General features: G+C 55.9%; 23 protein-coding genes across 41 annotated transcripts in view; 12 read left to right on the top strand and 11 right to left on the bottom strand.

The window, feature by feature from the left end:
- Window positions 1–4406, top strand: part of CAMK2B (calcium/calmodulin dependent protein kinase II beta) — an 18293-nt gene extending 13887 nt beyond the window's left edge. For 5 of the 6 annotated variants that reach the window (XM_071579239.1, XM_071579238.1, XM_071579237.1 and 2 more), the window contains 5 exons: window positions 77–125; window positions 1984–2059; window positions 2226–2320; window positions 2554–2788; window positions 2997–4406. In XM_071579239.1, coding sequence (XP_071435340.1) covers window positions 77–125; window positions 1984–2059; window positions 2226–2320; window positions 2554–2786 — 453 coding nt within the window. In that variant the 3' untranslated portion in view covers window positions 2787–2788; window positions 2997–4406. The other variant, XM_071579236.1, reaches the window with a different exon arrangement.
- Window positions 4407–4515: 109 nt separating this feature from the next.
- YKT6 (YKT6 v-SNARE homolog) lies at window positions 4516–11703 on the bottom strand. Its single transcript, XM_071579242.1, has 8 exons — window positions 11597–11703; window positions 10594–10711; window positions 7299–7381; window positions 6677–6777; window positions 6353–6457; window positions 6175–6240; window positions 5460–5561; window positions 4516–5216 (listed from the first exon to the last, which is right to left on the bottom strand). Exons 2-8 carry the CDS (start codon window positions 10695–10697, stop codon window positions 5181–5183), a joined length of 597 nt encoding a protein of 198 aa, XP_071435343.1. The 5' UTR covers window positions 10698–10711; window positions 11597–11703; the 3' UTR covers window positions 4516–5180.
- Window positions 11704–12882: 1179 nt separating this feature from the next.
- Window positions 12883–21440, top strand: GCK (glucokinase). 2 transcript variants are annotated; one of them, XM_071579338.1, is made up of 10 exons: window positions 12883–13672; window positions 16033–16195; window positions 16303–16457; window positions 16664–16783; window positions 16873–16968; window positions 17255–17354; window positions 18987–19170; window positions 19384–19539; window positions 20714–20947; window positions 21038–21440. In XM_071579338.1, exons 1-10 carry the CDS (start codon window positions 13628–13630, stop codon window positions 21180–21182), a joined length of 1398 nt encoding a protein of 465 aa, XP_071435439.1. In that variant the 5' UTR covers window positions 12883–13627; the 3' UTR covers window positions 21183–21440. The 2 variants fall into 2 exon arrangements, with proteins under 2 accessions (XP_071435439.1, XP_071435440.1); XM_071579339.1 differs by lacking the exons at window positions 12883–13672; window positions 16033–16195; window positions 16303–16457; ... (1 more) ...; window positions 16873–16968; window positions 17255–17354 and having other exon boundaries at window positions 19071–19160.
- On the bottom strand, window positions 21416–22878 carry GNLY (granulysin). Its single transcript, XM_071579340.1, has 4 exons — window positions 22795–22878; window positions 22193–22317; window positions 21989–22117; window positions 21416–21914 (listed from the first exon to the last, which is right to left on the bottom strand). Exons 1-4 carry the CDS (start codon window positions 22832–22834, stop codon window positions 21747–21749), a joined length of 462 nt encoding a protein of 153 aa, XP_071435441.1. The 5' UTR covers window positions 22835–22878; the 3' UTR covers window positions 21416–21746.
- Window positions 22879–24249: 1371 nt separating this feature from the next.
- Window positions 24250–30804, top strand: POLD2 (DNA polymerase delta 2, accessory subunit). Its single transcript, XM_071579336.1, has 11 exons — window positions 24250–24358; window positions 24970–25209; window positions 27932–28053; window positions 28627–28750; window positions 28826–28940; window positions 29112–29310; window positions 29407–29487; window positions 29804–29961; window positions 30078–30205; window positions 30299–30400; window positions 30492–30804. Exons 2-11 carry the CDS (start codon window positions 24990–24992, stop codon window positions 30647–30649), a joined length of 1407 nt encoding a protein of 468 aa, XP_071435437.1. The 5' UTR covers window positions 24250–24358; window positions 24970–24989; the 3' UTR covers window positions 30650–30804.
- Window positions 30771–37531, bottom strand: AEBP1 (AE binding protein 1). 2 transcript variants are annotated; one of them, XM_071579334.1, is made up of 21 exons: window positions 37204–37531; window positions 36659–37102; window positions 36393–36446; window positions 36200–36271; window positions 36004–36090; window positions 35608–35721; window positions 35433–35522; window positions 34976–35056; window positions 34822–34896; window positions 34636–34745; window positions 34419–34558; window positions 34099–34183; window positions 33875–34019; window positions 33695–33783; window positions 33451–33574; window positions 33179–33375; window positions 32540–32719; window positions 32127–32460; window positions 31914–32053; window positions 31741–31840; window positions 30771–31657 (listed from the first exon to the last, which is right to left on the bottom strand). In XM_071579334.1, exons 1-21 carry the CDS (start codon window positions 37451–37453, stop codon window positions 31104–31106), a joined length of 3465 nt encoding a protein of 1154 aa, XP_071435435.1. In that variant the 5' UTR covers window positions 37454–37531; the 3' UTR covers window positions 30771–31103. The 2 variants fall into 2 exon arrangements, with proteins under 2 accessions (XP_071435435.1, XP_071435436.1); XM_071579335.1 differs by having other exon boundaries at window positions 35608–35718; window positions 37204–37530.
- Window positions 37532–38799: 1268 nt separating this feature from the next.
- Window positions 38800–48808, bottom strand: DBNL (drebrin like). Its single transcript, XM_071579215.1, has 14 exons — window positions 48689–48808; window positions 48046–48101; window positions 46113–46225; window positions 45873–45947; window positions 45455–45601; window positions 44775–44852; window positions 44148–44299; window positions 43485–43539; window positions 42892–42966; window positions 42579–42681; window positions 41302–41412; window positions 40479–40585; window positions 40182–40287; window positions 38800–39874 (listed from the first exon to the last, which is right to left on the bottom strand). The coding sequence occupies exons 1-14, from the start codon at window positions 48769–48771 to the stop codon at window positions 39735–39737; spliced, it is 1401 nt and encodes a 466-aa protein (XP_071435316.1). The 5' UTR covers window positions 48772–48808; the 3' UTR covers window positions 38800–39734.
- A 2765-nt stretch (window positions 48809–51573) lies between these two features.
- Window positions 51574–66595, top strand: TCF7L1 (transcription factor 7 like 1). Of its 2 annotated transcripts, XM_071579100.1 has the most exons (12): window positions 51574–51855; window positions 51934–51994; window positions 53130–53260; window positions 62212–62295; window positions 62571–62703; window positions 63189–63291; window positions 63579–63662; window positions 64196–64339; window positions 64414–64573; window positions 65024–65131; window positions 65338–65404; window positions 65479–66595. In XM_071579100.1, exons 1-12 carry the CDS (start codon window positions 51655–51657, stop codon window positions 65958–65960), a joined length of 1758 nt encoding a protein of 585 aa, XP_071435201.1. In that variant the 5' UTR covers window positions 51574–51654; the 3' UTR covers window positions 65961–66595. The 2 variants fall into 2 exon arrangements, with proteins under 2 accessions (XP_071435201.1, XP_071435200.1); XM_071579099.1 differs by having other exon boundaries at window positions 51574–51994.
- Window positions 66596–71567: 4972 nt separating this feature from the next.
- TGOLN2 (trans-golgi network protein 2) lies at window positions 71568–77128 on the top strand. The gene is made up of 4 exons (XM_071579162.1): window positions 71568–71714; window positions 72266–73773; window positions 74292–74375; window positions 74878–77128. The coding sequence occupies exons 1-4, from the start codon at window positions 71606–71608 to the stop codon at window positions 74881–74883; spliced, it is 1707 nt and encodes a 568-aa protein (XP_071435263.1). The 5' UTR covers window positions 71568–71605; the 3' UTR covers window positions 74884–77128.
- A 2650-nt stretch (window positions 77129–79778) lies between these two features.
- Window positions 79779–87530, bottom strand: RETSAT (retinol saturase). Its single transcript, XM_071579063.1, has 11 exons — window positions 87211–87530; window positions 85898–86080; window positions 84924–85168; window positions 84213–84414; window positions 83531–83728; window positions 83317–83436; window positions 82536–82674; window positions 82294–82403; window positions 81871–82037; window positions 81230–81389; window positions 79779–80819 (listed from the first exon to the last, which is right to left on the bottom strand). Exons 1-11 carry the CDS (start codon window positions 87401–87403, stop codon window positions 80674–80676), a joined length of 1863 nt encoding a protein of 620 aa, XP_071435164.1. The 5' UTR covers window positions 87404–87530; the 3' UTR covers window positions 79779–80673.
- Window positions 87531–87542: 12 nt separating this feature from the next.
- Window positions 87543–94530, top strand: ELMOD3 (ELMO domain containing 3). Of its 2 annotated transcripts, none has more exons than XM_071579065.1 (11): window positions 87543–87723; window positions 88546–88617; window positions 89016–89085; window positions 89338–89400; window positions 89616–89707; window positions 90393–90516; window positions 91236–91358; window positions 91956–92086; window positions 92603–92679; window positions 92763–92890; window positions 93506–94530. In XM_071579065.1, exons 2-11 carry the CDS (start codon window positions 88549–88551, stop codon window positions 93676–93678), a joined length of 1050 nt encoding a protein of 349 aa, XP_071435166.1. In that variant the 5' UTR covers window positions 87543–87723; window positions 88546–88548; the 3' UTR covers window positions 93679–94530. The 2 variants fall into 2 exon arrangements, with proteins under 2 accessions (XP_071435166.1, XP_071435165.1); XM_071579064.1 differs by lacking the exon at window positions 87543–87723 and adding an exon at window positions 88156–88196.
- A 699-nt stretch (window positions 94531–95229) lies between these two features.
- On the top strand, window positions 95230–101619 carry POLB (DNA polymerase beta). The gene is made up of 13 exons (XM_071579204.1): window positions 95230–95357; window positions 95436–95560; window positions 96212–96286; window positions 96621–96679; window positions 97035–97084; window positions 97475–97526; window positions 97634–97688; window positions 97772–97844; window positions 98129–98199; window positions 98911–98997; window positions 99088–99152; window positions 99652–99791; window positions 100366–101619. Exons 1-13 carry the CDS (start codon window positions 95297–95299, stop codon window positions 100458–100460), a joined length of 1008 nt encoding a protein of 335 aa, XP_071435305.1. The 5' UTR covers window positions 95230–95296; the 3' UTR covers window positions 100461–101619.
- A 767-nt stretch (window positions 101620–102386) lies between these two features.
- VDAC3 (voltage dependent anion channel 3) lies at window positions 102387–112128 on the top strand. Its single transcript, XM_071579330.1, has 9 exons — window positions 102387–102461; window positions 104358–104429; window positions 105074–105123; window positions 108236–108388; window positions 108917–108969; window positions 109331–109558; window positions 110362–110512; window positions 111349–111406; window positions 111642–112128. Exons 2-9 carry the CDS (start codon window positions 104363–104365, stop codon window positions 111731–111733), a joined length of 852 nt encoding a protein of 283 aa, XP_071435431.1. The 5' UTR covers window positions 102387–102461; window positions 104358–104362; the 3' UTR covers window positions 111734–112128.
- Window positions 112129–112453: 325 nt separating this feature from the next.
- On the bottom strand, window positions 112454–122632 carry IKBKB (inhibitor of nuclear factor kappa B kinase subunit beta). 2 transcript variants are annotated; one of them, XM_071579327.1, is made up of 21 exons: window positions 122390–122632; window positions 122211–122305; window positions 121379–121496; window positions 120600–120669; window positions 120123–120211; window positions 119562–119651; window positions 119100–119224; window positions 118688–118795; window positions 118249–118378; window positions 117617–117811; window positions 117259–117373; window positions 116803–116926; window positions 116421–116572; window positions 116250–116311; window positions 115656–115765; window positions 115370–115419; window positions 114778–114877; window positions 114482–114629; window positions 114127–114254; window positions 113376–113466; window positions 112454–112902 (listed from the first exon to the last, which is right to left on the bottom strand). In XM_071579327.1, the coding sequence occupies exons 1-21, from the start codon at window positions 122492–122494 to the stop codon at window positions 112834–112836; spliced, it is 2274 nt and encodes a 757-aa protein (XP_071435428.1). In that variant the 5' UTR covers window positions 122495–122632; the 3' UTR covers window positions 112454–112833. The 2 variants fall into 2 exon arrangements, with proteins under 2 accessions (XP_071435428.1, XP_071435430.1); XM_071579329.1 differs by having other exon boundaries at window positions 122385–122463.
- A 2952-nt stretch (window positions 122633–125584) lies between these two features.
- PLAT (plasminogen activator, tissue type) lies at window positions 125585–137742 on the top strand. The gene is made up of 14 exons (XM_071579057.1): window positions 125585–125726; window positions 129674–129775; window positions 130500–130539; window positions 130937–131068; window positions 131455–131568; window positions 131929–132103; window positions 132641–132732; window positions 132987–133161; window positions 133500–133585; window positions 133969–134164; window positions 134626–134762; window positions 134854–134994; window positions 136300–136448; window positions 137276–137742. The coding sequence occupies exons 2-14, from the start codon at window positions 129713–129715 to the stop codon at window positions 137432–137434; spliced, it is 1659 nt and encodes a 552-aa protein (XP_071435158.1). The 5' UTR covers window positions 125585–125726; window positions 129674–129712; the 3' UTR covers window positions 137435–137742.
- On the bottom strand, window positions 137078–146564 carry AP3M2 (adaptor related protein complex 3 subunit mu 2). The gene is made up of 8 exons (XM_071579058.1): window positions 145610–146564; window positions 143943–144114; window positions 143324–143461; window positions 142720–142805; window positions 142062–142195; window positions 141032–141239; window positions 140193–140337; window positions 137078–139802 (listed from the first exon to the last, which is right to left on the bottom strand). The coding sequence occupies exons 1-8, from the start codon at window positions 145880–145882 to the stop codon at window positions 139702–139704; spliced, it is 1257 nt and encodes a 418-aa protein (XP_071435159.1). The 5' UTR covers window positions 145883–146564; the 3' UTR covers window positions 137078–139701.
- A 169-nt stretch (window positions 146565–146733) lies between these two features.
- KAT6A (lysine acetyltransferase 6A) lies at window positions 146734–178174 on the top strand. Its single transcript, XM_071578979.1, has 18 exons — window positions 146734–146828; window positions 148661–148708; window positions 148812–149543; window positions 157894–158002; window positions 158531–158646; window positions 158878–158959; window positions 159808–159943; window positions 160774–161087; window positions 162226–162344; window positions 163043–163158; window positions 163961–164102; window positions 164546–164707; window positions 165545–165638; window positions 166789–167020; window positions 167715–167925; window positions 168707–169402; window positions 170116–170431; window positions 173103–178174. The coding sequence occupies exons 3-18, from the start codon at window positions 148941–148943 to the stop codon at window positions 175691–175693; spliced, it is 6039 nt and encodes a 2012-aa protein (XP_071435080.1). The 5' UTR covers window positions 146734–146828; window positions 148661–148708; window positions 148812–148940; the 3' UTR covers window positions 175694–178174.
- Window positions 178175–182641: 4467 nt separating this feature from the next.
- Window positions 182642–235152, top strand: ANK1 (ankyrin 1). 8 transcript variants are annotated; one of them, XM_071579245.1, is made up of 44 exons: window positions 182642–183524; window positions 207060–207161; window positions 210769–210867; window positions 211867–211965; window positions 212646–212744; window positions 212858–213043; window positions 213182–213280; window positions 213831–213929; window positions 214262–214360; window positions 214852–215049; window positions 215133–215231; window positions 215554–215652; window positions 215917–216015; window positions 216140–216337; window positions 216508–216606; window positions 216696–216794; window positions 217886–218083; window positions 218298–218396; window positions 218795–218893; window positions 219069–219167; window positions 219275–219367; window positions 219541–219613; window positions 220013–220036; window positions 220846–220948; window positions 221236–221314; window positions 221598–221695; window positions 221784–222008; window positions 222372–222526; window positions 222662–222873; window positions 222974–223178; window positions 223356–223452; window positions 223834–224062; window positions 224248–224373; window positions 224455–224574; window positions 224792–224876; window positions 225135–225209; window positions 225702–225833; window positions 225984–226130; window positions 227788–228340; window positions 228950–229199; window positions 230396–230479; window positions 230715–230882; window positions 231323–231444; window positions 232942–235152. In XM_071579245.1, the coding sequence occupies exons 1-43, from the start codon at window positions 183399–183401 to the stop codon at window positions 231419–231421; spliced, it is 5826 nt and encodes a 1941-aa protein (XP_071435346.1). In that variant the 5' UTR covers window positions 182642–183398; the 3' UTR covers window positions 231422–231444; window positions 232942–235152. The 8 variants fall into 8 exon arrangements, with proteins under 8 accessions (XP_071435346.1, XP_071435345.1, XP_071435349.1 ...); XM_071579244.1 differs by having other exon boundaries at window positions 221236–221383; XM_071579247.1 differs by lacking the exon at window positions 182642–183524 and adding an exon at window positions 199596–199690 and having other exon boundaries at window positions 221236–221383.
- A 1223-nt stretch (window positions 235153–236375) lies between these two features.
- NKX6-3 (NK6 homeobox 3) lies at window positions 236376–238398 on the top strand. Its single transcript, XM_071579252.1, has 3 exons — window positions 236376–236798; window positions 237759–237928; window positions 238005–238398. The coding sequence occupies exons 1-3, from the start codon at window positions 236420–236422 to the stop codon at window positions 238233–238235; spliced, it is 780 nt and encodes a 259-aa protein (XP_071435353.1). The 5' UTR covers window positions 236376–236419; the 3' UTR covers window positions 238236–238398.
- Window positions 238399–240355: 1957 nt separating this feature from the next.
- On the bottom strand, window positions 240356–251952 carry GPAT4 (glycerol-3-phosphate acyltransferase 4). 2 transcript variants are annotated; one of them, XM_071578980.1, is made up of 13 exons: window positions 251882–251952; window positions 249389–250375; window positions 246733–246802; window positions 245811–246108; window positions 245556–245630; window positions 245056–245145; window positions 244844–244937; window positions 244284–244399; window positions 244053–244108; window positions 243644–243729; window positions 243321–243449; window positions 243160–243239; window positions 240356–242618 (listed from the first exon to the last, which is right to left on the bottom strand). In XM_071578980.1, the coding sequence occupies exons 2-13, from the start codon at window positions 249551–249553 to the stop codon at window positions 242510–242512; spliced, it is 1368 nt and encodes a 455-aa protein (XP_071435081.1). In that variant the 5' UTR covers window positions 249554–250375; window positions 251882–251952; the 3' UTR covers window positions 240356–242509. The 2 variants fall into 2 exon arrangements, with proteins under 2 accessions (XP_071435081.1, XP_071435082.1); XM_071578981.1 differs by having other exon boundaries at window positions 249389–250565; window positions 251882–251925.
- A 574-nt stretch (window positions 251953–252526) lies between these two features.
- On the bottom strand, window positions 252527–258260 carry LOC139683656 (protein phosphatase 1 regulatory subunit 3C-B-like). Its single transcript, XM_071578982.1, has 2 exons — window positions 258232–258260; window positions 252527–253950 (listed from the first exon to the last, which is right to left on the bottom strand). Exon 2 carries the CDS (start codon window positions 253905–253907, stop codon window positions 253050–253052), a length of 858 nt encoding a protein of 285 aa, XP_071435083.1. The 5' UTR covers window positions 253908–253950; window positions 258232–258260; the 3' UTR covers window positions 252527–253049.
- Window positions 258261–258737: 477 nt separating this feature from the next.
- Window positions 258738–261335, bottom strand: GINS4 (GINS complex subunit 4). Its single transcript, XM_071578984.1, has 7 exons — window positions 261186–261335; window positions 260823–260909; window positions 260267–260380; window positions 259735–259832; window positions 259339–259427; window positions 258938–259028; window positions 258738–258834 (listed from the first exon to the last, which is right to left on the bottom strand). Exons 1-7 carry the CDS (start codon window positions 261333–261335, stop codon window positions 258738–258740), a joined length of 726 nt encoding a protein of 241 aa, XP_071435085.1.
- A 300-nt stretch (window positions 261336–261635) lies between these two features.
- GOLGA7 (golgin A7) lies at window positions 261636–265960 on the bottom strand. Its single transcript, XM_071579261.1, has 5 exons — window positions 265728–265960; window positions 264937–265089; window positions 263890–263991; window positions 263188–263251; window positions 261636–262785 (listed from the first exon to the last, which is right to left on the bottom strand). Exons 1-4 carry the CDS (start codon window positions 265836–265838, stop codon window positions 263204–263206), a joined length of 414 nt encoding a protein of 137 aa, XP_071435362.1. The 5' UTR covers window positions 265839–265960; the 3' UTR covers window positions 261636–262785; window positions 263188–263203.
- Between the last annotated feature and the right edge of the window lie 1670 nt (window positions 265961–267630).

The raw sequence follows: 267630 nt of genomic DNA, 5'->3' as shown, positions 1-267630 counted from the left end.
CGCCCCCTCCCTGTGCCCCCCAGCGCCAGGTCTGACCCCCTGTTTGTGTCTCCCCCCACCGCCGTCCCGTGGGCAGGAGTCGTCCGACAGCACCAACACCACCATCGAGGATGAGGACACCAAAGGTGACGGGCGCTGGGGGCGCACTGGGATGCACTGGGAGGGAGCTGGGATGCACTGGGGCGGTGCTGGGATGCACTGGGTTGCATTGGAATGGCACTGGGATGAATTGGGGTGGCACCAGGATGCATTTGGTGCACGCACTGGGAGTGTCTTGGAATGCACTGGGGTGGTGCTAGGATGGCACCAGTATGCATCGGGGTGCACTGGAATGGTACTGGAAGGAACTGGGATGGCACCAGGGTGAACTGGAATGGCACTGTGGTGCACTGGGACAGTTCTGGAATGCACTGGGATGCACTGGAATTGTGCTGGAATGTGGTGGGATGGAGCTGGGATGCACTGGGATGGCACTAGTGTGCATTGGACTGCACTGGAATGGAACTGGACTAACACCAGGGTGCATTTGGTTCACTGGGTGGGATGCACTGGGATGAAATTGGATTGTATTGAGCTGCACTGGAACAACACTGAGATACACTGGGACATGCTGGGATGCACTGGGATGGCGCTGGAATGGCACCAGGATGCATTGGGGTGGCACTAGGATGCTCTGGGAGTGTGCTGGGTGGAATGCATTGGAATAGAGCTGGGATGCACTGGATTGACACTAAGATGCATTGAGTTGTACTGGAATTGCATTGAGTTGCACTGGAATTGCACTGGAATGAACTGGGATGGAACTGGCATGGCACCAAGATGCCATTGGTGCACTGAGGTGGCACTGGGATGCACTAAGGCAGGACTGGAATGCACTGGGAGGGATCTGGGATGGCACCAATATGCACTAGGATGGCACTGGGATGCACTGGGATGGCACTGGGATTTATTGGGTTGCACTGGAATGACACAGGGATGGCTCCAGAATTCCTTGTGTTGCACTGGGACATCACTGGGATGCACGGGGAGAGTGTTGGAATGCACTGATATGGATCTGGGGTGCACTGGGATGGATCTGGGATGACACTGGGGTGCACTGGGGTGCACTGACATGGAAATGGGATAGATTGGGACATGCTGTAATGGCACAGGGAGAGACACTGGGATGCATTGGGGTGCACTGGGATGGCACTGGAATGGATTGGGATGCCCTGGAATGGTACTGAGGTATAGCAGAATGGCACTGGAATGCAGTAGGTTTGCACCGGGATAGAACTGGGATGTATTGGGAGGCAATAGGATGGTACTGGAATGCACTGGGATGTATCAGAGGCCACTGGAGCAGCTTTAGGATGCACTGGCACGCTCTGGGACCTAATAGGATTGCACTGGGATGTGTTGGGGTGCACTTGCATGGAACTGGGATGGTACTGGGATGCAGTGGAATGGCACTGAGACAGTGGGATAGCACTGGGAGACGCTGGTATGAAACGCTGTAGTGGGATGTGCTAGAATGGCACTGGGATGTACTGGGACATGCAGGGATAACACTGGGATGCTCTGGGAACTACTGAGACATGCTGAGTGGGCACTGGGATGCTTGAGCATGCTGGGAGGGCACTGGGACATGCTGGGGTGGCACTGGTGTAGCACTGAAAGGATCATGCAGATACTTCTGTGGCAGAGCTGTGGGGGCCTTGGGAGCACAACGGTCCCTGTCTGTCCCCAAGGTCCTTCTGTCCCCAAGGGTTGTTTGTCTGTCCCCATGGTCCCTGTGTCTCTCCTCAAGGTCCCTTTGTCTGTCCCCATGGTCTGTCTGTCTGTCCCCAAGGTTTGTCTGCCCCCAGGCTCTGTCTGTCTGTCCCTGTGTCTGTCCCCACGCCTCCCCTCCATGTGCCCTGTCCATCCCAACACCCTGCCCGCCGCCCCCCACGGTGTCCCCGCGGGGCAGGGGCGGTGGCGGTGACAGTGACGTGCCCCCAGCCCGCAAGCAGGAGATCATCAAGATAACGGAGCAGCTCATTGAGGCCGTCAACAACGGGGACTTCGAGGCCTACGCGTGAGTGGGGCAGGGCATGTGGGGCGGGGCAGGTGGGACGGGGCAGGTGGGGTGGGGCAGGTAGGGCATGGCAGGTGGGGTGGGGCAGGTGCGGCAGGGCAGGTGGGGTGGAGTCAGGTAGGGCGGGGCAGGTGGGTTGGGGCTGCTCTCACCTTGCTCCCTGCAGGAAGATCTGCGACCCAGGGCTCACCTCCTTTGAGCCTGAGGCGTTGGGCAACCTGGTGGAGGGGATGGACTTCCACCGCTTCTACTTCGAGAACTGTGAGTGGTTGACCTGCCTGTTCCTTGCCCCCATCTTTGCCCATTCCCCACCCATTCCTTGCCCCCATCTCCCCCCATCCCTGCCCATTCTCCCTCCATCCCTTGCCCCCATCCCTGCCCATTCTCCCTCCATCCCTTGCCCCCATCCCTGCCCATTCCCCACCCATCCCTTGCCCCATCCCTGGGCACCCCCTGCCCGTGCCCTGCCCCACTGACCCTCGGGCTCCCCGCAGTGCTGTCCAAGAACAACAAGCCGATCCACACGACCATCCTGAACCCGCACGTGCACGTCATCGGGGAGGACGCGGCGTGCATCGCCTACATCCGCCTCACGCAGTACATCGACGCGCAGGGCCGGCCCCGCACCAGCCAGTCCGAGGAGACGCGCGTGTGGCACCGCCGCGACGGCAAATGGCAGAACGTGCATTTCCACGGCTCGGGGGCGCCCGTGGCGCCGCTGCAGTGAAGGTGAGGGGGTGCCGGGCCGAGGGTATGGGGGGCACCAGCTGTGGCTCACTGGGGTAGAATCACAGACCTTTCTGAGTTGGAAGGGACCCACGAGGATCACGGAGCCCAACTCTGAAGTCAATGGCCCACACAGGGGATTGAACCCATGACCTTGGCATTATTACAACCCGGTTTTAACCAACTGAGCTGACCTCGGGTGTCCCCGCAGAGCTGACGGTGGCTGTCCTGGTTCCAGCCCGACGGAGACGGCGATGGGAGCCGAGGCGGCAGCCGGAGCTGCGGCCCCCCAAGCACGCGTCCGCATGCCTGTCCCCCCCAGCCCTGGCCCTGCTCCCCCCTCCAGTGCCTGTGTTTGCAGAAAACAAAAAGACAAAAAAAAGCCAAAATGAGGAAGATGAGGAAAAAAAGGGAAGAAAAAAAAAAGAAAAAAAAAGAAAAAGAAAGGGGGAAAAACCCACCCCGGTCCCAACCCCACCCACGGCCCCAACCCCAACCCAGCCGCTCGGCCACAGGCGGGCGCTGGGGGGCTCAGCCCCCTCTCTGCCCGTCCCTCCTGGGGGCAGGGGGTCCCGCCCCCCTCCCGGCTGTGCTCGTGGCGTGTCGCTGTCGCTGGTGGTGGATGTTGTTCTTTGGGCTCCGCTTTGCTCTGTCCCGCCCCGGCCCCTGTACATAGAGAGAGCTCTTTATTTTTGAATTCCCACGGGGGTCCCCAGCCACGGGGGCTGCCGGGGGGTGACTGAGGAGGGTCTCACACACACAGACTCCCCCTGCCCGCCCCCCAGCCCGGCGCTGCCCCGGGGGCCCGAGGCTGATCCCGGACGCTGCTGCGCAGGGAACACGTGGGTGCCTGTGCGAGGGTCCCCCGGTGGCACCCCCGTGTCCCCATCCTGCTGGCTGCCCTCCCCCAGCACGCTGTGGCCCAGGTGCCAGCTCCGGGTGCTGGCAGGTTTTGGCAGGGGGGCTGTGGGTGCCGTGCCAGGGGGCTGGGGGTGCTGGGGGTCGGGGCGGGGGGCTCGGGGCAATCCAGCCAGCACTGACGCAGCATCGAAAGCACTTTAGACTAAGAGAACGGGTCTCTTAAAGGGGCACAGGCTGCTCTGCCGGGCCCCCCGCACAGGGGTCCCCCAGCACATCGTGCACCCCCCGAGCCAGCACCCCGGGGCACCCCCTCGGCCCCACCCCGGCCCTGGGGACGCAGCACCTGCTCCTGGTGCTCCCCACACGACTCCCCAGGGTGTCCCCTCCATGCTGGGGGCTGGTTTTGGCTGGGGCAGGGGAGGGGCGGGGGACATTAATTATTTTTTAATTATTCTGATGATTTCTCTGCATGCCCTTTGCGCGGGAGCAACCCTCGGGCGCTAACGCTGTATGTCGAGGAGCTGAGCTGAGCTGTTCCTGTCCCATGAATGCTGGTGGATCGTTGCCAAATTTTTCTCTTTCCTCCCCTTTTCTCTCATTCTTTTTCTGTCTCCCTCGACCCCCCTCCCCAGCATATCCCTCCCTGACCCCCCCAAAAAAATCCTTTGTCTTTTCTTTCTGAGCCTTGTAAGTGTAAAAGATGACTCTGATTTCGTTTTTGTCTCGGGAAAACTGCAAATAAATTATGAAGAAAAACCAATGATGATTAAAGAAAGAGGTGGAGGGAGGAGGTCAAGTGCACCCATCCCTGCCGGGGTGTGTGTCCCAAACCCCACCCTGGGACGCCGCAGAGAGAGCAGGAATTGGGCTACAACTGCCAAAGACAACTTTATCCCCCAGCCCGTGCAGCTGGGGCACGGGAACAACCAGATCACCACGCAGGGACAGCCCAAGTTCTTCCCTCCCCAAGGAGGAGGAAGAGGAGGCAGAGAGGGCTGCTGGGCCCCCGGCAGGTGCTGAGCCCCTGGCTGATGGGAGCAGGGGAGGGGGCTCTGAGGTGCAGGGAAGGCAGGTGAGCTCCCCTCCAGGCACGGGACGTGGCTCCAGGCTCAGCAGTGCTGGCAGAGGCTGCTCAGGGAACCTCTTCTTTTTCCCTCCCCCCTTCCTCCCTTCTCCCACCCCCACCTCACCCTTAGGACACAAATACATAAAAGCCCCCCAGCCCCTGGGATGGTGGGGGGCTGCTCCTGCCCCCCCAGCCCCCAGGACCGCGGTGGGGGCCCCTCCCAGCTCCCCATGGAGGGGCTGTGAAGGCAGGGGGTGCATGGCCAGGCCCCCCGTGGTCCGAGCCTCCCCCAGGAACAGCCAGAGCAGGGGGTCTCTGGTGCAGGCCCCCCTGCAGGTGCTGGCCCGGTGCCAGCTTCGGTGTCCCCTCCAGGTGGACAACAGTCACATGAGCCCAGGGAGCGCCCGGGGCGGCTGCGGAGGGGGACGGAGGGCGGGTGCTCCGGAGCTGCACACCCCGGGCTCCATGTCACATGATTTCACAACAGGAATTCTGCTTTCGAGCCTGGGGAGAGATGGAAAACCTTCTGTAAAGCTCACCCTGGATCCCTGGGGGTTTGGGGGCCACTCGCACACAGCTCCCCTCCAGACAGAGGAGGCTGGCGCTGCCACCCACCCCAGCTCCTCAGGCAGGGGGTGACTCCCCTGGGGTTCATCCATGAGCTCCCAGCCCTCCCCAGCCCCTCAGGGAAGGAGTTCATCAGTGGACCCTCAGACCCTCTGGCTCCTCAGGGAGGGGGGAACCCACCGTTTTGTAGAAGGCTTTGGACTGTGCTCCCAGCACCTCCGATTTGGAGACCAGGTCATCCAGCTTCTCCCCACGCTCCAGAAGTGACTCCATGGTGTTGTGCTGCCAGAGAAAGGGGTGCTGAACCCCAGCACGGGCCCTCCCCAGCCCCCAGCAGGAGATGGAGGTGCCACCATGTCCCCATCCCACCTTCCCACAGCCCCCCCAGCTCTGCAGCCCTGAGGGAGACGGGAACAGGAGCAGCAGAGCCCCCCGGGGGTCACCAGGCAGGGAGGGCACTGGCATTGGAGCTGGGGGGTTCGAGCCCCTGTCCTTGTGTCAGGCTGGGAAAAGCCCAAGGGGACCAAGGGTGAGGGGAAGGCAAAAAAAGCAGGGGGAAAGGAAAAAAGAGGAGAGAGAAGGGAAAAAGGCAGGGAAGGGAAAAAGGCAGGGAAGGGAAAAAGGCAGGGAAGGGAAAAAGGCAGGGAAGGGAAAAAGGCAGGGAAGGGAAAAAGGCAGGGAAGGGAAAAAGGCAGGGAAGGGAAAAAGGCAGGGAAGGGAAAAAGGCAGGGAAGGGAAAAAGGCAGGGAAGGGAAAAAGGCAGGGAAGGGAAAAAGGTGGGCAAAGGGAAAAAGGCAGGGAAGAGAAGAAGGGTAAAAGGCAAGGAAGCTCCCAGAGCAAGGAGTTCTCCAGGGCCAGCAGGACCATCCAGCCACAGCCCCACGTCCTCCCTCACCAGGATGATTTTGGTCTCGTCCAGCTCCGCCTGCACTCGGGTCATCGGGTCGGCATCACGGGGGTTCTGGGGAGCAACAACACGGCACTGGCACCACCAAAGGGACACTGGGCTGCCCTGGGCACAGCCCCACAGCAACCCTCTCTCCCACTGCCTGGCAGGGTGCTGGGGTCTGTACCTGGTATTTGCTGAGGTATCCATCCAAGGCAGAGTAGCTGATGGTGGCAGGGGACCCTGAGGGCCAGTCCATCTTGCTGACCTGCCTGGAGAACTCATCCAGCACCTGCCAGGTGAGGAAGCAGCAGTTACAGCCCAGCAGCTGCACTGGTGGGGCCACACTGGCCAGAGAACAGTTTCTTCCAGAACCAACAGCCTTGGCACACGAGGATCAGAACGATGCCCACACCAAGCTGGGGTGGCCATCCCTGTCCCCAGACCCCTGCACATGCCGGGGTGGGAGGACCAGAGGAACCCCTGGAGCAGCCCCAGGCTGTTCCCTCACCTTGTCCAGCAAGGTGAAACACACCCGCTGTGGGTACTCGTTGTCTGCAATCACCACCCCGGCGAGCCCATCGCTCCGCACGTACACGTGGCACAGGTACTCTGGGAGGGGGGACACCCCATCAGAGGGGCAGCAGAGGGGCTGGGCCTCCCCCAGCACCCACAGCTCCCCCACGGCCCCCACAGCTCCTCCCCAGCCCCCCACACCTCCCCCCCAGCCCCCCACAGCTCCCCCAGAATACCCAGCCCCTGCATTTCTCAGGACTTCATTAGGAAAGCAGGAAGGGCTCAAAATTCAGGGCTCAGCCCCAAACTGTGACCCACAGCCCTCACCCCTGCTGCCCTCCCCTTGCCCCCGCTGCCCTCACCTTGCCCCTGCTGCCCTCCCCTTGCCCCTGCTGCCCTCCCCTTGCCCCCTGCTGCCCTCCCCTTGCCCCCTGCTGCCCTCCCCTTGCCCCTGCTGCCCTCACCTTGCTCCTTGACCGAGGCCCTGCTGCCCTCCCCTTGCCCCTGCTGCCCTCCCCTTGCCCCTGCTGCCCTCCCCTCGCCCCCGCTGCCCTCACCTTGCCCCTGCTGCCCTCCCCTCGCCCCTGCTGCCCTCCCCTTGCCCCTGCTGCCCTCACCTTGCTCCTTGACCGAGGCCCTGCTGCCCAGCGCCGAGCGCTCCGCGATCAGTTGGCTGGTGAAGGTCATGAACTCCTGCACGCTGTGGGGACAGAGCAGCAGCTGGGTCAGGGGGGCACCTGCCCCACAGCTCCCCAGTGCACTGCACTGGTGGGACTGGAACCCTTCCCCTCGATGTCTGGGCAGTGGGGCTGGGGCTGAGCAGAGGATTTTCCTTTGGGAGAAAGCTGGATGGGGCACCTCTGCAGTGACAGCCCAGACCCCCCACCCACACTGGGAGCTCAGACAGGGGCGCTCTGCCCACCCCGGGGGGTGTGACCCCAAACACACCTCGGGCACCCACACACCACTGGGAGTCAAAGGTAAGGAACATCCTGATGCCAGACTTGCTCCAAGGCTGGACAACATTCCCAGCCAGGCTCAGGCCTGTCCAACAGGTTCCCTGGTGATCCCTTTTCACCTCACATCAAAGTAAAAGAGGCCAAGAGTGATGAGCAAGAGCACAATAAAATCTACTCCCATCCTGGGCACGCTGGGATCAACCAACACAGCCCTCAGTTCAGATGGAAAACCCCAGGAAGGGAAATCTGTCAGGGCTCAGGTTACAGAGTTCCCTCACACCCCAAGGAGTGGGACAGCTCCTGTGTGGGAGGTGACGGTGCCCAGGGAATGGCAAGTGGGCACAGCCACTGGCACAGCAAAGACCACGGTTTCCTCACTGCCCTCCATGGCTGGAAGCAATTCCAGAGGGGGATCTGCCTCTCACAGTTCCCACATTCCTTAGGGGGTTTTGCCTTTCTCTCAGCCCAGACACTGATTGGACATTGGCTCCGTGGGACACCCCAGAGCATGGAGGGTTTGGGTGCTGCAGAGAACAGCCCAGCCCAGCAGGGAGGGAGGATGGAACCTCCCCACCCTCCTCCCAGGCTGGGGATCTGCTGTGGCAGCCACAGCCCCCACCACTGTCACCCCAAGGGTTCATCTTTAGGTGGGAAATATTGGGGTCACCCTTTACTGGGGTAATGTAGATCAGCTTAGTGGTGGTCGAGGTGGCAGAGGCAGCTCAGGCTGCTCTGGGGTCAGAGGGGTCACCCAAGACAAAGGACTTGATTTGGAGTAACAGCTTCACTTTTATCTGCTCCTGTACCCAACATGCCAGCACAGTGTTGGTCAGAGTTCACCTCACACACATGGAGAGATTCCACTGGTTACAAGGCACCCACATCCCACAGGTGCCTCTCTGGTCCTTAAGGATCCATCACCAGTCACCTCAGACCACACACACTGTCACCCCCACAGGGAAATACATCTCAGACCACCAAGCCCAGCCCTGTGACAGCTCTATGTGCCTCTCCCAACGTGTATCCTCCTCAAGGACATCTCTTCCCCTGGGAATATTGGGTTTATTTCCCAGTATTCCTGGAGGAGCTGCCCACTGAGCTCTTCATTCCACCTCCCTGCCCCTGCCCAATTCCTTGGCAGCTGTCACAGACCTGAGGCCCAGCCCAGCCTGTGCTCCTGCCCAGCAGGTTATCCCAGATCCAATCCCTCAGCTCAACTCCCTGGGAATTCCACAGCCTCAAAACAATGGGCACGTGGAATTTTAACCACAACTTCAGTTCAACACACCCTGAACAGCAAACCTGGTCCAGCCCCTTGGGCACCCCTGGAATGAGCCCAGGACAAGCATCAAACCCCGGGAGCAGCTCCAGCCCCACACACAGACCATCCCCAAACCCCTCTGCTCTTCCCAAGCTCCAAGACATTCCTTTAAGTACAGAGCCAGCCAGCTGCCAGGGAAGCTGCCACCAAAGCACACAGGGAATGTTCCCAGGGTTTGGGAAAGCAGGAGCTGCAGCTCCCAAGGCCCTGGCACTGCTCCATGGCCCACTCACACATTTGGCCAAGAAAGAGGTTTTCAAGACAAATCTTAACTCAGCCTTTCCCCTTTCCCCTTGGAATTGCACAACCAAACATGCCCCAGGCTCCACAAAACCTTGGCATGGAAAATTTGGGTCCCAGAGGAATTTCCCAACTCTTTACTGTCTGGAATGGGCACTGGGAACAACCTGTGCCACAGCAGTTCCTGCAGCTCCAGGGGGTTCCTGCTGCCCAGAGCCCCCCGAGCTTGGCGTGCCAGGGGTGGGCAGAGGGACCCCCACGAGCCTGGAGTGGTGTCTGGGGCTGGCCCAGCTCACCTGGAGCCCCTGCAGGACCCTGAGCAGGGGCTGGAGGGCTGGGAAAAGCTGCAAGTGACTCCAAACCCCTTCCCAAAGGCACCAGGAGAGCCCCAGGGGCCTGGCACGGCCTGGCACAGCCTGGCACCCTGATTTCAGTGCAGGGGTGTGGAACCCCCCGCCAGGGCAGCTCTGGGGGATCATCCCTTTGGGGGATTTACCCCCCAGTGGGGCAGAAACCCTCCCAAAGCCTCCTGCCCGTCCTGCCTGAGCCCTGCAGGCCCCCAGGGCAGGCAGTGCCCCCCCAATGCCCCCCAGGGCAGGCAGTGCCCCCCCAGTGCCCCCCAGGGCAGGCAGTGCCCCCCCAGGGCAGGCAGTGCCCCCCCCAGTGCCCCCTCAGGGCAGGCAGTGCCCCCCCAGTGCCCCCTCAGGGCAGACAGTGCCCCCCCAATGCCCCCTCAGGGCAGACAGTGCCCCTCCAGTGCCCCCCCAGGGCAGGCAGTGCCCCCCCAGTGCCCCCTCAGGGCAGGCAGTGCCCCCCCAGTGCCCCCTCAGGGCAGGCAGTGCCCCCCCAGTGCCCCCAGGGCAGGCAGTGCCCCCCCAGTGCCCCCTCAGGGCAGGCAGTGCCCCCCCAGTGCCCCCAGGGCAGGCAGTGCCCCCCCAGGGCAGGCAGTGCCCCCCCCAGTGCCCCCTCAGGGCAGGCAGTGCCCCCCCAGTGCCCCCTCAGGGCAGACAGTGCCCCCCCAATGCCCCCTCAGGGCAGACAGTGCCCCTCCAGTGCCCCCCCAGGGCAGGCAGTGCCCCCCCAGTGCCCCCTCAGGGCAGGCAGTGCCCCCCCAGTGCCCCCAGGGCAGGCAGTGCCCCCCCAGTGCCCCCTCAGGGCAGGCAGTGCCCCCCCAGTGCCCCCAGGGCAGGCAGTGCCCCTCCAGTGCCCCCTCAGGGCAGGCAGTGCCCCCCCAGTGCCCCCAGGGCAGGCAGTGCCCCCCCAGTGCCCCCTCAGGGCAGGCAGTGCCCCCCCAGTGCCCTCTCAGGGCAGGCAGTGCCCCCCCAGTGCCCCCCCAGTGCCCTCAGGGCAGGCAGTGCCCCCCCCCGTTGCCCCCAGCCCCACCACACCCACCTGGCCCTCTGGAAGAAGTTGAAGGTGGACACGTCGTAGGCAGCTTTGAGCAAATGCACTTTGGGGTCTCCCTTGTAGAGGACGCTGAGGCTGTAGAGCCTCATGGCGGGGGCGGGGCCTGGGCGGGGGGGCCGGGGCTGAGCGGGGGCACCGGGACCCCCCGGGACCCCCAACCCTCCCTCGGGGCAGCCCCACAGAGAGACCCCAGTACAGCCCAGCCCCGGCCCCAGTACAACCCAGTACAGCCCAGCCCCGGCCCCAGTAAAATCCCAGCCCAATATAACCCGGTACACCCCAGCTCCCAATATAGCCCAGCCAGCCCAGCCCGCCCAGTCCGGCCCACTCGCCCCCAGTCCAGCCCAGTCGCCCCCAGTCCAGCCCAGTCGCCCCCAGTCTGGCTCACTCGCCCCCAGTCTGGCCCACTCGCCCCCAGTCCAGCCCAGTTTTCCGCAGTACAACCCAGTCCCTCCCAGTACAGCCCAGTCGCCCCCAGTCCAGCCCAGTCGCCCCCAGTCCGGCCCACTCGCCCCCAGTCCAGCCCACTCGCCCCCAGTCCAGCCCAGTCGCCCCCAGTCTGGCTCACTCGCCCCCAGTCTGGCCCACTCGCCCCCAGTCCGGCCCACTCGCCCCCAGTCCGGCCCACTCGCCCCCAGTCCGGCCCACTCGCCCCCAGTCCGGCCCACTCGCCCCCAGTCCAGCCCAGTCCCCCCCACTCCAGCCCAGTCCCCCCCAGTCCGGCCCACTCGCCCCCAGTCCGGCCCACTCGCCCCCAGTCCAGCCCAGTCGCCCCCAGTCCAGCCCAGTCGCCCCCAGTCTGGCTCACTCGCCCCCAGTCCAGCCCAGTCGCCCAGCATGGCCCAGTCCAGCCCAGTTTTCCGCAGTACAACCCAGTCCCTCCCAGTACAGCCCAGTGGCCCCAAGTCCGGCCCAGTCCCCCCCAGGACGGCCCCGCGCGGCCCAGCTGCCCCCGGCACGGCACCCTGCGGCCCCCCCGCCCCGGTACCGACGCTCCGGTCGCGACTCAGCGCTGGCGGCGGCCGACAGGGCGATGGGCGCGACCCGGAAGTGGAACCGCGACGAGCGGAAGTGCCGCCGGCGCCGGGCGCTGCCACGGCGTTGCTCGCGTCCTGCGCACGCGCCGGGGCCGCCCCGCCCCCTCAGCTTTCTGACCAATCAGCGCCCGGCTCCGCTGTCTCCGGCCTCAGCCGGGCGGCCAATCAGCGCCGAGCTGCCCTCGTGGGGCCGCGGCCGGCAGGGGGCGCTGTGCGCGGGGGGGAAATGGGGGGAATGGGGGAATGGGGATGGGAATGGGGATGGGAATGGGGGGAATGGAGATGGGGGAAATGGGGCTGGGAATGGGGGAAATGGGGATGGAAATGGGGATGGGAATGGGGGGGGGAATGGGATGGGGATGGGAATGGGGGGAATGGGGATGGGGATGGGGGAAATGGGGATGGGAATGGGGATGGGAATGGGGGGAATGGGGATGGGAATGGGGATGGGAATGGGGGAAATGGGGATGGGGGAAATGGGGCTGGGAATGGGGGAATGGGGGGAATGGGGATGGGAATGGGGATGGGAATGGGGGGAATGGAGATGGGGGAAATGGGGATGGGAATGGGGGAAATGGAGATGGGAATGGGGGAAATGGAGATGGGAATGGGGGGAAATGGGGGAAGTGGGGGGAAATGGGGATGGGAATGGGGATGGGAATGGAGGAAATGGAGATGGGGAAAATGGGGAAAGATGGGAGAAATGGGTATGGGAATGGGAGAAATGGGTATGGGGGAAATGAGAAGATGCAGAGATGGGGGATAGGGCGAAATGGGGCCTGAGGTGGATGGGGGGGTGTGGGGGGATGGAGGGAGATGGGGGCGAGTGTGTCCGGGTGTCTCCTGTGCCCGAGGAGGTGTCACCACGGACCAACCCCAGGAGGCTTTGGGGTCCCCCCGTGACCGGGGGTGTTCCTGACCCCGTTGGGACCCCATTGACCCCCCCTGTTTCCCCAACACCGCGTTGATGTCACAGCCCCGGGGGGTCACAGGGGTCACCACGGGCTGGTCCCCAGACCCAGCGCCCGTTCCGTTGCAATGCCCAGCGCCAGCGCCCAGAGCACTGGCCTGGCCTGGGGGGCACTGTCCTGTCCCACCCCGGGGCTCGGGGCACTGCCATGACCCACCCGGGGGCACTGCCATGTCCCGTCCTGGGTGGCAGTGTCCCGTCCCACCCGGGGGGCACTGTCCTGTCCCACCCCGGGGCTCGGGGCACTGCCATGTCCCGTCCTGCGTGGCAGTGTCCTGTCCCACCCGGGGGACACTGTCCTGTCCCCGCCGTGCCGGTCCGTGCCGTGTCCCCGACGGGCCGGTCTCCATGGCACCGCCGGTTGCCATCGGGCCGCTGGAGTGCTTGCCATGGCCACGCGCCGTTGCCATCGCGACGGGCACAGGGTGACCCGGGGCGTGGTGACTGTCCCTGCCTTTCCCTGCCCTGCCGAGCGCCGCCGACACGCCGGGGCAGCCCCTGCTGGGCTGTGGGACCCCCGTGGGCAGCGGGACCCCCCGAGCTGTGGGACCCCCCCTGGGCTGTGGGATCCCAGTGGGCAGCGGGACCCCCCCCGGGCTGTGGGACCCCCCGTGCCACGTGGGAACCACCGAGCCACCGACGGGACCCCCGAGCCCCCGACGGGACCACCGAGCCGCCGTCGGGCGAGGGGCGAGGGCAGGGCGGCAGCAAAGCCCTCCGAGGGGAGCATGTGGGGCGCCAGGGCCGAGCCCCCCCGGGCCCCTCGCCCTGTCCCGTGCCCCTCCAGCTGAGCCGGGGGCGGCGGGACCCCCGGGCCGGGCAGCGGGACCCTCGGGCCGGGCAGCTGATGAGATAACGCGGCGAAGGTGGAGCATCCCCGCGGAGCGAGGCGCGAGCAGCCCAGAGCCCACCCGAGCAGGGGGCTGCCCCGGGCCGGGCACCGCCGTGGGGGGCTCCGGGGCAGAGGGGGCACGGCCCGGCCCCAGCCCTGCCCGCCCCGCACGCCGCCCCCATGCTGGATCACCGAGCCAGGATGGAGAGCAGCAGGAGGGAGAAGGTGAGCCGTGGGACGGTGGGGAGGGCAAGGTGGGGGCCCGGGGGGTATGGGGGGCAGGGGTGGTGCTCAGGGGGCAGGGTGGGTGCTCGGGAGGGGTCCCTGGAGCGAGGGGATGGGTGCCCCGGCATCTCCCAAGGTTGCTGCAGAGGTAGCCGGGAGAATGGAGAGTGGCTGGCTGGGAGGGCACAGCTCTGGGGCAGCCTGGGGCAGCCTGTTGTCACCATCCCTGGTGTCCCCCATCCCTGATGTCACTCATCCCTGATGTCCCCCATCCCTGGTGTCCCCCATCCCTGGTGTCCCCCATCCCTGATGTCACTCATCCCTGGTGTCCCCCATCCCTGATGTCACCCACCCCTGAGGTCACCCATCCCTGATGTCCCCCATCCCTGATGTCACCCATCCCTGGTGTCCCCCATCCCTGGTGTCCCCCATCCCTGGTGTCCCCCATCCCTGATGTCCCCCATCCCTGATGTCACCCATCCCTGATGTCCCCCATCCCTGATGTCCCCCATCCCTGATGTCCCCCAGCGCAGCACTGAGGGCTCGGGATGGAGCTGAGGGCGTTTGTGGGATGCTCTGCTGAGCTGGGATGCTCCCACCATCCTGGCATTGCCCTGGGCATCTCCTGGCCACGCAGCTGCATCCCTGGGATGGGAGGGGGCTGTCACCCCCTTTGGCTGGTTGTCACTGTTGTCCCCAAGGCACCCAGCAGGGTGGCACATGGCTCATCCCCAGCCACACAGCAGTTGTTTGTGGGAAGGTGCTCCCATCTCCTGTACAGAAGGATTGAGCTCATGGGGCTCTGGGTGAGGACAGTGGAGACTTTCCCTGCTGCCAGCTGGGACACGGAGGGGACACAGAGGGGACAGCACATGCTGGGCCAGCAGAAATGGGTGTCACCAGCCACTGCAGCCAGTGGCCATGTGGTTCCCAGCTCCATCCCCGTTTGGGTTGCATTGATTTTGTGGGAAGCCAAGCGCTGGATTCTGTCATGTGGGAAGAGCCAAATCCCACCAGGTTAGAGCCAAACCTGTTGTTTTGGAGATGAGGGAAGGGATGAGTAGGGACACGTGGTGCTGAGATGGGAAAAACACTGGAGGAATAAAAGTTGGGCCCTTTGGTGCCAGCCCTGGGACAGGGACCCTTCAGCTGTGGCAGATCTGGTGCCCCTGTGCCAAATGGTGCCACAGGATGGGTTGGTGCCGAATACCTTTAGCCAATGACCTGGGTGAGGGGATTGAATGCAGCTCCATGCTTTTCCTGGTGGGATTTTTCCAGCCATCCTGGGCTGAACACCTGGATTGTGCCAGACCTCGCCCCTGGGATTCAGCGCTGAGATGGAGCAGGGATGTGGTGGGATCCCACCCAGCTGTGGATGGTGCCACAGGAGCTCTGCAGGGCCTTGGAGATATTTGGGCTGTGTGATGGCGTTGGGGGCTGTGTCACCTGCCAGGATGGGAGGACAGGGGTGTTCCTGGTGTTGGGAAGCTCCAACTCACACTCCAAACCCTTTGCTGAGCTCCCCCACCCCGAACCCTGTAGGGAAACAGCAGCAGCCTCGAGGCAAACACCTGCCTGCGGGGTGGGAGTGCAGGAGCCTGCCCGGGGTGACTAATGAGCTGCTGCTGCCGGGCCTGGCTCCATCTGCAGCCCGGCCTGGCCCCAGCCCTGCTCCTAATGGAGGCTGCGCCGCGCCGGGGTTGCTACGGAAAGGATAAACACGGACCCTGCCTGCCAGGGGCCTCCCTGGAGTGGGCCCTGCAGCTCTCCCTGGCAGCGAGGCCAGGTGGCAATTCCCAGGAATATTCCTGCCTGCCCTCTGCCCCACATCTGCCCCAAATCTGTTGGGTGGAAAAGAGGACCTGCGATTCCTGGTGGGATACAGGGAGAGGGATGATCCCAGGGAACAGACACCAGCACCTTCATCATGGGAGAGTCCCACATCCCTGGTGGGAGATGCTGTGCTCCTCAGTGGCGTGGCTGGAGGCACTCCTTGCTGGGAATGGCCCTGGGATTCATTGAGATGGGATGTCCCAGGTCACTGGTCAAAGTCCTGCTGGAATGGCACTGGCTTGTGCACAGCTATCCAAACACATCAGCTGGCTGATGGGGATGGCACAGGGACACCAGTGCCAACCGTGGTGTTCTGCAGGCAGCACCAGGAGGGGACTTGGGGCCTCGTGCCAGTTCTGTGGATTCTCTGGTGCTGCAGGACAGAGCAGAGTGATGGGATAGGGCGTTCCAGGGAGTCCAAGCATCAGTGGGGAAAACCAGGGCTGGGGAAGGGAAACGTGGTTATTTGGTGCAGTTCAGGCCCTCCATGCCATACCCTCTGGCCCTGCTGATGTTGTGTCCTGCAGGTGGAGCAGATCCTGTCGGAGTTCAGGCTGAAGGAGGAGGACCTGAAGAAGGTCATGTACCGGATGCAGAAGGAGATGGACCGAGGGCTCAAGCTGGAGACACATGAGGAAGCCTCTGTCAAAATGCTGCCCACCTACGTCCGCTCCACCCCCGAGGGCTCAGGTGTGGCATCACTCCTGGTCCCCTGTGTGTCACCCCCTCTCCAGGCCCTGTTGGCTCCATGTGGAAGGCCGAGCCCACCACCTTGTCCCCCCTCCCTGGCTTTGCAGAGGTGGGAGATTTCCTGTCGCTGGACCTGGGCGGCACCAATTTCCGTGTGATGCTGGTGAAGGTGGGCGAGGGCGAGGAGGGGCAGTGGAAGGTGAAGACGAAGCATCAGATGTATTCCATCCCGGAGGATGCCATGACTGGCACGGCCGAGATGGTGAGGAGGGCACACAGAGCATCCCATCCCCTCCCTGTCCCTGTCACCATGTGTGTTCCAGGGGGGACACTGGAGGGGACGCTCCTCATCCCCCCAGTCAGCACAAGCCATGGGGTGGCCATGCCTGGGGAGCCCACAGTGTCGGTCTGCATGCAGTGGGAGGGTGGTAACAGCCCCTGGTCAAGGCTGGACCTCCTGTCTTCCAGCTCTTTGACTACATCTCCGAGTGCATCTCTGATTTCCTGGACAAGCACCAGATGAAGCACAAAAAGCTGCCCCTGGGTTTCACCTTCTCCTTCCCCGTGCGGCACGAGGACATCGACAAGGTGGGGGGACGGCTGGGCAGCACGAGGGCGTGGGGGTCCCCCAGCCCCAGCTGCAGCCACAGCCCCCTTTGGTGTGACCCCCATTCCAGGGCATCCTCCTGAACTGGACCAAGGGCTTCAAGGCCTCCGGCGCAGAAGGGAACAACGTGGTGGGGCTGCTGAGGGACGCCATCAAACGGCGAGGGGTGAGCGGCTGTGCCGGCACCGCGCGGGGAGACCCTGGCACTGCCGGCTGTCCCTGCCACGGGCTCGCTGAGGCCCAGCTGTGCCTGCCATGGGGCTGCTGGAGCCCGGTGTGTCCCCAGGAAGGGGCCACTGGAGCCCAGTTGTCCCCATGGCAGGGCATGTGCACACGTGTGTGTGATACACGCCCACATCCTCACCCCTGGGGGCCCTCCACCCCCCAGACCTGCCTGAGGGGGGACAGCCCAGCCCACTGTGACCCCACAACACTCCCTGTCATGTCTCCAGGACTTTGAGATGGACGTGGTGGCGATGGTGAACGACACGGTGGCCACGATGATCTCCTGCTACTACGAAGATCACCGGTGCGAGGTTGGGATGATTGTGGGTAAGATGCCCCTTCTGCAGGGACACGTGGCCAGGGAGGGGGCACCATCCATGGCCCCGCTCCCTGTGGCTCCCCCTGTCCTTTTGGGGACACACCGAGGACAAGGGGGTGGCAGTGGCACCCTGCTGGGGTCTCTGGAGGTTGGGACACCCCATGGCATTGCCTGGCCCCAGCATGGTGGTGGGGACACCTTGGGAGGAGAAGGGGGTAGTCACCATAACAGGGCTGTCCCCAGGGGCCCCCCTCCCTGGTCCCCATAGTGCAGGGCTGTCCCCAAGGACCACCCTCTCCCGAGGCTGCCGGTGGCTCCAGCACCTCACAGCAGGGATGGAGGCCCATGGAAGATGGGGGTGCCAGGGAGCCGGGTGGTGGGGCGGGTTTGAACCCTGCCAGCTCCATCCCCACCCCCACAGGGAGCAGCCCTGCTCCTCTCCCAGCCCCCTGCGCTCTCCAGTGCCATCAGCCACGTGCCATCTGGGCTCCACGTCCCCTCGCCTGGGTAAACACACGCCGGGATGTTTATCAGATCCCTGGGGCCGGGCTGGCCTCAGCGCAGCACCCACAGCCCCCAGGACCCCCTGTAGGGACAAGCAGCCAGCCAGGGCTGTGGGGATGCTGGGGGGGCAGGATGATTGTCCCTGTCCCCACAGGATGGGGACAGCTCCGAGCACAGCCCCCACCTGTGACCTCTGGTGCTGATGGAGCAGCAGGTGCCTCTGTTCAGTCCTTTGCTCTGAAATGAGGTCTAACATCGAAGCATGGAATTCTTTGGGTTGGAAAAGCCTTTAAGGTTGTCAAGTCCAGCCACTTTCCCAGCACTGTCAAGGCCACCACTAACTCATGTCCCCAAGTGCCACATCCACAAGTCTGTTAAAGGATGGGGACTCCACCACTGCCCTGGGCAGCTGTGCCAGGGCTGGACAGCCCTTTCCATGAAGGAATTGTCTGAGCCTTCACCTCTCCTGGTGCAACTTGAGGCCCTTTCCTTTCTCTCCTTGAAGCAGCCTGGTCTAGTGGAAGGTGTCCCTGCCCATGGCAGGGGGTGGAATGAGATGAGTTTTAAGGACCCTTGGAATCTGAACCATCCCATGAGTAGGGATACAGATCTGAGACCTATGTAGTCAGGTCCCGACCGTTCTTGGTTCCAGCTTTCGTGAAATCACAGAATGGTCTGGGGTGGAAGGGACCTTAAGGATCATCCAGTTACACTTTCACTAGCCCAGGTTGCTCCAAGCCCCGTCCAACCTGGCCTTGGACACTTCCAGGGATGGGGCAGCCACAGCTTCTCTGAGAAACGTGTGCGAGTCCCTACCACCCTCACAGGAAAGGATTTCTCCACAATATCCCATCTAAATCTCCCTTCTTTTAGTCTGAAACCTTTCTCCCATGTCCTGTCACCTCTGGAGCCAGCCCTGAATTAGTTGCATACCACAGTGCCACATCACCAGGTTGAGGAATGTCCCTCAGACTCCACACAGGTCCCAACTCCCATCCTGGCACATCTCTAGACCCTCTCCAGTTGCCCCACATTGCTCCAGAAGACTCTCCCAGCTGCACCTTAGTTGGGGTGGGAGGGCCATGGTGTGGGGGGCCCCTGTTCCACCACCCAGCCCCGTGCCTGGTTCCTGGCAGGGACGGGCTGTAACGCCTGCTACATGGAGGAGATGCACAACGTGGAGCTGGTGGAGGGCGACGAGGGGCGGATGTGCGTGAACACCGAGTGGGGAGCCTTCGGCGCCTCGGGGGAGCTGGACGAGTTCCTCCTGGAGTACGACCGCGTGGTGGACGAGACCTCACTTAACCCCGGTCAGCAACTGTAAGGAAGAGGAGAGATCCAGTTCCTCTGGGTGTCCCCCTGCCCCACCACGCCGTGCTGGGCTCAGCCCCCAGCAGGGAGGTCCTTTGCCCCGGGCTGTGCCCACCTGCAGGGATGCAGCTGGCAAGGAGGAGGGAAGGAAAGGGGAGAGCTCAGGATGTGGCCTCCCAAATCCCAGCCCTGATGCCGCCCCCTCACCTGTGACCCCCCCAGGTACGAGAAGATCATCGGGGGGAAGTACATGGGGGAGATCGTGCGGCTGGTGCTGCTGAAGCTGGTGGATGAGAACCTGCTCTTCAACGGGGAGGCCTCGGAGAAGCTCAAGACCCGCGGGACCTTCGAGACCCGCTTCATGTCCCAGATTGAGAGGTGTGGGGTTGGGGAGCGGCACCCCCACACCAGCCTGCACCACACTGGGGGCTGTGCTGTCACCCCACACTGGTCCAGGGGCACTGGGGAGTTAGTGCTGTCCCTCTGCACCAGGCTGTCCCACGGGGGATCCCCCTGTTTCATCATACTATACCAGTCTGCCCTGGCTGCCTCATGTTGGGGTCCCCCATCCTGTCACCCCACACCAGCCTGCTCTGACTGTCCATCTTGGGGTCTGCACATCCTTTCAGCCCAAACCACTGTGTCCCACATCATGATCCCTGTGGGGGAGGACGTCATGGTCCCATCACCCCATACCTGCCTGCTCTGTCCCATATCGAGGTCCCCCATCCCATCACCCCACTTGAACCTGCTTTGACCATGCATATTGGGGTCCCTTGTCCCATCACCCCACCCCAACCTGCTCTGAGTGTGCATATTGGGGTCCCTTGTCCCATCACCCCACCCCAACCTGCTCTGAGTGTGCATATTGGGGTCCCTTGTCCCATCACCCCACCCCAACCTGCTCTGAGTGTGCATATTGGGGTCCCCCATCCCATCACCCCACTCCAACCTGCTCTGAGTGTGCATATTGGGGTCCCTTGTCCCATCACCCCACCCCAACCTGCTCTGAGTGTGCATATTGGGGTCCCTTGTCCCATCACCCCACCCCAACCTGCTCTGAGTGTGCATATTGGGGTCCCTTGTCCCATCACCCCACCCTAACCTGCTCTGAGTGTGCATATTGGGGTCCCTTGTCCCATCACCTCACCCCAACCTGCTCTGAGTGTGCATATTGGGGTCCCTTGTCCCATCACCCCACCCCAACCTGCTCTGAGTGTGCATATTGGGGTCCCTTGTCCCATCACCCCACCCTAACCTGCTCTGAGTGTGCATATTGGGGTCCCTTGTCCCATCACCTCACCCCAACCTGCTCTGAGTGTGCATATTGGGGTCCCTTGTCCCATCACTCCACAGGCTGGCCCACATCCGGGTCCCCCTGTCCCATCGCCCCACACCAAGCTGTTCTGACTGACCCAACTGGGATTCCCCATCCTCCATACAACTGCCCCACAATGGGTCCCCCATCCCATCACCCCCATCCCTCTCCAGCTGCTCCACCCGCAGCGTCCCCCCCACAATCCCCTCTGACCCCCCTCTCCTCCCACCGCAGCGACTCCGACGACCGCAGGCAGATCTACAACATCCTGTCGGCCTTCGAGGTGCTGCCGTCGCGGGCGGACTGTGAGATCGTGCGCCGCGTGTGCGAGAGCGTGTCCACGCGCGCCGCCCAGATGTGCTCGGCCGGGCTGGCCGGCGTCATCAACCGCATGCGCGAGAGCCGCAGCCAGGACACCCTCAAGATCACCGTCGGCGTCGACGGCTCCGTCTACAAGCTCCATCCCAGGTGGGGTCCCTGGAGCCTCTCCCCGCTCCCTCAGCCCCCCGAGCCTTGCCCCGTTTGTGCCCGTTTGTGACTGGGTTTTCCCGCTCCCAGCTTCAAGGACCACTTCCACGCCACGGTGCGGCAGCTGACGCCCGGCTGCGACATCACCTTCATCCAGTCGGAGGAGGGCAGCGGGCGCGGGGCCGCGCTCATCTCGGCCGTGGCCTGCAAGATGGCCTGCATGATGGGGCAGTGAGCCGGACTGGCACGGCACGGCGGGCACGGCTGTGGCACAGGCGGCGCCAGCCCCGCAATAAACGCCCGTGTGTGGACTTCTCTGCGGCCGCTCGGGCCAGCGCTCCTCGTGTGCCCCCGTGCTGGCAGGGACACCCCCGTGGGGCTGCCCCACGTGTGGGGGGCAGCCGAGATGCTTCCCACGTGCCCTTGTCACCATGTGCCCCTGGGGAAGACAAAGGAGGGACACAAAGAGCCAGAGGAGGGACTTTATTGTAGGGGAGGGGGCATCAGGGTGGGGGATATCAGGGTGGGGGGCACCAGGGGCTGGGGGGACATCGAGGTTTGTGGTGCACTCGGGGCTGCACCCTGTGAGACAGGAAACAGCAGGGGCTGAGGTGGGGGCCAGTGGAAGCAGCTCCTCCAGCCTTCCCCCTGCTCCAGGACACAGCGGAGAAGGCACAGGACCTCCAAGCACCCTGCCACTCCCCAGGCAGGTGTGGGGCACAGGGTGTGGGGTCAGGCTGTGGGGTGCAGGATCAGGATATGGGGTGCAGGATGAGGGTGCAGTGGGCACTGCCCCTGCTCAGGCCTTGCAGATGCCCATGGCGGTGCAGATGTCCTGGGGGCTGTCCCCATTCTGCAGCCCTTGGCTGATCTGCTCCTGGTACTTCTTCACCATCTTCTGGCACTGCTTGCCCAGGAGCCGGCCCAGCAGCCGGCAGCCCTTCTGCATCGCCGCCGTCACCGCCTCCTGCCAGGGCCACCGCGGTCAGGGGGCTGCAGGGACACGGCCCTGCCCCAGCCCCCGGCCCTGGCACCCCTCACCTCGTCAGGGTCGTCCCCTGCCATCTTCTGGATCATCTTCAGTGCTTTGGTGCAGAGGCTGCACTTAAAGCCCCGGCCCGGCCTGGCGGTGTCCCCGTCAAACACCTCGTCCCCTTGGGCCACGTCCCCCTGTGGGACACACAGACCCTCAGGGGTGCCCAGACCCCGGGGTGGCCCTGGCAGGGCAGGGGGGTGGGTGCTCACCAGGGCCAGGCGGTCCCAGAGGCGCTGGCACTGCTGCTCCCGACCACAGCGGGTGGCCGTGGCCATGTCCTGGCACCAGCTCGTGGGGTCACCCTGGCAGGGCAGGGGGTCCACAGCCTGTGCCACTGTGTGGGGACAGCATGGTGAGTGTGGCCATGGGCCTGTCACTGCGGTCTCCAGGACCCCCAGTGCCCTCACCCACCGCCCCAGGTGCTCTGCCCCATCCCCACCGTCCCTCCTGCCTGTCCCCTCATCCCTCTGCGCCACCTCCTGCAGGTCCCCGTGCACACCCTGTCCCCACATGTCCCCAGCTGCCTGTCCCCACATGGGAACCGTCCCCATCATCCCTGGCCATCACTCAGACCTGTCCCTGCCATTCCAGGTGCCTGTCCCCATCCCTGCCACCCCCAGGTCCCCATCCCTGCCACCCCCAGGTCCCCACGAGGGCCTTGTCCCCACCACCTGTCCTGCCTGTCCCCTCCCCGTCCCTGCCACCCCCAGGTCCCCACGCACAGCCATCCAGGTTGCCACTCCTGCTGTCCCCATGTGTCCCCTGTCCCCTCCACTCGGGGGACCATCCCCCCCAGAAGGGTCCCCGTTACCTGTGGCCGCCACCAGCAGCAAGAGGAGGGTGCTGGCCATGAGGAGCCACCGAGCAGTGACAGCAGGGGAGTGACAGTGGGTGACAGTGGGTGACATCCTGTGTCCTGACACCTTTTATAGGGGCCTGTGGGCTGCAGGGGGAGGGGGAACCCCCAAACCAACCCTTCAAACGGAGCATCTTTGCGGCTGCCCCAGAGCCCTTCCCGCCTCACACCCTGCAGGGGACACGGGGGGGCTCGGGGGACATGGGGGGACATGGAGGGAAACAGGTGACATGGGGGGACATGGAGGGGCTCGAGGGACTTGGGGAGGCTGGGGGTGTCATAAATTGAGACCAAAATGTCTTTTATTCAAGCCAATAAAAATTTATTGTCATTTAGCAAGCGAGCAAACAGCAAAATGCGGCGCTGGGCGAGCGGGGGAGTCTCCGCTCCACCAACGTGCCCCCTCAGTTCCAAGTTCCTCCTTTTTGTCAGCACTTCAGTTCCGTGTTTGTGGTTTCGGTGTGTACTCTGTGCATGCTTTGATTGTTGCTAAAGGGTCTTTTTCTGCCTCCTGGGGTCGTGGAGGCTGAAGGCAGAAGTCCTCCTCAAGTGTCATTAGAACACCTCCTTCCTCATGTGGTTGTCTCTGCTGAAACTGCTCTGCCAAACTGGCAGCTCGTGGCAGTCAACAAACGACTCTGCAGTTTAACATTTTCTTAGGACATGGACATCCTCTGCAGCTCAGTCTGCAGGTACATTTGCAGCAGACTTAGCATATCCTGTTTGATAAACAATTCTGACCCTTTACAGGGGGACATGGGGGGACACAGGGGGTCCCATGGGGTGAATGAAGAAACAATCCAGTCCAGCAGAACAGAACAAACCCCTCCCTGTTATCAGCGCGGGGCACACGGGGCTGACCCCACCAAAGGTGCTCAGGGAGAGTTTTGTGTCTCCAGGTTCGTATCCTGAGTTAGAACTGAACCCCCTCCCCAGAGCCAGGCAGGATATTTGGGGGACTCTGAACACTCTGAGGGCTGCTCTGATCTCTGCGTGGCCTTTGCACTAAACCTGGCACAGCTCCAGGCCTGGAATCCAGACAGGGGCTTCTGGTTCATTTCTCACAGCTCAGACTCTGATCTAAACAAGGTGTTTGGTTTATTTCTCAAAGTCCATCCTGCACCTCCAGGGTTAAATTCCTCTTTGTCTGAAGCTCTGCCTGGTTGTGAGAACTGACAGACTTGGCTGCAGCTACACTCAAAATTAACGTGAAACACAAAGTTACTGCAGGTCTGACTCAAAGTCAGTGGAGACCACACGATGTTCTGGAGAAGGGATGAGACCCTTTCCCTCGGGGGTCCCTGTGTCGTGTTGGGGCACTCGGGGGTCGCCACGGGCCCCCCACGGTCCCTCCCGCACCGCGGTTGCCATGGCGATCGCGTGACGTCACTTCCTCCACGCGCCCAGGCGACTTCCGGCTCGAGGGGATTTCGCGCCTTTTCCCGCCCCCCACCATGGCGGGTCCCGGTGCCGGCGGCGACCCCCGACCTGTGACCTGTGACCTGTGACCTGTGACCCCGTACGTGGACTGCGGGACCCCCGGCCGGGGGGACTGTTGCATGTTTGGGGGCCTGGGGGGGCTGTGGTGGCCTCGGGGTGTTCCTGGTGCCAGGAAGGGATCGGGAGGGTCCCAGTGCCGGGGAGTGTCCTGGGGGGGTCCTGGGAGTGTCTGGGGGGGCTCTGGTGTCCTGGGGGGGTCCTGGGGGTGTCCTGAGGTGTCCTGGGGGGCTCTGGTGTCCTGGGGGGGCCCTGGGGGTGTCCTGAGGTGTCTTGGGGGGCTCTGGTGCCTGGGGGGGCCCTGGGGGTGTCCTAAGGTGTCTTGGGGGGCTCTGGTGCCTGGGGATGTCCGGGGGTGCTCTGGTGCCTGGGGGGGTCCTGGGGGCTCTGCAGGGTCCCTCTGGGAGCGGTGCCCTGGGCAGATCCGGGGTGGATTCTGGGGGCGGGTGGGATGGTGCTGGCAGCGGGATGGGTTTGGGGACGCCCTGGGGAGGGGAGGGCAGTGTGTGTGTGTGTGTGTGGAGGGTCAGCCCAGGACACGGTGTGTGTTTTGGGGGGCCCGTGGTGTCCTGGGGTGGCAGTGACGGGTCGGGGTGGGTCTGTGAGGGTCCCCACGCCCCCTGTATTTTGCAGAGCCCCGGCAGACTCAGACCATGTTCTCGGAGCAGGCGGCCCCCACGGCCCGGGGGCTGCTGGGCCCACCCTCGGCAGAGCCCCCCTCGTTCCCGCGGGTGCCCGTGCTGGGCTACAGCGACCGCTCCGAGCCCTTCCGGCTGGGCGAGCGCAGCTTCGGCCGCCAGTACGCGCACCTGTACGCGGTGCGGCTGGCGGGGATGCGGGCCGGGCTGGAGAGCAGGGCGCGGGCACAGTGGGGTGAGCGCGGGGACACGGGGACACGGGGACATGGGGACACTGGGACACGGGCACAGTGGGGTGAGCGCGGGGACACGGGGACATGGGGACACTGGGACACGGGCACAGTGGGGTGAGCGCGGGGACACGGGGACACGGGGACACGGGGACAGTGGGGTGAGCGCGGGGACACGGGGACATGGGGACAGTGGGGTGAGCGCGGGGACGCGGGGACACGGGGACATGGGGACACTGGGGTGAGCGCGGGGACACGGGGACACAGGGACATGGGGACAGTGGGGTGAGCGCGGAGACACGGGGACACAGGGACACTGGGGTGAGTGCGGGGACACGGGGACATGGGAACATGGGGACACTGGGACACGGGCACAGTGGGGTGAGCACGGGGACACGGGGACATGGGGACACAGGGACAGTGGGGTGAGCGCGGGGACATGGGGACACGGGGACATGGGGACACTGGGACACGGGCACAGTGGGGTGAGCGCGGGGACACGGGGACATGGGGACACGGGGACACGGGGACATGGGGACACTGGGACATGGGCACAGTGGGGTGAGCGCGGGGACACGGGGACATGGGGACACGGGGACACGGGGACAGTGGGGTGAGCATGGGGAGGGGGACATGGGAACACAGTGATGGGGACACGGGTATGGAGACATGGGGACATGAGGATGGGGACAGGGACATGGGGATGGGGACACGGGACAGGGACACAGGGATGGGTGCAGTGATGGGGACAGGGATAAGGTCTGGGACAGGGACGGGGGAAGAGACGGGGATGGGGACAGTGATGGGGACAGGGACACGGATGGGGATGGGGACAGGGATAGGGACAGGGATGGGGACAGGGACATGGGAAGGGACTGCAGCGCCAGGAGTGGCTGTCACCCTGGCAGAATGGCAGGAAAGCTGGGAAATGCCCTGGGGGTGCTGGTGGCAGAGGCTGGACACGAGCCCAGTGTGTCCAGGTGGGCAAGGAGGTCAGTGGGCACTTCCTGCTGCAGGTCCCACCTGCAGTTCTGCCCCTGGGATGAGCCCCATTCCCCATCGGAGATGGGAGGGGGGTGTGCAGGGGGGGCTGACTCTTGGGCACTTTGGGGAGCAGGAGTTGAGTGTGAGGTTTGTCAGGGCTGGGGGCCCTGGCCAGGAAGTGGGTGAGGGGGTGCAGCTGGGTGAGAGGCCCTGGTTTGCAGGGGGGGCTGTTTCCTGGCCAGGGGGGTGTTTGTGGTCCGTGGGTGGGACCCTCACGCTCAGAGTTTCCGTCCGCGGGATGAAGCAACGCTGGGGCTCTGCCCCCCCTCACCCCCAGCCTGGGCACTGCTGAGATCGAATTTCCCTCAGCTTTGCCCTTCTATGGGCAAAAACCCTTTTGTGGAGGCTTTTGGGCCAGACGCCTGTTCTCGTGCTCTCCCCGTCCCCGAGGCCAAAGGGAAGCAGAGCCAGCGCTGGTCCCACAGCAGATGTCACTCATTCCCTGCTTGGCCATCCTGGGCTTTGCCAATCGTGACAGGACCCAGTGGTTTATAAAGTGCCCCCTCCCACAGTCCGAGGATGGGACCAGATTTTGGGGGTTGTCTCTGAGCAGGAGGTGCCCGCAGGCAACAATCAGGAGAGCACAGCCCCCCTCCCCCTGCACACACATTTTAGGGGGTCCAAGCCAAGAATAAGAAACCTCCAATGGGATTGTTTTTGCTCTGACTCAGAGTGTTTGCGTTCCTGGGCTTGGGAATCCGTGTTTCCAGCCTGCAGGGCCAGGAATGGCAGTGGGGTGCTCTCCCCAGGACAGGAGTCACACTCAGTCACATTCAGCAGCACGTGATGAGCAGAGGGGGATTTTTGGGAGGGGAAACATCCAGCAGAAAAGATGAGGAGCTGGCTCAGGCAGTGCTGTTTTGGGAGAGGAGCCCAGGAGCTGGTCCCCCCTCTCCATGAGGCTCTGGATGAGCTTCATGGCTGGTTTAAATGGGGACTGACAGTTCCAGGCCCACATACCGGATGGGGCTGGAACATCTCTGGGTCCCCGGGGTGGGGTGAGAAGTTTTGGGCTCAACTTGTGGTGAGGAAGATCTTTGCTCCTCTGCCACAGAGCGGGTGCTGCTGAGGCTGTGATGCTCCTTGCAGCTCCTGAGGCTTGTGCTGGTTCCCCCAGCCCATATCCCCTGTGGATCCCTGCCTACAGCCCAGGGACCTGCCAGCATGCCAGGATCTTCTCTGCCTGCACTGGAGATCCTGAGTTCCAGCAGGGATCTGGGCTGGAGGATGTGGCCCTGGCAGAAGTCAGGTTTGGGGGTGGTGAGTGATCTGTCTGCCTGTCAGCTCCAAGCAGGATGTTTGGATCATCTCTTGGATGGGAAGCAGAAATACCAGCCCTGTGCCCAAGGGCAGAAGCATCACATCCCAGGCCCTTCCTGGGCAGAGCTGTTCCTGGGAGCTGAACACTGTCCCCGGGTGGCTCTCCCAGCCCCTGTCCCGGCCCAGCTTTGCCCCCCAGTGCAGAGGAAATGCCTGCAGGCTCTGGAATGCTCCTTGGCCCCATCTGGCCCACACGTGTCCCTTCGGCGCCGTGCCCCGAGGAAAAGCGGGATGCTTCCCAAAATCCCTGCTGCCTCTCCTGGCCTCGGCACTGGGGCCCCTCCAGCTGCTCCCACCAGCCCTGCCCCATGCCCACTGTGCCCCTGTGCCCCCCGTGCCCGCTGAGCCCCCGTCTCTCTGCAGGGAGCGACATCGCGGTGCGGAAGCTCTCGGAGCTGCAGGCGGGCGAGAAGTGCTGCGTGGTGGGGACACTCTTCAAGGCCATGCAGCTCCAGCCCTCCATCCTGCAGGAGATCAGCGAGGAGGTAATGGGGGACACAGCACGGGGGGGATGTGCCAGCACACATGGGGACTCGTGGCTTCCCTGTGCTCTCTGCAGCCAGGGAACTGGCAGGGACACCTTCCACTAGACCAGTTTCCTTGCCCATATCTAATCCAAACCCACCCTTTGTCCATATGAAGCTGTTCCCCCCTGGTTGCCATCATCCTCATTCAGCGATGCTTTTCCAGTCCTTGGAGGGTTTGGATTCAGGGAGTTGGCAACACAGACCCCCTTTCCCTGCCACAGGGGAGGGGGATGAGGGGAAGCTCTGGTACCCCCATGCAGTGCCAGGGGCCCATCTGCTCCCAGCTAGCTCATGTTGGGAAGTTTGGAGCTCCCACCACCCGTCTAAGCCACTTCCTCCTTGGCCAGGGCCGATGTTCAGGATGCTGCAGGGAAGTGTTAAGTGGAACCAGCCCTTGTGGGGGGATCCAGCTGCCAGGCCTCCAGCTGGGGTGTTGGCCATGCTGCTGGGGAGGGGCTGGGGCAGAAAAAGGCCCTTGGGGGCTGCTGGTCCTGGCTGAGGCTGTCAGAGCTGCCCCTGTCCACCCTGCAGCACAACCTGGTGCCTCAGCCGCCCCTGCCCAAGTACATCCAGCCCTCCGACGAGCTGATCCTGGAGGATGAGCTGCAGCGCATTAAGCTGGAAGGAGCCATCGATGTGCAGAGGCTGGTGACAGGTAAGGGCTGGCAGTGGCTCCACAGTGGGACCTCCCCAGGGGTGCTGCCAGGTCTGACCACCTGCCCTGCCCCAGGGACCATCCTGGCCGTGTATGGCTCTGAGCAGGACGACGGCAGATTCGTGGTGGAGGATCACTGCCTTGCTGACCTGCCACCACCACTGCCCTGGAATGGGCCCAGCTCTGACCGGTGAATGGGCAGGGGTGGGACTGGCACTGTGTCCCTGCGCTGTCCCCAACCCCACATGCCAAGAGGGCTGGTGGAGGGGGTTGTGCCCCCCACCCTGGCTCTTGGACACCCCTCATTTTGGGAGCATGGCACGCTGCCTGAGCCTCTCCATCCATCCCTGCATCCATCCAGGTTCGTGCTGCTGGCCTCGGGGCTGGGGCTGGGCAGTGGCAGTGGGGAGGCCCTGCTGGGCACCCAGCTGCTGGTGGACGTGGTGACGGGGCAGCTGGGCGCCGAGGGCGAGCAGAGCAGCGCCGCCAGCATCTGCCGCGTCATCCTGGCCGGGAACCTGCTGAGCCAGAACACGCAGAGCCGGGACACCATCAACAAGGTGGGGTGGGGAGAGGGGCTGCGTCCTCACAGGGGTCCTGGGATGGTGTGGGGAGGGGACATGGGCCTGTCCCTCACTGTCTCCCTGCTCACCCAGGCCAAGTACTTGACCAAGAAGACTCAGGCAGCGAGTGTGGAGGCTGTGAAGATGCTGGATGAGATCCTGCTGCAGCTCTGCGTGAGTGCTGGAGGTCGGACAGGGAATTGGGATCCTCTGGGGAAGGGAGCCTGGTTGCCAAGGTGGGGAGCAGCACTGCCATCAGCCCAGGGTGTGGGGTGGCAAAGCCCTTCCCCAGCACCCAGCTTCCCTTTGGGCACTCCATACAGGGAGGCAGCACAAAGCCCAGCTCCACATCCTCCTCTCGAGATCTGGCCCCCATGGTGAAGCCAAGTGGGGTGTCCTGTGGGAAAGGGGCAGCAGTGACACCAGGGGTTTGTTCTGAGCCCCTCAGGGGGTACTTTGACTGCCCTGTTGATCCCTGCTCTGCCCACAGACCTCTGTGCCCGTGGATGTGATGCCTGGGGAGTTTGACCCCACCAACTACACGATGCCCCAGCAGCCCCTGCACCGCTGCATGCTGCCCCTGGCCAGCACCTACGCCACGCTGCGCCTCGTCACCAACCCCTACCAGGCCGACCTGGATGGCGTCAGGTACACAAACCTGGTGTGCCACCAGCTCTGGTGACAGCTGTCAGTGGTGCAGGACCACAGGGTGTGTGCTGGCACCTCCAGCATCCGAATCTCCCCTTCTTCCCCCCAAAATGTAGGTTTTTGGGGACATCAGGACAAAATGTCAGTGACATCTTCAAATACAGCAGCATGGATGACTACCTGGAGATCCTGGAGTGGACACTGCACGCAGGACACATCAGTCCCACAGCCCCGGACACCTTGGGTACAGTGAGGGTTTGGGGACTGTTCGGCTGGGTGGGGTTGCCTTCCCTGGGGGTGCAGGTTCCCCCCCTAATTCTCATCCCCCCCCCCCCAGGCTGTTACCCCTTTTACAAATCGGACCCGTTCATCCTCACCGAGTGTCCTCATGTCTATTTCTGTGGCAACGCGCCTCGCTTCCAGTCCAAGCTGCTCCAAGGTGGGTCCACAGCACCCCAGATCCTCCTGGGCAGCCCACACCGGGGGGCTACCAGAGGGCTCCTCCACTTGACACCTGTCTGTGTCCACAGGGGCAGAGGGGCAGCGGGTGCTGCTGGTGACGGTGCCCGACTTCAGCACCACACAGACCGCCTGCCTCGTCAGCCTGCGCGACCTCACCTGCCAGCCCATCTCCTTCTCCAGCTTTGGGGCTGAGGACGAGAACGGGGACATGGAAGTTGGGCACTGACCACAGGGAGGGCACGGACTCCATAGCCCCCACCCCTGGGGGTCCTGACACACACTGCCCTTCTCTGTCCTCTGGAAGGGTGGCACGGAGCTGGTGGGGCACCGGAGGGACAAGGTGGTCATACCAATATAACTTGATTTATTTGTGTAACAAAACCTGTGTGGAATGGAGAGGGGCTGTGCCCGCTTCTGTGGGCCCTGCCCAGGACAGCGGAACCACCCCTGCCATGCCACTGGGACAGGGACAGTGAGCTGGCACTGCCCAGCCCCGAGGGAGGGGGTAGCATGTCCCTGATGGCAGCCAGCTGTCAAGGCTAATGCCCTCAGTCCTGGGAAGCAGCAAGGTGAGGGGCTGGAGCCCACCTGGAGCAACTGCCTGGGCTTGGGGAGTATGTTGGAAGTGGACGCCAGAGCATCCGACTGTGGCTTGAAGCAGAGTAAGGGCTTGAGCTTCCCTAGTCCCCGAAGTTCACTGTGTAGGTCTCGGCCGTGGTGAGGGGCTGCATTGTGCCCGTGCCCAGCTCCCAGCCCTCCGTCTCCGTCACCAGCTCGGTGACCACCTCCGTCTCGGTGTCCATCTCCCAGGTGCCGGCGGTGGGCGGCTCCTGGCTCCAGGGCACGTAGGCCGTGCTGCTGAAGGGGAAGGGCAGGGCCGTGGTGGCCGGCGGGGCCGTGGGGCCGCCGGTGGCCGTGGTGGTGGCATTGAGGCGCCGCAGCCGCATCTGCTCCCGCAGCCTCATGCGGTGCCGCAGCCGCATCCGCAGGCGCAGGCGCTCGCGCGGCGTCATGGGCCGGCCCGGCACCACGCGGCGGATCGGCCGGTTCCCGTTCATGGCCATGATCTCCCGGATGCGCTTCCAGTTGGAGCGGGACAGGACGAAGTTGCACTGGGTGGCCCCGATGTCGTAGAGGACGTGGCAGGTCTTGACGCTGGGGTTGTAGCCCTCGGCCCGCGCGGACACGCGGTACTCGCCCGGGTTCAGGATGCGCCAGTAGTCCCCGCCGCTGGCTGTGGGCGCAGAGGGCAGCCAGTGGGAGGGAGGGAGGCCGTGTGGGGCTGCCACGCCCTGCCCGCACCTCACAGCCCCCTACCTGTCCTGACGTTGTGGTTGATGCCCCCCACCACGATGGTGGCGTTGGCGATGGGCTCTCCCTGCTGGTCTGTCACCACGCCCTTGATGCCCCGGTGCACCTGGGGGAGGAAAGGGCATGAGCAAAACTGTGGGGCAGGTGGGGCGGCTGTGGCCGTGACCCGGCACACACACCTGCTCCATGAAGGTGAGCAGCGACTCCTTGTTGTTCTCCCACTCCTGCTGCAGCTCACTCTCGTGGGGGAACTTGTCGCAGCCCAAGTAGACAGAAAGCTCCAGACAGTTGGTGTGCAGGTAGCTGAAGTCGTTCATGCCTGCAGGACAAATGGACACCTCATGTTCCTGTGGTGGGGTCATGGGGCAGCCGTGCCACTGGTCCTGACTTACTGCCAGCCCGGGGGTGCCACTTGGCGCCCTGCACGATGCCCATGGCGTCGGTCACGTCCTGTGTGTGGCAGCCCCCGCGGAAGGTCTCGGTCATGGTGAGGTGTGCCGAGGCGTAGGAGATGGCGAGCCAGCGGAACACGGCGTGGTCGGGCGTCTCCTGCACCTCGGGGTGCTCGTCCTCGTAGTCCGGGGGGCGCGGGACAGGCGTTGCAGGGCTGGGCCGGGCCGTGTCAAAGGGGAAGGACACCATCTTCTCCCCGCCCTGCAGGTTGGCTCCCAGCACGAAGGGGTTCTTGTCCATCCACGCCATGACGGCCCGTGTCTCCACTGCCACCTGCCAGGTGGGCACAGGGCGGGAGGTGTCACCTCCGTGTCATCTCCTCCCCTTCCCTGCCCCATCCCCACTGTCTCACCGCCGCATCCTCGGCCAGGTAGTGCTCCGGGATGGGGATGTGGTGGTTGGGGAACTGGTGGGGCACCAGCCGCCTCTCCTCAGCTGCCCACAGTGCCGAGGCCAGATCGGGGAAGTTCTCAAAGAGGTCAAAGCCCTCCTCTGTCCAGTGGCCCAGTGCCCAGTTGCCCAGTTCGGAGCCCTGTGGGTGGCCCAGAACAGTGGTGAGCCCGTGGGGGCTGCATCCCACTGCCCACATCCCATGCCCAGCTCCACCATCCTGTCCCATTCCACTATTCTGCCATCCCACCCCCTGCCCTGACATCCCAGTTGCCCAGCTGGGAGCCCTGCCACCAGCCCAGAGCAGCGTTGAGCCCAGGGGGGCTGCATCCCATCGCTCTGCCATCCCATCCCATCGCTCTGCCATCCCATCGCACTGCCCCACTGTCCCATCCCATAGCCCACCACCCTGCATCCTACCCTGCTGCTCCACTGTCCCATCCCACTGCCCCCTGTCCCATCCCACTGCCCCATGTCCTCCCTCACTACCCCATGTCCTTCCCCACTGCCCCCTGTCCCATCCCACTGCCCCATGTCCTCCCTCACTACCCCATGTCCTCCCCCACTGCCCCATGCCCATCCCACCCTGCTGCCCCCTCACCGTCTCACGGGCCAGCTCGTAGCCGTCGGGGTTGAGGGAGGGGACGAGGTGGATGCGCGTGTCGGTGACCAGGCCCCGCACACGGGGGTTCCCATCATGGTACTCCTTGCACAGGAACTGCATCAGCAGCAGCAGCAGCTCCCGGCCCAGGGCCTCGTTCCCGTGCAGCCCTGCCGTGTACCTGAACTCGGGCTCACCTGGGGCAGGGGTGGGCAGGGTCAGTGAATGCCAGGGATCACAGCTGGGCACCCCTGAGCTCCCCTGCCCCTCACCTGTCTCGTGCTCGCCAGGGTTGTCAGAGATCTCCATGGCGTAGATCTTGAGCCCCCGCGAGCTCTTGCCAATGTTGTAGATGCGGGTGATGGTGGGACACTCCTCGTTCACCACCTTCATCAGCTGTGGGGCGGGGGGAGATGGGGGCAGTGCTTGGAGGGGATAAACCCACCATCCACAGAGGATCCCACCCCCCCAGAGGATCCCACCCCCCCCAGGGTTCTGCCCCCCAGCAGTGCCCACCTGCCTCATGTCCTTGTAGGAGTGGTGTCGGAAGTCCAGATTGTCCGTGGAGGTCACCTCGTTCTGCTGAGTGTAGTAGCTGCTGACGGCTGTGGAGGAGACAGGGACAGAGTGTGGGGGGACAGCTGGAGAGGTACCGGCCCACCAGAGCCCCGCAGGCTGCCTCAGAGTGACTGTTACCGGAGAGGGGGCACCCCAGGACCTCGAGGCGCAGGCAGAGGCTCCCGTTCCAGCGCTGGGGGTAGATGCGGATGTACCGGGCCACCATGGGCTCAGGGAACTCACTCAGCACTGGTGTGTCCTTGTCCACATTGCCATAAAACATCTGCCAAGGAGGGGGAGTTGTACTCAAGAGGGTCCCCATTGTCCCCATGTCCCCCCCTAGCCTGTTCCGGGGTCCCCACCATCTCCTCGTAGCCATTGCTGTACATCACCCAGTGCTGGCTGTCGTTGCTGAAGCCCACGTAGAAGCTGGTGACAAAGTCATCGCTGCAGGAGGACAGGGACAGGTTGGGATGGGGGTCCTCATAGCACTCCCCCCTTCCCTGTATCCCAGCTCCATCCCTCTGTCCCAGCTCCATCCCTCTGTCCCTGCTCCACCCCTGTGTCCCCAGCTCCATCCCTGTGTCCCAGCTCCATCCCTCTGTCCCTGCTCCACCCCTGTGTCCCCAGCCCTGTGTCCCAGCTCCGTCCCTGTGTCCCAGCTCTGTCCCTGTCCCCGTACTGGATCTGGGAGTCGCGCCCCTGGGTGATGACACCGGTGAACATGGTGATGCGCCGAGTGTCCACCTCGAGCCAGTGTGTCCTGCTGTCGTCCTCGGCACACCACGCCCCGTCGAAGAAATCATCCTCGTTGGTGCCCGCCTGGGGATGGGCAGCGAGGGGGCCGTGAGTGGGGGGTGTCCCTGTCACCCACGGCGTGGGCACGGGGTGACCCTCACCTGCATGTTGAGGCGGCCGCGCTGGGCGCCCAGCCCGTGGCGCAGCATGGAGGAGGCCAAGATCTGATCGTCCTCGATGCGATGGGACTCCAGCCCGATCGGGGGACATCCTGGGGACAGCAGGGGGTGATGGGCAGTTCCCCACAGCAGGGGGGCCCTGTCACCCCTGGGAATGGGGACACTCACTTGTCTTCTCTGCTGGAGGGGCCCATTCCTCCTCATCTGGATCCCACTTCTTCCCTCCTGGTTTTTTGTTTTTTCCTGGGAAAGGAGCAGAGTGAGTGGGGCAGGGATGGGGACAGCAGTGAGGGGACAGGGATGGGGACTGACTGGCACCCACCTTTGCGGTCCTGGCCCTTCTCCTCTGCCCAGGGCTCCTCCTCCTCCTCCTCCTTGCTGCTGCTGCCTTTCTTAGGCTTTGCTGTTGGGGAGGTGACACCCAGCCCGGGGACGTGACACCCACTCCAGGGATGTGCCACCAATCTCAGGAACATGCCACCCACCACAAGAATTTGCCACTGATGCTAAGGATGTGACACCCACCCTGGGGAAGTGACACCCACCATGCAGACACGTCACCCACCCCAGGGACATGCCACCCATCCCAGGGATGTGCCACCAGCCCTGGAGACACAACACCCACCTGAACATGTGCCACCCACCCTGGGGATGGGACACTTGGCCCACCCTCCCTGTGGCTTTGCCACCGACCCTGGGGACACACCACCCACCATGGGCACATGCTCCCCCTCCGCCGCGTCCCTGCCCACCCCTCCAACCCCCCTATCCCCTCTCACAGGGTTTGGTTTTCTCCTCATCCGTGTCCATCCCGTCCCCCTTGTCCGGATGTTTGCGGGGCTTCGGCGGGGGGGGCAGCCCGTAGGTCACTGAGGGGCACAGGGAGGGGCTGGCACACCCCTCTGGGCTGGAAGGGGGCCCTGGGCTGCCCCCCCCGCCCCGCTGGTCACTCACGGTCATCGTAGTCGGGCAGCTCGAAGCCCTCGCCATAGTCCCCTTCAGTCACGGGGCCAGGCAGCTCCGGGGGGGGCTGCAGAGGGGGCTGAGGGGGGGGCTCCTCTGGCTCTGCTGGGAGGGAAGAGGATGTGCTGGGCATGGGGAGGCAATGGGGGGGTCCCCGTGTCCCTGCAGGACCCCTCTACATCCCCATGGCACCCCCTTGGCACCCCCATGCCACCAAGAGACCTCCACACTTCTGGTGTTCCCACACCCCTCATGCTGTCCCCGTGCCCACCCCAGCCCCAGGATGCCCCAAAACGCTGCTCTTCTTGGTCCCCAAGGCTAAGGACTGTCCCCAGATCCCACCCCGAGTGGAGCCACCACCCCCTGTCCCCCTGTCCCCCCACATACGGGGCTCCTCAGGCTTGGGCCACACACGCTCAGGTTTCCTCCTGCTCGGGGGCTTGGGGGGCTTCTGCTGCCGCCGGATGTACTCGACTGGGGACACAGAGGTGGCACTGGATTTGGGGTGCAAGACACCCCCTCCACTCCTCCCTGCAGGTCAGGGGAACCCCCTGGTCCCCTCACCCACACCCCAGCACCGTACAGTCCTCGTAGTCCTCCCGCTCCAGCTGCTCGTTGTAGTCCAGAGTTGGGGGCTCCGGCTCCTCGGGAACCTCTGCAGAGAAGGGACAGGTGGGGAAGGAGCACAGGGTGGCACTGGGGTGTGGAAGGGGACAGCAGGGAGCAGGAAGGTGGCCCTGAGGTAAGGCTGGTGGCCCTGGGGACTGGGCACTCACCTGGCTGGGGCTCGGGGTCCCAGTCCTCCCGGTCTGGTGGCTCCTCCAGCTCCCCTGGGGACAAAGACAGGGTGGGGGGCTGGTGGGACCCTTCAGACCCCGAGCCCAGCCCCCCAGTCCCACAGCAGGAAGGGGGAGGTTTGGGGACAGAGAGGGGGATGAAGCCCAGCAGGGTGACAGTAGGGCAGCCAAGCAGGACAGGGTGATGCTCTGCTGACACCACCACCCCAGACCAGTTTGTGGCCAGGGATGTCCCCAAAACTCACCTCGACCACCTCCATCCTCTTCCTCCTCCTCGTAGCGCGAAGGCTTCAGGAACTCGGGTGCCCCCTCCTCATCCTCGCCCCACAGGGGCTGTGGGGTGGTGGGGGGCTCTGTGGGGGGACTCGGTGGCACCGGTGGCTTCTTGCCAGAGGGTTTGGTGGCCTTGGGTGGCTTCTCCTTGGGTTTTTTGGAGCCTTTCGGGGGTTTTTCAGAGCCTTTTGGTTTTTTTTCTGAGCCTTCTGTGGGGTTTCCAGAGCCTTTCGGTGGCTTCTCCTTGGGTTTCTTGGGGGGCTTGTCTTTCCTCCGGTCCCCATCCTTGTCCTTGTCCTTATTCTTGTCCTTCTTGGCGCCTCGGGGTTTGTCCTTGGGCTTCTTGGGGGGCTTGGGAGGTTTTTCCTTCTTCCCCTTCCTGGGTTTCTCAGGCTCCGTCGGCGGCCCCGCAGGGTCTGGGGGGGCGGAACGGGGGGTGAGGGCGGCGGGGCCGGGCTGGGGGTCCCCCGTCCCGCCACTCCCGATCCCCCCGGGGTCCCGGGGGGGGGTCACTCACCGGTGCCGGTGCCGATGCTGAGGTCGCCGCCGAAGCTCAGCTCGGTGCCGTGCCCGTCCCGCTCCTCGTCGTGGTCCCCGCCCCGGTCCCCGCCGTCCCCGGGCCCGAGGAAGCCGCGCAGGAACTCCTCGATCTCGGCATCGGTGAGCGCGGGGGGCCCCGGGGCGGCCGCGGGGACCGGGACCGGCAGCAGCGGGAGCAGCGCGGCCGCGAACAGGAGGCAGGAGCGGCGCGGCCCCGCCGGGACCATCGCGCTCCGCTTCGGCCGCGACAGCCCCGACAGCCCCGCGCGGGAGGGCCGGGGGCGGCGCCGGGCGGGGGCGGCTCCGAGCGGGCCCCGGGACCGGCACCGGGATGGGACCGGCACTGAATGGACCGCGATGGGACCAGGATGATGCCGGCAACGGGATGGCACTGGCACTGAATGGGACCGGGATGGCCCGGGCACTGAACGGGATCGGATGGCACTGAACGAGACGGGCACTCGAACTGTGACTGTCACTGTCCCGGTACTGGCACTTCACCGGGTTCGGGACTGCCGATGATCCGCACTGAACCTGCAGTGGCACCGCACGGAACTGGCACTGCCTGGCACTGGGACTGCACTGGGACTGCACTGGCACCAGTTCTGCACGGCACTGGTCCCGAGCCCACACTTGGGGCACAGCACAGCCCTGGCACTGTGGGCACCCTGGGCTGCAGGCACAGCACATGGAACATGCACCACAGACACTGCACATGACACCCTGCACATGGGACATGCACCACACATGACACCCTGCACATGGAACATACACTGCACACACCCCCTGCACATGGAACATACACTGCACACACCCCCTGCACATGGAACATGCACCACCACCCCCCATGTGTGTGGCAGTGCCCTGAGCTCCCTGCACCTGCACTGCACACGGAGCACACGGGATGAGCTGTGTGTGGGGCAGGACCCTGAGCAGGGGCCGTGCAGTGCATGTGGGATGCCCTGCACACGTCTTACACTCCCATTACACACACATGATGGCCTCTCTCCCAGAACTGGGGTTCAGGCTGGGGGGAGCCCTCCCAGAGTGCCCCGGGGGTGCTGGAGGGTGCGGGGGGTGATGCTGGGGGTGCACGGGGTGCCCCCCACTCACCGGGCCCCGCAGGCTCCCTGGGCTGCCATGGTGGGGCCACGTGGCAGCTCAGGCCTCCCATGCTCAGCACACGCGTGACCCCCCCCCGTCACATGTGTGGCCCCCCCGGGCCTGACTCACTGCCCAGCAATGCTGAGGCCTGATGGGAGCTGGGGGGCCCCACCTGCACCTCCGAGGGCACAGACCCTGCATCTCCAATGTCCCCAGACCTCGTGTCACCAACAACACCTCCAAAGCCCCTCTTTGCCCTGGGCCCAGCCAGGCACTGGGGCCCTCATCACTGCTGACTGTTTCCTCCCTTATTAGACCTGGATAATTAGTTGTGGAACTAATTATGCCCCCAGTTACCCCTCCCTCAGCCCCTGCTCATGACAACCTGATGTGACAACACATCTGGCATTAGGGACACCAAACCCTTGGCATTTCTACCCCAATTCCCACCCAGATCCTGCCACATCCATCGCCAAAGAAAAGCCCTTTTATTGTAGCTGGGGATGGCCGAGGGAGGGGGGAGAGGGAGAGGGAAGGAGCCCAGAGAGGGGCTTGGAGGAGCCACCACATCCCCCAGCACCCACGGGAGGGGTGGGTGAGCCAGGACCCCCCGATCCCACCCTCTAATTCTACTCCTAAAGTGACACTGAGGCAGGAAACTCCATGTGAGGGAGGGGCTGGGCTGGGCTTTTCCTTGTTCACAGTGAATTTGGGGTGATGGGGGAGGTCCCACCCACTTGGCCTGGCTGGATCTGCGCTGCAGGGGAGGTTTTTCTCTCCCAATTTAAATTCCTGGAGCATGATCTGGGGAGAAGGAAGGGAAACCCTCTGGTGGGGAGAGCAGGGAGGAAAACACCGGGGCACACGTGGCGAACTCGGACTGCTCAGGGTGGGGGCAGGAACAGAGCCAGGATTCAGCTCTCCTGGTGATGTCAGACCCCATGGGATGCCAAAATCATTCCAAAGAGCTTTGCCAGTGAAATAAAATCGGGAAAGTGGCTTCTCCAGTGTGGCTGCAGGAGGTCCAAGGTCATGGGGTAAGAGAGAGCAGGGGGGAGGTAATTTGTTCCCTGAAAATGCCCCGTGAAGGGTTTGTCACCCACCTCGTTCCCACTCCAAAGCCAAGGGAGGAAGGGGTGACCAGCACTGTGGGGCTCACGGTGGGATGGGACCCTTCACCCACCCAAGGGCAGCTACGAGGGACAGGGGGCAGCGCCTGGGGGGTCCTGCTGCCAAGGGAGTGGGGAATGGCACTTCACTCAGAGAGAGAAAGAAATAGAGAAGAAGAAAAAGCCACACGTCATTCAGAAGAATCAGGCTGGAGCCAAGTGGTCCCAGGGAGGCTGGAATGGTCCCAGGGGTCTGGAGCAGTCCCAGGGGTCTGGAGCCCCCCACCAGCCCCCCCTACTCTATCAGTTCCACGTAGTTGGCAGGGAACATGCCAAAGTGGCCGTCGGGGCCGTAGCCACGCCACCAACCCTCGTCGATCATCTCGATGTTGGTGATGATGTTCTCAGGATCAAAGGAGATCTCCGTGTCATCAGCTGGAATGGGACAGAGAGAAGGAGCAGGGTCAGACCTCCTGTACCCTCCCAGCTCTGGGGTTTCTGGCAGAAGAGTGTGGAGCTGCTGGAGCAAGTCAAGGGAGGTCTCAGAGATGCTGCAGGGACTGGAGCCCCTCTGCTCTGGGGACAGGCTGGGCAAGCAGGGGCTGTTCAGCCTGGAGAAGAGAAGGCTCCAGGGAGATCTTACAGCCCCTTCCAGTGCTTGAAGGGAGACCAGGAGAGCTGGAGAGGAACCTGGGACAAGGGCCTGGAGTGGCAGGTTATGGGGGATGGCTGTGGGTCTCACCAGCCTGGTAGTCGTAGAGCGCCCGGGCACAGAGCCCCTTCCCTGCCAGGTCTGGCTGCTCCTGGTACTCCACCTCATAGTCATATTTGGCATCATCAACTTGTTCCTTCAGGAAGGAAGGAGAGAGGGAGAACAGGAATTACCAGGAGAAGGGTGGTTTCTCCATCTCCTACCGATTTTAGCCCAGAAAAGGGTTCCAGGCCCATCCTAAAGGACAAAGTCCCGCTCTGCCACATGGACCATGGCCCCTCCTTGGGCACCCTCAGCCCTCAGGGGGTCCCTCCCCCCTGACCTCACCTGGGGGGGCTCCTCGTAGATGGCTGAGGGCTCCGGTGGCTCCTCGTACAGATTCGTCTCCTCCACCTGGGACACCGGGACGGCAGAATTGTACCCAGAGTCTCGTCCTGGGGAGCAACATGGATCTGTCACCAAAACTGTGCCCTGTCCCCTCATCCATCCAGCTCCTGCTCCAGGCTGGAGTGACACCACTTTCTTGGGAGGGGCTCCTGTCCAGCCAAGGGATGGAGAACTCTTGGACCATGGGATGGAGCAGGCAGGGCTTTAGGGAGCAATGAAAAGGACAAGGGGGAGATCCAGGATCTCCAACAGGGAAGGGATAAACTCGCTCCAGATGAGCCATGCTCCATGGAGGGGAAGGGCTGGAGCACAGGCCCTGGCCAAGAGCAGCATCTAGTGGTGACAGCAGCCTGGGGACACTGGAGCTTGGTCCTGGCCCTCAGCACATCCCCAGGCCCCAGTTTGTCCCTGGTCTCTGCCTCATCCCTGCCCCTCTCCTTGTCTCTGGCCCTCAGCCCATCCCTGCCCCCCAGCTCATCCCTGATTCCCTCCTTGGCTCCCACCCCATCCCTGATCCCACTTCATGCCTGGCCCCACAGCTTGCCCCTGTCCTCATTTCATTCCTGGCCCCCACTTTGGAACCATCCTCATCCTCAGCATCACATTCAGCCCTGGATGGAGACAAACATGAGGGTTCCTGGTGCAAGGAATGGGAAAGACAAATGGAATCCCTGAGCCAGGCCTCAACATGCCCAATTTTGTGGAAACTGTTTGGAAAGAGGAGGAGCAAAGCTTTGGGGAGGGGAGGGAGCCAAGCACGTACCTGCTGCAGGTCCTGGGGAGGCTGGAGGTGACCCCCAAACATCCCTGCTGGGGGAGGCAGGGCTGGGCACAGAGTTCACCTCCTTCTGCAGGAACGGGCTGCGGAGCTTCCCTGCAAAAGGACACCAAGGGGCTGCAGGAGCTGGGCAGGCAGGGGGACTCCCAGCCTGTGACTGTGCACCCAAGGGTGCTGCTGGGCCACCCTCCCAAGCAGGATTTTCCAGCTCTAATCCTGATTGTGGAAAATGAGTTAGGCAACTGGTTACAGCAGCAGTCAAGGGAAAACTTAAACTAGAATGGACTTTGGGGAGAAAGAGGAGCTGGAGGACCTTCCACCAGCTCTACAGGGTGATTTTTGGAGCACTCTGAATGTCACAGACATCAGACTGGGAGGGGATGGTGCAAACTGGTTTCTGCCAGTCCATTTCCTGTGGCGGGAGTGAACTGTGTGCTGATATCTCCACATCTCCACCTCCAAACCAAACAAAAGCCAAGGAGGAGAATTCCCAGACTAACCCTACCAGCACCAAGACTCAGCCTACCCTCACCCCTGAGTCTTACCTCCTTTTCCTCCACGAAAACCATAAAATCCTAATGAAATACCTCAAAACCAGTCTTTCCTCATGATGTTTAACCAGCAAAAAAGACATTTTCCCAGCATGATGTTCCTTCCTCTCCCACCCATGGCTTGCCTACCCAGGGAAGTAGGAATTCCTGCTCCTAGGATTAGTCAGTGAGTCAGTTTAAGGTGCTTTGGAGGGGGCTGGGCTGAGGAGGAGGAGGAGGAGGAAGAGGAGGAGGAAGGGCAGGCAGTCACCCAGAGGTGTCACGCACTTGCAGTGACTTCCTCAGCTGCTCTCAGCTCTGGTTTGCAAACTTCCTGGTTTCTATCAGAGAGATCAGATCAGGCTTTTCTGCCCTGGGGCAGTGCAAAAATTTGGGCTGAATTTCGGGCAGCCAGGACAGATTGCAACAGTGGGGCCTTTCTGGTGTCAATATATTGAATGTGCATTGAAAAAAATGAAGTTTAGGGTTCAGAAGGGGAGGCAGAGTATGGAAAACCTCTGTCTTGGTGCTTAAAACTCGGCACAGCTGGAACCTCACTGTGGAAAATGTCAAGGGCCAGGGGTGGGACATCACAGCAAAGAGCATTGGTGTGATGAGAGCTGCCCGTTCTCAGACTGAATGGTGGCCTCACAGTATCACTGCCCCACGGTGTCACTGGGACCCCCCATGCCATACCTGGCAGGGCCACTCTTCCCATGTCCCCCACCATACCTGGCTGGGCTGGTGTCCCCGTGTCCCCTGGCCCTGCTCTCTCCCTCTGCTTGAAGATGTCTCGGGGGTTCACGGCTCTCTGCGCGATCAGTGTCGCTGCCTCCTGTGCAGGGGAGGGACCCAGACCCCATGTCAAGGGTCCAGACCCCATGCCAAGGGCCCACACCCCATGTCAAGGGCCCAGACCCCATGCCAAGGGCCCACACCCCATGCCCAGGGCCCAGATGCCACGTCCAGGGCACGGAGCAGCACAAGGGGCAGAGCCAAGGCAGACACTCCAGCCCTCCCAGTGCTCTGGGTCCCAGCTCCTCACCTGGGCTTTCTCCACCGACTCACTTCTCTTGAAGCCCTTTCTCTGCTGGGCCTCGAACTCCTCAGCCTGCTCCTTCTGCAGCACAAGAGAGGCTTTGGGTGCTGAGCTGCCCCCTCTGCACCCACCCAGCTGCTCCAGCCCCATCCAGTTCCTTCCAGCATCATCCTACCCCTTTCCTGCCCCTTCTGCCCCCTCCAGCCCCCTCCTGCCTCCTCTGGACACAGCAATGGAGGGCGAACGGAGAGGAAATGCTGGGTGTGGGAGGGAGTCTTGGGCTGAGAATAGGGATGTGGTTTCATGGGGTCATCAAATGATTTAGGTTGAAAAGCCCTCTGAGACCAATTCCAACCATTCCTCCAGCACTGCCACAGCCACCCATGTCCCCATGTGCCACATCCACATGTCTGTTAAATCCCCCCAGGGATGGGATCTCCACCACTGCCCTGGGCAGCTCTTTACCATGAAGGAATTTTCAGAATATCCAACCTAAACCTGCCCTGCACAACCTGAGCCCATTTCCACGTGTCCCATCCTGGGTCCCTGCCCCCTCCACCACGGACAAAACCTCGCCTGGGGCCAGGGCCAGAGCTCACCCATTGCTGCTGCTCCCTGTCCCTGCTCTCAGCCTCCTGTTGCTGCTGGAGTCTCCTGTCAGGACAAACTGTGGTTAAAACTGAGAATTTGGGACCCCACCCCATTGCATCTTCCTGGGAAGAGCACAGGAAGGCTGTCCCCCTCACTTTGGGGACAGAAGAGAAGCCACAGGTCACTCTTGGAGAGAGGAACATTACAAGAGGGGCAGGAGCAGCTTCAAATAGCAGGATCAGTCCAGGGAAATCTCTTCCTCAGGGACATGAGCAGCTGGATGTGGGGGCCAGGCAGACTTCCCTGCAGTCTTCCCCTGAGGGTTCAGAGCTCCCCCAAAGCCAGCCCAGACCTCCAGCACTCCAAAAATGGGGGCTATGGGTGTCAGGGAGGAGTTCGGGAAGCAAGAGGGGGATCAATGGGCAGCAAGAGACAGGGAGATGCTCCCTCCACCCCAGAGCAAGATCCCCTCCACATCTGCTCCCTTAAAGGAGATTTCCTGGGATTGCAGGAATTCCAGCAGTGAGGAATGCACGGACATTCTCCACCATTCCCTGAGCAATAACCTCTGCAGGAGCGGGAACAGCTCGGAGATGTGGTGACAGGGACACCCTGCACCACTGAGAGATCACAGGATGGGCTCTGGGAATCCTCCCCAACACAACACTCACTTCTGGGCTTCGATTTCACTGGCTCTGGCTTTGAACCTCTGCTCCCTGCCCGCCGCCTCCTGCAGCTCCCGCTCGCGCCGCTCCCGCTCCAGCCGCTGCCGCTCGGCCTCGGCCCGACGCTTCTCCTCCAGCCGCCGGTTCTCCTCATCCTTCTGGGGGGCACAGAGGTGGGGGGGTCTCACTGCAGCCCCCTGCCCCCCCAGGGCACGCAGCACAGCCTGGGGCTTGTGGTGCCCACCGTACTTTCCCAGCCAGAAGGTTCACACATCATTAAACCCCAGTAAAACCCAACAGGAAAGGGGGAGGAAACAGAACAGCCTTTGGAGAGGGGAAAAATCAGTTTGCTCACCCAAACAGGGCTTGTTTGGAGCTGGGGTGCACCCCAACCCTCTCCCCCTGTGGCCACCCCAGCAGCCCAGAGCCAAACTCAGATGAGATAAAGGAGCAACTTCCCTTCAAGACTCAGCCCCTCCTCCCCAAGCACCCAAAGGCAGCAGCTCTGCACTTCCCTGAGCTCTGCATCTCTGACTCCAGGCAGCATTCCCAGACTCCCAGACAGGGAATAAGCATATAGAGAGTAATGTCCAGCTAAATCCAAAGGCTTCATGCTCTGAGGCACACACTCACCTCTGCTTTGGCCCAGAAATTATCCTTATTGACCCGCTTGATTTCGGACATTGCGTTTGTCTTCTGGTAGACAGAGCCCTGGGGGAGAAAAGGCACAGACAAATCATCATTTCTGTCAAAAATTAGCCCAAGTTCACAGTCTGAGACTCCTTCTAAGACGTTCCTATAACCTGATGCTTTGCCCCAAAATTTAAAGAAGGGCTGGGTGAGGCCAGTGTTGTGTATATTGACAAAAGTGGGAGTTTGCAGGCCCTGGCACAGGATGCCCAGAGCAGCTGTGGCTGCCCCATCCCTGGAAGAGTTCAAGGCCAGGCTGGACAGGGCTTGGAGCCACCTGGGCTGGTGGAAGGTGTCCCTGCCCATGTCAGGGGGTGGAACTGGATGAGCTTTAAGGTCTCTTCCAACCCAACCCATTCCATGATTCCACGCTTCAAACCTTTCCTCTGTCAGTGTAAGCTCATTGTACTCTGTGCTGTCACTCCAAGTCCTTCTCCAAAGTCCCTCTCCAGCTCTCTTGAGTCCCTTTGGGCACTGGAAGAGGCTCTGAAGCCTTCCCTTCTCCAGGCTGAACATTCTATGGACATGTCAGTGCTCAGGGAGACCCTTCCACCACTGTGATAGTGGTCCCAGACCTTCCCCACACACAGAGAGACCCAAAAGCCCTCACGGATCCAACTCACCACAGGAGCCTGAGGCCCTGAGTCCTGGAACTTGCTGCTCTCCTTGTGGAAGCTGTAGTTGGCTCCAGAGGCCTTGGCCACCTTCTCCATGATAAGTTCAGGCTCCACGTCCTCCTCTGCTCGGGCGTTGATGGTGACGTGAGCCCCCTGAGCAGGAGGAACCAGCACAGGGGTCAGGGGGCCACTCTGAGAGCTCCCAAACACACCCCCGTGCCCTGGTGGGTCCTGCCTGTGCTCCCTGAGCACCCAAGGGAAGGAAAAGTGTTCTGGGGAGATGGAGAAAATCTCCAGGGAGATGTTTTTGGGCAACCTGATCCAGTGGAAGGTGTCCCTGCCCATGGAACTGAATGGTGTGTAAGGTCTCTCCAACCCAGGCCATTCCATGGTTCCCTGGGGGAGGACATGAGGAGGATCAGACCTTTAGGAAGTTGGCCACGGTGCTGACGTGGTTGGCACAGGCTCCTTTCCGCACGTCATTGACACCTTCCCCCGTCTGCAACGAGAAACCACCGGCACCGGCTGGACTCGCGGCAGCAGCGCCGGCACCGAGCCCTCCAGGCACTCGGGGGGCCCTGAGGTGTCCCCTGAACTGTCCCTTCTCCAGGATGGACACCCCCAGCCCCCCAGCCCGGCCCCAGGCAGGGCCACCCCCACTCACCCAGTTGACCAGGACGTATTTGGGCAGCCCCGAGTTGGGATCCTTCACGCGGCAGAAGCCGTACATCACCTTCCCGCTGTTGAGCTCCTCCACCATCTCCTCCAGCCCCCCATCTGCCCCAGGAGGAAGCACAGGGGGTGAGTCCAGCCCATTCCATCCATACACATGGTAGGAACAGCCAAACCCATGGAGGCTGCAGCCTCCCAGCCTCTTATTCCCTGGAGATGATCCCTGTGAGACCAGAGGTTGACCCACCACAGGGATGCTCAGACCCCCCGGTGTTTACCCTGGTCCTGCCATTACCTGATCATTTGTCATCCACAGGATTATTTGGGAGCCAAGCCTCAGTCTCCTCCCGCCCCCTCCCATTCCCAGCAGCCTTCATCACCCAGTTCCTCTTCCTCAGACTCTCACAAACCCCTCATGGAAAGATCCTGGATCCGTAACCAAGTGAAGGGAGGGATGACAGAGAAGGGGAAGGAGCTGCTCACACCCCCAGATTAATTAGAGGCTTTAATGAGAGCAGGCAGCTGCCAGCTCTGCCCACAGGAGCCTGCACAAAACCACGCTCCGGCAAGCACCGGCATGGCCGGAAAACACCTCAGGGAGGGTGGGAATGGTGCTGGGAAGTGGTGGAGGAACTGGCTGAGCCTTGTTCCTGCTTTGTCAGGCAGGAAGTAGGGAAGGAACCAAGAGGGAAGGAACCAAGAGGGCCCTGCTTGGCCACCCCCTGCTCCCACCCGGGGGGGTCTCAGCACCGGGTTTGGGGGCTCAGAAGTGAAACCCAGAGGGAAAATCCCACACAGGGCTCAGGCAGGGGCTGGGTGAGCAATGGGAAGGGCACAGCATCACCCCCACCATGCCAAAAAACTACCAGGAAAGGAGGAAAACTACCACAAACTCACGCTCTCATCTCAACAAAATTACCCCAAACCACAATTTCTCCTGCACTGAACTGTCTGAGCCCTGAAAAGGAGGAAAAGAGCCACTGATCCTCATCCCCCCCTGGCAGGACTGGCACAGCCCAGCCTGACTTCCTCTGTGCTGCAGCAGCACCCAGATCGTTTCCCTCTCCCTGTTAAATATTTATGCTTTGGCTCTAAATTTGGCTCCAAACCCAGCAGGGAAGTTGAAGGCTGGAAGTCTGAGCTGGTGCTGGTATGGAAGGACACAACAGGAGTGCTGGGCAGAGGGATCTGTGGGGGGCTCAGGGCACACCCTCTGCAGCTCCCCCAAACCCTCATCTGGGGCTCAGCACGAGCTTTCCCTGAACAAAATTCCCCAACACCAACCCCCTGGCTCCACAGGCTCTGCCAGACCCTGCAAAGCATCCCAGAAACTTCCATAGAGATCTGTAGGTTGGGAAAAACACATGGAAATCAGGGAAGAAGTTGGGGAGGGATGAGAAGATACAAATTCCTGGAGTGGGGAAACCTGCCTGGATGTGCTGCTTCCCAACAGTTTTGGCTTCCCAGTCAGGAGTGTTTCAGTGGGAACAAACAGTCAGATAAAAAATAACTAAAAAAAATCATGGAAAGCAGGGAATTGGATATGAGGGGCTTTAGGAACATTGAGCAGGAAGCCCTGGCTGAGTGAGCAGCTTTGGAGTGCCACGTGGGCCTGCCTAAAACCAGCACCTAAAACACTTCAGGGTGCACAGAGCAACCAGGATCCAAACTTTAGATCCTCTGGAAAGGAGGAAAATGAAAGGGAAAGAGAAGCAGAGCTGCCAGTAAGTCTCTGCTCCATATTCCTTGCTCCAGAATCATCCTGGGCACTCCAACACAGCTCCCACCCTGGTCCCACACCAAGGGCACTGCCCAAAACACCCTCAGGGGTTGAAACTCCCCCGACATCCCAGGCAGGTACAGTGAGATGAGCCCTGGAAGCTCCCAGACCCCCCGGGTGGGGGGACAGTCCCCAACACACTCACCCCCAGAGCCAGCCACTCGCAGGTCATTGCTGTTGCCTTCATAGGTGAACAGAGCCCTGAAATTAAGGCAGAAATGGGATTTTTAGCCAGTTTCATCCAGCATGGTGCCTGTCTAGGGTGTCCACACCCCACACACTGCCGGCCCCACAGCCCAGGGACTTACTGATGCCCCCAGACACCCCCAGCCCTGATCCCCTCTGGGCACCCCCACAGCCCCCCCCAAACAGCCCTAACTCCCTCATACAACCCACAGCCCTGATTCCCCCCCCAGGACACTCCTCCTGCTCCCCAATCACCCCCACACCCTGAGCCCTGACACTCCACATCCCCCCAGGAAACTGGCCTGGCCCTAAATCTCCCCCTGGATCACCCACCCCCATCCACCCGTTTCACTCCCACCCCTCTATCCCCTCCCCATCCCCTCCATTCTCTCCCCATCCCCTCAATTCCTCCCATCCCTTCCCCATCCAATCCCCTCCCCTGCAGCCCCTCCCCATCCCATCCATCCCTTCCCCATCCCATTCCCATCCCCCCATCCCCCATCCCCCACTGCAGCCATCCTCATCCCTCATCCCCCCTCTATCCCTTCCGATGTTCCGGTACCGATGCCCGGTGCCCCGCGGTGCCCCCCGGTGCCCCTCACCAGTCCGTGGGGCTCCCCGCGGCCACCACGCTCCCGTAGGCCTCCTGCAGCGCCCGCCCGTTCTTGGCCAGGTTCAGCGCCATGGCCGCGCCCGCTCCGCCCGCCGGCCCCGCCGGCCCCGCCCCGCCCCGCCGGTGCTACGGGCACCGCCCCGGTACCACCCCGGTGCTGCCCTGGCACCACCCTCGGTACCACCCCCGGTGCTCCTGGTACCGCCCCCGGTACCGCCCCGTCAGTGCTACCGGCACCGCCCCGGTACCACCCCCGGTACCGCCCCCGGTACCGCCCCGTCAGTGCTACCGGCACCGCCCCGGTACCAGCCCCCGGTACCGCCCCCGGTGTTGCCGGTACCGCCCCCGGTACCGCCCCGTCAGTGCTACCGGCACCGCCCCCGGTACCGCCCCGTCAGTGCTACCGGCACCGCCCCGGTACCAGCCCCCGGTACCGCCCCCGGTGTTGCCGGCACCGCCCCCGGTACCGCCCCGTCAATGGTCCCGGCCCCGCCCCCACAAACCACGCCCACAAACACACAGACCACGCCCCAATCATCAAACCTCGCCCATAAACCACCAGGCCACGCCCACAAACCATAAGACACCCCCGCTAATTAAACAAGCCACGCCCACATACGCTCCGCCCCTCGTGGGGTGTCCCCCCCCGCGGATCGGGACCCCCCTGCTGTCCCAGCGCGGACCTGTCCCCACCCCAGGGCGGCCCTTTGGGTCCCTCGTCCCGGAGCGGGTCTGGGGGCTCTCCCCGGGGGGGCTCCCCGCGCCCCCCACCCCACGCGGGCTCCCAGGGACCCCCGTGCAGGGCGGGTCAGGGGGATCCATCCCCCTTTCCAGAGGTTCCCTGGGCCCCTCTGTCCCGGAGCAGCCTGGAGGTTTTTGGGGTGCAATGCCTCTCAGTTTGACCCCAGACCATCAGAGATGCTGCTGCCCCTCCCCGTGGCGATGACCCCCCCCCGACGAGGTGTCCGGGGGGAAGCAGGAGGTCACCCGGGCGGGGGGGACAGAGGGTGACTCCCGCCCGGGAGTGTCCCCAGCATGTGCTAATGGGCCATTAGCAGTTCGTTGTTTCCACAGCCCAGCCCCCCCAGCTGCCGACATCTGGCTGGAGCCGCGCGGGGAGGGGGCGCTGGGGGTGGCCTGGGGTCCCCTTTCTCTCCCCTGAGCCTTCCTCTGCATTCGGGGTTACCCCAAAGTGGGGCGAGCGGAAGGGAAGAGGAGGGGGGGTTCGCCCGAACCTCCGGAGCACCACCTGGTGTCACCTCCAAACTTTTTAGAGGCTCTCCTGGGTTTGTAGGATCCACAGAAATGTTGGGAAACGGCCCCAAACTGCAGCGCTGTCAGTGCCCCTGTTATGACTGGGGGTCCTGCGAGGCTGGGGGGTCCCTGGGCAGCGCTGGGTGACAGGGGACCTTGATCTTCCCATGCCAGGAACCAGCCAGCTCCGCATTCCTCGGGGACTCATCCCATGTTATTTGTGGGGAACATGGGCAAAGTTAATGTTTAAGGTGATTTTCTATATTTTTTATCGTCCTGGGGTGCACGCAGCTCCCTCAGACACACACACACCCCACACGGGAAGGGCACCCCAGCACAAGGAGCTGTCCGGGAAGAAGGGGCAGACGTGAGCTTCCCATTCAGCACATGGCTGGAAATGTTAATTAAACACAGGGTAATAAAACATCTGGAGGGCTGGGAGCCGGGAAGGGCCGGCCAGCACGACCCCCCGCAGCTGCCTCCCGCTTTTCCTTGGGAATCTTGGGCAGGGGGGACTGGGGTCAGCAGCGATTTCGATGGTACAAAAGCCTTTTCATGGAGTATTTCAGGCAAAGCAACTGAAGAACCTTTGTGGAGCAGAGCGAGGGGCTGCCGGGGGGCGGCGGAGCCTGGTGGCCCCGGGGGTTTGGGGATGGGGATGGCCAGAGATTTGGGTTCACGGTCAGGCTGGGGGTGATGGGACGGGAGGAAGACAATGGTTTGGAGATGCTGGAGGAAACCCCGTTTGGTGCCACCCCAGCAGCCCCGCGAGTGCCTGTCACGGGGGGAACGAGCCCACCCTGTAAAAAAAAGGGGGGGGGAAAGGTTATTCCAGTGGGTCTGCCCTGCTGGCTGGCTGGCCTGGCCATGGTAGGACCCTGGGGTGGGCAGGGGACACTCCAGTGCGGTGGGTACATGGGAAGGATGGGGACACGTTGGTGGGATGGGGACACGTTGGTGGGATGGGGACACGTTGGTGGGATGGGGACACCCTGGGTGGGATGAGGGTTCTCCTGCTACACGGAGACACCCAAGTGGGATAGGGGCACCTCAGCAGGACAGGATGAAGAGCTGGGGGTCACCCTGGGTGGGTTGGGGGCATTTAGGGAGGATGGGGGCAACTGAATAGGATGGGACGACTTCGGCAGGATGGGGGCATCCAGATGGGAGAGGACACCCTGGGAGGGATGGGGGGACCTGCATGGGATGGGGGGGGGGGACTCTGGGCATGATGGAGAGACCGGGGTAGGATGGGGGGAACACAGCCGGAATGAAGAGGACCCTGGTTGGGCTGAGAACACCCGGCTGGGCAGTGACCCCCGAGATGGGACGGGGAGACCCCCAGATGGGCGCCCTGCACAGGGGAGAGGGATCCTGGATGGGATGAGATGGGGGGACCCGGGACGGAATGGGGGACCCCGAGCGCGCGGGGGGCGGCGGAGGCGGCGGGATCGGCCGTGCCCCGTGGGCGCCCCGTGGGCAGCGAGGCCGTTCCGCCGGCGGGGCCGGTGCGGGCAGGGGCGGGCGCGGGGCCGTGCGGGGCCGGTGCGGGGCTGGCGGGGCGGTGCGAGCCCCTGCCCGGCCCCCGGTGTCGGTTTGCATCCCGGCTCCTCCCCGCCCCGCCGCCCCGCGCATTCCCGACCCTCCGGGCGGCGGCGACGGCGGCGGCGGGGCCCGGCGGGGCCGGGGCGGGACCCCACGATGCCGCAGCTGGAACCGACGGGGGGGGACGACCTGGGGGCCCCCGACGAGCTCATCGCCTTCCAGGACGAGGGCGAGGAGCAGGACAAGGGCGCGGGGCGCGGCTCGGCCCACGGGGACCTGGACGAGCTCAAGTCCTCGCTGGTCAGCGAGACCGAGAACCGCGGGGGCGGCGGCCCCGGGGGCGGCCCCGGCGCCGAGGTGAGGCGGGGGGCGGCGGGGAGCCGGGGGGACGCGCCCCCCGCCCGGCCCCGTTCCGCTCACCGCCTCTCCCCGCAGGCGGAGCGGCCCCCGCCGCCCCGGGAAAGTTTCCAGAAGCCGCGGGACTCTCTGGCAGAAGGTACCGGACTCCCCCCCAGTGCCCCCGTTCCCCTCCCGCTCCCGCCTCATCCCCCGGGACCCGCCGACACTTCCCAACTTCTTTGTTTCCGCCCCCGGCTGCGGGCGGGACCCCCCGTGTCCCCCCGCCCCGTCTCCCCTCGTGTGTCTCCCAGTTCCCCCCATCGTGTCGCCCCACTCGTGTCCTCGCCCCCCTATATGTCCCCCTCCGTGTCCTCCTCCGCCCCGTGTGTCCCCCCCGTGTCCCCCGAATTCCACCCCCCGTGTTCTCAACGCCCCGTGCCCACCCCGTGCCCTCTCCATTCCCCCCTCCATGTCCCCACTATCCCGTGTGTCCCCCCGCTGTGTCTCCCACATTCAGCCCCCGTGTCCCCTCCCCTGTGTCCCCCCTCCCGCCCCACCGGCCCCAGGTCCCGCCCCACCGCCCCGGTAACCGGCCCCGTTCGGTCCCCTGCGGATGGATCGGTGCCCCCCCCCGAGGAACCGGGCTCGGGACCCCCCCAGGGCTGGGTCCTCGCCGGGAGTGACCAGCACCGGGACCCTCCGCCCCCCGGGTCCCCCCGTGCAGCCGAGACCCCCCTCCCTCCCGCGCCCACCCAGCACTGGGGCTCCCCCGAGACCACCCAACCCCCGAGAGACTCGGGCACCCCAAAGGGACCTGTCCGGGCCGCCCTCAAGTCGGGACATCCCCCCTAGAAGAACCAAGGACCCCCAATGGACTTGGAAACCTCCAGAGAGACCTACCCAGGTCTCCCATGGAAAATCAAGGACCTCCTCCCAAGGGACTTGGACCCCCCAAAGGGACCTTACCCACCCCCCACAAGGGCGGGGCCCCCCCAGGAGAACCGAGGACTCCCACAAAAGTGACTTGAGCATCCCAGAGAGACCCACCTAGGACCGCCTTCGACAGGGGACAACTCCCCCGGAAGAAGAAAGGACCTTCCCAGGGGACTTGGGCACCCCCAGAAGGACCTCCCCGCCACTCCTAAATGGGGAACCCCCCCAGGAGAACCAAGGACCCCCCAAGGGGTTTTGGCATTCCCAGAGGGACCTCCCGATGCCCCCTGCCTTGCCCCCCTCCCTGGGTGTACCCCCCGCCCCTCTGCCTCCTGATCCCCCTTTCCTTCTCTCCCCAGTGGTCCGACGGCAACAAGATGGGGGTTTTTTTAAGGGCCCCCCCTATCCCGGCTACCCCTTCCTGATGCTCCCCGAGCTGGGCAGCCCCTACCTCGCCAACGGAGCGCTCTCCCCGGGCGGCGCCCGCACCGTAAGTGCCCCCCGGGCCCCTCCCGCCCCCTGCCCACCTCCTGGGGATGCTCAGACCCCCCAAACTCACAGCCCGTCCCGCAAGAAAACGAGCACCCGGTGCTAAAGAAAACACCCAAGAAACTGGGTTCATTCCCTTTATTTTTGGTGTCTTTGCCCCTTTGGGGTGGTAGGGGGGCCCTGGGAGGGGTGGGAAGTTTGGGGGGGGCGCACCCCGGGGGACCCGCCCCGAAATCTGACCCCGAGCTGCCGCTTTTCTCATTTAAAAGGGTTTTAAAGCCGTTAATGGGCCGACATTGTCCCGCGGGGGGAGAAGTGATTAAGCAAATTGAGCGAGAATTTCGGGGGGGAGGGCGTGAGGTGGGGGGAGAGGGGCACCCACACGCCCCCTCCCAGGAGTGTCCCTCGACCCCCAAACCATCCCGTTCACCTTCCTGGGCAGCATCCTAAAGGAATTTTAGGGATGTAAATGTGTTTTAGGAATACGAGGTGTTCCCTCTCGCATGGGAGGTATCCGAGGCCCTTCCCTGGCTCAGCCCCCCTCCCGGTGCCCTCCTGGTGAGGCATCTCAGCCCCCTGGGGCTCCTCAGCCTTCAGAGCTATGTGGCCCCTGCCGTGGTACCCAAAGCATCCCGGCCTGGAGCGTCGCTCCCATCACCTCATTGTCCGCGTATATTTCTTGCTCCAGCGATGCTTTTCCGCGTTATTTCCCTGGTATCCATAGGAAATCGTGCTCCCATATGGAATATGTACGGGATACCAGCAGTTGGGGCATTTATAAGGGTCTGAAATCCCACAATCCAGCTGGCGTCGCGTGGAGAGTTTTCCGTATTTTTAGGGTTTTCCTACTTTTGCTTTCCTGGAAGCAACTGGTTGGAGAGGCAGCGGAGCACAAATCCCGGGATTGGGAGGGTGGATTAGCCAATTATGCCGGTGTTTGGCCGCTGGATCAAGGCTGTATTCCCAATTTGTCACTTTGGGATTATGAGGTTTTGGGGATGATGCGCAGCTGCCTGAGATGCCAAACACTGGCGAGGAATCCGGGATAATGAGGAGGGATTGGTGTTGGGATCCGTCACAAATGGCCAGTAATGATGATTTAATGAATCCCAGAAAGGGGATTAATTAACAGGGGCTGGAGCTGTGTCGCCTCCTGAACGTTTTAGGGGGGTGAACGAGGTTGGGAAGGAGCGGATTGAGGCTGAATCCCGATGGACTGGGGCCTCTGTGGAGCCAAGAGAGTGAGGGGTATCAGGGGGAGGGGGCAAACTGGGGTACTGGGGGCAGTTGGGTGAATTTTGTGGCGCCGCCGGGTGAGGCCCCACTGGCCACTTGGGCACTGAGAGTGGCCGAGCTCCGCATGGGCACAAACCCCCTCCCATGAGCTCCCACCGGAGCGGTGGCACAGGGATGCTCTGGATCGTAGGATGGAACTCAGGACATCGTCGTGTTGGTGAGACTGGATGGGATCTGGCCAGGCTCAGCGTCCCCAGTCCCATATCAGATCCATCTGGGCACAGCATTCCCAAACCAGTACCACATCCAGCTGGGCTCAGCATCCTCGATGCCATTCTGGTTCTGGCCAGGCACAACATCCCCAAACCTGTGCTGGATCAGGCCAAGGCTCAGCATCCTCAGTCCCATACCAGATCCAGCAGGACAGAGCATCTTCAGTCCTGCACTGGACCAGGCCAGGCTCGGCATCCTTGATCCCAGATGGGGTAGAGGATCCCCAGTCCCAGACTGGATCTAGCAGGACAGAATGTCCTCAACGCTGCACTGAATCCAGTCTGGCACAGCATCCCTGACCCTGTCCTGGATCCATCTGGGCGCAGCATCCCCAGTGCCAGAGCGGATCCGACCAGTGCAGTGTCCTCAATCCCAAACCAGACTCTGCCGGGCACAACATCCGTGATTCCACACTGGATCCGGCTGGGCTCAGAATCCTCATCCTGTACCAGGTGGATCCAAACACACCAACCCCAGCCCCGTCCTGGGCACATCCAGGCAGAGCCCTCGCGATCCTCTGCTGAATCCCTGCGGATGCAGCTTCCCTGCCGGAGCCAGCGGGTGCAGCATCGCCACACGCAGCATCGCCCGAGGGCCCCGAGCTCGGCACGGCCAACCCGACACCGCCCAAATCCCGGCAGGCTCCGGGCGAGCCCGGGCTCGTGGAGCGCCGGGGTGGCAGGAGGCACAGGCTGCACCGGGAGCAGAGTTTTCCCTGTTTCCTTCCAGGATCCAGCCGTGCCGGTGGCTGTGGGATCCATCCTCACATCCCACAGCTGGGTGCTGCAGATGGGACTGCATGGAAAAGGAAGATTTTGTGGGGAAAAACCCCCAAGCCTCAAATAATCTCTGTGGCCAGGAGATGCTCTGAGGAGGTGGCCAGGAAGGTGCTGGATCCTGGGGATGTGTTCATGGATGGTGGGTTTGGGCTGATGGAGCCAAACCACTGGAGGACTTCTTTGGAATACCAGGCAGGGAAGCACTGCTTTCACATCTCTCTGCTCTGGAATATTTAGAAATCTGGGAAATCAATGGAAATCTGGGAAATACTTAGGAATCTGGATACACAATGCCTTCCTGCACCCCAAACCAGGAGAAAGCCCATCCCTGTGCCAGCCCACTGGGCACCAACGGATGGGATGGATGCTCCTGCCCTTCACCTGCGTGTATTGACTTCACTCCTGGGTTGTTTCCAAACAGGATCCTGAAATTTGGGAAGTGACCACCCTCCTCAATATCACTTTCCTGGCAATTTCTGTCTGGGGGGTATTTTTGAGGCCCCATTGAGATGGTGAAGGAATTTGTTGGAATCTTCACGATGGCATTGCTGTTTGGAGCAGCGTTTGAGCCCAGTTTTCCCCATGGAGAACCAGGAATTGGGAACCCTTGAGCCTGTGTTTGGCTCCTTGGGATCATTCTCAGCAACACGAAGGTCTCCAAGGTGGGATGAAATGGAAAAGCTCTGGACATGCAAGAGCTGGATGGATGCAAATCCCTGTTGCCACCAGGCCAGATCAATCCCATCAGGATCAAATGGAGTTGATGTGTTTTATCCCAAACCCAGAATTAGCTGGATCCATACAGAGGTAAACTCTCATCCCAGCATGGGAATCTCATCCAGCTTGGGAAGGGGATGGCACTGCTGGAGCGGCGAAGCTGAGGCCATGCACAGGATTGGCATTATTCCCAAAATAAACCAGTTTAACCCCAGGAATTTGAGTCTGGAGGCGAGGATTTAAATAAATCCAAACCTTCCTCAGGCATGGAATTCCATCCGAACAGGTCTCCCAACGCCATGCCAGTGTAATTAATGCACCTCGATGTAATTAATGAACCTCAGGCGAGCTGCAATCCCAAAATAAATGAGGGAAAAATCCATAACCTGGGCTCATTCCGGCTTTTTTTTGCACCATTCCTGTGATGAATTCCCGAGGATACAGAGCTGTATCTGTCTCCTAAAGAAAATAGATCCGTAACTGCGCTGCTGCCAAGGAAAATGATTAAAATAGGGAATTTTGGCAGGAAAAAGGGTTGCTCCGAAAACTGGGCGGGTCTTGCTGGCAGCTCTGGCGGAGCGTGGAGGGCTTTGGCGTTGGGATGTGGATGGAGGGGTTGGCATGGGGGGCATTTTTCCGGCTTGGGGGGGCTCCTTCCGTGCTCTGCATCTCTGGGCTGTGGCTGTGCCTCCTCCCTCCCGCACCAGTTTGGGATTTGCTGGTTTATTTGGGATTTGCCTCCCCCTCCATCAGTGCCGCCTTCCTTCCCCTCCTGGAAAATATTAAGGGAAGAAAAAGGATTTTTTCCCACTTTTTGGCCTCTCCCCGTTGCCGTGTGGCTGCTGGGCTGGTCCAGCCCCGCCGCTCTGCGCCCTCCCCTGCCTCAGTTTCCCCACTCCAGACTCTGCACACAATGGCCCCTTTATCCCGCTCCTTAATTATGCTCTTCAGCTAATTACCCTGCGGGCGGGGTTTGTAGGGACTAAATGAGACCTACAGGAGGTTTCCACTCCCCCCCGCCCCATTCTCTCTCCTCCCTCCCTTTTCCAACACGATTCCCAAATTAAAGCGATGAAGTAAGTGCTCGGGGCGCCTCTGCTCAGCGCTGGGATTGTTCCGGGACTGAGGCGCATTCATCATCCTTCTGGAATTCCCAGCAGCTGCTTTTCATTAGTTTTCCTTCCTTGAAGTCGCTGTTGGGAGCTGGGGAGGGAAGAGGAACCCGCGGGAAGTGCCGCTGCATCCCGGATGGAGGAAGAGCAGGGATGCGGGAGGGGCTGCCCGGGGGGGGCTCCTCTCTCTGTGCCTGTGCTGGGGCCTGGGGGGATGTTGGGGAGGGAAGGGGGTGGAGTGGGAGGAGACAGCCCGAGGAGGAGGGGAGGGGGTGATGGTGCTGTGGTTTCACTGTTTGCATTGGTGGTTTTTGGTGACAGTGTCACCCTGTGCACTCTCTGGGGATCCCAGAGCCCTGGGGGTCCTGCTCAGAGCCTTGGCAGAGGGCAGGAGGGGTTGGCAGGCTGTGCTGGCTGTGTGGTGTGCCATGGGGGCTGCCGGGGGGTACAGAACCCCCCTGGTGTGCCATGGGGGCTGCTGAGGGGTACAGGACCCCCTGGTGTGCCATGGGGGCTGCTGAGGGGTACAGGACCCCCTGGTGTCCCATGGGGGCTGCTGAGGGGTACAGGACCCCCTGGTGTCCCATGGGGGCTGTAGCCCCCAATAGCAGGGATGCTCTAGGAGGGCTTTGGAGCAGTGGGATTGTTGGTGCCAGGGCAGGCTGAGCCCGTTGTTCCCGCCGGGATCCCCGTGTGGATGCAGCGGGATGGGATGAATGGAGCCATTGAGGCCGGGGCGGGAGCTGCAGACAAAAGCTGCAGGGGGACTTGGGGCCACTGGGTTTGGGGAGCTGGGAGGGGGGGCTGGTGGGCACTGAGCCCATCCTGCTCCATGGTGGTGTGGGTGTGAGGGGGCTGAGGGCACCCATGTTGAGGGATGCTCGGGGCATCCATGGGATGCTTTAGTCACCTATGGGCAAGGGATGCTCAGGGTATCCATAGGAGAAGGATGCCCAGGATGCTCATGACAAGGGATGCTGAGGTATCCATAGGAGAAGGATGCCCAGAGTGCTCATGGCAAGGGATGCTGAGGTATCCATAGGAGAAGGATGCCCAGAGTGCTCATGGCAAGGGATGCTGAGGTATCCATAGGAGAAGGATGCCCAGAGTGCTCATGGCAAGGGATGCTGAGGTATCCATAGGAGAAGGATGCCCAGAGTGCTCATGGCAAGGGATGCTGAGGGTGCCAGAGGATGCTCAGGGCATCCCAGTGCACAGGCTGCTTGGAGCATCCCTGTGCCAAGGTCGCTCTGGGCTGAGGCTCATCCCGGGAGCTGGCCTGGCTGGTGTCCTGGCATCACTCCAGGCTCATCCTGATCCCTCCCATCCCGCCTTCCCTCTCTTGCCTTGCTCTGTGGAGCTGGGCCAAACTCTTCAGGAGATGCCACCGGCATCCCCAGAATGGGGAAAGGGGATCTGTGGCTGGAGATGAGGTTGGATAAGTGCCATCACTCTGAGCTCCTCCCAAATTGAGTTTTTTGGGACTTATTTTTCATCTTCCACTGGCTTTTTCCACCCTCCTATTCCAGCCCCATTGGCATTTCCCACCTAGTGTCCAAGGGTCTGGGCTGTGTCATGGGAATGGTTGAGCATCTGTTGTTGAGGTGTCACAAGCTCTCATTCCTACACTGAGATTGTTGTTCCTGCCTGGAACACCCTTTGCCTGGCTGGTGTCACCCAAAAAATGCGGGACAGGGTCATGGTGATGTTTTCTGCATCATCCTCGTATCACCCTTGAAAACTCCTAAATCCTGATGGGAAAATAACCCCATCAGGAACTTCTGGGGTTCTCCTTGGGGTGTGGGGACTCAGGAGACCCCCCAAAAGTCTTCTGGCTTGAATTTGTTGTCCTGGTGTTCATGGACAACATCTGGAGCAGATTATTTGGCTGGGAAGTGGCTGCAGGGAGGGAGAGGGGGGAAAGATTTATGGCTCATTCCTTGGGCTGTAAATCCAGCTGTAATTGGGGCTTCTCCCTTCCCAATTATCCCAGAGAAGCGGAACGTGGTGCAGGGTTGCAGGACGGGTGATGGGCCCCGTGGGACTGGGATGCTTCTGGTTTTTCTCCCTGTTTTTTGGCATTGGGGTCATTGACTGGGGATGAAGAACACCCCATCCCAGCTCAGGAGGGTGAGAGGCATTTCCAGGTAATGTTTTACCTGGAGAAATTGTCCCAAACAGACCTTTTCTCTCCCCAAATGAGGTTGGTGGGTGCTGAGCCTAAAACTTTGACCCTGGCAGAGAGGAGCCTGTGCTGGGACAGCAGCACTGGGATAAGTGATGGATGTGCAGCACTGGGATGAGTTGCAGAGCCTGGAAGGAGAGCAGCAGGACAGGCAGTGCTGGGATGGACGATCCTGGGACACCTGGAAAACCCATTTCCCTCAAAACCTGCATCTTGCATGGACATGAGAGATCAGCACTGGGACATGCAGTGCTGGGATGGGGTGCCAGGGCAGGGGACACTGGGGCAGGACGTGCTGGGACACAGTGCTGGGTGATGGAGTCCTGGCACATGTGACACCGTGGCAAACAATGCTGGGACATGCAGTATCAGGACATGGAATGCAGGATGTGCCATCCTGGGACATGCGATGCCGGGACACACAGAGCTGGGACACACAATCCTGGGACATGCCACTCCATCCCAAACAGTGCTGGGACATGTGACACCAGGATGTGGAATCCTGGGATGCAATGCTGGGATATGAGACACCAGGACATGCAACACTGGGACACGCAGTCCTGGGACACGAGACACCCACCTGGACACACAGTGCTGGATGTGTGACACTGGAATGTGCAGTCCTGGGCCACGTGGTGCTTGGAAATGTGACAACGGGACCACAACACTGGACATGGAATTCTGGGACACAGAACTCCAGGACAAACAATGCTGGGACAGGCCACACTGGGATATGCAGCACTGGGACATGGAACATGAGGATGTGCAGTCCTGGCACATGTGACACCAGGATGTGGAACAATGGGTCATGGAATGCCAGGATATGCAACACCAGGACATGGAATTGCTGGATGTGCAGTCCTGGGTTAGGCAGTCCTGGGACAGACGATACAGGGACACAACACCAGGACATGACACACATGCAGTCCTGGGACACACAACTGCCACAGGACGTGCCACACCAGGACGTGCCACACCAGGACGTGCAGCCCCAGCCCAGCCCCAGCCAGGACTTCTCCAGCAGCATTTTCCCCCTTCCCAGGGAAACCACTGCAGCTGGATCGATCCCTGTGCGGAAGAGGAGCGGAAATCCTGCCATGAACACCCTTAATTGGGCACTGGGGGATGCCCCAGCCCCCCTTCCCCTGAGGTCTGGGGTCTCCCAGAGGGTTTCCAGAGGGACAGGCTCCGGCAGGGAAGGGGTTCTCCCTGTTTTTAATTGGCTAGTAACGAGGACCCAGGACTGGCTCTAATCTCTCTGGAATGTGACCGATTTTCAACTATTTTGCTCTTTTTTTGTTGCTGTTTCACAGCCCCAGTCCCCACGTGGGGGACAGGGGGGGCTGAGTCCCAGCTGGAGCTGAGGGGTGGGGAAGGAGAAGGGTTCGGGGGGGTGTCATTTTTCCACATCACCACTGAACCGTTCAGCAGCTCCCCCCTCTTTGTATATTTTGAAAGGGTCCCCTCCCTCCCCCTCCCCCTCCCCAGCCTCCCGAAACGGCCTCGCAATGAGAATCAGCCTTTTATCCCCCAAACCTCCCCCAGCGCCGCCTCCCGTGCCCGTCCCCTCGCGCCTTCTCCGCTTACAGAGCGGCCCAGAAAGCCCCTTTGTGCCGGGGGGCACCGAGGGGGGCACCGAGGGGGGCAGGGAGCCCCTCGGAATGGGGGGGCACCTCCTGCCCTGCCCTGTGCCTGGTCATGGTGGTGACAGGGGGGACACGAGGGTGGCACTGAGGGGCTCATCCAGTGCTGGGGGCATTGCGTGTCCTGGGTGGGGTGGGCAGGGGGAGGGTGGGGGTCCCCAGTGTCACCCCAGCAGGGCTGCAGGGGGGGCACCTCGGGCATCACCCCCAGCATGGCTGTGAGGGTGTCCTGGTGCCGTGGATTGCCCAGATTTGGAGGGTGCACCAAAGCTGGCACTTCAGAACAGCTCCTGCATCCCAGGGAGTGCTGGGCCATGGCAGGGATGGGGTGGGGGGAACCCACGAGGCACGGCGAGCCCATGGGTGGCAGAGAGGCCAGGGGTGACAGAGGGCCTGTGGGTGACAGAGAGCCCATGGGTGACAGGGAGCCCACGGGTGACAGTGAGATGCTGGAGAGTGGGGGACTGCAGGAGGTGCTGCAGGAGGGACACAGGACACTTTGGGGGTGGCAGGAGGCGATGCCAGGGGGGAGGAACCTTTGCCAGCCCTGGAAGAGTTAACACTCCCCCAAATTCCTCCTGGGTTTTCCTTCCAGCTGCCTCAACTCAGGAAGGTTTGTATGTGGAGAAATTCCTGCAGGCAGCTGCTCCAGCCACATTCCCACATTCTCCAGCCCCGGCATCTCCAGGGACCCTCCCTCCCTGCTGCTGTCTGCGGGAAATGCCTCTGCCCCCACCCCAAACATGGCACAAAGCGCCTTTCTTTGGGGGCTGCCAGGGAGACACCCCCAGTGCCACAGCAGGATTCAACCCAGGGAGGGGGAGAACCCCCAGACACCTCCAAACCCCCTCTATTCGCCCCCCCCTCACCCCTAATATGGGGCTGATTTCTTGTTTCAGGACTGGTGGAATGTGTTGGGGCAGGGGGTGTTTTGGGGCCAGGTGGGGGTGGTTTGGGCCCAGGGGTGTCTGGGGCTGTTGGAGGGCATCGTCCTGTCCCTCCTGCAGTACCTGCAGATGAAGTGGCCGCTGCTGGACGTGCCGGCCGGGGCCACTCTGAAGGACAGTCGCTCACCCTCGCCTGCACACCTGGTAAGAGCAGCCCCTTCCTGCTGGGTGGGGGATTCCCAGTGCCCCCCATGATCCTGGAATTATGGAATCAAGAAATGGCATGGGTTGGAAGGGACCTTAAGGACCGTTCAGTCCCACCACTTTGCCATGGGCAGGGACACCTCCCACTATCCCAGTTTGCTCCAAGCCTGATCTAGCCTGGCCTGGAACACTCCCAGAACTGGGGCACCCCTGGTGGTGCTGCCCTGGGGGCTGTTGCTGTGTCTGTCCCTCCCTGCCACACGCTCTCCCCGCAGTCCAACAAGGTCCCTGTGGTGCAGCACAGCCATCACATGCACCCGCTGACGCCGCTCATCACCTACAGCAGCGAGCCCTTCCCGCCGGGGTCGCCGCCCGGACACCTCTCCCCGGACATTGACCCCAAGACGGGTGAGCACGGGGTGGGGACACAGGCAGGGGGGCAAAGGGAGCATGATGGGGTGGGTGCTGTGCTGGGAATCGGGGGCTCTCTGCTGGGTGGTCCCTCTGCCCCCTGGTCTCAGCCTGGTCCCTGGAGGGGGCTGGGATGCAGGCAGGGGCTGGGGCTGGGTCCTCACCTGGTGACAGGTTGGGCTGCAGTGTGAGGGTCCCCACAGGGCTGTGCTGGGGTGTCTCAGCAGCCTCTCCCCAGCCTGGGTGATGGGTGGGAGACAGGGTGCTCCGAGGAAAATGGGGTGGTTGGCAGCAGATGGGGTGCTGGGAGGGAGACAGGGTGGTGGTGGGGAAAAGGGTGCTCAAAGGGAGGGTGCTGGGAGGGAAATGGGTGCTCAAAGAGAGGGTGCTGGAGGCAGACAGGGCACTGGAGGGCAGTGGGAGCCCTGAGGCTGCCATGCCCCTTCTCTAACCCCCTGCTCTGTGCCCTCTCTCCCTCGCAGGGATCCCACGGCCGCCGCACCCCCCGGAGCTGCCCCCCTACTACCCGCTGTCCCCTGGTGCCGTGGGGCAGCTCCCGCACCCGCTGGGCTGGCTTGTGCCACAGTAAGGATGGACCAACCCCGGGGTGTGGGTCACTCCCATGCTGTGTCCCTGGGAATCCCAGGAGTCCCACATCCCCCTGAGACCCTCCTCCTCCTCTTCCCACTTGCCCCACTTTCCCTGTGAGCTCAGCAGGATGCTGCAGGCTCCCCTAGGGGGTGGGAAGGGAGGGGCTCGCCACCACTGGAAAATTTGGGCATCATCCTGATGCAGATCAGCTGGAGACCAGTCCAAGCATCCCCCTGAACTGGGAAAGGATCTTTTTTCCACTCAAACTTGTGTTTTTGCAGGCAAGGACAGCCCGTATACTCCATTCCTCCTGGCGGCTTCCGGCACCCGTATCCCGCCCTCGCCATGAATGCCTCCATGTCCAGGTGGGTCTCAGAAGGGACAGGGACACTCCTGGAGCTGGCAGAATGGTTTGGGACACTTCTCTGCAGGCAGTGCACAGGCACAGACCAGTTCCAGGAAACTGGAATGGTCCCTTGGCTGAAGATCCTCCCAGAGGGTGGAGGTTGTCCCCATGGGTGGAGGAATGTGACATCATATGGGCTCAAGGCATTGCTTAGGTTGGGTCTGTGTCACCATCTCAAAGCTGGGGTGGGATTTGGGGGTTTTCAGGTCGATTTGGGGTCTTCAGTGTGGATTTGGGGTTTCCAGCATGGCTTTGGGGATTACAGCATGGATTTGTGGTTTGGAGAGTGGATTTGTGGTTTCCAGGGTTGTTTTGGGTTTTGCAGCATGGTTTCAGGATTTGCAGCATGGATTTGGGATTCCAGCATGGTTTTGGGGCTTCCAGCTTAACTGGCTTGAGGCTGGTGGTCTGTCAACCCAGGAGGTTCTCAGTGGGGTCTGTGGGTGCCTGTGGGGAGGTGACCACCCCTCTTGTCCTCTCCTCCCACTGCAGTTTGATGTCCAGCCGCTTCTCCCCACACATCGTCCCACCTCCCACCCACGGGCTGCGCCCCTCAGGCATCCCATACCCCACCATCGTGTCGCCCGTCGTCAAGCAGGAGCCCACCCAGCCCAGCGCCAGCCCTGGAGGCAGCTCGTGAGTCGGGGCTGGGCCAGCATGGGGCCAGGGGCTCGTCCTGGAGGTCCTGACCCCCCTCCTGCTCCTTCCAGGAAATCTGCTGTGGCAGTGAAGAAGGAGGAGGAGAAGAAGCCCCACATCAAGAAGCCACTCAACGCCTTCATGCTGTACATGAAGGAGATGAGGGCCAAGGTGGTGGCCGAGTGCACACTGAAGGAGAGCGCTGCCATCAACCAGATCCTGGGCCGGAGGGTACAGCTCTGATCCCCCCATCAGGGACCCTCCAGACCCCCGAACTCCACTTCTCCCCATGGATCAGTCCCTGGATCTGGGGCTCTGCCAACCCAGGCAGTCCCCGGGGGAGCTGCGTTGCACTGGGATGGGGTGGGATGGGGAGGGATGGAGCTCTGCAGCTCAGCACAGCAGGTCCTCAGGCTCAGCAGCCTGGATTTGGGGATTGCAGCCTGTCTTTGGGGTGTCCAGCATGGCTTTGAGGTCTCCAGAGTAGCTTTGAGGTCTCCAGAGTAGCTTTGAGGTCTCCAGAGAAGCTTTGAGGTTTCCAGCACAGTTCTGGGCTTCCTGGGATGCATTTGGGGTCTCTGGTGTGGATTTGAGGTTTCCACCATGGCTCTGGGGTCTCCAGTCTGGATTTGGGGGTTTCCAGCCTGGCTCTGGGGCCTCCAGCACAGTCTCTCCCTGCAGTGGCACTCTCTGTCGCGGGAGGAACAGGCCAAGTACTACGAGCTGGCGCGGAAGGAGCGGCAGCTGCACTCGCAGCTCTACCCGACCTGGTCGGCGCGGGACAACTACGTACGTGTGTCCCCCAGGTGGCCCAGGTGGCCCCTCTCTGGGGTCTGGCTGGCAGGAGGGGGTGGCCGTGCCCTGGGGTCGGTGTTCAGGGTGCTGGGGCGGTTGGTGACAATGCCAAGTCCCTGGGGATGCTCTGGGGCAGCACCAGCCCAGTGTCCCCCCCAGCAGCCAAACGCCACCCAGGGACCCCACCCCGTGTTTTGCAGGGCAAGAAGAAGAAGCGGAAGCGCGAGAAGCTGGCGCAGCAGCAGCAGCAGAGCCACGACACCGACGGTGAGTGCCGTGTGCCCGCTCCGGTGGGTGCCGTGCCCGCGCCGTGCCCGCTCACACCGCGCCTGTCCTTGCAGACGCCCTGCCCGCCAAGAGCAAGAAGCCGTGTGTGCCGTACCTGCCGGCAGAGAAGCCGTGTGCCAGCCCGGCCTCGTCCCACGGCAGCATGCTGGACTCGCCCGCCACGCCCTCGGCCGCGCTGGCCTCGCCGGCCGCGCCCGCACCCACCCACTCGGAGCAGGCGCAGCCGCTCTCGCTCACCACCAAGCCCGAGGCCAGGGCTCAGCTCGGTGTGCACCCCACCGGCCTCTCCAGCAAAGCCTCCTCTTCCTCCTCCTCCTCCTCCACTTCTTCTTCCTCCACTTCTTCCTCCTCCACCTCCTCTTCCTCCTCCTCCTCCTCCAGCCTCAGCAGCCCACCCTCGCTGCTCTCCAGACCCATCCCCTTCCCCTCGGTGCCCCCCACAGCTCTCCTCTCCTCGCCCCCCGGCTCCCTCCCGGCCGCCTTGGCCGTGCTGCAGACGCAGCCCCTTTCCCTGGTCACCAAACCTGCTGACTAAGGGAAAACCCTCGTCCCCCTCCCCGTCCCCCCACCCGTCCCCTCCCCGCTGTACATTGCAGAAGCCACAATCAAGATTCAAACGCAGCCAAAACCATTATTGGTCAATATTTGACCCTTTCTGAACTCTTTGGAAGCAGACTCTGGAGGAAGGGGCTTTCTGCACAGAGCTGCTGCCAGCAGTCGACCTAAAGACTGTTTTTATTAAAAAAATGGAAAAAAAGGAAAAAAAATAATAAAAGAGACCCTCCACAAGCTGCCAACGATGGGAATCTCCGTGGGATGAGCCAACTGCCCGTCGCTGCCGTGGGGCACAGGATGACACCAGCACGGCCCTGAGCAGGGCAAGTGTTGCGCTGGAGCCAGCATTCCATCCTGGATCCAAGAGCAGGAACACCTCCAGCTGCTCCCAGATCCTCCCATGCTGTGGCTCTGCTCCCATCCCCGGCTCCCACCTTCGCTCCGTCCTGGCAAGGAGCCTGATCCTGTCCCGGGGATGCTGCTCCGTCGGTGCTGCTCCTGCCCACGGTCGTGCCAGGGTGGGCAGGGTCCGGGGCTGAGCCCTGGGAGGGTTGTGTTTTTATCACCTCGAAATCTTGTTATTTTTCACAAAAGGAAATAAAACTACAGCTGCAACTCACTGCGTGAGCGTGGTCCGTGCGGGAAGTGCTCGCTCCTTGTGCATCGCCTCCTTCTGGGACATCTCAGGATGGGCCTCCAGTCCCACTCCAGGGGTCCAGAACCCCCCAAACGCCTCTGTCTGTGGGCACAGGGTGGTTTTGCAGTGTCCACTTTGGGGTGCTGGACAGCAGGATGTGGGGGATTGGGTGAACCAGTTTAGGGGGTGCTTGAGAAGCCAAGGAATGGGAGTTACTGGTGTGTCCTGGGTGCTCCAGGGCTGCTTCTTCCAAACCAGTCATGAAAGGATTGGCATGAAAAAGGACTGGCACAAAATCAACCCAATGGATTTTCAACTTACCTGGAGTCCTCGGTCAGTTCAATACTTGGGCCCATCAGGACTCCTCCCTCTTCCTGTATTTTAACAGGAAAAACCCCTCAGTTTTCCCCCTGAAACTCACAATTTTGTTTCTATTTCAGATTGACTCCAAGCTGTGCCTGTGCAAAGCTGGTTGGTGGCATTCACTGTCCTGTTCCATTCCCTTTCCAAATTCCCTGCCCAGTTCCCATCTCCCAGGACCTTCTCTGCCTGCTGTGTTTTGGGACCATGGTGTCCCCAGCTCCTGGCTGTGGTGCTGGTGACATCCTGACCATCAGTGACGGGTGAGCCCATCCTGCAGCTGCTGGGTCTGCTGGGGCTTTGGCTCCTTTGGGGGTCAATGACACTTTTTGCTCCTGTTGTGACATTTCCTTTTCCCTTTCCAGTGCTGAGAATCCACCAGGGAAGTAATTTAAGGGAACTGGAGGGGCAGCAGGTGCCTGACTGCAGGTGGAGGAGAAAGGGACCATCTTGGCGTCCTTAAGGAAGAAGCAACTGTGTTTTCTATATGAGCAAGACATTGGCACGTGTAACTCCAGCAGATGACACCTGGATTGGAGGATTTTCATATCATGGCTGGGCAGAACTACCAAAAACTGACACCTGATCCGTGCCCCCAGCTGAGGGACCCTTGGTTGGGCCCCAGGGACACATCTGGGGCCAACACCAGCTCCCAAAACCTTGTGAAAGCTCCTGCTGCCTTCTGCAAACAGCAGTGGGACCTGCAGCAGGAGCATGGATTCCCCATCAGTGCAGCACCATCACCTGGACAGCTGAAATTCCCAGCTTGGAGCATCCCAGGACTCTCAGAATCGTGGCTCCCAGGCGTCCTGGCTGGGTGGGAGCTGTGGCAGTGAGTGCAGCTCCCACAGCCACTTGGTGCCACCACCAAATCCTCCACGTGCCCGGAGACCATCACCATTGTTACACCCAAGGCAACCCCACATCTGAGAGGCATTTCCACTCCACACCCTGAAATTATTTAAATTTCTTGCTTTCAAAGGAAAATAATATGCAAATTGTGGGGTGGAGCAGCGTTCCTGTGCAGGAGCCCCCGGGAGGAGCAGCCACGTGTCGTGTGCTTGTGGCAGAGGGGATTGTGGTGTCACCCAAAACGTGCGTGGCCATGGCCTGAAAAGAGCCAAAATGGAGCTTTTTTAAGAGAAAGTGTTCCAAGAAAGTGGTTTTAGGTGAGGAAGGCCTGGCTGGCATGTGGCCTCGCTCTGCCCAGCACTGGGAGTGGGCTGTGGACAAACAACCCCTTGAGTTGGATTTCATGGGAAATTAAAGGCATGGAGAGACCTGTCACAAGAATTAAATCTGAACCAGAGCCAGACAGCTTCAAACAGATGTTGGGCTTCAGCAGGAGAATATTCCTTTGTTTTACTCAGTGTTTTCCCACATGGAGAAGGAACATCTGTTTCAGTGTGTTCGTGGTGCTCCAGAGCTGAGATGGGATGGGATTATTCCTGTCAGAGGAGAAGCAACTGGTCACCAAACCCTCCTGACCTCGCTGCTCCTGGGGCAGAGGGGCAGAGCAGTCACCTGTTGCTCCAGTCTTGGGTGGACCTGCTGGATTCAGAGTGGTTATCCATGGAAAATGGGTCCTTTGGGGTTTATTTATCCACTGGGATGTGCTTCTACAGGAGGTGTCTCTGCCCATGGCAGGGGATTGGAGCAAGTTGGTCTTAAAGGTCCCTTCCAACCTAAACCATTCCATGATTCCAGAAGAGGAAAACTCTGGGGTTTGTCTTTATTGCAGAAAAAACCTGGAAATGCAGCATGTTTCCATTTGGGATGATGTGAGGAGGAGGTCTGGCAGTCCCATTGCTGTTTTGGACAAGTTTTTGGTGATGTTTCCCGTGATTTAACTTGTTCTCAGAGCTGGAAGGTGAAACAGAGCCCAGTGTGGGAGGCTTAGGATGCTCCCCAGCAGTGTTGGCTCCCTGGAAGTTCCTAAAGGGGCTCCAAGAGAGCTGGAGGACTTTGGACAAGGGCCTGGAGGGCCAGGACAAGGGGGATAACCTGGTTATCCATTTTTCACAGGGCAGGGTTAGGTGGGATATTGGGAAGGAATTCTCCTTATGAAAGGGGTGATGAAGCCCTGGCACAGGCTGGGCAGAGCAGCTGTGGCTGCCCCATCCCTGGGGGTGTCCAAGACCAGGCTGGAGCACCCTGGGCTGGTGGGAGGTGTCCCTGCCCATGGCAGGGGGTGTTCCCTCCCAATCCAAACCATTCCCTGATTCCATGAGAAGGTTTCAAACCTTTCACAGCTGAACCCCCCCAGCCCTTGTGGGGTTTATTGCCAGGAGCTCGTTAAAGGGCTCCTTGGGGGCACTGCTGGCAGGGCTGGCTCTGGGGCAGGGCAGCACCTGGGGCCAGGCTGGGGCTTTGCTGCCTGGGGTGTGGCCGGGGGTCACTCCTGTCACCTCCACCCAGGGCTTAATTGCAGCCCCCTCCCCCCAGCGCTCCGGCTGGCCAGGCACTAATTGAAAAGCCTAATGAGGTCCCAGGGGTCTCCTGCAGAGATGGAGCTAATTAAGGGCTCTACCACAAGCACTGAGGTTTCCTCAAACCCCCTTTCTGGGGGCAGGGGGAGGGACACCAGATGTCCTGTTCTGCCTCTCTGCACCGGGACGGGGCTGGCACTCCGTGTGCTCCAGGCTCCTGCCAAAGCAGCTGGTGCAGAGGCAGTGGCTACTCTTAATACATTTTAATTAGCATCATTAAATTCTTCCATTTGCTAATTGTTTCTCCTTTTGATCCTTTATCCTGCCCAGATTAGCCCTGGGGGGGAAGGGGCTGGATGGTGTTGGACGAGGTGAGGACTTTATTATCTTGTCACTAGACTTTGGGACAACACGTTAAAACACCCCAATTTGTGTTAATTAAAGCCAAATTTATGTGTCCAGCCTATTCCTCGTGGCTGTTCTCAGAAAGAGCCATCCCCAGAAAATGACATCCCACAAGGATTTATGAGAAGGGGCAGCACCAGCCCAGGAACCCCCAAAGCTGTGCTGAGCTGGGATGTGGGTTGTTGTTCAGGTGATGATTCACTCAGGTGACCTTTGGAGTGTCCTGTGCAGGGCCAGGAGTTGGACCTGATGGTCACTGTGGGTCCCTTCCAGCCCTGGGTGTTCCATGATCCTGTGAGGGCTTGGGCTGCAGGGCAGGGGACAGGAGGGGAGGTCACTGCTCCTGTTTGTCCCGTTTCATCCCAAGAAAATGTTGGATCCTGGTGGGAGCCACCCAGCTCTGGGCTGATGTCACCCTCATCCACAGTGGTTGGGGCAGAATTCCGTTTCCAGAGGCTTTGTTGGAAATCCAGAGGAACTTGGCCTGTGCTCAGTCACTCTGGACTTCAGGGGGTGAGTGAAAGCAGGGCATGAGAAACAGCCTCGATTCTCTGTTAAATCCCAAGAAAGCTTTGGGCCAACTGCTCTGTCTCCTTGGAAAGGCTGGCATGGGCAGAGCTGAGCAGCAGGGATTGTTGGAATGTGTTGAATTGAACGGAGATTCCCCAGAGATTGGGGGGAAAACAAAGAGAGGAAAATGAAGCACATCACCCGCAGCGCTGCAAGGCAGGATTAGCCCCAGATATTCCTCCATCTCTGTGTGGGACTCAGTTGGTTTCCATGTGGTGTCTTTCCTGATTTGGGGTTAAACAGAGTGACTGGAGCAGCTGGTGGATCTGGAAGGATTGTGGTTCCTTCTGGAGACAGGAGAGACTTTGGTGCTTGGTGTGATGGATGAGGCACCACGGAATGGTGGGGAGGGTGGTCTGAGGGAGCTCATCAGGCAAACCCCTTGATCTACACAGGAAAAGTGGGATGGTGGGAAGAACAGGTTGGGATTGGCACCAATGAGCCAAGTCAGAGAGGTGGGGGTGTTATTTGTGTGTCTGGAAAACCAGGAAAGGTTGAGCTGGTTGGGAAAGGACAGGCAGGGAAAAAGCTGGAGATGAAATTCTTGGAGGGTGATTCCCCCCCAGTGTGACACCTCCCAAACAGGACACAGAGCTGGGCAGGGGCACAGAGTGGTGGCAGGAACAAGCAGGAGGAGGAGCATCCCCAAATCCACCTGGTTATCCAAGAAATTAAGGAATACCTGAAAAATAACAGGTTATAAAAAAACATCAAAAAAACAGATTATTTTAAAAAGTTATTAAAAAATGGAATAATATCCAAAAAATAACAGGTTATCCAAAAATAAGAAGTTGTCCAAAAGTAAGAGGTTATCCTAAAATAAGGGGTTGTCCAAAGCAGTCCTGCAGGAAAGGACAGCCCGTCCCCCTGCAGGGCCGGGAGGGCACCCCCAGCACCGCACTGCTCCCCGCTGCCAGCCCTGGGCTCTCAGAGCCTGGAGACAGACCCCAAAACGGCGACTTTTACCCCAAAAATCCGCGGGGTCCCCGCGGGGGGGGGAAGGGGGGGCTCCGCCAGGGGGCGCCAAGCCCCAGCCGGGGCTCCCAAGCCCCGCCCACACACAGCACAAGCCCCGCCCCAATCAGCACAAACCACGCCCCATCTGGGAAAGCCACGCCCCTTTCCCCTCAGCCCCGCCCCTGCGCCGCCGCTCTCGCGCCTCCCGCGCGCCCGCCGCAGTCTCGCGAGAGGCGCGGGCCGGGGTGGCTGCGGGGCCGGCCCGCCATGGAGGGGCCGCGCTCGGGGCCGCGCTCGGGGCCGCTCCTGCCGCTGCTCCTGCTCCTCCTGCTCGGGCTCTGCACAGCACGGGCCGCGCCCCGGGAACCCCGCGACGGTGCGCCGGGGGACAGCGACCGGGGGGCGCGGCAGGCGCGGGAGGGGAGCGAAGCTCTTGGGCCGGGGGGCTCCTCTGCGCTTGGGCCGCTCCTGGGGGGGGGCGGGAGGGGCTCCCGGAGGTTCCCTTTCCTTCTGGGGTTCCCTTTCCTTCTGGGGTTCCCTTTCCTTCTGGGGTTCTCTTTTGGGGTTCTCTTTCCTTCTGGGGTTCTCTTTCCTTCTGGGGTTCCCTTTCCTTCTGGGGTTCTCTTTTGGGGTTCTCTTTCCTTCTGGGGTTCCCTCTCCTTCTGGGGTTCCCTTTCCTTCTGGGGCTCTCTTCTGGGGTTCTCTTTCCTCCTGGTGTTCTCTTTCCCCCTTGGGGTTCCCTTTCCCCCCTGGGGCTCCTTTTCCCCCTGGGGTTCCCTTTTCCTAACCCCCCCCCCCCCCAGCTCCCACGTGCCCCCGTGGGTTCCTCCCTCCCCCCGTGGGTTTCTCTTTCCGTCTCGGGGGATTTTCCCTCCCCACATCTCAGCCCTCCCGGTGCTGATCTGCGCGCCCCGTGTTTCCCCACAGCTCCGGAGGGCCAGAGCGAGCCACCGAAGGAGCGGGAAGGAGGAGCAGGAACCGGAGCAGGAACAGGAGGAGGAGGCCAGGGGAGCTCAGGCGGTGAGCAGGATGCAGCCAATCCCCAGGGACAGCAGCAAGCCCAGCCCCCTGACCAGAACGGAGCCCCCAAAACCGACACGAACGGCGGAACAGAAACAGCTGAGAAGCAGGACAATGAGGTCCAGAAGAATTCAAATATGCCTGAACAGGATGACGAGGAAGAGAAGAAGAAGAAGGAGAAAACCACATCAGAGAACAGTGCAGGCCAAGGCAACAACCCAGGAGCTCCTCAGGGCAGCACAGGCACCAATGGGGCTGGTGGAGGCAGCAATGGGGAGGGACAGAACCAGAACACGGGGACCTCAGACAGCAGCAATGGTGGCCAGGGTGGCACAGGCAGCACCAGTGGTGGGCAGGGTGGCACGGGCAGCACCAGTGGTGGGCAGGGTGGCACGGGCAGCACCAGTGGTGGCCAGGGTGGCACGGGCAGCACCAGTGGTGGCCAGGGTGGCACAGGCAGCACCAGTGGTGGCCAGGGTGGCACAGGCAGCACCAGTGGTGGCCAGAGCAGCAGCCCAGGCAGCACCAGTGGTGGCCAGGGTGGCACAGGCAGCACCAGTGGTGGCCAGGGTGGCACAGGCAGCACCAGTGGTGGCCAGAGCAGCAGCACAGGCAGCGACACCCAGACTCAGACCAATGGCCAGGACAGCAATGTCAAGAACGACAACAAGGGTGGTGACAACACCAGCAGCCAAGGTGACAAAAAGCAGAACAAACCTGACAGGGAGGAGAGCAGTGAAAACAACGAGGCCAACACCCAGGCTGAGAGTGGCAAGGGCACAGCTGACAAGAACAGTGAAAACACAAATGGGGACAACACTCTGAGCAGCAACAATGAGGACCAGGGCACCAAAGAGGGCAGCAGTGACAGGAATGGGGCTGGCACCCAGCCTGGCAACAACGGGGGCACCAGTCCCACAGATGGCAACGCCAGCCAGGACAGCAGGGATGGGAATGGGGCTGGCAGGAATGGCCAGGAGAGCACTGACACCACCAACAGGAACACCAACCAGGGCAGTGCTGGTGAGAAGGAGGGCGATGGTGGTGCCCAGCAGAACAAGGATGGTGCCCAGCAGGGCAGTGGTGGTGCCCAGCAGAACAAGGGTGGTGCCCAGCAGGGCAGGGATGATACCCAGCAATCCAACAGGCAGGACAATGGCAAGGACCAAAATGCCCCTTCCCAGTCAGTTTCCTCCACTGCGGACGGTGACAGCCTTTTGGACACTGAAGAAAGCCCTGGAGAGGAGGAGGCTGAGGCTGAGGAGGGCAGGGACACCTCCTCTACCCGGGAGAGAGGGCAGGCTGTGCCCCCCATGCCCAGGCCCCGCTCTGAGAGCAGCCACTTCTTTGCCTACCTGGTGACCACGGCCATCGTCGTCGCCGCCCTGTACGTGGCCTATCACAACAAACGGAAGGTGAGTGGCCCTCCTTGGGCCTTGTCCCTCCACAGCCCCCTGAGGGCTGGGACTGGGGCCCACTCAGTCCTTCCCCTGCTCCCCACTGGTTTCCTCTGTGTGGTTCGTGTTCCCGTGGTGTGACAGCAGTGGGAGGAGCAGGGAGGTTGTGACCAGGAAACGACCCCTGTGCTAACTGGGTGTCCTCAGCTCTGCTGCTGATCTTCAGAGGTTGTGAAATCCCCAGTCCCTGGCTGAGTTTTTACAGCAGGTTGCACAAGGTTGGGGTTGGTTTTCCTCATAAGCTGCCTCTGGGGGAGGAGAAAGGAAACAAATTCCTAACTGTTTTCTGCTTGTTGAGCAAACCTCGTTATCCATCTTAGCTGGGGTCGAGTCATGGCATTTATTTATTTCAAGTGCCTTTCCATAGGAAATGGGGTCACAGGAGCAGGTGAGTGAGAAACCACAGGCAAGGCTGTGATGGAAGGGAGACAAAGCTGCTGCTGACTCACTCTGTCCCTGCTCTTCTCTCCCCAAAGATCATTGCTTTTGCCCTGGAAGGAAAGAGATCAAAAACTGGCCGGCGGCCCAAGTCTGGTGATTATCAGAGACTGGATCAAAAGGTGAGAGCAAGCCCAAAGCAGGGACTGTGACCCCAAAGCTGGGGGAAGGCTGGGGGGCCTGGGGTGTGTTGGAAATACAAAATATTGGCCCCTCTGCATCAGAGATGGTCCCAAAGCCCCAAGTCAGTCAGACAAGGAACTGGATTGTACCAGGAAATGGAACAAAACTACTGAGAAATGCTGGCAGTGCTGACCCAGCAGAGCAGGGCAGGGGTGGGCAGTTGTGCTGAAAGAGTTTGGCACTGACTCAGATGACTTCCCAGAGGTTTTTAGTGGGTGAAGGGTGGGATTTGTGGAGAAGTCCCTTCCTTCTTCCTCTTGAAACCTTTTTCACTTGTCCTTCAAGGCAGGTGTTATTTTCTGCCATGGGAAGAGGAAAGGGAAGACAAGACAAGAGCTGGTGTTTGCTTTGGGAGCTTGTACAGCCTTGTCCAGCCCTGAGGTCTGGGCAGAGCAGCAAAGCAATTCCAAGTGATTTCAGCTTTTCCTTTTGCCTTTGCAGCTGTAGGTTCCCCCTGGGCCGTGTGTGGGATGCCAAGGGCCAGGATGGGAGTGCTGTGCTGCCACACTCCACTGCCATGGAAGGAGAGGAAACGCTTTTGTTTTGCACCTGCACCTTGATGAAACCTCTCACTTCCCGAAATTTCTCCTTTCCCAGCTGCCTTGTTTGCCCCTTGGGTGCCTGGCTGCAGGAAGAGCCAGTCCCAGCATTCCCAGAACTTGGGTGTCCCAGTGCAATGGAATTTGCCATCTGCTGGACTGACCCCTCCTCCTGGGGAGGAAATTCAGGATCTGCTGCACAATGAGCCACGGGACTGTCCCCTTGCCCAGGGAGGAGCTGCCTTGGTCTCCTCCTCCTCCTCCTCCCCTGCCCAGGGTTTGGGGGCTCAGATTGGGGGCCTGGTGGTTGCACTCCGTTGGAATTGACCCACCACGGACCCACATTTGGGTTTTCTCTCCCTGACCAAGACAATTCTCCAGTTTCACACCCAGATTTACTCCCTTTTTCACACACACCTCTGCCTGTGCTGGAGCAGTTTGTGGGGTGTAGCTCAAAGCCTTCATTCTCCACACAGAACGTTCTCCTCCCAGTGCTCCCAGTTCAGCTGTTGGCACTGGAGGGGTTGGTTGTGGTGCTGTGAGGGAGGGGCCAGGCTGGGACAGGTCGATGCCCAGGCAGTGTTGGAGTAGCAGGGCCCACCTGGGGAGGAGGGAACATAAACACCTGAGGAGCTTGGGATGAGTGAAGTGTCCAGTCCCTCAGCCTCCTCCTCCAGGTGTGCTGGACTGGGACTGGTTGGATCAAGGGCTGCCAGAGGTGTTGGTGCCCCAGTTGTGCCTGTGAGGTGCTTTTTGTTCCTGTAGTTCCACTCCTGAGAGGTTTGTTCAAGCCAGGGCACTTCTGGAGAAGGCACAAAGTGCCTGCCTGGCTCTTGCTTTGGATTTTCCAGTATAGGCAGAAAGAAATGGTTTTGAGGAATTCAGAGCTCCTCACATGGGCACCCCCCTGTGCCAGAGCCAGTGCCAGCTGTGTGCCAGTCCTGCACTTGCCCTCTGACTGCATGGGAACAATCCCAGGGGGATTAACTGCCCTCCTGGGGGAAGGGACCAGCCTTTTTCCCAGGGTTGGGAATAATTGGTTACCTGCCCTTTGGTCACCTTGGACAAGGGCAAAGCCTTTTCTCGTCACTGTGAAAGCTGCAGCTCTAGTTTGGATCTTCTGATGGCTCATTCCAAGAGGGCAGAGGGGCCTTGGCCCTCTGCAAACCCAGACATCCCACTCCATTTCCTTTTTGCCAATGGTTGACAAGCACAAGGAGTGGGAGAAAACCCTCTTGGCTTTAAAGAGTTCTCAAGGTTTCCCTGGGAAACTTCTTGGGCGCTTAAAGTACTTCCAGGGGCTGTTCTGGAGAATGGGAATGGGAGGTGGAGGGAAGGGAACCAAGGCTGGCAATGTCACCTCTGGGGAGAAGGGAGGGAATTCCTGTCCAAGCCTCCCTGCTCCAGGGATGCCCCAGGATCAGCCAGGCAGGGTGTGGGCAGGGGGCTCCTGCTTTGGGCTGGTGACAGCAGGGGACAGTCTGTTGAGTGTGTGGAGCTCTCTGTGCTCCCAGGCTGCTCCAGCCAGTGTTTGTGGAGTGTGTGCTTTTGGGTGTGTGTGCTCTATGCCTGCTTTGTCCTGGGTTTCTTTAATGCAATAATAATTTAGAAGAGGGTTTTTTTCCACCATCTACTCACTTTTCTATCCTGGAAGTTGTTTTAAATCCTCTCTTGCTCCAGGCTGTGGGAATCCCACCCCAATGCCAGCAGGGGAGGGAATTCTTTGGACCTCAGACACCTTGATCCCAGGCTGGACCAAGCATGAGTGTGTTCAGGTAAATGAGGATGTACCTCACAGCTCCAGGAAGGCCCAAAATCTCCCCCCTCAGCACTTCCCAAGGCCAACAATCCAGGCTGTCCCAAACCTCTGGAAGTTGCTCCCAGTTTGTTGAGTTTTATGGTATTTAATTTATGCAACATGTCCCTAAGGGATCAAGGTGAGCAGAACCTTTTCCCTTTGGACACACAGGTTTTCCATGGATGGTGTCTGTTGGTACAGAGGGTTTTTTGCCAAATATTCCTGCTTTTTAGGCTTGAACCAGCACTTGTTTTCTGCTGCAGTGAAATGCACTTTGCTTGGAAGGATCAGAATTTTTATAGCTCTTTGTACTGTTTTTGATTTTCTGTGTGGTCAATAAATGGATTTAAAAAGACCCCAAACTCTGAATTTTCACTTCTCTCTTGGTTTTGTTTGTCTGGTGCTCCTTTCATGGTTTCTGCTCACAGCTGGTGCTGAAGGGGCAGGTTTGTTCCTCTTTATGCAAAGCCAAGACCTGAGTTTGATAAAAACACTCTTTTCTTTGAGCTGTTTGTGCTGAGGGCTCCGTGTGCAGCCGGAAGGAGCCCAGACAGGCCCAGCCCAGAGCGGATTGGAGGTTTCCAGTCTGCTGACCCTGCCCAGAGTGGCCCAGGGGGATGGCAGGGAGGGGTCAGGTCAGGGCCCAGGAGGAGATTAAACTGCTCTCAGCAGCACTTAGTCCTCAGCTCTGCCCTTGGATTTCTTCTTTCTCCCCCAGGGAGCTTCAGAGAGGGATCCCAGCACATCCTTGGAGCAGCAGGAACTGGGAGAGACTGGAAAAGACACCCCAGTGGTGCAGCTGCTGCTGCCAACCAGCTGTGGAGGGGGCAGAGATGCTCCTGCAGGGAGTGGAAGAAGCTTCCTCCTTTCCCCCACTTTTTTCCCTAAAAGGAGGAAATTCCCCATCCCACTCTCTCTGCTGGTGGTTTGGCAGGTGCTGAGGGTGGGCTGGGAACTGGGAGGGCCACTGGTTTTCTTGGGAATGGGGTTGCTGGGAACTGGGGGAGGAAAAAAGGGTGAGAAAGGAGGATTAAAATGAAAGTTCCCAAAGGGATGTGGAGTTGAGTGGTGGGCCAAGCCCTCCTCAGGGTCCACTGAGGAGCATCCTGAGGGGCAGGGAGGGCCAGCTGGGGTCCTGTCGTGGTACCTGCCCAGAGTTCAAGGTGCAGGACTGGAAATACTGTGAAATCAAATCAGAACTACTTTGCCACCTCAGAGCCCTGGGTTGGGCTCTGCTTATCAGGGCTGGGCTGCTGAGAGTTCTGATACAGGTGGTTTAACAGAGAGGCCCTGAGGGTGGAGCATGTTTAATGCATGAGGAACTGGGCCAAACTGGGTGAAACTGGGCCAAACTGGGTGAAAGTGGGTGAAACTGGGCAGTGAGCTGGGAGCTGGGGTCGGGTCTGTGCTCTCAGCCCTCCTGACCCTGTGCCAGCTGTGCCAGGAGGGGACACACATGGGGGTCGGGCTCTGCTCCCAGGGAACAAGGGACAGCACAAGTGGAAACAGCCTCAGGCTGTGCCAGGGGAGGTTCAGGCTGGATATTGGGAAAATTCCTTCATGGAAGGGGCTGCCCAGCCCTGGCACAGCTGCCCAGGGTGGTGGTGGAGTCCCCATTCCCATGGGGATTTAACAGCCATGTGCATGTGGCACTTGGGGACATGGGTTAGTGGTGGCCTTGGCAGTGCTGGACTCAGTGGTCTCAGGGAGGTTTTCCAACCTAAATGATTCCATGATTCTGTGTAATGGTCCTGGATCCACCCCCTGACCCCCAACCTGGATCCCAAGTGAACCCAACCTGCAAAACACCCCTGAGTTTATTTTATCTGATCTTCTTGGTTTAAAGCTTTGAATCTTGCACGGCCTCCTAAGCAAACACAGCCTGAGCTGAGCTCACAGCAGGTATTTGCCTCATGGGCAGGGCACCAGCCAAGCAAACACATCAGTTTTGCCTCTCCAGGATGGAATTCCATGGCCTGGAGAGGTTTGTTTGGATTAAAAAACCACCAGTATGGGTGAGATTGCATTGTCAAGGTTGGAGCTCTTTGGGATGAGAAAATCAGGGGGAGAAGCAGCTTTGGGTCCCCCTCAGAGCTGTGGGGGAGGCTTTGGGTGTCACTGCACCATCCTGGGCTTAAATCAGAGTTTTCTGCTCTGCAGAGAGTCCCAGGTCCCCTCAGGCACTGGAAGGGGGTCTCAGATCTCCCTGGAGGCTTCTCTTGTCTGGGTGAGCCCCTCAGCTCTCCCAGCCTGGCTCCAGGGCAGGGGCTCCAGCCTTGGAGCATCCCCGTGGCCTCCTCTGGACTCTCTGCAGCTCCACATCCCTCTCGTGCTGGGTCCCAGAGCTGGAGGCAGCTCTGCAGGTGGGGTCTCACCTGAGCAGGGCACAGGGGCAGAACCCCCAGCCCACACTGTGGGTGCCCAGAGCAGCCCCCCAGGGGCAGTCCCAGCTGTCCCCACCCCCTGACAGTGACACAAATGCCCCAGGGGATTGATTGTGGGTGAGTCCTGGGGATCTGGCTCTGCAGAGCTCACACTCTGCTGGTCCCGTCCCGTCCCGTCCAGGATTACCGGTTTGCTCACTAATCTAATCCTCTTTGTTGGATCAGCTCTCAAGCCCATTTCCAGGGCTCCTTTCCAGCATGCTCACACTATTTCCTGCTTAGGAGCCACCTCTGGGGTTTATTTTCCCCCTAATCCATCACCAGCTCACAGCCAGGCTTCTCCCAGCTCTGCTCCCAGGGGTTTGCTGTCCCCAAATGTTACTGTGGTGGAATTTAAACTCACCTTTTATTTTCTGCCATTATTCCTCCCCAAAATTGGGCAGTATAAGCCCCCAGTGATATGATCACAAGATGGGGCTCCCCCTTCCCTTTCTCCTCCTCTGTCCCCTTCCTTTCCCCTTCCCCAACCACTTTCCCTTCCCCATCCCCTTTTCCCTTTCCCTTCCCTTCCCCCTCCCATCACTCAGTCCTGCTGACCCATCACGAGGCACAAGTCCCAGGATCATTATAACTATTTTATCTATTTATTTCCAGTCTCATGTGCTTCCTTTCCCAACCAGAGAGGACTTTGATATTGTTTCCAGGCTTTTGCCAGGACACAGAATGACTTTTGTACTGCTAAAGGAGCAGGTGCTTGAGCCATCAGTGCCTCAGGGCAGGGGGAAGAGCAGCACCCAAACACTTGGAATATCAGGACTTTGGGGTCCTGCTGCTCCCAAGAGTGACTTTGGAAGCCCTGGACAGCCAGCAAGTGCCATGGCTCTCAAATAGCTCTGGGGGCTGCAGCTGAAGGTGGATGTTTGCTGGGAGATGCAGGTGGAAGTCAATGCCCTTCCAATGCTCCACTGGTGGGATCCAGCAGCCACAGGTGGTTCTGGGGGTGCTGCTGGTTCTGGGAGTGCTGCTGGTTTTGTGGGTGTTGCTGGTTTTGTGGGTGTTGCTGGTTCTGGGTGTGCTGCTGGTTCTGGGTGTGCTGCTGGTTCTGGGGGTGCTGCTGGTTCTAGGGGTGCTGCTGGTTCTGGGTGTGCTGCTGGTTCTGGGGGTGTTGCCGGTTCTGGGTGTGCTGCTGGTTCTGGGGGTGCTGCTGGTCAGTGCTGTTATCTGCTGGTGCCACCTGTTTTGGGGTTACTTTGACTTCTCTCCTGGCCAGAGCTCCATGGGGGCCCTCTTGGGGACCCTCTTCATGCCCAGGGACAAGCACTGGATGTGCTGGGGGAAGAGGATGTGTTTTGGGTGGGTGAGGTGCAAGACAATCTGACTGGAAACAGGAGCAGCGTCTTCCTGGCTTGACATGCTTGGGCTTTGTACAGAGCTGGATCTGCTATGGGTGTCTGCCAGTGGAGGATGCAGAGATGGGGGTGATGTGGTGGAGAGCAGGGGGTCCCTGATGGTGGCATTACATTCCCTTCTTGCCATTGGTGGCCTCCAAGCGCCTCTTCAGCCTCACCAGGTCTACGTAGAGGTTGCGCTTGAGGATGCTGCTGGTGCAGATGATGGCGCCCTGCAGGGCTCCCATGAAGCCACACAGGCACAGATCCTGCCCTGGAAGGAGGGAGCAGTGGCCACAGTCCCCTGTGAGCAGCTCCACTTCATCCCAGCCACCCATCAACGCTGCTTTGGGCACCACCTTCCAGCTGCCCCCACACCATCTCTGTGGTCTGAACCCACAGACCCCTCCCTGCCCGACCCCTTCCTTCTGCCCAGCAGGAAAAGGGCCCCTTCCCACCCCATCCAGCATTGGGCAAGGAAACAACCTCCCAGAGCTGGAGCAGCACAGCCCTCTCTCTCCTCCTTGCCTTGGCATCATGGACCTCCCCTTTTCCAACGACTCTTCCTTTGCCTCCAGAGCACTGCAGTGGCTCTGCCCTTTAGTCCATGCCAGGCTTGGAGCTTTTCCCTCCCTACTCCCTGCCCTCCCTGTCCTTGTCTGGGGACGCTGCTGGGCCTGTCACCTGTCAGGTAGAGGTTGGGCACAGCCGTCTCTGCCCGCACAGCTGCCATGGCCTCTGCCTGCAGGCGGGCGATGCCGTGGTCGGCGCCGTAGAGCTCCCCGCGGGGGCTGCCGATGTAGTGCTGGTTGGTGAGGGGGGTCCCGCCAGACAGGTACTCGATCTGCAGGGACGAGGGCACAGGGTGGTCTGCAGGGGGGCCAGGACAGTGGCAGGGCCCTTGTGCCCCACAAAGCTGGTTTTGGGGTGTACAGGCTGGGATGGGTTTCCTCGCAGCCCCCTGGGTGGTGGTTCTGGCCAGGTTTGGTCCCGGGATGGCTCTGGAGGATCATCCTGGGATGGTCATCCAGGTCTGCCCAGGTTGGATGGGACTTGGAACAATCAGGTCTAGTGGGAGGTGTCCCTGCCCATGGCAGGGGTGGAACTGGAGGAGCTTTAAGGTCCCTTCCCACCCAAACCACTCCATGATTCCACGATCACTTGCCCTCGCGCCACGAAGGGGCAGCAGTGATGGGTTAGTTTGATTCTGGACCTCATGTCCAGCAGGTCCAGCTCCAGTGTTGGGTGGGTAGAGGGGACCCAGAGAGGAGCTGGAGGACCCCTGAAATCCAAGTTTAGGACCCCCAAAGCCCGAGTTTCCTCACCCTGCCCTCCATGCGGGGGTAGAGCTTGAGCACAGTCTGCATGATGGCATCCACAAAGGTCTTCTTCAGGTCCTCATAGTCATCCCCTCGCTTGTGCACCTGCTTGTCCTTCCACTCCTCAAACCACTCGTACCTGGCGAAGGTGACGACGGTCACCGTGGATTTACCTGTGGGAGGACAAGGATGGGGCACTTGTGCCTCTGCCCACCCACATCCCACCCTGCTGCCCCAAACCCTCCCCACCCAAACCCAGGGGATGTCCCCAGGTCTTTGGGATTCCATGTCCTTCATCCAAAGACTGCATTCCACATGCTCAGCACCTTTGACCATGGATAGCTGAGCAGAAACTCCTTGCTAGAGGTCACCAAACCCCAAGAGTTCTGAAGTTCCTCACAAGGGTTTGTGGTTGGGCTTCAGCCTTACCTGGGTGTCTCATTTCCCAAGTGGGGTCCTTGGACGATGGGGAGGTCACAAAGAGGAGAGGCATGTTCTTGGCAGCTTCTTCTCTGGGTGAATCCATGTAGTGCTTCATGCTGCAGGGGGATGGAAGGGTTGAGGTGGGGTTCAGGGCACACCTTTGCCTGAATCCCTGTTTTCTGGGTCACTGCCCAGGAATTCATCTCCTTACGCTCAGTGAAGCACATCCAATGTGAAGCCAAACCTACATTCCATCCAGGTCGCTCCCAGGGTATATGAAGTAGTTGGTGGCCTCCAGCCCCAGCTCTTCCTTTGAGCCATTGAGGCCAACGAAGACGGTGAAACAGCCCTGGCCGTGGGCCACCAAACGGAGCTGGGACTGGATCTCTGCAGCAGGGAGAGGAACAGAGGAATTAGTCTTTTCTGGGGAAAATTGGGCTTTTCTGGGATCCTCTACTGTGAAGAAGTGGTTTCTCCAAAACTGACCCATTTCCACCAAACCCTGCCCCTTCCCACCCACCCAACCATCCCCATTCCCACCCAACCATCCCCATTCCCACCCAGTTGTGCCCCATTCCCACCCAACTGTGCCCCTTCCACCCATCCATGCCCTCTTCCCACCCACCTGTTCCCCCCTCCCACACACCCACCCAACAATCCCACTTCCCCCCCATCCATGCCCCTTCCAACAGATATTTTGGCAGATCCAAACCCAGCTTTAGACGGACACTCCACCAGCTTCCACCAATTTCAGGGCCCTACACTGAGGTTTTTAGGGAACTCTTGCACCAAACCAGGACTTCACTAACTACAGCCAATTTGGGCCAAGTATTTTGGGCTTAATTAAAACTCCTATGAAGGAATGAGTGGCCAGGGCTGGGGTTTGAGGGCTGCAGCACAGGAGCAGCAGGGGTTTGGCGATGTTAATTGCTCAGCCCGCTCTGGGATGATGCTTCGGATGCGATTATGGGCTTAGCGCCGCAATCCCCGCGGAGCCGGAGCCGGAGCCGGATCGGGCGCTGAGCGCACCCGGCAGAGCCCGCGCCTCGGGCGGCAGCAGCTTCTCGTAGGTGTTGAAGATCCCGGCGTCAGAAATGATGATGGGAGCAAAGATGTTCACCAAGTCCTGGCCTTTCTGGACGCTCACACCTGGGAGGGACAGTCCGGAGCGGGAGGGACAGCGCTGGTGAGGGGACCCCCCGGGTTGGGAGCGGCCCCGCGCCCGCCCCGTCCCGCCGCTCACCGCAGGCTCTGCCCTGCGGGTCCAGCAGGATCCGCCGCACCGGCGCCTTCCCAAACACGTTCCCTCCGGCTTTGCGGATCACGCCAATGGTGTGGAAGGCGATTTCCCCGGACCCGCCTTTGGGGTACCAGGCACCGCGGAGGAAGTGTTTCACCAGGATGCTGTGCATGGAGAAGCTGGCCTTGGAGGGGATCACACCTGGGAAAGGGTTTGGGCAAATCGTGGGGCTGGGGCTTAGCCTAAAGGTTTTAGGATGAGGAGTGTCCTGGACACAACACTGGGAGGATGGAGGGGTGCAGGTGAGGAACTCAGAGGAGTGGGGAGGACGTTGGGCATGGGTGTCCCCATGGCAAAGCCCACGGTCACCAACCCAAGTCATGGGGACCATGAGCGATGGGATGGAGGGAACGAGGAGTCTCAGGGGTTCAGGTGGGGACACTCCCTTGTATGGGAATGATGCTGCCCCATTGGGAAGGTGCAGGGCATGGAGGGAAAGAGACTGAGAGGAGCAACAGGGATATGTGGATAACCTGCTGGTGACCTGGGGACGAGGACGCTGGCGGAGCACCAACCACACAGCATACCTCACTCCTCCCAAAGGCTTGGGAGGAAAGGGGTTCCTTACCTTTATTTCTGTTTATTGATGAGTTTGACCTCACCCTGCAGCCTCCTGCTCACCTACCATAGGTGGGGAAGAGGTAGCTGAGCACGGCCCGGAGCTCAGGGTTGGGGGTGAGCTCGTCCACCACGTCCTTGAGGCTGCGCGAGGCCAGGCGGGAGAAGGAGCAGAGGACTGGGAGGATCCCGGAGCGGCACAGCAGCTGGGCCAGGAACCTCGGCAGCATCTTCAGCATACCCATCAGCACCACCACATGGCTGGCACTCTGTGGGGGGAGCCTGGGGGTCAGCAGCCATGCCAGGGGCAGGGGGCAACCCTGGGGGGCTCAGATATACCCCAAAAGTGCCCCAAAGATGCTTCAAAGCACCTTTTCCCCCTTAAATTCACTGCTGGGCATCCTGGCAAGCTGTGGGCAAGGGGAGTGCTGCCTCCCCAAGGAGCTTCTCCCAAAAACCTCCCCTGGGAAAAGCTCCCCCCCAGAAAAGCTCCCCCTCCTGCAGAAAAACTCTGCTCAAAAGCTCCCCCACAAAACTCCTCCGAAAAAGTCCTTGAAAAAAACCTCCCCCAAAAAGCTCCACAAGAAAAGGTCCCTCAAAAAATCTCCCCCAAAAGATCTGTGGCACTGAGTTTTGAGGCAGGAAAGGGTGATTTTGGGTGGGTTTCCCAACACTTTTGGGGCAAGGCCATTATTCCCTGGGAGTGCCCAATATCCAAGTGCCAGGGGTCCCCCAGATCCAAACCCCCCCGTTTCATCCCACCCGGATGCGTCTCTACCTTCACCAACCGCCGGAACTCATCGATGGCCGCGGCTTCCCCAGGGAACTGCTCCTTCAGCCTCTGGAAATATTCCCTCTGCCCAGAGTGGATGTGGAAGGTCTTGCCATCGCCCTGGGGGTCCCCCAGGACCACAACATCGTAGATGGTTGGCAGCCTTGCCCACTCCAGCTGCCCATCCGTCAGCTGGTCCACCAGGAACCGCATCAGGGAGCTCTCCTCCATCTCCCCCACGTAGTGGATCCCTAAACCAGACATTTTTCCTTTTTTGTTCCCTTTTCCCCTTTATTTCCACCTTTTTCCCCCTTTATTTTCCCACCCTGGGATGCACTGAATGCACCTCTTATTTATCCATCCCCTCCCCATAAGCTCCTTGTGGAAGGGAAAGGGAAAATCTGGGAGACACAAACCTCCCACCTGGGGTGATCAGAGCTCACAGCCACCTTTTTAATTGGGAGTTTGGGGAATTTTGTTACATTTTGGTATTTTTCTTATTTTTTTCCACCCCAGGACATACAGGACCTTCCTCTTATTTTTCCATCCCCACCTCAGCAGCTCCACATGGAAGGGAAAGGGAAAATCTGGGATACACCTTCCTCCTACTTGGGGTGAATGGCACTTGCCACAGTGAGTTTTGTTACACATTGATATTTTAATTTGTAATGTAAATAATTAATCCTGGAGCTCTGGGCACATGTACAGTCAGACTTTGTCTCGCTGCAAGGAGTTTGCCAAAAATGTGCCAAGTTTGCCCTGAGGTGACACTCCCAGTGCTGGGAGTCCCCTGGGGGTGGATATGTGGAATTTGGGTGGGGTTTGGGTCCTTCAGCTGGAGAGTTTTGGGGTGCAGAGCAGGAAATGGCTTGTCTAACAGGAGGTGGGTGCTGGGCCCCCTGAGGAGTGACTCCCACCCTGAGTGTGTCCCAAGGGATCCCAGTGGACCCTTTGGATCGGGGCGGGGTTTGGGGCCGTACCGGTGTCGAACTCGAAGCCCTTCTCGCTGAAGGTGTGGCAGCACCCGCCGAGCTTCCCGTGCTGCTCCAGCACCAGCACCCTCTGCCCGGCCTTGGCCAGCAGTGCCGCCGCCGCCAGCCCGCCCACGCCGCTGCCCACCACGATGGCATCGAGCTGGGGGGGCACCTTCTCCGGCGAGAACACTGCGGGGACAGCGGGGGGTCACAGGGGCACCCCCGGGGCACGGGGGGTCACAGGGGGCACCCCCGGGGCACGAGGGGTCACAGGGGGCGCCCCCGGGGCACGGGGGGGCACCCCCGGGGCACGGGGGGGGTCACAGGGGCACCCCCGGGGCACGGGGGGTCACGGGGGGGCACCCCCGGGGCACGGGGGGTCACAGGGGCACCCCCGGGGCACGGGGGGGCACCCCCGGGGCACGGGGGGGGTCACAGGGGGCACCCCCGGGGCACGGGGGGTCACAGGGGGCACCCCCGGGGCACGGGGGGTCACGGGGGGGCACCCCCGGGGCACGGGGGGTCACAGGGGCATCCCCGGGGCACGGGGGGTCACGGGGGGGCACCCCCGGGGCACGGGGGGTCACGGGGGGCACCCCCGGGGCACGGGCAGCCTCAAAACCACGGCCGGGGGGGGCCCGCGGGGTGATGGAAGGGCTGGGGGGGTGTCACCCTCGGGGGTGGTACTGACATGGGGGTGATGCCACCCTGGGGGGTGATACTGACATGGGGGTGATGCCACCTAGGAGGAAACAATGACATTCTGGGGGGGTCATACTGACATGGGGGTCCCCTGGGGGGATCATACTGATATGGGGGTGATGCCACCCGGGGGGACAATGCCATCCTGGGGCGCTAATGCTGCCCCAGGTGGAGATGCCACCCTGGGCGGTGGGGGGGTCCATCCTGCCCCGGGGGTCCGTGACACGCCGGCGGGTGATGCCGCTCCAGGGGCAATTAACGCCACCCCGCTGGGTGACACCGAGGGACCCGCGCTGTCCCCGGCGGTCGCTGTCCCGGGGGTGGCTGTCCCCACGGGTCGGTGTCCCGGGGGTGGCTGTCCCGAGGGTGGCTGTCCCGGGGGTGGCTGTCCCGAGGGTGGCTGTCCCGAGGGTGGCTGTCCCGGGGGTGGCTGTCCCCACGGGTCGCTGTCCCGGGGGCGGCTGTCCCCGTGGTCGGTGTCCCCACGCGTCGCTGTCCCCACGGGTCGCTGTCCCTGCCGCCCCGTACCTGTGTTGACCTGACCGTCCCCGTCCCTGTCCGTCCCTGTCCTGACAGTCCCTGTCCCTGTCCCCGTCCCTGTCCGACCCTGTCCGTACCTGTCTTGACCACGCTCCTGCGGGCAGCCTTGTCGGTGACGAGCGGCGCGGGCGGGCGGCGGCTGTCGGAGCCGAAGGGGTTGCGGCCCCGCGAGGGCTGCGGGAGCAGCAGGGCGAGCACCGGCAGCAGGAGGAGGAGGAGGAGGCCGAACACAACCAGGGGCACCAGGCACAGCAGCGCCTGCAGCCACATCTTGCTGCGCCGTCCGGAGGGGCCGGAGCCCTCGGGAGCACCGGGAATGGGGCCGGGAGAGCCGGGAATGGGGGAACTCGGGACAGCAAGGACGGGGAGGGCAGCGGGAATGGGGGGCGGCACCGGCACTGGGCGGGGGAACCGCGGGGCGGGTCGGGAGCTGCCCCCGGGAACTGGGCACGGCGCTGGGCAGCGAGGGCGGGCACTGGGATGCGGGAGGTGGGAGCGGAAACGCGCTGGGAGATGGAGCTGGGACTGGGAGCCGGCACTGGGAGCTGAGAGCCAGCGCTGGGATACGGGGAACTGCCACTGGGAACTGGGTCTGGGAACTGGCACTGGGCACCGGGAGATGGGAAGTGGGCACTGGGAAGTGCGACTGAGATACTGGGAGATGGGAAGTGGGCATTGCGAGATGGGACTGGGATACTGGGAGCTGACACTGGGAGCTGGTAGTGGGATGCTGGGAACTGGGACTGAGCACTGGGAACTGGGACTGAGCACTGGGAACTGGGATTGGGCACTGGGAGCTGGGATTGGGCACTGGGAGCTGGGACCGGTCCCCGTGTCCCAAACCCGCAGCCCCGCCCACCGCTCCCAGCCCCGCCCACCGCTCCCAGCCCCGCCCACCACTCACGGCCCCGCCCACCGCTCCCCCCCGCGCGGTGCACGCCGGGAGTTGTAGTCCCCGGTTCCTCAGCCCCCAAAGCGGGCGGTGGCGCGGACTCCATTTCCCGGCGTGCAGCGCGGCCGCGCCTGCGCACTGCGGCGGCGCCGGGTCGGGGAGCGCGGAGGGGTCAGGGCGGGAGCGGGACCCGCTGAGGGGACCCTGAGGGGCTGGGGGGGCCTGGGGGTTCCTGAGGGGCTGGGAGGGTTCTGGGGAGACCCTGAGGGGCTGGGGGGCTTTGGGGGGCCCCTGAGGGGCTGGGGGGTCGTGAGGGTTCCTGAGGGGCCAGTGGGGGGCCTGGGGGTTCCTGAGGGGTCCTGGGGGGCTCTCAGGGCTGGCGGGGTCTCCTGAGGGCCCGGGGTGGTGCTGGGGGGACCCTGAGGGGCTGGTGGGACTCCTGAGGGCCCGGGGTGGCCCTGGGGGGGGTCAGTGGCCGGGCCCCCCTCCCCAGCTGCCGCTGTCCCCGCTGTCCCCGCAGGCCATGAGCGGTGCGGGGGGCCCGGAGCGGCCCGAGGAGCGCCCCGAGGAGCAGCCGCGCGTTGTACCCCCGGCAAGTCCCTGCTGGCCGGAGCCCCCCCGGCCGAGCCCCCCGCGGGCCCCCCTGCTCCCCGTCACGGCTCCAGTTCTCCCGTTCTGTCCGTATAAATTCATCCTGGGGGCGCAGATTCCCGAAGGGGCCTGAGCCGCCTCCCTGCGGGGCACGGGGCGGGACCGGGAGGGGAAACCCTCGGGGTCTGGGGTGTGTTGGGGTTTGGGGGAAAGCATCACAGAATCCCAGACTGTTCTGAGTTGGAAAGGACCCCCAAGGATCATCGAGTCCAACTCTTAAGTCAATGACCCACATAGGGGATTGAACCCATGACCTTGGCATTATTACAAGCAAGTTTTAACCAACTGAGCTGATCTCGGGGTCTGCCCGGGGTGACCCTGCTGTGGTTCCTCCCCCAGGTCCCGGCTCTGGGGCAGGGCCGTGTCCTGCAGGCGCTGGTGCTGGAGGCGGGGCAGTGCCCGGACCCTGGTGAGCTTCTCCTGCTTCTCCTGCAGCGATCCCAGCGTTTCCCGGTGGGAAGATCACCCGGGGGCGGGGAGGGACCCATCCAGCTGGGGTGGGGGGCTCAAGTCCACGTGGTCCTGGTTTGTTCCCCATATCAGCCAGGGTAAATGCTGCAGTTGAGATTTTCCCTGGAAAAGGGGCAATCCAGGGCCAGGGTGTTCGGGGAAGGGGCAAACCCCCCGCCCGATCTGAGCCCCGTGCCCTTCCCTCGGGCAGGGATCAGCGAGGAGCAGCAGCGGGCACAGGAGGAGTGGGAGGCTCTGGAGGAGATCCAGTCAGGTACTGGGAATAACGGGGGCCTGGCAGGTCTGGGACGGGGGGCCGGACCGGGATCCTGGAGGGCAGGATGGCTGTTGTTTGGGAGGGGAGGGAGACTCCCTGTTTCCCCCTATTCCCTGTGCCTTCACCCTGCTGGGGGCCAGGGGTCTCTGGGGGGATCAGAGGTCTCTGGGGGGGTCTGACCCCTTCCCTCCCTCCTTCCCTACCCCCTGCAGGGTTGGGGGACTCCTTGTCTGCGCCCCCGCCCCCAATTTCCTTCGCTGAGGCGCTGCAGCATTTCCAGAGCTCGGAGCTGTCCGAAAGCCGGGTACGGCCCCGCTCCTGCTGCCCGGGGGCACCGGGGGAACCGGGAGTGGGGGCACCGGGGGAACCGGGAGTGGGGGGAATCGGGAGTGGGGGCACCGGGGGAACCGGGAGTGGGGGGAATCGGGAGTGGGGGGAATCGGGAGTGGGGGCACGGCGGGAACCGGGAGTGGGGGGAATCGGGAGTGGGGGCACCGGGGGAATCGGGAGTGGGGGGAATCGGGAGAACCGGGAGTGGGGGCACCGGGGGAACCGGGAGTGGGGGGAATCGGGAGTGGGGGCACCGGGGGAATCGGGAGTGGGGGGAATCGGGAGTGGGGGCACGGCGGGAACCGGGAGTGGGGGGAATCGGGAGTGGGGGCACCGGGGGAACCGGGAGTGGGGGGAATCGGGAGTGGGGGCACGGCGGGAACCGGGAGTGGGGAGAATCGGGAGTGGGGGCACCGGGGGAATCGGGAGTGGGGGGAATCGGGAGAACCGGGAGTGGGGGCACCGGGGGAACCGGGAGTGGGGGGAATCGGGAGTGGGGGCACCGGGGGAATCGGGAGTGGGGGGAATCGGGAGTGGGGGCACGGCGGGAACCGGGAGTGGGGGGAATCGGGAGTGGGGGCACCGGGGGAATCGGGAGCGGGAGACACCGGCCCCCCCCCGAGGGCTCGGCCCTGACGGCTCGGGGGTTTCTCCCGCAGAGGAGGGCGCGGGGCCCGGGGCGCCGGCGGGGCCTGGCCGTGCTGCTGCGCTGCCTCGGGGGCCGCCCCCGACTCCGGCCGCAGCTCCGGGGGGAGCGGGAGCTGGCGCTGGCCATGGCACAGTGTGAGTGGCCCGGGGTGTCCTCTGCTCCCTGCTGGGATCGCGGGGCTCGGGGAGCGCTGGGTCTCCTCCCCCTTCCCGCTCCTCATGGACACGGCTCCGGGCAGGACCCCCTTGGCTCTACGGCCCCTCCTGCCCCTCCGTCCATGGCTGAGCGGGGTGGGATGGGAATCCCCCGTCCTTTGGCATGGGGAGCATCGTGTCTGACTGTCCCGGGGGGTCACACATGGGGAAACGCCAGGACTGTGGGTTTGGGGGCTGAGGGGCCTTTTTAGGGCACCAAGTAGTGTTTTTTAGGTGCCTGGGGGGCATTTTTGGGGGGGTGTGTTGGGTTTGGGGCACTGAGTGACATTTTTTGGGCATGGATTTCTTGTGGTGTCAAGGGATGTTTTTTGGGCACCAGGGGGTGTTTTTGGGTGCCACAGGGCATATTTTGGGTGCCAGGATGCATTTATTGGGTGCCAAGGGCTGGTTTTTGTAGGAGGTGTTTTTTTGGAGTCTGGGGGCATCTTTTGGTGGGCTGGGAGGATTTTTAAGGTGCCATGGGCTGTTTTGGGGCGCTGGGGTGGCTTTTGGAGGGTGTTGGTGTTGGTTGAGGCACTGAGGGGTGTTTTGGGCACATCGTGGAGTGTCTTTGGGGTGCTGAGGGCTGGTTTGGGTGCCGGGGGGTGTTTTTAGCCAGGTGGGGTGTTGCTCCCTGTGTCCCTCCCTCCCTCCTCCAGGCGCCCTGGATGACTCGGAGCGGGTGCACATGCGGATCCTGCAGACCATCTACCAGCAGCTGACACGCTCCTGTCTGGGCTGTCCCCGCTACGGAGCACACTGGGAGGAGCTGGGATTCCAGGGTAGGGCAGGGAATGAGCTCCTGAGCAGCCCTGAGCCCAGGGAGGTCCCTGGGCCATTCCCTAACTCCAGCTAAACCTGCCCCACAGCAACCCTGTCCCATCCCAGCTCCCTCAGCCACTCCCTGTGCTCCAGCCCCAGCTCCACTGCCCTTCCCTGGACATGCTCCAGCACCTCAGTGTCCTTCTTGGACCCCAAAATTCATCCCAGGATTTGAGGTGCAGCCTCACCTCCCTCTCCTCTCCATATCCCTATAAAATTCCCACAATCCTATTATCCATAACGATATTAAACCAAACTGCCCCCAGTACAAGATCTGGACTGGTTGGCTGAATTATCCCAGTACCACGTGCCTAAAAATGCTGGTAATTCCTGGAAGAGTGTGGGAATGGGAGTGCAGGGGATGTGGGGGAGCAGGGCTGGTTAATGCCCAGGTGAATGAGGTGCTGGCCCCTTCAGGGAAATTCCCTCAAAGCTTCCCCTTGAGGAAGGGAATCCCCAGGATTCTTGTACTCTGCAAGTGCAGGGATGGGATAAACAGCCCATGGAGGTGGGAAGGTGACAGGGGGTGACTCCCTGCTGTCCCCTCACACCCCCAGGTGTGGATCCTGGGACTGACCTGCGTGGGACTGGAATGCTGGGGCTGATGCAGATCCTGTTCTTTGTCCTGGACTCTCGGACGCTGCCGCTGGCACGGGAGATTTTTCAGCTCTCACAGCATGAAACCCAGGCATGGCCTTCCCTCCTCCCTGCTAGGAGGTCTCCCTTGAATTCCCAGTGCTCTGGGAAAGGGAAAGAAAAAACCACCTCTTCAGGGATTTTTTTGGGATGCTGACCCCTTGTGCTGGTGAGGGGAGGAAGGTGGAGCCCAAGGAGCCTGATCCAGGCTGGAGCTGGGCTCCAGGTGCTGGATTTGTGCTGGAAATGGGATTGTAGAGATTTGATCCTGCCTTAGAGTGGGATAAAAGGGCGGGAGGGTTGAGCAGCAGGAAAATGAAGCGAGTGGAATGTGTCTCCTTTAATTCCACACTTTGGTCCAGGTTTCAGCCTGGATACAATCTCGGCTCAGCCCTCAGCTTCCATCCAAGCCTGGATCCACAGGGCTGTGATCCCAGTACCTGGGTCTGTCACCCACCCCATGGGCTTGGGGCCGCATGGATGTGGTGTCAGAGGGTTGGAGGTGCCGGGGAGGAGCAGAGTTTTCCACCTGAGCTGCCCTAATGCTGGAATTCCGGTTCTCTTCCAGAATTTCCCCTTCTGCGTCATGTCCGTGAACATCACCCGGATGGTGCTCCAGGCGCTGCGGGAGGAGCGGCTCTCCCGGTGAGGGTGGGCTGGGCCTGGGCTCTCCAACCATGGCCAGGGCCCTCCCTGGGATGCAGCTGAGCCCTCCCCCTGTTTTCCAGGGAATGCAACCGCCGGCAGCAGGTGATTGGGGTGCTGAACGACCTGCACGCCGCCGCCTTCCTGCGCCTCTCCCGCCTCTGGAAGGGGCAGCGCGCGACTGTCGCCGACGCCGCGTTCGTCCTCAAGGGTTTGTCTTCCCAGCTTCTCCTTCCCCTTATTCTCCCTGGGAAAACAACCCCTGGACGTCCCAAAGACACCCCCTGCTATGTGTTCTCAGCACATCTGAGCCCAGTTCCAAGGGCTGTAATGCCCAAGACACCCAAACATTCCCTATTTAATCCTGACACTGAGGATTTCCACTATTTTTCCCTGTCCCAGTGCTCCAAGAGTTTTTTCAGCACTATTTTCCAGCCCAGAGGGATGTTATGCTGGGGTGGCTTGAGGAGGGTGACATGTGGGGACATTCCCTGCTCCCTTGGCTCATACAGGGATGTAGCTTAACCCCAGTCTGTGAGTTAGTTATTCCAGAGGGACTGGTGTCAGTGGAGCTTATGGATGCCCTGGAAATTGGGATCCAGCTGGCACTGCCAAGCTCCAGCTTTGCCTTATGTTCCCTGGATTCCAGTCTCAGGAGAGCTTGGGCTGGTGCTCAGCTGGGGGTGCAGAGGAGCTTCCCGTGCTCCCTCATTCCAAGAAAAATATGATTACACCCTTTCCTAAGGAAAAAGCACTGGATCTTTTAGGCCCATAACACCATCCAGACCTTGTTCCCCTCAACCTTTTCCCTCTCTGACCCTTCCAGAGCTGGAATTATCCACCAAAAAGAAGCCAAGGCAGCTGCTGAAATCCCTGGAGGCCTATGTGAGCCACGGCCTTCAGCCTTCCTCCCCTCCCTCCTCCTCTCACCCCCAGATCCACTTCACTGCCATCTGTGACCCTGGGGTCGAGCTGGAGGGAGATTCCTGCCTGATCTGACATGGAGCAGGATGCTGCACAGGGAATTCTGCTGGTGGATCAGCCCTTGGAGGCAGACATGCTGCTGTGCCCCCTGGTGTGGGAGCTCGGGAAGGGCCAGGAGAGGTCACAGAGCCGGGATTCACCTGCTCCAGGTGGAAATCTCTGGAAGTGAAGGAGGAGGAAAAGGCAGTGGGAGATTTCATGAACCCCACAGCCTGGCACTGGGATAGTCCCTCTGTCCATCCCAAATACAGGGTCCCTTACCCTGTCCTTACCCTGCCCAGGTGGAGCCAGAGGGAGGTGCTGAGCTCCTGGATCCCATCCTGGCTCCAGCAGGAGCCCCACTCTGGGCTGTGGGAGCTTCCCTGGGGGCTGAGGAGGGAGCAGGAGTGGGGGACAGCAGGGCCCCCAGCTGGGACCACCAGGGTCACCGTGGGGTGTCAGCACCCAAAGGAGTTACTAAAGGAGGGGAAAAATGGGGTTTGGTGGAAAAGAGATTTGGATTTGCTGCTGGATTCTGTGGCTGGGACAGGTGATGGAGAGCCAGGAGTCCAATTTGGGGTGAAATTTGGATGAAAGAGGTGCTGTGAAGGAGAGAAATGAGGGGTCAGAGCTCCAAGGAACAGAGGGGAAGGTTATTCCCTCTGTCAGCAGCCAGTGCTTGGGAATGTCCCCAAGCCCCTCAAAATGGGGAAAACCAGCCCCCAGAACTCAAGTCTGGAGAGAAATGAGGGGTTTGGAGGAGAGAAGGGGGGGCTGGTGGGGGAATGGGCCATCGTGACCCCCAGCCCCCCAAAGGGTGATGATTCCTGTGGGCTGGGAATGCTGCTGGATGGAAAAAAAACAATAAATAGGCAAAAAGGAATGAAAAACTAGGGATGTGCTGTCCTGATTCTGAATTATTGTGGAAGTCAGGGCGGGGCTGAACCCTTTGAGGGTGGGGAGGGGGAAGGAGGGGCTGTCACGGACCTGGGCTCGGTGAGGAGGGGATTGTGGGGGAACACAGGTACGGGAGAGGGATGTGGGTGCTGGATGGGAGTGCTGGGGAGGGTGGAAGGACGGGGAAGGGAGTGCCATGGAGGGCACATCATCTGCACCTGAGAGCCCGAGGCTGTGCACACATCTGGCAATCTCACGGGAGGGCTGACACTGCCAGGAAATGTTCCTTCCCACTTTTTAGCATCTCTCATGTGCACTCCCGGAGCATCCCCGGCATCCCGGAGCATCCCCGGTACTCCCGCAGCATCCCCGGTACTCCCGGACCAGCCCCGGCACTCCCGCAGCATCCCCGGTACTCCCGCAGCATCCCCGGCACTCCGGGAGCATCCCCGGTACTCCCGCAGCATCCCCGGCACTCCGGGAGCATCCTCGTCTCTCCCGGAGCATCCCGGCATCCCAGGGCATCCCCATCACTCCCGCAGCATCCCGGAGCTTCCCCGGTACTCCTGCAGCATCCTCGACATCCCGGAGCATCCTCGACATCCCGGAGCATCCCCGGTTCTCCCGAATATCCCCGTCCCTCCCGCGCACGCGCACCGAGGCCGGACGCGCTGTGACGTCACAGACGGAAGCGCTTCCCTGGGATCGGTGCCCGGAGCTCCCGGTGCCGGTGCCGGTGCCGGTGCCGGTGCCAGCCATGAGCAAGCGCAAAGCCCCCCAGGAGAGCCCCAACGAGGGCATCACCGACTTCCTCACCGGTAAGTGCCGTGCGCTTGGTCGGGGTGCGGGCGGGGCCGCCCCCTTGGGCCGCTCTCACCGCGCCGCCGCTCCCGCAGAACTGGCCAACTACGAGCGCAACGTGAACAGAGCCATCCACAAGTACAACGCGTACAGGAAAGCGGCCTCGGTGATCTCCCGGTACCCGACCAAGATCCAGAGCGGCGCCGAAGCCAAGAAGCTGGTGGGTGATGCTGGCGGGAGGACGCGGGGGCAGCCGGAGCATCCCCGGCACTCCCGGAGCGTCCCCGGTGCTCCCGGATCATCCCTGGTTCTCCTGGAATGTCCCCGGTGCTCCCGGAGCGTCCCTGGCATTCCAGGAGCATCCCTGGTTCTCCCGGAATGTCCCCGGTACTCCCGGAGCGTCCCCGGTGCTCCCGGATCATCCCTGGTTCTCCCGGAATGTCCCCGGTGCTCCTGGAGCATCCCCTGCGCTCCTGGAGCATCCCCGGTGCCCCATGGGGGGACCGAACTCGGGGCTCGGCTGTGGGGCCGTCACTGCTGGAACTGCGGCCCCACCCGAGTTTCTGCCTCTGAAACGGTCTCTGTTCCTGGTTTGTTCACTCTGGGATCTTGAGTGGTGAGAAACAAAGCCTTGTTCAAAGTTTTTGCTTTGGGCAAAACGTTGAATGCAGCCCTTGAATTACTGTGGGTGCTGCTTGTGTTGCAGCCTGGAGCTCTTGTGCTCCTTTATGGTGCAATATTTTATGGGGGTCTTTGGGGCCCCATAGTTCCTTCTGGACTCTCAATTCTCGGGAGCTTTCCTTTTTCCCAAATATAATGACTGCAAGTGATTTTTGGAGATAACTTGTTTGTCCTCACCCTCAATGTTTAGGATGGAGTAGGTGCTAAAATTGCTGAGAAGATTGATGAGTTCTTATCCACTGGCAAACTACGCAAGCTGGAAAAGGTGGGTTTCCTTCCCTCCTGCTCTGTTTCTCAGGAGCTGCTTTTCTCTGAGACCTGCAGAGCAGCCTTGTTGCTCTGCTCCATTTCTGGTTCTGCCCCTGGAGAGATTTGTGTCCCTCTTAAGAACAGTGAACGTGGAGTGTGTGGTGAGTAGAACTCAAGGAGTGAGCTCAGCCAAAGCCTCAAAACTGTCTATTTATGAAAGTTATTTTAGGTTATGTAACCAGCATGAGCATATCTGCTATCAAAAGTGGAATTCTAAGCTGTTTTCTCAAGGGTTTTCTTGTTTATTGCAAAAGGAGTAGAGGAGGAACTGGTTTGTTTTGTTTCTGTAGATTCGACAAGATGATACAAGTGCTTCTATCAATTTCCTGACACGAGTTACTGGCATTGGGTAAAAGTTTGCTTGTTTTGTTTTTTCCCTTTTTCTATTTATATGGTAGATTTGTGAAGAGAATTTGGGTGACAGTTCTTATCATGCATTTGGTATTAGTGCCTGAAGCAATATTGCTTATTTGGTATCATTTAGTTTGGGTTTTACAATTCTGTGGTTCTATCAGTGCTAAAAAATGTGCAGGCCAAGCTTTGGATGGCCATGTCTGCTGGCTGAGAGCATGGACTGAAAGGAGGGGAAGCACCACAAGTGAGCTCAGTCTGGGCCTTTAGGAACTCAGTTACAGTGAATTGTAGTATCCTATTCAGTGCTGTAAGGTTCTTGTTGTTCCTGATGCCACACTGTCTCTTTGCAGCCCTGCTGCTGCCAGGAAGTTTGTGGAGGAAGGAATTAAGACTTTAGAAGGTGAGTGTAAATGTGGGGCTTCATTTCACACTCAGCAATGTGGCATTTTTGTCTGTCCTGGCTCTGTGATGGAATATCTGGCCTGGGCTTTGGGGAAGGTGTGTGAGATGCAAAGTTAATGCACAGGCTTAAGGCATCCCCTACATATCCAAAGTACTTGCAGTTTACATGGAAAATTACAAGGATTTGGGCTCTTCAATGGACTCTTATCAGAAAGTGCTCTGTGCATTTGTAGTCACCCCATCAGCTGCTGCACAGTCAGTTTAAAATTCTTTCCTTTGAGGTTGTTGCATTCTTTGTGTGCACCATCTTTGCACTGGGGAAAACTCACTGTGGTATTTTTAGTCCTGAAGTGACTTCTTTGTTTGTTTTTCTTCTGAATTGTTCCAGATCTGAGGAAAGTTGAGCACAAGCTGACCCATCACCAGCGAATTGGGTTGAAGTAAGTTCTGTTGGCTTTTCAAGTGACTCCCTCAGACACCAGGTGTGTGAAAGGGCAAGATGCTGCCCCTGCCACTCGTTCAGATACTTTTATTTTTATATGTACAGATATTTTGAAGATTTTGAGAAAAGAATCCCAAGGGAGGAGATGCTGCAAATGCAGGTGAGAAAGTCTCTGTTGAGGATGTGAGGCACTGATGGGCACTGACTGACACCTCTAAACACACATCTTTCCTTTTAATGTAGGAAATTGTGCTGAGAGAGATAAAGAAGCTGGACCCAAAGTATATTGCCACAGTCTGTGGCAGCTTCAGACGAGGTTGGTTGCCTTGTTTGCTTTTGCAATATCAGCATTTGTGCTCCACTGCTGTAGAGCTCAGCAAGAAATTCTTGGGTGTTTCCTGAGGTCTGGGGGGTAGAAACTTTTTGATGGAAGAACAAAGTTCTCTTACTTTAAGATCTTATTTTTTTTACAAGTATCTTGAATAGTGACTATTTTCTACTAGAAAAACATTCTTACAAGAAAAGGCTGGCTGGATGTTCAGCAGTGTCAGAGCACTTTGTCATGTGCAGAGGGTTTTTCTGTGCTGCTTCCTCCCCCAGGTGCAGAGTCAAGTGGTGACATGGATGTTCTCCTGACCCATCCCAGCTTCACATCTGAGTCAGCCAAACAGGTGTGTTTCCCACCTGCTGTGAGTCAGTGCTGTGCTTTGCTCCCACCAGGGTATGTTGAAATTCAGCAGGTCTGTAGTGTCAGACTTGTATTGCAGCTTTTTGCATCTTCTTTTTGCTGTAATTTTAAACTCTTGGATTGCTGTGCTTCGTTTGAGGAGTTACAGTCACTTCTCAGGTCCTTGTGTTGTGTTTCTCTTGCAGAACTACTCAATGTTTACTCTTACCCTTCTGTCCCTGCTCTTCCCATCACACAATTCCTCCCACCCTTCAATTCCTGTGCCTTTATAGGGCAGAGCTGCAGCAGCTGCCTGGGTAAAGCAGGGATTAAAGGGAATATCTCTTTAGGTACCAGAGTGGTGTAGATGAGAGGACAATGTCCTGCTGCCCTTGTGATCTTTTGGGACTAACTCTGAAGAAGTATTAATGACAGTGGGTTTTTTCTTGTGTTGCTTCTATAGACTCATAGCTTAGAAGCTGAATTATCTTTGTCACTTCCAGCTAAAAGCAATCTGGTGTGGGGCTATCAGTGGAACTGGTTTGTGTGGCACAATTGTTATTTTACTACCTTTTTCTCAGTATTATTGTCACATTTTTCCCCCTGGGACCAATTTCATGGAGAATAATACATATATTTATAATGATATCTAGTAAATAAGTAAGATATTGTCTTTACTTGTGAACTAATTTCTTCTGTGCTGTCTTGTTCCTAGTCAAAACTTCTGCATCAAGTTGTAGAACAACTGGAAAAAGTCCACTTTGTCACAGACATGTTGTCTAAAGGTGACACCAAATTCATGGTGAGGGCTCTTTTGGGGGTGAGGAGGTAAAGACAGATCCTGAATGGGTTTAATTTCATTGGAACTCTTGCTTGCCTTGCCTCCTCCCAGGGTGTGTGTCAGCTGCCAGACAGAGAGGATGGAACAGCCTATCCCCACAGGAGGATTGATATCAGGTAACACCCCAAAACACCCACCCAGCCCCTCTTTAGCTCTGCTGCCCAGGAGGCATTTGCATCAAGTTCTGCATTCAGATCTCTATTTCCATGTTCAGAGCATGGCATTTACTGGGTTTCTACTTCCTTTTCACTGTACAACTGCCAGTGCCTGCACCAGGTTATTGGCAGCAATGCTGTATTTTAAATTATGATATTCTGTCCCGATTCAGAATTGTGTCCTGTTTTATCATCCTGCTCTGGCATTAATTCTTGGAGTGCAAGAATCATAACCAGGTTGTGGCTGAACACCAGTGACTTCTGGTGCTGAGCCTTTCTTCAGTGTGCAGTTCCTTTCATTCTTGCATCTGGTTTGTGGGAAAAACAAATGTGCAGAGCTGCAGAGGGTGTGCACATAAACAGAAATGAAACCTACAACAGCATCTGAAGGACTGAATTCCAAGTGGCTTGTAACTTGTTATGTATTTGTTCTAATCTGCACTTCTCCTTACTGTTCCAGGCTTATCCCCAAGGATCAGTACTACTGTGGGGTGCTGTACTTCACAGGCAGTGACATATTCAACAAGAACATGAGAGCCCACGCTCTGGAAATGGGTTTCACCATCAATGAATACACCATTCGGCGCCTGGGAGTGACTGGTCAGTCTGGGCCTCTGCCAGGGTGTTCCTTGCAGTGACACACGTTGTGTGACCACCTTTGGTTGGGTGCAGAGTGTTGGAAATGGTTCTGAGAAGCTCTGGAGTTCAGGAAGGTTTTCTACAGTGCCTTTTTTGGTGCTGGGCACCATTAGAGCAAGCAGAGGTGGGTGTTTATGTACAGGCAGTGCTGGGGCACCAGGCTGGGTTGCCTGACCTGCTTGAAGTCTTACTGACCTAAAGACTTTTTCTGTGCCAAGCACAGTGTGGTTTCCTACTCTTTTCACAGGCTGTGCCATGTCCTTCAGTTGTTTTGTGACTACACACACGACTGTAAATACATTTAACTGCATAAGGACATGGCCCAAAGCTCATTCATTACCTTATTTCCTTTGTCACTAATAAGAATCATCACCTAAACCCTGGAAAGGCCAGGGCAGCAGCGAGGGTTGTTCTGGGTGTTGTTTTTAAGTCTGCTTGACTTAAAGGAGTTTTGTCTCAATCTTGCAATGCATTTGTCATCTCTGGGTGGTACAGACCTTCCACCTTTCAAACAGAACCTGTGATTTGCCTGCAGGAGTTGCTGGAGAGGCCCTGCCAGTGGAAAGTGAAGAAGACATCTTTGACTACATCCAGTGGAAGTACCGGGAGCCAAAGGACCGCAGTGAATAAACTGCGTGTCTGGGTGGCCTGGAGAGGTGATTCCCTGGCTTCTTACAGACATATGAAGTGCACACTCTTACCTGGGTTGTTACTGCAAAAACTGTCTGTTACTGGTGTTTAAAGCAAGTCTGTGGCACTTGGACAGAATGTGAAGATCAAATCGTGTAAGGTTTTGTTTTCAGAGTCATGGAATAGTTTGGGTTGGAAGGGACCTTTACATGTCTTGTCCAACCCCCCTGCAAGGAGCAGGGACATCTTCAACTAAATCCAATTGCTTAGAGCCCAGTCCAGTCTGACCTGGAATGTTTCCAGGGTTGGGGCATCTCCTTGTCTGTTATTTATGTGTAGGCAGAGAATGACAGAGGGAACTGTCCTGAAGTGCTCTCAAAGAATCCCATTTTCAGCTACTCCCTGAATGTCCTTGTCTCTGTGTTAAGTGTCTTAAATCTCATGGTGAGCAGTTTCTGTGTCCTCCTAACCCCTCTCAGTGTGGGCTCTACACTGATGTGCCCATTCCTGTTCCATGTGACCTGTGGGTTTGTTCCCAGGTCTGTGTAGCCCCATCCAGTGCAGTGCTCTGTGTTTTGTTCAGCTTGGGCTGATGAATTGTTGCATTTCCACCACTCCTGGACATTCACTCTGCCCTTTTTTATATGCAAACCTGTCAGATCTTATTTTATGCCTCCTCTTTAATTATGGGGAAAGGTGATGAGTGTTTTGGATGTGAGAGGAGGTCTCACTGAGAATGTATTACTGACTGTGTTTGGGACAAATATTCTTTATTGTCAGACTACTTAACCTGACCTTAATAATGAGACAAAGATGGATATAATACTGTTCCTTATTTATCTGACTTAAGCTTACAGAACAACTACATTTTTACCTGTTCTTTTACAATGAGTGTTGATCAATCTTAGAATGGAGATTATAGGCTGGTGCTCTTGCTTCTCTCTTTATTTTCTTCTGTTGTTCATATTGGGAGTTTTAATTATTTTCTGGGAGTGTTTCCCAGCTCTAATGCATGCAGGGGTGTGTGAGGGAACTGGAAGTGAACTTGGTGCTATGTGAAGTCTTCTGATGCCTCACAGTAAAAATATTTATGGCTGATATATTTAGTATTTTCTTCAATAATCAGTGGGAATAAACAAATTGAATATTCCATCATCAATGTGTAATCCGTTTTAATTATTATTTATTAGCTGTAATTTGTAGAGACCAAAAGGCAGCACACAAGTTCCCCACATTAACCAGTGTTTCCTGGGCAGCACTGATGGATTCTCCATCCCCTCCCACAGGTGCTTTGGCCTGGCCCTGGGGCAGAATCTGCTGGCTCTGCAGTCCCTTCTCACAGCCCTGAATTCTTCTGTGTGCAAAAATCCCAGTGGCTTGTTCAGATGTTTGTTTGTTTGTTTTTCTTGAACTGTTCATGCAGTGTGTCCTTCCCCTCTGTCCTTCTCTCCCTGCTTTGCTGCTCTGCTTTCCTGGAGTGCAGGAGCCGGGAGGCAGCAGCGGAGTCCAGAACTGGGCACGGGCTGTGCTCTGGGCTGGGCATCCATGGCCTGAGCCCTGATCCGGAGCTCGATCCCTGATCCACACCCTGAGTCCTGATCCATGCCCTGATCCCTGATCCACACCCTGACTCCTGATCCACACCCTGATCCCTGATCCACACCCTGACTCCTGATCCATACCCTGACTCCTGATCCATACCCTGATCCCCGATCCACACCCTGACTCCTGATCCACGCCCTGACTCCTGATCCACGCCCTGACTCCTGATCCACACCCCGAGCCCTGATCCATACCCCGATCCCTGATCCATACCCCGATCCCTGATCCACGCCCTGATTCCCGATCCATATCCAGGTTCCGGGGCCCCGGGCGCGCTCCCGGGCGGGGCTCAGTGCGCGCTCCCGGCGGGGCCGTGCCCGCAGCCTCAGCGCGTGCGCAGCCTCTGCCCCGCGCATGCGCAGTCGCCGCGAGCCGCACGAGAGGCAGCGCGGGCGGCAGGTACCGCGACCGGGGCCGCTATCGCGATTGTGATCGTGACCGTGACAGTCGCTGTAGCTGGAGCCGGGGCCGGGCCGCGCTGGGTTCCGCGGTGCTGTGCGGCCGCAGCCCGCCGGTGTCCTCCGGGGCCCCGGGGCGGGCGTGCCCCGGGTCACCTTGCGGGGCCGGGCCCGAGTCCCCCCGTCCTGACGGCCTGAGAGACCCGGGCGGGACCGGGGATTGCTGGGGGGGCATGGCCGGGCCGAGCCGGGACCGGGGATTGCTGGGGGGGCATGGCCGGGCCGAGCCGGGACCGGGGATTGCTGGGGGGGCATGGCCGGGCCGAGCCGGGACCGGGGATTGCTGGGGGGGCATGGCCGGGCCGAGCCGGGACCGGGGACTGCTGGGGGGGCATGGGCGAGCCGAGCCGGTACCGGGGACTGCTGGGGGGGCATGGGCGAGCCGAGCCGGTACCGGGGATTGCTGGGGGGGCATGGCCGGGCCGAGCCGGGACCGGGGATTGCTCGGGAATGGCCGGGCGCGGACGGACTGACCTGTGGGGCCGCCACTGCCGAGCGCCGGGATGGGACAGGGACGGCGACACGGACACGGCCGGGGACAGGGACATGGACATGGACAGGGGCAGGGACACGGGCACGGCCCGGCCCAGGGACAGGGGCAGGGACACGGGCACGGCCCGGCCCAGGGACATGGACAGGGGCAGGGACACGGGCACGGCCCGGCCCAGGGACATGGACAGGGGCAGGGACACGGGCACGGCCCGGCCCAGGGACATGGACAGGGACAGGGACAGGGACACGGCCCGGCCCAGGGACATGAACAGGGACAGGGACACGGGCACGGCCCGGGGCAGCGGACGCACCCGCACCGTTACCGGTTGCATAACGGGGTTGGCGCTCGCTCTGCGGGGCCGAAGGGCCGGGCCCGCCGCTGTCCTGTCCCCTGTGCCCGCTCCGGGTTGTCACCCCCAGCCTGGGGGGCTGTTCCCCTGGAGCCCGCCCCGCTCCGCGCTGTGCCGGCCGCTCCCGTTCCGATTTCCGTGGAACTCCGAGCTCGGTCCCTGCAGACGGTTCTGGTGTGCAAGGAGAGCTGTTTGTTATTAGCAGAGAATTTGTGTGTTTCAGTTACCCTCGAGAATCTCTTTAAATACTTCCATAAGACGTAACATAAAAACACACAGAGAACAGAAAATGGAGCTCTGTGCTGCAAAGGGAAGTCATGTGGGGGAGAGGGAACAGGCTCACAATTTTCAAGGTGTCTCAGTGGCCTTATGGAAATGAAGTGCAAACAGCAGGTTTGTCACCCAAAAGGGTGAGATTTAGATCAAGAAGAGTTTTCCTGCCCCTTTACTGTGGATTTTCTGATGCAAAATCCCTGAGTTCTGGTAACTACCCTGAATTATATCCTGTAAGCTGCAATACCAGTGCCTGTCCTTGGAGTTCTGCCCTCCAAACCAGTTCCCTGTGTAGGAAATGTGGGGTTTGCTGCTGTGTGTGCACAGTGCAGAAATGCTGATGGTCACTGGACAGTCTGCAGAGATCTCTTTGTATCTTACACATCTCTGGAGGAGCTTTCTAAGAAGTCACAAGTGCAGGTGGAAGTGAGAGCTGTTCTCCTTTGGGGTCCTGCCAGGAGAAGTGTTTGCTCCTTGTCAGACACTGATAAGGCTCCCCTGAGCTATTTTTGCAGTGTAGGAATGTGAGGCTGATGTTGGTGAATGTGGTTGTGGCTTTTGGAGCCTCCTGGGTGGACGCTGTGACAGAGGCACAGGGATGACTTTGGGGAATGTTCTCTGGAGCTCTGGCAGTTCCCTGTGGGTGAAGTGCTGGGGCATTGATAAATGCCTCGGTGCAGTTGGGTTTGTCACCCCAGGATTGTCCCCCCTCTGTGTTCCAGGTCCAATGGCAGTGCCACCGGCGTACAGTGACCTGGGCAAGGCTGCCAGGGACGTGTTCAACAAGGGATATGGTGAGTGGGGTGGCTGTGCCCTGAGAACCTGCCTGGGCCTTTCTCAGGTGTCTTGAGAAGGCCAGTAAAAGCATCAGTGCCTCAGAGATCCCCTTGTGGCAGGAGTTCAGCAGAGACCTTGGGCATCCAGCCCTTCTGGTCTGAACTCTGGTTTGGTTCATGGAAATGCTGCAGTGGCAAAGAGTTAGAGGGGAAAGTTGGGAGCCTGGCCTGGATTCAGAGCAGAAGGAAAAGGAAGACACCAATAGTGCTGCTGTGTAACCACTGATTGAAGTAAGCTGGAAATTCCTTCACCTTCCTCAGGGAAAATAAAAATTCCCTGCCCTGCAGTCAGAGCTGTAAAAGTCAATTGAGTCAATCAGAAGGAATGGAGACTGTGTTGGTGGGTCCCAGAGTGCAGGTGTAGCTGCAGAGGATGGAAATACTCAGTGATTGGTGTCTGTTATGGCTCTACATTATGAGGCCACTCACTTTGAACTGTCAGAATTCTTTCAGTCATTCCTTGGTACCATCAACAACTGTTGAACCATGAAAACAGCTGGTTGGTGTCACTGTCCCCAACCTGAGGGGCTTTGGGTGTGTTGGAAACAACCCTTGCTGGTACACTGTACTGACACAGGCCCCGTGTGCTGTTCTGTTCCCAGGATTTGGGTTGGTCAAGTTAGAGCTGAAGACCAAGTCCTCCAGTGGGGTGGTAAGTCCTGCTGCTTCCAGCACCACCAGCGTGGCAGGGGAGGGGCAATTCCTGAGCTGGCAGGAGTTGCTTCTCTTTCCTTTGTCCCTTTAAACCTTTGGCTGCCTGAGATGGTTCTGCAGTAACTGGGGCTGACACAGCTGTGCTGCTTTTCCTGTGCCTGGCAAGAGTTTCCTGCATTTGGTTCTGACTTTGCTCCCCATTCCCACTGATATGTCCCAAACATGAGTTTCTTACCTCACACAGCTCTCATTTCTGCTTGTGAATGCATCTGATTTCCCTCTGCTGTTGGTTTTGATGGGATTTTGAGTGGCAAATGAGCACTTCACTTTGTTTTCCCTCATTTCCACTGTGGTTACAATTCAAGACTTAATTAAAACTAACCAATCCTTCTGCAGTACCCTCTGGAATTTGAGTTCTTAATTAAGCTTTAGTACCTCAAGCACCCAGAAAATGTTCTGGTCCCCACTGTGGTGATGGAGAAGTGGAACTTCCTCACAGTCTCACACACAGCAGGACTGGCAAAACCAGCAGTGGGTTCCATAACTTTGATCTTTAAGCACAGGCATTTATTGTTTGCTGGACAGTATTTTTCTCACTGACTCTCAGTTCTGTGCATGCCCCACCTGCTGCTGCTCAGATTGCTCAGATGTGCTGCTTTCCAGCCTCCCTCATAACCATATTTTGCCTTGGCTCCCTCCTCTTGCATCCCTGCCAGGCACGTGGGGTGAGTCCCTCCTTGTGTGTTGTCCTTTTGTGTTCTGTCTCTGCTGTGGTGGGTCACTCACTCTGTGCTCCAGGTCTCTGTTGCAGCTGCCTCACCCACTGACACCTCTTGATATGCAGCTTTCCTGCCTGGCAGTTTTGATTCCCAGCTAATCTGTGACCCTTCTGCTGTCTCTGAGTGTGATGGAACATGAACAACTGTAGTAAGTTCTAAAATGGGCTTTTTCTTTTCCATGCAATTTTCATTGGATCCAGCTGGTAAGAACAGTGACTGTTTTGGCCTGTTGGCTCTTTATTGCTTTGTGTGGCAAAGTTTTCTGTGATTTGTAACCCATTTCACTGGTTTTTGGTGCTGTTGTACCCACAGCCTGCAGTTTGGGTGTGTCCAGAGCTGGGTCTGCTGCAGATCCCTGTGTGTGTAAAGCCATTTGCAATCTCTGTCCACCAACCCACTCCAAGAGCACTGAGAGCAGCAGGGGGGCTGGACATGGTGCTGGTACATTGTCTGTTGCTGCAGCTTTTGTGCTTGTCAGTGTTTCTGAGGAGCATTTTGCTGCAGGAAAATGGGTGTTTGGGGATGGAGATGAGGTTGGGAGCAGAGTGTGAGGTCTGATTCCTCCAGGGGTACCAACAGTGCCTCTGGTTGTGATCCAGGAACGTTTGGGTGTTCTTGTGGACGTGGAGAACAACAACAGTGTCTGCTGGTTGTTGTTTCACAGGTTGCAAGTGGCTTTGCCTGCTCAGTGCCTGGCACTGTGGGTGTGCCAACCCCCATAACCAGAGGGACAGGGGGGGCTGGGGGTGACAGGGGCCAGAAGGAGTTTGGGTTTTCAGCCACAGAAACTCAGGCAAAGCTCCCACATGGGCTGGTTTGGTGCCGTGCCCTGGTTGGCACAGAGGGGCACTGGACTGATGGCAGCAGGTGGGGACTGGGTGCCCTCTGCTCCCAGAGGCAGCCTCAGCTCCTGGCACCTGACAGGGTGCTCTGGCTGTTGGTCAGGTGACAGGGCAGCTTTGGCTTTGGGCTTTGAGACAAGTGTTTCCAACCCTTCCTTTGCTTGAGGAGAGAAACAGACCCAGCCCTTTCAATCAGTTACTGCTCTAAGATCAGAACAAAGTCACTTCTGAATTCCTGTGCAGGTCTGAGGTGTCTTTACACTGAATCTGTGAGAGTGGCTTTGGAACCCTGGGTAGCAGTTGTGTCTTGGGGACAGTCTGACACACCCTGACTCTGTCAGAGGTTTTTCAGCTGGCTGAGGTGTTCAAAGCTGCTGGGCTGTTGTGGGAGTGCATTGGCTTAAATAGGTGTCCCCCCTGCCCCAAACTGTGTGTGAGGATGGGACAGGCACTGCAAACCCACTCCCAGACAGTCACTGTTTGTTTGTAGCTCTGCAAAGGGCAGAACTGGGGCAGTTGTGTCCACAGCACTCAGGAACTCTGCCCTGGAGTGACAGGGGTCTGCAGGGTCAGGATTGCAGAGCTGGGATGTACCTGCAGTGGGGGCTGCCATCTCTGTACAGCTCAATATTGAGACTTCAAGAGAGACATCACTTGGAATGTGGTGACAGGTTCTTTATCTTTCTTCAAGGAAAATGTTTGAGAGATGGGGATAACAAATGTCAGGTTGGAGCAGTCAGTGTGAAAAGCATCAGACCACATTTCACTGCTGAAACATGGGGAAAATAATTACAATGAAGAAACACACAAGGTGTGTGGAGAAATGTGGAGAAAATACATTTTGGTTTTCTTTTTGCTGTTCACCTGACTCTGCAAGCTGGATGTGGGGTTGCTTTTCCTGAGGGAGGGTGGATTTCCAGGACTGCAGGAGGTGCTGTTTCATCTGGGACAGAACTAGGAAGATGATCAAGGGAATTAGAGGAGGTTGTGAGGAAAAATCCAGGGATAGAAACAGCTTTGTATGCCAAGCAAGTATCTCTTTGGATTCCTGTGAAGGTAAAGAGCAAACTGTGGAATGTTGAAACAGCAACTGCCACTTTGGCAAAAAAAAACCCAGATTGCAGGAAAAGGATTTTTTCATGGATGAGTTAATTAGGAAAAAAATGCAGTAAAGTTCAGATGGGAAGGGAGCAAGTGACCAACTCCTGGTCAGATGACAAGGAAAAGAGGGTGTCAGGTCTTTGGGTAGTGGAGCTTTTTCCAGCCTAAGCAAGTTCCAAGGCTCCATCAGCACCCCCAGTACAGGAAATAGGACAGAGATGCCAAAAGTGGGAGCATTTTGTGATGCAAAGATCATTATTGTGGGGGGGATAGGGAAGAGGAGGAGGGTGATTCCATCCAAAAGCCAAACAGTTGAGTGCTGGACTGGACAGGTGGTAAAACTGAGTGTGATTAAATACCAGGAGTGCTGAACTCTGGCTCTTGGCAGGACTTCAATGCCACGGGTTCCTCCAACACCGACACGGGCAAGGCCTCGGGCAGCCTGGAGAGCAAGTACAAGATGAAAGAACATGGACTGACATTCACCCAGAAGTGGAACACAGACAACACACTGGGAACAGAAATTGCTCTGGAGGACAAGGTGAGAGGAGACTTTGAAAGTGTTTCTGCAACTGGTGTGAGAAGGTTGAACAATAAACAGGAGAGTGAGGGTGGCACAGAACTCTGCAGGTACTGAAGGGGATGTGTCTGTGCAGGACACACAGGCTGGGGGGGCTGGGATTGCAGCCCAGTGGGTTGGGACAGACACTGCAGCTGGAGTCATGTGGAACTTCCTGGCTGGTGGAATGAACATGACTGTTCTCCTCTGGCTGTGCAGAACTGTCCCTGTCTCAATTTTAAATGCTTTAATACACAAGCACTTGAGTTTCTCAGTTTTCTAGATTTGACAGTAAAATATGTACAAATTCTGGGCTGTTAAAGGGCCTCATTGTGGGGAGAAAAAGTCCAATTTTTAATCCCTAATCCTACAGCATCTTCAGATTTCATGGTAAAGTGTGGGAGGCCCTTTGATTGTGTTTTGGGGTTTTTAGCCAGGGAGTTGTAGCAGTGGAGTAAAACAAATCACATTTCAGCAGGTTCTGAGCAGATTCTTTGTTTTCCATTGCAGTTGGCTGAAGGATTGAAGTTGGCTCTTGACACTACATTTGTACCAAACACAGGGTAAACACTTTCTATTGCCTTTATATAAGGAATGCTGGAATTTCCTGTAACTTTTGGAAGTGCTTATTCTGGTCTCTGTAAATGCTCAACACCTACTGGAGAATATTCTGCACTCACTGTGACTATTCTGCAGGCAGTGGATAACACTGAGTTCAGAAGGACAAGGTCTGCTGAAAAGGGTTTTGGCCAGTGGCAGATTTGTTGTGTTGCAGTAGGTGCTGGAGCTCTGACTCTCCCCTTGCACAGTCAGGTCTTTTGGCCAAATGTCTGTGAATGAGGAAACAGAACCAGAGAGATTCTGCTGGGCAGGGGAACAGCCCTTTGTTGCCACCATGGGTAAAATGACACGTTTCTCTTGCAGGAAGAAGAGTGGCAAGTTGAAGACCTCCTACAAAAGAGATTATGTAAATTTAGGCTGCAACATAGACATAGATCTGGCTGGGCCAACCATTTATGGCTGGGCAGTGCTGGGCTACGAGGGCTGGCTTGGTGGCTACCAGATGGCTTTTGACACAGCCAAGTCCAAGCTTTCACAAAGCAACTTTGCCTTGGGATATAAGGCAAAGGACTTTCAGCTGCTCACTAATGTGTAAGTATCACCTGAGCCTGAAAAACATAATCAGAGGAGCCAAACTATAGGGAGGGACTCCTGAACCTCAAAGGGAGGTGGGTGGGAGGGGATGCTGATTTGTTCCCAACCAGTTTGGATTTGGTGTTTTCATTTTCAGTGCTCTGAAACTCTGGGCTGTCCTGATCCCTTGTTTCAGAGTAATTTGGGGTTTGTGTACATGAGACACTGATGTAAAGTCACTTTATGGATGTTAATTTGAAATTCTGTGAATTTTTACCTTCTGTTTTGGCACCAGATAAAAGATCCTTCACTTAAACTGCTCCGTGTTCTTCCCCTCCCCACCATGTCTGGCCCAAAGGCCCAGGGGGAGGGAGAGGCCTGTGCTGGGCTGCCCTTGGGTGTCCAGCTCTCAGTGCTTGCAGCTCTTGGCATTCAGGGGCTCTGGGAGCCTTTGGTGTATTCTAAACAACTGCACTGCAGTAACTTGTTCTCAGTCTCATCCTTGCCAGATCTGAAGTCTGGATTTGTCCCTTTGTGGGTTATCACAGGCTGGCTTGAGACAACAACCAGGTTATCTGGTTTATTTTTTCTGTCAGAGCCCCAGAATGTAGGTCTGAGCTGCTGGAAAGTTGTTCCATTCTGGAAGCAGAAATATCTTTGTGTGAAAAAGATGTGAGCAGAGTCTGAGTGTGGGCTCAGGGAAGGATTTTGGATCTCGTGGTTCATTTTAGGAGATAACAATCAAATGATTGTGGGGGAGGGTGAAATTTGGAGTTGTAAACAAGGCCAGGCCTGACACACTTGGCCCCTCCTACAAACAGGAACGATGGCACCGAGTTTGGTGGGTCTATTTATCAGAAGGTGAATAACAAGGTTGAGACATCAGTGAATCTTGCCTGGACTGCTGGCAGCAACAACACACGCTTTGGCATTGCTGCCAAGTACCAGCTGGATGAGAAGACTTCTCTTGTGGTAAGAACTTGGGTGCAGAAATGAGTCTTTCAAGTGCCCATAAATAAATACTTGTGTTCCAAAGGAGTTCCTGTAGCTGAGGGTTATTGGGAGATGTCAAACTGTGGCTTTTGTTGGGGTTCAAAATTAAATTGGGACTCACAGGTTATACTTGTGAAATTATGAAAAAAAAGTAAACCATAATTTTGTCCCTAGTGAAATACTGTGATGAGTGTTTGGGGCCCTGCAAAAAATGTGTTTTAAAAGGTAATGAAAGGATGTGGTGCCCTTTTAGTTCTCTAATCCCTGGTGTAAAACAGTATTGCAGTTACAGAGGTGGAAGGTCAGAGCTCAGAACCTTCTCCTGAAGGTCAGGACCCCTGAGGGGCAGCTGGCAGGAAGGCACAGGATGTGCCACTGCAGTCCTGGGGTTAGAACAGGCATTTTGTTACGTTTCAAAGCAAGACAGTTCCAGGAATTCAGCCAAAAGTAAAGATGAGAAATACTACTGTAAACAGCTCAAAAGGGAGCAGTGCAAAAGGGAGTTGGATATTCATACATTTATTGCTCATTAGTGATGGGGACAGGACAGACTCCTTTGGCTCTGAGGGACTGTAGCAAGCAGCTCTTAAAGGGGTATAGAGGAACAGGGTGGCCTTTTGTCCAGGCATGGTGGGCTCACCCTTTGAGGGAAATGCTTAGGCAGGAAACTCCTGAGCAAAGGGAAAGATTGGAACAGGCCTCTGCTAGAGGTTAATCTACAAGTAGCTGAAGAGAGTTAATGCATAAACCACCTTCTCAGGGCACTGGGCCACTGGTGAGTGCTCACAGATCCTGTGCTTTCCTTTTCCCTGCAGGGTAAAGTGAACAATGCCAGCCTCATTGGAGTGGGTTACACTCATGCCCTGCGACCTGGTACGTAAGGCCCTGGCAGCAGCAAACACTGTCAGGGACGACACTGGGGGTGACTCTACTGTCACCTTCAGAACAGAACAATGAACAAATGAGCTCAGCTTTACACAGAGAAGTGAAGGATGTGTTTGTACAGAAGTTCTGTAGCAACTGAGACACGTTTGTGAGGTCAGGCAGGGGAGGGAGGGCACTGGGCAGGGGGCTCAGGGGCTGATGGGTCTCATGACTTGTTTCACAGGTGTTAAGCTGACCCTCTCAGGCTTGATTGATGGCAAGAATTTCAATGCTGGAGGTCACAAAGTTGGGCTGGGATTTGAGCTGGAAGCTTAACAGAGCTGTAAGTGAAACAACTGGTGGTGCTCTGGAAGATGAAGGAAAAGTTACCCAGTGTGTTCCAGCCTTAACCTTACTCTGAAATTTGAAGAAGTGTGAACTTTCTGCTCTTCCAAAGAACGACTTTAACTCAGCTGAAGGTCCAGAGAGTGCCAGCACAAGGGAAGACACTCGAAGGCGTGCATGGAAGTTGTGATGTTTGTGCCACATTTCAGTTCCTCTATTTTAAATCTGTTCCTAAAAAACAGAAGCAAATCCAACCTCTCCCCCTTATTGTGTTGCATTGTGCATGTCCTGTACTTCACAGCCTTTGATAAAAGGTGGTCTCTGTGCTGTAGTGGAACTTTGGGGTTACATCAGAATGAAATAAATTGGTCACAGGTGGAACAGAAGGTTGGTGTGTTCCAGCTCCCTGTTCTCATTTTTTTAATTTGATGCAACTTTTAGATAATCTGCAAGTGCTTTGTCACACTGGAGTGTACCCTGAGCCTTTCCTGCTCCTGTGCTTTCTGGGATAACATCCTCACACCTCTCCTGTGTTACAGACCTGCACAGTGAAAGCAGCTTTGTCCATTAAAATGTTATTGAGGGTATCAAAAAGAGCAAACCAAAAGTTTACATGTTTCAGGTAATTCGTTCCCATATAGGAAACAAGTATCAGGTAAGTACAACCATTACACTTAAAGGAAAAAAGTGCAAATCAGCAAAGTTAAGGAATCAAGTTCACAGTTCCAGTATATTAGGAAGGGGACATGTACCAGTGACTGGGCATACATTGTCCATTGTTCCATTAGAAAGCCTAAAATGCAGTAAAACAGCCACAGGTGATCCCAAGGGGAGATAAGATACATCAGGACAGAGAATTCTGCTGTCTTAAGGCACAATTAAGGTTTTCCAAGCAGTCAGAACAGGCAGTTCCTGCTGTCTCTTTGTGAACAGTGTGTGAGAGGTGGGTACTAAAAGCCAGGCCAGGTGTGTGGCATCCCAGGAGCAGCAGGTGACAGGAGGAGGAGGCAGCTCATCTTCCCTTCTTGGGGGCAGCAGCTTTTCACACTTGGCTTCCCCAAGCAGCGTCTTCAGAGGCGACTGACGTGGTTTTACATCTGGGTTTGTTCTGGACTGTTTGTTTCTTCCACCTGAAGCTGCAGCCAACTCCAGTCTAGAGCCTAAAGGAAAAAGAGAACTACAGAGTTCAGCACCAGCTTGCACATGAGCTTTCTCTAGAATAAAAGAGAAGCAAGACAATTAAAAAAATGTACTGTGAACAAGCTGGACAATATAATCTCATGATGTGTCTGCTGTAAAGAAAACCCTTATTATTCATATTCTCTTAATATTTTGCTTTTTATTAAATATTCTGCAGCATTAAGCAACCCCTGCCCACCCCTCTATTGCCACCAGATTTGAGTGGAACTTTGCAGTATTTTCATGCAACAGCCCAGCCCCTTCCCATCCTTCATTTCTCAGCACTCCCCCAGCCCCCAGTGCAGTGCTGGGCAGCTGTTCTGGGGGAGCAGCTGCTTCTGCCCCACCCCTCCTGTTCTCTTTCTCCAATTTTTAGCTGAATTACTGACTGGTGGCAAGTGACACAAGCAGAACTGTGAAGCCATGAGCTCCCCTGGGCCAGGGAATACATTACCATCAAGCTCTGCTCCTGATCCTTCATTGTGTCATACATCACAGTTTCTAATTGGCTACAGAGTCTCTGTGATTCCAGCAGTAGCTCCTCACTGAAAGGGACAATTATCACACTGTTATTTTCCATGGCAGTTTAAAGATGCTGCCCCTGCCTCTAAATGTGTGTCAGGGAGGGCACTGAACTCAGGTCAGATCTCACAGCTGGGAAAGTTGTGGCAGCCCCAGATTTACTGGGAGAGGGGCAAAAAACGTGTTCTAAGTGGAGTTGGGTTTTTATTCTGTGCAGTCACTTTTGCTGGGGAAAAAGCTGCACAACAGCCCATAAACTAAAGGATTAAGAACATGCAAATAAACAAAGGTGTCTCATTTCCAGGTGGTGCCCCAGTTCATTTTAGCAGGGCAGAACTACACGTTTGGTTACAGCAGCCTCCCCTTGATGATGCAGCTCAGCTGCTGTCACATGACATGTGAATGCTTCAACAGTTCTCGCTGGCCTGTACTGCAAGTCCAACCATTCCAGGTTAAGGAAAAAAAAAACCAACAAAACCCTTTCCTATGGAGGCAGAGGGAAGGGAAGGGATATATTCCCCATTTTTCACAAGTATAACCAGGAGGTAAACCAAGACAGCTGGCAGTGAAATGAACATGAACTACACAATGTGACAAAACCTGAGTGCCACCGTGTCACAGAGCAGAAGTCCAGCCCTGCAGGGCTGGCATGAGCAGCTGCAGAACCCCAGGCTTGGCCTCACCTTTTCCTCACAGACTCTGATAAATTGTAGGTGTCAGAAGGGACCTGCAGCAGCAGCTGACCAGAGCTACCCAGACGAGCTGTGCTCATGCTCTCGGGGCTGCCAGTGACAGGACCACGGACTTTACTCTGAGGAAAACACAGATATGCAGATTACAATTCCACTGGTTTTCAGCAGACAGGAGTATGAGCCAACCTGGAACTTGGCTTTAATACTAATTAAAAATACTTGGCTTTAATACCAATTCAAAATAACAAAGGAAAGAACCAGAGCACATACTTGATTTACTGTTGTTTCAGTAACCTGTGCTACAAACTGTATTTTCAGGTTAAAGTGGAGTTTTTGTTCTACTTACACATGCAATTTTCAGCAGGTTCCACAGTTCTTTCTGTCGCTTCTCCTGAAGCCTAACAACAGTTTCCTGATCTTCACTCATGAGATTCATCACTGTCTCCACTCTGGGGAACAATTCCAGGGCCTTCTGTTTGCAAACTACAGTTTTACTGTTAAAAAAAGTAAAAACTCATCAGATCACACCTGGGCCACTGCAGTAGGGGGACATTTCTGAAGTTATTTCCTGTAATGCTGTGAGATCTCATCACCTCTGTGCAATGGGTTTTAAACAGCCTCAATAAAACCTACAAAGCTCACCTGAGCTGGGCATAAATGACCCGAACTTTTTTCTCAAAGGTCTGGATTGCCTGTAGGAGCAGCCGCACAATCTCCTGGCTGTCCCCACTTGTCCTCTGATCTGGAATGAGAGCAGAGCATTACACAGGAAGGCAGGACAGAGAGAGGAGATTCCTTGTGGCTCGTTTCCTCTGCTGCTTCAGTCCTGAAACATCCTGAGTTCAGGGCATGCAAGTGTGAGGGGGATGAACTGCACTGGATTTTTGCCACTCTGCAAAGTTTTCAGAACTGGAAAGCAGAGTTGGGACTGTAGAGCTGCTCAAAGATCTTTCACCTTCCTACAGCAGATCCTGTGGGTACAGCCTGCCCTGAGCAGAGCCCAGAGGAGTTTCAGGAAGAGCTCAGAAGGTGCCAACAAAGCAAGGCTGGGCCTAGTGTAAAACTGACCCCCTGACCCCCTCTCCAAAAAACAGGTGAGTCCAGCAGATTCCATGTGCAGTTTGTGTGTGGGCAGGCCTGGAATGCAGAGAAAGTTCTCTCAGTGGTCATTACTGCATCTCCAAAGCTGCTCTCCACACAAAACAAGCTGATCTTGAGCTAAAATGTCTTTTACCTCTTGGCTTCTCTCTCAGTCTCCGGTACAGCTCTTTGGCTTGTTCTTCTCTACAAGAAAAAGAGAAAACAAATGACTCCCCAAGAACCAAAATTAAGAACAAATAGTTTGAGAACTCAAATCTTTTCTATACCAGTCTGACAGAGGAGTCCAAAACTGCCTTTAGTGTTGAAGTCCTCCCAGTCCCCCATAATTAGGCAGAAGAAATTGCCCTTTCACTGTCCTGCAGTGGGTCAGCTTAGCTGGAAATGGTCCTGCATCTCAAGTTCAAGGTAGTTCAACTCACAAATCCTCCAGTGTTCCTCCCTGTTTACGACCCAGGGGGCTTCTCTGCAGGTCCACAATGTCTGTCTGCAGGGCCATCATCCTCTTCACCAGCTGATCCACATCCTCCTCCTGGGAGCAGGGCAGAACAGAACCCACACCACAGTCTCAGAGACACCACCACTCACATTTCCAAACACATCAGCAGGGTGCAAACAGCAGCCTTGGCCAAAGACAAGTGAGAGTATGAGTAATTTCAGCCCAAAGAAATCAGGTACTCTTGGGTAAGGCAACTTGCAAGAACTTTTGGTGAAAAATTCAGCCTGTGATAAAGAGCAATTGAAGGGTCACTGAGTGCAACCACTACAGAATCTCCTCTTACATGTCCCAAGATCTCCCTTTTTACCCTAAGCCTTACAACAGAGTGAGCTTCCTGCAGTACTAGTAATGGATAAAAGTGGTGCCACCCAAACCCAGGCAATGTGAGATCTGGCACCAGTCCAGACACAAGAAGTTTCTGTTTAAGGGGGGACAATAAAATAAAAAAGGAGGGGGGGGGAAGGATAATGAGAACAAGCCTGTTTTTCTTTAGGATAAGCAGTATTTAGAAACATACCCGCCCACAAAGTTCCACAGCTTGTTCCATCTCTTTCCAGGCCAGCAACAGCTTCTCAGAAGCTGCAGGAATGAAAGAGTGATTGGATTTCTCAGGTTCACAGAGGCAGAGGCAGGTATTTTGTGGGGATAACAGGCATGAAAAGACCTGTTTTTCAGATGCTTTACTCACTGATTCCAAATTCAATCTGCTCTTTATACTTTTCCAGATCGATCTGGATGCTTGTCTTGAAGAAGTCCAGCTTTGCTTTCAGCTGCTGAGAAAGGGAGGCCATGGAGTTCTTCATCTTGGAGAGGGCACTGTTGTAACGCAGCAGGTTCATCCTGAGTGGAGAGAGGTGCTGTCAGCCCCACACTGACAGTGCAGCCTTCACTCACACCCAAAGAGGGGCTCAGAGCACAGCAGGGAGTACAAACAGCTGTGCCCGAGGGGAACTCCCAGCCTGCCGTGAATATTCACAGCTCCACCCACGGGCCTCCCCATTCCAGGAGGGCCCATCTGTCCCCTCCCTCTGCCCAGAGCGCGGGGAGGGGGGTGTGCAGAGGGCCCGTACATGGCCGCGCGCTGCCCCTGCTGCAGCCGGTTACAGTCCTCCTTCAGCCTCCGGATCGTGTGCCAGATCTGGCCCCACACTCTGCGCAGCTGGAAGAAGTGGAGAGTCTTCTTGGGATCCTGAACTAGAAACACAGGAGGGCGGAGGGAGGGGAAGAGAGATGTACATGTCAACATGAAGCCTGAAAGTAGTGTTACCACATGGCACAACAGTTCAAAGCATTACTCCTTTGGGGAGTTTGGTCCCTCCTGCAAAGCCTGGAGCTGGCTAAGCCCTGTGCAGTTCCCCCATACCAAAATCAAACACTTCCTTTCCTCAGTGATTCTGACAAATTGAAGGAGTGCTATGCCAGTCCATTTTGCTGCTTCTTCACCCCACTATGCAGAAGCTCTCCCTGCTCTTTGCAGCCCTCTCAGCACAGCCCATCTGTGCCAGTCATGGCAGAGAAGTCCTTACGGATGCAGTCGACGCTTTCGGGATGAGGACGCAAAGCCACCTGAGGCTCGTAGGAAACCTTCTTGTTGTCGAAGAGGAAGAGGAGGTCTGTGTCAGCAGCTGCCGTGTCACTCACCTGCACAACACAGAACACCCAACTCTGTTCTCTCAGGAAAAATCAAGCCTAGTTAGCACTGCAAACAGCACATTCCTCCTCAGCCAAACAGAGAGCACCAGAGCAACAGGGTGTCTGTGCCCCCAGGGCTGTGTGGTTACTGTGACAGAAGCCTGTCACGACAGCAGGCAGTGCTGTGATCCCACAGTGACAGCACTGCCTGCTGATTCACTCAACAACAAGAAAAGGAGTATCCAGACTCACCTTGCTGTCAGCTATATGTTTAGTGACCAGCTTCTGAGAAAACAATTCAAGTCCTGCTTCCTGCAGTAGCTCCTGGTCCTGTTCTGGGATTCCTGTGTCTGACTGGATCCGGGCCTTCACACTCTCCAGAGTCTCCTCCTCTGTCACAGGGTAGGTGTGCACTGTGCCCGTAACCATGTTCAAAACATGAAGCAACTACAAGAGCAGCAGGCCATGAGAAAGGCTGAAGATACACTGGTCATGCTTGAGCAGAGATAGAGAAATTGGCCACCAATAAACTGTTCAAAGCACTTGGTGGGCTCAGGGAGTCTCTCTGCAGGTACTTCATAACATTATGCCAAAGTCCTTGTGCTCCATTGAGTGGAGGGGAGGCCACATGGCAAATGAAACTCCTCTGCCAGAAGATGGAACTAAGCACACACAGAAGCTATTTGATACCCCCAGCAAGCTCATGGAGTATTTGTTCTCAAAGAATCAAGAGGAAAACAAGCAACTCTCCCTGTCAGGAGACAGCAATATGAGTTTCTGTGCCACTCTGCCTCCCAGGTCCCTGACTCAAGCATCTTCTCTCATGGGCTACAGACAACTGCTCTCTGGAAAACTTTTCAGGGTAATACAGACCCACTGCTCACCTTCAAGTTCAGAATGTCATCCAGAGCTTTGAAACAGCCATAGGGTCCATATGTAGGGTGTGTGCCTCTCTGACGTGGGTGCCACATTAACATGAGCTGCAGCCATTTCTCCAACCTCCCAGACAGAACACTGAACAACCAAGATCAGAAGAGGATCAGAAGAAGTAAAAGTGCATTTGCAATCACCACATGGCCTGGTCTCTGCAGGGGGACTGACAAACAGCTGCCCCCACCCCAATCACCCCAACACTCCACCCCACAAATGCAGCATTTAGAAGGCAGAAACCAAGACTCACAACTACACAAGTGTGACAAGTGACACAAGGACTGTCTGTGTCATGCACTCAATTTATGCACAGATTAACACAGTGTATAATATAACCCTGGTCCTTGTGCAGAACAATCAGTTTATCCCAGCATGGCAATTTCCAGCCCTCACCTGTTCAGATTGTTTGGGCAGGGTAAACTGCTTGAAAACTTGACTTCTCCAGATAAGTCTTCTGAGACAACAATGTCCAGCTCGCTCTTCTGACGCACTTTTGTGTGCCTAAGGAATCCAAGCAAGTGCAAGGGTGAGACACCCCCTGCCTTTTCCTGCATGCCAGCAGGCTCTTAAAGCTGCTCTTGACAGATATAACACAGATGCCACTTTGGTTTCTGTTTCCTGCCCTGCAGGAGCCAGACCTTATCCCACAGAGCAAGTGTCAGGAATGCTGAACTTGCTCAGGTAGGTCAAACTCCTGTGCAGGGAGTCAGTCTCCATAAGGGCAAGGAATGTAGAGATATTATCCTAAGAATCAAGGGCCCCCCTTTCCTTCCTGTGAACAGGACACACCCACGGGGTCACTCACCACTGCACGGGCTGCCAGTTGGGCAGGAATGGTCGGAAGCCTGTGATGCACTCAAAGGCCAGAGTGCCAAAGCTCCAGTAATCCACTGTCACCGTGTACTTCTGCTGTTCCAGCAGCTCTGGAGCCTGAGACAGGGACACTTGTAAGGCAAAGCCACCCACCTCTCAGCTCTGACCCTGAAGAGCTTGCTGATGTTCACACAGAAGATGAAAGATGTCACAAGCTTCGAGCCCCTCTCAGAGTGAACAGCAAGGGTTTGGCACTCCTGCCCCTTATTTGTAACAGACACAGCCAGCAGACACTGGAAACCCCAGTCAGCAAAGGAAGGGTCACCTTTGCCAGCTGCAGCACCCCAATGCACCCCATGCCAGCACAAGGGCTTCCTCCCAGCCCAGAGCTTGATAACAGTTAATTCTATCCCACTAAAAAGAAGCTGCTCTTCCAGCTGAGCTCCTTCCTTACCAGGTACTGCAGAGTCCCAACGAAGGATGTGCAGAGGCTGCCCTGATCCAGCTCCTTGGCATAACCAAGGTCAATGATTTTGTGTATTAACTGAAACACAACAGAGAACAAGAATGTCAGACTGAGGTCCTGTTAAAAGCACATCATACAGCAGAAAGAGAAGGCTCAGCTCTTCAAAGCCATGCAGGAAATGTGCCAATGAAGAGATGGAAGCAGAAAGGGAAGGCTTCTGTATATTCCTAAAACTGCAATGTTTGTAAAGTTGTCATGGGCTGGACACACACTCAGCAGTCATGTCTCCAGCTCTTTTCTGATCTTTGGTCCATCAGTGCAGTCTGGTCCTCTCCTTAACAGTTGAAAGCCAAAATGTCAGGTGTTCAGAGATGTCCAGTACAATCTCTCACTCCAGCTGCAGATGGAGCCCTGTTCCCCTGACACTCTGACCTGAGGCAGCTGCCACGCTGGGCTGAGTGGCCCTGCACGGGGCCCACGTACCTGCATGAGGCACATGCACCTCCCTCTTCCCCTCACCTGTCTGTGCAGGGAGAGGCTCCTGCTTACCCTTTGCTCTCCTTGCTGCAGCACAATGTTCTCTGGTTTCAAGTCTCTGTGGATGATCCTGTTCTCATGAAGGTACCTGAGAGCAGAGGCTGAGACACAGAAAAAGCCACAATTAGCAGCACCTACCATGAACTCAGTAAGAGTCAGTTCTGCTTTGTATAACCATGGCTTTTGGGTCAAATCTTGTACAATAAAACACACAATGAAACACTGAGAGGTAAGGTCAGCATCAGTCAATCAACACCACTGGATATAAGTGGAGTTTTCTCCCTGGGTGTTCCCTCACATCCTTCTTGTAAACTGCAGTAACACTGGGCAGCTTCCACTCAGCAGGGACCTCCCCAGCCTCAAGATCATAAAAGGTCAGAGTAAGATGGAGTTATTAATGTCTCTGCTGCATATTCATAGACAGGATTGATTCAGCACTAAAAGAGCTTCCACAGCCCAGACAAAACTGGAGGTACTTCCACCACTTACCAATGTCAGATAACAAGATGAGAATGGCCTCCTCCTGCAAGCCACAGCAATTCTCCAGCTGGTTCAGGTACTGCAAGTGAACAACACAGACTGTATCCTTCCCTCCTCTACCCTGAGTGAGGCTCAGTCCCACAACTTCTCAGGGATGCAAGAAGTTTAAGTAACAGCAATTATATTCTCTAGAGACACAAAACTATGGTCTGTGACCTCTGGCAGCAGCAGTTACAGCTTCAGGCCTTGGTCTAATTGCATGGGAGGATAAAGGAGCAGATGAGAGAGGTCACAGTCATCCTATTCTCATCCTTCTACTTGCTCCATCCTGCTCAGCCATTTACCCTGCACGTGGCAGCATCAGCTCAAATCTCAGGTCTAACCTCTGGGTTTTATCTACAGGCAGATTACAGCAAAGGTTAGAAAAACTTATGATTAGAACTATCCTGTGGGTTTTTTCTCTGACAAACAGGAGTTAATCCCTTGCAGGGAGGGCCCAGCCTACACATGGGCCACACTCACACTGCTGCCCACCCCTCACACGTGCCCTCCTCCTCTATGTGCAAACTCCTCACAGGGCCACTGGCAGCAAAACAAACACAAAAAGTCCCACAAAGCACTCAAGTTTCCAAAAGCTGAACACAATACTGAGGACCAACCCACCAACATTTGCTGATGGCATGACTAGGGAGCACCAGGATGTGAAAACAAAGATTTTATGGGAGAACTTCAGCAGAACACCCAGGATGAGGTGAGAAGCTGCTCCAGCCCTCCCCCAGGGCCCTCACCTTGCGCAGGTCTCCACCCTGGCAATACTCCATGGCCAGAAGGGGCAGGTCATTTGGGGCAAGTTTCTGCATCCCTTCAGGGACATCACGGGCAGCCACCACGTTGGGATGGTTGAGCCTGAGGAATGAAAACAAGGCAAGTACACCTGGTATTCTGCAACTGCTACAGAGTTTCACGTGCTCATGGTCATCACTCAAAGCCCTGCATAGTCACTAGTCCTTTTAGAAACTGCACTAGTGAATTCAAAGCTCTGCAATTCATCCACCCATCATGGAAAAGACCCATCCTAACTCTTTGCATTCCACGTGCGGACAGCGCATTCCTTCAAAGCACAAGCGCAACAGATCCGCCCGGAAGGCACAAACCTCGCAAAGGAGCGCAAGGCAGCGGGTTTCCACCGCCCAGGGAAGACCCAAAATGCAGTCAGAGCCCCCAGGAGTCATCCCCGCCCCAGCACGGACATTGGGGCACAAGGAACCATCCACCGCCCCGAGGGCTGCCCCAGCACGGACATTCGGGCACAAGGAACCATCCACCGCCCCGAGGGCTGCCCCAGCACGGACATTCGGGCACAAGGAGTCACTCCCCGCCCCAGGGGCCGCCCCAGCACCAACATTCACTCCCAGGAGTCATCCCCGCCCCAGCACGGACATTCGGGCACACAGAGCAGCGGCATCGCCCAGGGCACCCCGAGCCCCCGGGCCTGGCGGGGCCCAGCGCCGGGTCTGCCGCAGCACGAAGGGCCCGGCCCGGCCCGGGAGGGGAATGCCCGGCCCGAGAAGGGAATGCCCGGCCTGGCACGGCCCCGAGGGCCCCGCGGCGCGGCCTCACCGCTTCATGATCTGTATCTCCAGCGCCCAGCGGTCGCGGTTCCGCGGGCTCAGCTCCTGCCGGCACTGCTTGATGGCCACCTGCTCGCCGGTCTCCTGCGGGCACACGGGCCGGGCTGAGCGCGGGGAGCGCGGGCCGGGGCAGCCCGGCGGCCCGCACCTCACCGCGCCTCACCTCACCTTGTTGTGCCAGCGGACCACGTTGCCGAAGCCGCCGGTGCCGAGGCGCTCCCGCATCTCCCACGGGCCGCAGGACAGGCCCTGCAGCGCACACGGCCGGCTCATGGCGGCCCCGGCCCCGCGCCCAGAGCGCTTCCGGCCCCGCCGCCCGCCCGCGCTTAAAGGGGCCGCGCCCCGGGAGCGGGACGGGGAGGGCAGAGCGGGGGGACCGGGGAGGGACCGGGGAGGGACCGGGGAGGGCAGAGCGGGGGGACCGGGGAGGGACCGGGGAGGGCAGAGCGGGGGGACCGGGGAGGGACCGGGGAGGGACCGGGGAGGGCAGAGCGGGGGGACCGGGGAGGGACCGGGGAGGGCAGAGCAGAGCGGGGGGACCGGGGAGGGACCGGGGAGGGACCGGGGAGGGCAGAGCAGAGCGGGGGGACCGGGGAGGGATCGGGGAGGGACTGGGGAGGGCAGAGCGGGGGGATCGCTGAGGGATCGCTGAGGACAGAGCGGCGCTGGCGGGCGGCGTGAGCCGCAAACAAACACCCCAAACCCGCCGGGCTCGCAGCACGGGCTGTCCGTGTGGCCTCACCCACAGCGCTGCTCGGCCATCGCCTCAGGCCGGGGGGTTCGTCCTCCCTTTCGGGGCCGCTGCAGGGCCGTGAGGGACCAGCGAGGCAGCGCCGGGAGATGCCAGGGGTGTCACTGGCATTGGGCAGACCTGGAAACACCCCGAGGCAGCGGCAGCGCAGGGCGAGGCCGGCAGATGGTGCTTGAGAGAGGGACGCGCTTATCGCTGGGACTCCTGTGCCTGACCCGGCAACGGGCTGTGAGAACAGTGTTGGTGGAGATGGATGGAGGGAGGGATGGACGGATGGATGGATGGGTGGATGGATGGATGGATGGATGGATGGATGGATGGATGGATGGATGGATGGATGGATAGACAGCTAGCTAGATGGATGATAGAATAGATAGATAGATAGATAGATAGATAGATAGATAGATAGATAGATAGATGGAGTAGCCCCTTTATTAGAAGTGTCCAGTGCACAATAAAAGTATGTGCACACGTGTCAGCCAAATGTTACAGTTTTTATAACTTTCAGTAATCAACATATTTGACGACTATACCCAACCCGTGGTACCATTTCCCTCGGTGCCCACCCTCAGAACTGCCCCTTGGAGCCCCTCCAAGGGCTCTGAGCTGACTCTCCTGGTTTGCCTACAAGATGCCTCATTGTCTCAGTGTGGGTTCTTGCAGATGTTCTTCAAAACAGCCTGTCCTTGGTAATGTGTGTCTGACAGAACTTCAGAAGTGTGTGAGAAAATGTTCAGCAACCTCCAAATGCCACCTGAAATGCAAGAGGCTTAGGAAAACTTATTCAGCTTATATAACTCTATGAAAATTATAAAATATACATTAAAATTCTTAAGTATCATTCCTAAAATATGTCAAGCAGTGCAAATGGCACTGTGCTCTGGAGGTAGTTACAGTTGTCCTTAAGCTGTGAAAAGCCAGGAAATAACTTCCTGAACTCTTCCCCCTGGGCATCTTTAATCCAGAGGTCAGTAGCAAATGGCTGCTATTTTAAAAATTAAAATTAATTAACCCTTGCTTACTCAGCAGTGTTCAATCATCTTTTTCTCAGCAGCTGGGAATCCCTTCTGGAAATAGCCAAATGCAACCACCCTTAGCTCAGATTTCTGGCAGTAATGTTCCCACCAGCACTGGGACTCTTGGAGAAATACATGTGATAATCTTGACAGAGGTTTCAAACACACAGAGTAGCCAGTGTTTCATCTCTACTGTGATGCAAAACAACCATTGCCAGGCTTCCCAAATGAGGACCCCAAGCAGCTACTTCTGAAGATGGAGGTTCCTCACACACCAGTTCTTGTGTCTGTGCTTGCACTGAATTCTGTCAGGATTGCTCGTGAATCAGTTCCAAACAGTTGGGGCACATCTAGCACTGTAACAACTACACCACTGACTGTTTCCATAACCCAGCCCTAAGATCAGCTGTAAACATGGTAACTCAGATTTGTCTACCACACTCTGATAACCAAATACCTCATGACCACACCCTGGGGAGTAGATCTTCATTTTGTAGGATGGGCAGCAGCAATGAGCATTTAACTCTCTGGTCTCCAACATGCTGGGTTTTATTTCTATCTGAGGTTCCCTACAAGTTTTGCTCATTTAACTTGGGGGCTGCCCTGACTGTTTCTCCTCCCATGTCACTGCTCAGGGTGTGCTTTGCTCCACGTGCAGGTCAGGGTCTCTCTGCCACACATCTCCAGTCAGGGCACAGCACAAGAGACTCTTGCTGGAACAGCAATTTCTCACGATTAGGACCAAGCCTACACATTGCAGACCTCTGATTCTGTTAGAAATAACAGAGCTGTGCCTTCACTCACACTCCTGGAAGCATGATGAGACAATTCATCATAAGGGATATGTACTGTTCTATCTCTGAAGGTACAGATGCTCAATGAGGAAAAATCGCTTTGCAGACTGAATCTGTTCTCTGACTGGAAAAGAGAGAGAACAAAACAGCCTGTACAATCCAGCCTGTCAGCAGCAGGTCCCTCCCGTCCTGCCCGGGTTCCTTCCCCTCCTGCTCCCTCCCTGCACTCTCCTCCTGCCCCGGCTCCCTCCCGTCCTGCCCGGGCTCCCTCCCCTCCTGTCCCGGCTCCCTCCCGTCCTGCCCGAGCTCCCCTCCCGTCCTGCCCCCTCCCTGCACTCCCCTCCTGCCCCGGCTCCCTCCCCTCCTGCCCGAGCTCCCCTCCCCTCCTGCCCCGGCTCCCTCCCCTCCTGCCCCGGCTCCCTCCCCTCCTGCCCGGGCTCCCTCCCCTCCTGCCCCGGCTCCCTCCCCTCCTGCCCCGGCTCCCTCCCCTCCTGCCCGGGCTCCCTCCCCTCCTGCCCCGGCTCCCTCCCCTCCTGCCCGGGCTCCCTCCCCTCCTGCCCGGCTCCCTCCCGTCCTGCCCGAGCTCCCCTCCCGTCCTGCCCCCTCCCTGCACTCCCCTCCTGCCCCGGCTCCCTCCCCTCCTGCCCCGGCTCCCTCCCCTCCTGCCCGGGCTCCCTCCCCTCCTGCCCCGGCTCCCTCCCCTTCTGCCCCGGCTCCCTCCCGTCCTTCTCCCTCCGCTGCACTCCCTCCCAGCTCCCGCTGGACCATCCCAGATGCTCGGGAAGGGGTGGGATGTGGACAGGGGAGTCTCCACCCCTTCGAGTGGCGCTGAAAGTAGGACAGGAGCTGTTCAGAGAAATCAGAGCAGAGACACAGAAAGCACAAAGTCAGATTGGTCTGGGAAGGAAATAATCAGCAAGATACAGAAGAGAAAAAGCAAAAAGGTAGGTACGACTCTGTGCCTGTTTCAAAAACCGGATTTCTTGTTTTCAGCATCAATGGCATTGTCTTTAAGTGCTATTAAATGCTATTATTTAATAAATCCCACTGCAGCACCGTGAGAGTTAATTAACTGAGCTATTGCCTTTCAGCTTCTGCAGAGATTCATAACGTGGGTAAAGCTGCAAACTTTCAGTTGTTTCAAGAAAGCTGCAGCTTTCCAGGGAAAGGGGCTGACAGCCTCAGAGCAGTTAAGCAAGGAGGAGTCTCCTGCACAAAGAACATTAACAAAAGAACTTAAACCAAAGGAAGAGTTGTGGGCAAATATCGTGATGGCAAGGAGACCCAGAGAACTGGCTGCAAAAGAAGAATTTATCTAATCTCCCTGGGAAGAGACCAGACTGTGTCTGTCACTCTGGGTTCCAAAGCAGGATAATGCAGGGACAAAGAGGAGGAGGAGTGTGGGTCATCCTCAGTTCTCTCTGAACGTGCTTCTCCTTAAATGTTGCCAAAACCACAGGAATTACTGGGAATGATTCCCAAAACAAAGCCAGATTTTGAACTATCCATTTCTTCCGATGCTTTCAGAGACTGCAGCATCTTTTGTTTTCTTGTGTGTTTTTAACTCTTTCCCCCCAAACCAGAGGTCTGTTGTATTTTTCAGGAGAAATAGTACAAGTCTGCTATTCATCTGCTCAGTTCAGAAAAGGGACAGAAGCACTTTCTCCAGAAGGCAGGAAAAGTCAGCAAGGACTTGCAGTCTGTTGCTTGAACTAAATCAAGACAGCTGTTCACCAGCAGGAAAGCTGTTGGTGTTACAGAGTCAGAATCAAAGTGTTCTGGAATGGACATTCTGTGTTGTTGGGAGAGCAGAGAGCTACTTTTGATTTTTGTATGTGTAGATGTGGCAGTCGAGGTCATGATTTAGTGGTGGATTTGGCAGTGTTGGTTTTATGGTTGGATTCAATGATCTTAAAGGTCTTTTCCAACCTAAATGATTCTGTGCTTAGTGACTTTTTGTTCAACCTCTATAGGTTACATCTCTTTTTGAGGTATTATTCTGCATTGGTGAGATAATGCTCACACTCTCACTGCTTGGAAGGGCTGTTATTAATAATAAATTAATATGTAGGATTGTAAGTGTTCCTGCTGCTGATGCTTCAGCAAAGAGAGACAAATTTAGGGTATCATATCTTTGTGTCTCAATGTACTCAGAAATGTGAAACCAGATCAAAGTGTCAGACCATCCCATCTAAGCCTTTGACTTATTGCTGTAGTGTTTTGGATCAGAGAGGAAGGAACAGGCTGAGATCAGAAGGCACACTCTGTTTAGGAGAGTCCTGCCAGAAAGCCCTTTGCAGGTTTCTGCTGGGAATCTTGTGCTGTTTTTCAAACAGCCATATGGTTTCAGTTTGATGGGGGTTTATCATCCAGGACATTCCTGTTGACTGGCCTAAGCTGCACCTTTCCCAACACTGAAGATAAACATCTGGCAACATCTGTTCTCTGTTTTCCATGCATGGTGGGACAGCAGCCATGAACAGGCATCCCACATGGGAGGGGGAAAGGGGGAAAGGCACTGTAAGCCAAGGTGGACTGGACAGGGGCAGCAGGAATAGGTGGAATGAAGGATGTGGCACCTGATGCAAACCAGCCTTGAACAGACTGTGCACTGCATTGTACTATAAATACTGTAATAGTGACTGTCTTATACTGTAATATAAGTAGTACAAGCACATGCTGTGTAAGACTGGAACCCACTTGTACAGCCAACTGTGAGAGAAACTTGACTGTAACCATAAACTTGATAGAATGTTAAACATGCAGATGCTTCTTAAACAGAGACTTTAATAGATATTTTTTACTATGCCTAAAAACTATCTATAATTTTCTGCTGGTTTCTGGCAGCTGGGGCTTCCTCCAAGGTATCAGCCAGCCCAGCATTGCCACTCTGTCCTCCCACAAAAAACCCCAAACCAAACCAAAGCTGAAACAGCCCAACAATTCAAATTTCACTGGTGTTGTCTTATTTTTGAGGCTTCTTAGCAGGTACCTCAAGAAAGAGGTTTCAACAGCTCTTTACTGTGCTTCCCAGTGAGAAATTCTAATACAAATCCCTGAGAGATGCTCTGAATCATAAGAATTTCATCATCAAGGTGTGACCTAAAGATAAGGCATGGAATAATTAAGGCTCTTGGATGTTCTTGGGAATCTTTTCCTTGCAACTTAAATCTCCTCTTTTTGTGGCCTAATGATGAGAAATCACAGCCTAAACTACCCTGCTGTACTTCTGGTTCTGCTTCAGAAACTGGACTATTTATGCCTTTTGCTTTTTCTTTGAAGAAATCTTTTTTAAAAACCCAAACCCACAATGTCAAAACCACCACAAACCCACAAACAGACTTTATTAGCCATGAATCAGAATTTATGACTCATCTGTCATACTCCAGTTTTACCAACTGCTGTTCTCCAGCTGCCTTCTCTGGCTTCAGATAAACAGAGTCTGACCTCCTAATTGCTGCAGGGAGGAGTTTTCTCAAATAACTGGGTTAACTTTCTCCATGTAGTGTAGATGATAAAAAGGTGATAGTGTGGGAGGCAGTGCCTGAATAGTATTTCAAATATTTGCAACTGCAGGACAATCTGAGAGACTGGGAATTAAATTCTACCTTCTTTCCTGCTACTCTGCCTCACTCCCAGCTCCTGGTTTCTATAGGAGGTGTTATATTTTTAAATGGAGAGAGAAAAAGGCACGAGGCATCAGCTTTGGGGAAAGAAATCACTTTTTCTCCTTTATCAGGAAACAAACAGAAACCAGGGCTAGCCCATCTCCCTGCAGTCCCTGGCTACAGAAATACAAATCCATGTTTCTGCCAAGAAACTTGTCTGCTCAAGGCCAGACAGAAATAAATTTTGCTACACTAGGAAGAAACAGAGATGGATGAGAGCACCCAAATGTGCTGTGGGCAGGTCAGAGCAGCAGTTTCACCAAGTAGGAAATTAATCTCTGATGAGTGAAGGGAGAAGTAGATTTTAAAGCAAATTCCATTCTCCTTGGAATGGAGGCAGACACCTGGATTGAGGAGCAGCCACAGCCACGCCATAACAGCCAGTGATTCTCCCTCACTGCAGGTCCTCTCCCAAGACTGCTGTGGCAGACACACTGTAAGCTGGTCTGGACAATGTAGAAACTCTTCCTGGGGGCTGGAAGAGGGATTTGAAGGGCAAAGCTGCTGGAAATGCAGCCCATGGCCATATTCTGCCTTTTTAGCTAAACCATATAATAAAAGTAAACCAGAGCTCAGCTGGGGAGCAGGTGAAGGAATATTGAAATGGGAGGCACAGCAGTGCTGTCCTCACCAGTCATCAAGCAAAGTCACTTTGCCTGTGCAGCCTCTGCACAACCTTCACTCTCACCCCAAGCAGCAATTGGTACAGAGAATGCAAATCCTCTTAAACTATTGTGACCACAAACTGACCCTTCTGCAGATGTTTGTGCCTCTGCAAGAGAGCTCTTATGTAGGGGTCACTAACCTGAACCTTAATTAACACTTTCAAACCAGCACTACACTCAATCATTAGACAAGCCCATCTCTCTGATAGTACACATGATACCCTTGGCTTTCAGCAACCTTGGCAAGAAGACTTGGAATTTACTTCTGTTAGTGTTATTCCCCAGGAGAGACTCTCTCAGTTTCCTGCAGATCTCAAAGACAGTGCTTCAGCTTGTCAGATTTCTAAGTTTATCAAGTAAAAGCACATCTGGCTCCAGCCTGGCAGTTTCTCCTGTCCAGGAAGACGAGGACAGGTAGACCAGACAGTTGAGAAGTGAAGGGTTCAAAGTGTGAAAAAAGAATTTTCATCATTTAAACCTGTCATTTAAGTTACAACCTTGAACTCTGTTCACTCTGTCAAACCCCCTTGTTCAACATCTTATTTTTTGTCTTTATAGATAACTCGGGATTTGGAGCTGATGTGAAACACGCTCAGAATGGAAGGCAAACTGCCCTGTCTCCTCCTGCTGGTGGGAGCCATCGTGACTGCCCAGGGCCAGGTGAGAGGCTCAGGCACCTCATCATTCCCGTGCCATCCCCCTGTGTTTTCAGCAGCACTTCCTCACCATCAGCTCCAGGGCTCTGCATCAGGCAGAGGGAGAGGCTGTTTAGCTCCCCAGAAATCAGAGTTAAAAGTCCCTACAAAATAGTCCATCTCAAAGCTGCAATTTCCAGTAATATGTTGTCTTGTTTTCAAGCAGCTCTTCTCCAGGTAGTCTTGGTGTATCTGTTCACTGTCACCTGTTCCATTCTAACAACCCTTTAATTTTCTTTCTGTGGGCATCACCTTCATCATTATTCCCACTTAAAACTGGACATCAATGGTTCCCTTGTCCCCTCATTTTATGCCTCACAATGCACAGCTTAAGTAATATCACACAATTCTAAAATGTTTAGTCTCTTCCTCAAAAAATTGCTATCCCATCCTTCCTCCTTCTTTTTATGTTCTTTCTCTTGTGGCCTAATCAAAGAAACTTTCTAAATTGTTTTCTCCTGTAAAACTTCATCCAAAATATTGCCTTTAATTGGATGGAGGAGAAAGATTTCTCACAGACAATCAAGCTACAAAGTCTTATGGGGAAACTGCATGTCAATGAGCAAAAATAACTGCTTGTTCACTTTGCTTTGGAAATCAGTTGCTTGAACCTCCTCCAAATAGCAGAAAGGTGACAAGCTTTGGTTGCACTTGCAGTGACTCAAAGAATGACCCTTCTTTGCTTGCAGGGCTCTGGCACACGGTTCAGACGGGGAGCCAGACCCAGAGGTAAGTCAGGCAAACCACAGCCCTGTCCCCTGGAGCCCATGGCAGGTGTGAGCAAAGGCTGCTGAGCAGAGCAGCCTGAAAGCTGCTTGTCATGGTTGTCTGGATGAGAGATTCAGAAGCCAAAATACCAGACCATCAATACCATTCACAACTCAGTGAAGTTTTCCCCTCCCTCTGCTCTTCTTCAGAGAAAACAAAGCTGTCAATAGTGGGCCTGCAGCAACACAGCAGTGAGAGGGATGGGCCAGCTGAGGTGTGAGAGGGAAAAGGGGCAGCCCATTAGCCAGATGCTCCCATCACAGATGCTTTTCTCCTGGAAGTAGAAGGGAGTCCTTTTGCTCAGCCAGGTCTTTTCCCTGAATCTCTAAAAGAGGATTTCCTTTCTCCACTTTTACAGCCATTTGCAAAGACAGTTCATCTGGAGAGATTTACCAGCACAGGTGGACCTGGCTGAGGCTCTCAGGGAGGAGAATAGAGTACTGCAGGTGTGACAGTGGCCGGAGTCGCTGCCACGCTGTGCCTGTCAGAGGTGGGTATGACAAACAACAAGGTGAGGGGTGATTGTCCATCTAAGCACCCTAAAGAGCTCCACAGTCAGGGCCAGAGTTATTGCACAGAAAATTTGGCTTGAAACAGGACAGGAATGAAAATACAAATATACACTGACGCAGGCAGGACTATGTGGGAGTGGGCAAAGGGCTGAGGGAGTCTCCTAAGAGCATATATGGAGAAATGGAACCAAGAAGAGTGTGAGCACTGCACAAAGAGGCTGTAAACACATGGCAATAACAGGTAGGTAGGGAAAAACAGAACGGGCTAAAGGAGACTGACAGGAGAGGAAATATGTGTATACATTGCCAGCTTCTTGCTTCTGTGAAATCCAACAGCATTCCCTGGCCTTTGCTTATTCCACAGCCTGCACTAGAAATAAATGCTACAACGAGGGCCAATGTTCAGAGGCATATTATTCCCCACAGCTCTTCATCTGCCAGTGCCACCAAGGTTTCTCAGGCAAGCAGTGTGAAATAGGTGAGTACCCCCCATCAATGACTGTGAGCAATGCTGTTGGTTTGGCTGTGCAGTGCACAGGGATGAGGTACCCAGCAGCTCCTGCTGGATCCTAGGCTCTCTATGAAGTGGCCTCTTTTTATTCTAAAGCTAATACTACAAAGAACTTCTAAGGACACCTGGGCTGTTATCAGCATCTCTTAATAAAACTCTAAATTTTGTAGCTGAAGACCTCTGTATACACTTACAGTCTGCCTGACAGGGCATTTTCACTGACTTTCTAGACAGGACATCTAAGAGTCAAGTTTAAACAGAACAGAGACTGGGGAAGCAGGGTTGGGATGCTGTTCTTGCAGTAACATTTGGTTCCCTTTTGTTCAGACACTGAAGTAAAATGCTACAGAGATGCTGGAGTGGGATACAGAGGTACATGGAGCACGACAGAGAGTGGAACTGAATGTTTAAACTGGAAGAGCAATGACCTGATGGACTGGGCATACAGTGGCCAAAGAAAGGATGCTGCTGAGCTGGGATTGGGCAACCACAACTATTGCAGGTGAGGGGCTGGTGGCACACAGGTCAGAGCCAAGGAATCAACCCATTCTAAGAGCTTGGAGCAAAGGAACAGCTGTTTGCTGTAGTCTGATACCAAGCAGGTGCAGGTATGGCACAGCCCATGAGCAGCAATTGCAACTTCTGGAGACACATCTGAACTTCAGACCTGTCCAGAGTGGTTGCTTCTGACAGACTAAAAGATGTAGATATCTCTCACCCCACAGTCTTTCCCTTGTCCTTTCTCAGTGCCCAAAACTCCATTTGTAATTCAGTTTCCTGCAGCTCCAGATCCCAATCAAAACTGTAACAATATAATGCTTTTTGCACATGAACTAAACTGCACAGACATGCTGTCCACTCCTGCTGGGTACTGGCCATCTCATCCTCACCCTCATGGCAAAACAGGAATCCAAACAACTCCTGATGGGTCAGCCCATGTCTTCACTGCAGGGCAAGCTTTAAGCTACTGAACTAGATGGCAGACATGGGGCTGTTGCCAAGAGCTTTATAATGATGCATAATATCATAACTCTTTCAGAAACCCAGATGAGGATTCCAGACCTTGGTGCTATATCTATAAAGGGGGAAGGTACACCTGGGAACACTGCAGTGTGCCCTCCTGCTCAAAAGGTACATGCAGGGGGACAGGGAATGGACTTTGGAGTTTCCATTATTCACTGCATACTTAAGGTTTCACTGTAGACTTGTGCTGTTTCTGTAGCCTGAAAAGTTGAGACTCTCAGGTTAAATCATTTTTAAGCCTCTAATATGCATGACACCAAGAGACTGAGATATGTATGGTGAATATAGAGATGCAGAAATCACACTTAGAATCAGCTGATGGGGTTGTATCCATGGGTTAATGTGCAGCTTCCTCGTTGCAGTGACAGCCACCAGCTGCAGGTCGGGCAGGGGCACAGATTACCGGGGCAGCCACAGTGTTACCACTTCTGGAGCCACCTGTCTGAAGTGGAATTCTGGAATCCTTGTCAACAAGCTCTACACTGCCCGGAGAGTAGATGCTTTCCAGCTGGACCTTGGTGATCACAACTTCTGCAGGTATTTATTTGGGTATAGAATAAAGAAAATCCCACCAAAGTGTCTTGTGGTGCTCTGAAGGCAGGGCTGTATCTGTTCCATGGGCTATTAAAGCACAGGAAACACATTCCTGCTGGGAATGAAACTCCCTTGCAATAGTAATTTTATTCTGCCTGACCTGTCTCTGCTTCTCTAACATCAGACTCCATAAATGGAAATTCCACATGCCCTCAGGGCCCTCTGTATCTCTAGAAAAATCAAAAAGAATGCACTCAGGTCACAGTCTGCCACCTTTAGGTCTCCACAAACTCCCTGCAAATCTGATAATACAAAGAGCTCTTCTCTTTCCTGTGCTGCAGGAATCCTGACAATGACAGCAAGCCCTGGTGCCACGTCCTGAAAGGCAGTCAGCTCACATGGGAGTACTGCAATGTGCCTACTTGCTGTAAGGACACTCCTGATTCTTCTCTTTCTTTGGGGCATTACAGTCCTGCATGTCCTCTGTATTAAACTCAAGCCTCTTACAAGTAAAATGAGAGCTGGAGGCAAAAATAAAATAAAAGGTTTTTTGGAGTAGAGAGAAATTCTGTAGCTCCACTCTCACAGAAGTGCCTTTTTCTCTGCCAGAAGGGAAGATTGCAGAAGTGAAGGGCAGGAAAGGCAGGGTTTCCTCACTGGATTTTTAAAATCAGAATACGAGTTTCCTAGGAAACAGGAATGAGTCAGACAGCAAAGAGTTCACAGCAGGCTGGCCCAGCATGGTGACTTAACCCAAACTGAAGGCAAGAGTGGCAGAACCAAAGGCCTGTTTGTGGGTTTGTCCCGCAGCCACCTGTGGCTCTCGGCAGCGCGGGGGGCGCCAGTTCAGGATCCAGGGCGGGTCCCGCACAGACATCGCCGCGCACCCCTGGCAGGCTGCGATCTTCGCCAGGTACCGCCGGCTGCCCGGGGAGCGCTTCCTCTGCGGGGGAATCCTCATCAGCTCCTGCTGGGTCCTGTCTGCCGCTCACTGCTTCGAGGAAGGGTAAGTTGAGGAGTCAGCACGACCTGGGGGAAAAAAATCTGGAAAATGGAAGCATCTGGTATAGCCTTCCTATTGGAAATAAAAAATAACCCTTTATCCCAGTAAGTGATTCTGCACTAAAGGTTGCAGTTAGTTGTGCTGAGCATTACAGAGAGGCCTTTATTGTGCAAACTGGCAGCATGGCATGGAGGTACCACAGCAGAATATCAAATAGCAGAAGAACAAAGTTGGTAATGCACATGCAGAGCCATCTGAAACTTGAGAACAGCAAGGGGCTGGCAGAGAAGCTTTGCCATGATGGCTGTAAGCAAACAGCACAAAAATGAAGCCAAATAGGTCACTTGAAGTCAAGCTGCCTGGGTAACAAAGTAGTAGTATGAGAAAAGCAGAAGTTCTGACACATCTTGAAGGGAAGGGTCCCCTCTAGTTAACAAGAGAATAGAGACTCTCTTGTTCTGCAGCTTTAGGACAAATCAGCTGAAGGTTGTGCTGGGTAGGACTTCCCGAACCACCCCCGAGGAAAATGAACAAAAGTTTCAAGTGAAGAACTACATTGTGCATCAGAGATTTGACTCAGAAAACTTCGACAATGATATTGGTAAGAACTTTTCTGACCTTGTGACTGAAAAGCTCTGGGTTGGCTCAAGTTTGTGGTTAATGAAGTGAGGATTTCTGTTCTCCCTGCTCAGCTCTGTTGCAGCTGAGCTCAGACACAGAGGCCTGTGCTGCTGAGACAGACACTGTGCGTGCTGCCTGCCTGCCCACCCCGCAGCTGCAGCTGCCTGACTGGGCCGAGTGTGAGATCTCTGGCTACGGCAAAAGCGAGGAATGTAAGTAGAGGATCTACATGCAAGCAGAAGATTGTCTGTCCAAAGCTCGAGTCCCCTGCCCTCCAAGAGTTCAAGCCTTTAGCAGTACTGAATGTCTAATGTGTCATGTGGGCTTATATGAGCACTACAAAATGTATGTGTAAGTGAGAGTTACCCAAACCAAGTTTTGCAGTAAGTTCCTTCATTCATCTGAGTTCTGTCAGCTCTATGGGCCGGTGGAGTCTTCCTGATACTCCCCACAGTACAAACCCAAAAAACTGGCACAAGGGATGAGGAAGGAAAGACAGCAAGTTTGCAATCACAGCTGCCACATTTCTGCTGCACTCAGCACATTTAGATGTTGTAGTTTGGACAGAACTCCATTCCTGTCAAGGTTTGATGTGCCCTACAGTTGCAGATACGTGTTAGAAGGCTGGCTAAATAAAGTGAGCTATAACAAACAGGAATAAAAGCTGTCTGAAGGTATACAGGGAGACCTGTATTTAAAGAAAACAAACCCCTTCCAGCTCTTATTTTACTTTCTACCTTTTTTTCCCCTTTAATTCTCTAACTTGTAAAATTTTTAAGACAGAGACTGTGGCTCATCCATCATACAAGACCTAATCATAGTTTGAACCCTGAGGGGGTTTGGAACAGACAGGAAGATATAACCTACAAGTGTGGTATAAAGTGTTTTTAAAGTGCTTTTAGAGCTTGTCCTCAGCATGGCTTACAGGGAGAACAGGATAAAGGCTCTGAGAGGGAAGGATGCTGCAACTGTAACTCAAAACTAGGCTGAATAACAACAATCTTGCCAACTTTCAGTTTTGTGCAATATCCAATATAAACCCAACGTCCAAACCAGTCAACCAACCAAACCTCTTCCATTCCAACATGAGTGTAAATTCCTATCCAGTTACTGATTTTTGTTACTGCAAAGTCTAATATTAAAAGGCCAGGACCCTTTTTCATGTGCAGTTAAGGCATTTTCATAGGCACTTCCTGTGACTTCATTTTGATTGATGTAACTGTGCAAAGATGACCTACCCACCCAGTAGTCTTTAATTTGGGGCCTAGAAAAACCTCTTTAACTTGCTAAAGCTTGCTGAAGAAACAACATTCTCTCTCAATAACATTTAAGCTGTTCTCAAAAGTGGAACACCCAAGATATAAAAAGGACCCTTTGGCAAAGAAATATTAGTTCAGCCACTGAGCTGCTTCTGTTTACTCTCCTCTAAACTACAGCAACTGAACTGCAATTTTTAAAAAACATACATACACACACAAAGACATACAGATGTATTTATACTGTAATTTTTCTTCCAGTTTCTCCATTCTACTCCGAGCACCTGAAGGAAGGACACGTCAGGCTGTTCCCAGCCAGCCGGTGCACGGCCCAGCTCTTGGGCAACCGCACCATCACTGCCAACATGCTGTGTGCAGGGGACACCAGGAACCTGGATGATGCCTGCAAGGTAAACCCAGTTCTCGTCCTCCTTTCTTCCCCTTGGCTCTTTTCTCTGTCCTTGGTAGTCTGAGCTAATCAACAAAAAGCTTCAGAAAATAGTTTGAAGAAGTTACGCATCTTATGTGACAGTTTGAGTAGACTTTTATTGAACAGAACTGAACTGCTGGCCCCTCTTTCTTTTCTGTTCCCCCTGCCCCTCATAGTTGGGAAGGCAGGGCACACTGAGCCAATCAAACCAGAGCAACACACACTGAAAATCCCAAATACAGGAAATACCACAAAAATGAACAGGAAAATCCACCCCGGCATTTCCTAATATTTTCTGTTCTGTGAGCATGCAAAACACTCAGCAGGAGGCTCTGCAGGAGGAAGGGGGTGCCTCTCTACTGAAAAACAGAGAAAAGAAAAATAAAGGCTGAAAGATGGTGGAGAATAAGCAGCTATGACAGGAGGAAAAAGCAGGGTGTGCATTCAATCCACATCCTTTCCTTTTGAACAGCTCTTTAATAATTTTGCTTTACTGTTACACACAGCAGTATAAACCCTGTTGGATCTTTACAGCTTGAATAAAGGCCTTGCTCTTTTTTACATCTCACCTACATTTCACAAATGAACCTGTTTTTGCATCTCTCCCCACGAGGAGCATTGAAGGAGTGTGGAACACAACAGTGACTTGTGTAAGTGCTGTCACTGAGAGCTCTTGGTTTGTGAGCAGACCACATGGGGCACTTCTGCAAACACCAGTGCTCCACTAAAGCCAGTGGGAGCAAAACACCAACACAAAAACAAACAAACCAACCAGGAAATTGTTGCTAATCTGCTGCTTCCCTGCAGGGAGACTCTGGAGGGCCCCTGGTGTGCCTGAAGGACGATCGGATGTACCTGGTTGGGATCATCAGTTGGGGCATCGGCTGCGGCCGCAAGGGCATCCCTGGGGTTTACACCAATGTCAGCCGCTACCTGGACTGGATTCAGGACACCATGAAAGCCTGAGAGAGAAAACTGAACTCTCTGCAACCCTGTGGCCATGCCCTCACAGCTTCCTTCTGGTGCCTGAAGGATTCTGACAGCGCTTCCTGTTTGTCCAGAGGGTTTGACTTTCAGTGCAACAGGAAGACAAACTGCAGTGTGTGAGAAGGGCACGTTCTCAAATGACTCTCCTTTCCCTGTTGCAGGTTATCAGAAACTAATCCTTCTCTTCCCCCAACATCCCCAAGCTGTCTAACTTGCATCAAATCACATGAGTACAATTAAAAACTAATTTGGGGCCCAAGGAATAAACCAAGAAAGAACATAATTCATCCCTTAGGCAGATAGGTTGTTTTGGAAATGGGTGTAAACTGAAGGCAAAGGGGACAGATTTAATTTCCTGAAAACTTCATTTCCTTCCTTATTTGGCTGTAAAATTTGAAGACATTCCAGTCAGACTTAAGCTCTGTCCTTTGACTTTGGTAATTTAAGCTGGTGCCAGCTTGACTCCAATAGAAAGAACAAAGCTGCACTCCTAAAGACATTTTCACTGAGGTTCTGGGAAATGCTCAGCACTCCTTTTGGGAAACACAGAAAAATTACCAAAAAAGTAATGAATTTTAGCTTTTTAGACAGTGACTTAGGCCCCAGATTACAATCCCAACTGCAAAAAGACATTTATCTCCCTAAGGCACCCCCCATCCATAATCCAATGGTCATAGTTTACCTTCCTCCTCAAATACCAACCATATTTCTTGTAGAGCCTGCACAAACCACTCTGAAATGATAGAGATGACATGTAAAAATTTATTTTATTGATGCCCTTGTTGAAGGTTTTATTTGCACTGAACATGCTCAGCAGTAATGTCACCTCAGCAGATGCTGTGACATCCTTCAGGAGCCCTGGAACCTGCAGCTCCAGAAGATGCCACTCACCCACTGCCAGTCCCTGTGACATGCACACCAGAAGGGATGTTCTCCTTCCTTCAGTGTCACCCTGTCCTGCCCACAAGGAACTGCACATGCTGGACTGCAGAGCCACACGTGTGTGGTCACATGTGCAGCCCCTCAGGTACAAGTTCTGCTACCAGAGAGAGAACACGTGGGCATGTGGTGGCCAAAGAGCCTGTAACAGACAACACAAACAGTGCAGATGCCTCTCATTTCCTACTTATGCTGCACAGAGGGAGGTACCACAGGCTGGGATGGGCAGATGTAGCAACAGCTCCTGCAGAGGAGATGGTCCCAGTGAACAAGTCTTGAATCCACCTGATTGGTACAGGAACTGGAATGAGGTAGGACAGGCAGGAACACTACAAAGGTACCAGGTCACAACTACATCAAAGACAGACATCAGTGAGCAGGAGAACAGCAGTATCACCTTCATTTGCAACAGGCAAGAGGAGGCAAAAGGAGGTTTCAACAAGTTACTAGGACAGTGATGACCTTCATTTATTCACAGCTTCAATTTCCACTGGGGCTGTGTCTCCACAAAAATTCCCCTACCTGTCTCTTGTCTGATTCCCCAAAGAAGCTGGAGAATTAATTCCCACCTTCAAATACTGATGAGTAAGAAGAGAAGCAGAATTGCACTGAGGTGCCACCACCTGTCAGTTGAATGGATTTCAGGTCTGTGTTCAGAGATTCAAGATACTCAATGATCAAGATGGCTTATGAACTATTTAGAAGAAGCATCCACTTCTTCCCTTCCTCCCTCTGTGGCACCATCCCCAATCTCAGGCTTCTCAACATGCTACCCTGGGTGGAACAACCTACCCTTCCACTTTATCCAGCCCCTTTGAGGCAGAATGGCACAATGATTTCCCTGCTGCCAAGAACTACACAGCTCTCCATCCCAACACACAGTGATGGAGAAAGGCAGATGTTGGAGTTTGTGGAAATTCAACTTTGGATCATCTACAAAGGGATTACAGCCAATCAAAAATATGGAAGAGGAGTTACAAAAGGCAATAAATACCTAGAATTTCCTCTAAGACAGACAGCAAAATGAAGGTGATGCAAGCTTACATAGCTGACTCACTAGTCCCAAGGGACCTGACCACCTCTGCCATCTGATATTGTTCCAAATACTTCAGGACTCAGCTGGAGAAGAGGTGGTGTCAGGTCACCCTTACTTTCCCCTGCTTTCCAGCAGTCCAAGCACTGGCTTTCCTGCTCATGCTGCTACAGGTGAGGGAGCAACCCTACACAGATGGATGGGCAAGGGGCTGCATCCAACAGCCAGGGACAGGGGAAACAGGAAAAGTGCTCCTCCTCACTGGCAGCCTCCTCTAGGTCCGGACTTGGAACTTGCCAGCCTTTGTCATGTACTTTATCCCCTTGAATGGCTTGTACTTCTCCCCATACATGTCCAAGCGATTCACCTTCAGTCCTAAAGGCAAACAAACAGTGTCAGAGTGACACAAACAAAGCCTTCAGCATGCAGGGACACCACATCTTATTGCAGAGAGCACAGGGAAGGTTTTAGCAAGCAGTGAAGAGCACAGAGAAAAGCTGAGAACTGCCAAATGTCAGGATCATTCTTTACAAACACATCCACATCCTAAAATCTTTACAGGTCTGTAAGCACAAAATGCAAGGAAATGTAGAGTTGCTTCACAGAGCACTAAAAAGAACAAATCCATGTATGTGTAGTCAAAGCAGACAATTTGTTTGCTTGCAAGGTAGAATGTACTTCAGAAGGCTTGCAAAGCTGCTTCAGCCACATGCAGAGTGAGCACTGGCACAGCAGAGAGCATTGCCCTCTGTCCCTGACACTCACCAGATATAGCCAGCTGCTGAATTTTAAACTGCAGGTTAATGGTGGGGTTCTCATCTGGTTTTGATGTCCCAGCTTGCAGGCTCACACTCCCCTTCAGGCTTGGCAGCTTCTGAGGGTTTATTTTCCCCACATCCCATGACAGCAACTGAAAGGAACAGAAAATGCAGCAGTGGAACAGAAATGCTACAACACCCCCTAAAGAAGAGTCCCCCTCCAATGACAGCTTTTAGTGTTTCTTTAGGAAAATGTCTTTTTTTAATTATCTTGCCTTTCATATGGGATAGACACAGGCTTAAGGAGCAGACACCTCAGACCACTGTTCTCCCTTTCCTCCCAGGAGGTTCCCCAAAGCCTGACACAAATGGCAGTTCCTCTACTTGTACCAAAAGTCCCCATGGACAAGTCCATCAGATTTAAGTTTGCAATAAGAAAATAAAACAGTGAACTACTCAGGCTCAAGCAACAAAACCAGAACACCCCAAACCACATCAAACCCCACTAACCAACCCTCAGAGTTTGCAAAGGACCAAGTCTAACAGGCAGTACTAGCCATGACAACTAGATATGTAGAAGTTTGTAAAGCATCCACGAGATTAACACCTCATCATACAACACCAGTGCTTCCATTTTCTTCACACACCAAGTAAGCAGAACTACAATCCACTCAGACTCTAAGCTATTTGTTGTTGGGACTGAGAAAACTGCTAGTATGAGATTGTTCAGAGAAAGAAAAGAGACTGCCTTGAGCAAAGCAGTGGTCCTGGAAGCATGAACAGCCCCACTGCATTTTCCTAGGAAAGATTAAAAAAACAGTATCTAATTTCTCTCTCTCTTCTCACCTTTGTAACTGGATCGAAGACATGTGTCCCCTGGGAGGGTGTAAGGGTCATATTTAAGACACTTTTTGGCATCTGGCTGGTGACCATCACCCCCTCCACAGTCTTGCCCATGGTCTGCTTGGGCCCCACCGTGATCTCGAACCGTCCCAGGGAGCTGCTGTCACGGAAACTGATGTTGTGCTTCACATACACAGGAATTGCCACCAGACTGGAACAGAGACAGAAACAGAAGGTCCTTATTGATCTCCTGCCTTCACATTTGGTTTTCCTGATGCACTGAAAACACTGGAAACCAATCTACTTAAAAGAGAAGGAACTCCTACACCCATTTGTTTGATCTAAGAGCCAAGGCAGAACCCCATTCTCAAGTCTTAGTTACACTTTTTTAATCAAGTTTGCTGTATCTTGGTTTTTTATCTCTCCAGAGACAGGAAACTACATCCAATATAACAAGAGGCTTGAGCAAAGGATGAGAAATGTTTTTTTGCATGTCACAACCAGGCTGGCAAGCAGTTCCAGGCAGTGCAGCAACACTTGCAACCAAAAGCACAAATGTGAAGTTCATTTCCCACTCCCTTTCACCTACTTGAGATAAATCTGACAAAGTCTAACAAAAATCTTTAGCATCTGTAATCCTAAGTAGTACTTGGCAAGCTGCTTCTAGAAAAGAGCACAAACAGTGGACAAGAACTTGTAGCTCTACTAGGAGAGATGTTAAAAACCTATCTTGTTTTATTCTAGAAGTTTTTTATAAGCATAAGAAATCAATGGCTTGATTACTCCACACTGCCTAATTCTTTCCCCTCTGTTTATGTCCTGGTAGTCTCTGAAACACTCTGGCTGACCAAAATTACAGAATCACTGCTCCAAACAAGGATGTTTTAAAAAAGGAAAAGTCCAAGTTTACCCTGCACCTCTACTTCATTTGGCACAGTGTGCCACCTGATGTTTAAAAGTTCCCTTTTTTTATCCCCTCCCTAGCCAGAAAGATCCAAACTTCCCAATTCACAGCACTCCATTCATCACCTACTTCTGAGCACTGACGTGGTAGGAGAGCAAGCGAAAGTTCCCATCAGGTGGAATGAAGGAGAGGATTCTTTCTGACTCCCAGCGCTTGAACCGCACACAGGGGTGGAAACTGACATCGTCCAGCAGCCGAGGGTTCTGGGCAGGAACAAAGCCACAGGGTTGGCAAGGCAGAGCCTCTGCAAGTGACCTCCTCTTCTCCTCAGCCTTCTGTCCATGGAGGGCTTTACCACCTGGCACACTCTGCCCACTTGGAGTTGTCTGCATTCAGACATGCTGAACTGAATGCTGCTGTTACATCCATGTGAAAGCAGTAACCAAAAACCTCTGTCCTTCTTTAGGGGATTTTGTTTTAGAAAATTCAGTCATGTCAAATGATGGCATTGATACCTTCTCATGAAAAACATGGCCCTTCGTGGTATCTGCCTAAAGCATCACTGTATCTCAGCAACTGAGTCACAGCACACAATGCTTTTAAATGAAGAATCTGGAAATAAAACTTCTAGACTCAAAGTTGCTAAGTTCATTTCAACTTCCCATTGTCATTTCTTTCTCTTTTTGTTTGGTACACCCAGATTCCATCAGTGTAGGACAGATCTTGGCAGCAGGGCTGGGAAACCCTTTTCAGATGACTTAAGTAAAGATAAACCCTTGAGCTTTACCATAAAGGAGAGGGTCAGGTCTGGCATGCCAGTCAGCTTGACACAAGCATCAATCACCCCTTGGATTTCAGCAGTAATTGTGGAACCTGCAACAATAAACACAGGGGGTTATGGGAACCTGATCAAAAAAAACCCCAAATGGAAAAACTATCAGTGGGGAGGAAGGAGATCTATTATCTTTATGAAATGTCATCCTTCATTATGCTGCCTCCTCAACAGTGTTCTCATTCCCAAGAGGACTCACACAATTAAGAACCACAGACACCAGCAATGTCCACTTTAATGGGCAAAGACAACAGCTCCCAACTCGTTCACAAGACTAAGATGCACAAATACCAAAGTGCTGTGCAGAATATTCATTCATCTTCTATTTTCCCAATATAAAATTGCTTATGAGACCTCAAGGACAAGTGAAAATCTTGGTACCTCTGTAAAACTTCTGACTGAATAGCACATACAGGTTGGCAGAGTAAAACAGGAACAGAGTAGAACAGGAACAGCTTCCCACACTTAGAGGAAGGAGACCCTCTTTGAAAACACAACTCTCTCTTCAGGCATGATCAGGACAAGTTACCCCCACCTTAGCCAGGAGCAATTTCCATACCTGACTTGTCAATGATTGCATCTATCTCCTCAATCACATCGAAATAGGCCTCGTTGTTGGTGTATTTGACACCAGTCCGTCTCCAGGGCACCACGGAGAGCTGGCCAGTGGGCAGCTGGTCACCCACATTAGTGCTTCCTGCAAAAAGAAAGGCCATCACAACAACCCCAGAAGTCACAGTGCTCCAGAACAAGTCCCTGGATTTACAGAATTTAATTGTAATTAACCCCCCAAACCTCTGTTTCTCTGCAGTTACTCTTTGAGTAACTCTTTGAGACTCACTGTAATTCTAGAATTTACATCTCTCTCACACCCAGGTCTAAAACAAACTCCCAGCAAACTAACATCCTGTAAGTCATGTTATGGCTGTACCTGGAAATGGAATCAGACTGTTCCAGCTTAAAAAACCCAAAGCAAACCAAAAACAAACGAAAAACCAAAGTGCTGAAAGTGGAGGGAGCCCCAAAGTGAGGCACTAACAGATGACCCCCTAAATACACCTGGGCTGCAGTTCAGAATGGTGTGGAACATAAATTTCCCTCACCCATGTCCTGATTTGCTTATGCAGGGATATGTCCACATGGCCTTCCCAGCTTATCTGCTTCCTGTTTCCCTGTACCTGTGATGGTGTTGACGACTGTTCGCAGAATAGTGGGAGGTTTGATCAGTTCCTTGAGAATATTGGACTCTGTTGCCAAGGGAAACCCATTGTCCAGCATCTCCTCCAGCACCTCATAAACCACCACAACGTTGTCCTTGATTATCATCTCTGAGCAGACACCAAAATAATCCTGTGCAAAAGAAATAATTACTCAACGATCTGTGAAAGGGAATCTCACTGATCATTCCCCAGACAGGAACAAATCAAACCTCCTCTAGGAGGAGGCAAAACAACTCTGAAACTCCAGTGTCACTACAAGCACATCAGACAGAGTGGCCACTCCAGCAGACACAGAGAACTCTGAGCACTCTCTGCCAGTGCCCCACTGAGCTGGCAAATCCCCACGTCAGTGGCCCCAATTGATTCAGCAATTTTTAAAATGGAACATTTAATTTAATTAAAGTCTTATTCTATGTGGACTTCCCATATCTTTCAGGAGAGAGCACAAACACAAATCTGAGCTGCTGGTTATTTACAGCAATCAAAGAGATCAGGCATTCTGCACAAAGCATGAGCAGCACACACTGTGACAGCAGAGAACTCCTAGTCCTGTGCTACAAACACTGTTTCATAGCAGGTTTTAATACAAGGCCAGGCCAGTGAAGAGACAACTTGTACCCCCCCAAAAAACAAGACCTAAAGCTCTGACAGGATCCATTTCTAAACAGCCAGTCCACTCCTGAAGTCAGTGAAACACTCAGAACACACTCACATTCCGACTGCCCTGGGGAAGGAAAAGCTCACATGACACTTGCCCAGCACCCACATTTCCTGTGTTCTGGCAGGGTGAAGGTCACCAGACATCTCAAATGTGGACAACACAGCCCTGCTGTTGGCAGGCAGAGCCCAACATCTGCCCCAAATTCTCACAATGATCGTGTCCCCCAGAGCACAGAGGGAGCTGCTCCCACTGCTTTGGGCAGCTCACAGGGACACCCCGGGGGTGGCTGTCACTGAGGGACCAAAGCACGAGGCTACAAACTGCAGGAGACCCTCGAGGGCACAAGGACAGCTCGGTGTGAGCTCCCAGCAATGGCAGGAGCCCCTCGAGGGCACAAGGACAGCTCGGTGTGAGCTCAGAGCAATGGCAGGAGCCCCTCGAGGGCACAAGGACAGCTCGGTGTGAGCTCCCAGCAATGGCAGGAGCCCCTGAGAGCACAAGGACAGCTCGGTGTGAGCTCCCAGCAATGGCAGGAGCCCCTTAGAGCACAAGGTGTGAGCTCAGAGCCCCCAGGGCAGACCAGGCTGCAGGACAGACACTCTGACCGCCCACAGCTCCTTCCCCGAGCGAGGGGGTCACTCGAGGCAGTGAATTCCCTGCAATGCCTCGGCAAAGGATGAGCACCGGGTGACAGACACGGGGACACCCGAGGGCAGGACACAGACGGGCTCAGGACCGGGTCACAGGGCACAGGGACACCCGAGGGCAGGACACAGACGGGCTCAGGACAGGGTGACAGACACGGGGACACCCGAGGGCAGGACACAGACCGGGCTCAGGACACGGTGACAGACACCGGGACACCCGAGGGCAGGACACAGACGGGCTCAGGACACGGTGACAGACACCGGGACACCCGAGGGCAGGACACTGACAGGAGGGCTCGGCGCCCCCCCGGGCCCACCTGGAAGGTGTCCACGACGCGGTGCAGGAACTCGATGACGAAGAGCGGGGGCACCTCGCTCTGAATGACGGCCACGAAGAAGATCCTGTGCCGGTACACGGAGAGCAGGCAGTGGTGCGGGGTGGGGATCACGGGCGGCACATTCTCCGCCTCCGCCGCCCGCTCCTGCGCCTCGAAGAAGTAATCGCAGACCGAGCGGCTCACCACGCTCTTCCAGTGCTTCTCCAGGAAGATGTCCCCGGCAGCGTTGATCAGGAACAGGCTGTGGATCATGGCGGGGCCGGGCCGGGCTGAGCCGGGCTGGGCTATCACTGCCTGTGATGGAGCGAGCTGGGCTGGGCTGGGCAGGGCAGGGCTGGGCAGGGCTGGGCTGGGCAGGGCTGGGCAGGGATGTCACGGCCTGGGATGGGCCGGGCCGGGCCGGGCCGGGCAGGGCTGGGCCGGGCTGGGCAGGGATGTCACGGCCTGGGATGGGCCGGGCCGGGCAGGGCTGGGCTGGGCTGGGCAGGGCTGGGCAGGGCAGGGATGTCACGGCCTGGGATGGGCCGGGCCGGGCTGGGCTACCTATCACGGAAAGGGGTATCTATCACGGCTTGGGCTGAGCCGTGCCGGGCCGTGCTGTGCCAGGTTCAGCTGTGCCGTGCCGTGCCGGGCAGGGCTGTGCCAGCTTCAGCTGTGCCAGGCTGTGCCGTGCCGTGCCAGGCCGGGCCGAGCTCAGCTGTGTCTGAGCGAGACCACCGAGCGCCCTCACGACCAAGCCCCGCCCTCAGCGCGCATCTGATGACGCACAAACCGGCGCGCCCGTTCGGCGCTCGCCGTCCCGGTTCTGTGTCCCTGTCCAGTGTTCCGGCCCCGTATCCCTGTCCCGGCCGCGTGTTCCGGCTCCGGTTCCCCCGGCCGGGCCCCGTGTCCCTGTCCCAGCCCCGTGTTCCGGCCCCGTGTCCCTGTCCCGGTCCCCTCTCTGTGGCCCCGCCCCCGCCCCTCTGGCCCCGCCCCCGGCCCCGCCCCTCCCGTGCCGCAGCCGCGGCTCCGCAGCGCCCCCTGGCGGCGGTTCCGGGCCACGCGCTGTTCCCGCTCCCCCCCCCGCGGCTGTTCCGGCCGCGCCGCCCGCCCGCCCCCCCCGCCGCAGCGCGCCGGGCCCAAGATGGCCGCCGTGTCAGTTTCGGGCTTGGGCGCCGTCCGGCCTTGCCCCGCCGGGCCCCGGCGCTCCGTGCCCGCGGTGAGTACGGCCGGCCCGGCCCGCAGACCCGGCCGGCTGGCGCCGAGCAGCGCGGGGACGGGCGGCTGGCGGGCGCCGCGGGCCGGGGACGGGGCAGGCCCGCCGGGCTTCGCAGGCTCGCGGCCTGTTCCGGCGCCGCCGCCGCTCTGCGCCAGGCCCGGCCCCGCCGCCGCTCCCGCGGCTCCCTCGGCCCGGGCCCCGGGCGGGCGGTGCGGGCCCGGCGCGGCGCGGGGGAGGCGGGCGGAGCGGCGGGGGGCGCGGTGAGCCCCGCGGGGTTGGCGGGGCCGCGGGCCCGGCCGTGCCGGTGCGGAGCCGGCGGGGCCCGAGCGCGGGGCAGGAGGAGCGCGGAGCGGCCGCGCCCGCAGCCCCCGATGGTGCCGGGCCGAGCCCCCGGGCCCCGCACAGCCCCCTCGGGCCCGCCCGGGCGCGGGGGGGGACGGGCCGTAGCAGGTGCAGGGGCCGCTTGTCATGCAGGGAGCGGGGGACCCGCGGGCGCTGCCATCGCCCCGGTGTCGCCGGGCCCGGCCGCGCGGTTACATAACGCCCTGCGCACCCAGCCGGGCACGGGGTGCGGGACCCTCCGGGCACGGGGCACGGGGGCAGGGACGGGACCCTCCCGGCACTCCGCTTTGTCAGTCCCGAGACCAGCCTGCCCTTTACGCCTGTTGTTCGCAGGATAAAGGAACTCCGGGCAGCGCCGCGTCCTCCCCGGTGTGAGCAGCCCCTCACACCCTCCCGGTACCGGCCGTGCGGGCTGTGCTGTTGGGGCTCCTGGCTGTGCTGATAAATTCTTCAGCACTTACTGGAGAGCAGGACAGGAGATCTGTGTTGACAACTTCGCTCCTGTGTCAAACTTGCCTTGCAGACAATCGTTATTCCTTGTGATAAACAGTTTGCAGGTCCCTCTCTGTTGGTGTTGCTCCTGCAGCAGAACTTCAGCACAACAGGCTGTTATCACACTTAGAAAAAGTCTTTGTCAAAGATAACTAGTGGAGGCTCTGAAGAAGAGCCTCATGCCCTTTCATTAGCATCTTTAATTAGCATGTCATAAGCATTCCTTCTTCACTGTGTATGGTCACCTGTTACTGTGTCCTCAAGTGTTTTCATTGTTTCTCATCCGTACAGAAAATTATGTTGGGTTCTTTTTTTCTATGGTCTCTGAGAGTGGAACATTTAATTACAATCTCCAGCTGTGTTTCTTCACTTTTTTTCCTTTATGGAACAACTGTCATAGCTTTTCTTAGCAGAAGGGAAACAAACCTATGATTACTCTCCTGGAAGAGCTCTGAAAGTTTCTTGCTGTTTGTACTTTCTGCTGAAGTTTCAGACTGTGCCTCCCATGTGCAAAAATGAAGAGAGCTGCTGCTTTTTTGGCATCTTTATTATTTTTTCCCCCAAATATTAATTTAAGTTGTGCTCAGCAGGGATATGAAACTTGGTATAGAATTTATCCTGACTTATGGATCAAAATGAAAAGGACACAACTTTTTTCTCTGGGTGGAATGGAGATACTTCAGTGTTAAATTATGTTTTTATTGGTAGTGAAGATAAAACCTGAGGTATTGCTGAAGCATTTCAGAGCTGTAGTAGTGGCTTAGAAATTAATTAATAAATTTTGTCTGCTGCCTTTTTTTATTTTCATAAATTGGCCCTGAGATCAGCTCAGTTGGTTAAAACTTGATTGTAATAATGGCAGGGTTTGGGTTCAATCCCCTGTGTGGGCCATTGACTTCAGAGTGATGATCCTTGTGGGTCCCTTCCAGCTCAGAACAGTCTGTGGTTCTGTGAAATAACTGATTTTTGGTCACCTCTCTCTTCTTGTTTCCTTCCAGGCCTGATGTTGTGGTCCCTTCCACTGTGAGTGCAGATCAGGAGCTGAGGTGAGAAATGCTGGAATCTTTTGGGGAAACTTTCCATGACTCCGTTCTGGGGTTGGCTGGGAGGGTGCAGAACTTCCTGACTGTGTTTTCTCCCTGTCCTCAGTGTGCAGCCCAGTCATGTTTGAGGGAGGAGTGTTGGCTGAGGGCAGGACTGGGCCGTGCTATGGTTAACTGGCACCCTCAGCACCGGGACAAGGGATAGCGACTCTATGGAGATACAGAATCCCTCACCATGGTGAAACTCGCCAACCCCCTGTACACAGAGTGGATTTTGGAGGCCATCAAGAAGGTGAAGAAGCAGAAACAGCGCCCCTCGGAGGAGAGGATCTGCAATGCTGTGTCCTCCTCGCACGGCCTGGACCGCAAAACTGTTCTGGAGCAGTTGGAGCTCAGTGTTAAAGATGGAACTATTCTCAAAGTGTCCAACAAGGGTCTCAACTCCTACAAGGACCCGGATAATCCGGGGAGAATAGCCCTTCCCAAGCCTCGGAACCATGGCAAGCTGGATGGGAAACCAAACGTGGACTGGAACAAACTCATCAAACGGGCGCTCGAGGGCCTGGCCGAGTCCGGCGGCTCCTCCCTGAAGAACATCGAGCGCTTCCTGAAGGGGCAGAAGGACGTGGCTGCCTCCTTTGGGGGCAGTGCTGCCTCCATCTTCCACCAGCAGCTCCGCCTGGCTGTCAAACGAGCCGTGGGCCACGGCAGGCTCCTCAAGGATGGACCTCTGTACCAGCTCAACACTAAAGCAACCACTAATGCTGAGGGCAAGGAGAGCTTTGAGTCTCTCTCCTGTCTCCCTCCAGTGTGTCTCCTTCCCCATGAAAAGGATAAGGTAAGGCACAGGTTTGGAATGCCATTTTCTTGGGATTGGTGGAGTGTGTCAATACAGTTTGAGCTCAGTGGTTTGTTTAACTTGAATCTGGTAAGTTAAAAGTTGTTACTCAATACAGAGCCCCAATTTGAGCTCAGTGATTTGTTTAACTTTGATCTGGTAAAAGTTCCTGACCTGCATTTAGGATCCTGCTGTGTCCAATTTCTCAGCATGACCTGAGGATGTTTTACTATTTGTGCTTTGGGCCAGAAAACTGCAAAGTTGCTGCTGGGGGGAATTTGCCTCGTGGTGGTTCTGTGAGTGGAACTGAAGGTGTGACGGGCTCACCTGCTGTGGCAGCAGAACAGGGGGAAAGGCTCCCCACTTGAGGTGGATTTGCAAAGCAAACCTGACGTGATCTCTCACTTCCACGTTTTTATTTGACTGCCAGTTCAGCCCTGATTTGAATTCAGGTAAAATAATGAAGCACCAATTAGCAATTCCCACCCAGGGATGTCTGAGAGGCTTTCCTTGTTGGTACAGACAAATCACTTTCTGTCCCAGAACCACTTTGTTGGGAGAAAGGAAGAAACTTGTTCTAGTGGGAGGTGTCCCTGCCAATGGAGTGAGGTTGGATTTGGATGTTTTTTAAGCTCTCACCCAAACCATTCTGTGATCCAGAGGGCATGGAAATGTTGGGATGAGCACCTGGGGAACCCTCTGCTTCCCTTCACCCATTTCAAGTTGTGCAAACCAAAGTTTTTTCCCATTCTTTTCTCTTATTTTTCCCCTTCCTTTCTGCCATCCCTCTGGGGGTTGTTGATCCTCCACTCCAACCTCAACATGAAGTTGTTGGAATGAAATTTATGCCCAGTCTGTCATTCCATTCTTTCTGTTGTGGGTGCAAAGCAGAAGTTTGTCCTTATTTTTGAAGTTCCACTTTGCCAGTGACTCCTGTATTTGCATTATCAGTCTCCAGGACATCTAGAATGTGTAAATTATTTTTTCTATCCATAAGGGATACATTTTTCAGTAGCATTGGAAGGTTTTTGTTGTTGTAAATACCCTGTTCAGGGTTGAGTTCTTTCCACATGTGCTGCTTGTGTGTTTTGGAGTCAGCTCCTCTGCTTTGTGATCTGTTGGGGTTTGAAGATGTAAAACTGCTGTAGGAGTCTATTCCTGAAACAAAACATGCAGAGCTGTTTTATCACCAGTAAAGCTCTAATTTAACTGGGAGCTCTGCTGTGGACACAGGACTTACTTATTCAGAGCTGTGTTTTGGGCTGGCTTAACACAGGAAGTGTTACTGTGCTGAAAATTCCAGCAGTTTCCTCTGTCCCTTTTCCAAGTGTTCTGTCTACAAATGTTTCATCTCCAGCTGTACCTTTAATGAAATCAGTAGAAGTATAAAATGTGTGAAAACTGGGTGTAAACAAGGCTGGATTGGGAGTGCTGGTGACAGTGGAAATATTTCCTGTGCAAATTGTTATTAACTGTGTTTAACAGACTGTTCAGCTTTTCTGAAGTGCCCAAACTGAGCCCACATTGATACTCTGAGATAAATTTTTCCATGCACTTTCCTTAAAATGCTCTATCAGAGTGGTGAATGATGACAAGGAGTGTTATAAATACTGAATTTGTGTGGGATTTGTTCTTTGTCCCCTGGAATAATGTGTGTGTCAGGTCCCTGTGTGTGTGTTTGGGTTGTTGGGTGTTCTCCCTGATGTTCCCACCCCTTCACATTGAGCAGCCTGGATGCTTTTTCTGAAGTGGGAGAAGAAATTCTTTGGTGCTACTTGGGAAACCAAAACTTAACCTCAAATGAGTGTCATGGATCCTTAGACAGACAGGGGCAGAATTCTTTTGTCATCTAAACAGAATCAACAATGTTCCTGATGTAACGTGCTGGCTGTTGGGATGGCTTTGGGAATAGAAAGGCTTGACAAGTATCCAGAAAAAAACCCTTAAGTATCTTGAAATCTTCTGGGACCTTTCCCCACCACTCGATTGGGTTTTTAGTCTGGTGGGGTTTGGTTGGTTTGTTTGTTTTGATTTGACTGGAGTGTTTTGTTGTTGTTCTGGTGCTGCGGGGATGGTTTGGGCAGTTCATCCCATTCACACACACACAAAGCAGAGATAAAGCCAGTGGCGTTTGGCTCCTCAGCTGCTGGGCTTTGTAGCCCAGTTTATTGCTATTTAATTAAATTACTGGTTTAAGTCAATGCTCTGTGTTGTGCTGGGGGGACAGAGAGGAGCCCCCTGTGCCCTCCCTGCTGTCTCCTGGCAGAGCAGCCCCTGAGGCTTTACCTGTGCCCCTTTTACACCTGCATTTCTGTTCTTACTTTTTACAGGTTGCTTTTGTCAGACAGGACTGATTTCTCCCTCAAGGGCACTGTGAAATATTCTGTGCATTTGGAACCCCCAAAGTAACAAATATCTGATGTTTATGCTGTGTGGGAAACACTCTCAGGCACTTCAGAGAGCTGGGGAAAGGCAGATTGCAACAGTTGGAGAGTGTTTCTGATGTTAACTTTGGATTAGATAACGTGGATAGTTTTTCCCTGTTGGGTGAAGCAGAAGAGCTTCCTGTGTTGTCTGGGAGGGCCTGGGTTGTCTTCCTGGTGCAGCAGAGTTTGTCTGCAGGGCTGTGGGACCTGCCAGTCCAGGGAGGTTGTGTTGGCACTGACAGAAGTGTGACTGGAAAGCATCTCGTTTTGGAAAGTTGGCATTTATGTGAAATCAGGGAATCCTTGTGAGATCAGCAGCACAGGCAAAGACCACAGGATATCAAATACAGGCTGCAAATTTTGTGTCTTTTAGTTGTTACAAAGCAAAGGCATTCCTGGTTTTGAGATTATTGAAGAATTATGACTGTATTGAGGCAGCACTTTGTGCAGTCTGTGCCTTCCTTTGGAATCATTGTAAGGTCTGTACTGTGATGGGCAGACTGGAAGAGCAGCTGAGCCACAGCTTGGCCACAGTTTGAGTCAAAGACCAGTGAGGATGGGGGAGATCTGAGTGTAGTGACTGAGTAAAAGTCAAGGCAAACTGTGTCACCTGTTAATGCAGCAGGTTTTGATAAAAGTTAAAGCTGTTACCCCAGAATGATAAAATATATTCTTTAACTACCCCTAATGTTGTGTTTATCCATTCACTGTCAACACAAAGAGCAGGGACAGATCCAACAAGTGAACATTAAATTTGTCATTTGTGTGCATGGCCACAGTAAATAAGGATTGTTGTCATCACACAGGAAAACCCACTCACACAGGGGGAGAATCAGAAGGAAGGAAAGTGAAATTCATGGGTGGACACTTGTTACAGAACACAGGCCAAAAGGCTGCAAGGATTTTTGTCAAATTGTTATTAAAAAAAAAGGTAACATATCAGCTAATTGGAGGAGAAGTTGAAATAATTGATCTGCATGTCAGAAGTTTCCAGAGCATCTGAAATTTGATCTCAGGACAACAGCAGGACAGTTTCTTCCTCAATTAGAAGGGAAATACAGGTGGTATTATTTGATCTCCATTTGCACTGTCCTTGAAACTGTCTCTTATGTCAGTTAAAACTGGATAAGGCTGTAGCAGCCTTTAAATAAATACCCTGGTATTATCCTGCACTACAGCTGAGAGTATAAAACCAAAATTCTGGAAATGCTTCCTGGAAAAAAAAAAGAGAGGAATGTCTGTGGCTGAAAAATAGGAGTATTTAAATCAGATTCCCTGCTCTGGTGTCTCACGTGTTCCCAGTTTTGTATTGCTATTTGGATCTGGTTCTTACCAATCCCCTTAACTGGGGATTATAAAAGCAGCTTCTTTAGGCCCTCCCTTTGCCTGCTGTGGCTCTGGGTTCACTGTGCCCTCACAAACTCTGATAAACTCACAGGAAACCAGATCTCTTGCATCCTTTTATAAAGTTCATGTGCTTTGAGGGCACAGTTAGTTTGCAGGCCTTTAAGCATAAAAAAGCTGTTGCTGTATCGTGTCTGTTTTAGGTTAATAACTGTTAATTCCATGTCTTAAAGGAGAGAACTGTCTGATTGCTGGTACAGAAGTTATTTGTGGATTGGCTGTGTGGGGTGGAGCACACAAATGATCTGCAACCAGAGCATTTTAATTACACCCTGAGAGCTCACCCTTCTCTCCAAGGGTGCTCTGCAGGCTTTGGCTCCCAGCTGGAGGAGGATTAGGATTCCCTCTCTCCCAGCTGGTTCTGTGCAAGAGGAGTCTGTAGTTCTGTCTAAAACAACCCATGGTTGGTAACAGATGGTCTCCATCTGCACAGTGTGTAACTCTGGAAACCAGAGGGCTGAAAAATGGCTTTGAACTTTATTCTCTGGGTTGATGAGCAGGTGAAGCAGCTCCTGAAGGGGAGGGCAGGTCTGCAGGGCCCCTGCCATGGGCAGCTGCCAAGGGATGCCATGGGGTGGTGCTGGTGGCACCAGGAGGGGCTTTGGCACCATCTGGGGTCGTGGTGACCTCCAGGCAAAGCCTGGCACTGTGGGAACACATCAGGTGTTGTGATGGGCACCTGTGGCAGTGGGTGCTGCTGGGCAGGGGGGTTTGGAACAGCATTTTGGGACAGTTCCAGCAGGAGCTGAGTATCGTGGAGTCATGGAATTGATTGGGGTGGAAGAGGCCTCTGAGGTCAGCAAATCCAATCCTTGATCCAACCCCACTGTGGTCACCAGCCCAGGGCACGGAGTTCCCTGGGCTGGTGACCACAGTGGGGTTGGATCAAGACATGGTTGGATCAAGACATGGTTGGATCAAGACGTGGTGATCACAGTGGGGTTGGATCAAGACGTGGTGATTTCCCACTCAGTGCCACATCCACAGAATCACAGAATGGATTGGGTTGGAAAAGCCCTCCCAGATCATCAAGTCCAACCCTTGGTCCAACTCCAGTCCCTTTACCAGATCATGGCACTCAGTGCCATGGCCAAGCTCAGTTTCAAACCCTCCAGGGATGGGGAATCCACCCCCTCTCTGGGCAGCCCATTCCAATCCCTGAGCACTCTCTCTGCAAAGAATTTCCTTCTCATCTCCAACTTCAATTTCCCCTGGCAGAGCTTGAGCCCATTGTGCCCCCTTGTCCTATTGCTGAGTGCCTGGGAGAAGAGACCAACCCCCACCTGGCCAGAACTTCCCTTCAGGCAGTTCCAGACAGTGCTGAGGTCACCTCTGAGCCTCCTCTTCTCCAGGCTGAACACCCCCAGCTCCCTCAGCCTCTCCCCACAGCACTTGTGCTCCACTCCCTTCTCCAGCCTCGTTGCTCTTCTCAGTTGGGTTGGAAGAGACCTCTGAGATCATCAAATCCAACCCTTGATCCAACCCCACTGTGATCACCATGACTTGATCCAACCCTGACTTGATCCAACCCTACTGTGATCACCAGCCCAGGGCACAGAGTGCCCTGGGCTGGTGATCACAGTGGGGTTGGATCAAGACATGTTGGATTCTCTGTCCCTGATCAGAGCAGGGTTGGATCAAGACATGGTGGCTTCTCTGCCCCTGGAGGTGTTTCAGAGGACACTCAGAGCCACATCCAGTCCCTTCTCCAGCCTCGTTGCTCTTCTCTGGCCCCACTCCAGCCCCTCAATGTCTTTCCTGAACTGAGGGGCCCAGAACTGACACAATGGGAGAGCTGCTTAAAAAGAGACTGGTCCAGTATCTGTCAGTCCTGGCTGTCCTGGAGATTCCTGACAGACATGGAGTGACACATCTCTGGAGTTTGGTTGATAAAGGAACTCTATTTACTACAGAGCTTTAAAGTCTAGTCAGAGGGGAGGAGGGTGGATGGTTGAGAATGTTGATAAATAAACAACAGCTTGATTCCTGTGTGAGCTTTGCTGTGTAGGAAGGGAAGAAGCAGCAGAGAGGATGAGAACAGACAATTCTGCCCTTGCTTTCCCCCTGGTTTTCCAGCAATTTTGTCTCAAGTCATAGTGGGGAAAAACAAATCATAGTGGTAAAAACAGTTAAAAAGAAATAATTATTAAATGAAATACTGTCATTTTAGTCAGAAAATAAGCTCCATGTTCTTAAATAAGTACAGATACACAGCCAGCAAAATCTGACAGCAAACACTGTGTGTGACACTGCTGAGTCCTTCAGCCTCTGTGGAACCAGTGGGTGGATGGGTTTTATTCCTCCTTGCCTCATTCTAGGGATTTCAAACTACATTTATCCTAATGAGTTATGATTAGTCAGCCTCTGTTCCACCTCTTTAAGTGTTCTCTTTATTTGGTGTATAAATCTGACTTATTTTTTCTGTCCTCACCAGTTTTTTTCTCACTAGATGAGCCCCTTTCCTTGGGGCAGCTACTGATGTGCCCTGGGCTGGTGATCACAGTGGGGTTGGATCAAGGGTTGGACTTGATGATCTCAGAGATCTTTTCCAACCCAATCCATTCTGTGATTCTGTGGATGTGGCACTGAGAATCCACCATGTCTTGATCCAACCCCATGTCTCAGAATCTACCACGTCTTGATCCAACCCCACTGTGATCACCAGCCCAGGGCACTCCGTGCCCTGGGCTGGTGATCACAGTGGGGTTGGATCAAGGATTGGATTTGCTGACCTCAGAGGTCTCTTCAACCCAACTGATTCTCTGAGCCCCTTTGTGCAATACCAGCCTGTGCTGTGAGATCCTGGCAGGCTGCAAGACTCTGCCAGCCCAGTTTGTTCTGGCTGCCTCCCTCGCTGAATCTGTGACATCACACACATGAGCAAAACAGCAGAAGGAGTTGAATGGCTGCCAAAAATTGGCAGGATCAAACTGAGCTGGCTGCTCCCAGTCTTGTTTTCACGGATCTCTCATTGTGTGCTTGTGTTCTGCACTTGCCAGGATGTTCTTTGCTGAGCAAACACTGAGATCTCTCCACACTTGGCGTGACAGCCTCACACAGAAGCTTTGCAGGAGTAGCCTGATCTCCACAGTCAAAATTATTCCAATTAATTGCTCTAAAATGTTTTGAATTCTAGTAGAACCTTCCCCCCAAACTATAGATTTTTTTTTGATGTGGCAATAAAGTGTTTGCCACTTGTCAGAGGTGGTAAACACAGGAAACGTTGAAGCTGTGAAGGACAGTCTTTGATCTGGTTCTCCAAATCTAGACAGTGTTTACATGAAGGACTGGGGATGAGCAGGACTGTCTAGAACAGATAAGACAGACTCTCTCTTAGGCTGTTGACCATCCCTAAAATTCTCTTTGTTGAAGTAAATTGCTCATGAACATCCTGCAGAGGATACGTGAAGTATTTTACTTGTCCCCCTGGGTCTTGCAGCTTCCCTTTCACAACTGATGCAGCATAACCAATGTCAGAAGAGGCCAAACTGGGTTTGGGGAATTTCTTTTTTTTCAGTGAAGTGAAATAGAGTTTCTGAAAGTGTGAGAAGTGTGTGGACTGGGAAAGTAATTTTGAGGCTTATCCTTAGAGAAACATTGAATAAAAATATGTTTATAAAAGACACTTTTATATAACTGGTATGGCAAACCAGATACCATGCCCTGGCAAACTGCCTCATTAATATACTAGACCTTAAACCATGTCAGATTATATAAAGTGGTTTAACTCCTGGGTTCTGATTTCCAACAGTCCTGGCAATTTCTTCCAGAGGATTGTACACAGACAAAAATCCTCAAGGGTTTGAGACAGATAAAAAGAAACAGCAGGTCAAAGTGCATGGTGTCCTCCTGGGAATTAAACATTGTACTCTTTAGATCAAAAAGCCAGCACAGCAGTCCCAGCAGCAGCTCTGATGTGATAATGCAGCTGCTCTCTTGGATTGGTGTTGGTGTGGTGCATTTTTGGGGTGTGAGAGACCTGCTCTGGTGGGAGGTGTCCCTGCCCCTGGCACGGGGGTGGGACTGGGTGAGCCTTAAGGTCCCTTCCAGCCCCACCATCCTGTGATTCTCTGGTGCAACTTTCATGTCATGTTGGCTCTTAACTATGAGTTAAAAATCAGTAAATTCTTTGAGTAAGAAAGTTAAGATTTAGCCACACATGAAGGGAAGTTGATGCTCTTGAATGTTCAGTCCCATTAAATTTAACTATTAATAAATGCTGCTTTTTGCCTTCTGTCTGAAGGACCATTACAGTGTAGTTGAGATTCTCTGTGAAACTTTAGCATAATGTCTGACTGAAATGAACATAGACAGAGGATGGTGTTAAGAGCTGTACAGTTGTACTTTGGAGTAGAACTTCTGTTCAGTTAGTGCTGCATTGACTGTGAGAACCAGGTAAATCTGTGAGACACAATGTACATCACAGCAGTTCAGGTGATACATGAATGTTTGTGACACTTTGTGAGTTATGGTTTCTTCCCTTGACACACTCAGTGCTTTCCTGGTCTCTTCCCTCACAGCCCGTGGCCGAGCCCATCCCAATCTGCAGCTTCTGCCTTGGCACAAAAGAGCAGAATCGGGAGAAGAAACCTGAAGAGCTCATCTCTTGTGCTGACTGTGGCAACAGTGGTAGGTGACATTTCCAGGGATGCTGGTACCAATCCCTTCCCTTGGGACAAAGGGCTTGTCTAGTGCCCTCTTCTGTCCCATCCACATGGGGAGGATCCATCTGGTGAGGCAGTTGCCACTCAAGGCAGAGAAGTCTCGTGGGTCCTGCTGACCCAGACGTGTGAGGAATATGCTGCTGTGGCATAAAATACAGATAGTTCAGCTGGATCTCATGCTCTCAGAGGAGAGGCAGTTGAGTCACCCTAGCACAAATGGCTCCTGGAAGTTTCTTTAAAAATGTGGCAATGAGACCAGTTTCTCAGTTCAGTTATGAAGAATTATCTTTGTGTGTGGACCTGCCTCTTGCTCTCCAGGGCGTTGCGTTTGTGTTATGGGAATGTAAGAGTAGAAACACCTAAAAACAGGAGTGTCTGGACAACCAAAATTCTGCCTGGGAGTACACAGCTGATAGAGCAGTGTCTCTGTGAGCTGTCTGTGGCCATCAGCAGCAGTGGAATGGTTTCAGTGTCCTTTGCTCCTTTGCTGCAGGTCATCCGTCCTGTCTGAAGTTCTCCCCCGAGCTGACGGTGCGAGTGAAGGCCCTGCGGTGGCAGTGCATTGAGTGCAAGACGTGCAGCTCCTGTCGAGACCAGGGCAAGAATGCTGTGAGTGCAGTGGGGATCAGTCCTCTGCCTGTTCTGTTACACTGCAAATAAAACCATTCCACAGGCAAATACTTGCAGCCTTTATTTCAGCCTGTAGTCCTTCTGAGACCCGTGACATACCTTGATGTGTCTGTAGTGCAAACTCTGTGCCTGTTCTCTGAGGTGGTGGCAGATTAGTGGAGGACTTAGTGCTGATGCACATCTCAGGGAGATTAACTTTGTCTCCAACAGGACAACATGCTGTTCTGTGACTCCTGTGACCGTGGCTTTCACATGGAATGCTGCGACCCTCCTCTCACCAGGATGCCAAAAGGTGAGGACTTTGCCATGATAATTTAAGAATAATTTGAGATGGTGGTGGAAGAGACCAGTGGGCAGATGGTGCTTCCAGTTACTTAGTCCTCTTCTAGCTACTTCAGCTACATTTGGCTTGTTTTTTATGGAATTGCTTTTCAGGTGTTAGAAACCAGAGGAGGGTCAGAGTTTCACACCTAGATCTTCCACTGTCTCCTCCATCCTGTACTTTCCTGTCTGTACAGAGTTTTGGAAAAAATCTTTGAGGTTTGAAGGAATAGAAGTGATCCCTGCAGATTAAAATTATCAACTACCATTTAATAATTAGCCTTGTGCAGAGGAAAGAGATGGACTTGTAAGGTTTTGAAGTCATCCATTTGGACAGCACAGTATCCCAGACAAATGAATTTTCCTTTCAGTCAGAAAGCAGATTATCTATGGAAGATTCTTCCTTGGTGGTTAGAAGATAATTTTCCCACAGAAGATTATATAGAAGATATTATATATGTCTTCCATCTAGATAATATATATCTATATAGTATATAGATATTATATGCTGCCATAGAAGAAGTATAGTCATAAGCACATAATGGGATAATTAACCATTAAATTATGTTTTTCTGATGATGTGCTGCCAGTCAAAGAGAGTTTCTTCATGTTTGGAACTATTTGGGGGTCAGGGAGTGTTAATGAGACTTGAGTTTTCGATTGTTGAAACATACACATCATTTTTCTTCCACATAAATGTAACAATCAGAGCCTTTGGTGTTTCCTGCCCTTCCCCTCAGCATGCCTGTGCCCTGTAATTGTGCTGTGTGTCCTACATGGATGTCTCTGCACTCAGTGATGAGGGTTTGTGTCTGCCAGGTATGTGGATATGTCAGATATGTCGGCCCCGGAAGAAAGGCCGGAAGCTGCTGCAGAAGAAGGCGGCCCAGATCAAGAGGCGCTACGCCAACCCCATAGGACGTCCCAAAAACAGGTTAAAGAATCAAAACACCACGTAAGTCCCTACAGGGAAGAGTGAGGTGGGGGATTCCATGGGACAGTGGGTGTTCCTGGAGTGTCTGGGTTTCTTGTACAATTAGGAGCTGTTCATTGTTCTTTTAGTACTGATTTTCTGAAAAGGGCTCTGAAGGACTCCTAGGGCAGTCCCTCTGAGAAGTGTTGAATACTCAGTTATCTCACAGAATCATTTAGATTGAAAAACACCCCTGAGGTCATTGAGTCCAACTTTAACCCAGCACCACTGTGTTCACCACTGACCATATCCCCAAGCCACACCACACACCTTTTGAGTATTTCCTTCTCAAAAGAGTTTTAGAATTTCCAGCCTGAAAGGTGGCAGCTGTTTGCAGAACACTGTTTTCACTAAGATATGACCATCAGTGGTGTAGGTTGTTGGGTAATGTTCATGTCCTGCATGTGTTGACTTTCTGTGGAGTTCTTACAACAGTTTCCCATCAGTACAAAAACTCTGACTGTGTAAATGACTCTGTAAACTCTGACAAGTGTAAATGTTTAATGACTGCATAAATTGAAGCCTTCTGTGCAGGGTTACTGATTGTAAAATTTGATATTGTATTAAATTTAGTGAAAGTTTACTGTTCATACTCAAATTCATTGCACATAATGTTCAACGTGGAGAAAAATAGTACAGGGCTTTTATGGGGATGTTTAAATCCTGACTCCTCTGGGGTGCACAGGGTCTCTACTCCTGTAGTTTTAAATCCTTCAGTTCATGTTGACTTTCTGTGGCTGGTAATAAGTGAGAGAAGGTGCCAGTCCCCCTCAGCAGATCTCCTGACCATCTTTGTCCTCCTCCTCCCGCAGATCCAAAGGCCCTTTCAGCAAAGTCCGTGCTGGCCCCGGGCGGGGTCGGAAGCGCAAGATGTCTCTGTCCAGCCAGGCAGCAGCAGCAGGAGGAGCATTCCTGGAGCAGACAGACGTCCTGGACTTCTGCAGAGATGGCAGCAACACCCTGAAGTTTAACAAGAAAACCAAAGGGCTCATAGATGGCCTTACTAAATTCTTCACTCCCTCCCCTGATGGACGAAAAGCTCGAGGGGAAGTGGTAGATTATTCTCAGCAGTACAGGATAAGGAAAAAGGGTACCAGGAAATCCAGCACTTCAGAATGGCCCACAGGTAAAGATTTTTCACCCTGCCAATGTAAGTATCCTGTACACCAAGCAAGTGTTAAAGGCAGTGAGCAGAATTGTTAAAGGCTGCAGACCATGAGCTGAAAGTTAACACAAGTGCAGTTATCTTTGGAGCATTGAGGGAGAAGAGCAGTTGGAAAAAGGAAGTGATGCTACAGACCTTTGGCTTTTTATATATTGATGGCAAGGTCTGATGAGGGACTAAATGATTACAGTGAGGTAAAATGCCCTGGGAAACATGGTGAGCACTGTCACATTTGAAAGAAGTAACGTGGGGAGTGGCTAATGAAAGTAAAAGCAGCAATGTAGAAGTATGAAATGGGAAATAGATAACTAAAACCAGTCTGGCAGACCATGAGTTTCTGATCTGTGGTATAAGCTTGTGAATGTTTTAGTTTTCTCAGCTGCAGAGGAGCCTGTTTGTGCAGTTTGACATCTTTTTGCTGGAAAGCTTCCCTTCCCTTCCTTTGGATGAGCTTCTGCTTTCTTAGTTTTCTAACTTAAGACAATCCCTATGGCTGGACCTTCATTTAATTTCTGTATTCAGATCTTTACAGATAGTTTTGTAGCTTGGGTTGTTCCTAAGCAAGCAGTCAAAAACATCCCACAATAAAATAACAGGTTTCACTTCAGAGTAGGTTTGTGCATTGATCTGGCTGGTGCTGGAAGAACAGCAACATTCCTTAATGCTTTGGGGGTGAGGTGAAGTGTCCAGTGGGTTTTGGTGGAGTTTTGGTTGGTTGGTTTTGCGCTTTTTTTTTTTTTGTGGAATTTAAGTGTCCTGATTTTGGTTGCACCAGATATGGCATTTAAATGGTTGTGATCTTTGTGAGAAACAGGCTCAGTGATAAGCCATTTATCCAAAATTATCTGACTGTTACCAATGCCTTCATGTGAGGAGCCAGGTGGTGAGTTTTGGACCTGGTTAGATATGTGATAGTATTTCTTACATGGTCCCAAATCCAGAACCTGTTCTTCCTTTGTGGTCCCAAATCTGAATAGAAAATCTCTTCAAAGAAACCTGGCACAGTGTCTGAATACAGCCAGATGTTGTTTGTCAGTGCACTAAAAGCAAGTCCTCTTTTGTAAATGTAGGTGAAGACAATTTGCTCTCTTCCTTACAGACAATCAGGATGGCTGGGATGGGAAACAAGAGAATGAGGACCGTTTTTTTGGGAGCCAGGATGTCTTAAATGAAAAAGACATGGAGTTGTTCAGAGATATTCAGGAACAAGCACTGCAGGTAAAGTCACATTTAGAGATTTTGGGATAAAATCTTCATAAGTTAAGAAAGCATTTGTTTTCTTTGAAAGCAGAGTGTTTAATTTCTCTATTTTTAGTTGCCATAATAGATACAGTTACTATCAGAGAGACAGAAAGGAAATAAAGCCTGTATAAATCATTAAAAAATAGTCTGTTTTCTATTTTTTCTTTAATAAATGTGAGGGTTTTCTTTAATTTTTCTTCACTTGTGATGATAAGCAGCTGGCTGCACCCTGAGTACTGGTTTGGCAGCCACTGCATTCACAGCAGTACATCTGCTCTCAAAACTGGGAAGACACTGATATTAAATACTTGCATATTTAGTTCTCAACCTCAGGAGCAGTTTGTGTTTCTGTTCTTGGTTATTGAAGTAATACAAAGGGACTGAAAAGGATTGTATTGAACTTCACTGTGTACTAATTTGCATTCAAAGCTGTGACATGCAGCTCTGTGGCAGGGAGTGGAGGGTGTGGTGTGGCAGTGCTTGTAATCCTTTTGTGAATCACGTGGTCCCTTGAAGTGTGGCTGGCACTGGGTTGAGTGTCAGAAAGCAACATCTGCACTCCCCAGTTCTCTCTGAGTTCCAGTAGGATGGACTGTGTAGATTAGAATGTCTAATTCAGCTTAGAAGTCTTTCACTTGGAATTCATGGCAACCTGTGCTTTTTCCCTTGCACAGAAGGTGGGGGTGACGGGCCCCCCCGACCCGCAGGTTCGCTGCCCCTCGGTCATTGAGTTTGGCAAGTACGAGATCCAGACCTGGTACTCGTCCCCGTACCCCCAGGAGTACTCCAGGTGAGCCCCTCCTTCCTGCCCAGGGCTTGGGGCACAGAAACCCCCCAGGGTTGGTGTCTGAAGGATTGTCCTGCTCTGCTGCACCTCCAGTTGTGCTCGTGTTCTGTTGCTGAAGAGCTTTGCAAACTGTCCAAACTGCAAACTCCTCAAACTTCAGCTTTATTCAGAAAGGGGAATGACTTCTAAGGGCTATGGCTGGAGAAAATTAAGTGAAACTATTCTACCATTTCATAAGAACATGAAGTCTGTCTTGAGGAATTATTCTAGTTTTGCTGAAGATATTGGAGGTACTGCAAACAGCATTCCTGCCCAATCCAGGGTATGGAAATGGAGTTAAATCACAGCAGTATCAGGACACTTGCACTCCAGTTGTTTATGTCAGTGTAGTGTGTAAAATTGTTTTAAAGCAGAGGGGTGGATGGTGGTGTGACCCATTGCTCAAGGGTGTGTACATGGAGCTGTCAGTGATGAGCTGTTTATCTCATCCATCACTATGCACAGCTGGGTGGAGTTACTGTTTTTTTATAGGATTTTCATTGCTACATCTATTTCTTCTGGCATAACTTAATACTGAAAATGTAATTATGCAGGACATTAGGACATTTTTAATATCCATTTGTTACAGAATAAGCAAGTGCCATGATTTTAACTCTGGTGAGGTGGTTTTGCCCATCACTGGCACATACACAGGGTCAGTATATACTGGGTTTGTTTTCACCAAGTTCTCAGTCTGCAGGAATGAGGAAATTTGTGCAAAACTCTGTATCTTCAGTCTCTGACCTTTCTTTGTCTTTGCTTACAGGCTACCTAAGTTGTACCTTTGTGAATTCTGTCTAAAGTACATGAAAAGCAGAACTATTCTCCAACAGCATATGAAAAAATGTGGCTGGTTTCACCCTCCAGCCAATGAAATTTACAGAAAAAACAATATTTCAGTCTTTGAGGTAAGTTAGAAAACTAAGTCAGTCACTTTAGTCTATAAAATAGTATCTTTAGCACCTAATTGGTAAGTTTTTCATAGCCTTAAAGATCTTCATTCTTGGAATATTCAGTTGCCAAGGGAGAAGCACTATGAGCAAGCAGGCAGTGGGAGCTGACCTTGTGTGTGGATTATTCATCCATAAAACACAGGAAAAGAGTCACTTTGTAAAAGGTGTTTTTTCATTTTAGGAAAATTAATTTTAAATTGTCTTCTAAGCTAATGAATGTAACAGTGACTTGGTCACAGCCTTTCTTCTGTGGAAGTTTCAAGTCCTTTGAGACACCACCTGTGGCAGAGAAGTCTCCCTCTCGTGTTGAGGCCTTTCAAATGTACAGGGACACTCAGGTGAAGCTTTACCTTGTCTGACAGAAATGCAGTGACAGAGCTTTTCCTCCTGTCTGTCAGGTTGATGGCAATGTCAGCACAATCTACTGCCAGAATCTGTGCTTGTTAGCCAAGCTCTTCTTGGACCACAAGACTCTGTATTACGATGTGGAGCCATTTCTTTTCTATGTGCTGACACAGAATGATGTCAAGGGCTGTCACCTTGTTGGCTACTTTTCCAAGGTAAGTATTTGAGTACAAACTGTTTGCTGTGGTGAGAAATTGTTGCAGTTTAAGCTCTTGATTTTTTTATAATAAATTGTATAATACAGGTGTAGACATCTTTATGTTACATTCAGAGACCACCAATTAATAAAACCAAGTTTCCTCATGATGTTGAATATTATATATTTGCTAAGGAACTTGTGCTGCAGCTCGTGGTTAAAATACAACTCTTCAAATACTTCCTGCTCTTGGTGGAGATGGGGAGTACTGTTTGTGAGATAAACAGAATTACCAGCTAGTTCTACCTCACCTTTCATTCTGTAAATATGTTGTTTTCCAGCAATTTTGCACCTCATTTGAAAAATTTATTTTTTTTGAGGGAACAGGGCCAAGATTTCAGATGGACCTTTTCTCACGATTTTATCTTTAATTATTTTATTTGTTTTTAAATAGTTTTATTTGAAGCTTTTCAGTATTCAGAACAGCAGATTTGACATTGGATTTTAGCATGATATGGTTGTTAAGAGTTTAAAGATTTGCTGGAATACTGCAAACCTTTGCAGTGAATTTAGCTGCCTTCAGATTTATTCTTTGAATTTATCTGCTCTTCTTTACTGTGTTGTATCTAAGCAGAAGGTTATGTTAAGTTTCATTCCTTTGCTTTTCTGAACTGAAATGATGGTCATTGTTTTTAATATTGTCTCTTCAAAGTCTTTCCTTGGCTCCTGTACATTGTTGTTCCTAACAAGCTTTGACTGTGGTTTCCTATCTCACTTTTTGCTGTAGAATTACTTGAACAACTTGTGCTGTTTCTCCCTGGTGTGCTGCTTTAACATGCTGTGCTGTTTCCCCCAGGAGAAGCACTGCCAGCAGAAGTACAACGTGTCCTGTATCATGATTCTTCCACAGTACCAGCGAAAGGGCTACGGCCGGTTCCTCATCGACTTCAGTAAGGAGCTTTTGCTTCACTTCATTAGGCTCTGGCTCTTCATATTTTAAACATGTTTTCCATCTGAAGTTCACAGTTTACTCTTGTTGTTGGAAGACTTCAATTCTAGAGACAAACTGATCATTTTCCCCTGAATTCTCATGTTTTCTGTGTAAGCAGCTTAGGGTGGAAACTGTGTCTGTGTCAGTACAGTGATCTTGGCAGAAGTTTATCTGACTCATGTAGCTCCTCACAGAGAAAGCCAACCATAGGACTGCATGGTCTGTGGAAATCCCCAGCAGCTTCATTAAGTGAATGAGTGTCTTAAGCAAAAGTGTCTTATGTTTTAATGTAGCTTTCAGAGCAACAAACTCACATATACTGAGGCTCTGAATGTTCCAGCAATTCCCAGATTTGTATATGTATCTCAGCAAGTTCATGTTGCTTATTCTGCTGAGGGCAATCTAATACAGCCCTCCCTGTGGACATGCTGAGTTTGGAGTTAATGTCCAGAGGAAAACTCTGCTGGTGTAATTATATTAGAATGATTCTGCTGGTAAATATCTTTGTGTAGGTAAGTTGTTCTCCTGAAAATATTGAACCCAAGGATGCATCCTGAGAAATAAACAGATGTGGGTTATGTTAGAGCAGCAGTGTCATCTGGTTCCCTCTGCCCCCACTTGTCACACTGCAGACAACAATTCCTTGGGTTTACTGAACCTGTGCAGTTGTATCACAGTCTTGAGTTACTCTCTGCAGACAGAGCTTGGTCCTCTCCAGTAGGGCCCTGAAGTTTGACAGTAGAGAGTTTTGCAGAAAACTGTTTTTCATGTTAGTTTTCTTTGGCTAAAATGCATCTTTGTGATTTCCAAATTGCAGTTGCAGTTGTGCTTCAGGGTTGGTGCAGTTTCTGGGTAGGCACCTGCTGCTGTCTGGTGGCATTGCCTCCTACCAGTGTCTGAGGGCAGCAGAGCTCAGAAATCTCACACCTGGTCAGTGAATTACAGGAGTTTAAACTAAAAACTGCCCAGACAATTCAGAGTATCCTTCAGAGTTACCATCTGTATCTTGTAGGCAGCATTCAGCTACTTTCTGTGGAAATGCCTTTGCAGAAGTTGGGGTGGAAACAGAAGCTTCTTTTGTGAAACTGTTTTTCATGTGTGTCTTTCAGGCTATTTGCTCTCAAAGCGCGAGGGCCAGGCAGGATCCCCAGAGAAGCCCCTGTCAGACCTGGGGCGCCTCTCATACATGGCTTATTGGAAAAGTGTAATATTGGAGTGCCTTTATCACCAACGTGACAAGCAATTAAGCATCAAGAAGTTGAGTAAGCTGACTGGAATCTGCCCCCAGGACATCACTTCCACTCTGCATCACCTGCGAATGCTCGACTTCCGTAGCGATCAGTGAGTACAGGAGGCCTGTTGGAATTCCCAGTGCCTTCAGATGTGTTTTGGTGGCATTGATGGTGTTTGGGGATGAGTCACATCCAGTCAGCTTGATTTCATTTAAGTCAGGTGAAGTACTGGGAATTACTCTGGTTTCAGACCATGGCAGTTTGGTGAGTGGGGTTGTATTCTGTTGCATTTTGTGTTAAACTTGGAACTTACTTGGAAAACTTGAAGTTACTTGAGAATAGTTTTATTTCCTCATTTCACAGTATAATTTAACCAGTGATACTGCACCCAGACCTTGTATAAAATTCACTAATGACAGTGGGACTAAAGCTTTCTTGAGCTGTTCTTTTATTGCTGTTCAATATCTTTCTCCTTATATTGCCCATTCCACAAATGACATACCCCTTGTCCATTTAACACATAACAAAAGGGATACCCTGCAGCCCAGTGTTGCCCATTGATGGATAGTGGCTTCACCATAGCAAGAAGTGGAAAGAATTCAGCATTTCCTCAGTTGTAAGATGCTTTCTCTGTAGTCTGATGGTACTGGAAATGAGTTCATTTTACTGAGCTTTCTGTCCTCTCTGAAGTTACTCAGGGCAGCACTGATTGAGAGCACACAGATTTTTGTGTAATAAGTCTGTTTCACATGACACCATGCACAGTGTGTTGCCTGTCATTGATCAGTGTCATTGCTGTTCAGGTTTGTGATCATTCGCCGCGAGAAGCTGATCCAGGAGCACATGGCCAAGCTGAGAACCAACGTCCGCCCCATCGATGTGGACGCAGAGTGTCTGCGTTGGACACCCGTCATAGTTTCCAACTCAGTTGTCTCTGAAGATGAAGAGGAGGAAACAGAGGATGGGGAAAATGAAGAGCAACAACAGCAGAAAGAAAAGGATCCAGAGAGCAGTGTAAGAGTGAATCTGGTACTTCTGTGTGGCACGTGGTTTACACCTGGGGCTTTTGCAGGCAGAGCTCACAGGATTCCAAGTGCAAAGTTTGCATTGAATCACAGTTGTAAAAAGCAACGCAGTCATGACTATTTTGTATATCTTTATGGCCTCAGTTGGAAGATATGTATAGAGAAAGCATCGAGGCACAGTCTGGAGAACAGTCCTTGAAGGGGTTGCACTTTCTCATCAGGTGATAAGCACTGACTGCAATACCAAGAGGCAGATTATCTGCTGTTACTGTATTTACTTTAAGCTAATTGTGCATTTTAATGGAAAAATAGCATCAAGTTTGTCTCACTTTTTTCTTGAAAATGGCACAAATACTGTGTTTGAGCATAGCAAGGTGATGGTTAGAGTTCCAGCATGCCACTGAGTGGCTGCTGCTGACTGCAGTCACTTAATTGGGAGGCTTATTGAGGTACATCATCACCAGTGAGGAAGGGAGTAGCAGGTGGCACCACTTGAATCTCATAAAGGTCAATTATTTTTTTTAATCTCGGATTCTTAAAAGTCACTGTTGTTGAACTTTTCTGACTTTTTGCTGGAAAGCTTTTGTGGAATCAAATTCAGGATAGACGTGCATGCTGAAATAGGAAGTGTTACATGAATGGCACTTAATGCCATGATCTAGTAATCAAAGTAGAGATTGGATTAAGGGTTGGACTTGTTGATCTCAGAGGTCTCTTCCAACCCAACTGATTGTATAATTTTATGATCTATTTGTTTTCATTTAAATCAGATGGTAAAATCTGTGTCGTGGGAGAAGAAAGAACAAGAGCCTTACTCACCTACAGAGAGCGAAAAAAAGCCAGACATTGTTGCTCCAGCCAACTCTGCCCGAGCAGACAAGCACATTTTCCCCCTGGACAGTCTTCCTGCGAACAGCCAGCCCTCCCGGAGGGGCCGGTGGAGCCGCAAGAACAGCAAGAAGGTGCGGGAGCCGTTTGGGGAGCGGGAGCCGGCGCTGCCCGAGGCGGACACGGCCCCGGTGCCCGGCGCGCGCTGCGGGGAGTGCGAGGAGAAGGCGGCGGCGCCGCGGGGCCGCTGCAGCGACTGCCAGGAGAAGGCGGCAGCCCTGCAGGGCAGGTGTGGGGAGTGCGAGGAGAAGGCTCCAGCCCTGAGGGGCCGCTATGCCGAAGAGGAGGAGAAGTCTGCAGTTCCCCAGGGACAGTATGGCAAGGGGGACAAGTCTGCCGTCCCCCGGCGGCGGCACAGCGAGGGCATGGAGAGGTGGAGGGGGCAGCTGAAGAAGAGCACAGAGGCCCTCAAGTGCAGGTTCCCAGAGGACTGTGACAGGCTGCCTCGCCGCTACAGCGAGAGCGACAGGGCCCTGCTGAGGTGCTTCAGTGAGAGCAGCGAGGAGGAAGAGGATGAGCCTGTGAGTCCTCGGTCGAGCTCTCCACCCGTTCTCACCAAGCCAACGTTAAAACGGAAGGTGTGTGCCTTGTTTCTTGTTGCCTCTGACTGTGTCATGCAGTTGGTTTTGTCAGGAGGTTGGGGCTTTCTGGAGGATGGGGCAGCTCATGAGGTCTGTGTTAAGTGGGCAGGTACATGCTCAGTGTTCCAGAACTCTCTCTGGAGAGCACCTCCTGCTGACGTTTTCTAGTGGTGCCTTTTGTTTACTCAGAGGTAAGAGGTTTTTTTTTTTTTCAATTCTAGCTTGTATCTTGTGCTTTGAATTCTCTTGCTATCTTGGTTATTAAAGTTTTACTCAGTTATGCAAAATAGAAACAGATGTGGGCCTACTTGTGCAAGAACTTGCAAAACACAAATGCTCTACAAAGAACTGAAATCACAGCATAAGGTCTTTGAAATTATTTACCATTGAGATGGAGGTGTGAGTTATATTAACATGAATTAGCAAATCTTCTCTTTGTGGGATGCTGCACTAAAAAGTTCTCTTCTATATCATCTTTGCAGCTTATTCTAAACTTTTCACATCTGTGTTGTAGTGTCTGAACTTCCAACTCTCACGGCTGGGCTGTATCTTCAGCTGTTTAAATTCTCACTGATGGCAGGTGCTCCTCTAGGCAATCCTGGTTTCCAGAAATGAGCTCCGTGGTCCTCCTTGGACTGTTGAACTCTGCTCTTCCTTTTTTTCTTGCATTGATCAGTGTTTCGTTTGTCCTTTCCCACCTTCCCCCCCAGAAGCCGATCCTGCACCGGAAGAGGCGCGTCCGCAAGCGCAAGCACCACAACAGCAGCGTCGTCACCGAGACCATCTCGGAGACCACCGAGGTGCTGGACGAGCCCTTCGAGGACTCGGACTCAGAACGGCCAATGCCCCGCCTGGAGCCCACGTTTGAGATCGAGGAGGAGGAGGAGGAGGAAGAGGACGAGGAGGAGGAGAGTGAACTTCTGTCCAGTGGCTACTTTCGGCACTTAGGCCCTCCAGACACGCTCAGGCACAGACCCTGTGCCAAGAGGAAGTCCAAAGATGAGGAGGAGTCTGATGACAATAATGGTGCGTTTGGGGATGAGCTGGGGAGGGTTTGGTGCAGGTTGTGTCAGGTGATAACAGAGCAAGCTGTGCTGGCCTTGTGCTGTGACTCCTGGCCAAAGTGTAGGTCAGGCATAAATTACCAGGTCAAACTCCAGCATTCCCAAGTTTAATGAAAATGTGGTGCTTGCATTTAACTATCTCATTAGCACTGACCTGATCACAGGCTCTCCCTTGGATTCAGCTTTCCTAATGGGATTTGTGTCTGTGATTGGGGAGGAAGCCATGCAGCAGGGTCACTTACAGAAATGAAATGAGAATGAACTGGAGAGCCCTCAATTTTCCATAACAAAGGGAAATATTAAATTGTCTCTTCTGAGATCATCTTCTTCATCACAGTGCATGTTCAGCCTCCCAGCTTCTCACATCTCCTTAAAGTTCTCTGAACCTTCAGCTCATAAAAGAAAACTATTTGGTTGTGACTGGTTGCTGAGAGACCACTGACAGTTCAGAACCAGCATCTGTCACTCAGATGCTCCATTAACAATCTTCATTATGCAGTTTTCTTGCTGGGCTGCACAGCCAAATACAAATGAACAACTGTGTGAAAAACAAGTGTGGTGCCATTATCCCACAATAAAAAATTGTTACCAGAACAAACTCAGTAATTTATGGCTTTCCACTAGGCTGTGGTTGGCAGAGGAGAATTTTTCTTTAAAACTACTTAAATACTAAAAGCATCAATGTGATGATAGCAATGTTTACTATATTTAGCATCAGTTGCCCTTAAATCCTTACAATGGCAATAACTATATCAATTTAGTGCAAGCATGTGCTGATAGAGCATTGTTTGCTTAGTGGGAATATATGCACAGTCAGCTTATACTATTGGTTTTTTAATTCTGTTGTGATCAGATTGCTCATTAAATACCTTCTTGGCTGCTTTTGCCTTTAATGCAGGTGCCTTTGCATACACTTATTAAAATTGTAATGATCTCAGGGAAAATGCAGTGTCCTGTCAGTGACCTAAACATGTTCATCATAAATAGATGGCTTTTTTGATAAAAAATTAGGCTGGGTGAGGGAGCAGCACTGCCTTAGGACAACTCAAAAATAGAATATTGCAGTCATTAACACATGGTTCAGATTTAAACTATTTCAGTCATAACTATGGGGTAGGAATGTTTGTAGGAAACTTAGATTTTTTTGGAGGTTTTCCCATCACTACAGAAACCTGCTTGTGAATTACTTTTCTTTTTTCCTTTTTTTTTATCTTTCTGACTAAGGTCAGATTTTTCCCCTAAGAACTTAACCTGTAGCTGGGGCAATGCACTGAGAGTGTTTTATGGTTTCCCTGAAATGCAACACTGCAGTTTCTTCAGTGGGTGTCTGATGAGGACTGGGGTTGGTCCTGGTTGCTGGTGGGGCACCAGTGAGAGTGGAGAGAGCAGGGTGGGGATTTGAGGCCAGTTTTTAGGAAGGGTCAGGCATTGCAGAAGACAGAAGGTGTTCTGTGGTGGAGAAAACAGAGCTTGTTTCTCCATATTCTCCCAATTTTGTGCAACTTGAGTGGTGTTTGTTGTGTGTGGGAGGATGAAGCTCAGGAAAAGGCTGTGAATGTGGTAAATTTAATCCCCTCTAGTAGAAATGAAATGTGAAAGACAGGGAAGAGAAAGAGTGATTTTTATTTTAAGAGGTGGATTTTATTTTTAAGGGTGTAAGTGTTCATGCTTTAATAAATACTATGAAAATAATGTTTTCTTCTTCCTGCCTAACAATCTGCTGATTGTGGCAGATTCTTTCTTTCCTTGATTGGTATTCCAAATAATTATTTTTTGGATTACTTAAGGAATTACTGAATTTTGAATTTATTATTCGTTTTCAATGCATTTCTAATACCCAGAATTCTTTCAGAATGCTTAGAATTGGTGTATTTGGAGTAAATGCCTCCCTGAGCAAAGGGCAGGACTAACTCAGCTTTATGCAGTTGCATAAAGTGTCACTGACTGTCCTAATTGACAGGCCCAAACCAAAATCGAGTCAGGGAATGCCTTACACTACTCAGTAAGTTCTCAGTAAACACTCACATTCCTTTCTGGCTGTGTAAGCTCTGAACCTATTTGAGTGTTTAGAAAGTCACTGAAATGCAAAAGTCATTTCATCCAACAAAAGATGAGAGAGAAATTCAGCTTCCTGTTAGTGATTTCTTCAGTCAAAAAATTACTAGTCAAATTCAGGCATCTGTGTATTTATATTGGCATTAAAAAACATAAGGCTGTGAAAAAAAGTGAAAATATTTCCTTTCTTAAGCAGATGCACAGAATACAGAGCTAAAGAGAAACACACTTTTATTGCAACTTCATGTGTTCCCCTGTGCTGCAGCACTTCAATTTGGGAACAGATTTTATAAATAAAATTAGTTTTTTCAGGACTTTATTGTACAGCCTAGAGCTTAATTTGAATTGTGTATTAAAGGCTCAAAGCTTTGAACTTGCAAAGTCTTGAAAGCCTTGGTGTTCTTTGAAAATAGTGTGCAGGTGATGAGCAGCCCTTGATCCTTCTTGCTGCTCTTCCCAATAAATTTCCAGGCTAGTACTGAAGTTGATAAACACGTTGGGGGTGCTTGGGAAGGCCCCCCTGAGTGCTCAGGTCAAACCAAAGTGTTTGAACAGTGTCTTTCCATTTGTGTTCTCAGGTAACCCCCCTCTGCAACCGCTGTCCATGCTGAGGAAATGTGAAGCAAAGGATTCCTCCCTCGAGCCAGACAGTTCCACGCCCATGAAAAAGAAGAAGGGATGGCCCAAAGGGAAAAGCAGAAAGCCAGTCCACTGGAAGAAGAGACCTGGTCGAAAACCAGGTTTTAAACTGACCCAGGAGGAGGTGCCACCACCAGTTCAGGAGGAGGGAGCTGATGAACCAGGAAATAATTCAAAATCAGGACGTAAGCCCAAGGTTTCAGATAAAGAGGAGTGTGTTGAGCAGAAAGAAGACCTGCCTCTCCTTGAGGAAAGGAAAGAGGAAGATGTGAATAATATGGAAGCAGAAGAGGTAGGAGAGGGAGAAGAGGAGGACACAGCCAGCAGTGAAGTAAGAGCAGTTTCTCCTGTGGACAGCAACAGCAGCCCAGTGCCAGAAGCAAAAGAGCCTGAGATAGAAGAGGAAGTAGAGGAGAAGCCACGGGTTTTGGAAGAGCAGAGGCAATCAGAGGAAGAGCAGCAAGAGGCAGATGAACCTGAGCACGATCATGAGGAAGAAGAGGAAGTTGCAGTAGTGACAAATGAAAATGAAGATCATGATGCTGATGATGAAGATGATGGTCATCTGGAGTCAGTGAAGAAGAAAGAATTGGAGGAACAGCCTGTTAGAGAAGGGGTCAAGGAAGAGCCTCAGGGGCAAGAATGTTTTTTAGAAACAAGCATACCAAGCAGTAGAGAAGATACAAAAGAAAAAGACGAAGCAGAGGCAGATTCTGAGGAAGAGCAGGCTTCCAATGAGACATCTGTGGGCTCAGAGCATGTCCCTGGGTCTGAAGATGACCACGAGGAAGAACAAAGTAATAAAGAAGGGTTAATTGAATTAAAGGAAGAGGAAGAGATTCCTCATAGTGAGCTAGATCTTGAAACTGTCCAAGCAGTCCAGTCCTTAACACAGGAGGAAAGCAATGAGCATGATGTAGCTTACCAGGACTGTGAAGAAACTCTTGCAGCTTGTCAGACTTTGCAGAGTTACACCCAGACTGAGGAGGACCCTCAGATATCCATGGTTGAAGATTGCCAGGCCTCAGAACACAACAGCCCCATCTCCTCTGTGCAGTCCCACCCCAGCCAGTCCGTGCGTTCCGTGAGCAGCCCCAACGTGCCCGCCCTGGAGAGCAGCTACACCCAGATCAGCCCCGAGCAAGGATCCCTGTCCGCACCCTCTATGCAGAACATGGAGACCAGCCCCATGATGGATGTGCCTTCAGTATCGGACCACTCCCAGCAGGTGGTGGATAGTGGCTTCAGTGACCTTGGCAGCATTGAGAGCACTACAGAGAACTATGAAAACCCCAGCAGCTACGACTCCACCATGGGAGGCAGCATTTGTGGAAATAACTCTTCCCAGAGCAGCTGTTCCTACGGAGGACTGTCTTCTTCCAGCAGCCTCACTCAGAACAGTTGTGTTGTCACTCAGCAAATGGCAAACATTGGCAGCAGTTGCAGCATGATGCAGCAGAACACTGTCCAGCCTGCAGCAAACTGCAACATCAAGTCACCTCAGAGCTGTGTGGTGGAAAGGCCCCCCAGCAACCAGCAACCAGCAGCGCAGCCCCAGCAGCAGCAGGCGCAGCCCCAGCAGCCCCAGCCGCCCCCTCCGCCCCAGCAGCAGCCCCCGCTGTCCCAGTGCAGCATGAACAACAGCTTCACCCCCGCGCCCATGATCATGGAGATCCCCGAGTCAGGCACCGCCGGCAACATCAGCATCTACGAGAGGATTCCGGGGGATTTCGGTGCCGGGAGCTACTCGCAGCCCTCAGCCACGTTCAGTTTAGCCAAGCTGCAGCAGCTGACCAACACCATTATGGACCCCCATGCCATGCCTTATAGCCATTCTCCTGCCGTGACCTCCTATGCAACCAGCGTGTCCCTGTCCAACTCGGGGCTGGCGCAGCTGGCCCCGTCCCACCCCCTGGCCGGCGCCCCCCAAGCACAAGCCACCATGACCCCCCCTCCCAACCTGGCGTCCACCACCATGAACCTCACGTCGCCTCTGCTGCAGTGCAACATGTCGGCCACCAACATCGGCCTCCCGCACGCGCAGCGCCTGCAGGGCCAGATGCCCGTCAAGGGGCACATCTCCATCCGCTCCAAGTCGGCGCCGCTGCCCTCGGCGCCGGCGCACCAGCAGCAGCTGTACGGCCGCGGCGCGCCCGCCGTGGCCATGCAGGCGGCCCCGCGCGCCCTGGCCGTGCAGCGCGGCATGAACATGGGCGTCAACCTGATGCCGACCGCGCCCTACAACGTCAACTCCATGAACATGAACACCCTCAACGCCATGAACAGCTACAGGATGACGCAGCCCATGATGAACAGCAGTTACCATAGCAACCCTGCCTACATGAACCAGACAGCACAGTATCCTATGCAGATGCAGATGGGAATGATGGGCAGCCAGGCCTACACCCAGCAGCCTATGCAGCCAAACCCCCACGGGAACATGATGTACACTGGCCCCTCCCATCACAGCTACATGAACGCGGCCGGGGTGCCCAAGCAGTCTCTCAATGGACCATACATGAGAAGATGAGCAAGATGAACTTGCATCCTAAAAACTGAAATATATATAAATAAAGGAACCTTTTATACTGACGAACCAGAGAAAATGGACCTTTTTCCAGTTAAAATATTGCTGTAGATTTAGAGGGATTTTCTTTGGTTTATTTTATTTTTTAGGAAGCCTGGTCTTTATTTTTTGATTTTTTTTTTGTTTGTTTATTTGTTTGTTTTTGTTTTCTTCACAATCCTCAAACATTTTACAGCTAAAATCATTTACAGATGTTTTTTAGAGGGGAAAACATGCACAAAATCTTTTCATAATTTAAAAAGAGCCTTACTTTGCTGACAAAGTGGACAGACTATGTGTAACAGTGAAATCATCTTCCTAAATTTTTTTGAAATGTATGTCCTTCTCCCTCCCCTGTGCCCCTCTGTATGCAGTTTCTAGTGCTGCAACCATGTAAAATGTTTGACATCTCAAAGAATAACAACCCTTCCCTCTAAACCCCACTTAGCATTTCCTACTTCTAGCAGGAGGCACTTATTGGGAGACTTGGAAGGGGACACAGAGGATAAATGAAGATCTTTATTTCTGCAAATCAGGAAAAACTTTTAATCTTTAATTTTCCCTGACTCCCTCACCCTCAGTAAAATTTGGAGTTAGGTGTAAACAATAAACTCTTCACATCAGTGTTTTTGTAGATGACTTAATTGAAATTGTATGTTTCATGCTGGAAATATAATGTACCTTTGAAGTGATCCCTCTCACCAGGCAGACGTGCACACCTGTGCATGCAGGCACACACTGCTGGCACAGCTGCTGGGAGCAGCTCCCAGAGAGCTCCTGGGTGTCCCTGCTCTGTGAGGAGGACAGGACAGGACAGGACAGGGTGGGGGACGCTCTGCTGGCACAGGGACATGGGCGCAGGCTCTGGTGGGCACTTGCCAGTCAGCCACAGCTCTGGCATCCCAAACTGCTCCAGGATGTGCTTGGGAATGCTGAGGGTCTTGGTTCTGAGCCTTGGGGTCAGGCTGAGCTCAGGAGCAGCTGTTCCCAGTTAATCTCTTGGCTTGGGAAGTGCTGGAACACGAAGGGTGTGTTTGGTGATGGGCTGGAACCCCACGGGCTCCTCGTCCCTCCGCCATTCCTGGTCTGGGGTAGGAAGTTGCTGAATGTGCCACTCTCTGGGGAGGTCAGTGATGCTCTCCCTGATTCTCCTGCTGTGTTTGATACCCATTTTATAGGAATAGCCCCACGTTTGAGCTGGTGTGGGAAAAGAAGGGAATGGGCCTGTTGTACAGCAGTGAAACCGTCCCAGCTCCGCAGCAGGATTAGGCAGCAGAGTTTGCTGTTTATTGCTGCATAATCCAATTTACATTCTCTTTGGCTACACTGCTGGCATGTCACCCAGTACTAAAAGGGACACCCTTTAATGTAAAGTTCTTTTTTTATTGTATATGAAGTAGGAATACAGACACATTAATAAGACTAATTTCTTTTGTTTTTAAACCAAAAGAGTCTAAAAAAAAGTTGGGGTTTTTTCAGATGCACTAAAATAGACTTTTCCTCCAGTAACTGCTAACCATAAGAGGCAGAACTCAAAGGACTTCCACTTTTTATTTCTGTTTAATTTTGAGCATGTACAAGGCTGTGTAGGACCCCGTTCCTCTGTATATACTCTCCCAGTTCCAAATAACCCGTGTAGAAAGCGCACTGTGCTGCCCTCTCTTCCTCATCTCCAGCTGTGTCGCTGCTTCCTGGGCTGGGTCTGAGACAGGAGGAGAAGCTGTTGAAAGGAGGGCCGTGAATTTAGTTTGTTTGCTGTTCTGTTTGGTTTGGTTTTGTATGGGTTTTTTTATCAATTGGGCAGCTCCCTTTTCCACAAGCCTTTGTGACTGTAGAACTATTGTAGAAAAAAAAGTTCTTTTCTATATATAAAAAGAAATTATCCAACGCAGTAATATTGGTACCTACCATTTTTTCACTTCTGTTTAAAAAAAAATATGTATTTTTAGCAAGATAACTTGGGTAATCTTCTAAAAGAAATTAAAAAAAAAATCTCACTGTTAGTGACTTTGATGCCTTTTAAAAATAAGAGCTTTTTCATTTCATTCCATCTTTAAAATTTTTTATCTTTGTTGTAGAATATTAAAAACTATTTTAAGAAAGATAAAATTCTCTTTAAAGAGATCTCTAGAGTGTGTGAATAGGAGCTCCAGATGCCTCTAAAAGCCGCATGTACAAATGAAGCTGAGTCTATTCCTGTCTGTTTATATTTGCTTTTCCTGTTTTGTAACCTCTTTGTACTTTGTTCATGGTGACTTGTAAGCTAAAGGGGAAGGGGGTGCCTGGATGCCTTTGTAATTCTCCATGTCATACGCTCCTGGCTGGATGGTCTCCCTTCCTCTCCTTGTATGTAATATCACTTTTTTTTCCCCTTTCTAGCAAGTACTTTCAAAAGAACTCTGTACATTTTAACATAAAAAATAAATTATGTTGAGCCATTTTGGATGTCAGTTGTGCGTGTGGATTTTTTTCTTCCGCTTCAGGGGTGGATGCTCTCCCTGCTCCTTGGGCCTGGGGCTGCTGTTCCCTCTTGGCCTTTTCCCCTGGAGGAGGAGGAGGTGGTGCTTCATCTCAGGAGCCAGAACTGGGGTGGCAGAGTTGCTGTTGTGCCCAGCGGGGTTTGTGCTGCAGCTCAGGGCACAGGGGGTGGCTGCAGTGCCAGCCTGAGCGTTCCCAGCTCTGACAACGCTAGATGGAAGCACAGCCCAGCCCTGGGTGAGCCCTGCCAAAGTTTCCTGGGATAAACAAGAGCTGGGAGCCAATCCCGGGCTGTGGGAACCACCCAGTGGCCACAGGAACCTTCCAAGAAGGGCTTTGCTGCAGATGGACTGTCACAGGGGCGTCCTCAAGAAAGCAAAGGGTTATAAAAATATTTGATCAAGGGGGCTGTGCTGCTCACTGTTGATTAAAAAACAACAACAACAAAACAAAAAGCTCAGCCCCTGCAGTGTGGGCTGATGTGATGATAAATCATATCCTTAGAGAATGATTAAATAGGGGAAAGGGGTTTTTTTGTTTCAGTTTTTTTTGTTTGTTTTTTTTTTGTTTCTTTTTTTATTTGGGTTTTTGTTTATTTGTTTTTGTTTGGGGGTTTTTTTGGGTGTTTTTGAGAGAGAATTTCCAAGCCAAAAACTCTTTGGTTGTCTTGAAGTGCAAGAACCTTTGGTACCTGGGAGTGTGGTGTGAGCAGCTGCTGCTGCTGCAGGCTCTGCCCTGCCAGGGCCAGCTGTGCCCCCGTGGGCAGGGACAGAGTTCTCTGCTCAGCCCTGTCAGGTTTGCTCTGAATTAGTTGGTAGATGGCCCAAAATGCCTGATTGCAGCTCAGTCTGCAGGGAAGAGTTCAAATACAACCTCCAGCAACAAACTGCTGTCTGGGGGACTGTAGAGTTGTGGGTCTTAAAAGAGATGGACTGCAAGGAGAGTGATCTCAGAGGGTCCTGGGATTTCTGAAAGCTCATCAGGGAGATAATTCAGAAAATGCTAAAAGGAGGAGAACCATCTCACTGAGGTTCCCAGCTCAGGAAGGAGCTCCTTGCTGAGCTCTGCAGGGCTGGAGGAGCAGAGTGACTGAGGCAGGACAGGTTTACAGCAGCTGAGGTGAGGCTGCAGCATCTTTTATCTTCACAGCTTGTCAGCCAGAATAATTTACCTAAAAATAGCTGCCTGAAGTTGAGCTTTGAATGTAAAATCCTTTTGCCCCGAATACAGAGAATCTCAGCAACTTCACCAAACCCTGATTTTCACCCAGAGCCAGGCAGGACTCCAGCTAAATGCTTAATCTCTTGGAACAGCTGCAGTACCTTGCAGAGAGAATCAGGAACTGGTTTTTGTGCTTCCTTCCTTATGGGAGGTTCTATTCTGTTGGACAGCTCTGGATGTGGAACTGGCACATCATGACCTTGTTCATTTTGTGATAATTTTCCTAAAGGTTCCCCTGTCAGTATCTGTTTGTTCTCCCTTGCCAAGTGCCTCACCCTGTGAACTCTTTAGACAGGGACTCTTGTTGGTGTGTTTGTCATTTGTGTCACATGGTAGAGTCTCAGTCTATGACTGAGATAACAGAGAGTTATCATAGTACAAATAATCTGTTTTCAAGGGAAAAGTGATAAATACAGTGTTCTGTGCCAAAAAAATAAATAAGGTTCTTGAAAAATTTCTACTCACATGTTGGCTCATATATGTCTGTGGTACCTTCCAGTTAGAGGAGAAAATCTGTTTACTGAAACTCTGCCATCCTCAGTTTTCCCCTTTTATCCAACAGGAACATGCAACAACAAGATTTGACACATCTGCAGCTCCAGATATTTCCCAAACAACTTCTCCAAAGAAGATAAAACTCACTGTTGGACAATAACAACAACAACAGCAACAATAACAACAACAAAGACAAGGTGAGTTAAGTGAAATCACAGAGTCCATTTCCCACTTGTCCTGTCCTGAGCTGTTACTGAAACAGCACAAATGGTGAAGGCTGAACTTCTCTTTTTGTGCAGCAGGTCCCTGGGGTCCCTTTGTCCCACAAAGCTCCCAGAAGCTCCACACCAGTCCCAGGCCAAATGCTCCTAAGTGGGAACAGCCTCAGTGTCAGCCCTGGCTCAGAACAGCCAGGGAGGCACCAAGAGCTCCCAAACAGAATTCAGGAGGGATGAAATTCCCCTTGGAATCTTGGGGGAAAGGAAAAAGGGTGTCCCAGAGGAAGAACTGAATTGTTGCTGGACAGCAGATTTCCTGAACCAGCGAAGGAAGGAGCTGCTCTCCAGGGCTCAGTTCAAGTTGCTGTGTGTTCCCTTCTGATGAAAACCTTCTGCAGTCTGAGGTAGGCAGGACTGCAGCTGCTTTCAGAGTGTCCTTGTCCTCCTTTGCTTTGTGTCACTGAGATGCTCTTGAGACCAAAGCGAATGGCAGGAGCTGGTCCTCAGGGTTCAGCACTGCCTGGGGCTGCACAGCAAGGGGTCAGCAGGTGATGGCTGAAGGGCTGGGGACAAAGGAAGGCACTGGAAAAAGCAGTGTCTTCTTAGAGGCCATTGCAGACAGCCTTGATCATCTCTGTCCCTCCAGCTGTGAGACAGGCCTTTGGATCTGCCTGGAAACCTGAGCATTGTCCTCAAGAACCTTCATCACAAATTCTGCACAGGACTCAGTGAGTCCAAGCAGCAAATGCTGGTGTGGTTGGAAGGTAAAAAGGGAGTTGTGCTGGTGTGGGGGTAGCACTGTCTGGAAGCTCTGACAGCACATGTACAGCTGCTGATAACAGTGGGATAGTCAGGGGCTGCAGAACACGACATTGCTCTGGATAAGTTGATAAGGAAAATGAATTTGAACAGGAAAACATTTCTAGCCCTAGAAAAGCACATCAAGCATTTCAGCTGCAGTGGGAAAAGAAATTCATCTGCTCAAGTGCACCTTCCTTTCCTGCCAATGGCAGATGATGCTTTTGGTGCCTTTCAGGCTGTACCTAAAGAGCATTAGATCAATAATCCCTCTGATTTACGGATGGAGTCCAAACCTGGGGCTATCTGGAGTCTTGCTGCCTTCCTCTCTGTTGAGCTTTGTGGGGAGGCTTCTCTGAGAAGAGTCTCTCTTATTTATTCCTCTCAGTCCTCCTGAGCTCTTCTGAACTGTGACATCAACTTGTCCCAGGCCCATTTTGTGATTAATAACTTCATTCTTAGGTGGCTTTTACAACTCTGTCCTCTGAGTTCATTAAATGTCCCTATTCTTCAATGTTGCAGCTTTTTTTCCAGCCCCTTGTTTGGAGCATGTGGTGACAGTGCCTGGAGCTGCCTGGGAGAGGAGAAGAGAAACACAACTGAGGTCTCACACATTCCCCTTCACATGTTCCTCCCTGGGTGGGAAAAGGAAGATCTCAGTGCTTGATGCACAAGCCAGCAAATAGGTTAGCAGGTTAAAAGCAGCAGTGACAAAATGAAAAGCTTCCCAGGAGGCTCCTCAGCTCAACAAACTGGTTGAGGTGCCCAGAGCTGGTGGCAGTGACTGCCCTGCCCCTTGTTGCCAGGGCAAACTTAGGAATTCCTTTTTCTTCATATTTTATCAGGGCCTCCTCTATATTCTCAGTCATCACATCCTTTAAACACTGTATGATATGCCAGTGGTTTTTTGCTGATTTTTGCACACTCTTTGGTCTGTGGGTGAAGCAACAGAAGTGGAGGAACTTCAAAAGGGAAAAGAAACAAAGGGAAAAGAAATGCAAGGAAACTCAGTCAGGAAAGGGACCTACAATTAGCTCTGCATCTCAGCCTCTTGCCAGTCCCAATAACCTGTGAGGGTCAGGGAGGTGCTGAGAAGTTGACATTAATCCCTACTTTGCCATCTTTTAACACACAAGGGACCATCACAGCCTGGAATGGGGGGGCAGGAACAGAGACATGCAGAGCTTCCACCTGAGCCCTTTTCCCAGTGCTTTGCCCGTGGGTTTGCACACAGGGAATGGTTTTTGGGAGGGACAAGAATTGAGCTGATAAAGGCAGGGCTGCTCAGAACAGGCTGTGCTGCAGGTGATGGTGTGGCCCACCCCTGTTTTTCCCTGGCACCCTCACCCCTGGTACCATGTGCAGGAACCCCAGTTAGTCCTCCAGGCCTGACCCTGCGTTGCCACTGGAATTGTCTGTGCTTTTGGAAGGCTCTGCAGGTGCACTGTGGGGCTGTGTGTGCCGAAGGGGTGGTGGATCTCTGGGGGTCTCTCCTGGGCATCCTCAGAGCTCTGGTGATGCCTGGGGGGGCAGAGCTGGTGGATTGGGTTTGCTTTGCTGCTGTGTAGCCAAGGAGCTGCCTGAGCCTTTGGATTCTGTCTCTGCTCACAGCTCAGATCCCTCCCCTCGCCGCTCACTCAGCGCAGAGATGCGAGGAGGAGACGATGCTGCTGAGCTGCACTTTGCTCCAGTGCTTGGCACATCCTTTGCAGAATAGGCCGTTTCCTGGGCAGAGCTGGTGCCTCCCACCCGGAGCTGCCATTCCCTGCTGCTCCCCCGAGAGGAGCTGGCACCGTAACCCGGCGAGGAGGGAGGGAGGGCTGCGGCCGCTGCTCGGAGCCTGACTGAGCAGAGCCCTGAGAGCTGGAATATGTGTCTCCTCAGCAGCACTGCAGTGGTGGAGCCCCAGACTCACTGACTGACTGACTGACTGACGACGTGCAGGTCCCTGTTCCTCAGGCATCGCTACAGACAACTCCGGATCGCAGGAGATGCACCGGCCTCCGTCTTCCCTGCTCCTCTGCTGTCATCAGGCATTAACTGCTGGGAGTTATTTTCCTTCCTGTGCTTGCCTGCCTGCAGCTCCTCTCACACTGCAGGAGCAGCAGTGAGGGACAGCACAGCACCAGCCCAGTGTCCTGTCCCACCAGGAGGCTCCTGCAGGATGTGCCAGCGCAGTCAGGGGCTGCTGCAATGGTGCACAGAACCTCCGGCACAGCTGGATTTGGGATTATTAATGCTTTATAAGGGTGTCCCAGACTCCATCTAGCATCTAGCTGGAGACATTGGCTGCCCTTTGGGGCTTGCTGACTGCTTTTGATTTTCCTCTCATTACTGGTTCCTCACTCCTCTGGGTCAGCAGCATTTGGGCGAGGGGAAGGCACTTCTTGGCCAGGAATCGGATTCTGCTGCGTGGAAGGTGCAGGGTGAGCTCTGGAGGGACTGCAGTCTGACCAGCCATGGCTCAAGCAGCTAAGCAGCTGAAGAAAATCAAAGATATCGAGGCTCAGGCTCTGCAGGAACAGAAGGAGAAGGAGGAATCCAATCGCAAGCGCAGGAACCGCTCTCGGGACCGTAAGAAAAAGGTCAGTGGCTCTGGGCGACAGCCCCATGTCCAGGTGGTCATGGCAGCGAGTCCTGGTGGTGGCTGGGGGCACAGGGGGATGGCACAGGGGCAGCCTGGTCCCCTGTGAGCCAGTGTGCAGTCAGCACAGGAAACACTCTGCCAACCAGAGCACAACTTTCGGGACCAGGAATCTGCTTTTACCCTTTTACATCTTGGGAAGGGGAGGATGTAACAAAGTCTGGTGAAGGGGAACGTGAGGGGTTTATCCAGGCAGCTCAAGAGACTCACTCAGACCAGTAACAGATTGGATCTCTCAAATACAATTACTGGTTTTTAGCTTTCTGCAGTTTCCCAGAGTTGCTCTGTGCTCAGAGCAAAGGGGCAAGAGACCCCCACCCCTTTTCTCTAGTAAAGGAGCAGGTCTGATGTCCTCTCCATCCCCTGCTTATCTCCACCAGAGCACTGGAAGCAGGGACAGCAGGAGCAGAGCCCCAGCAGGGGAGGCTGCTGAGGGCAGGCTGTGTTTGGGCCTGGGACTGGGTCATCCTGCCCAGCTGGCAGCGGGTCAGGGGCATCAGGGGTGGGATGTCTGTCCCCTCTGGTTGTTGCCTGGGCTCTGCCAGCTGTTCCAGGCTGTAGTTCTCTCTGGAAAGTCACTGCCAGTTTTTTCCTGCCATCAGCCTCCTGCAGGAGCAGGCAAGGTGGGCAGAGAGCTCTGCTGGCCCTGGGAGACCTCTGGAACTGAATGCTCTTCTCCCAGCAGGGTCTGAGGGTGTCTGTGCTATGCACCAATGCAGAGAGGCAGCGAGGAGAGAGGTGAAACCAAGGGGAGTCAAGGATATATCTGGTAGGAGGTTGTGACACAGGAATTCTTAGGTGGGCTCCTCCTCTGCCTTTAGCAAAAGACTTGGAGTCTTCCATGTGCCCCTCTGAGCAGGAGCCTCAGAGCAGAGCTCTGCTGTTGGAGAGTCCTGAGAGCTGGGCCCTGAGGGTCCTGAGAGAGCTTTGCTTTCCTTAAAGCTGGGCCAGGGCAGCCTGGGAGGGATCTGTGTCCACAGGGAGCAGCTCAGAGGGAGGGGGAGATCAGTGGACACATCAGCACAACTGGGAGGTGTGCAGGCTGAGGGAGCAGCTTCTCTCTCACATTGCCAGAGGACTATAAAGGGGTTCTCATGTGAAGAACCACCAAATCAGGGCTTTTTTCTGTTGGTTCAGCTCTCCTGTTATCCCCTTTCCCCACAGGGTCTGTAGTGGGAGTGTTTTTGCTGTGTTAGTCTCCTTGGGGCAAGCAGGGGCTACCAGGCTGTGTTGGGGTCTCTCACTCTGTTCTGCTGCAGCAGCTGCAGAGGTTTGATCTGCCCTGGGTCAGTGTCAGTGCCCTGTGAGCCCACCTGGGACTCGTGCCATGGCTGTGCCAAAGGTTCCTGCACTGGCTGAATGCACTGAGGGCACTGTGGTGTCCCTGGCTCCTGCCCTGCCAGTGCCTGCTGCCTGTGCCCTGCTCTGAACACAGGCAGGGGCTCCTCGGGGCACAGACTGTTCCTTCTCTTGGTGTTTGTACAGGCAGGGGATCCTTATCTCCATTTCTGGGGGAGCCATCCAATATTGCTGCAATGAAAGTTGTCAGCAGAGGTGATCCAGGGAAGCCCCAGCATGAGGCAAAGCAGTGGAGGTGGCCAGAGGGAAGGAGATGGTGGCCCCAGAGCAAGTTTCTTCTCATCCCATGCCATGTGAGCTGCTGTTATGGGCTATTATACCTTGAGCTTTGTGTCCTTTAGCATTTCCTGGCATTTTTGTGTGGTTGTGTGTGTCCCATGAGCTGCACAGCTGAATCCTGCAAGAACCTTGTGCTCTGTCATACCTGGGGGCAGTGAGTTCTCTTATTTAATACTGTGTTGCCCAAACCCTTCTCCTTGGACCATGATTGGTTCTGTTGCTTTTCAGTTTCCATGGCTTTTGTGCATGGAAGGAGACCCTGACTGACCTTGTCCTGTCCATTTTCATGTTCTGTGCCTCTTGTTTGTCTCTTGGCACAAGGACAGTCCAGGTGTATAACCTTGTCACTCCCCCAGCATCCCCTGCACCCAACCCTTGTAACTCAGAGGGTGAGAGCTGCTGTTTCCTTTGGCAGGGGCTGCAGGAAGGATTTAAGGGGTGGGATCTTGTCACTCACCTGTGCTCTCTGTCCAGCCCAGGCAAACTTGTGCTTTGGGCTGAGCTGTCACACGACACAGCCAGATGTGTCCTGCAGAGTCCTCCTGCTGTGTGTGCTCTGCAGAGGGGCTGGAGCCTCAGTCTTGGGTTAACCAGAGAGCAAGTGTTCAATAGTTGTGTCTGTTCCCACATTTAGTGCAGGTGCTGAACTGGGAGGACTTACCAGGGCTGTGGCAAAACGTGTCCCTGACTTCCCAGGGTGCCCTGCAGGAGTGTGAACTGCCAGAAGTTCACTGTCATTAGAGAAGGTGCCAAACATCACCTGGGTTGGCTTCTTGCTGTTCCTGCTATGGGATCCTGCATTTGGCTTAAGTAGGCAGTTTATAGGGGCCCAAAGCCACTCTGGCACTGCTGGGCTGTGTGTGGAGTCTCTGACGTGGCAAACTGCACTGGCAGGGAAACAGTGATGGACAGGAACAACACCTGTGCTTTGGATGCTGCTGTTTTGGAGTTCTGGGAGGCAGTGATGGGTCAGAACACCTTCCTTTTCCTGCAGGAGAGCCTGGGAAGGTTCTTCAGGGAAGGGAGAGGAGAAATTCCTGAGAGAGGGTTTGTATTATGTGGGAAAGCAAGAGAGAGGTTTCCATTGGGCAGGAGCTGTGGCAGAGAGGGAGTTCTTCCACCAGCTGGAGTGAACTGGTGGGAAAGAGCAAAGGGAGGACAGAGGATCAGTGACCCCCTTTGTATACTCAGGTGTGGATAAGGAATAAATGTGGGTATTTAAATGACTGACAATTGTCAGGAGAAACTCCAGGCCGAGGAGTGTGAGGTGAGTTGGGAGAGCAGCTGGATCCTGGATGGGCAACATCGAGAGGTTGCAGTGACACAGATGATGCTGATGAGAAGGTTTTACATGGATGAATCTTTGCATCCTGAGGAAGCTGGGGAAAAGTGGGAACTAGAACAAGTCAGGAACAGTTTGGACCAACAGCCACAAACTCAATCAGACAGGGAAGCAGCTGCAGTTGTCCTTAGCAGGAGAGTCCAACAGTCACACAGGGTGACCATCCTCATGTGACAAGCAAAGGAGGCCACTGTCCACTGACAGGGTGTATCAGGGTGGAACTTGGGCCTGAGCTGAGGATCCCTGAGATGCAAAATCCAGACACCTCTGTCAGAATTATGCAATGAGCACATGAGAAACTGGGGTGAGAAATCGCTGCTGGAGCTCTGCCAAGGAGCAGCCACCGGGGCTGTTCTCTGCATCCTCTCCAAGGCTGTCACTGTGCAGCAGCCTCAGCCTGGGCTGGGGTTGGAGCACAGAAAGGAGGGCACAGGATTCCAGCAGCCCCAGCTGCAGATGGCTCAGGGTGGCCCATGGGAACTGCCCTTCTGAGCTCCACAGTGTCCTCCTCCCGTGGATTTTTGGCTGCTGGGCAGTCACTGGATTCCTGCACTCTGTGGCAGCAGATGCTGCCAAACCTGCACCTCTGTTGTGGTTTAAACACCAGCCAGCAACTGAGTGCCAGCTCAAGAGCAGTGACCATGCAGGCACCTCCCCTGAGAGGTCACCCAGCTTGTGGTGTGGCACAGCATTGAGGGGCACACGAGGGCAGCACTGGGTGAGGTCAGCACTGGGGGAGGACAGCAGGACACTCGATGCTCCAGCTGAGCTCCAGCTACTGCAGCAGCTCCTTCCAGCCAGGACTGGGTGTTTGTACTCCACAGCTCTCTGTCAGAGGCACTTCTTCTGCAAAGGAATTGCTGTCTTCTCCCTGTGCAGTGGACAGAAGAAGGGGCATGGGAGGGACATCAGGGCAGCCAAAGCCTTTGAGACTCAATGAAGCTCCAGCTTTTACCACTCTGAATGTAACCAGAGGGAAATTACAGACAATCAAACTTGTAATGAGCACAATTGTCAGCTGGTACCTACAGTTCCATAATTATTTTGTGAATCAAAGGGTCATCTTACATCTTCCTCTGGGCTGTTTGTGTGCCAGGTTCAAGGCCAGCAGTAGTGCTGAATCTTTTCTGCTGGAAATGTCTGGTGTGTAAGGATGGGAAGGTGCTTTGTATAGAGAGCTGCTGGAAAACTGGGGCAAAGCCTGAGCTGCTTTAGGGGTGATTGGAGCACAGGATGGAGCAATTGTGGAGCATTTGCACCTCCACCTCTGCCCAAGGTCCCAGCCTGGAACTGCTCTGTGTGCCAACAAGGTAAGTGTGACCCTCCAAGCTCTGCCAAGGTTGTTGGGGAAGCAAAGCCCGTCGGGATCTGGGCAGGATTACGTCAGCTGGCTGCTCTGTCAGGAGACTCAGACCTCTGATTCATAGAAGCTTAATAAATATTTAGTTCTTGCTTTAGGCTGGGTTGGAAAGCAGAGGGACTCTGTGGGACTGTGACTTCCTCTGATGCTGCTTGTCTGACCTGCCACTGGAGTTCTGCAGGAATGGGAATGCTGGCAGGATTACAGGCAGCATCCTGTGGCCTGGAAGGGACATTGTCCACTCAATGTCCACCTCTCCTGTGTCCCTCTGGAGTGGAGTCAGCAGGAAGAGGCTGTTTCACACTTACCTTTGGACTGAACTCTGTACAATATCACTTGCCACTGCTCACAATACCCCTGAGCATTTTTCTGCCAGGGGGCCATGCAGCATGCACTGGTTTCAACAGGAGCATCTCTGCTCCCAGCACTTGTGTTTTCTTTCCAGTGTTGGCATTAAGTCTGGGGGAGGGATGGCAGAGGACAGGGCACAGCATGTTTGTGTGCAGGACAGAAAAAGCTGATGCTGATCTCAGCATCTCTGCACAGTGGGGATGGTACAGGAGTCTCTGGCTGAGCACAGAGCATTGCAATGGGCATGGACCAAGAGCCCTCTGGAATGACCCAGTTAGGAAAATTAGAATATTTATATGGTAACAGTTCTTCTCTGGTGTCTACCTATTTCTTCTTTCACTGTCTGCCTTGCCTTTTGCAGGATGTGCTGCCAAGAGAGCCTGGTCTCTGAGATAACATCAGCTAATACACAGTGAACTGTGTTTGACTTGGGGAGTCCATCCCTTCCCCACTCAATAATTGTCCACAAAGACTGAAGTCAGTTGTAGCTGAAGAACAGCTTGGCTAGAAAGGCATTTCAGAGCCAGTGCTGTGTCTTTTGCTGATGTTCCCAGGCTGGAGGGAGATGCAGAGTGTGGTGGGGTGGGATGAACAGGCATCTGGATGTGAGGGATGTTGGGCAGGAAGAGAATCCACTGCTGAAGGGACTCTCAGGAGGGAGGAAACACTGGGGGGTGTTGGTGCTGTTCTGCACTGCTGCTCTGCAGCTCTTAAATTATTCAGCTAATAAAGCATCTGTGTGTGCTTGGTGGGCTCACTGGTTACTCAGCTGCTGGGTGAGGGGACTGGTGTCTGAAAAACCTTGTGGCACTCAGAAATCTGTCCTGTCCTCCCAGCAGGGCCCTGGCTGAGAGCAGGGACCAGCCCTGCCTGCAGCTTTCAGGAGGCTGAGCACAAAGGATGGTGCTCTGAGAAAGTCCTGCACTTGCCAGCCTGGGGGGCTCAGAGTGGTGAGTCTGAGGTGCTGCTCAGATCTGAGCTCAGAGGAAAGCAGCTTTACAGAGTGCTAAAATTAGAAGTTTAGTCTGAATTATGCTAATTTGTTTTAATTGTCTAAGTAAGTGTGTCAAGGTTCTTCAGAAATACACCCTCTCAGTGGTGGTCTGGAAAGGGGCAGCATCACAGGGGGGTGATGGGAGGATGGCTCAAGGATGATGGAGGTTTCTGGGTTCCCTGCCCTACTTACCTCCCTCATGGTCCTCACCTCCAGCTCTCCAAATGCCACGAGGGTATTTTCTGAAAGTGTTAGTTCTGGGTTAAATAGCCCAGCCTTGATAAAACCTTCCCTGGGTGCAGGGAAGTTCCTGACATCTTCTCTCTCTGAGGGCACTTCTCAGCATAGCAGAGCCACCTCAAAATTCACATTTTCTTTCCCAGCTGATTATGTCATGTTTTGAGCCTCAACTCTGCAAACAGCAGCAAAAATCCAAGCTCCCTTCCTATTTGCAAGTGGAATTTTGCTGACTGGGTGAAACATTAAGCCAGAGCCAAACATTTCTGTGTAGGGGCTGCAAGTGGAGGGGACTGTGTTCAATCTATGCCTCCAAAATGTTGCAGCCTCAGTGAAAAATCTCCAGCAGAGACAAAGCAGCAGGTACTGACCCAAGTGTCTTGGGAGGAGGAAGGAGAGAACACAGCAGCAGGAGAGCATTTAGAAAACAGACAAGGTTTCTATGTTTATCCAGAGATGAGGAAGGAAGGAGAGAGTGTGTTTGTGTGTCCAGGCCATTGGGAAGACTCCTGTTTGAGCCAAAAGGTGCTGCAGCAAGGCAGAAAGCAGAAATGAGGGCTGTGGTCCTTCACTGCACTTGATGAATTCATGTAGGGTCCATTCTTGTTCCTCTGCTGGACCTTTCAAAGGGGAAATGCAGAGGACGTGCTGAGACCCTTGGCAGAATATAAACTATGTTCGATTTCTAACCAATGTTGTGGTCTCTGCAAAGGAATAAGAAATATTCTCACCCTACAGGGGTGTTTCCAGAAAGCCAAAGCTTCCAGGTGCTCTGCAGGAATTGCAGTGTATTGAGCACATTTAGTTCCATCAGGATGCCATGCCTGGGATGGGAAGTGTTGTGTCTTTCCCAGGACTTGCTGATTACAGCCCAAATCAAAGAATAAGATAAATACTATGAGAATGTGAAAATTATCTCCATGGATTTGATAGTAAGAGTAGCATTTCCTTAAATAAGGTGCTAGACTTCAATAATCCAGAGTTCTTGACTTGTGACTCTCTGTGTGGAGTTTCTCTCATTTTGGAGTGTTTTTTTATTTATTTCCCCTCTCCATTTCCCTTGTGGGGGATGAAAGTGCTCAGACTGGCAGGGGGAACAGGGAGTGGAGTGCAGGGGGTGGGGGGTGTGCTGGAGAGTTCTGAGAAAAGTCAATCCTACTGAACTGGCTTTTGATGTTAGAGCTGCTTTTACTGCAGTGGGGAGTGTCACAGTCCTTCCCATCTGTAACACTGAGACAGAGGTTGCATTGGTGGGGCTCTCTTGGCACAGGGGGGCTTCTGCTCTGGGAGGTGCCTGCATGGGATCAGTGCTTGACCTCCAGGCTGTAATTTTCTAAGCTTTTTCATTCTCCAGCTCTTTTCCTGGCAGAATCCTCCCAGCTCACAGTGACAGGAGGTTTGGTCCAGGCCAGGATTGCTCAGCAGAGCGTGGCATGGCATGGCATGGCATGGCAGGTCCCTTCACACACAGCTTGGATGTGCCACCTCAGGGATGAGAGCAACGTGTTCCTGCTCAGGAGCAGCACCACAGGCAGCAGGCTGACCCCTTCCTGGAGGACTGGGGGAAAATGCTTCCTGTCAGCCCTCTGTCAAATGCCTGCAGAGCTGAGGCTGCAGTAAGAGGAGCTGCAGAATCACAGGGCAGAAGTATAAAATATCTGCTGCCCATCAGTACTGGATCAGCAAAGCTCCTGCTCAAAACTTGTGAACTCATCCCTGCCAATGTTGGATGTGCTTCTCAGCCCTGCCAGGGAGGTGCTCCAAGGCCAGGAACAGTTCAAAAGGCACAGAGAAAACAGCCTGTCCATCCAGAAGGTGAGGCCAGCAGCACTCCCTGTGTCCTGACAGCATCTCCCAGGGATCAGCTGCACCTGCCTGGGGCCCTCTCAGCCCAGTGTGTGGCACCACCATCATCCTCAGCACAGGGTCAGTGAGGGACGTTTGTTCTGCCTTTCCTGTGCAGCCAGACACTGTGGGAGATCACAGGTATCTGGCAGAGGAGCTGACATCCCTCACTAACTGCCTTTGCTTTGCAGAGCTGTGAGTGCTGAGGAGACTCTTGGAGCAGCTGCTGGGGAGTCTTTGCTCTCAGCTGCAATAGAGACACAACCTCCTCATGAACCCTGGGGGTGACATCCAGCTCAGGGAAGGGGCTTTGCATTCTGAGGGCTTTGCTCTGAACAGCCCCTGCAGCAGGGGTGTGTTTTTGTGCATTTGGCTGGGAATAAATGCAGAGTTCCCTGCAGAAGGTGCCCAGGTAACATCTGTGTGAACTGTAGGTTGTTCTTGTCAGGAAGAATCTACTGTTAAAACTTGAGAGAAATAAAAGATCAGAAGAAGAGGAGGGTTCAGAGTTTCCTTCACTGATCTTCTGAGAATCCTGGGAGATAAAGCCCCACCACAAATCAAGCAAGTACCATGGTTTTTGTCCTCTTTCTGGAGCTGCAGCTGCTGCAGTCAGCTCCCCACCCTCAAGCTGTCTGCTGTTTACTGCTGAGCTCTGCTAGCAGATTGCTGGGATCATGTCAGGCTGGTTTAATGATGAAAAGTGCCTGGAAAAATAGATGTATGGATTTTTTACATTTAAATTAAGAGAGGTACCTGATGTGCCAGTGATGTGATTGGGAGGTGCCAGGAAACAACAGAGATTCAAGGAGTCTCTTTAGGTGCCCAGCCATGAAAACAAGGACCTGATTTTGGCTGTTTTCAAAGACCAGCATGGACAAACATGTTTGGAGGATATTGTGCCTCTGAAGAGGAACTAAGAGTTGCAAAAAAGTAGGAGAACAGAGTTAAGTGCTGGAGGCTTCCAGCAGGCCCTTGTCCCAAGCTGTGATCAGCAGGTGATGCAGCAAAGCAGCTGCAATGGAAGTGCAGCTCTCACATCTCTGCCACGGTGGCATCCTGGCCAAAATGGTTTCTCAGCTTCTGCCTCCAGGCAGGGGGGGAATGGCTTGTCTTTCCTTTTGAAAAGAACTTGAAGAAGCCCAAACAGGAAGTAATAGGATTTCTTTACTGTTTAATTCCATTCACAGCCTTCATATTGCCCACAAAGCAGGTACTTGGGCTCCCTCAAGAAGTTAAAAGAAGGAAATCTAAAGTTTTAGGCTGAACTGCCTTTGGGAGCCTGGCATCCAGCACCTTCTGTAGCTGCTGTCCAAGATGCTCTGAGGCCCTTCCCAATAATTGTGTGTGGATTGACTCCTCTGTTCAGCCAAAATCTTTCTAAAGTAGTTCCATTTCATTTCTTTCCAGTCCTTTGTTTCCCCAGCTCCTGGAGTTCTCTGCAGAGTTCTGGGCTCTGCTGAAAGCTGCCTCCTCTTCTCTGGGTGTGGCATCACTGGTTTGGCAAAAGAGCCAATAAATACAAGGAAACTTTGCACCTGTGGAAGAGGCTGAATCTTAAAATGTAAGTGGTGGGAATGGCAGAGCTCAGGACACAAATTCCCTGTGTAGAAGAGAGACTACTCTGTAGTGGGAGACTCCTTCAGGCTTCTGTGTTTCATACCCTAAAGCAGATTCTGACAGAAGTCTGGCATAAAACCCCCTCAGCTGTTTCAAGTCTTTCTCTCTGCCCCCACACCTCAGAGCATCTTGGCTTGTGCTGAACCACCCTGAGCTGAGGGCTCAGGAGGGCAGGTGGATGCAGGGTCAGTGTGGGGCATTTCCTGGCACTGGCAGCACTGGATATTCCCAAAGCCTCAGAGAGTCCCAGTGCCAAACGTTACGAGAGTGTTCATTTTTTCAGGTAAGCAATTATTGAGTGCTAAGATGGGAGGTGTCCTTGCCATGCAGGGGATCTCTGCGTGCTGCTGGAGAGGTGAGCAGCCAGCCAGCTCCTCCTGGGGCTGGCACAACCTGTGTGCCATGTGGAATTACTTCCTCCTCGTTGGGATGCAGTGGGAGGTGGGCACAGTGTTGTGCTGCATCTTGCTGGGCTCTGCTGCCTGTTCTGCCTGCTCAGCCCTCCCTGACTGCCCAGTGAGGGCTCTGGGCCAGCACTCTCGTGGGGCTCAGCTGCCACCACCAATAACGTGGAGTAACAGCATCTTATTTTTGAATCATTAGGGGGAAGGGGATCTTTTATTAATAACCCAAATTACCCCGTGAAGCGGCAGCTTGTCTGACGTTAAATATTAAACTCCATTAAGTGGGTGAGCTGGGCAGAGGCAGCAGCTGGTGGAGATGGGCTGTGGAGGAGAGGGAGCAGTGCCAGGCAGCATCAATCCCTGCTCCTGGGAGAGCCTTCCCTCTGCAGGGCAGAGGTGCCCTCCAGGCAGCGTCCCAGCTCCGAGGGGCATTTTCACGCTTTAAACATTTCTGAGCAGATCCCAACATCAAAGGCTGGCAGAGCCTGGCTCTGGCGTTGCCATGGCAACGGCAGCTGAGAGGATTTGGATGTTTCTGGGGTGGGTTTGTGCTGCTCGGTGTGTTGGGCACAGCGGGGCTGCTCTTTGCTCGTCAGTGCCATCGTGGTGGGCACCGTGCTGTGTGAGGGGTCTGCCCCACCCGGGGGGTTCTGTGGGGCTGATCTGCATCCCAAGGGCTCACCTCAGCTCCCTCCAGCCTGGCAGGGAGCAGGGAGTCCTTCCCCTGCTGCGCCACACGTGGAAGTAGGTCAGCTGAATTATACCCTTGGAAATGCTCGTTCCTCTCCACGGGCTCTCCAGGGAGCCAAGAGCCAGCCCTGCTTCCAGCACCGGCTCTGCAGGAGCCCAGCACTGATTCCATGAGCCTGCCCTCGGGATCTTGGCCTCAGGTGCCTCCTCCATCCCCCTGCAGCTCTGCACCTGCTGGGTACAGTGGATTTCCAGGAGTGAGCCCAAAGCTGAGCTTTTCCCACTGTGGAACACGCTGTGGGTCTGGCTGGGCACTGCCAGGGGCTGCTGTTGGCCCTCACTGAGATGCTGCCAGCTGTGTGTCCTGGGCAAACTGCCCCATCCTCCCCCTGCTGTGCTGTGAAATTCGTGGCCCCTGGGAATTCATGGCTGTTCTGTGAACATTCCTATTCTGGGTGACTCCAGCACCTCTGGCAATGTCTGCTGAGGGGACAGACACGTGTGTGGCTCACTTGGACATGCACATGGCAAATGTCCTTTGGGGGATGTGACAGAGCCGGGCACTGGGGACAGCTGGGTGGTGTGAGGAAGGAAAGCAGGTAATTCTGAGCACCCTGCCCACCCAGGGGGGCAATAAACAGCCCCCAGACTTGTGGTCTCAGTGCTTTTGGCCACTGCAGACTGAAGGAGAAAATATTTAGTCAAACTGCCTGACCATGACAGAGCCAGAAGGGTTTGGTGCAGGCTGTGCTATCTGGGCACAGGGCAGACCTCAGAGATGGGGGGCTGCGAATGAAGGTACTGAACACGTGGGGTGGGATCTGAGTTCTTGCTCTCTGGCTTGATGTTGAGCAGCAGAGCAGAAGATTTCTCTCCCTGAGGAGCAGAGTGCAGCCTGACTGTGCATTCATCTGCTCTCTCAGGAGGTTGGTTTGAGCTGCCTCCAGGCACAGGCACTGCAGCCAAGTGTGGAAACCTCTTGGTCCTGAGTTCCCCAAACAGGCATAACATTCAGGCACCTCTCAGTGATCTGTAGCTGTGCAGTTACAGCAGGAGCAGGGGATCCAACAGGATCAGTGGCTGGGGTGGATTAACTGCAGCCTAAGAAGGGTCTTGTTATGTCTTCTAGATTGGTACCTGCCTGAGTGAAAGCTGAAATCTGCACCATGAGCAGTAATTAAGAAGTGATTTGCCCTTGGCCCATATTGCAGGCGTAATGCCAAATTCCTTGTTCCTGGAACTGGGACTTTCCAGATTCAGGCTGGGTTAGGTGATGCTTTTTGGTCTCAGGACTGCCAGGTCTACAAGAGGGGGACAAACAGTGGTTATTAATCCTGTGGATGAGGAATCTTCTGGTCCACTGGACAGGAGAGCTGGATGCAGGTTGCTGAACACTTTTTATCTGTTCAGATCTCTTAGCACAGAATTAAGCCAGAGCATAAACAACAGGCCGTGAATATTCCTTTCCTTTGGGAGCTCTGCAGCTCTTCCATGTCTTCACTCTGAGAATCTTTCTGTGTTTTTATGCCTGAATAAATATAAATAAGATAAATCAGTGTGATGAAATTTTCAGTTTCAGTTCCTGACTTGTCCAAATGATGAGTCAAAAGGAACCCCTGCTGGGTCATGCCAGAAGATGCCAGAGAGGCACATGCTGTGGAGCTGCCTGTCTGCTCAGTGTGGCTGCAGGGAGGGGCAAAGGGCTGCTGGAATGTCTTGGTTTGGGGCTCAGGCTGCTTCCCCTCCAGGGACTAAATTGTGATTATGCTGGCCCAAGGCAGGGGTCTGTTGGGGTAAGACAGGAGGCTGGTTTGTCTCCAAAGTCATGCCTTTGGAGGCAGCAGCACACAATCCAAGAAACAAAACCTGAAGAACATCTATTCACTTGGTATTTCTGAATTCCCTTTGGGAACCTCACAGATTAAATAGTTCTGAACTGATAAACGACCATGAAATGGTTTCTTAGATCAGGGCTATGACAGGAGGAGATTTCTTATGTCATTACGTGCTGAGCTTTGCAAACCTGGTCCATTGGATTTCTTGCAAGTTTTCATTTGTTCTGTGCTTCTGGGTGCTGCTTTGTAGACTGACCTGGGGAGAAGTACTTTGAAATTGGCTTCCCCCCCTCCCCTTCCTCCTGACAATAAAGGACATGGAGAGGCAACTGAGGAGAGAGTAAGGGCTGGAATATTTTGGAATATTTGTGTACAGCAAATCCTTGCCCCCTCCCACCACATACCATTGCACAGCTCCTCCTTGGCAGAGAGCTGATGAGCAGCTCTTGGTGTGGACTCCTCACATGCTCCCTCTGTTTCTTATGGCTGGCAATTCCAGCGCTTTGGAAGCTGAGGATCAGCTGTCAGAGGCTCCAGCAGCACCTCAGGATTCCCTGTTAAATCACAGATCACCATGCCAGAAGCCACAAACCCCACAGGAAAGCGAAGCCTCAGCCCTGTGGTGCTCCGAGGGCTGCCTGCTGTGAGCTGCAGCATCTCCCAGCTCTGCAGAGCCTCCTTCTCCCCTCATTGTGATTTCTGCCTGCACCGCCGCTGCTCTCCCGACAGGCGGAATCGGCCTGACAGCGCCACTGCTTTCCTGGGTACCTGCTGTTCTCCCTGCCTGGGCAGCAGGATTGCTAAACATGTAAATTATTCAGCTGCTGTTGCTGACTTGGCTTTCAGACTACACTGACGTTTCCCGAGATAAGAGCTCGCTGCCCAGCCTGGCTGCTCCTGGAGCCTCAGCAGGTGACAGCACAGGGGATGGTTTCCTCTGTAAGCAGAAAGGGGACATGCTGGGGAAGGTGTACCCGTGTCCTTGCAGCAGGAGGTGCTGCCAGTGCTCAGGAGGGAACAGCTCCCTCAGTGACTGCAGCCCCGGACCCGTCTTGGCATCATTTCTCGAGTGGCTGAGTGCAGGGAGGGCTGCACCTCCTTCCCTGAGCACAGGCAGCTGCCTCAAAAAAGGAAAGCCCACTGTTATTTCCAAGGTGTTTCAGGTTCTCTGCCGCACTCCCTGCCCTCCCCACTGCCTCAGGAAAGGCAAACAGCTGAGCACAGGCTGGCAGCAGCCAGAGGGCTCCTGGTGCTGGGATCCTTCTCTGGTTACAGATTCCAGCTCCGAGGAGGGAGCCTGACGTTCCTGCCCGGCCACATCACCCCCAGCTCAGGAGCTGCTCCAAAGGTCAGAGGCAGGACGTTGTATCCTGAGAAAACCCAAAACTCGTTGTAGCTGGAGGAGTAGTTTGCTTTAGAGACCATCTCTGCTCCTTCATTTCCAGCTGTTTTGCTGCAGTCCTGAGTCTCTCTGCGGTTCCTGCTGGAATTGGATGTTTTCATCTCAGGTGTGAACCTGAAATGCACTGGCACTGAGGCACCAGGGATGTTAAGCCTCGTCCCAGGAGCCATCTCAGGGTAGCAGAGGGAGAAGTTATTTTTCCTGTGGGTATGATATCTATTACAGCACCCAGGGGACAGCACTTAAGAGAATACCAGAGTCTGGCTCACAAAAATGCCCTGAAACCCACAGGGGTGCCCAGAGGCAAATATTTGCTATTATTCACTCTAACTCTTGGTCACTTTTCCTCAGCATGAGTTTGGTCTTCTTTTAGACAATATCCCTGTTTTTTCCAGTTGTCTGCTTGTCCCTTGAGCCAAAGGGCTGCCCCAGGGATTGGCTCATCCCTGAGTTTGCCTGTTCTGGCTTTGTGGAAGTCACCAGTGCCAGAGGTGCCAAAGCTGAACCCACAATGGGGAGGATGAGAGGGGCAATCTCATGGGCACTGTGACACTGCTTTGCCCTGAGCTGTGCCAGAAGGTAACCCCAGAGCAGCTGCGTGGCAGAGGTGCTGTTTCCAGGGCTTTGTCAGGTGTCTGCATCATCCTGGGGGATGCAGGGCCTGGAGAAGGTTTGCACTGTGCTGAGGCAGCACCTGTGAATGCTCTCAGCTGCTGAGGGCCTGTGTCAGGGTGCAGAGGACTTGGGTTTGCATTCAGACACAAAGCTGTGGGGCAGAGGGAGAGGGATCAGGATCTGAGACACTGCTGGGCACTGACTTTGTAGGTTCAGAGCAGCAGCACTCCTTAGAACAAACACAGTGTGCCAACCAGGAGCTGCAGTGCCCATCCTTGTGACAACAAGCATTTGAGCTCTACCTGAACTGAAGGTGGAGTCTATTCTAGCTCCAATATCAGAGGGATCCCAGACTTCCAAGGAATGGCTGAATAACACTGGAAAAAGGGAAGGTGTTTTCCCTAGACTGAGGTAAGGACTCTGCTTTGCTCTGATGCTAAAACGTGGTCTTTGCTCAGTATAAAAATCTCAATTTCTATGTAATGCAAAGCATTTTGCCATCCCAACAGGATTTCTTGATCTACTTTTCCTGCCTCTGAGCTTTCCTGGTGGTGGGATGGGCTGTTTTATAGGAATTCCCTAGGGAGAGGCAGCTGGGAGAGCAGTTGTTTTTTTCTCACTGAAGCTGCAGGTGTCACAAGCTGTATTTATCTGTGTGATGCCCAGGCCTTTCCAGGGGTCATCACCTCATGGCTGTGCATTCACTGGTTTGGCCTCAATGCCAGGCTGGCAGTGCCTTGGCCTTCTTGACCCTGTAATTGGCACAAAGGGCCAGGTCAGTGGTGGCTGGAAATGGAAACTAAGCTGTGTGGCTCCCCTGCAGCCCCCAGTGCTTTGCAGAGATGGCCCCAGTTCAGCATCTGGACCCAGGATGGGGTAGGCAGAGCACAAGCAGAGGGATGGCTCCTGCCAGCCAGGTGGGCACTGCCCTGCAGGACCCCCAGGAGAGGGTGGGACGGGAGTGGTCTCCAGGAGGTCTCTTCCTTTGGACAATTGGTGTGACTCCCTTGCGTGTCTTTCAGAGAGGGCATGCAGCAACCAGTGTGGACCCCTTGCCTTCTTGCTGCAAGCAAGGATCTCCTGAAGGGATGCTGGAGCAGGAGTCTGCTGTGCAGGTAGAAGGGGGGAAGGGGCGCGTTCGTTGTGCTGCAGGGGCTCGAGGCCCTGCACAGAGCCCGGAGCTGCTGTCACCAGACCTCATTCGCCACTCCAGTTCCATCTCGGTGTCCTTCATTTGGGACTGTGCCCAGCCAAGGTCTGCAGAGACCCCTGAACAACCTGAGGTCTTCTGCTCGCTGCCTCTGGCCCAGCCTGCTTGTGTGGCACAGACCAAGAGACAGTTTGGTTCTGGCCACAGAGCTGTTTCATTCTGCTTTGTACTGCTGAAGTTTCATCCTCCCTCGTACTGTGTGAAGAGCAGGGTTCATGTACAAGGCTCCCCCCTGTGAACAGCCCCCAGATGTGTTTATGGACTGTGGCTCAGGCATGACACTCAATAAACAGTGTCCAGCCAGCAGCTCTCCCCAGGCCCCTGACGTGGGACAACCATAATCTCCAGACTCCAGACAGGAGCCTGTTTGTTGTGCTGGCTGCAGGCAGGTGTGTGAGTGGTGATAGGGTGCAGTCCTGTGCTGATAAACCTCTTCCAGTCTGGCTCCCAGGCTCGGTTTGGCTGCAGCATTCAGCCTAAGTGGGTTGAGCAGAGCTGTGGCCCCTGGCTGTCCAGGGTGAGTGACCTTCTCCTGCAGCCATGACATGTCTGCATTACCTGAGGGTGAGTACTTGGCCATGCTCAGGGGTTTGCTGGGCAGCACAAGGGCGGAGGAATCAGGTCAGCTGGTTTGCAGATGGGAGTTTAGGTATGTTCTGGTTGGTAACATGAACTTAAGTCCTAGTCCAGAGAAAATGGCCCTTCTCCCCAGATGGTTGCAGCTAAATGGACCTCAGAGTGGCAAGGAGGGTTTGCTGCCCTTCTTAAGCCACTGGGAACTTGCCTAAGGTCATACTGGGCACCAGTGACAGTGCCTGGTGTTGAACCCAGGTCTCATGGTGCTGTATTTGCCTTGTCCTTCTCGCCACTGCTCTGCAGACAGAAGGGACGTGCCCCAGGTGTTGTTTTTTGCATTATTGTGATGGTGAACATTGATTTCTGTGTGATCACATTTCTTGCTTTGCCCCTGGAGCCCTGGGACAGGTGCATGGGCTGATGTTCCTCTCCCAGCACAGTGCTGTGCTGGCTGTGCTGCAGGGCAGGTGGCTGTGCTGTGCTCGCATGTCCTCCCCAGGGAGCAGCTGGCACTGACAATTTGCCAGGCCTGAGCTTCAGGTGCTTTCCTGTCAGTGCTTTCTTTCCTGCATGGCTTCTGGGGGCTGCACCCCGAGCTCTGGCTGGCCCAGCCTGGCTGGAGGCTGAAGGCAGCCACAGCAAAAGGGCTGCCCTGTCATTCCTCCCAGCCTGCAGATTCCAGCACAAATGCCCCTTCTGGGTGCCTTGGCTCGTGCAGGCACAGCTGGGGTGGGCTGGTCCTGCTGGAGCAGAGTGGTGAGTGAGTCACAACAGACTGCAGGAATCAGGAGCAGTTGATGAGCATCACTAGGAAAGAGAAGACCCTGAGGCCTGGTCTGGACTCCAGCGCCTCACCTGAGCACAGAGGGTGCTGACAGAGCCTGGCACAGGTTGAGGCTGGTCACAAGCTGTGTCTGAGCCCCTGGCTGGCATCAGGCAGGTTCAGACCATGTCTCTGACTCCCCCTTGCCCTGCCAGACTGCTAAAGCCCTCTGAGCTCCCCCATGCTCATTGCACAGACCTGCCTGAGCCATGTCATGGTCCAGAGAAGGAAGTGCTTTAGGAAAGCAGGAGACAGAAGGCAGTTGCTGTTCTGCTGCATCTCTCTCAGCAGCTGTAATTGTTGTTATGCTGTTAGAAGAGGTGTAGTGCCTGAGCCAAAAGCTCCTGTGTATTGTCTTCAGTCACAGTCTATATATTTTCTGATGAGGTAAAAATAGCTTTTCTTTTCCAGGATATGCAGAGAGCAGAGGCTCCTGCTAACATCAAAGGAGAGTGACAGCTTTCCCCTGGGTGTGCATGGCCTCAGCTGGCAGGAGCAGTAGCTGTGTTAAGTCTTGCCTCACTTTGGCTCTGTGTGAAGGGAGAAATGTCTTGGGCTCCTTTCCCCATCCAGGTCTCTGGATCATTCCCTGTTCCTCTCTCCTCTTGCTGCTGCTTGACCCAGCACTGCACTTCATAGGGAAGTGATAGTTTACAAATGGCAGAACAAGATCTCAATCCCACTATTTAGAACTTCTATGAGCAGCAGGCAGGCACTGCCAGAGGGGGGTTCCCAGAGCTGTGGGCACGGGGGGATCCTTATCAGCAGGATCATTCTGCTGGGCAGTGGCAGCTCCTGCTGCCTTGCTCAGTGCAGATTAAGCTGTTCCTGCTATCTGCCCTCCTCACAGTTCTGAACCTGTTCCAGCTGCAGCAGCCAGCAAGGGGGACCCGGGAAGGGGAAGGAAGGAGCCAAATGGCAATGCAGGTGCCTGTCTGTGTCCCACAGTGCTCAGCAGGGGCCAAGTTAACCTGACCTGCACCACCAGGGACAGCCCAGAACTACCTCTCCTGTGAAGAGTGCACAAAAAAGGGTTTGCCAAAAGCCCATTACTCATAATTATGTAAGGATGGAGGGCTGTGCTTGGTGGAGAGGCCAGTCTGATGCTGCCACCTGAAAGCTTGCCCTGTCTCAGCACTGTCAAGGTGCTAATTGACAAGTTGTCTCCCTTCCCACAAACCTGCCAAGGGCCTTCCTTCTGCTTTGGGTTTCTCCTCTGCCAGTTGCAAGATCTTCTCCAGCTCTATCAGCCCCTTGCACGGGAACACAAACAGATCTTCCCTTCCCTGCATGCTCTGACTCACCTGCTGCAAGATGGTTGAGCTTCCCTTTGCCTCTTGGTCTGGGGATCTCTGCTGGGCACACCAGCCATCGACCTCTGTGGTACATTCCTTGGGGCTGCTGTGAAATCTCCACTCAGCAGAAAGGAGTGTGGACAAAGGGTTTACTCAGGCTGGTGCATGAAATGAGAACAAACTGGGTGGCAGATGCCCTTCCAGAGGGGATTTCTTGTGCTTTGACTCTCATCAGTTCTGTTAAGGTCTGTGGACAGAGGGCAAGACATGTGGGCAGAGGTGAGGATGATGAGAGAACAGGACTTGGGCATATGGATTTATCCATTCATCAGATGAATTTTCCTAGTGCTTTTGGTTTTGTCTTTCTTCTGGGTTTGCAGTACCTGCCTGTCCTCCATGTTCTGCTGGCTGCCTGCCTGAGGCTCTGCTACTGTGGCCTCTCTGGAGATGCTGTGCTGTGCTGAATGCTGCCTTCTCCTCAGAAGGCAGAAACTTGCCAGTAGATTTTCTTTCCACTGCAGGGACCACTGAGAACATCCAGTTTCTGTTAATACAGATAGGAGAGAAGGTTCCTGTAAGAAGGACAGTGTGGTTTCCACTTCTGAGCATTTTGAGTTGAATCTGTGATTCACTTTTCCTGATCCTCCTGCAGGGACTCTAAGTGTAACCTCTGACTGCTCTTAATCCTGCAGCTCTTTTGGTGTGTTCCCAGGACTGACAAATTCTTCTCATCTGATGAGAAAGGAGCAAGGTTATCACCTGCAGACCTGGGCACTTGATGTCTGCAAGGCACAGATGTCCAAATGAGCTCTGGCTTCAGGGAAATTCCAAGGCTGGGCAATTGCTTAGAAGTGAAGCACTGCAGGGTGTGAGGTTTTGCTGTCCCTGCTGGCAACAATGCCCCAAAGGTGAGGATCGTGCCCACTGCTGGGCACAAGCCCACGTGAGCAAGGACACATCAAAGCAAGTGCCAAGGGCTGTTGCAAGGTCTGTCACACCTCTCCAGGAGGCTTCAGGTTCCAGAACACTGGCAGTAGCAGCTGGAAGTATCTGGATGACCTCTGAGATGTGAGCTGGACTTTCCCACAGCATCTAGGCAAGGATGCCCACAGCAATACATGGCTTTGGTGCCAGGATTTGGGTTTGCATCTCAGTGCCAGTCCTGAGGCTCTTGGTTGTTGGGGTGACTGTGTGCTGCCCAGCCTGTGGTGTGTCCTTGCTGGGCTTCCTCTGCCCTCTGCTCCACCAGTCCATGTCAGCCCAGCTGAAGAGACAAGTGGGCAGGCAGGGTAAAGAGGGCAGTGCAGCAGGATGCACGGTGCCTTTTGCCAGGCTGGCACGGTGTGGTGACTTGCCTTTTGCTGTCTCTCTGTCCCAGAAAACACTGTGAGATCAGCACAGGACCCTGAACTCATTTGCTCTTGGGAATCATCTCCTTACAGCTTTTGGCAGCTCACACAGAGTGGGCTCCTGCCAAGGGTGGCCACCTTTCCCAGGGTGCTGAGACCCTCCCTGCCGTTATCAGTGGTGGGCAGCAGGAGCTGGTGGGAGCTCCTCCCTGGCTGGGAGTGAGAGCAGGCACTGCCAGAAGAGATAAGAGCAGGGCACTGACCACAGCCAGAGACACCCCAGGCTTACTGAGCCTCTGACTGCAGCCCTTGAAATCCAGTCTGAGCCTCTGGTTTAGCAGAACTTCCTCTGCTTTTTGCCTTGGCCATGGCTACAGTGCAATGGGCTCAGGCAGTTTCAGGCTTCTCCTGTTGGGGTGAAGGGGCCAGTGGCATTAATGTTGTGAGAGCAGGAGGACACCTGTGAACAAGAACACAGGAAGCCTCTCATCAGGGCCAGGACAGGGTGAGGAAAAGAAATTAAAACTATCCTAACTGAAACCAGGACAGAGGGAAAGGAAAAAATGTATATTGCCAGCAGAAAAGGGGAGATTTTTCCTGAAGAAAACAAAGGGAAAGAGAAGAGAAGCACAGTCTGATGTGCTGTGCATGTTTTTGACTTTGGGATGTCTTGTAGGACTTATCAAAGTCCAGATCTGAGGCTTCTTTCTTGGGGAAGTGCTGGCAGCAGCCTCCTGACACATCCCAGCTTGGATGTCCACAGGTCTGTGGAGCATGATGCCTGTGTACAGGATTCAGCAGATTAAATTTAGGATTTAGGGAGCGTGCAAGAGGTACTCAACAGCAAGTGGGACAGTATTTTTTCCCCTGGAATAGCTCCTTCCTGGAAAATTGCTAGGAAGGCCAAGGAGACTGGAAAGAAACTCTGAAGAGAGGAACACCAGCAGAGGTGGTTTCTGCTCTGGCAGCAGCTGCCCCGTGTGCCGGGGGGCACGTGGGTGGTGATGGGCACGGGGCAGGGCTGTGCTGTGCTTTGTGCTGCTCACTGGGTAGTGACTGTGCACTGTGTCTCTGTCTGGGTGTGTTGGGGTGGTGCTCACTGGGATGGGCGTGTGTGTCTTCCTGATGTGCACATCTACTTGTGTCCGTGGGGTCTCTGCACTTCTTGCCCTCCCTTTCCCTGAAGTCTGGGAGCTGGCAGTGACCCAGCCTGTGCTTCTGCTCCCAGGGGAGCCAATGCCCTGGCAATAGGCAGGCAGTCCCACCGTGCAGCCTGACATCACAAGGACAATGTGACTGTGGATCCATTTCCTCTGCTTTTGCCACGTGAGCTGAGCTGTCCCATCTCCTCCCTGTGTGCTCTGACTGCTGCTGTCTGATGCCCAGCATCTCTGTGAGTCTCTGCAAGGTACATGCTGAGCACAGGGAGCCAAAGGGTAGCACCTCTGACACCCTCCAGCCTTGGCACATCCTCCAAGACCCAGGCCCCAGCATCCAGAGGGTCAGGAGGGATCCACAACCCCTCTCCTCTGTGGTGGGAATTACCTGTGAGATGCCAGGCTCCTGGGCATGTCTGTGGGGCTGCTTTTCCTCTGCTGTTCCCAAGGTGGTACCTGCAGCTCTGACCCACTCCCTGCGCTTGGCAGGAGTCATTTGCTTTCCGGAGGCAGCTTGGTATTAAATATCCTGTCTGACACAATAATGGAGAGAAAATGAACAAATTCCATTAGCAGTTGGCGATCCCTTCAGGGTCTGCGCTGGAGAGAGGACGGAGCCTGTATTTTTAGATAGAATGCAATGTAACTTACTGGCTCTCTCAAAGCTGGGGAGTAGATAACCAAGGAGGGAGAGAGGGGACACCAGGCTCAGGTTTCAGCCGAAGTGCCGGGCTATGGCAGCACGAAAGGGCAGGTCCGGTCCAGACGTGGCTGTGAGTATGCAATGCACTTCTCCTTCATGCCCACAGAGACCTCTGCTTTGCTTTTCTGCTTGCTCTCTGCCTGTTGTCTCTGCTGCTGGGCGTGCTGGGGCTTTAGGAGCCCTTTTGCTGCTCGACCATGTAGAGTTTTACCATTTTAATCTTCAGAGCTCCATGTGAGTCCCATGGGTAGCAGAGCCTGGCTGAGCTGTGCTGTGATTTTCCAGGGGGTTTGCTGTCAAAGGGCTGTGCATGTTGGCAGCAGAGCTGAGGCACTGCCTTGTCGTTGATCCTGACCTGAGAAGCAGAGACTTCTCGCAGGGTCTGGAGCTGGAAAAGCTCTTTGCATTCAGCCTGTTGCTTGGAGCTGTCGGTGTTTCCTCACTGGACCCCGGACAGCACGCAGGGCTCGGAGCGTGAACCTGCATTTCCAAGCACAGCACTGGGGTTGCCTTTGCCTCCTGCAGTCAGTCCTCTGTGTTCACACACCTCCCAAAGCCACAGCTCTACTGTGGATCTGGGGGCTCTTCCCTGATGGACAGGGCTCTCCTCTGAGGTGGCAGCAAGCAGAGCCAGCTGGCGCTGCAGGTCATGCCATCGGCACGTGCTCCCCTGGCACGGGGAGGCTGCGCACCAGGATGGGGCACAGTGGTCCTGCCCCCCACCACCTGCCCCTCACGGCTCCTGGAGGGGCCATGGCAGCCTCCACAGTGGCAGGAGCCCAGGCTGAGCTCTGTGCCCGACCCAGAAAGGCCAGGACACCCTGTCTGTGGGCCTTCCATCTGCAGGGGAGAGCAGGGTCCTGGTGGGCCCAAGACATGGCTGCATTTCTCTGGGTAGGAGGGTCAGGCAGAAAGGATCAGCTGGGGGAGGCAGATGGAGGAGAGCAGAAGGCATCTGGGTTGTGCTGCTGCAAAGTCCCAATTCAAGTAGCTGACACTGCAAAGAGAAGGGAAGAACCTGTGTGGTGCATCATCCTCCCTAGGTCCGCCTCTAGTGCTTTTGTCTCTGGCTGTGTTGCTTCCAGCTCCTGTTCAGGAGCTTCCCAGTCCTGGATGCTTCTCTGCAACCAGGCTGTGGGCACTGCAGGATGGTCTGGGGTGGCAGGATGGAGGATGGAGGCTCTCCCAGCACAGGAGGTCCCTTGGTCAGTCCCAGTGTGAGTGGTACAAGACAGCTTCTGATTTTTCTCTTGGAGACAAGGACAGAGGAGTGTCCTGCAACCCTGCCATGGATGTCACATGGCTCTTGGCTGCAGACAGTCCTCTGAGCTGGCCTGAGCAGGCAGGTACCAGCTTGTAGTCACCAGTCCAAGGTCCCAGACTCACAGATCCACATCACTGCATTTCCACCCTGTTCTCCAGCTTCTGGTGAGCCATGCCATTGTCTTCATTTGCTGCCTCACACTGCTAAGTAGTGCTGCTTGAAGTATTGCTGTGCCTTGCCTGGGCTGGCTGTGTGTGGCAGTGCAGGGAGGCACTGCCAGGAAGGACTGTGACTCCCACAGCTGCAAAAGATGCTCAGCTGGGGTCGTGGTCCTTGGTGTGGTACCTGAACTCACTGCTGTGGCTACCCAGTGGCTTCTGGAGGAGGGTAGGGGTGGGGTCCCCACAGCTCTATCACTGCAGTCCCTTAGCCCGGACACAGAGGGGGTTTCTGGGCCAAGGGAGGCTGCCATGGTGGCAGGAGCTCCTTCTCTACTGTCCCCACAGTGCTGGGATGAGCTGCAGACCTACTGCCCCGTCATCTGGATGCTCTTCACTCCAAGTCCAGGTCCCAGCCCAATTTCTTCCTGTCTGATTTGGGCTACCTCAGTCTGTCCCAGCAGTTCCCACTGTGACCTGCCTGGCCTCTGCCTTTTCTGCCTGGTCTCTGTGGTTGTGTTCTCTGCAGCTGAGCGAAGAGCTGACCCAGTGCTGGTGGGGGGAGCAGCAGGACTCTGAGTTTCATGCTTTTTCTTTTTGTCCCCAAGGCTGATGCTGCAACCAGTTTCTTGAGAGCTGCAAGATCCGGGAATCTGGACAAAGCCTTGGATCACCTCAGGAATGGGGTAGATATTAACACCTGTAACCAGGTAGGTGAAACCCACAGGGCTTTGGGTACCAGTTCATGTGAAAATGTCACTGACCAGAAGACAGATCTAGAGCAGTTTTCTCTGGGGCCAGGAGAGCAGCAAGAGCTATAAAAATCTAGGGAGCCTGGAGGTACTGGCTGGAGCATAGCAAAGGACATTAACAGGTAAGCAGAGAGGGCTCCTTTAGTGTGACAAGCAACTGGGACGTCTGGAAGGGGCAGAGCAGAGAGCTGTGCAGAGCAGCACAGTGCATGGAACATCACAGGAGCAGCTCTTGGGGAATATTCCCTTTGCCTGCAATGCTCAGCTTTCAGATTTCCAGAAGGTGCATCTGATCACAAGCAGGGAATGTTTGCAAAATGCCAGTTGTGTTCTGGGAGGTGTTGGGCAGGAGGAGCTCTCCTTATCCAGAGCAGAGACAGGTCAGCTCAGGAACAAAGAGCTGCAGGCACCAAGCAATTGTTTGCACATCGTCCTCAGAACATTTTGTATCTGTGCAGCTGCCAAATGCAAGTGGCTGAGTCTGAACTGGGGCAGGGACAGACTCAGGGGTCTTGGCCTGAGCAGGGGGAGCAGGCAGGCATTGTCTGCTGCTTTCTGGAGCAGGGGTGGTGCTGGGGAGGCTGACTCAGCATGGAGCACAAACGCACATTCACCTGTGCCCTTATCAAGTCCCCAAACCAAGTGAAGTTCAGATCTATGATTTGTGTGCCATGGTGGCTCCCCCAAGCACAAACAGAGCCCACCATGGATGTTCCCTCATTTCCAATAGCAACTCTAAAAGCAGAGGGAGGACTTCTACATCCAGTGGTCCTGTAACACTCTAGTGCAGAGGAATGTGTGGTTCTGGAGAGGGCTCTGTGAAGGATTTCAACAGGGTGACCCAGCCACAAGCTAAAGATGGTGGCTTTAATCTTCTTCCTCACCCAGAGAGGTGGTCAGTCATCAGCTGTCTCCACTGACCAGATTCAAGCCCTGTCTCCAGCCAGATTTCCAGTGCTGGTGAGGAGATTAACACTTTGATGGGGAGTGAGTGGCTACAGCAGGATGAGGCTCTTCTCCCAGTGATGCCTTTGCCCTGGTTCCTGCCATCTCCCAGAGGTTAGATGGCACTTTGGGGTTTCCTTCTGAGGAATATCAGACCTGTGGGAAAGGTCCAACCTCACATGTCCTGTATTGAATAAAGAGGGATATATGTGGTCAGACCTATCCCACAGGCCCTGTATTCTTGCTCAAGTGCAGAGACCTTGACATGCCATCTGATCTTCATCCCGCCGACTTCATCCCCTCCAACTGCCGCCATCTGCATCCGTGTCTTCATCCTCCATCTCTCGTGTTCCAAACTCCAGCACGCTCCCATCTCATCCACAAGAAGCTGCAGGCCTGAGGATAAGTGCCCCTTGCTGTCAGGACTCTCAGCAGTGGGGAACAGTGCTGTGCTGGCCCTTGGGTGCCAGGAGATGACTTTGGTGGGGTGGTCAGTCCTGATGGGCAGTGCAGGGCAGGGCCCTGCTTTGGGACAGGCTGAGTGCAAGGTCTGTGTTTTACTTAGGGCTGCATTTGTCACATTGACAGGCAGGGACTGGGATTTCTGGGAGGTGTTTGCAGCACTTGGTGAGGAAAATGCTGCACCTTTCAAATCACACACATCCTGTGGCGGTTTTGGGTCAGATGAGCTGTCGAGCCAAAGCAAATGTGCAAAAGAGCCTGTGTTGTTCCTGGAGCAGAAATACTGATGGGCCACCTATAGAAACAACCTTCTGCAAACGTTGTCCTTGTTGCTGTTAGGACAGTGAATAATGATTTGCCACAGATTTTCAGCATTCAGAAGGTTATTTATGAATCCTTTGTGCAAAAAGAGCATATAGGCTGAGGAGAGCAGCTGAGCATCTGTGGTCTTGCACTCCAGGTGTTGGTTGCATGAGTGTAGCTGAGAAAAAGCCTGCATGTCTGTGGCCACTTATCCCTTGTGAGGCAAAGGTGTCAGTGACCATTTGAATGGGGTTGTGTGGGTGTGTCTTCATCAAAGAACCTGAGCTTGGTCAGAGGAGATGGACTCAGCATAGCCAGACCTGGCTGGGGAGTGTTTCCTTTCAGTGTCCTGTGGGTGTTGCAGCACTCCCACTTCATTTCCCCTTGGAAAGAGGACTTTTGTACTTGAGGCAACCCTGGAGTTGGTATGTTGAGGAAGCCTGTGGGTTTTTGATCTTATTGCTGCAATCAGAGTTGAGCAAAAGTGTCTCTGACTCCTCAGTTGTGATCCTGAACAACTGGTGCTTATAGTGAGAAAGGGTGAAAAATCCTTTTCCGGTCTGACAACACTCTTGAAGCTCTTCTGAGTTAAACTGGAGTATTGAGGGTTGGAACTGGAGCCTTCTTGAGCATTTTCAGCTCCCCCACCTATATTCAGGGGATGAAGCATTTCTGTGAAGTGCCATTCCAGTCAGGAGTCCAAACAGATGGCTGGGAGATGGAGGACTTGGGCTCATGTCCCTCTGCCATGTGACAACACTGTGCAGGGGAGAGGAAACCTGGTGCATCCACCTGGGACAAGTGAGGGACAAGGAGGAAAAGTGGCATCTGCAGGTATTTTGCCTCTTTTCCTTTTGTTTACATCTGGGAAATGGAAGAGGGAATCAGAAATAACAGAGCAGGAGCTGTTTTAGTAGCCTTGAGGGTGCTGCCTGCCCTGACACCTCCTCCTGACAGCCCAGAGATGCTAAAGGGGCACTGGCCAGCTCTCTGTTCCTGGTGTTCAGGTTCCACATGTAGCAAAAAGGCAAGCTAGACTGGGACACACACAGAGATGTTCCTGAGAAGTCATTTTAGCTCTTTGGAAACTGCCTGGAACTGGTAGAGCTCAGCAGTGGCACAGCCAAGGCCTTCTGTGCACTTTTTGCTGCAATTGAACTCTGGGAGAGCAAAGCCAACCATGGGCTGTGAGATGGGGTGCTGGTGGGCAGTCTGAAAGCCAGGAAGAAGCCCAGGTGCTGGACTGGAAGCTCCTGAACTGTTGTGAATTAAATTTGGCTGCTGCTTGATAAAATCATTGTCCCAGGCAGGGCTTCTCCTTTCTGTCTGTGTAAATGCTAAAGGTTTGTGTGTGCACTGACACAGCAGCTGTGGTGCATCCTTGCTCTGGGCTGTGCACAAGGCTCAGCTCTGTGCTTTAGGTGTGAACAGCTTGACTGTGAGGAGGTGCAGCCCATGAGGAGTCACTTGAACAAAGACAGGGATGTGTCATGAGCAGGGAGGACTGAAGCAGTGCCTCGAGCACACAGGCACTGAGCTGTGGTACCACCCATCTACAGGCAAACACCTGCAGGGGCTGCATGTTTTGGTCATGGAGAGCCCTCCAGCATTAGTCAGCAGCTCAATGTTCAGCTGCATGAAGTTTTCATGGCAGCACAGGGCCATGGCCCGTGTGCTGGATGTCAGGGAGGGCTTAAAGGCAAGGCAGTGGCTCCTGCTCCCACCTGGGACTTTCTCCAGCGTGGTCCAAGTGCCCACAGTCATGTCTGCACAGGAGCTCAGAGCAGGGTGCTCCCCAGAGACCCTCAGCCACTGACGGTGACTAATTGCCCTCTCCCACCTTTGCTCTCTCCAGAATGGGCTGAATGCCTTGCACTTGGCCTCCAAGGAGGGCCACGTGAAAATGGTGGTGGAGCTGCTGCACAAGGAGATTGTTTTGGAGACAACAACCAAGGTAAGAACAAGGGAGTCTGACCCCACTGGTCACAGCTCCACACCCTGCCATTGCTCTGCTACAGCTGAGCAGTGAATGCCTCTGCTGTCAGCCCCCAGTGAGGCTGTGCTGGAACCTGGGGCCAGGCTCTGATTTCAGCTCAGCCAAAGTCATGCTGGGCATCTCCAGGTGGGTGTGAGGTGCCTCTCCCGTGTGGGGGCCACTGTGAGCTTGAGAGGGGAGTAACATAAACCACAATTTGTGCTAGTTATTAACAGCTCCTCCTGGCTCAGATGAGCCCTCCCTGCCTTGGGGCAGCCCCTGCATGCTGCAGCACTGAGGTGGCCTCAGTACCACTGTCACAAACCTGGAGAGCTCTGGTGCTCTGTAAAGAACATCTTGTCCTCTCGTGCATCACCACAGCGGGGTGTGGTTCCTGCTTGGTGACAGGCAAGACAACGGCACAGGCAGGCAGGGCTGACAAATGAGCAGCTTCCAGCACCGCCTGAAGGGCTGTGAGAACAGGAGACCACACTTGCCACCTCCCTGGTGCTCTGGCAGGGTTCTGGACACAGAGCAGAGTCTGGCATTCTGCCACACCACCCAAAGGCACGAGTCAGAAGAGCCTGTGTCTGCCTTTTCCAGCCTGCTCCTCATCCCTTAGGTCTGCTGGCATGCCTTGGCTGCCAGGGCTCACACTGCAGCTTTGCCTGAAGGCTGCCAGTTCAGCTCCCCCACCCTTCCCATCTCTCAGTGCTGGAGATGCACAGTGCCTGACAGTGCACACAGCTCTTGCTGCCAGTAACTTCATGGGGGAGATGAAATCACTCTCTTCCCTGGCCAGCACATGGGAAGGGTGGTTGGCTGGACTACAGGAGGGGTGGGATATGGAGCGAGCACCCCACAGGCTTTCTTGGCCAGCTGCTCTGTTTGCATGCCTGTTAACACAGGTCAGGCCCATCTTCCTCTGGCATCCTGGGCTGCTTCAGCCCCTGAGCACTGCCCTGTGTTGTCTTTTAGAAGGGAAACACAGCCCTGCACATTGCTGCCTTGGCTGGACAACAGGACGTGGTCCGGGAGCTGGTGAACTATGGGGCCAACGTCAACGCACAGTCACAGGTAGGGTGAGCTGGTCTGGAATGGGAAAGGTTCCCATCATGTGTGGTGGTGGTGTCCTCATGGTGGGAACTGTGTCCAGCATGGGCACTTCAGCAGCCCTTTGCAGTTTCTCTTTAGTTCTGTTCAGGGCCAAGGACTGCTCTGCCAGACTCCTGAAAGGAGATGAGGGGGTAGTCTTGAGGCACATGGGGAGACCAGCATGGTCTCTGCTGAGGGAGTCCCTGGAAGCACACACAAGCATGCAGAACTTGTCCTGGGAGGACTCATGGCTGATGCCTCCCTGGCACAGCAGTGAGATCTCCAGCAACCCCTGCAGCTCCACACACTGTGCCTCCTTTGCATTCTCTTCCTTCAACCTGATGGGGCTTCAGGCTCTATAGATTTTTCCTGATGGAAGAAGTGACCCTGAAGCTGGGAGGAGTAGTGGCAGTGAGCAAAAGGCAGGGTCTCCTGGGCTGACTCTTATGAAGCATCTCCTGGGGTTTTTTTGGATGTGTGGAGCCTTGAGCTCCAGCTCTCTGTGATTCTTTCACCATTGCCAGTTTTTTTCCTTTTTCACACCCACACTGGGATGCTTTTGCCCCAGTTCACTGAGCTGGGGGTGTGAGTGTTGATGGGGTATAGGTCTGCAAGGAGCTCGAGGAAGAGTTGTGTTGATGTGCATGGCCCTGTGTTTGCAGAAAGGCTTCACGCCTCTCTACATGGCAGCACAGGAGAACCACCTGGAGGTCGTGAAGTTCTTGCTGGAAAATGGAGCCAACCAGAATGTAGCCACAGAGGTGAGATCCTTGATGGGGAGCCCATGGTCCTGCTTGTGGGGGCTGCTGTGGGATGTGCCGGGTCCTGCCATGGCTCCTTGGCTCTCCCCCTCTTATCTGCCTCTCCTTGGCAGGATGGCTTCACACCACTAGCTGTGGCTCTGCAGCAAGGGCATGAGAACGTGGTTGCTCACCTTATCAACTACGGGACGAAGGGGAAGGTCCGCCTGCCCGCCCTGCACATCGCAGCCCGCAACGATGACACCCGCACAGCGGCCGTGCTGCTGCAGAATGACCCCAATGCTGACGTCCTCTCCAAGGTGTGTGGCTTTCCCATCCTGTCTCTGGGAGCTTCCCCACATCCCCAGGGAGAACAGCAGCTTGGTATGCTGTAATTATCCATCCTTTCAGCAGGGAGCATTTATCTGGCTGGGCTGATCCCTCCTTCTTTCCCCTAGACTGGATTCACCCCCTTGCACATTGCAGCCCACTACGAGAATCTCAGTGTGGCCCAGTTACTGCTGAACCGTGGAGCCAGTGTCAACTTCACACCCCAGGTGAGTGCAGGGTGAGAAGCTACTGGGGCTGGTGCTACTCCAGCAGCAGAGGAGGATGCTGTGCCTCCTGTCCATGCAGGTGCAGCAGCAGCTGCCAGGGTGCACTGGTGAGGTGGGACCATGCAGCAGGTAGCTCAGATGCATGTCTGAGGAATTGCAATTAGAAAACAGCATGGACTTTTTCTTCTGTGTCTCCCTTTTGCTGGAAGCAGACATGCATCCATGTGAGAGCTCTTGGAGACCTTGTTACCAGGCTGAGGGAAAGCTGGTGCTGTCACTGCGGGGCAGAGCTCACAGCCCCTGCAGTTGGGGTGGCTCTTCCATACCCATGGGTGCAGCCCAGTCCATGAGCTGGTGCTCTCCTGAGAGCTCTGTGTAGCTTCTGTCAGCAGCCTTGGCTGCACAGCCCTCTCTCCCAACCCTGCTAAACAAGCTGTTCCCCTGTGCCATCCCTGGGCAGGGCTGCAGCTCTCCCTGCCCTCTCTGCTCTGTCCAGCCCTCACCTCCCTGGGGCTGCTCACTCTAACAGACTTGCTGCTCTCACCGACAGAACGGGATCACCCCCCTGCACATCGCCTCGCGCCGGGGCAACATCATCATGGTGCGGCTGCTGCTGGACCGTGGTGCCCAGATAGAGACCAGGACCAAGGTGAGGGCCCTTCTGAGCACAGCCTGTCTGCACACACACCATACCCCTCCCTGAGCTCCTCATGCCCAGTGCTTATCCTGCAAACATCTTGCTGGGGATGGGAGGGAAGGTGCCTTGTGCACTGAGAGGATGGACCAGGTTTTTGCTGGCACATGCAGAGGTGAGAGGTGAGAGGAACTGGGCAGCTGCGTGGGTGCAAGGTTATGCTCTGGGGGCTGAGGGCAGGCTCAGTTTTGCCTTATTTTGCAAACAAGTTCCCTCTTACTCCTCTGCCTGAGGGAACCCTGCCCTTCCATGCCATACTGAGCCCTTGAACCCTCCTCTCTCCCCAGGATGAGCTGACCCCTCTCCACTGTGCAGCCCGCAATGGACACGTGCGAATTGCAGAGATCCTGCTGGACCATGGGGCTCCCATTCAAGCCAAAACTAAGGTACCTGTGTGACTCAGTGGGACTGTGCTTGGTGCCAGGGCAGCACAGGGTGGGTAACAAGCTGTGCACAGTTGCTGGATGGCACCTGTGGCTGGGCTGGGGCTTTTTTTGGCTGGTGAAAGAGCAAGGAACTTCCTGACCTACTTGGTCCTAGCTGGAGTCCTTTGCCTGAGGGCTTCATGCTTCAAAGGAACCAGTCCTGAGAAGGGGATGGCCTGGGGACAGCTTGCCCCATGGCAACAGCTCTTCAGGCCCTGCCCTGCACTCAGCATTGTTCCCCTGAAATCAGTGAGGAATTTCAGGGCTTCTCCCCAGGGAACAGGCTGTGTGTGCTGCTGCAGAGCTGTGGCCGGGGCAGGGGCTGGGTGGGATGCCGGGGCAGGGGCTGGGTGGGATGCCGGGGCAGGGGCTGGGTGGGATACTGGGGCAGGGGCTGGGTGGGATGCTGGTCCCCCTGCTGGCCCAGCCTGAGCTCTGCCCCACGGTCGCAGAACGGCTTGTCGCCGATCCACATGGCAGCGCAGGGCGACCACCTGGACTGCGTGCGGCTGCTGCTGCAGTACAGCGCCGACATCGACGACATCACCCTGGACCACCTGACGCCGCTGCACGTGGCCGCGCACTGCGGGCACCACCGCGTGGCCAAGCTGCTGGTGGAGAAGGGGGCCAAGCCCAACTCCAGAGCCCTGGTGAGTGAGAAGGGGCAGGCAGGGCTCGGGCAGGAGGCACAGAGAGTGTTCCTGCAATTGACCGTTCGTCTGCCTGTCTGCAGAATGGCTTCACACCCCTTCATATCGCCTGCAAGAAGAACCACATCCGAGTGATGGAGCTGCTGCTGAAGACAGGTGCCTCCATTGACGCCGTCACAGAGGTAGGTGGGCTGAGATCAGCTTCAGCCCTCCTGCTGCCGCCTGTACAGAGCAGGCAGCGTGGCAGGAGATGGCTCTTTTGCCTCTGCTGCTCCCCAGGAACCTTTCTTGGAGCTCTTTGCAGCTCAGGACCTGCTGAGCCTGGCAGTGTCTCCCTGCAGGGCAGAAGGATGCAGGGGAGACAGCAGGCTCCTGGAGCAGGCTGGGGACTTGAATTTTGCTTCTGTGCTGGAACATGCCCTGGGGAGAGGGAGGAGGGGGCAGAAAGAGGTGTTGACAAGGCCATCAGTCCCATCTTGGCCCCTGGCCCCTTTCTCTTCACAGTCTGGCCTGACCCCCCTGCATGTGGCTGCCTTCATGGGGCACTTGCCCATCGTCAAGACCTTGCTGCAGCGTGGAGCTTCTCCTAATGTGTCCAACGTGGTGAGTACCCACCCTGGCTGGGGCTCTGTGAGCTCAGCATGCTGGGGGCCACAGGATGTGAGAATTGTTCAGATCTGGCACCCTCTGATCACCTGAGCAGTCCCTGGTGCCCTCTGCTTTGTGCTGGCAGGAGGAACCAGTAGGGACCAGACAAGGTTGCAGGTGCTGCTCTCCTCTGCTCAGAGCAGAGGAACAAATGCAGAAAGGCTGCAAGACACATATCCCCTCCTTCAACCTTACCACTTTATCCTGTCCTTGGTGCAGAAAGTGGAGACACCCCTGCACATGGCAGCCAGAGCTGGGCACACGGATGTGGCAAAGTACCTGCTGCAGAACAAAGCCAAGGCCAATGCCAAGGCCAAGGTAGGTACAGAGAACCTGTGTGATAATCAGCTCTGGGAACAGCCAGTGCTGGTTTCTTTCTTGGGATGCCTTTTGGCATGGCAAGTCCAGGTGTGCCCAAGCAGCTTCTTTGCCTCCTTTGCAGGATGACCAGACCCCCCTGCACTGTGCTGCACGCATTGGCCACACTGGCATGGTCAAACTGCTGCTGGAGAACAATGCCAACCCCAACCTGGCCACCACAGCAGGGCACACGCCCCTGCACATCACTGCCAGAGAGGGGCACATGGACACAGCCCTGGCCCTGCTGGAGAAGGGAGCCTCACAGACCTGCATGACCAAGGTAGCCACTGAGTCCCTGGCTGTGGAAGGTGTCACCCAGCTGTGCCAAGGCTGGGCAGGCTGGTGGCACAGTGTCCCTGTTGCAGGAGGGGCAGCCTCCTCCTGTGTCACAGCATGCCCTAGCACTCTCCTCATCTCTGCCATCCTGTGATGGGCTGCCTTTCTCCTCAGAAAGGATTTACCCCTCTCCACGTTGCAGCCAAGTATGGGAAGGTGGATGTGGCAGAGTTGTTGCTGGCACATGATGCCCACCCCAATGCATCAGGGAAGGTGAGTGTTGCTTCTGCAGCAGTGGGAGGAGTGGTGTGGTATGGGGAGAGGCTCTGTCTTACCTGCCTGTACTCTCTCCCCATCTGTAGAATGGCCTGACCCCACTGCACGTGGCTGTGCACCACAACAACCTGGAGATTGTCAAGCTGCTGCTTCCCAAGGGGAGCTCCCCACACAACTCAGCCTGGGTGAGTCTGGGCTGGGTGTCCCTGGGGATGTGGGGAGGTGGTGTGTGTTCAGTGCCCACCAGTCTGAGGCCAGCACTGCCCCTCAACCCTGACACTCAGGGAGTGCATAAGGGACCAATCACCACCAATCTCACCATCCCTGCTGCTCGTGCCTGCCTGTGCTCACACCACACGTGGGGCAGGCAGGGTGCCAGGCAGTGGTGCTGTTCCAGCAGACAGGCTGTGTCAGGGATGGTCCCTGCTGGCAGCGTGGTGGCTGCTGTGTGGGGAACGTGTTTCCATGGCAAGTCCTGCAGAGCAGCGCTGCGTTCTGGCAGCTTGGGAAACCACACACGAATGTTTTCATGCAGCTCTGAAGCAGTGAGTCAGAAAACCCACGAGCCTGTGAGAGCCCCCTCTCCCTGCCTGGGCGTGGGGAGCATCTCCCCACAGCACAGACCAGCAGTCGCCTCGCTTTCTGTGCTGTTTGCAGGAGCTGCATCCTGCAAACAGCCAAGTGGCTGCTGGTGCCAGCCCTGCCCATCTGGCACTGCTCTCCCCTGCGCAGGCTGCCGGCAGACGTGCTGGGCAGGCACCGGGAGCCGCCGGTACCAGTGCCAGCCCCCGCTGGTGTGCGTCACCGCCAGCCTGCGCGTCACCGCGGGCAGCGGGTGCCTGCCAGCTGCTCTGCTCCTGCAGCGTGGCACCAGGGCACTGCTCACAGCCCTGCAGTCCCTGCCTGAATACTAATGCTGTGTGTTGGGAGTTCAGCTCCACTCCCCAGCCAGGCACGTTGCAGGAGGTGTCTGTCTGCCCCAGCCTCCCAGAGCTGCACACCCTGCTGCAGAAATTCATGTGTGGAAAACTCCAGGACAGCCCACACTAGCTGAACCTGAAGCAGGTGGTCTTTGAAACCCCTGTGCTGTCTTGGCTGCAAGAAGGGGATTTATCCTCAGTGTCGGGGCTTGGGTGCTGTAAGGAAGATAGTTTGGGAGCATCCCTGAGCTTCAGAGGCAACTAGGGAGGGCAGACTGGTCCTGCAGAGTGGCCCCTCCTGTCCCTGCTGGTCTGCTCAGCAGGGCTGAGCACTGCAAGGACCTCTCCTCCCACAGAACGGGTACACCCCCCTGCACATCGCTGCCAAGCAGAACCAGCTGGAGGTGGCCAGCAGCCTGCTGCAGTACGGGGCCTCTGCGAACGCCGAGTCTGTGCAGGGAGTCACCCCCCTGCACTTGGCTTCCCAGGAGGGCCACGCAGACATGGTGGCCCTGCTTTTCTCCAAACAAGCCAATGGCAACTTGGGCAACAAGGTAAGCTGGCCCAGTGCCTGCTGCCAGGCTGGAGGTGAAGGGGCTGGCACAGAGCAGCAAACTGGGTGCGGGTCCAAGCCCCTGGGCCTCCCTGTGCTGGGGAGCAGTGCTGGCCAACAGCACAGTGTCAGTCACTTTGCCAGGCTGACGGAGTCTCTGCTGTGGAGCTGCAGGGATGGTACTGCCACTGTGCTGAGACCTCCTCTCTTTGCAGAGTGGCCTGACTCCTCTCCATCTTGTGGCCCAAGAGGGGCACGTGCTGGTTGCTGATGTTCTGGTGAAACATGGAGTCACAGTGGATGCAATGACCAGGGTAAAGTAGCACACTGACCATGGTTGTGGTGAAAAACATGAAGAAACTACCTCTAGGCCTGCTCCAGGAGTAGTGCTGCTTTTCTTTTTCTTTGTGCAAGAGATTCCCCTCTCACAGGCATTCTTACCATTGGCCTGTGTCTTGGGGACTCTTCCTCCTCTATCCCCCACCTCCCTAGAGGGATGATTCTTACCTGCTCCCATAGCTCATCCCTGTACCCCTGGGTACAGCATAGTCTGCAGTGAGCCCTCTGCCCTGGTCCTGGGCTCTCAGGAAACACCCACACATGTGCCTCATCCTTCACACATGGGGGCTTTTGCCTGTGGGATGAGCACATCCAAGCCAGAAGGGCGGGAAGCACTGCTGAGGACAGGCTGAGACCTGATCTTGTCTTTCAGATGGGCTATACCCCACTGCATGTGGCCAGCCACTATGGAAACATCAAGCTGGTGAAGTTTTTGCTGCAGCACCAAGCTGATGTCAATGCCAAGACTAAGGTACAGAGATGTCCTGTGCTTCAAGAACCCTCCTGCCCTGGGCAGCAGCGTGCAGGTTGATGGGGAGGGAGCTGCCCTCATACTCCAGGCATGAAGCACAGTCTGAGGCCTGGGGACATTTCTGGGGCAGCAGGCTCCCAGAACTGATGGCAGCACCTTCTGTCCTCCCCTGCAGCTGGGCTACACCCCCCTGCACCAAGCGGCACAGCAGGGCCACACAGATGTGGTGACACTGCTGCTGAAGCACGGGGCCTCTCCCAATGAGATCAGCACAGTGAGTACGATGCCCTCCCACACCTCCTCACCCTCTGGCAAGCTCAGGCAGCTGCCTGGGTGCCCCTGTGGCTGTTGCTGCTGACCCAGTGTCCCCTCCTTGGGCAGAATGGCACCACTCCCCTGGCCATCGCCAAGCGCCTCGGCTACATTTCCGTCACCGACGTGCTCAAGATCGTCACGGAGGAGACTGACATCCCGGTGAGCACCTCTGGGCACCAGGACCAGGTCCCTGTGGAGCAGGGCTGGGCTGGGAGCAGCCTGGGCAGGGTCTGCAGCAGCTGGGTGCCCAGCCCAGGTCTAGGGAGGGGGCTGCAGGGAGCTGTGCAGTGAAGGGCTGTCTCCTCTGACCCTGTTCTGCTCTGCTCCCACAGCCAGTTGGTGACAAGCACCGCATGAGCTTCCCAGAGACTGTAGATGAGATTCTGGATGTCTCAGAGGATGAAGGTGAGGGGCAGGAGTTGGGTCACACCATCCCAGAGGTCTGCTGGCTGGGTCAGTGTGGCAGGCAGCAGCCACAGGGATGGCACTGGTGTTCGTGCTGACCAGGGTGGGAGAGCTGTGTGGGCCCTGCAGTGGTCTTGCAGTGAGGATGAGGGGAGCCCAACAGACTCCTGGCATGGCACCTCCTGGCTTGGGTGCTTCCCTGCACTGTGCAGGAGGGATATGCCTGGACCTCTCTGGGTCCCCTGGATATGCCTGGACCACTCCTCCCCAGGGACAGCGTGCAGAGAGCCCACACTGTGCCCTGCTCTGCCAGGGGTACCAGCTCCCAGCCCAGCTGCAGCTGGTCTGCTCCTGCACCCTCCCACAAGGACCTCACCTTTGCCTCTTCTTACTTTGCAGGCACTGCTCATGTCACAGTAATGGGTATGAAATGTGTCCCCCTGCCCCAGCTCAATGGCCCATTTCACCCCATGGCCACTAACCATCCGCACGCCATGTCCATCTGCTGAGCCTTGCTGTGGGGCTGGTGCTGCCCAGCACCGGTCCTGCCATCCTGCCCTGCCCTGCCCATCCATGTTCGTGCTGCTTGCTGTGGTGTGACTGCATGAATGGGCATCCTCCCACTCAGGAGGACCCCGACTCTCTGTCAGCCCCAGGCCCTGTCCTGGCAGGCATAGGAACCTGGTTCTGTGCCCCTCCACAACCAGCCCGTGCCATGCTGGCCAGAGCAGGGATTAACCTGAGAGCTCGAGGGTCTCTATGCTGCTCTCATACCCTCCCCATCTCTGGGGCACTCTCTGCTTTGAGAGGTGCTGGACACCTTCCCACAGGGCACTGGCAAAAGCCAAACTGTGGTGAGCTCATTAGCAGGTGTTAGAGGGGCCAGTGGCAAGCACTGACAGAGCTCTGTGCCCTCACTGGAGGTGCACTCCCAGTCCTGCCTACGTCCCTACCCCAGGCATCCAAGGATAGGTTGTCCCCTGCAGGCTCTGCTCTGTGTTTGGTGCTGTGAAAGAGGGGTCAGTGAACAGCTGAGGCTCCTGATGGCTCCCACAGCTCCTGTCCCACGCCCACCAGACCCTCTGAGACACAGGGGACAAGTGTGTGTGTCCAGGAGTGGGAGCAGGGATGGGCCCTGGCTCCAGCCCTGAGGAGGGATGGGGACAAGGGCTGGATGTCTGTGTTTCCCTTGTCCACCTGCCTCTGCATGCTGAGCCAGCTCTCGCTTTCAGAGGAGGAGCTGATTGCACCGAAACCCAGGACAGCTGATCTCAGAGACCAGGAAGGCAAGAGGGAGTTAGTGGAGTTCATGACCACGACAACAGTGGAGCAAACGTAAGAGATGCTGTATGGTGGGGATGGAGCAAGTAGAGGGCACAGGCCAGCCTTGTGTTGGGCTGGGCTGCCAGAGGGGCAGGGACAGCTCAGGGCAAGGAATGGATCACTGAGCCCTCACCAGCTGGCATGGCAGGCAAAGCCAGTCAGGGCTGTTCCTGCAGCATGATATGGGACTGCTGCTGAGTTTGCCTTTGTCCTGCAGCCCCAGGACTCTGTGGGGATGAATGGGGGCTAAGGGACCCAGGCCTGCTGCTTCAGTGGCTGTCACTGATCTCTCTTGCCAGGGTGGAGTCTCCAGCTGTCCTGCAGATCCCCTGTGTCCCACCTGAAACTGTGGTGACCAGAGTGGAGGAGACTGAGCAGGTAGGACCTGTGGAGACAGAAGCTGAGCAAGTCAGCGGGCTGCATGCACCCTCGGTGTCCCCACAGGAGGTGAGCATGAGACACAGCCTGCCACGGCCCCACAGCCATTCCCTGCTGGGGGCAGCTCCATCATCACAGAGCCAAAGCATGGGGTGGGTGGTGGGCACTGACCCCGTGGTACAGGACTGTCCAGGGACCACTGTGAGACTGTGTAAGGGTGGGCAGGCTCAACACCCCCAGATAGGACCCTTTGTCCATGGGGTCTCTTTCCTGCCTTACACAGCCCTCCAAAGAGTTCGACGAGGACTCCCTGATCCCCAGCAGCCCTGCCACGGAGACCTCGGACAACATCAGCCCTGTGGCCAGCCCCGTGCACACAGGGTGAGTGCCCAGCCTGTGCAACACCTGTGTGCTCTGTGCACGAGCTGGCTGCACAGTGCCCACCTGCCCACGCCTCTGTGCCCTCCAGGTTCCTGGTGAGCTTCATGGTGGATGCCCGTGGTGGCTCCATGAGGGGCAGCCGGCACCACGGGCTGCGCGTGGTCATCCCGCCCCGCGCCTGTGCCGCGCCCACCCGCATCACCTGCCGCCTGGTGAAACCCCAGAAACTGCCTGCACCCCCACCACTGGCTGAGGAGGAGGGTCTCACCAGCAGGATCATCGCCCTGGGGCCTGCTGGCGCTCAGTTCCTCAGGTGAGCACATCTGGGAGCAGAGAGGATAGGGCTGCCCACACTAGGGCCATCCCTCAGCACTGGGCTCCTCTGGAGTGTCTACCACTTTGGGCAAGACCTCTGCTCATATGTGCTTCTTGGGTTGGTGGAGGAGATGTCCCACCTCTGGCCAGACACACGTGTTTCTGGGGTGGGCCATTCCAGCAGAACAGATCAGTGGCAGGGAAAGCCCTGAGCAGCCTCATCCCGCTGGGTGCAGAGCCCCAGTGCCCCGAGAGAGGGAGGGCAGCAGTTCTACCCCCTTCCCCTGCCCAGGCCACCTCACTGCCTGCGTGCCCTGCTGGCAGCATGTGGGTGCCAGTGCCCTTTGTGTGCTGGCTGCAGCCCCGTCATTGTGGAGATCCCACACTTTGCCTCGTACGGGCGTGGGGACCGGGAGCTGGTGGTGCTGCGCAGCGAGAACGGCTCCGTGTGGAAGGAGCATCGCAACCGCTACGAGGAGAGCTACATGGACCAGCTGCTCAACGGCATGGATGAGGGTGAGCATGAGGGCAGGCAGGGCTCCACACTGCCCCATGGCCTGGGTGCTGGGGTGGACTGAGCAGCAGGGAGGGTGTTGGGGGTCAGCCACAGGCCTGGGGGTGAGCACTGACTGAGCTGTGCTGCCCTTGCAGAGCTGGAGAGCCAGGAGGAGCTGGATAAGAAGAGGGTCTGCCGTATCATCACCACAGACTTCCCTCTCTACTTTGTGGTCATGTCCCGGATTTGCCAGGACTGTGACATGATTGGCCCTGAGGGAGGGTGTTTGAAAAGCACACTGGTGCCCATGGTGCAGGCCACCTTCCCAGACACTGCTGTCACCAAGGGAGTGAGGCTGGCCCTGCAGGTGAGCCCCAGAGAGTCTGGCAGGGGTGGGCAGCAGGCCCAGGCTGTGCCCCAGCCCCGGGAAAAACCATCCCTGATGCCTGTCTTTTCTCCACCCACAGGCACAGCCAGTGCCTGATGAGTTGGTGACTAAGCTGCTGGGGAACCAAGCAACATTCAGCCCCATTGTCACAGTGGAGCCACGACGGAGGAAATTCCACCGCCCCATCGGGCTCCGCATCCCACTGCCACCATCCTGGAAGGACAATCCACGGGACAGCGGGGAGGGTGACACCACCAGCCTGCGCCTGCTCTGCAGTGTCATCGGTGAGGCTGCTGGTTCCTCTGCATGTGCCCTCCATGGGGACAGGCTGGACTGCCACAGGGGGATGCAGCTCCAGGGAGATAAGCAAAGGGCACGGCAGTGAAGCCAGCAAAGGCCTAGGGGATGCAGACCCCAGGCTTATGGAATGGCAGTGTACTCACTCTTGCTTTCTGCTGCAGGAGGGACAGCCCAAGCCCAGTGGGAAGACATAACAGGCACCACGAAGCTGGTGTATGAAAATGAGTGTGCTAACTTTACCACCAATGTGTCTGCCAGGTGAGTCCTTGTCAAATGTGTGCCCATCTGGGAACATTTGCTGCTCCTTGGTCCTTCTTGGCTTTTGCCAGGAGAAGCCCTTTGCCCTGTGCTCATTGTGGTGCTGCCCCATTCCTACATGCAGGGCAGTTGCTTCCAGCCTTGAGGCCTCCATGCTGCCTCAGCATGGATCAGCAAACACTCATGACAACAGGGTGTGCAGAGGGAAGGGGGCCATTCTTTGTATTTGGGTGGGTCCCCATCACAGATGGGGCTCCACCTGTACCCAACTCTTGGGGCACCCTCTGCAGTCCAGTTTGCTGTTGGGAAGGGTGTGGGGGCAGCTCCACTGGTGCTACTGGGGAACTTGCTTAGCAGTGCCCTGACCCAGCTCTCCCACAGGTTCTGGCTGGCTGACTGCCCACGCACAGCCGAGGCTGTGCACTTTGCCACCATGCTGTACAAGGAGCTGACAGCTGTGCCCTACATGGCCAAATTCGTGGTGTTTGCCAAGATGAACGATGCACGGGAGGGACGGCTGCGCTGCTACTGCATGACTGATGACAAGGTTGACAAGACTTTAGAGCAGCATGAGAACTTCACCGAGGTGGCCCGGAGCAGGGACATTGAGGTTTGTCCCCAGGAATGTGTGGGGAGAGCAGGAGGAAGACAGAGGGCTGACAAAGGGAGGGGAGACTGATGCCAGTGGAGGGGCCTGCTCCTGGTCTGGGTAGGAGTGCTGAGGTTGCCTGCTCTGTCCAGGAGCTGGAGAAGCAGCTCTGCACAGGGTCTGAGCCCGTTTCTGCTCCCTGCCAGGTGGTAGAGGGAATGCCTTTGCACGTCGAACTCTCAGGGAACCTGGTGCCTGTCAAGAAGGCCACTCAGCCCCGCACCTTCCTCTTCCAGTCCTTCCGGGAGAACCGTCTTGCAATCCCCATCAAGGTAATGTCAGGGTGCAGGGCTGGGCAGCAGTTGGGGTCCTTGGCTTGTGCCAGGCCACCTAACTGGGATTTTGGTGCTCAGGTCCGGGACAGCAGCCGGGAAGCCAGCGGCTCCCTGTCGTTCTTGCGCAAGGCCATGAAATATGAGGACCTCCAGCACGTGCTCTGCCACCTGAACATCAGCATACCACCCTGCACCAAGGTCAGTGCTGGGTCTCTGGCACTCTGGGAGGGGGCAGAGAGGGCCCAGCCCTCCCCCAGGTGCAGGGGACAGCCCTTGCTGTCAGCTTTGCTTCCTCAGCTGCTCCACATGGCCATGCCATGCTACTCTGTGGCTGGGGGAGAAGCAGTGGTGCCAGGGCAGAGCTGCTGCCCTCTTTTCAAGCTGTTGATCTCTTGGCTTGTCCCCACTGTCCCAGGGGAGTGGCAGTGAGGAGCGGAGGAGGACGCTGACGCCGCTGTCTCTGCGGGAGCGATACAGCATCCTGAGCGAGACCAGTTTCGGTACGCAGCAGCTGGGGCTGTTGGAGCCCACTCACACCCTGCCTTTGGGGTGCCTGAGCCGGTGGAAAGGCTGGGCTGACCCTGTCATATTCACACTCATGGCAGCTCCCCTCTCCCTGCGGGTTTCCTTGGTCCTGCCTGCAGGGCAGTGCTGTGCCTATGGGGCTGCAAGACCCCCATGGCCAGCACCCCACTCCCCTCACCATTCTGGTGCAGGGCCCTGAGCAGCTGAAGCTGTGACTCCCTTTTCTCCTCCAGGCTCTCTGAGCAGCACAGACAAGGCAGACCAGAAGATGGTTGACATAGCAGAACAGCTGGGCCTCAGCTGGGCTGGTGAGTGCACACCTGACAGCTCTGAGAATGCACAACACTCCTTGGAAAGCTGATGCTTAGGGAAGCTGGAGGCAAACTGCTGTGTGGAGTGACTGTGCTTTGCCCTGGGCCCACACTGGGAGCATGGCAGGGCACTGAGGTGAACTTTCCTGCAGCTGTGACATGTTCACACACATGGGAACCAGGCCAGTGCTTTGCCACGAGTTGTGGTTATTGCTGCTGTTCAGGCAGGCCCAGCACTGTCACTGCAGCCACACATCCAGTGGCAGCACCCACACTTCTCCCTGGCATGAGACCCTGCTGTGGTGGCCACATCCATGTTGGGCAGGGGGGCTTCAACCTCTGCCCTATCCCAGCTCCTGCATGTTCTACTGTGTTCAGTTGTGTATAACAGAGAGCCTCTGCTCTGAGCCTGGCTGAGCCCTTCACGATGTCCCCAGCCTGGTGCTGGGCACCAGAGGCTGTGACGCTGAGCTGTGGTGTTTCCTCCAGAGCTGGCACGTGAGCTGCAGTTTGGGGTGGACGACATCAACAGGATACGTGTGGAGAACCCCAACTCCCTTCTGGAGCAGAGCGTGGCCTTACTCAACCTCTGGGTCAGCCGCGAGGGCAAGAATGTCAAGAGTGAGTAGTTGTGGTGCTCTGTTACAGGCAGGTGCCCTTTTCCAGCACAGAGGTGGCAGGGCTGGCTATGCAGAGCAGCGTGTGCATGCTCAGGGAGCCCACCTGGAGGGCATATCTGACCAGTGTGTTGACACTGACTTCCCCCTGCAGTGGAGAACCTGTACACGGCGCTGAGGAACATCGACCGCGGCGAGATCGTGAACACGCTGGAGGGCTCCGGCCGGCAGAGCCGCAGCCTGAAGGGCAGCTGGCGCTACACAGACAGGGAATACTCCCTCTCACCATCCCAGATGAATGGTGAGCCCCAGCTCCTGATGGGGACTGCAGGAGGGCTCTGGGGTCAGTCTGTGCAGAGAGAGGTCGGGGCTGGTGTCTTGCCTCACCAGGTGGCACCCACTGAGAACTCAGTGGGCATGAGGTGTTGCTGACAGACGTGGCCTCTTCACTGGGGCTTATGCTGCAGGAAACTTGGCCCTGTTGTACTACTTTCTCAGAAACTCTCCAGGTGGGGTTGACACGTGTTCCTTATGCCAGTGTGCCAGTGAGAGGTGCCTCTGGCTGTGCAAGCTGAGCAGTAGCCAGGGAGCTCACGGAGCCCTGGCTGTGGCGCTGTGTCCAGGCTGTGCTCCAGGCAGAACCTGCCTGGGTGTGGGGACACAGCCAGGCAGCTGTGGCATGTGCCATCAGGGAGCAGGCACGCTGGACAGGGGCAGGGCTTTGTGCTGCTGCAGCCCTGCACTGTGGCTCTGCCCCTGCAGCCCTGGCTCATCGCTCTCTCCCTCTCTGTCTCTCCCCTTGTTCTGCTCTCTCAAACATGCCACCTAGTGCTGCCAGGTGCGGGCACTCCTGTGGGTCACTTCTTGTCACCTTTCTCCTCTGAGCTCATCCTGGCCTCTCCTTCTCTCATCTTCCTCCACTGCCTGTCTCCACTGTCTCCACCTCAGCTGAGCCCTCCGGGAGCCTCGTCCTGCTCCAGCAACTGCATGTCCTCAGGGACTGCCCATCCTGGGGGGTCGTGCTTGCAGGCAGCCATCCCAGGCCTTCTCCTGCATGGGCCCATGCACCTCCCCTGCTGGCCCTGCCCTGCATGCCCTTGGCCAGGCACCTGCACAGGGGTGAGGTGCCCTTTCTGTGCTCCATGTCCCAGCTGTACCCTGTGCCTTGGCTGTGGCTGGCATTCCCTGACTGCCTGGGGAGCAAACCGGGTTTGCTGCTGATCTCCAGGGGTGGAAAAAGAATTAATGGCTCAGAGCTGAAAAAAAGCTGAGCAAAGCCACCTGCATGGGTGGGACTGCCTGCCTGGGTTGTAGTCCATATGGATGTGCCTGAGCTGTGCACATGGCCCTGAGTGAAGAGGATACAACAACTGTTTGTAGCCCTGGAGAGATCAGCTGGGTTGTAAGGTCCTGGCTGCCTCCTGTAGGGCCTTGGAGTTGCATGACATTTACCAGGGCCATCCTTCCCTGCTCATGGTACTTCCAACCTGCTCCTCTGCGCTGTGGAGAGTGTTTGGCTTTGGGAGTCAGTGTCTGCCAGACTTGGCCACCTGAACTCCAGGCTAAGTGCCAGCCAGCTGATGCTGGATGGGGGCTGTGGGCAGGGACCTGGGGTCTGTCTGATGGAGCAGGGTAGCAAAGAGGACACTGTGTCCTGCAGTGTGGATGGGACATTGTGTGAACACCAGGCTAGTCCCCCTCACAGGAGCAGGCAGCCCCAGAGCCTGCCCAAACCAGCCCCAGGACTTGGGGGGAGGCATGGCAGCACCTGCAGGGACCGTGTGAAGGCAGCTGCTGCTGTGAGCGCTGCAGCCTGGCCACGGGGGGCTGTGGCATGCCCATTGCTGTCCTCGGGGCAGGCATCCTCCCAGAGGCTGTTTCCCATTTCCCTTTGCCCCTCTGTGCTTGTGCGTGCGTGAGACGGCTGCCGGAGACGTTGCCTCTGTCTGCCCATATAGGTTACGCTTCGCTGCAGGACGAGCTGCTGTCCCCTGCCTCCCTGCATTACACACTGCCATCCCCGCTGCGGGCCGACCAGTACTGGAATGAGGTGGCCATCATGGATGCCATCCCAATGGCTGCCACTGAGCAGGACGCCCTGATGGAGATGTCCGACATGCAGGTGTGGTCCTCGGGGCTCACCCCCTCGCTGGTGACTGCTGAGGACTCCTCTCTGGAGTGCAGCAAGGCTGAGGACTCGGATGCCACAAGCGAAGGCCGGTTCCCAGGGCAGCCTCTAGCAGATGTGCATGGCCCAGACCACATGGGCTCTATGGACCTGGTTGAGGATGACACAGTGGACTCAGATGCCATGAATGGCCTGATTGACCTTCTAGAGCAGGAGGAAGGGCAGAGGCCAGAGGGGAAGATGCCAGCCGGTGGTCATCAGCCAGGGACTGGGGAGCAGGACCCGGAGAGTGAAGTCTCTTTTGTTTCAGTTCAGCAGAAAGTGCAAGCCAGGATCACGACATCTCCTACTATTAGCCATGCTGTGGAGAAGAGTGCAGAGAGGTACTGCAGCCTGAGCACCAGGGTGACCATGGGAGGGGAGCAGAACTGCTTCGCCTGCTACTGCCCCATGCTGGGCCAGCTGCAAGAGCCTCCCAGCTTTGCTTGCATCTCTGCTGGTCTCCAGCTCTGGAGCCTGGGCACATGGAGCAATGGTTGGGCAGAGTGCCGAGTGCCTCTCTGGTGATGCTCTGGGGGGCTCCTTGCAGAGCACCTGGTAGGGAGCCCAGGCAGACAGCCGGGTCCTGCATGTAGGTTGTGCTTACCAGAGCCATCCCAACCTCGGCTGCCTCCTCCCATGCTCCTGGTGGCACTGGACCCACGAGGTCCCTGGCAGTGCCCGCGATAATCCAGAGTTGTCTTAGACCCTGGCAGCCAAGCTGCGAGGCTGTGGGGCGGGCAGGGAGCATGGCTGGGAGGTGGTGTGTGCCCTTTGTGCATCTGTTTTGTGCTGCTTCTGCCGGGTGCCCGACGGTGCCAGGGGCTGGGAGCGGCGCCGGCTGTGCCGGTGCGCCCGCGGAGCTCGGCTGGTGCTCAGGGGCAGCACTCCACGGCAAAGCTGACTGCCTCTCTCTCTCTGTCTCTCTCTCCCTGTCCCTCTCCGGTGCCCAGGCTGAGGGACTGGAATGCAGAAGGCTCCTTTATCTCCTGCCTACAGGACCTGACAGCGGGCTCCTGGCAGGAGGGGGTCACCCGAAGGCTGCTCCCAACGCACACCACGGCACAGGGCCAGGAGCAAGAGCAGGTCCTGGTGCCAGCCGTGGAGCTGATGCGGGTCAGCTCTGCAGAGGACAGCGACTGGCAGCCCCAGCACCCCACAGGTGGCTGGCAGGAGGAGCCCGACAGCCGCTTCTTTGGGCAGGTGAGGGGAAGGGCAGGGGACTTGGCCCCGCAGGAGGTGGAGACTCTACGGACAGCCTTTTCTGAAGCCTGCTGTGAGACCAGTCAGGCAGACCCGGTGCTAGCTCTGCAGATCTCCTGCCACACTTCCTGCCCCTTGGGGTGCCTCTTGCCCAGAATAGCCTGCTGGGCTTGATACCTGAGCTCCTGCTCTCCATTTAGAACTCAGCCACCCTCTCTGACTGCTTCCTTATTGAGTATCTGCCCTGGCCGCTGGCCCAACAGCCCTCTGGAGCCAGAAATAGAGCTGTTCTGGGGGCCAGGCTTGGGTGGTGGGCATGATGGCACAGCCACACAGAGCTGGAAGGTATAAGGTGAGGGCAAGCACCTTTGCCCAGCCAGGGCACACAGAGCCATCCCGGCAGCACAGTCATGCTTGGAGGTGCTGCTCAGCTCTGCCACGTGCGGTTCCAGTGACACCCCAAAGCCCAGGCTCCGTTTGTGCTGTGACAGAGCACTGCACGGTGCCCTCCCTCCGCAGTCAGGAGGACAGGCTGTTGGCAAGCCGAGGGAGCAGAGGGACAGAACTGTCCTGGTTACTGCCTGGCCGGGGCAGTGCTGGCCCCATGACTTTGAGAGGAGCTGTGAGAGCAAAGGACACCCCACCTGCCCACTCCCTTCTCGCCGCCCACCGCCAGCTGAGCTGCGGCAGCTCCGGTTACAGCAGAGCCGGGGCAGAGCCGCAGGGCTGCTCCCAGCCCCGGGCATGGCTGGGCTCTGACAGCGGGCACGCACCCGCTGGTCCAGCACCATCCTGCGCGCCGGGGAACGATGTGGGCTTTCCTGGCGCAGCTGCTGACCGCGCTGGTGCTGCTGGCGTTCTTCCTGGTCAGCTGCCAGAACGTCATGCACATCGTCAGGGGCTCTGTCCGCTTCCTGCTCAAACACGCCCACCGGGAGCTGGACAAGGAGCTTGGGGAGAGCCCGGGGCTGGCGGACGATGAGGAGGCTCTGTCCGGCAGAGTCGTCCGCCGGCGCGTCCTGGTGAAGGTAACGAGATGAGAGAGCAGCCCCAGCGCAGTGCAGAGCAGAGCAGGGAAGGGGCAGGGCAGGGGGGAAGCCCCAGGCTGTGGGTTGCTTGCCAGGTGTTCTGTTCAACCTGCAAAGGGACCCCCCTCACCCGCCTGAAATGCCCTAATCTCCCTCCTGTTGCTGCAGGGGAACGAAGTCCTTCATCTCCCGGGAGAGCAGGTGACTGAGGAGCAGTTCACCGATGATCAAGGCAATATCATCACCAAGAAGGTGAGTGATCAGGGGCGAGATGTGGACAAGGGTAAGCCGGAGCCTTTCTCCTCCACCCTCCACCGGCTGCCCCGTCCCTCCCTGCAGCCCAGGGGCCCTGCAGAGCACTCGTGTCCTGCTGTCTTCGGTTACAGTCACGGCACTTCTCCAGCTCATGGCTCAGAGGCTGCCACACACTGTTTAGGGCCAGACTGGGTGAGGAGGGCTGTGACACCAGCTGTGTGGGTCTCCACAGATTATCCGGAAGGTGGTGCGGCAGCTGGGCCCTGGTGACATGGGTGACAGGCAGGAACAGGAGGAGCTGATTCTGGAGGGCTCCCTGCAGGAGCCCCAAGACCTGGAGGCTGAGGATGATCACTTCATGAAATACTCCATCTTGCACCGGGATGGTCTGGGGGCCAAGGTACAGTGTGGCACTTAGCCCTGCCCTGCAGGCAGTCTGCCCGGGTCAGCACCACTTCTGCAGTACTCTCAGGCTCTGGGACTATGCCACCTCTCCTTTCCCTTTCCCTTTCCCTTTCCCTTTCCCTTTCCCTTTCCCTTTCCCTTTCCCTTTCCCTTTCCCTTTCCCTTTCCCTTTCCCTTTCCCTTTCCCTTTCCCTTTCCCTTTCCCTTTCCCTTTCCCTTTCCCTTTCCCTTTCCCTTTCCCTTTCCCTTTCCCTTTCCCTTTCCCTTTCCCTTTCCCTTTCCCTCTCCCTCTCCCTCTCCCTCTCCCTCTCCCACCGCAGTCTTCTTGCTTGGTGTCTTCTGCCAACTGACTCTGCCTTTCCCTCTCCTGTCCTCTTCTCTGTCTGTCTCTCCACCTGGGTGCTGTCCTGCTTCCTGCCCCTGCGGCTCCCTCAGGAGGAGGTGCGAGTGCGTGTCCCGAAACCAGAGGTCTCCGGGGGCAGGATGGGGGCTCAGATAGTGAAACGAGCCAGCCTGAAAAGGGGGAAGCAGTGACCCCTCATATGGCCTCTTTTGAGGTAACCCCAGCTTTGCTCTTTGTTCTGTGCCAGCCCCCTGTGCTGCTGCCTGCACTGACCTGCTGGTCATGCACATTCTCCTGGGGAAAGTGTAATGTGGCAGTGCCAGCTCTCAGCCTGCAGAGGGGCTGCTGTGCTGCAGCAAACGCTGAGGGTGGGCAGCCGTGTGTCCCTGCTGCTGACCTGCTCCTCCCTGGGTGCTGAGGGCACAGGGTGCCCTGGCCTGCAGTGGTGCTCCAGCCAGCTGTGTGCACCCTGCTGCACCCACAGTGCAGTGACAGCATCCTGGGGGCTGGGATGGTGGTCCCCAGTGACAGGGCTACAGGTTTGTTACTCCTGGTTGTGCTGGGCTACAGCATAATCCAGGTGTTGGGTTGCACTTGTGTGGGGCCTGAGCAGAACTGCCCCTTCATGCAGGAGCACTGATTCAGCCTTCATGCTGCCTTGGGGCAGGTGAGATCAGCCCTCAGAGCTGCTGCCTCGGCACCCCCTTCCCAAGGGGCACTTGGCAGAGCTGTGGGTCAGATAAGGGGTGTCCCAGTCCTGTGGGGCCATGGCCTGCTGGCTCTGCTCACAGCTCTGTTTTGGGAGGTGCAGCAGCTGCCTCTGCCAGCCACGGAGAGGATGGCAGTGAGGTCCCCTGAAGCCAGGATGGGGGTGCAGGCCATGGCAGGGATGCTGCTGGTGGATGTCAGGGCAGTAGAGATGCAGGAGTGGCAGTTGTAGGAACATGACCCTTGTAGGGGCTGATGACAAGGCACCTGCCTTTGGCCTAGGGCATTTCTTCCATTGATCCTCCGTGTGAGCTCAGAATTATCCCTTGAGCTTTGTGCATTGCCTGGTCCCACTGCTTTCCCTGTGGAGTGGGTCTAGACCAGGATGAAGCAGGATGCTCTCTGTGGGTATGTGGCAGGGAGGAGGCTTGTGCTTGTGAGCACGTTCATGCAGACCCTGTCCCCTTCCTCTCTGTCTGCCCCACTCCCAGACAGTCCCTGGCTCTGCCTCCCTGTCACTGCCCCTGCTGCTGCTGTGCTTCTGTTGTTTTCTGTCATGAGTGAGGGTGGCCCAGGGTGTGCACAAGGTATGGATGGGGTGCTGGGGGAGTGGGGTGCAATCAGTCCCTCTAGCTGAGGCTGGGAGCTCAGGGCTGGACTCCTCCATCTCAGAGCAGCTGTCCCAGTTGCTTCCCAGTGCCACATTACTGTTGGTGCAGCTCAGCCCCTGCTTGCTGCTTTCTGCAGCCGGGGCAGCACCATCAATACCATCTCTGTCATCACTCCTGGTTCCAGGCAGACCCACTTATTGGTGCTCTGTCACTGTCTCTCTGACACTCCCCAAGACTTGTCTGGTGGTTGCTGGGCAGAATGGGTGCATGTGGGACAAGCAGAGTGTGCAGAAGGAGGTTCCCAGCCATATCCCTGGCTGCCCCCACCCTTTCTCCTGGCAGTGCCACCATGAATGCCTGGTAACCCTGTCCCTGTGTATGTGTCTCTCCAGATTCGCACCTCAACACCAAACCACTGAACTCCACACACGTTCTGACACATACCTGAGAAGAGAGGAGAGGAGAGCAGAGAGTGGAAGGGAGCAGGGCTGGCTGTACATGTTCCTATAGGCTAATGGCATGATTTCTGTATGAGACATACTTACCGTCCTATCCGCATGACTGACTGACTGCAAGACGCATGAGCTGCAGTACTTCAAACCGACGGAGGGGCCTCCGTCCCTGCCCCGCTGCTGCAGGAGCCCAGAGACAGCAGCACACGCCGGGGGCATCCTCCCAGCTCCTCTGGGAGGCAAGAGCTGGACTAGAAGAAAATGAGAGGGAAGGAGATTCCACCCTTATGCGATTGCGTGTGTAGGTGCATCCCCACGTCCGTGCTCCACTTGCAGGAGGGGAGCTGGGGCAGCATGGCACTGCTCCCTGCAGGAGAGGTGCTTGGCATGCCCAGTGTCTCTGCTGCCCTGCTGGACTCGCTTCTCATCCCTCTCAGTGAGTGCAGCAGTGCCGGGGTGTGCGGGGAGGCTGCAGGGGGCACAGCTGCCCTGGGCAGAGGGACTGGGGCAGGGCTGCCCTTCCTCTCCCCTGCACGTGCAACGTCTCCACCAGGGCAGGGCTCTGGGCTGAGCACTGAGCTCGTTGCTTGTATTGAAAGTGTAAACTGTACAGCAATCAGCCTTGTGTATATGAACAGATAAATACTATGCAAACCCCTAGGGACACTCTAGCAGTATGTACAAAGCACTAACAGCTCTGCTCCCAAATACCTCTTCAGGCTGCAGGACAGGCAAAACCTTTGGAGTGTATGAGCAGCTCTGGTGAATGGAGCAGGGAGGCCATAGGAGTGAGAGGGTCTGCCCTGCCCTGGGCCCCTCTGCCTGAGCCTGGCCCCTTCCTGGCCTAGAGGTGCAGTCCCATGGCTCTGTCCATGGTGCAGCCCCAGTCTGTGTTGGTTCCAGCTGGGTTGAAGCTGTAGCCCTGTGCTGAGGTGCTTGGGGCCGTGGAGGATGAGTAGTGAGACAGAGCAGGGGGTGCTTGTGCCACGCGTGGGGTTGTGCCTAGCTCTACTCAGCACAATATCTGCTCAGGAGGTGAGCCAGGAGCTGGCAGGAGCCAGCAGCCCTGCACCACACACCCAGGCAAGGGCTTTGCAGGGACCCTGGCCTCCCTGCAGGGGAGGATCTAGCCCAGTGACCCCTGGATGCTGACCCTCCCGGGACCAATCCCAGAGACCTGGGGGCTGCTGCCCCAGTGGCAGCGTTTTGGCCAGGTGGAAGGTGCTGTGGCAGCAGCCCAAGCCCAGTGGTCACCCTGGGGCTGGGGCAGCCCCAGGCCAGCTGCTGTGGCAAGAGAGCAGAGCTGGGCAGAGCTGGGCAGAGCTGCCCAGGCAGCCCAGAGGTGGGCAGTAGGTTGAACCTGTTGCAATACTTGACCCCAGGAGTGCAGGATGCAGGTAGTGACAGTATGTCCCAGGTCCCCAACCCTGTCCTTTATCTAACTGATGTGGGGCCTGGCCTTTGTAGCACAGTGGTATGAAGACCCCCTGCTCTTTCCCCTGGAGGTGGCCACGGACCTGCTTTGCAGAGTCTGAGCTTGCTCTCTGAGCCCACCTCCAGCTTCAGGCATGGTGGCCTTGGCAGGGCAGCCCTGCCTCGCAGTGGGGGCACATCTGCTGGGAGAGCCCCTGGCTGCCCTGCAGCCGAGAAGAAGCCTCACTGCAGCAAAGCAACTGACCCAGCTTAGCCTTGGAGAGCAAAGCAGCCCCTTCCCCACCCCAAAGTTGAGCCATATAGGCACAGACTCTCCATCCATCACCCTTGCTGCATACAGTAACCTCCCTAGACCCACTGCGAAGCTGACTCCGTAGCATCACCCTAGAGTTGTGTGTGGGTCCAGTGCTTTGGCCTTGTGTATGCCGTAGGGAATGTGCTGTGCTGCAACCGTGCCAGGCACCTGCAGTGACATTGCTTTGCGCTCAGATTGCTTGTAGGGCTGGTAGGGGGAGGCTGCACCCAACATTGAGCCTAGAGAATGCTGCAGTCTGCACACTAGAAGCTTTTTAGAAGTTTTAAAAATTACTTTTATTTTCTTTTTTTAATTGTTATGGAAACAAGCCTTTTGGATCTCCCTGTCTTAGCCCCTGTGTATAGATCATTTCCCTGTACACCAGCTATCGGACTATGAATTAATAAAGAAACCAACACAGACTGTGTCTCATCGTCTCTGCTTTTCCAAAGGTGGGGGAAGGTGGAGACCCCGAGGGGGAGCCGGGGGGTCCCTTCTGCCCGTGCCCCGTTGCCAGGACGGCGGGAGCAGCCGTGGCTGTGGCGGCTGCTCTTGCTCTGCGGTTCGTGGGAGAGTCCAAAGGAGCAGGGCTGGGGGCACCGCCGAGCGGCTGCGGCCGCGGCGCCTCTCCCGGGGCGGCCGAAGGGGGAGCGGCCGCGCAGCCGAGAGAGCGAGAGATTCCCAAGGGCAGCGGCGCTGCCGAGCGCCCGCCCGGGAGCACCGGCCCGCCCGGCGCTGTCCAGGGTCCGCTCCGGCCCCGTACCCCATCCCATCCCTGTATCCCCGTATCGCATCCCGTCCCATCCCTGTATCCCCGTATCGCATCCTGTCCCATCCCTGTATCCCCGTATCCCATCCTATCCCCGTATCCCATCCCCATATCCCATCCCCGCATTCCCGTAACCCGGTATCCCGTGCCCTATCCCTGTATTCCCCCATCCCATATCCCGTACCCCATCCCATCCCACACCTGTATTCCCATATCCCATCCCATCCCATCCCATATCCCATCCCATCCCACACCTGTATTCCCATATCCCATCCCATCCCATCCCATCCCATATCCCATCCCATATCCCATCCCATCCCATATCCCATCCCATCCCACACCTGTATTCCTATATCCCATCCCATCCCATCCCATATCCCATCCCATCCCATCCCACACCTGTATTCCCATATCCCATCCCATCCCATCCCATCCCATCCCATCCCATATCCCATCCCATATCCCATCCCATCCCATATCCCATCCCATCCCATCCCATCCCACACCTCTGTCCGTACCTCCCGTCCCGTCCCCGCCGCCGCCGCCGTTCAAAGCGCAATTTGTCTGTGTGGGGCCAATGGGCGCGCGGTGCTCGCGGCTCAGCCAATGGGCGACCGAGGCGGTGGCGGCGCAGCCAATGGGCGGCCGGGGCTGAGGACGGCGCAGCCAATGGGCGCGCGGCATTCTAATGCTCTGAGCTTTATGAGCGGAGCCGGCGCTGCCCCGCGCACGTCGAGGGTCCCGTGCGGGGCCGGAGCCGGAGCCAGCGCGGGGTGCGCGGGCCCTGCCCAGCCTGCCCGCGGCCCCGCACGGCTCCCAGCGCGGGCTGCGGGGCCCGGCAGCCCCCCCGGCCGCTGGCAATGGACGAGCCGTCGCACCCGCGGGGGTCCGGGCTCTGAGACCGCCCCGGTGCCGCAGCCATGGACGCCAACCTGCCGCCCACCTTCCTGCTCAACGGCCCCTCGCTGGGCGCCTTCCCCGAGGCCAAGGCGCCCGTCTGCCAGTACTCGGTGCAGAGCTCCTTCTACAAGCTGGGCCCGCCCGCGCTGGGCGCGCAGCTGGCCGGGACCCCGCACGGCATCTCGGACATCCTGGGCCGGCCCGCGGCGGCGCCCGGCGGGGCGCTCCTGCCCGGCTACCCCCACACGGGCGCGCTGAACGGACTGAGCTCCCCGGGCGTCTATTACGGGCCCCAGGTGGGCGCCCTGCCCAAGGCTGGCGGCGACTTCGTGCCGCGGGGCCGGAGCTGCTGGGCGGACGCGGCCCCGGCGTGGCGGGGCGGGCGGCAGTGCGGCGGCCGTGAGTACAGCGGGCACGGGGGTCGGGGGGTGCCCTGCAGAGCCCTGGCCCGCCGGCACTGCGGCGGAGACACGGGGCAGCTGCCCCGGCTGCGTCCTGTCCATCCCTGGTGGGCCCGAGGGCTGCCCCGGGACGGTGGGAATGGCCCCGATGACAGAGATGCTGAACTTCAAACTGGCACAGAAGTTTCGGCTCAAGCGCAGGGGCGGATCCAATGACAGACATTAACTCTTTGCCGCCACGCAGCCGCAGCTGGCAAGGACAGGCAGAACCTTCTGAGTCACAGATGCCCCTTCGCTGTGGCAGCGCCACTGGGGTCACTGCCTGGTCTGGCTCGGGGCACAGACGGGCAGGATGGGCAGCCCCGGGCTGCTGGAGAGCTGGCAGGGGAATTGCAGAGCATGTCCCAGAGGGTGGGTTGGATGGGTGCACCCACTGTGCCATGGGGAGCCCTGGGAGGCTCTGGGCCCTGGGCTGGGTGCAGCTGCTCAGAACCTGTGGCTGTGGTTCCCCTCCACCCTCTCCAGGTGATGCTTTTAGAACAGGTGGGTCAGGCAGCTCAGCTGTCCATTCCTGGCACAGCTACGAGCTGATGACCAGCTCTGCCTGTCTTCTGTCATGTATCCTGCAAGGCGTGGGACACAGGGGCACAGTGTTCCCAGTGCCGTGTGTGGCTCTGGGGTCCTGCACTCTTGGTAGCAACTCTTCCCCTCTCAGCCCAACCACTCAGTGCTGTCCTGGAGCAGGAGCTGCACAGCCTGGACAGCTCAGCCCTCCTGGAATGGGGCTGAAGCCTTGAAGCCAGAATATGGTTTTAATTTGGAGGGGACCCAGTGTGGGGGGACTCTGTGGGCACTGAGGGCTGGCAAATGTGCTGGTGTTGTGTTCAGGAGAAGGGGAGAGCTGCCCAGAGTTGTGGGCTGCAAAAAGCTCACCCATTTCTCTCCTCCTCTCCTGCAGCCCCTGCTCACCTGGCTGACAACATCCACAAGAAGAAGCACACACGCCCAACCTTCACAGGGCACCAGATCTTTGCTCTGGAGAAGACTTTTGAGCAGACCAAGTACCTGGCAGGTCCGGAAAGGGCACGGCTGGCCTATTCCCTTGGCATGACCGAGTCCCAGGTGAAGGTGAGTGCTGGTCCCTGTGCGGCGTGGGCAGCTCAGCGTGGTGCCTGCTCACCGAGCTGGGCCCGTGGGCCAACAGGTCTGGTTCCAGAACCGGCGGACCAAATGGAGGAAGAAGAGCGCCCTGGAGCCCTCCTCATCCTCACAGCGGGCGGGGGGCTCTGGTGGAGAGCGGGCGGCCTCGGAGACCGAGGACGACGAGTACAACAAGCCCCTGGACCCTGACTCGGATGACGAGAAGATCCGGCTGCTGCTGAGGAAGCACCGAGCGGCCTTTTCCATGCTGGGCTTGGGCACACACAGTGGCTGAGCACCAGCACGGGGGCTCAGCACCGATACTGGCTCAGCACCGGCACAGCCGGCCCCGCCAGGCTGGGGGCACGCTGGCCCAGCCACCTGTGTCCTGCCAGGGTGTCTGCCCTCCCCAGCAGGTGCCTGGCTGTCGGGACGGGGTCCCTGCCAGCTGGATGGGACTGTGGCTCGCAGGGCTGGGGGCAGCACGTGTGGGCAGTGCCAGGCACAGCCCTGTCACTGGCATTGATGAAATAAAGGTCCCAGTCCGGTCCAAACAGTTGTTTCGTGGGTGTGGGGTCCCAGGGTGGCCTTGCAAGGCTGGGCTGAAGAAGGGTCAGGGACAGGACATGTGACACAGGGTTGGTGCCAGGCAGGGGAAGGGGCTGTGCTGTGGTGCTGTGTGTGGGGCAGGAAGAGCCCCCAGGAGCAGGGCAGCCCTGGGGACCTCTTCCAGGGTTTTCCCTCCTTTGGGTGTGCACCAGCAGCAAGAGGTGCTGGTTCAAAAGTCACTCTGGGGCCTCTTATTGGAACCTCTTAGCAGCAAATAAATACCATTTATCTTAGCGGTGTGAGGGAGAGCCCATTCACCTGTCGGGGCTGCAGGATTGATGTGGCGTCAATAGCCCTGGTGTGTTTGCCTGGCAGGCTGGCGGGTGCCCCCCCTTCCTGTGCTGCAGCAGTGGCTGCACAGACACACACACACACACACGTGTGTGCAAGGGGAGCTGCACACCCCCTGCTCTGGCTCCCCAGGGCTCAGCCCTTGCATGGCAGTGGTGGGTGCTCTGCAGGCCTGGCTGTCCCCAGGTGCTTGGTATGGCCAAGGGGCTCCTGTTGGCACAGGCACAGCGCTGGGGGCCCAGTAAGCTTGGCAGTTGTTCAGCCAAGAGCCAACTAAGTGCCAGGCAGGTGTGAGCAAACACACGGTCTGTGTCTTGGGAGGAAATCGATAGGAGATAAGGTGCTGCTGGCCCAGCAGGCACTGATTAGCAGCGTGGCACAGGCACGGAAGGGGCAGGCACAGGGGCAGGGATGTCCTTTCCTGCAGGCACAAGCAGTACCTGTGCCAGGCAGGTGGCCAAGTCCACACCTGGGGCAGCCACAGGCCCTGAAGCACTGGGGCTTTGCAGTGGCCCTGAGCACCAGCCTTGTGGTGTGTGGCTGCAGACCTGCAACTCTCCTGCCCAGGCTCCAAGCCCCACACTGGGCTTTAGGTGCTCTCCAACCTGTCACTTACCTGGGGGCACTTTGCAAGGAGCCCTGACTGCTCAGCAGGACTTTCCCAGGGCTTAGGAAATGCACTCTCTGCATAGATCCCTGTCCAGGCTCCACAGCCAGATGGGGCTCGTAGCACTCCCCTCTCAGCCTTCATGGGACACATGCCAGGAGGGGCTGGGGACAGAGCTAATGGACCCTTTGCCAGCATGGGATGCCAGGTCCCATGGGAGCTGGGGAGACACATCATTGTCTGTGGGCAGAGCCAGAGCTCAGCAGGAGGGAGAAGTGAGGGGCTGCTGTTGGGATATTTTTTTAACATTTTCTAAGCTGCCCAGCTTGGCTGACAATTTTTAATGTACTAACTGCCTGGTCCAGTGAGCTGATTAATTGGTGCTGTGGAGATCAATACAAAACAGAAAATTAAAACAATTTTAAAGTGATTAAGTAGTTTAACACCTGTCTGATGCCACGTCAGAGCTGGGAGACAAATAAAGCAAGTGGCAAAGGGCCTGCTGGAGCCAGGGAGAGTGACAAATGGCTGCCACAGCCTGGCTGCCCCGTGCATGGCTGCAGCCAGGCAGGACCCTGGGCAGGGATGCTCCGTGTGGGGATCCAGGCAGGACCCTGGGCAGGGATGCTCCGTGTGGGGATCCAGGCAGGACCATCCCTTCTCCCTGCCCGTGCTGCCCACCACGTCCTCTGCCCGCCAGTGGCCTCTCCCTGCCCAGCAGAGCAGTGGGAGTCCCACGGGCTGTGTGGAGGGTCAGCACCGGCGCTGTGCCTGGCGCTGGGCAGCCCCGAGCTGGCGGTGCCGGGGGTAGGGCAGCCTGGCAGGCAGATGGATGGCAGCTCCACTTCAATTCTGCATCCCTTTTCTCCCAGACAAACCCCGTCGGATTTTCATAAATCAAAGCGCCACACTGTTTAATAAAAATTTATTGACTTACAAGTGATTATTTATCAAAAGGCCATTAATAGCGGCTCCGGGAATGATGTGCTACTGGGTGGTGCATGGAGACTAATAGCAAATCAATGCCAGCAGCTGGGCAGAATGCATATGAGAGCGCCAGCCCCCTGCGGGGTGCAGCCCGAGCCTGCAGCCCCTGCCCCGCGGGCCGCCCGCCGCTCCCCCCCGGTTATTTATCGCTTACAAATGAAATGATCGATACTTTTAATCTAGAGCTAAATTTATTAACTTTCTCATCGGAGAGAGACGTATTGACTGGGGGCACGGGGTGGGGGAGCCCAGGAAAGATGGATGGGTGCCTCCTAACCTGTCCAGCAGCTCCCTGCCTGCTGCACAGCGCCCTGGATGCTGCTGGGGATGGTCCCCGAGCACAGCAGGTCCTGCAGAGCTGGGCAGGGCTCTGCACAGCCCCACGGAACTCAGGGACAGGGGACCCAGCTGTGGGCAGGACACCTGTGGGCATAGATGCCCGAGGTCACAGGGGTGTGGGAGGCCTGTCCCAGGGGTGTGGGAGGCCTGTCCCAGGTAGAGCCCCTGCCCACAGCAGCATCTGCATGGCCTGAAGGCAATGCCCATCCCTCCCCCAGAGACAGGAGCTCTGTGGGCACAGCCCTGGAGAGCGCTCAAGAGGACCTGCTGACCAGGGAGAGGTGAAGGAGACTCTGGAGACTCTGCCCAGGCAGCAATCTCCACATCCCCAGCCCAGGGCTGTGACCCCAGCTTCAGCCTGGCACATGGGGGAAGGGGCATCCACAGCACTCAGTGACCACAGCACTGCCTGGGCACCCCACGGCTCTCAGAGACTGGAGCTCCCTCCAGAGTTGGCCAGACCACACCACCTCGTGGGGGTCTCCCTCCAAACAGCCTCTGAGCAAGGGAAAAGCTTTGCAAGCCTTGAAGCCAAAGCAGCAAAGTTCCATCAGGCAAATGGAAAAAAAAAGCACAGGGAAATTCCAGTTTAAGGCCACTTGCACAAACAGCTGCCCTCCCCTGGGGTGGCAATGCCCTCCCCAGCAAGTAACACTTGAGGTACAAAAGAGGCACTTAGGTAATTGCCTTCCTTCTCCAGAGTGCTAGAAAATGCATTCAGGCTTCAGCACAGAGCAGTGAAACAGCTTTTGCTTGTAAGAGCAGGCAAAGAACTCAAACTACTAAAGTTTGTAGGAATTTCAGGAAAATTGGAAAGTACATGGGATAAATGTTCAAATGCAAGTTGTTTTACTGAGTAATTTACTTGCAGGGCTGAAAGGCAAAGGGGCACCACCTCCAGCACAAGGTTCAATTTTCTTGCAACAAGCTGAGATTATCCATGTGCATGTTGGTCCATGACAAGGTCAGATCCCACCATTTCCCTCAGGAGGCATTTGAAAGGTGATTCCCTACCCCAGCCATGAAATCTCAGGGTCTCCTACCCACCCTAAGCTCCCACTGTAGCACGTATGAATTCCTCAAGAGCCCCACCTGCCACATCAGTGACACCTGGCACTCTGCAGCTTCTTTCAAGAAGGATAATCCTCACTGCATCAGGAGCAGCAAAGAGGCTGTTACTCAGACACTGGAGAAGCAACAGTCTTGGTCAGGCTGACAGGAAGGTGGCAAAAGAAATGATTTCTCCTGGAAGTGGATCTGGAAGTGGCCTGAGAGATCCCATTCTGCTCCTAAGGGGTTTATGTCACACTCGTGAGAGGCACAGGCTCAAGAGGACTCCCTTGGTTGTCAAGGCAGCCAATTTCAGTGCAGCTCATCAGCTTCTGTGCCGTGGGAGACTTGTGACTGACACACATGCACATCATTCCAGTCCTCCCCCGGGGCTGGATACACCAGATGGAAGCACACAACACCATAAGAGTTTCATTTAATACTGCCCCTGCACGGGGCTTCACGCTAACAGAAATGAGAAGGCATCTTTGCCAAGAGCTGCCCAGGGCCCAGAGACTCCAGGCAGTAACAGTGCCTCCAGGAGAGAACAGCCAGAGGCTGAAGGAGTGAGTCCAAGCAGCTCTGGAGTGGCCAAGTCCAAAGAGTCAGTTGCTCCAGAGAAGCCCTGGCTGGTGCTGGAGGCAGAGGGCAGTGCCAGCCCCACGGCAGTGCTGGAGGCAGCGGCGTCAGGAGCGGCTCCGGTCTTCGTGGTTGCCTACAATCATTTTGCTGTAGAGTTTCTGTTGCTCCTCCTTGAAGGCGTCTTTCACCTTCTCCCTCTTCAGTCCTCCATCCCTGGGGAGAGAGTTGTATCAGAGGGGCTGCAGAAAGGCACCACCTTTGGATGGGGCTGCCCAGGGCAGCAGCTGCTCCGGTACCACCTGCTGCCAGGGCACACTGCAGACCACCTGTGCCCGAGGGCAGTGCCAGGAGCTGCCCCCACGGCCCTGCACTGTGCTCAGCACGGCAGCTCTGCCAGAAACATGAGCTGATCTGGTACCACCACAGGAGACTGGCTGCCTGCAGAGCCCCTCTGCCTCCCAGGCTTTGAGAACTCAGCGCCTGGGAAAGGAATTTCTCCAGCTGAACACACCTTGCTGAGCAGAAACAAGTCAGACCCAGGGCATCCCACTGCCAGCTGCAGTCACAGAACAAAGCCCTGCTGCCCAATACACATGGCAGAAGACTTTAGTCTCTGCTACAGAAGACTGTTCCTCCATAAGCCTACTCTGCCCTACACAGGACACAAACGGAGCTCTGCAGCCCAAGAAGACATGCCAGAACCCAGGAACAAGGAACTCTGGTACCAGGAAGAGAAAAGGCTGCCTGGACTCACCAGAGCAGATCCACGAGGCCCCCCTGCCTGGCAATGGCTGACTTCACTCGATTGGCAAACTGCACTGCGTCCTCTTCAGGCTGTGGCAAAGTCAGACAGTTCAGCAGGAGCAAAGGGCCAAACAGGAAGGAGGTAAGATAGGCCAGGTTCACCTTACTTACCTGCCTGGTCATTGGAGGCAAGTACCAGACACTGCAGACAATGGCCCAGCTGGTCATCATCCTGAGGAGATAGGTCACCATGCCATATTTGCTGCTGTTCCAAAAGGCATCTCCAAACTGTGGGTCGTACTGCAGAAGCAGAGGAGTTCAAGAAAGTCAGGCAGTGGTTGCACCCTCCCTGAGGCTCCAACTTCCAGCCCAAGTCCAGCTCTCCCAGAGTACTAGACAGAGTGACCCCAGCCTTCCCACCCCTTCAGACCAGGCTGGACTGGGCTGCCAAGACAGAGGACTACTCGTGCCCTCAGAATGTTGCCTTCTCATACCTTGATGGCTACAGGGTAAACCGTGGCTCCAATTTCAAAGCTCCCCTTTTTGAACATCATCACAGAGGTGTTGTTGATGCATGTTCCTGTAAGAGGCAAGCACAATGTTCTCAACTTCTGCTGCAGGTCAGTTCAGAAGTCTAAGCTACAGGCTCAAGGGCTGGGCCACAGAACTCCCCCCTAACCCTCACTCCAAGCCCTGCTCTCTGTGTGCACAGGACGGGGCACTGGGACATCATGGATCCAAGTCCCATGTTCTGGGCTCAGTCAGCTCTAAAGACAATGTTCCTTTTGTCTCAGTGAAGGGTCTCAAGTCCTTGGCCGTGTAAGAAAGGAAGTAACAGAGACGTGGTGCTGTCCCAAGTTGCCCTCTCCACCAGGTGCTTGTCTGGCCTTGCTGCACACTCACCTTCTGGAAAAATAAGAATGGGCAGTTTGCTCTTGTCCTGGACATGTTCTGTGAGCCTAAACAGAAGAGTGTCACCAGTTAGCAGAGAGGACAGAAGCTCTCACTAGCAATCCACACAGCATGAAGTCCTTGACCTGCATCCCCCAGGGACTGTTGGGTGCCAACAACAGGGGCACAGTCTCCCAGCACCCACGAGGCCAGCCCAGCCCCTTCAGCCAGCGACTGTCACACCTTTTGGCGACCAGGTGACGATCTTTGACCTCAGAGCGCTCGAACCAGACGTGGGGACAGGCTTTCACCATGGCCCTCTGGATCACACCCATGAGGCCTCCGTGGATCTGACCCACCTGAACAGGGCAAGAAGACACAAGTTACAAGACTTGGGCACACAGGAAAGCCGAGGCAGCTCCCAGATTCACAGGCAAGTTAAGTTTCATCTTTCTGCCCCTGCCCTAGAAAGGTTGAGAGGAAAAGTCCCAGACTCTGACTGGAGGGACAGGCACAGCCAACCCCAAGTGCTCTCTGCGTGGCAGGAGCTCCTCCAACGACAGCAAAGCCCAGAGCTCTGCTTGCAAAGCCATGCCCACAGACCCCTGGTGCTCTGAGTCCCAGGTCAGGCTTGCTTGAAAGCCACACACACCAGTCTGACAGTGCCCTGCCATGTCATGCAGGAAGAAGTAGTTCTGCATGCTCAGAGGACTCTTGCTGCCCACTCCCAGTCCCACACAACGTGCTTGGCTGCTCCCTCCATGCAGGCAGTGAGGCCCTGGCAGGCAGAGCTGGGATCTTACCATGGCATAGTAGCCATCACTGGCCAGGATGATCACATCGATGGGCGAGGTGTGATTGGCCACACAGATGCCTCCATTTCGGGGTCTGTTTTCGCTAAATGCAAAACAAAGGTCGAGGTGAGGAGGGGAATGAAGTGTGAGGCCTGCACGAGGCCTGGCCTGGAGCAGCCCCTGGGCAGGGCCAGCCTGGCAGGGCAGCACACAGGGCTTACCTGTCGTGGTAGGTGATGATGGCTGTGAGGGCACGCACACAGATCCGGTAACACATCAGGTGCACGTGTTTGCTCAGGAACTCCTTACACCTGCAGCCCAGGACAGAGACCATCACTGCCCAGTCCTACAATCTCTGCCACTCAGCCCAGCTGCCCTAGGCCAAGATCCAGCCCAGCTTTCACATCTCTGCCACAGAAATGCAGCATGTTGTGGGTGTGGCTGTCACTTATGACCACTGATTCTTAACTCTTGAGAACCAAACTTTGGCCTGTGCTCTTTTCTGTTACTGCTCCTTTCAGTGCCACAGGTTTAGTGTTCACATCTAGGCCCTTTGTTTAACATTAGATGGTGTCTATCCTGAGAGGCCACAGCTGCCAGGACCACTTGCCATGTCTGCAGGTGGCAGAACAGACAGTCCTTGCAGGAAAACTTCAGGATTACCAGGTCTCAAGCTGTAGGGGGTGCTCCCCATCTGCTCCTCCCTCGAGGGTGAACTCACCTTCCATTTGGCAAATATCCCACCACTGTGGTACCAATCACCAGCAAGCTGATGCCAGTGAATGCCAGGGCTACCCTGCAGAAAGAGGGAGACTCCATGCTAGCAAAACCAGGTTACACACCTTGCTCACCAAGCTGCCTGTCCTCTGCTGACTGTGCTGAGCAGGTCCAGGGGGCCTGGAGAGCAGCTGCACTGGCTGCAGCAGAAGAGGCCACCAGCACCCCCGTGGCAGGCAGGGCAGTGCCCAGCACTCACCTGAGGGGCAGCAGGAAGCAGTAGCGGATGAGCACCCCAAGCCCCCAGAGCACAGTGAGGCGCAGGCTGATGTACTGGAAGTTGTAGTTGGTCCTGCTGAGCAGGTTCCAGGACTCCAGCTCTTCAGCTGAGAACCTCTTGGTCACCTCATCATCCATGATGGTCTCAATGCCTTTGCGGCAAAAGTAGAAGATATCGGAGAGCTCAAACTCGGGGGTGTCCAGGGATTTGCCACTGCCACTCCGGCGGATCTCCTTGATCTCCTCCTCCAGGGATGTTGGCTCCTTTGCAATGATACCTGCAATGGACCGTAGGCAGCTCTGAGCAAAGTGTGACCTGTTGTCTCCAAGAGAGCCGAGAGTCAGGGCCCTTCCCTGCCCGCCCTCCTCGGGGCCCTTCCCTGCCCGCCCTCCTCGGGGCCCTTCCCTGCCCACCCTCCTCGGGGCCCTTCCCTGCCCACCCTCCTCGGGGCCCTTCCCTGCCCACCCTCCTCGGGGCCCTTCCCTGCCCACCCTCCTCGGGGCCCTTCCCTGCCCACCCTCCTCAGGGCCCTTCCCTGCCCACCCTCCTCAGGGCCCTTCCCTGCCCACCCTCCTAAGGGCCCTTCCCTGCCCACCCTCCTCGGGGCCCTTCCCTGCCCACCCTCCTCGGGGCCCTTCCCTGCCCACCCTCCTCGGGGCCCTTCCCTGCCCACCCTCCTCGGGGCCCTCCCCTGCCCACCCTCCTCAGGGCCCCCTTCCATTCTCCAGTCCAGACATAACCCAGTCCTCCCAGGGTGCTTCCCTGCCCTTCTCATCTAACAGACCTCTCCACAACTCCCTCCAATCCACCTGCATGGAAAAGGCTTCCCAGTAGACCTCAGCTGCTCAGAGACACCACATTTACCCCATGTCCCCAAAAGAATTCTGGATTTGGATCTCACCATTGACATAGGGCTTGTACAGAGGATGGTTCTTCTCCTTGGCCCCACGCTCTATTCTCAGTGTTGCCCACTGCAAGACAGGCAGGACAACCACAGTTCACCAGGCCTGCAGCTCCAGGCTGTGCTGCCCCTGCTCCATAGGCAGCTCCCAGGAAACACATGGTTCAGGGGAGAGGGATAAAGGAGGAGGCTTCCATACAGAACTGAGAGAGTTAGGGATGAACACAACTGGACTGAGCTGGAAACAGATTTTTACAGCTGAGATCTGCCCCCAGTGGGACAAGAGGACTGATGGAGAGGTGATGAGTGCAGGCACAGGACAGCCAGGCTGTGCACACCTCTGTGTGCCACTCTGCAGAGCAGAGCCCCAGCAGGAAACAGGGAGTGCCAGGGGCAGGAAGAGTGCTCAGTCATGGGATGGCACAGCAGTATTTTCTGCAGCTTCCATGACCTCTCAGCTCTGCTGCACTTGACATGTGGCTGCCACTGCACAGCTTGGCTGAGCCTTGCATCCTGCTTGGGTGGTGGGCACCACAGCACAGGGAGCTGGCCAGGGGACCAGTGAGATTTTTCAACCCTTGTTTCTTCCAGACTCCAAGTAGAGACTGTTTTCAGGTTGCTGCTGAAAACATCAGGCTGATGATGGGATGGGATCCTTCCCCCTCCAGTTCAGCTGATGGCTGATGGTTCCAGCTCAGCAATCCACCCTGAACAGCAGCAGCAAGCACCCTCACACAGCTGGCTGCCAAATCCCATGCCTGAACTCCCTGTTCTCTCAGCTGCTTTTCAAGGGCACCAGCACAAACTGCAGGCTGGATTTCTGGGCAGTCTTCCTGCCTGCCCTCCAAGAAACCTTTGCAGCCTGTAACTCCTTGCATCACACAGGCCTGGGAGGACAAGCTTCTCAAGGAGGACTTGTGTACAACGTGCTTATCTGAGAAGAAGAGGAAGCTTCTGGGAACTCCTGGCATCCTGATCTCAGCCCATGCCAGCAGCTGATCAGGAGGCAGTGATGTGGGAATGCTAATTGCACACGGAGTGTCTGGCTCACCTGGCAGCCGCCTCTGCCAGCAGCAGGAACTGCAGGATTGCAGAGGATTGCCCAGACACTGCCATGCCAAGGGAGGTCAGCAGAGGAGCTCTGACCCCGAAGGAGCTGAGCAGCCTATGGAGAAGGATCCATGGCAAGCCCAGCACGACTCCAGCCTGACTGCAGCCACAGCACACCCAGCCTGCACCTGGGAAGCACAAGGGTGCCCTCCCTCTGCATCAACACAGGTGTGCCACTGCCAACCAGGCCCCACAGCTTGGGCTGTGCCCCACAAGTGGCCAGACTCCAGTGCTGCCTCTCTGAGCTCCCAACACTGTCCTGGGAAAACCATTTGGACAAATAATGGCCCCCAGACATGCAATTCTAAATGACCCAACTTAATGAATGAGTTTTCCACCAAACTGGTGAGCAGTTTTGCATGAGTGCTCCTCTATCCCACCCCCAAGATTCTTTGATAAAAGCTGAAAGAGCCTTCCCAGTCTTTCAGAAGAATAGTTTCAAACACCACAATGGGTGTTGAAGGAAGAAAAAACAGAACTAGGTGAAAAGTTCCATTTCAGATAAATGAAACATCTTAGTTTTTTTCCTCTGCTTCAGTCTGTAAATTTGAAGTCAGGTCTTCAGACATCTGTGTTCATGAAGCCCCTCACAAAGGTCTTCCCATTCACAGGCTTTGGGGAGGACTCAGTTTAAAGAGCTGAACATTGGGAGCTTCAGGGTTGTCTTCCCAAGCCAACAGTAGCAGGATGCTCTGGGAATGATCAGCCCTGTTCCAACAACAGCTGTACCATAAATCCTTTAGCAGCATGACCTCCATGTTTAAGAGCCTAAAACCTCCTTAGCAAGCACAGGGTGTCCCTGGATCTTTCACCTGGGCTGCCAGGGCAGTGTGGTTAAGGCTTTACCTACTACTCTTAGTAGATAAAAAATTCTGGTCTGGTCTGGGATTTGCTTCAAGGAGAGGTGCTGGCTCAGAGACAGGCCATAAAATTAGTCTGCCAAAGGCAGGCAAGGGAACAGCATGACCCCAAGCTGGAAAATTCCACTTGGCCTCTCTGTGCCAAGAGGGTCGGCAAGGGCTGCTGGTCGTCCTCTGAGGCGGCAGGTCCAGACATGGCTGAGCAGGAGACACTCCTGGACAGAAACATGTTGAGAGCTCTGGGTTCTGGCCTCAGACCACTCAGGGCTTGCAGGATGAAAGTCCTGTTTTACTTCCTGCTTTTGCTTCATCCAAACATGCCCTGGAGAGGAGCAACCTGCTGCCCATCACACCCCACCCTGAGGGGCACCAGCTCTCTGCCTTGCCTGGGAGATGAACCCCTCCAAGCCATCCCTCAGACCCTGCTGCCTGCTGAACCTCACTAGCCTAGTTCTTTACTTGAAGAGTTACTACATTAAACACAGGGCAAAAACAGCCCACAAACAGAGGTCTGGTAAACCACATTTGGCCAAGATGAGCCAAATGGGTCACCTGGCACCAGCACCACAACAACAGCCCAACCTTCCACCCTGGCCGCCCACAATGCCCTGCTGAGGTGAAGGCCTCTCGTCCTAGCACGACAAAACCATTGCAAACACACAGAAAATTCTAAAAACACGACTTACCTGAAAAATCTTTAATAAAGTTTTCATGTAAACCTTGCGGATGCCAAAGGAGACTCCAAAAATTGCTGGCACGATGATGAAAACCAGAAGCAGAGTGAAGAGGACAGTTATGGAAATCCCCAAGAGATTAACCACCAGGCTGTCAAAGGGGAGCAGGAGGAACATGGTGAAGGGCCCAGGCAAGGCCAGTGCCCTGCAGCCAGACAGCAGCACTGCCCGCAGCGACGAACCAGTCCTGCTGTTACTCAGCAACAGTCCCACACACGCACAGAGTCCGCAGCCCGCTCACAGACTCCATGCCAAAGTTCACATCCTTCTGGGGCTCTGAGGGACAGGGAATGCAACAGGATCAGGGAGAGCACTTGGGAAAACAAGCCAAGGATGTGCCAGGAGCCCGGGTGAGCCGGGGCAGCGCAGGCCAAGGCGCTCAGAGCAGAGGGCACACGCACACCAGTCCGCCCATGGGCGCGCGAGGGGCACGGCAGCGACACGGGCCCCCTCCCAGGCTGCCGCTGAGCAAGTCCTGCTGTGGGGCAGCTTGTGGAGAAGCTGGCAGCAGAATCCCCTCCTGGCTGCTGACAGCATGCAGAGTCTCTTCAGAGGGACAAGGTGGAATCCATCCCTGAGCCTGCATTGGAGGAGACCGAGGGAGTTGGCACTCGCCGGAGCCTACCGTGTGTGGAGCTATTATTGTTCTCCCCACGAGGACACGGGACTCGGCACAGGGCCTTGCATGACGCCCGGAACAAGTTTAATTCTGGAGGCCCCTGGCACCCACTCACGCTGCTGCAGGGCTGTTACTGTCACAGACACCAATGAAGCCTGTGTCCCTGGGAAGCTCTTCAAACGGGTGAGGTGGTTTCTTGGCAGACCAGGCACTCACATGCCACCAGCTGGAGTGGAGGAAAGAGCAACCGAAGTCAGCAGCTCGGAGAGTCGTCAACGCAGAGATGGTGGCAGGGGGCCAAGGACAGTGGGCTCTGGAACCTGGAAGGCAGTGCTTGGGCTGAGGTCACATCACTTAGAGCAGCTCCTGAGACACAGCAAGACTCGGGGACCAGGACTCCAACTACTGCCTGGCACTGTCACAGCCTCGGGAATAACCCCCTGCTGCCACTCCTCCTGTATTTTCATACCAGGCACACCTCAGGTGGAGCAGACTCATACAGAACCATGCCTAAGGCACAGGACGCTGCAATCAGGTCCCACGTACAGGAAAGGAGTGACAGAAAGCCCTTCCCCATGACAGATCTTATCGCCCCCCTCATTTCAGGGCCATCCCAGAGCACTGAGGCAGCCAGGTACCCAAATTCCTGGGAAGGCATCACTTCCTCTGCTGCTGCACATCTCATCCCTGCTCACACAGGGCAGCTTCACAAACAGCTCAGGACAGGAAGTTAGCCCAAGGGGAGAATTACCGATGATGATTAGCCAGAGAGGAATTTGCTGGGGCACAGGCACGAGCCAAAGGGTCACACACCCGGCACCGAAGCCCTCCCGGGGACGATGTGCACGCACAGGGCCAAGGCTGGTGACAGCAGGCTGGGAGACTCCCCTCGGACCCACCTTCGCCTGCCTACGGAGTGTCAGCCTGAGGATGGGATTTACCCTGACAAGCACCTGACAAGCACACGGGGCAGAGGCAGCCCGTGCCGATCCGCACAGCGCGTTCCAGCTGCTGGTCCAACACTGCCGTAGCAGCGACGCTAAGGGTATTTTTAGTGCTTCAAAGCCACACGCACAGCCCATCAAGTCCTGGGAGCGGCGGCTCCTCAGCCACACGTGCAGCTGCCCATTGCTGCGGAGCTGTCACCGCTCGGAACCAGCACCCGTGTCAGCCCGGCCCGGTGCGGCGGAACCAGCACACCCGTGCGGGGCCAGCTGGGCAGCCCGGCCCGGTGCGGCGGAACCAGCACACCCGTGCGGGGCCAGCTGGACAGCCCGGCCCGGTGCGGCGGAACCAGCACACCCGTGCGGGGCCAGCTGGGCAGCCCGGCCCGGTGCGGCGGAACCAGCACACCCGTGCGGGGCCAGCTGGGCAGCCCGGCCCGGTGCGGCGGAACCAGCATACCCGTGCTCGCGAGGGGCTCGGCACGGCCCGCGTGTGCCGCGTCACCCGCCGGGGCAGTGCCCACGTGTGCCACGGGGCTGCCCGCGGGCTGCCGGCGCTCCGGCACCGCCCCGGGCCGCGCAGAGCCCGCACACCGGCGGCAGGGCCCGCACACCGGCGGCCGCAGCGAGCCCGGGGGCTGCAGGAGCGCGGCGGTGCCGGTAGGGCCCTCCCGGCCACCTCCGGGCTCGGCGGGGCCGGGCCAGGCTGGGCCGGGCCGAGCCGGGGGCGCTGCGGTGCGGCCGCACCGTGGCGGGGAGGCCGCGCTCCCGGGAATAACGGGCCTGGCCGGGCCTGGCCGGGCCCGCCCTGTGCAGGGCCCCGGGGCGGGGCGGGGGCCGTTCCGGTGATCGCTCGCTCGGTCCCGCACACTCCGCACTGACCTGACCTCCTCCTCCCGCTCCCGCCGCCGCCGCCGCCGCCGCCGCCGCCGCCGGGCCCCGCTCCGCCCCGCCACGTGCCGTGCGCGCCCCCGCACCGCGACTGACGTCAGCGCGCCGCGCGCGGGGCCGCGCCCGCCACACACACACAGAGCCCGCGACCGCCGGCAGGGGGCGCCCGCACAGCCCCAGGGAGGAGGAGGAGGAGGATGGAACGGGAGGATGGGACGGGAGGATGGAACGGGAGGATGGACGGGAGAATGGAACGGGAGGATGGAACGGGAGGATGGACGGGAGAATGGGACGGGAGGATGGGACGGGAGGATGGGACGGGAGGATGGAACGGGAGGATGGAACGGGAGGATGGACGGGAGGATGGACGGGAGGATGGACGGGAGGATGGAACGGGAGGATGGAACGGGAGGATGAACGGGAGAATGGAACGGGAGAATGGAACGGGAGGATGGAACGGGAGGATGGAACGGGAGGATGGAACGGGAGGATGGAACGGGAGGATGGAGGGGAGGAGGATGAACAGAGGGATGAACGGGGGGGAGGATGGACGGGAGGGTGAACAGAGGGATGAACAGGAAGGTGAACGGGAGAAGGGTGAACGGGAGGAAGGTGAACAGGGTTAGGTGGCGATGGAGGCGAAGGCAGGAGTCGCAAAGCCCCGTCACTTTTATTAACTCCCCATTACAGCACCATCGACCGGAGGCACCTCCCCCGCCGCTCCCGCCCCGGTACGCCGTTCTCGGGTCCGCCTGCAGCCGGAGGTCCCGGGGGCACGAGGAGGGGCAGGAGGAGCCCGCCCCCTCCCCAGCTGCTCCCTCCGCACAAGGCACTTGGGCAGCACCGGCCCCGCGGCTCCCCAGGTGGTTCGGGCACGGCCGCGGGCTCCGGCCCACAGCCCGGTCCTTGTCGCTCTCCCCTACCCTCACTTGCATTGCCTCGAGAACCTACAGGGAAGAGTCACTCCAAACAGCAGCTTCCAGCCTCTGTGGCAGGAGCCAGCAGAGAAGAAGCTTCTGCTGAGACTGGCAGCTGCTCACAGAGCATGCAGGAGGTAACAGAACCGTGGGCAGCAAGTTCTGCAGCTGCCCCTTCCCCAGAGCCCCTTGTACCATGGTCAGGACATGGAGGGCCCTACATCTCTTCACACTCTGCCTTCCTACCAATAAGGAGCCTGGGTCTCTGAACGCCGCCAGGTCTGCAGGTGAGAAAGGACCAGGGCAGCAGCCCCAGAGGTGCCAAGGTGCTCCCAGGCCCTGTTGGCACTCTTGACAGCACGGGAGGATCCACCCACATGGCGGATCTTGTAATTCTTCCCACGGTTGTTGTCCCAGTGAATCTTCTGTCCACACTGGAAGGAGATGCAGAACTCCGTGGCCCTGCGGCCGCTGGACGGCTTGGGCAGGGTGAGCTCAAAGGAGAAGATGTCTGTGTCTGCTGAGCCGTATGTGCTGTGCATGTACTGGCAGGAGATGTCCCGGAAGCTCCTCCAGCCGTCGAAGGTGATGCGGATGGTCACTGTCTTCTCATAGGCGATGTTCCTGACCTTCACTGTCCCCGACAGGGCACGGTCCTGGATCACACAGCTCTCCAGGCACACCAGGTTTTTGTGCAGGCTGCTGCGGAACGCTGCGTAGTCTGCAGAGGGCTGTGGGAAGTCCAGCACGTACCTGCACCCCTCTGGGCGTGAGTCCCACAGCTTAGGTCGAAAGGAGGCAAGGTCTGACAGGGCGTGCTGCAAGTCACAAAGGTCCTCCTCAATCCTCGAGAAGAAGCGCACAGCCGTCAGTGAGAGCCCCTTCATGTCAGCAAACACGACTCGCTTCTTCTTCTGGCCCTTGGAGCTCTTGGTGCTGTCTCGCCGCTCAGGCTCGGCTTCTGTGCTCGGCTTCTGGTTGAGACAGGATCGGAGGGGTTTGCGGCCTCGGTTGCTCCGCAGCTCCTCGTAGGAGTTGAGCAGCTTGCGGATGGGGGGCGAGTGGCTCAGGCAGAGCCGCACGGCCAGGTCCACGGGCATGGCTGGGGGTGCGACGGCCCGCCTGCTGCACACCTGTAAGAGCCTAGAGGCGAAGAGGGGGTCAGCCCCGGCCGCCAGCCCCGGCGCCCCCGGCCCCGCCCGCCCCGGCCCCGCTCACTCGCCGCAGCTCATCCCGGCGCGCTCCGCTCCCGCCGCGCCCGCTCCGCATCAATGGGCGCCGTGGGAGCGCCGCGCGTGGGACACCGCGCCGCAGCCAATCAGCGCACGGGCCGCGCCCCGGCCGGCCAATGGGAGCGCGGGGCCACCACCGCCCAGCCCCACAGGCCACGCCCACCCCCCGGGGGCGCGCCCGCGCCGGGCAACCAGGAGACCCCCGGGGACAATGGGGAGACCTCCGGGGACAATGGGGAGACCCCCGGGGGCAATGGGGAGACCCCCGGGGGCAATGGGGAGATCCCCGGGGGCAATGGGGACATCCCCGGGACAATGGGGGTCCCTCCGGGAGCAATGGGGAGACCCCCGGGGGCAATGGGGAGACCCCCGGGGACAATGGGGAGACCCCCGGGGACAATGGGGAGACCCCCGGGGACAGTGGGGGCCCCTCCGGGGGCACAGCCCGGAAAAGGCTCCCGGGGCCACCAAAACGCCAGTGTTGCAGGAAGGCACATGGAACTGCCAACACCGGGAGGAAGAGGAGGGTGTTTCTCTCATTGTCTTCCATGTGGGAGGCTTGAATTTGTTCTATACGTTCCTTTTCAGGTGCTTGTCCAAAGACAGCTGTTTCCAGGGTGTCTGAGCACAGAGAAAACTCCAGATTTTGGGTTCCTCCTCTGCCAGCTCAGAAGCTTCTTCCCCTAGTTGTGTGCACTGACAAAAATTTGCTCACACGCAGGCACTGTAGTGTCCCTGACATCTATGTTCAAAATCACCTTCACTGTACAGCTCACATGTGACTCCTTGACACTAAAGACTGTCACCTAAATCAGATCACCCCTGCCCTGCAGTCCCTGCTAATCTCCCCAGAGCTGTCTAGCCATTTATGTTAAGCAGCCCTGATTGTTCCTGCTGACAGCACAGATTTTCATCAGCTCATGACACAACTGACCGACCTATCAGTATTTCTACATGGCTTTTCATCACCACCATGTCTGAATGTCTGGAGCACAAGGCAAAGAAACCTCTCATGGGAAGACTAAAGTGAGCCTGAACCCAGAGCTCAGCTGGCAAAAACCTGCTGCTCAGCCCTGGCCTGTCAGCAAAACACCAGAAAAAGCAGCAAGAGAGTCACAGTGGCAGCAACCCCTACAAGGGTGTGTGGCACTGGTGTCACTGCTGGCCAGATGCTCGTGCCTGGGAGGAGCAGACAGGGATCTTGTGGGTGACCAGGAGCCAGGTGAGCTTGTCCAGCTGGGCCTGCAGGGGCTGGGGGGTTGGTTGTAGGGCAGTGTCAGTGCCCAGCTGGCTGAGGAACACTCTATTTCTGAGGGCAGTGCCATGTTCTCCTTGGCTGTCAGTGGAGGATGAGCCACAGCACATTCACCCACACACAATGCAGACAATGCCTCAGTTTTCTGTGGTTGCATTCTGGGCACCATCCTTTCAATACATCTTCTCAAGGCAGACAGTGTAAACCTCCCCACTTCAGCGACCTGGGGCAGCCAACACAGACATGGAAGTGCCTTCCTAACAATAAAACCATTTGCCCCACCTTTTTCTGGACCTCAGGACAGCAGATCCGGCTCAGGCAGGGAAATCACAGCTCACCATCAGTGCCCTCCCTGCGACCTCTTCCACCATCTACCTACTTTACATTCGGAGTTAATCACTCACTAAACCAAAGCCATCTCTCCCTGGGGGAGAACAGGGAACACATTTGAGCCCAAGTTTTACAGCAGACCCCATGGAAGCTGTGAAAGCTGCTCCCATTCTCTCCCAGTGGCACAGATTATGCACTGCTGTATTTTCTCCACTTAAGAGTACAAGCCAAAAACATCACTTTCTTGGACACACCTCCTTTCCCCAGCAGACAAAACAGAGGTGCAGTGTTAGCAGTTCCAGAGGTGTCCCAGTATTGAGTCATGGAAGGACACCAGCAGACAGCAGCATTTTCAGGTGTGCCACAACTGACTCTCACTCAGAGCCTGACTGATCTCAGCCTACCAGCCATGCCCACCCTCCTGCCCAGCCCGGGAGGTCACTGCTGTGTGCCAGCTGCCAGGCTCCAGAGAGGAGCTGCACCAAAGGCACTCTGAAAACCACCAGGTCAGTCAAGGTTCAGCTGCTGGAAGAGGCCACGTGCCACTCACACTCGCTCTGCTGCAGCCACGTGAGTGTGGTGGCCAGAACAAGCTGTCTGGACAAGTGTCCAGTCCCACTGAACTGGGCTAAGGAGAAAACCTGCCAGGTGTGTCACCCAGACACTCCTCAGGCAGATCCCCTGCACTTCCCCAGCACAGATTAACAAGGACTTTGCCTGGGAGCTTCAGTCACCTCAGGGAATGTCTGGCTGTAAATACAGGCAGGGCACAACCCACAGCTGTGCAGAGGAATGTGCTACTGATTCCTGGGGATTAAACCCAGCCTCCTCTTAACGTCTATACTTGAAAGAATCTTCTTTACCTAAATGGATTAATTAGGAAGACTATAAACCACACATGCAAAGCCACTCACACTACAAGATGCCTGCCCTGTGTCACCCCCTGCCTGGCAGAGGAAGGTGCTCCCTGGACACCCCTCACACAGACCATGCAGGCAGGACCCTGCCCTGGCAAACGAGCCCCTGTTTGCCCAGGCACCTGACAGGTGCTGAGCTGAGGTACCACAGCACACCTTGGCTTCTCCTCCAACTACAGGAAGCCTGCATGGGGCAGCAGGGCCAGAGGAGCTTTTCCTCTGCATGACCAGCACAAAGGAACTGCTTGTCCCCTTTGCCTCAGCAGTGGTTTCAGCAGAAGGGAGTCTGACAGTTTCTATGCTCAAAAACACAACCAGAAGCTGTACCAGAACCTCTCATTCCCTGCAGGGTCTTCAGATCATGCACAGCAGAAATGGCTTTCTCCTGAGCCCAGGGCCACTGCTGTTCCATTGTAGTGTCACTGCCTGCCACTGCTCTTAAATGAGGCATCCCAGCAGCTACACACTGAAACGTTCCAGACACTGTCCTCTGACTCACCACGGTGCATTTGTTCTATTGAACCAGGTCTCCCTGGTGCAGGGACCTGAGGGCTCTGCTGCAGGAATCAAACACACAGTGCTGGCCTGATAGGAAGCAGCACAGCAACATAAAAAGCACAGAAGGTGATGCAAAACAGACTCCTATTCTCACGCTGCAGCAAGAGGCCACTCAGGGAAAGCTCTGCCAGCCTCCTGCTCCAGTATATTTCTGAACAACATGGAGGCACCACACCCCCCTTAGGCTTACAGAATTCCTCAGGGCTCTTGTGCAGTGCTGAGCTGCTGATTGTGCAGGCTGTCCTGTTTGAGGGCTCTGCTCACTCTGCAGCTCACTGACCAAGGCAGCCTTGAGCTTGGGGGTGAGCCACAACAGTGGTGCAATCTCCCTGAAGCTGCCAGTCCAAAGAAAGAGGTTGGAAAAAGCTGGAAAAGCAGTAAGGCCTCACAAAGTCCCTTGCTGGACCTGATCCATGTGCACAATGTCATGTGGTGGAGCAGCAGCACTTCAGCTTCATTCTGGCCAGGACCTGCTCATGTGTCAACTTTGCACAGAGGTCGTGCTTGCAGCAGAACTGCAGATCAAAACACATTTCCCATGGGCAGTATAAAGACCCCATGGCTCTGGTACAAACACCCTCAGCATGAACCAGCTGCTCTGGTTAAGAAGAGGCTTATGACAAGCCTGAAAATGCTGTCTGACATTCCCAAAGCTGCGACTGTGATTGCCCCATTCATGATCTGGTCAGAGACAACAGAACCACCTGTGGCTCCTGCAGGCCAGAGCAAGAAAAGCCATTATCAGAACACAGTCCAGGCACCAATTCCAAACACAGGCCTATTCTGCTGGCAAATCTCAGATGCCAGTAATGGCAAGGGTGGATATTTTTAAAAGAATAGCACTGTTTCTGCCAAAATGCCAGGAAAAAGCAGCATAACTGCTCTTTGGCCCTGTGAGAAGAGGCTGTACTGGCACAGCCTGCCTTCCCTCAGGAACACCAGAGCAAGGAGTGTGCTGGCTGTACCAGGAGCCTGATGAGTTGTGGGGGCAGTGAACCCTCTGCACTGGCACAGGGACATTCTCCAACCTGGGAACCATCCCCAGAGGGGACTCAGCCTGGGTGGCCCCACAGGGAGCTCTGGGGTGTGTGTTGGGGGGTTGTGGCAGCTGCTCCCCCCACCCTGCACTTACCACTGCCCCTCAGATGAGCTGCACTGCTCCTGAGGGGGCTGTGGCAGCTGCTCCCCCCACCCTGCACTTACCACTGCCCCTCAGATGAGCTGCACTGCTCCTGAGGGGGCTGTGGCAGCTGCTCCCTCCACCCTGCACTTACCACTGCCCCTCAGATGAGCTGCACTGCTCCTGAGGGGGCTGTGGCAGCTGCTCCCCCCACCCTGCACTTACCACTGCCCCTCAGATGAGCTGCACTGCTCCTGAGGGGGCTGTGGCAGCTGCTCCCCCCACCCTGCACTTACCACTGCCCCTCAGATGAGCTGCACTGCTCCTGAGGGGGCTGTGGCAGCTGCTCCCCCCACCCTGCACTTACCACTGCCCCTCAGATGAGCTGCACTGCTCCTGAGGGGGCTGTGGCAGCTGCTCCCCCCACCCTGCACTTACCACTGCCCCTCAGATGAGCTGCACTGCTCCTGAGGGGGCTGTGGCAGCTGCTCCCCCCACCCTGCACTTACCACTGCCCCTCAGATGAGCTGCACTGCTCCTGAGGCCACCAGGGGGGCCACGGTCCTGTAGCGGATCAGGTGCTGCGAACCCTCCTCCAGGTCGATGGTGTATTCCCTGTGGACACAGCAGGAGCTGAGCTGCAGCCCCACCCACGGGGCACCCACAGGGCACCCACAGGGCACCCAGGGGGCTCCCATGGCAACTGTGCCCAACCCACCTCTGCTCATCCTTCTCAGGCTCCACCAGGATGTTCTCCTGCCGCTCCAGCACCCTCAGGAACACAAAGGAGTCCAGGTTGGGCTTTGGGACTGCAAAAAATGGTTCCAGAGCAGAAGCTCAGCCCTTGTGATGGTCCTCTGAGGGACACTGAGGGGCCTGAGGGACAGCAAAGGGGATGGCAGACCCTTCTGAGCACACCTGTGCCCTGCCCCAGCACAGGCAGGACTGCACAGCAGGGACAGCAGGATCCTCCCACAGCAGCACAGGGCTGTGTTACAGCACTGCCATCACGTCAGCTTTGCCTCCCCTGGGCAGCAGCTGGAGGACCAGCCCTCACATTCTGGGCTCCCTCACTCTGCCCTGGTGCTGCAATTTTCAGATTACCCTGGATGGACCCACCTGATTTTAGGAGAGACACTTTCTGCAGGTTGGGAGGCATGTGTTTCAAGGCCACGTTTTTCAGGTAAGTCTCTGTGTTTGCCATGTACCTGAAAGAAATCACTGAAGCATCAGCTGGTCTGATGAAATACAAACCTGCAGGGAGAGTGCTGACTCCAAACACCAGCCAGGAACAGCTCCTGGCCCCACAGGCACAGCCAGAGACAGCCCCTTGGCTCACCCTGCCAACTGACTCAGAGTTATTTTGTTTCAGCTTTTTTCTTGCCCTGATAACACACATTGATCTTTACTTCAAACCTGTTCTAAGGCTCACAGTCTCAATAAATGTCCAGCATAACACACAGGTGAGATCTACAATCTACAGAAATGGAGGAAGGTGCACAAAAACCTACTCACTCTTTAGCAAAAGCAAACTCCTCTGGTGAAAGGATGGAGGGTTCCCCTTCAGCTCGAGACTTCTCCTTCTCCAGGATGTGGGGAAAGAACTTCTCTATCTGACATTGGAACAAAATCCAAAGGGATGATACAGACCTTTCCCAGGAGTTCAGGGCCTACATCCCCACTCCCCATTGCATTCCCTACAAGCAGCAGTCCACAGCTGTCCCAGCAGCCACAGATCCCTGCTCCTCACTTAGCTGTGACAGCAGCCAGGCTGTACAACCACAGGTGCCCACACAGAGTGGGCCAGCACTGGGCTTAGGTGAAGTGAACCACAGTCCCAGTGCTGTGATCAGCATTGCTGTGCCCTTCCTTCACCCCAACAGGGGAGTGTGCCCAGGGAATGAATCCCTTTGGGTGGCACTTCTGAGAACAGGGAAACAACACTCTTGGACTGCAAGCCTGGCTGAAGCAGGAGGCCTTGTGTGGGTAACAATCCCTGCTTCTGGACACCCCCCTCCCACCCTCTGGGCTGCAGAGCCCCCGTTACCTTCACCAGCCGACACCTCAAGTAGCTGCTGAGCACGAAGCGGATCCTCTCCATCTCCATGCGGTGGACACTCACCTGCAGGTCCCCTCCCTTTGCCCGCTTCAGGTTTGCTTCCTGCAGGGCAACCACACACAAACCAAAGGGCTGACCCACCAAACAGCAAGAAACAGGGACAGCTTTGGTACACAGAACCCACGAACCAGACTGGGGCTGCTTTAGTGACCCAAAGCACGCCGTGTCCCTGTGCCCCCTCCCACGGCAAGCTCTGAGAAGGTGCTCAGAGGGAGAGGAGGTGCTCAGAGGGAGAGGAGGTGCTCAGAGGGAGAGGAGGTGCTCAGAGGGAGAGGAGGTGCTCAGAGAGAGAAGGTGCTCAGAGGGAGAGGAGGTGCTTAGAGGGAGAGAAGGTGCTCAGAGGGAGAGAAGGTGCTCAGAGGGAGAGGAGGTGCTCAGAGGGAGAGGAGGTGCTCAGAGGGGCTTTGTCTCAGTGCCAGGGACCCAAAGAGCCCCAGAGAGCCCCAGTGTGTGCCTGCCAGGCCTGCAGCCCCCCAGCACCCACCATGTGATCCAGCTGCTCCACCACACACTCCACGATCTCAGGTCTGCTCTCCAGCAGCTCCGGAGCGAACTTCTCGTTGAGCCAGGCCTGCAAGAGGGCACAGGCTGCCACCGGGACCGGGGAGTGCCCCCGCCACAGCCCCACCGGGACCGGGCAGTGCCCCCGCCACAGCCCCACCGGGACCGGGCAGTGCCCCCGCCACAGCCCCACCGGGACCGGGGAGTGCCCCCGCCACAGCCCCACCGGGACCGGGCAGTGCCCCCGCCACACCCCGTCCCCGGGCGGGCACAAACGCTGCCAGACCCCACTCTGGGGCCCCGCACAGGTCCCGGCCCGGCACCCGCCGCTCCCCGCGCACGGCACCTGCTCCAGGCTGCGGATCAGCTGGGCGGGGGTGAGCAGCAGCTCCTCGGTGCTGCTCCCGCTGTCCGAGTCCTCCTCTCCCGCCCGGTCCTGCCCTCCCTGCGCCGCCATCGCTCCCGCACCGGGCCCGCCGCTCTCCGCACTGCGCATGCGCCACGCTGCCGGGACCCGCTGCGCGGTGACGTAACGGCCACACCAACCAATCAGGAGGCGCGTTTAAAACAATGAAGCTCTCCCGGCCAATCATGAGGCAGAGCCAGCGCGCGGGTCTTGGCCAATCAGGATGGAGCAGCACTGACAACCCCCCCGGACGCCGCTCCGCGTGTCCCGCGTTCCGGGTGAGGATCGTTCCGGGAGCCATCGGTTCCCGCGGGAATCGCCGCTCCCCCGGGAATGGGAACGGCCCCGAGCCCGGCCCCGACCCCCCGGCACCGCCACACACACCCGGACTCGGTTTAAGAAAAGGTTTACTGATCAGTACTTCTGCCAATATTGCAACAGCTGTGAAAGGCAAACACTGTTACACAGTTTAGAAAAAACAAGTTTTTATACAATGAAATTATTAAACAAATCTCAAACAAAACCCCACAGTGGCTGAGGAATGAGCCTGGAGTTCCAGGTCCAGTATTAGCACCTGCAGCACCACCAAAGCAGCCCCTCCAGCCCCGCTCAGCTGTCCTGAGTTCCTTCTACAACCAGACACGGACACCCCAGACACCACGGGAAGGATGGAGAGCAGGGGATAGACCAGCTGGGGCTGTGGGAGCTGCTGAGCAGGGCCCAGGGAATGCCAGCTCTGCTCCTGCACCACCCTGTGCCCGCAGGCAGGGCTGGGAGAGCACCCACACAGCACCCACCAGCCCAGCAAAGCCACGGCCTCCCATAAATTAGACAACAAACCCATAAAGAAACAGTTGTACACTTCACATACTCATCAGAGGAGGGTGGGAGTTGTTATTTATTGGCTCAGCATCCACTTTACTGTGCTCAGAGTCAAACAGGCCCCTCCTGGTGGGCACTGACAGGGGGCAGAAACCCACCAGGGTTCCAGTGTGGCTACTCCTCCCCCTCCAGGGACAACCAAACCATCAACACAAGGAACACTTTGCCCTCTGGTTTTCCACAAGAACCAGCACAAGAGATGTTGCCTTGAGTCCCTTCCTGCTGGGAAGAGGCCCTGGGCATGTCCCCACTCCTGGAGGGAATTCCCAACCCTGAGCTGGAGCTTTCCAAAGCCTGACTGAAGAACAGAAGGGTTTGAGAACCAGGGAGGAACAGCACTGAACTCACGGGACTAAAACCAAACCTCTGTTGGGCTGAGGGCCCCATTTCCTTCAGGGGAAAATGCAGCTTCACCACTTCTGCTCTTCCTTCAGGAAAAAGAAATCCCCAAATCAAAAGAAAACTAAAAAGTGATTTCATTGCTTCCAAATCTCCTGTAAAGTGGATGCTGCCCAGCCAGGAGACCCCTGGGGAGCAGTTTGAGGGGGTTAGTCCTTGTGGTAGATGGCACTGTGGATCTGGCAGCAGAGAAAGGAATGATGCTCTAAAGTAGGAGGTAGGGGAACCTTGGTACAGCAAGTCCACTGTGAGCTGTCATCTGCAAAACAAGTTCCACAGGGTTAGAAACTCTCCCTCAGTCCAACCAGCAGCCCCTGCACACACCTGGGCACAGCCTGTTGTCTGGGGGGGAGAGGCAGCAGGAGCAGCAGGAGCAGAACCCAACACTGGGGATTCCATTTGTCCAATGGGAAATAAAGACCTTTATTCTGTTTCTTTTTGCATAACAGGCATAAATATTTCCCCATCCCTTTCCTGCTCACACTGACAACAACCCAGACTTGGTATCTCCATCCCAGGACCTGCAGGGAACGTAAGACAAAGGAGCCAATTCCAATCTGAGCTTTCCAAAAGCAAGGCCAGGGATATTAATTCTGATGTTCTGTTTCTCCTCTGAGCACAAAAGAGGTTGGGATTGATCTGAGAGAAGGGCAGAAGGTACCTGAGACTCCACAGTTTTATCTCCCACTGGTCAAACCTCTGTCTTCATAAATGGTGATTTCAATCTGCACAGAAAAGCTGTTAGGGAAACACACTATGAGGAGATTGTGAAAATATAACCAAAAAAGGGGCAGAAAAACATCAGAATGGGGCTTTTCATCTCTGCTTCATTCCTGCTGTTTTCACTGTACCCCAGACTTGCTATGAGAGGCTTTTACAACTTCAGGCAATAAGTGGATCAAGTGCCTGCAGTGTTGCTCAAAAGCTGAAGAAAAAGGGCTGAAAGAAGCCAAGCTGGAAGGAGGAGCAAGTGCTGGGCTGGGATCAACTTAACATGATGTCACATGTCAGAATCTCCACCAGAACCTGAGCTGAGGGTTGCAGACTAAGTGACAGCAGCTCCTGCTCCCACAGCATCAGTTTCTGTCCTACCAAGCTGGGCTCTTCCCTTCCCAACCAGACAAACAGCATTTCTGGAGCTCACTGGACTAGAGGAAGGACCTCAAGGGCTCTGTTCAGGGTCAGGCTGTTCAGGGTTCCAAACACTTTCATTGTCTTTCCATGTGCCAAATCTTAACATCCCAAAACCTGACTGGGGGCCAGGACACAACAGAGACCAACATGAGTGATCAGAGAACCTGCTGTGCCACAGGGCAAGCAGGAGCAGAGGGGACACACAGGGAGACAATGGCACAGAGGATACAACTCTGAGTCCTCTCTCAATGGGGTCTGTCAGCAGGAGGCCCTGAGGAGCGTAGATCTTCTCGTTCTGTTCCTGGATGAACTTGGCAATTTTCTTTAGAACCTGCAAATGGAACAGCCCAGGAGGAAACAGCTCCTTCCTCAGGTCTCCTTGTTCAAGAGCCAGAGCCCCAACAGCACCACAGACATGGCAGTGTGAGGGGAACCAACACACACCCGGAGGGACAGCTCTGCAGTGTGGGGAGACCCCTCCAGGGACACCCCCAGGGGACACAGGGAAACCCCCCAGGGGACACCCCCCAGGGGACACAGGGAGACCCCCCAGGGGACACCCCCCAGGGGACACAGGGAGACTTCCAGGGGACACAGGGAGACCTCCCAGGGGACACAGGGAGACCCCTCAGGGGGACACAGGGAGACCCCCCCAGGGGGACACAGGGAGACCCCCCCAGGGGGACACCCCCAGGGGACACAGGGACATCCCCCAGGGGACACAGGGAGACCCCTCAGGGGACACCCCCCAGGGGACACAGGGAGACCTCCCAGGGGGACACAGGGAGACCCCTCAGGGGACACCCCCGAGGGGACACAGGGAGACCCCCAGGGGGACACAGGGAGACCCCTCAGGGGACACCCCCCAGGGGACACAGGGACATCCCCCAGGGGACACAGGGAGACCTTCCAGGGGACACCCCCCAGGGGACACAGGGAGACTTCCATGGGACACAGGGAGACCTCCCAGGGGGACACCCCCCAGGGGACACCCCCCAGGGGACACCCCCCAGGGGACACAGGGAGACTTCCAGGGAATGCAGGGAGACCCCTCAGGGGACACAGGGACATCCCCCAGGGAACATCCCCCAGGGAACACAGGGAGAGCCCTCAGGGGACACAGGGACACTCCCAGGGGGACACAGGGAGACCCCCCAGGTCTGACAGCACTGGCCCACCTGAGGCACATCCACACGGACTCAACCCCAGCACTGCAGGGCCCCGGAGGCCCCCCCAGGCCAGCCTGGGCTGCAGGTGAGGGGAGGCAGCCACACACCTTCTCATAGTGAGTCTCCATGCACAGGAAGATGGTGTAGGCGGTCAGGCAGGCCAGACACCCCTCCAGGTAGGACTGGCCCCCCAGTTTTTCAGCTTCTGCATAGAGGTTGTTCAGCGTCCTCACCGTCTCCTCGAACTGCTGCCTGTCAATCTGCAGGAGGAGCAGGAGGGGCTGGCACAGACACCCCCGGGTGGGCACCCCCTCGGGGGGGCCCTGCACTCTGCTCAGAGCCCGGGCCTGAAGGGCACCCCGAGGGATGCGGCTCCTCCTCAGGCACCGGGGCTGGATTCCAGCACAGCACAGAGAAAGCCACGCAGAGTCACCCAGGACACTCCCCAGGCACTGCCAAACCCCGAGCTCAGCCCCAGAAACGCGCTGGGTTACAGGAGCAGCGGGGAGGGGCCCTGCAGACCCCCCAGCGCAGCGGCCCAAACGCGGCCCCGGCCGAGGAGGGATCGAAAGGAAAAACAGAACAGGAAGGAGCTGAGGAATTCACACCTGACAGCACCGGCGGCGCCTCCGGGCGGGACTGGCCGGATTCCCCGGGCGGGTGCGGCGGCACCACCGGGCACAGCGCCGGTTCCTGTCCGGTACACGCGGCGAGCGCGCTCCGCTCCACCGGCGCCTTCCCCGGGACCGAGCACGGCCCGGGGCGGGGACACGGGACGAGGACACGGGACACGAGACAGGGATCCCGCCCGCCCTGCACCCGATCGGCCTCCCCAACGCCCCCCGGGCTCCGCCCGCACGGCCCGGCCCGGCCCCGCCGCGGGCCCGCCCCGCCTCACCCTGTTCTCCAGCTCGGCCGGGAACTTGCTCTGGAACTGGCAGCGCGTCCCGCTGCTGTAGTCGCGCTGGATGAACACCTTGCCCGACACGGGCGCCTGTTGCGGCCTCATCTCGCCCCCCCCGGGCCCGGCCCGGCCCGGTCCGGTCCCCGCTCCGCCGGGCCGCGCGCGCACTTACGGCTGTCGCAAAAGCGCCGCGGCCGCGCCGGGCAGGGCAGGGCTGGGTAAGGGCAGGGTGAGGGCGGAAGCGCTGCTTGTGAGGCGGCGGGGCACGGCGGTGCGCAGGCGCGCACTGTGAGCCGCCCCCATCTGCGCGTGCGCGCGGGGCGCCCGCGTCCCATTGGTTCCATCGCAGGCTGGGAGGGCCCACGTGGCTCCACCCCCTGTACCCCCCTATCCCTCACACGTGGTACCGCCCGGACACCCCCCCCTCGATCTCAGGTGGTACCGGCCCGTGGAAGCCGCTCCCGGTACCGAAAACGGGGAATGGAATGGAATGGAATGGAATGGAATGGAATGGAATGGAATGGAATGGAATGGAATGGAAGGAATGGAGTGGAATGGAATGGAATGGAATGGAATGGAAGGAATGGAGTGGAATGGAATGGAATGGAATGGAGTGAAATGGAATGGAAGGAATGGAGTGGAATGGAATGGAATGGAATGGAGTGAAATGGAATGGAAGGAATGGAGTGGAATGGAATGGAGTGGAATGGAATGGAATGGAATGGAATGGAATGGAAGGAATGGAGTGGAATGGAATGGAATGGAATGGAATGGAAGGAATGGAACGGAACGGAATGGAATGGAATGGAATGGAATGGAGTGGAGTGGAGTGGAGTGGAATGGAATGGAATGGAATGGAATGGAATGGAGTGGAATGGAATGGAATGGAATGGAATGGAAGGAATGGAGTGGAGTGGAATGGAATGAAATGGAATGGAAGGAATGGAGTGGAGTGGAATGGAATGGAAGGAATGGAACGGAATGGAATGGAATGGAAGGGATGGAATGGAATGGAAGGAATGGAGTGGAACGGAGTGGAGTGGAATGGAATGGAATGGAATGAATGGAATGGAGTGGAATGGAATGGAAGGAATGGAATGGAACGGAGTGGAGTGGAGTGGAATGGAATGGAATGGAAGGGATGGAATGGAATGGAATGGAAGGAATGGAATGGAATGGAATGGAATGGAATGGGGACCCGCTGGGGCTCTGTGTGAGCACTGGGGCCAGAGGCAGCTGTCCAATCCTGCCCGTTGCATTCCACATCAACGGGTTCATCAGGATCGATCAGTTTTTCCTTCCAGCTCCTCGTTTTAATTTAAATTTTTAAAGATTTTAATAGACCAGCACTTAAATAGAGAATAGTTAACAAAGGATTGATAAGGGGTTACTTGAGGCCAAAGCCACGTGTAATTCTAATGTAAAAAGCTTTGTGTTTTTGCTTAACTTGCTGAGAGTTTTCTCACTTTTAGATACGGGATGAGGCTTTGGCTGGTGGAGACGGACTGGGAAAAGAACAGGAGGTTTGCAAGTAGGTGGGATGTGTCCCTTCAGACTGACAAGTGGCCAACCAGCATTCCATGTTCCAGGCTGGGGAAAAATTCCTCCAGTTTTCCAAAATTGCCTTGATAGAAACTGTGCCCTTCTCTGTCCCTGTGTCCCACGTTGTCCCTGTGCCCCTCTCTGTCCCTGTGCCCCTCTCTGTCCCTGTGCCCCTCTCTGTCCCTGTGCCCCACAGTGTCCCTGTGCCCCTCTCTGTCCCCGTGCCCCACAGTGTCCCTCTGCCCCTCTCTGTCCCTGTGCCCCTCTCTGTCCCTGTGCCCCACAGTGTCCCTGTGCCCCACAGTGTCCCCGTGCCCCACAGTGTCCCCATGCCCTCTGGCCACCATCCCACTCC

The sequence above is a fragment of the Pithys albifrons genome, chromosome 29, assembly GCF_047495875.1.
Source record: "Pithys albifrons albifrons isolate INPA30051 chromosome 29, PitAlb_v1, whole genome shotgun sequence".
NCBI classification, from domain to species: Eukaryota; Metazoa; Chordata; class Aves; order Passeriformes; family Thamnophilidae; genus Pithys; species Pithys albifrons.
This window is presented reverse-complemented; position numbering and strand designations above follow the sequence as displayed.

Bases quoted from the DNA above. Each gene is read 5' to 3' on its own strand.
- YKT6 (XM_071579242.1), bottom strand. From the start codon at position 10,697: ATGAGGCTCTACAGCCTCAGCGTCCTCTACAAGGGAGACCCCAAAGTG. The intron at 6,241-6,352 runs GTACAGACCCCA...GTTGCTCCCCAG, and splicing joins GATACCTCAGCAAATACCAG to AACCCCCGTGATGCCGACCC. The intron at 5,217-5,459 runs GTGGGTTCCCCC...ATCTCTCCCCAG, and splicing joins CCAAAGCCTTCTACAAAACG to GCTCGAAAGCAGAATTCCTG.
- GCK (XM_071579338.1), top strand. From the start codon at position 13,628: ATGCTGGATCACCGAGCCAGGATGGAGAGCAGCAGGAGGGAGAAG. The intron at 16,969-17,254 runs GTGAGCGGCTGT...TCATGTCTCCAG, and splicing joins ACGCCATCAAACGGCGAGGG to GACTTTGAGATGGACGTGGT. The intron at 19,540-20,713 runs GTGTGGGGTTGG...CTCCCACCGCAG, and splicing joins TTCATGTCCCAGATTGAGAG to CGACTCCGACGACCGCAGGC.
- GNLY (XM_071579340.1), bottom strand. From the start codon at position 22,834: ATGGCCAGCACCCTCCTCTTGCTGCTGGTGGCGGCCACAG. The intron at 22,318-22,794 runs GTAACGGGGACC...GTCCCCACACAG, and splicing joins GCTGCTGGTGGCGGCCACAG to TGGCACAGGCTGTGGACCCC. The intron at 21,915-21,988 runs GTGAGGGGTGCC...TGGCCCTGGCAG, and splicing joins CAGGGGACGACCCTGACGAG to GAGGCGGTGACGGCGGCGAT.
- POLD2 (XM_071579336.1), top strand. From the start codon at position 24,990: ATGTTCTCGGAGCAGGCGGCCCCCACGGCCCGGGGGCTGCTGGGCCCA. The intron at 28,054-28,626 runs GTAATGGGGGAC...TCCACCCTGCAG, and splicing joins TGCAGGAGATCAGCGAGGAG to CACAACCTGGTGCCTCAGCC. The intron at 30,401-30,491 runs GTGGGTCCACAG...CTGTGTCCACAG, and splicing joins CCAGTCCAAGCTGCTCCAAG to GGGCAGAGGGGCAGCGGGTG.
- AEBP1 (XM_071579334.1), bottom strand. From the start codon at position 37,453: ATGGTCCCGGCGGGGCCGCGCCGCTCCTGCCTCCTGTTCGCGGCCGCG. The intron at 36,091-36,199 runs GTACGGTGCTGG...CTGTGTCCCCAG, and splicing joins GCGGGAGGACTACGAGGACT to TCGAGTACATCCGGCGGCAG. The intron at 31,658-31,740 runs GTAGGGGGCTGT...CTGCGCCCACAG, and splicing joins CAACCACAACGTCAGGACAG to CCAGCGGCGGGGACTACTGG.
- DBNL (XM_071579215.1), bottom strand. From the start codon at position 48,771: ATGGCGCTGAACCTGGCCAAGAACGGGCGGGCGCTGCAGGAGGCCTAC. The intron at 45,602-45,872 runs GTCTGATCCTCC...CCTCCTGCTCAG, and splicing joins CCGTGGCCAACTTCCTAAAG to GGGGCTCACGTCACCATCAA. The intron at 43,540-44,147 runs GTGAGTGTTGTG...TTGTCCTGACAG, and splicing joins AGTGAAATCGAAGCCCAGAA to GAGACTCCAGCAGCAACAGG.
- TCF7L1 (XM_071579099.1), top strand. From the start codon at position 51,655: ATGCCGCAGCTGGAACCGACGGGGGGGGACGACCTGGGGGCCCCCGAC. The intron at 62,296-62,570 runs GTAAGAGCAGCC...CTCTCCCCGCAG, and splicing joins CACCCTCGCCTGCACACCTG to TCCAACAAGGTCCCTGTGGT. The intron at 62,704-63,188 runs GTGAGCACGGGG...TCTCCCTCGCAG, and splicing joins GGACATTGACCCCAAGACGG to GGATCCCACGGCCGCCGCAC.
- TGOLN2 (XM_071579162.1), top strand. From the start codon at position 71,606: ATGGAGGGGCCGCGCTCGGGGCCGCGCTCGGGGCCGCTCCTGCCGCTG. The intron at 71,715-72,265 runs GTGCGCCGGGGG...GTTTCCCCACAG, and splicing joins GCCCCGGGAACCCCGCGACG to CTCCGGAGGGCCAGAGCGAG. The intron at 73,774-74,291 runs GTGAGTGGCCCT...CTCTCCCCAAAG, and splicing joins CCTATCACAACAAACGGAAG to ATCATTGCTTTTGCCCTGGA.
- RETSAT (XM_071579063.1), bottom strand. From the start codon at position 87,403: ATGTGGCTGCAGGCGCTGCTGTGCCTGGTGCCCCTGGTTGTGTTCGGC. The intron at 82,404-82,535 runs GTAGGTTTGGCT...ATCCCCCTGCAG, and splicing joins GGGAGCGACCTGGATGGAAT to CATGAAGCACTACATGGATT. The intron at 81,390-81,870 runs GTGAGGAAACTC...TCGTCCCTGCAG, and splicing joins ACCCCCGCATGGAGGGCAGG to ATCGAGTACCTGTCTGGCGG.
- ELMOD3 (XM_071579065.1), top strand. From the start codon at position 88,549: ATGAGCGGTGCGGGGGGCCCGGAGCGGCCCGAGGAGCGCCCCGAGGAG. The intron at 92,087-92,602 runs GCATGGCCTTCC...GTTCTCTTCCAG, and splicing joins TCTCACAGCATGAAACCCAG to AATTTCCCCTTCTGCGTCAT. The intron at 92,680-92,762 runs GTGAGGGTGGGC...CCTGTTTTCCAG, and splicing joins CGGGAGGAGCGGCTCTCCCG to GGAATGCAACCGCCGGCAGC.
- POLB (XM_071579204.1), top strand. From the start codon at position 95,297: ATGAGCAAGCGCAAAGCCCCCCAGGAGAGCCCCAACGAGGGCATCACC. The intron at 96,680-97,034 runs GTAAAAGTTTGC...GTCTCTTTGCAG, and splicing joins ACACGAGTTACTGGCATTGG to CCCTGCTGCTGCCAGGAAGT. The intron at 97,527-97,633 runs GTAAGTTCTGTT...TTATATGTACAG, and splicing joins CACCAGCGAATTGGGTTGAA to ATATTTTGAAGATTTTGAGA.
- VDAC3 (XM_071579330.1), top strand. From the start codon at position 104,363: ATGGCAGTGCCACCGGCGTACAGTGACCTGGGCAAGGCTGCCAGGGAC. The intron at 109,559-110,361 runs GTAAGTATCACC...TCCTACAAACAG, and splicing joins TTTCAGCTGCTCACTAATGT to GAACGATGGCACCGAGTTTG. The intron at 111,407-111,641 runs GTACGTAAGGCC...CTTGTTTCACAG, and splicing joins CACTCATGCCCTGCGACCTG to GTGTTAAGCTGACCCTCTCA.
- IKBKB (XM_071579327.1), bottom strand. From the start codon at position 122,494: ATGAGCCGGCCGTGTGCGCTGCAGGGCCTGTCCTGCGGCCCGTGGGAG. The intron at 119,225-119,561 runs GTAAGGAAGGAG...TCCCTGTCTCAG, and splicing joins TTGGGACTCTGCAGTACCTG to GCTCCAGAGCTGCTGGAACA. The intron at 116,573-116,802 runs GTACGGGCCCTC...CTCTCCACTCAG, and splicing joins CAGGGGCAGCGCGCGGCCAT to GATGAACCTGCTGCGTTACA.
- PLAT (XM_071579057.1), top strand. From the start codon at position 129,713: ATGGAAGGCAAACTGCCCTGTCTCCTCCTGCTGGTGGGAGCCATCGTG. The intron at 131,569-131,928 runs GTGAGTACCCCC...CCTTTTGTTCAG, and splicing joins AGGCAAGCAGTGTGAAATAG to ACACTGAAGTAAAATGCTAC. The intron at 133,162-133,499 runs GTATTTATTTGG...CCTGTGCTGCAG, and splicing joins GGTGATCACAACTTCTGCAG to GAATCCTGACAATGACAGCA.
- AP3M2 (XM_071579058.1), bottom strand. From the start codon at position 145,882: ATGATCCACAGCCTGTTCCTGATCAACGCTGCCGGGGACATCTTCCTG. The intron at 142,806-143,323 runs GTATGGAAATTG...TTATTGTTGCAG, and splicing joins TGCAATCATTGACAAGTCAG to GTTCCACAATTACTGCTGAA. The intron at 142,196-142,719 runs GTAAAGCTCAAG...GTTCCTGCCCAG, and splicing joins ACCTGACCCTCTCCTTTATG to AACCCTCGGCTGCTGGACGA.
- KAT6A (XM_071578979.1), top strand. From the start codon at position 148,941: ATGGTGAAACTCGCCAACCCCCTGTACACAGAGTGGATTTTGGAGGCC. The intron at 158,647-158,877 runs GTGAGTGCAGTG...TGTCTCCAACAG, and splicing joins GAGACCAGGGCAAGAATGCT to GACAACATGCTGTTCTGTGA. The intron at 164,708-165,544 runs GTAAGTATTTGA...TGTTTCCCCCAG, and splicing joins TTGTTGGCTACTTTTCCAAG to GAGAAGCACTGCCAGCAGAA.
- ANK1 (XM_071579244.1), top strand. From the start codon at position 183,399: ATGGCTCAAGCAGCTAAGCAGCTGAAGAAAATCAAAGATATCGAGGCT. The intron at 210,868-211,866 runs GTAAGAACAAGG...GTTGTCTTTTAG, and splicing joins TTTTGGAGACAACAACCAAG to AAGGGAAACACAGCCCTGCA. The intron at 221,384-221,597 runs GTGAGCATGAGA...TGCCTTACACAG, and splicing joins CCTCGGTGTCCCCACAGGAG to CCCTCCAAAGAGTTCGACGA.
- NKX6-3 (XM_071579252.1), top strand. From the start codon at position 236,420: ATGGACGCCAACCTGCCGCCCACCTTCCTGCTCAACGGCCCCTCGCTG. The intron at 236,799-237,758 runs GTGAGTACAGCG...CCTCTCCTGCAG, and splicing joins CGGGCGGCAGTGCGGCGGCC to CCCCTGCTCACCTGGCTGAC. The intron at 237,929-238,004 runs GTGAGTGCTGGT...GTGGGCCAACAG, and splicing joins TGACCGAGTCCCAGGTGAAG to GTCTGGTTCCAGAACCGGCG.
- GPAT4 (XM_071578980.1), bottom strand. From the start codon at position 249,553: ATGTTCCTCCTGCTCCCCTTTGACAGCCTGGTGGTTAATCTCTTGGGG. The intron at 246,803-249,388 runs GTAAGTCGTGTT...CCTGTCTTGCAG, and splicing joins CTTTATTAAAGATTTTTCAG to TGGGCAACACTGAGAATAGA. The intron at 245,631-245,810 runs GTGAGTGCTGGG...CTCTTTCTGCAG, and splicing joins TGCTTCCTGCTGCCCCTCAG to GGTAGCCCTGGCATTCACTG.
- LOC139683656 (XM_071578982.1), bottom strand. From the start codon at position 253,907: ATGCCCGTGGACCTGGCCGTGCGGCTCTGCCTGAGCCACTCGCCCCCC.
- GINS4 (XM_071578984.1), bottom strand. From the start codon at position 261,335: ATGCGCAGTGCGGAGAGCGGCGGGCCCGGTGCGGGAGCGATGGCGGCG. The intron at 260,381-260,822 runs GTGGGTGCTGGG...GTTGCCCTGCAG, and splicing joins TGGAGCAGCTGGATCACATG to GAAGCAAACCTGAAGCGGGC. The intron at 259,833-260,266 runs GTAACGGGGGCT...TTCCAATGTCAG, and splicing joins TGAGGTGTCGGCTGGTGAAG to ATAGAGAAGTTCTTTCCCCA.
- GOLGA7 (XM_071579261.1), bottom strand. From the start codon at position 265,838: ATGAGGCCGCAACAGGCGCCCGTGTCGGGCAAGGTGTTCATCCAGCGC. The intron at 265,090-265,727 runs GTGAGGCGGGGC...CTCCTCCTGCAG, and splicing joins CGGCCGAGCTGGAGAACAGG to ATTGACAGGCAGCAGTTCGA. The intron at 263,252-263,889 runs GTATCCTCTGTG...TTTTCTGTGCAG, and splicing joins TTGAGAGAGGACTCAGAGTT to ATTGAAATCACCATTTATGA.